This window comes from Pipistrellus hanaki (genome assembly GCF_964339955.1).
Source record: "Pipistrellus hanaki genome assembly, chromosome: 2".
NCBI lineage: Eukaryota > Metazoa > Chordata > Mammalia > Chiroptera > Vespertilionidae > Pipistrellus > Pipistrellus hanaki.
This window is the reverse complement of record NC_140504.1, coordinates 139,236,059-139,524,416: the sequence shown is the minus strand read 5'-3', so window position 1 is coordinate 139,524,416 and position 288,358 is coordinate 139,236,059. Positions and strand designations below refer to the sequence as shown.

Sequence of the window (288,358 nt, the reverse complement as noted above, 5' to 3'; positions counted from 1 at the left end):
AATCATATGTTTAATGTCCAAAATATGCTCTGAATATATTTTTGTCAAATCTTACATCTACACAGTTTGTTCTATTTATAGACAGCATGTACCATATAGCTTGACAAATTCAGTTTTCATTGTCAAGTCAATTTATCTCCATCAGAATCACTTTCTTTCAGAAAAGTCTTACCTCACTTTTCAATTCGAATAAGCATGTTAATGCCCACCCCTGTAACAACCATCTCACTTTTGAATGCTTACTAGAAGATGAATGGATGGATGGATGGATGGATGGATGAATAAATAGATGATGGATAGATAAAAAAGCCTTCAGAGTCTTAACAAGAGTTAGTCTCTTGACTGAAACAAGGAACCACTCCCTTTAATATTTTCTGCTAGTGCTTACAGGACTCCCTTTGTGAGCAAGACATCCAGGGCACCAAACAAAAGGAATTGCCCTTTTGTTTGGTGCCCTGGGTCAAATGTGTTCATTCGTAAGACTTAGGATGGGTAAGCTATTTGTCTTAATTTCTAAAGAAGAGGGTTTAAAAGAGAAGGTGGGAAGAACCAGCAGATCACAGGAGACTCCACAGGACAGAGTACATTTGGAAATTGAAGACCTGGAAATGGATTCCCTTAAAATTATTTAGTACCCATGGAAAGTCAAGAGTTCTCCTCCAATTAGCAGGCATTCCCTGGGTTGTACACCGCCAGCCTGAAGTCCAATGAAAAGGTCAAAATCTAACTCCACACGTGGATTTGGGTATTAGAGCAGTGCCAGATTTCTAATCCATATCTTAGTTTTAAGAAATTCTCTCACCGTTACACATTTAATTCTTCCGTTTTCTGTTGCCCATTAACTGTGACTCATTTTCATTTTATTTCCTGGGATGGAGGTTCAACTCCTTGAATGAAGACATTGGGAAAACTTATTTTAGCTTCTCTTCTCCCTTCTCTGAAAAGAAAATCCTGGCCAAGGCACCTCTTTCTTGGTTGAAAGTTCTCTGGAAAACCACCTTAGTAATTTAAGGATGAGTTGTTGAACAGAGCAATCGAATTTGGAGCTGGATGGTCTCACTTATGCATGATAGTCAACTAACTTACGGACTTGAAGTGATTGGATGCAGCAGTGAAAAAACCTGAGGACCTCCCCTTGCCCGACCCCAACCACCCACCCCTCTGAAGAGTTAGGAACATTTGTGGGAAAACATGCTTATTCCATGGAGATTCCAGTTCTCCATTTTATGAAGATTTCCTACTGGACTTGCTAGAAAAGTAGAAAATGTTGTATTTGCTGTAGTCTACAGTCATGGGACATGTCGAGCTGTCCACTGAGTGAGTTTAAATCAGCTCAGCCACATGTATGCACTCTGTGTGCCTACTCATAGAATGAAAGAGTCAGGATTTCTGCCCTGCAGGAGCTCACGGATCACAGGCGAGGCTGAGGGTTACACATACAATTCCCATTATAATGGCTGCTACTCTAACCCCTCACCCAAGAACTACTTCAAAGTGGTTTTCAAGAGGCATTGGAAGTTGGCCACCCGGCTTCACTCTCCAGCTCTTGCCTGGTTCCTGTCCAGTTCTGCCCACCCCAGTAAGTACCCGAGTTCAACTCTCCCCTCAAAAGTGAGTAACTTCATGAAGAGCTTCCCAGCTGCTCTTTGCTTCCTGGCACATGCCTTCTAAAGTAATCTCAAAACTACTCTATCCTGATAAAGAGATATTATTTTGCTACCATTCCATAAACCCAATCCAGGTTCCTCACCCTGAGCTATTACCTAGATATATGGTGAGTAAAGTATGCTAAGTGATTTCTGAAGTATTTTCTCTTGCCTGAGGGCTTGAGAGAATTAGCTTTGGGACATGGATCTGGAGCTTCTGGGCCAAACAGGTGCTCCCAGACTTAGTGTTTGATGTGGTGACAGTTGCTACAGTCTTCACTCTCCTGTGGGCCGGCTGCCAGGAGGTTGCTGCCCTTCTCCCTGGGGCACCTGGTTATCCTTTGAAGGAGAGGAAGTTTTGAGGAAGTAAAATCCTTTTATTTTAAGAACCTAATCAGGAACTGGATCAGAATGCCATTTGGCATTCCTGCGTGGTTCTCTAAGGCTAACAAAAATGTTTTGATGAAACAGGTGAATACTTTGCATTTCCTGTCTAGATACATTTAAAAAAAAAAAAAAATACTGGAGTTATAGTCAAAGGAATGGAAGAATATATACGACCCTAGATTTGATATATAAAGCAAGGTCACTAATGAGGGCAGGAAAAGGTTTTTGTACCTGAAAGGTCTGAATGAGTCAGAACTTGGGCCTTATTCTGGATGCCTTTTAAAAAAAGTAGAAAAGTTGCAGGGAGGTATCACCTAGGAAAGATCTAAGCCTTTGCCCAGATTGACAGTCTGGAAGCAAAAATGAAATCTTCCCCCTGCCCCCATGTTTTGAGAATAAACATGTTTATCCGAGGGAGAAAATAAATGAAAGCATTCTCTTTACCAACACGGCAGCTGAGAAGGCCAGGTGCAAGCTTTGCCGACAAGAGGAGCTTTATTTCCCTCCTCCCAACCACCATTCTTTCCCAATTCTTGCACCCCACCCTCCACCCAACACTTCTCCCCATTCCACCCCCATTAAAAATCAGTCCAAAAAAATCGCTATGATGAATGGCTAAAGGATTAGAGCAAATGTACAATCTTCACACAGTCTAGGTTTGGATCAAACTGACTCATAACTGCTCTTCCTAAAGCCCAATGATAGTCCTGTGTCATCTGCCTCCGCCTGCCCATTCCTTTCCCAGGCATGCTAATTAAAGTCCCGCGGCCAGGACTGAAAAGAGGCTTGAGCTCTCTCGGATGGCCCCTTAACTATCCCAAGTCCCTGCTTCCTAATCAGACACCCCAGCAGAAATCAATGCAGAGCAACTTCTGTAGGAGCAGCTGTCCAGGGCCATGCCCCTCCCGCCTGCGCCCAGCACCCTTCCTCAAAAGAGGACATTTTTCTGTTGTCACATTCCTGGGCAATATTTCAGAAGCTTACTCATCCGCCTTCCTCCAGCCCCATTCCTCTGGCCCCAGAAGACATTAGGAAGGAAACATGAGAGACTTTATTTTAGCCTAATTGAACAATAGCCCTTATTTCATCTTGAGTAAGACAAATGGGCTATCCGGCTTCACTTCTCTCTCTATCTGTAATGAGGTTCCTCTCCCAACTGTTTACTAAAGTATTAAAAAGCACTTTGCGGCACCTGCTGGTATATTCCATCAAAGGGAGTCAATAGAACAGATGAAGACGTATGAGAAAGTCGGGGAGATAAGGTGCCTTTTATGAAACCTCAGGTTCCAGACCTATTAGAAAGAATTGCTTCCCCCTCCCACCCACATCTATAAATTTAGTGGTGAGAGAAGGAAAAAAGAAAAAAAAAGAAAAAAAAAAAAGGCCTTTTTTCTGCAACAAAATAGTTTCTATAAGGCAGAACAGCTCTTGCCAGGTTTTCCCAGGGTTGAACCAAGATGGATAACTAATTGCAGCTATTAACATCCAGGTGGTAAGAGGTTGGCTGAATTGCAAGATCCTAATAAGCCATTAGCATCTCTATCCTGGATGCACATTTGTGGACCCTTTTCTTGCCCACTGTGATGAAATGCATGTCTGTTCCAGCCCAGGCTCTGTCTCTAGCTGTTCCCTGAAGAGATGGGCACATTCAGGTGATGGTTGCTGCAAATGTGAGCAGACCCTGCTCAGCTCTCTGACTATGAGAGCTGTGTGACTTCACGAACCTTCACTGCCACATAATTTCTTCTCTTACAAATTAGGGAGGAAAACATATTACACTGACAAGTACTCTGGGATGGGTGATGAGCAACCATCTGTTTGAAGTGAGATATTTATGTAGGAATTAAGTGTGGGTACTTTATAACCTTACAGCCACAATCCTGTTCAAAGCTCTCATTCAACAGCATTCTGAGGGCTTACTACACGCAAATGTGTAGTGGGGAGGGAGATAAGACCTAGAAACTTGAAAAGTGAAGTAAAAGGCATAGTGATATCAGAATGAAATGTCAAATTTCTACTCCTCATCCAAGACCCCACCAATGCCCTTTCCTGGCTGAGTTCTCTGGTGTAGAGGTAAGCTGTTCATTCCCTAGCTCATCAAAGCCTCTACTACCTTCTACTGTCATCTCCTTTACTAGACTGTTAGCTTCAGAAAGAAAATACTGTGTCCTATTCATTTCTTAATCCTCAGTCCTGAAATAGTGACACTAGTATGCATGCCATGTTTGTGCATTTGTAAATGGATGGGGTGAATAAATAAATGCTGAATACTGATCATAAGTCCTAAAAGAGAGGTAGTTATGCTATGGTTGAAAAGTCCTCAAATAAAAGCCACAGATCTAGGTGTAAATCACCAACCTGTCACTCTGTAAAGTTTGATTTGAGGCTCTCTGAGCCTCAATGCCCATATATGAAAAACAGGTATGCTAATACCTGAACAGAACAGATTGTTATGGGAAATCAAATGAGATAACATAGGCAAAAGCACTTCTACATACATTTTAACTTTCTTATCCTGTGCCTCTTTACTCTTTTAATCATTGGATAATAGCATTGGAGTTCAAGAAGAGACCCAACATGCAACTACACATTTCCAGGCTATTGAAAAAGTAAAAAGTCATAAATAACAGGAGTAGGTAAATTCTGAGCAAGAAAGAGGAAAGAAAGAGTGTGAAGACAACATTTAAAAAATACCCACAATTACAGGGGATGGTGTGAAAGAAAACATTACCACCAACCAGATCTGAAATATCATGGCTGGCATATACACATAAGGAACTATCTGGCATTGAAATTCAAACTCAAAAGAACTGTTGGCCCAGAAAGGAACTCACTACAGACTGATTCATTTGCCTCTCAACATAACCATTATGGCTTGTTGCAGTTTAGGTTCTTACAAGGGTATTTCTTGGATCACATGATCTCACACATCTAGAGGAAATAATGAACAACATAAACAGACCCAGAGAAAGAGAACCAGCGATCAGACTCTCAAACCTCAGAGGGAAAGTAGGGGAGGATGGGGGTAAGGGGAAGAGATCAACCAAAGGACTTGGGTGCATACATATGGGCCTAGCCAGTGGCCATGGATAATGGGGATTGGGGGGGGGGGGTATATCTAGGGAGGGGTTTGGGATGGGAATAGGGGAATAAGGACAATTATGTGAGAATATAATCAATAAAAAAAAAAGAAAAAGAAAAAGAAAAAAAAATATTGTTACTACTCTGCCTTATCCTACAAAGAAAAAGGAAAAAAAAGAAAGACAGAAAGAAAACATTATTCTAGCACTAGTTAAAATTATAAGAAAGATGTTATTCAGGATTGCTGCGATGGCCATCAAGACTGTCATAGTAGGAGAGAGGTAGGACTCAATTCCAACTCGGGGGCAACTCTAAATGTGTGTGTGTGGGGGGGTGGGGGGGTCAGTGGATGGAAAGGTACTTAAAAGAGGTTGAGTTGAGTAGAGGGTTCAGAGGAGCCTAATTAAAGTTTTGTTAAGGAGAGAGCCTTTGTCAGAGGGGAAATCATGAGCTAAAGTAAAGACTATAGACGACAGTGTGTCATGGAGGCAATTCGAGAAGAGAAAGGTAAAATCTGTGGAATGAAATGACAAGGTCCAGGAAGACAAGTCTATTGCATAGTCATGAGCATTTTGACTTCTAGGTCTTAAGCTTGAGTTGTTCGTTGAAACTTTTTTTTTAGTTTGATGACTACCAACATTCTCAATGCATTTTCAACAGTCTATCAATAAAAAAAAAAATTAAAAAAATTAAATTAAATTTAAAAAAAACACTGTATGGAGGAAGAGGGAATTTATGAATATACACTGCTTGAAAGGTCATATTCAAAACAATACACTATTCTTTCCAGGCAAGACTAGATCATAACAGGAACAGTGGTGGTATAACTTCCCTCATTCCAGATGTGCTACTTCTATTTCCTCCTCTGGTTGCATTTGCATTTGTAGCAACCACATTTTGCTCCTGGCTCTTAATGAATCTGTGGTTGACTAAAATATTGCTTTTGTTTGTTTGTTTGCTTGTTGTTTTTTTGTTTAACATAAATTAAGTTAGAGGTTATCTATGATAACCTCATTAGTTATTTTGAAAATAAGTTAAGATTCAATTTGTGCCTAATAAGTCTGTTAAAACTTTTCAAAAATACTGGTTCAGATATCCAACCTTTTAGTTACCGCTCTCAGATTTCTGTCATCTAAGAATTCAATTGTTATGCCTTCTATGTCTCCATAGTTTTGATTTTTTTTTAAGTTAAATTGCACTACACTAGAAACAGAGATCCAGTTAACTGTTCATTGGTCCTCCTGCCTTGTGATATTTTTGTTTAACTGCTTAGTATTAATTGAAACAAAAATCCACTAAATTGAGAGCTCCTTGAGGGCAAGAACTTGGCTTATTCACCTTTTTCTGCCTTTCATCTAGATCAGGGTCTAATAAACAGTTGTAGCCAAACCACATTTCTCTCCCCAGGTCCTTCAGAAAGTCTTGTCCAACTCTCTGAAATCCACTGGGTCTGTACTTTCCCGGAGTCTCGAATTAACCAACCAAGCTTTTTATTTTTAATATATATTTTATTGATTTTTTTACAGAGAGGAAGAGAGAGGGATAGAGAGTTAGAAACATCCATGAGAGAGAATCATCGATCAGCTGCCTCTTGCACACCCTCTACTGGGGATGTGCCCGCAACCACGGTACATGCCCTTGACCGGAATCGAACCTGGGACCTTTCAATCCCCAGGTCGATGCTCTATCCACTGAGCCAAACCGGTTTCGGCACCAACCAATCTTTTTAAATAAATGCATCATTTGTTCCTGCCATGTTCTTTCTGGTTCAGAGAGGTGCCACTTTCTTTTCTTAGTCTGTACAAAACAACTGTTTAATAATCATACTAGAATCCTGCCAAACATTTTATCATGTGTGTGTGTGTGTGTGTGTTGCAGACATGACAGTTCCCCCTTAAATATTTTAGTATATATCTCCTAAGAACAAGGACATTCTTTTATATATTCACCATTATCACACTAAAGCAGTATATATCTAAATTTCCTCAATTATGCCCAAAGTGATTTTTATGGCTTTATTTTAAAATTCAAAATCCAATCAAGCTTCATTCACTACAGTGATTATCATATCTCTTTTGTCTCCCTTAATTGCAAAAACTCAGCATTTGGGGGATGTGTGTGTGGGAAGGGGGAGGAAGAACTTTCATAATATTAACATTTTTAAATTATTTGTGATTAATTTTTTTCAGATTGTTCCTGGATTTGTTTGATTCTTTCCTCATTTTTAAATTCAGGTTAAACATTTTTAGCAAAAATACTGAATAGGATATGGAGTGACAATACAAGATGGCAGAATAAGAAGCCCTAGGACTTGTTCCCCCATAGAGACACTAACTTAACAACAATGTACAGTCAAAAAGTTTTATGAGAATTCCAGAAACCAGTTTGGAATTCATAGTACCCCAGGCAACTTCAAAGCCAAGAACAGTTAGCACATTGAAATGGGTAAGAAAAGCTGTTTCATTTTAACTGAATCAATAAGTCTAGTAATGATGAACCCCTTCAGCTTTTGTTCATCTGAAAGGTTCCTTATATGTGATGATAAAGCAACTCAGTTTCAAGGGAACTCCCACAGAGTATTAGCAGATTTCTCAGCAGAGAAAATTCCAGGTCAGAATGGACTGGATTGATACATTTAAAGTGCTAAAAGAAAGAAAAACCTGCCAAGCCAACATATCATATTTAGCACAGTGCCCTTCAAAAATGAAGGAGAAATAAAGATTTTCCCAGATAAACAAAAGCTCAGGGAGTTCATTATCACTGGACCTTCCTTTACAAGAATTGCTAAATGGAGTCCTTCAAGTTGGAACTAAAGGATGAAACTAAACAGTGTATGAAAATATAAAACTCTCTGGTAAAGGTAAATATGTACATAAAAAAATACAGAATAATTCTGAAATAATTCAATTATAGAGTTTAAAATGTAGAAGCATAAAAATAACCATAGTTATAAAATTAGTTACTAATACAAATTTTAAAATGATGTGATTTACGATATTGATAACATAAAGCTAGGGGTAGATGTAAAGAGTTTTGATTGCAATTGAAGGCCACTTCAATACCCCACTTTCAATATGGATAGATTGATCAGAGAGAAGGTGAATAAGGAAACAGAGAACTTGATCAACAGAAAATACCAATTGAACTTAACAGACTTAACACTCCATCCAAAAACAAACAGCAGAGTGCACATTCTTCTCAATTGCACAAGGAACATTCTTCATGATGGATCAGATGTTAGGCGACAGAACAAGTCTTAACACATTTAAGAAGACTAAAATCATACCAAGAATCCTTTCTGACCACAATGGAATGGAACTAGAAATCAATAGCAGAAGCAAAAATCAAAAATCCACAAAATGTGGAAATAGAGCAATATGTACTTGAACAACCAGTGGGTCAGAGAAGAAATCACAGGGGAAATTAGAAAGTGTTTTGAGACAAATGAAAACAAAACCACAATACACCAAGACCTATGGGATGCAGAAAAAGCAGTACTAAGGCGGAGGTTTCTAGTAATAAATGTCTACGTTAAAGAAGAAGAAAAATCTCAAACCAACAACCTAACTTTATACCTCAAAGGACAATAAAAATAAAAATAAACCAAACCCAAAGTTAGCAGAACAGACTAAGCCCTAGCACTAATAAGACAGTCCTCACCCTAGGGGCTTCCAGTCTAGTGGGCAGACACTCTATTAACTGGGGTACATGTGCTGAGCGGTTCACTATGCCAGACTGGAGAGGCTGGGGCTGGGGGGTGGGGACACTGCAAGGGCACTAAGCATCAGCCACCCCTCCTACACTGGGCATGTTGCTCTTATTCATCCTCTGTGACCTCTTTCTCTTCCCTAAGTGAGTTGACTTAAATAGAAAGGAAACTAAAATAAAGAAGAAACAGTTCATTTAAATGACCACTCATTGAGGTGAAAAAGTCAAATTATTTAGGTGCCATGAAAAAGTGGCATTAGAGCATAGATCCTACATTCAGAACAGTCTGGCTTTATTGCTCACTTCACCCTCCTGTGCTTCCGCTTCCTGATCTATAAAATGAGACATGACAGTACCTGCCTCTGGGTTGTCTGGAGGCTACATGAGATACTGTGATAAAGCACTGACCTCTAGCAAGCTTAAACAAACGTATGTTAACCATTAACTTTATTATTTTGGTCTAGGCATGGTCCTTTATGTAAATTACAAATAATTTATGATTAGTAAGTCTCTGGCTTCCTATAGAGGCATGTGGGGAATGTCTCCTGCTGAAACGTGAAGGCTGCTAGTGCTCACTTCTGCCCCAGTGACAGAGCTGAATTCTTTTTGCCCCTGGTTCATGGACGATTTGAGCCTAATTTTCTGGCTCTAATTCTCCCCTGTGGTTGAAGACAAAGCTGCTCTCCCCACAGCCCCCAGAACCACAACAGCTTTATCTTTTCCTGGAGCTGTATTTATAAAAATATCACCAGCACACCTTTCTGCTTCAGTTCAGATTTCCTTTGGGCACTGAAAATTGCTTTATCCAATTTTGCCTGAAATAAGTACATATGCACTGGAACCTGGATATCTTGTAGCTATTTGATTGTTTTGGTAATGAGATTTGACCAGGAAATAGCTTGGTAGGTATATGGTAAACGGGGGCATGGTCCCTTCCCAGTTTCCAAAACACCCCCCCCCCATATCCTGTGGGAATATGATAAAATCCATCAGTAAACAGACTGTGGGACTGACCTTAGCAGCCTGGCCAGCTTCTCTGTCAAGAAATAGCCAAACAGCCCAGCCAGCGCTCGGTGGTTGAGCATAGACGTATGAACCAGGAGGTCATAATTTGATTCCTGGTGAGGGCACATGCCGGGTTGCAGGTTTGGTCCCTAGTGTGGGGTGTGCAGGAGGCAGCTGATCAATGGTTCTCTCCAGTGTAGACATGGCAGGTCATCATAGCCAATTGGGCTGGAGTTCAATTCCTCCCAGTGATACTATCAGCAATCAAGGGTTAACTACAACAAGACTGTACAAGCAGCCCATAAAAGGGTGCACCAAGAGCATCCACCTCAGGTGACTGGGGAGGCTGAGCCACTGGGCCCTATAGGACACCAACCACACAAGACCACTCTATCAACTCAAGGAGACTTACAGCTACCCAGTACATAGAAACAAACACATAGAAGCAGCCAAAATGCAGAGACAAAGAAACAAGTCACAAATGAAAGAAATGGATGAAAGCAAAATACTGGATATAGAGTTTAAAACTACGGTTATAAGGTTACTCAAGAATCTTCTAGAAAACTCTGAGAATTTTAGTGAGACCCTCAAGGATATGAAAAAGGACCAGTCAGAAATTAAGCATACACTGACTGAAATAAAGAATATACAGAGATTCAACAGCTGACTTGAGGATCCCAAGAATCAAGACAAAGATTTGAAATATGAAGATGCAAAAAACACCCAACTGAAAAGAAAAAAGAATCGAAAAATATGAAGATAGTGTTAGGAACATCTGGGACAATTTCAAGCATACCAACATCCGAATTATGGGGGTGCCAGAAGAAGAGAGAGAACAAGATATTAAAAACCTGTTTGAAGAAATAATGACAGAAAACTTACCCTACCTGGTGAGAGAAATAGACAGACATACAAGTCCAGGAAGTGCAGAGAACCCCAAACAAGAGGAATCCAAAGAGGATCACACCAAGACTTATCATAATTAAAATGCCAAGAGCAAATCACAAAGAGAGAATATTAAAAGCAGCAAGAGAGAAAAATTAGTTACCTACAAGGGAGTACCCAAACGACTGTCAACTGATTTCTTAACAAAAACTATGCAGTCCAGAAAGGAGTAGCAGGAAATATACAAAGTGATGAATAGCAAGAACCTATAACCCAGCAAAGCTATCATTTAGAATTGAAAGTCAGATAAAGAGCTTCACAGACAAAAAAAAATAAAGAAGTTCATCACCACCAAACCAGTATTATATGAAATGCTGAAGGGTATTCTCTAAGAAGAGGAAGAAAAAGGTAAAGATAAAAATTATGAACAACAAAGTGACAACAAATACATATCTATCAACAAGTGAATCTAAAAATCAAGTGAATAAAAAAATCTGCTCAACAGAATAAACTGATGAATATAATAGAATATAATAGAACCAGGGGTATAGAAAGGGGGTAGACTGACAATTCTTGGGGAGGGGGAAGGAGGGGAACGGGAAGAGATTGGACAAAAATCTTACACCTATGGACAAGGACAGTGGGAGGAGGGTTAAGGGCATGGGGTGGGGTGGGAATGGGTGGAGGGGAGCTATTGGGGGGGGGGGGTGAACAACTGTAATAATATAAACAATAAAGATTTATTTAATAAATAAATAAAAATAAAGTCATACTTATTAGTAAAATGACATCAAGTGCTTCTCTGTATCTAGATAGTGCTCTAACCTTTTAGAATATCACTAGAAATTTTGATAAATTGGAATTCATCAATTAAGGGTAATCTGCCGAGACCGGTTTGGCTCAATGGATAGAGCGTCGGCTTGGGGACTGAAGGGTCCCGGGTTCGATTCCGGTCAAGGGCATGTACCTTGGTTGCGGGCATATCCCCAGTAGGGGGTGTGCAAGAGGCAGCTGATCGATGACTCTCTCTCATCGATGTTTCTAACTCTCTATTTCTCTCCCTTCCTCTCTGTACAAAATCAATAAAATATATTAAAAAAAAAAATTAAGGGTAATCTCTTGGAGGAAGGTCAATGGGGGAAAAAAGGAGATATATATGTACTACTATGTGTAATACTTTAAACTATAAAAAATTTCTTTTTAAATTTTAAAAGAGGAATCTCTTCAAAAGACACTATTAATGAAATGAAAAGACAAGACAGAGAGGAAATACTTGCATAGCATATCTGACAAAGAACTTGTATCCAGAATATATAGAGTACTTTCAAAACTTAAAATAAAAAAATGAACAACCAACTTAAAAAATAGATAAAAGATCTGAAGAAACATTCACTAAAAAGATATGTACGTGGCGAAGAAACACAAGAAAAGAGGCTCATCATCATTAGTCATTAGGAAAATATAGACAAAAACCAGTGTAATACTACCAAGTATCTATTAGACTGTCCAAGATTAAAAAGACTAGCACTCCCAGATACCAACGGTGGGGATGTAAAATAGTGCAACCCCTTTGGAAAGCAGTTTTGCGGTTTCTTTAAAAGCTAAATATAACCTGGCCAGAGTAGCTCAGTTGGTTGGAGTGTTATCCCGTACACTGAAAGGTTTCTGGTTCAATTCCCAGTCAGGGCGAATGTTTGATTCCCAACATTCCTGGGTTGCAGGTTCAATCCCTGGTCATCAAAGCATGTACAGAAGACAACCAATTTATGTTCTCTCTCACATCAATGCCTCTCTCTCTCTCTCTCTCTCTCTCTCTCTCTCTCTCTCTCTCTCTCTCTCAAACCAATAAGCATATCATTGAGTAAGGCTTTTAAAAAATGATTCTAAAATAAATAGTTAAATAATTCCCATATCATGTGGTCCAGCCATTTCATTCCTAGGTATGTAATCAAGAGAAATGAAAGCATGTGTCTGATATATAAAACAACATAGATAATAAGCTGAGTGAAAGAAGCCAGATTTGGGCAGGAGCAAGGGGAGCCAGGAGAAAAGGGTATATAGTGTATGACTTCAGTTTCATAAAACTCTAGGAAATCCAAACTAAACTTTAGTGACAGAAAGCAGGTGGTCACCTAGGGATGGGGAAAGGGGCGTGTGGGAATGGCTGGCCATGGAAAGGAGGGCTTCAGGGAGGCAGGAGGAAACGTGGGGGGAGGGGGGGGGTGCTCCTGACTGTGGTGATGGATTTCCACAAGCATATGTATATGCCAAAACATAAAGTTATACAACTATACCTCAATAAAACTGTATTTTGAAGAAGAAATATCAGAGGGCTTACACTATTTCCATTGGAGAATAGGCTCGAGCATGTTTCCTTACTAAATCAACCTCTTTTGCCTAATATATAATTTTTCATGCACCACAAGTAGAAATCAACACACTGCACATTTCCTCTCCTCATATGGCTGTTTCCCCCTCCCCCCTCCCCTCCCAGTAGTTAGTAACCAGAGATCTGCTTTCACCCCCAGAATACATCTTAACAGCTGCCAGTGGGTGGAGGTCATCCCAGCAGCAACTGCTTCAACAGCTGAGGGGAGCCGGGGAGCTGGTGAGAGATGGGGGCAGGAAGGCTGGCACACACCTGCCGCAGGATGCTGGGCTGAGACTCAGCCCCCACTTGGGGTCAGAAAGGGATGACTTGGTGCCATAATAAGGAGGCAGAGAACCCAACCCACCGTTTATGGCATTCCTGTTCCGTCTCTCTCCTGTCCTCTTGACCTCTTAGCCTTTATAACCTTTGGGGGAGCCCTGCTCTGAAACTTGCTCGCAGAACAAGGGCTGGTTAGCAAGGCCTCCCTTTGTTCCTTCAAGCCGGAGAAAGAGGATCTTTGACCTCTGTTTCTAAGCACAGTCAACAAAGGCCTTCTTGGCTGCCAGCAAGCTCAGAGTGCTCATTAAGCAAGAAGTTTTCTGGCCAGTGGTTGGAATGACATCATGCTTCCTCCTGGAATCCAATGAGAGATAAAAATCAGGTCATTCAATTCACAAAGAGAGAATGCTCCCTTCTGCTACCAGCATTCAGCAGTGGCTGGCTTTCAGAGAGATTAAGGAAGGGAAAAGCCTATTTGAACTGCCTTTTGAGAAATGTCTCTTAAACTACCTCCACTTAATTCCTGATAATATGCAAAGGTTTTCCACCCCAAAGTGCCCGTGTCACTTACCTCTCCTGAGCATTCAAATTGAGTGTTTAACCTGACTCCGCAGTGGGCCGTGGGGCCTCATTAGCTGATAAGAACAACCCTTCAGGCCTCCCTAACACACTACAGCAGAAGGGAGAAATCTATTATCTTTATCTTTTGACATCATTAATCACAATTTGATGTGGGGAAGAAAAAGATATTGTGGTCTTAAAGAAGTCCATTCAGATTCCTTTAAGATAAAACCTAAAAAAAAAGTACAATTTTCAAAGGATGATGATCTCTATCCTGTGTTATTTTTTAAGACTAATATAGAGAGCGATCTTTTATTGACTTCATTCAGTGAGTTGTGAACCAGGCAGCTGTACAAAATAAAAGACTTTTATAGACAGAAAGTAGCAGTAACAAGGGAATTATGCCAAGAAAAAAAAAAAGTGGATTGACTATTGCAAGGTCACGTTCTTTCGGGAGATGGCAGGCGCCTATCAGGCAGGTTACCTGACTAATGCTGGCCAGGTGACTCCTGATGGACTGATTTAAGATTTCTGGAAGAGCTGAAACTGCGATTAAGTCATGGTTTGGTCACATGGGGCTAAGAACCGTGATTACATTTGAGGCCTGTTGTTTTATGTTAACATTAGTAAAATTGATGTTTCCTCAGAGACCCTTTGCCAATAAGGAAAATCCAGAGATCGTTACATATTTGCAACGAGTTTCCAGAACTAAATTTATAGATCATTTCACAAAAGTGTTAGATATTCAATAAAAATTAAAATGGGGGGGGGGAGCACTTGCATGGGGGGACATTTGTTTTTGATAATCTATGTTACAATTTTTTTTTTTAAATATATATTTTATTGATTTTTTTTTAATAAATTTTTATTGTTCATATTATTACAAGTGTTCCTTTCCCCCCCCTTCCCACCCCACCCTCTGCCCTTTCCCCCCTCCCCATTGTCCTCATCCATAGGTGCACAGTTTATATGTTCAGTCTCTTCCCACATTTCCCTCTCCCCTTTTCCCCAAGAATCATCAGTTCACTCCCCTTCCATACCTCTGATTCTACAATATTATATTCAACAGTTAATATTGTTCATCAGATTTTTTTTTTAAATTTCCTTGGTTTTTTGATTCACTTGTTGATAGTTACGTATTTGTTGTTCATAATTTTTATCTTTATTTACTTTCTCTTCTGAAAGAACCCCCTTCAGCAATTCATATAATTCTGGTTTGGTGGTGATGAACTCCTTTAGCTTTTTTTTTATTAGTAAAGCTCTTTATCTGACCTTCGATTCTGAGTGATAGCTTTGCTGGGTAGAGTATTTTTGGCTGTAGGTTCTTGCTATTCATCACCTTGAATATTTCTTGCCATTCCCGTCTGGCCTGCATGGTTTCTGTTGAGAAATCAGCTGACAATCGTATAGGTGCTCCTTTATAGGTAACCACCTGCTTAGCTCTTGCTGCTTTTAATATTCTCTCTTTGTCCTTTGCTCTTGGAATCTTAATTATGATTTGTCTTGGTGTGGTCCTCTTTGGATTCCTCTTATTTGGAGTTCTGTGTGCTTCCTGGACTTGTAAGTCCAATTCTTTCCCCAGGTGGGGGAAGTTTTCTGTCACTATTTCTTTCAGTATGTTTTCGATATCTTGCTCTCTCTCATCTTCTGGGACCCCCATGATTCTGATGTTGGATCGTTTGAAGTTGTCCCAGAGGTTTCTTACATTATCTTCAATTTTCTGGATTCTCTTGCCTTCTAGCTTCTGCAGAGGAGTGTCTTCTGGCTCTTTATGTTCCAAATCTTTGACTTGATTCTTGCGATCTTCTATTCTGTTTTTAGGACTCTGTAGAATATTTTTTATTCAGACAATGTATTCTTTATTTCTTGTTGATCCCTTAGCATTTCTTGTTGATCCCTTTTCATATCCTCATAGGTCTCATTTATTTTATTGGCCTTTTCTAGGAGTCTCTTGAAAAACCCTATAAGTGTGGTTTTGAACTCTATATCCAGTCGCTTTTTGTCCTCCATTTCTTTCGTTTGTGATCTATTTGGTTTAGGCATTTTCGCAGGCAGCTTTCCTGATGGGGGCGGAGTTTCAGGGTGGAGCCTACAGCCTTGGCTTCCGTCAGCCCCGCCCTATGCGACTCCTGAGACTCAGGGTCCTTCAGTACTTGTTGCAAGCGCCTCTGAGAGAAAGGTGCCCTCGATTTTCGCCTGCTACCAAACAGTGTAAGCTCTCCCGCAATGGGCCCGAAACTGGGGTTCAGTTCAGTTGGAAGTGGAGTTGGAGGTGGCGTTCAGAGCAGTCTGGAGCCTGTCTCCTTCCCGCCAGGGCAGTCCTACGGCACAGCCGGCCGGCCCTTCTCTGCGCGCTGTGTGCGCGCCTCTGGGACCTCCTTTCGCTGCTTCCCCGAGTACCGCCTTACAGCCCAGCTCCCTCTGGATGAGCCTGGGTCCCCAGGGTCTGGCCTAGAACGGGGGTTCAGAGCAGTTGGGGGCCCAGCACAGTCCGAGTGTTTATCTCCTTCCCGCTAGGGAACGCCAGCCAGGCACTCGGCCTCCCTCCTCTCCGGCTCCGTCCTCTCCGCACGCGCCGCGTGTCTCCGTACCTTGGGCTTTTACAGCTCCTCCGCGCTTCCTTCTGGTTTTCTCCTTGCTTCTCGTTGTAGAATTTCCAGTCAGTTGACTTTCCTGTAGTTCTGGGTAATGTCCATTTTATATTTTAGTTGTATTTTATTGAAATTGTTGCGTGTGGCTGCGGCTAGGTGTCTACCCGAGCAGCCATCTTGGATTCTCTATGTTACAATTTTTTATTCCATTTTTAAAATGTGCAGCATTTCTCATTTTTTAAATGGCATCACAACACATTTCGGTGCCAATTAGGTAACATTAATATTATAAGATATATTACAAGCACACACATTTCACAAATGACTAAACTATCACTAAGAATGTTGCATTCATTAAGCCATAGGTTACCTACACACCACCTTAAAATTCTCCTGTTGGTTAGAAAAATGATTTCAAACTTGGAAATAAGTAAAAAGAAAACAGGGTGATCTTTGATCTTGCAAAGATATTTTCTAATAAGCCTATCTAATGTGGGCAGTGTCTAACATCATATGACTATGATCAATTTATTAGAGGCCCAGACCTTTCAAAAGTCTATCTACGTAAGAGTTTATCTTTATAGAAAACTGATAAGTTATGATGACATTTATTCTTCCAAGTGATAATATATAACTCAAAGGTTATGATATTATTACCCTGCAGGACATTAACCAATTTTACATCTAATTTAGCAATCTTATTTCAGCATTGCTTTTTCTGCTGACAATATACATTGAATCAGCTTTGTTATTCTTCCAGCCATCATCAATGAATTAACACATACTATTAAAACCTTGACACATACTATTTATTGTATGCCAATTATCTTTTTTTAAAAATATATTTTATTGATATTTTACAGAGAGAGATAGAGAGTTAGAAACATCGATGAGAGAGAACTATCGATCAGCTGCCTCTTGCACACCCCCCACTGGGGATGTGCCCGCAACCAAGGTACATGACCGTGACCGGAATCGAACCTGGGACCTTTCAGTCCGCAGACCGACGCTCTATTCACTGAGCCAAACTGGTCTCGGCAATCTTTTTAAGTTTGAAATTTATGCTTTGACATTCAACCTGCATTTAACAAAATTAGAAAAAGAATGATCCCATGTTTAACAAATAGGCCCAGCTTAGTTTGGGTTCCCCGGAAGTAGACCCTACGGGGAGGATTTGAGCACAGTAGCTAATTTTGGAGGTGCAAGGACTCCTGGGATGCAGGTGGGGCAGTGACACGGGGAATGGAAATAATCAGAGCAGGCCACCCCAAAATACACTGCTTCGGCATGTGGACTGTTTTGAGCTGGGCGCAAATAAGACCCAGCAGACTCAGAAGTCCCTTCATTTCTTTGAACAGTTCGGCCTTTTAGAATACAGATGTCCGAATCTAGATCCACCCCTTGGACCAAGTTCATTTAGAACAAACCTAATCTCTCTTCCCCATGACAATCCTTTTCACAGATGAAGACCGAAGCCCTTCCTCCAGCTGCTCCAAGTGGCAGGGTTTTGTGCTCCTTCACCACCTGCCAGCTCTGCTCACAAGCCCCTAGGAAGCCTTTATGTTGGGAATCCTGGAGCCTCCAAGGAAGTCTTCTTCCTCTGTGCCCCCTGCCCCTCCCACTGCTCTGGGCTCCCATCGGAGGCAGGGGGAGCTGTTGCTGCTGCTCTACCCCCTCTTCCTTCTCCCCCTCCCCCACTTCTCCTCCCACCCACCTCTCCCCCACAGAGGCCTTGGCTGAGGCTGTGGCTAGCCCTGCTAGGACACGTCTGGGCTGGCTCAAGCTTCCAGAGCATATCTGTGGCTATTTTTCCCCTCTCACTCAGATGTTTGCTCACTGGAGGAAAGGCCAGATGTGGCCACACTTCTCTGGCTCACTGTTGTCCTGGAACGAACAGAACTGCCCGCTGCGGCAGAGGCCTCTGAGGACAGACATGCATGTGCGGCTTGAGGAGCCCTTCGCAGAGGGTGTGAGTGTGAACACACGTTGCTTAGGTTCCGAGCCTGACTTGGTCCTCAGTTTGCTTCTTAGGACTCTTTCCCTCCTGGGAGTTTTTTCCAGGCTGCAGCCAGAGAAAAGGGGGGAGTGAAAACAAGGACACGAATGAGTGCAGGGCAGGAGAGCACTGCGTGGCCAGGAGAGGTGACAGCTGACTGTGCTCTGGCCGCTGTGACCTGCCGGTGAGATGCTGTGGGTTCCAAAGCAAGCAAGATGAGGGGAGAATGGCGACTTTTTCAGACGGAAGGAGACAGCACAGTTTCGTCTGATGTACTCTTTTTAAAAAAATTTTTAACATGTGTTTTTATTGATTTCAGAGAGGAAGGGAGACAGAAACATCAATGACGAGAGAGAACCAACGGTTGGCTACCTCCTGCACGCCCCGCACTGGGGATGGAGCCCACAACCTGGGCATATGCCCTGACCAGGAATTAAACTGTGACCTCCTGGTTGACGCTCAACCACTGAGCCATGCCAGCGGACTGAAGTACTCTTGCTCCTTCCTTTAAAAAACTAAAATATCCAAGACAAGAATGAGGTTCTAGTTTAAAAACTGAGTGACAGCAGGCGGGGCTCCCCCAGTTTTCACAGCCGGGCTTGGGGCCTCCCTCTGGGTACTGAACACACTGCCCACACGGGCTCTGTGAAGGGGATGCTGACAAGTTTGGGGCCACTCAGCCCGCTGCCTCGCAGTCACCTTCCACATCGCTCTGACTTGAAGCAGGAACGACAGGGCTCTGGATGGAGTCGTGCTTTTGGAAAATACTAGTGCCCAAATTCAGGCTCCTCCTTCCTTTAAGAGTAGAAAATTGGAGACTTTCTGGGTTTGTCAGTCATCCTTCCTCGCTCACCCCATCATGTTAAGCCCCCTCCACGTGCCTTCACTCACCATTCCAGATACACCCACGTCCCTCCCTGCCCTTCATTATATTTAACATCTTAGTATCTGAACTATACACTAGCCAGGCCTGAACTATCTTTTCTAATTATCTTGCCTCGCAAATCTGTAAGCTTTCTTACAGGGAAGGGGTGAATATTTATTGGGAGCTTTCTCTGGACCAGGCATAGGGCTGGGTGCTTTTACAAGAAGTGTCTCCCATTGACAGCGCCTCTATGAGATGTTTCCTCTTATGCCCATTGTACAGATGAGGAATGTCTAAGTCACTCACCCGCAATCTTAGAGTGACTCGTACAGAGCCAGGATCTCCCCGCAGCCTCCGCTGCACCAGCAGGAACGCTCTCCTGGTTACTACACTCTCTTCAGCACGCGTTGGGTATGGAGTAACATTCAATCACTGCTTATTAAACTACACGTTTAGCCATGCCTGTGTGAAATCTCTGGTTTGTAGTCAACTGAGAGCATGTCGTTAGGATAAGAAAGAATCGTGGCCATGTTTGTCTAATGGTGTTTTGCAACTCGTTGCACATTATTTCCTCGTCTACGTAAGTTCTTATCCAGGCCCGAGATTTCTACCAACCTAGGCTATTTCCAGTGCCATAAATGACAATAACAAACCCGGACGGCTTCCATCTCCCATCTCTGCCTTCTCTTCAGCCTTCATCCCGGCTGTTTCTGTGAGCGATAGAAGTGGCTCTCAGCTGTCTCACCCTATAAATAGAGGGGCAGTAACTGCCACAATGTCAACAGACATATACTCTGTGTGTGTGGGGGGGGGGGGGGGAGGGGGGGGCGGCTACAATTTATAAAACAGTTAACTATGGTTTAGCAGTTGTAGAACCTGAGGCTCGGAAAATTTTAACTGAAGTTGACATAGTTAGGAAGTGGCCATGCTAAGACTCAGACCCAGGCCTGTCTGATTCCAAAAGCCGTGCTCTTATCCACTGCATATGTATGGCTGCCTCCTTCCCCCCAGCGGGTGGTCATCGGCCTCAGATGGCAGGCATTGAGAAGGGTCCCAGATAAAGCAAAATGGAACATGTAGAAAAGGCTGACACACAGCGCACATTTAAGACGAGGAGAGTGTCGGAAAATGTTTCCCACATGCAAAAATATAAAATTACTTTCTGAACATTAAGCCTTGTTCAAATAGTTTTGACACCAATGACTGATAGAAAGCACATTAACATGGAGAACAGGCAGCAAGTTAATCATTAGAATTTTAAAGAGGCTTTTTCTTCCTGACAGCTCAAAATTGTTTTATAAATTTTAAAGAAATGTTAATAGGTGTCTGACATGAACGATTAAAGGAGAACTACTTAGTAGTACTGTAAGATGAATTAAAGCTTTAAAATGTCTCTACACAATTATAAGTGAAAGCAAAACTGCTAAAATTGGTAACATAAATTGGGAAGTTGCTACTTCAAAAACAAAAAGAAAGTTCTGAAAGTTATCCTTCCACAAAAAAAAAAAAAAAAAAAAAAAAAAAACAGCACACAACAATGCTCCATCTTAAGTAGGAAGGATCCCAGGGTGGGGGCTGGGGAATGGTGCCTAAATCCTAACAAGAGGTATTCGTAGAAAATGCAGGCTGAGCCTCAGAAAAGGTGCCGTGTGATCTGTACAAAAGGAAGGGGGCAGCATCTCGACCAGCTATCGCAGCTTCCTCCACCCCTGGCTCCTCAGCCTTTCACTTCCTTCTTTTTCAAATATAGTTTTATTGATTTCAGAGATCAATAAAAGGAAGAGAGAGGGAGGGAGAGAGAGATAAGAAACATCCATGATGAGAGAATCATTGATCGGCTGTCTCTTGCATGCCCCACACTGGGGATTAAGCCCACAATATGGGCACGTGCCTGACTGGTAATCAAACCCTGACCTACTGGTTCATAGGTCGATGTTCAACCACTGAGCCATGCCAGCCAGGCTCTCTTTCTTCTTTAAAAGTGCACTTTTTTGTTGAGAGCATTCACTGCTTCTCACAGGCATGATGAGTCACTGCATCATATATTTAATACTGTCTTCCAAAATTACCGCCTCGTAAATGGAGTGCTTTTAAAATCATAGTTCTCCACTGAAAAGTACTCATAATGGTACGTACTCGAGATCTTCCCTCTTCAGAGAACATGTAATGAAGTGAGCTTGGGAAAATAGTCATTATACAGAGAATCCATTTTCTTCATCAGCAGCTAACCCTACACTGTAGAATTATCACTGGCAAGAAGAACTCCATTCTGTTATTTAGAACACAGAAAAACACCCTGTTTCATAGGAAAACATCTCAGAGTAGTCGAATATAGGGGTTCATCCTCAGGTGCAAAAATTGTACCGTGAGTCCTTGCTTGATGCTGTCAATAGGTTCTGTGATTTTAAGCAAAACAATGTAAAACGTAACTGGTTTTATCTTAGGCGAATTAATATAAACAAGCATTAAGTTCCTAGGCATCTCAACGATGTTATAACAAAATGAAATTGAATAAAATGATGTCCCTCGAGGACTTGCTGCATTCATTAAATAGTTCTTCATGGAGGTGAATTGGATCAAATATTTTATGGAGACGGAAACTGGGGTGTTGTTAACAGGACAGAGAGTCTTAAGGAGGAGCCTTTGGGAACTGGAGAGTTTTGGATCTAATTCTAGTAAAATAGACGCCACAGTGATTGGGAAGGTGTTTGAAACGGTCTCAAACTGGTTGTTATTGTCCTTGCTGATACCTCTCGAAGACAGAGCTTATCCATTTGGGGTGGATGGTTTAACAGATTATGAACTATTACTATGAAGCCGTTAGAAATGAAGATGCAAATCAGTCATGTTCTTGCTTTTTTAAAGCAGCCTTGTCACTCCATTCAAAAGTCTTACGCAGAACCCAAAGTCAGAGAGGAGGTCAGAGGGAGCCGCTGTGGTGTGATCCGAGTGGGGGCCGGAGCGCTGCCCATGTGTTCTCTGGGGGCTGCGGGCCGGACAGTCCCACATTACCAGGATCCCCTGGCACAGACTGAAAACTGCATTATGTATCAAAACACAATTCATAGTTATTGATGGAGAAGAGATTGAAGGTGATTTTTTCCCCTCTCTGTATTTTTTTTTTTTAATTTCCACCAAAATGTAATTTTGTAGAGGGAAAAAAGGTTAATTATTATTATTTTTTTAAATATATATTTTATTGATTTTTTTTCTTACAGAGAGGAAGGGAGAGAGATAGAGAGGTAGAAACATCCATGAGAGAGAAACATCGACCAGCTGCCTCTTGCACACCCCCTACCGGGGACATGCCTGCAACCAATGTACATGCCCTTGACCAGAATCGAACCTGGGACCTTTCAGTCTGCAGACCGACGCTCTACCCCTGAGCCAAACTGGTTTCGGCAAAAGTTAATTATTTTAAACACATATATCTAAAGAAGCTCAAAATTGTATAGAACTCAAGTTTCTTGCTCTTATGGGAGGAGAGGGGGGAGGACAAGTAAGTGACAAAATAAAGGACTCATTTGATCGCCGTGGGGCCTTATGGGAACAGAGGAATGTGAGAGAGAAATGTGGTCCCCCTGTGTTCTCCAGCTCCTGTTGTCTTTGCCTTGCCCTGGAGATGTCAGTGGTGAATAGACAGTGTTGACTCTCACCCTGGCCTAGATGCCCTGAGACGGCTCCCAGCAGCCACAGTGGCCACGTCAGCTGTCCTGACATTTAAAATGCAAGCAGAAGTCTGGCTCTCTGGGAAGCCAGGGCTCTTGTTTCTCAGCTTTCTGTGCATGGAAGTGGTCACGCTCCTGTTCTGGGTGCGATGTAAACTGCCCTCAGCTTTTCACCTGCAACCTGTTCGGCCGTTTCTTTGGCTAAGATGCCACCATTGCCTTGTAAAGTCTGGTTCTTTGCCAGCCCCCTTTGTTCAAGCAGAATACCTCATCTCAGGGCTGTTTTCTGGGCCATTCTTCCCCTCAGACGGATTTCTCCGCAGGCCCCAGGCAGACCACATCTGTCATCTGAGGGGGTTTAAATCAACAGTGAGCTCAAAGAGTCCACAGTGTGATGGGGTCAGCTCAAGAGCAAAAGCCCTAGTAATTATAAAAGTGCTAGTTTTGGAGTCCAGCGGTCAGACAAAAGTCCCTGAGCAGCTGTCTACTAGTATTTGCTACATGACATCTTTCAGATTACTTAACCTCTCTAAGATGGGGAGGCTGGGGTGTTTGCTTGTTTTTGTTGTTGTTGTTGTTGTTTGTTTGTTTTGTTTTGTTTTTTGTTAATTCTCACCTGAGGATATCTTTTTCACTGAATTTTTTTTTTTTTTTTTTTTTTTTTGAGAGAGAGAGAGAGATAAAGAGGGCAGGGAAGTGAGAGAGAGAGAGAGAGAGAGAGAGAGAGAAGAGAGAGAGAGAGAGAGAGAGAGAGAGAAACATTGATGTGAGAAAGATATAGACTCCCCAATGATCAAGCCTGGAGACTGAGCAGGCAAACTAGATACATGCCTTACAGAGTTGCTTCACGGGCTTGCTATAAGAATTAAATGAAATCATTCATGTAGAACACTTAGCCCAGTGCTTGGCATATAAGAAAAACTCAAATGACAACAATTACTGTTATTATTATTATTACTAGAGGCCCGGTGCATGAAATTCGTGCACGGGGGTAGGGGTAGGGGTTGTCTCTCAGCCCAACCTGCACCCTCTCCAATCTGGGACCCCTCTCACAATCCAGGACTGCTGGCTCTCAGCTGCTCACCTGCCTGCCTTCCTGATTGCCCCTAACCACTTTTGCCTGCCAGCCTGATCACCCCCCTAACCACTCCCCTGCCAGCCTGATTGATGCCTAACTGCTCCCCTGCCAGCCTGTTTGCCCCCAACTTCCCTCCTCTGCAAGCCTGGTCACCCCTAACTGCCCTCCCCTGCAGGGTTGATCGCCTTCAACTGCCCTTTCTTGCAGGCCTGGTCCCTCCCAACTGCCCTCCCCTGCTGGTCATCTTGTGTCCACATGGGGGCAGGATCTTTGACCACATGGGGGTAGTCAAATTGTGTGTTGGAGTAATGGTCAATCTGCATATTACTCTTTTATTAGATAGGATAGAGGCCTGGTGCATGGGTGGTTTGCCCTGAAGGGTGTCCCAGATCAGGGTGGGGGTTCCTTGGGGTATGGGGCAGCCTGAATAAGGGCCTTTGGTGGTTTGCAGGCCAGCCATGTCCCCCAGTGACCCAAGCAGAGGCCCTAGTATCTATGATATATTTACCTTCTACAATTAAAATTTTGTAGCCTGGAGTGAAGCTAAGCCTCCCGTGGCAGCAGCTGTTTCTGTTTGGACTTGTTTCCCTTCTATAATTGAAACTTTGTAGCCTTGAGTGGAGGCTTAGGCTGGCTAGGGCAGGCGGAAAGCTTGGCTTCCTCCGTTGCCAGGGAAACGCCTTCCTTCTACTCACTGTGGCTGTAGCCATCTTGGTTGGGTTTATTTGCATACTCGGGCCAAAAGCAGTTTGGCTCAGTGGATAGAGTTGTCAGCCTGCAGACTGAAAGGTCAGTCCCAGGTTCGATTCCGGTTAAGGGCATGTACCTTGGTTGTGGGTACATCCCCAGTAAGGGGTGTGCAGGCGGCAGCTGACTGATGTTTCTCTCTCATTGATGTTTCTATCTCTCTCCCTTCCTCTCTATAAAAAGTCAATAAAATATATTTTTTTAAATAAAAATAATATTTGCATACTTGCTCTAATTGGGTGGTGGGTGTGGCTGGTGGGCGTGGATTGTGGAGCAGAGTGATGGTTAATTTACATATTACTCTTTTATTATGTAGGATTAGCTTAATATTTAAAGTCTAGATTCCAGGGCAAAGAGGGCGGTGACAACAGGTGAAAAAGAGCAATGGACTAGCCCAGGAGATGTCAGTTCTAGTTGCTGTGAAATGAAGGTGCTATAGTGTCTCCCAGACAGGATGTCAGGGAGACACAGACAATACATTTAAGGGGTGAATTAAATAGTTTCACCAAGGGATTATTGACAGAAGGGAGTGCAGGGTGAAGTGAGCAAACAAGAGCAGATGGAGTATCCAGGGACTTGCCACAGCAGGCAGCATTGCCACCCCTAGCCTGAAGGCGGCAGAGGTGGGGAATGATTACAGAAGTTGGTGAGAGCTGGAGCCCTGGAATAGAAGCCAGCCCACAGGACCTGTGGTCATGGAGGAATTCAGGCACAACCGAAACCCCAGCCCAGCAGGAAGGAGCAAAGGAACACATTCCAGAAGCTCTCCTCTTGACCTCCGACCTCTTGCTGGTGCCTTGTGTCAGCTAAATCCAACCCATCGGGCAAGGAAGCCAAGTTGATGCACAGAGCAGGACAGAGAAGAGTGGAGAATGAGCATAGAGGGGCCAACATTGTCATTATAAACCAGCCCAGCAGATTTATAATAATACAAGTCTTGAATAGTCCTCCCTGGCCTGGCCTACAGGAGTGTGGTAAGTGGGTGCAGTGGCCTAGCGATAGATGCTCTACTTTAGCCGGGAAAAGTGGGAGCCCAAGTTGCTGAGAGCTCAGGAAATGGGGACTTCAGCTGATCCTTGGTGTGCTGACTGTGAATCTGAGAGTGATGCAGAGGCAGCTTCCAAAAAGAAAAACCCGAACTACAAACCAGGCAGGTGGTTCAACCAATGTGTGTGCCTGAGGGAGGTGGGAAGAGTCAGAATCCTAAGAAAAGGAAAAGGAGAACCTTTAGGTGACTGGGAGATGATGAAGTTTAGAATAGAGATACTAGCTAGGACTGAGGACTTTCCGAGATACTGAAATGCATTCTCCATGGCTCTTGTATGATTCAGACATGGGCAGCATGCAGTTTATTTGTTCGTTCATTAATTCATTTAACCAACAAGTATGTATTGATTTCTTTGTGTTAGGCAAGAAGCTAGGTGCTAAGGATGGGACACTGAGTAAGACATAAACCCTGATTTGAAGAATTCAAGTCTAGTGGGTGTAACAGCCAATCACAACACAGTATGTACGTGTGTTTGTGTGTACGCAGCAGTTTCAACCCTTTTCATCTCATGGCACGTATAAACTAATTCTTAAAATCCTGCAGCCTACCAAAAAAAATAATTTTTGCCAACCTGACCAAAAAAAAATAGGTATAATTTTGATGCACTCACAGTAGTTGGCTGTTGTCTTTTTTTTTTTTTTTTTTTTTTTTTTTTTTTTTTTTTTTAACCAGTATTTAACAATCTAAGGGAAAATAGATCAATGTCCCTGACTAAATAGTCAGGTATTGCATGTTTTAAAAATTAGCCCAGCTGGGGTGGCTCAGTTGTTGAGCATCGACCAATGAACCAGGAGGTCCTGGTTTGATTCCCAGTCAGACCACATGCCTGGATTGAGGGCTCCATCCGCAGTGTGGGACAGGCAGGAGGCAGCCTATCAGTGATTCTCTCTCATCATTGATGTTTCTGTATCTTTCTTCCTCTCTGAAATAAAAAGTATATTAAATAAAAATTTCTGCAGCACACACACAGGTTGAAAACCGCTGTACATATACAGCATGACATGTGGTTCTGAGGGATCACAGAAGGACACCCAGCCTGGCCTGAGTGGGTAGGGAAACCATTCCTGGGAGGGCTGACCCTGAAGGCTGAATTAACAGAGAGCAGCGGGGAAAGGAGAGGTGGGGACAACTAGAAAACCGCATGTACGTAGGGAATTGCTACTAGTTCCGTAGGCATAGTTAGTCAAGGTGAAGACAATGGGCAGCCAAAGAAGAGTTGTAGGCAGGGGAGTGACACTATCAGATTGAATCTCAGCAAGTTCTTTCTGGTTTCAGTGTGAAGAGCAGATCATGGGGGTCACCACAGGGGTAGGGAGACCAGCAAGGAAGATGTGTCAGCAACCTGGTGCCCATCCCCCTCTTTATCCCCTCCCCCCCTGCCCCTCCAGGGCCTGTGGACAGATCCAAACACATTTAGGGGAAGAGCTGGCAGGAGATGACTAGATGCCATTGAGTAGCTGCTAGTCACTGAGCCTGGAGCCACAGAGGAATGAGCCACAGATGGATGAGCCACAGACAAATGAGCTGGGCAAGGGCAATGGAGGAAAATAATTCTAAAGAGATGTGTCTAGTCTGCATTCTTCAAAAGATTAAGAATAAGCCATTAAACAGATTGTACTTCATATCACTAGTATGTGACAGGGCTGCTGGGAGAGCTTGCCCCCGTTCTATAAGACTGGGAAACAGCACATGAAGTAAAGCAAAATAGGTTATGTTATCTCAAAACCTCTCAGAGGCCTTAATAGCCTAGGGCCCTACATGTCCTAAACTTGGAACACAATCTGCTATATTTATCAAATCTATTTGACTCCTCCCTCCCAAAGACACATTTTGTAGTTCCTGTAATGGTGTTTCTCAAAACAGTTTCAGCCAAAGTGTGGCCGGCCCACAGACAGCTGTGAGCAGTCCAGGAGGACAGAAATCGATACCGTTTCAAAACTTTTAACAGCTATTTTGTCTCTGATTCTGACAAATAAAGTATCTAGGCTTGTATGTCTGCTTTTTTAATATCCTTTTTCTAGTGATTTATTTTAATTTTACAAAAGTTATCAGTCAATAAAAAATGAAGAAACAAACACAAAAGACCTGCAGCAGATCCTTTTCCACTGGTGGTTTGAGAAGCACCGTCTCAGAGCACTCCGGAAAATAACATATCAGACTCAGCTGCCCATTTTCATCTTCTGAGGAGCTTTTTTTTTTTAATGTTTTTATTTGTTTTTAGAGAAAGAGGAAGGGAAAGGGATGGAGAGATATTATATCATCGATTGGCTGCTTCCTGCACGCCCCCTGCTGGGTATTGAGCCTGAAATATGGGCATGTACCCTGACCAAGAATCAGTCAGCGACCTCTTGGTTCCTGGGGCTCCCAACCACTGAGCCACACCAGCCAGGCCTCTCAAGGAGCCTTTATTTATTTTTTATTTTTTTTTATTTTTTTTTTTTATTGATTTTGTACAGAGAGGAAGGGAGAGAGATAGAGAGTTAGAAACATCGATGAGAGAGAGTCATCGATCAGCTGCCTCTTGCACACCCCCTACTGGGGATATGCCCGCAACCAAGGTACATGCCCTTGACCGGAATCGAACCCGGGACCTTTCAGTCCCCAAGCCGACGCTCTATCCATTGAGCCAAACCGGTTTTGGCTCAAGGAGCCTTTAAATCATACACATTCTGGGTCCCACTCCCAGAGGTTATGATATAATTCTTGTGGGGACCAGAGTGGGCACTGGAATTTTTAAAAGATTCCTAGATGATTGTAACGTGTGCCCAGGTAGAGAACCAGGATGCTGAAGAAGGAAAGCGTAAGCAAATCGTTCTTGGTTTCCCCCTGAACTACTGAGGACTGAGACGGGGAGGGGAGTGCCGTGGTTCTCAGCCATGGCTGCACAGAGGAACCCCTGGGCCGTTTCTGAGTGGACTTGTGCCTGGGCCCCACCGAACCACTTAAATCAGAATCCCTGGTGGTGGTTCCTGGGCACTGGGATTCTATGAATCGGCTCTTGGCAGCCGGGGCTGAGAAGCCCGCGTTAGAAAGTCTGATTGCCGCTGAGACGGTGAAAAGTGGGAGGCCCGTTCGTTGCTTCCCTCAGGGTCTGGAGTCAGAAGGGATTTCAAATCTTGAGCCTTTTCTGGAAGGAAGCTCTGGTGGTGGCTGAGCTGTTGGTGCGGTGGGGACATTTTCTGGGCCTCGCCTCAGAGGCCAGTGAGAGAGAAGCCAAGAGGTCCTGGCACCAAGAGCATCCTGGGTCTTGCCCTGGGGCCCTTCCTGCTCCTGGCCAATGCTAACCCAGTGCGGGGCTGGGGAGGGCGGGGAGGGCCGGCAGGGGGGTCACTTCCTCTTCTGCTTCTTTTCCACTGCGCCACAGTGACCTCTGAGGGCAGGTTTTCTGTGAGAGGCGGGAAAGTGTGGCTCGTTTGTGCCGAGCAGCCACTTCCAGCGATGTGTCAGCATGTCCCTCCCCTCTCAGTGCGCCCTCTGAGAGAGGCCATCAGGCACTGAAAGACGCCTTTTACTCAGGGAAATCAGAAGTGCCTTAGGACTGTGCTTCTGAGAGAAAAACAGAGAGGGGAGAGAGAAGGCATATGTATAGTAAAGATTGCCTTTGACATTTGCCGGTAAAAGCTGGGGGCAAATAATTACAACTATTTTTTTTTTTTTTTTTTTAATGCATAGCCCTGCCATTTGGCTCAGTGGGTAGAGTGTCTGCCTGTGGATTGAAAAGACCCCGGCTTGATCCCCAGTAGGGGGTGTGCAGGAGGCAGCCAGTCAATGATTCTCTTACATCATTAGTGTTTCTCTCCTCTCCCTTCCTCTCTGAAATCATTATAAATATTTTCTAAAAAATTAAAAGTAAATATATATGTTACTGACTTCAGGAAGAGGAAGGGACAGGGAGAGGGAGATAGAAACATCAATGATGAGAATCATTGATTGGCTGCCTCCTGCACGCCCCCTACTGGGGATCAAGCCCAAAACCTGGGTATGTGCCCTGACCAGAAATCAAACCATGACCTCCTGAGTCATTGATCGACGTTCAACCACTGAGCCATCTGGGCCAGGCTACAACTATATATTTTTTTAATGTGCCCAACTGGAGTGGCTCAGTTGGTTGAGCATTGTCCTGTGCACCAAAAGGTTGCCAGTTCAGTTCGTTTAGGGTGCATACCTGGGTTGGGAGTTCAATCCCTGGTTGGGGCATGTGTAACAATCAATGTTTCTTTCTCATATCTATGTTTCCCTCTCTCTCTCTCTCTCCCTCTCTCTCTCTCTCTCTCCCTCTCCCTCTCCCTCTCCCTCTCCCTCTCCCTCTTCCTCTCTTTCTCTCTCTCTCTCTTCCTCTCTCTAAGCATGTCCAGTGAGGATTTAAAAAAGATGCTTGTAGGAGGATGATGGGACCGGTCTGGCATAAAGAAATATGCCCATGTTGTTGGTGTACTGCTAGGTACAAAGTTATTTCTCAGCTCTGAACACTCCAATGTCAATGTGGCCAACATCAATTCTACCAAATGCTGCAGGACAGACAGTGATGTTTGAAGCTGTCTTGAAATACAACTTTGTGTTGAGATTCTTAGTTCAAATGAAACATCAGTCTTGAAAACCAAACAAATGTTTAATAACAACAAACCCTCAATCAATGAGATCTCTTTACCTCAGGCCACTCAGCCTTGCAGGGGGCAAAAAAAAAAAAGCAGTTTATTTATTTAGTTTCTGGTTGGAGGAGGTCACAGATGATTTGGGCTATGTAGACACTAGTAGTTGTTTAGGTGTGCTATAAACTGTTCAGAGTTATACTTTGAACTATCGTTGCTTTACATGACAATTATTCAAGAACATCAAGCACCTACTGCATGCCAGACATTGGCCTTGTGTATGTCCTCTTGGGAGAAGTGTTAATTTAGGTCCTTTGCCCATTTTTTAAATTGGATTGTTTGTCTTCCTTTTGTCAAGATGTATGAATTCCTTATATACTTTGGAAATTAACCCCTTATATCAGATTCATCGTTACCAAATATGTTCTCTCATGCAGTGAGCTTTCTTGTTGTTTTTTGTTTTTTAAAATACATATATATTTTAGTGATTTTTTACAGAGAGGAAGAGAGAGGGATAGGGAGTTAGAAACATCAATGAGAAAGAATCATCAATCAGCTGCCTCTTGCACACCCCCTACTGGGGATGTGCCCGCAACCAAGGTACATGCCCCTGACCGGAATCGAACCTGGGACCTCTCAGTCCACAGGCCGATGCTCTATCCACTGAGCCAAACCGGTTTCGGCTCTTGTTGTTTTGCTTATGGTTTCTTTTGCTGTGCAGAAGCTTCTTATTTTGATGTAGTCCCAGTTGTTTATTTTCTCCTTAGTTCCCCTTGCCCTAGGAGATGTAACAGTAAACATATTGTTGCGAGAGATGTCTGATATTTTGCTACCTTTGTTTATTTTCTCAGAATTTTATAGTTTCATGGCTTACATTTAAGTCTTTTATCCATTTGAGTTTATTCTTATGTATGGTGTAAGTTGGTGGGTTAGTTTCTTTTTTTTCTTTTTTTTTTTTTTTGCATGTACCTGTCCAATTTTCCCAGCACCGTTTCTTGAAACTATCTTTACTCTATGACATGCTCTTGTCAAATATTAATTGACCATAATGGCTTGAGTCGATTTCTGGCTTTTCTGTTCTGTTCCATTGATCTATATGCCTGTTCTGTGCCAGTCCCAGACTATTCTGATTATAGTGGCTTTGTTGTATATCTTGAAATCTGGTATTGTGATCCCTCCAATTTGTTCTCAGGATTGTTTCTGTTATTCAGGACCTGTTGTTGGTTTTTTGTTTTTTTGGTTTGTTTTGTTTTGTTTTTTGTTTTTCTATTTTGGTTCCAAATAAATTTGGAGGGAGTTTGTTCTAGAAAAATTTGTGTTGCTTTTCAAGTTTGTGGTAGTTTGCTACAAAAGTAAAAAGAAACTGCTACAATTACAAAAGGAAAAAAATAACTTCACAGTAGAGAAATATGATAAATACTATCTTATGAGATGATGAAAATTAACACCATCAGAAACAGACAAATAGATTGCACCATGCAAGAGAGAACTCAATGAAAAGACATAGCACCTGTTCTATTTTAGCAAAAAATGCAGAAGCTAGGTTTTATCGTGAAGACAGCAGACAAGCTCAAACTGAGGGACATTCTGCAAAGTGATAATTAAAAAAAAATAAAATACCAAGGTTATGAAAGTCAAGGAATGAATGAGTAATGTTCCAGATTAAAAGATAGTAGAAAAAAAATGACAACTGGAGCAACATGTGATCCTGAGTTGAGCCCTTTGCAACAAAAACAATTGGGAAACTTTGAGTGGGGTCTTGGGGAGAAGGACATAAGGGGTTTCTCGGCACTATTCTTGTAACTTTTCCAAGCTATTGTTTCCAAACAAACAAAAACAAGTAGATGATTATCAGTGGTAATAGCAGTGTTGTGCAAGTTGTTAGTGTGGGTGAAAGAATGTCAGAGAGGTTGGGGGGAGATGAGGGAGAAGGAGGTATGAGAGGTAATAGTTTGAGAGGTCCCTTGATTTCCCCCTCCATGTGCCTGAATGGCAGTCAGGCGCCAGCTGTCTGTGCCTGAGCGCCTTCGCTTTGAACTGAGGCCTGCAAACTTGCCCGGTTGGTCTGTCTGCTAACCTTTGGAGCTGTTTCTGAAGATGCCCCAGGAAGCAGTGCTGAGAAACAGTAGGAGCCTCGTTTGGCATCTTGGAAAACATCAAGATGATGATTTTAACTTAATTTGGCCAGCAGGTGGCAGCAGGCAATTCGGGGAAGAATGAGAGAGCCCCAACTGGGAGGTCTGCTGCTGCTGCCTCAGCGCCCGCCAGGAGAGGGCAAAGGCCTGGCTGGCTGTGGAGCTGTTGGCAGCCTTTGAATTGAAAGGCTCCTGCCAGACCAAACCTCAGGCAGCCCAACCTCACTCTCTGGAAATAATGGGGGAAGGAGGAGGAGGGCCCCGAGAAAAGTCTTCATTGTGTTTTGAAAGAAAGAAGCTTTTCGTTCTTTCTAATAATGCAACCGAAAAAAAAAAAAAAGAAAAAAAAAGAAGAGTCATTATGTAAGGGACTGTGAATTAGACGGCTTAAGAGTCTCAAACTTTAAGAAGAAAAGAAAGAGCTGGACTCACAAGTCCTGGAGCCGAACGTGTCATCAAGTTTTTAGATAATAAAAAACAGGGCCTGAACTGATGTATCTGTGAAATGGGGCAGAGGGGTGTTGAGAATTTGGTAAATGAAGATAGGTAGAGTGTTTAGAACAGTGGTAAGCATTGAATAGAAGAAATGAGCTGCAATTATTTATTGTTTACTGAGCACTCACCACGGGCCAAGCATCAAACTAAGTGTTTTATGTGTGTTGTATCCTTTATTTCTTAATATAGTTATATATTTTCTCAAATTTTTAGCATCAAGCTTAAACAACTTAAGTTATTTGCTTAAGTTCATGTAAGCATTAATTGACTGTCTCCTAGGGCTGCCTGTCTTGCCCTCCTGGAACTTACTATCTAGGTGGATGCCATATAGTTAGTTAGGAGCAGAGCCAGAATTTGAACCCAGATCTTGCTTCTAGCCCTACCTAGTGTGGCTCAGTGAATAGAGCATCGGTCTGTGGACTGGAGGGTTCCGGGTTTGATTCCCATCAAGGCCACATGCCCGAGTTGCTAGTTCAATCCCCAGTAGGGGGCATGCAGGAGGCTGCCTATCAGCGATTCTCTCTCACCATTGATGTTTCTATCTCTCTCTCCCTCTCTGAAATCAATAAAAATATATTAAAAACAAAATAAAGCAAAACCTTGCTTCTACTGCTTTTCATAATAAAAAAAAGATCCAACTTACTAAATGCCTATTTTGTGCCAAGAACTTCACGTATTTAATTTTGGACCCAATGAGGTAGGAATTATTGTTATCACCATTTTACAAGTGAGGAAATATTAAGTGATTTGCCAAATGGCCATGTGGATGGGGGTAGTCAAGTGTATTTGAAGCCAATGCTCTTTCCATGGCATCCTACTCTTGATGCTTCATAGGATCAGAAGAGATCTGTGCAAGCATTACCACATCCTGTCCAAAGGTTGCATCCATTCCTACACCAATAGGTCGTGAAACAAGGAAGGTATGTGGGTGGTGAGAATCCTCTAACATCTTCAGATTCATTGCTTTGTGCATGTTGGTGAAACAGGGTTCAGAATCAAAAGATCCAAGATTGAGACTTCATTCTGCCTTTCATGAGCTGAAAGACTTTAGGCAAAATATTTAACTTTCCTGGGACTCCATTTCTTTGCGAATTATCAGTATGTATTGGATAACAGTAAAGAGTCAATGAAGTAATTTATGTGAAACTGCTTTGTATACCTTAAAGGGAAATCTAAGAATCATGTCCTTCCTTGCTGAAAATCTAGTTCAAAACCTGGAACTTAAGGTCTTTTTCGGTTTGGTTTCAAAATATCTATCTAGTATTAGCACTCTTTTACTTCTAAATGTTTGTTTTTTTAAAATTCTTTAATGTTTAAATTATTACATGAGTCTCTTTCCTCCCCTCCCCCCACTGACTTCTCTACTCTTTTACTTCTACATGTTTTTAAGTATATATGAAATCGTAATTAAAACTGGCTTAGGAAATTAAGGGAGTGTACTGATTAATGTAATAATTGTTTGGCTAATAGAACACCAGAGGAGTATTTCAGCTTCTGGAAGAGATGGATGAGAAACCAGTTCCTCTCTGCCTTCCTCCATGCTGGCTCCATTCTGAGTCAGACTCTTCCCTCATGGTCACAAGCTGGCTGCTGCTGATCCTAACTGTACATCCTCTTAACTTCAAATCCAGTTGGGAAAAAAATTCTTACCATTGAATTCTGGCTAGAACTCTGCCACATTCAAACACAAGTCCTGGTTCTGATTCTAATTGGTCTAAATTGGGTTACATGCCTATCACTGAGCCAATCGCTTTAGCCACAGGGCTAGATTATGCTGATTAACCGAAATCAGTCAGAGCCCACCCTTGGAGCTAAGGTTGTCAATCTCTCTCATACCTAATGGATAACACCAGGGAGGTTTATTCATAATCCAAGTACAATATGGGGCATCATTCGTTCTAGATGAAAGGTGAATGGTTGTGGTTGTTGAGTGGCAAAAACAAAAGATGTCTTCCACACCTATATTATAATCCAATTAAAGCATTTGTAGTGTCTGAAGCACATTCTATGATATAATTGCCTGATGGCAGGCCTGAGGACATGCTCTTCTCTTGATCTTGAACACTTGATCTTCCTTCTCCAAACTCTAAGAATCAATCCTCCCTAGCCTTCACGATTCAAATATTATCTTCTTATTGCCCGTCTTTTTTGAGCATCAGGGCTTCTCATATCTCCTGTATTCTCAGTATGTTTTAGGTATTTATATGTTTGTCTTAACTCAACTAACCCTACATTTTGAATTGAATTTCTTGTGTTAATGAAAATGATTCTGCCAAGGAAGAATTACCATATTTAGGAATGTTAATCAGTAGTGAAGGTAAATACTTTCATGAATTACTCAAAATCTGAGTCAGTAGAATCCCAAAGAATAATAATCTATTAGATTAAGAGGCAGATTACATTTGAACAGTAAAAATTGTTTTCAGATTAACTAAAGTTAAATTAACCAGACATATTTTCATTGCAACCCTTTTTGAAAGATTGATGATTCGCCGTCATTAATTTTGCAGTGCCTGAGAGTGAATCATTCTGGAAATGGGGATTCCCTGTAGAGTGAGTATAATAGATAAATTCCCCATTTTCTTGTCTTTCCCTCAAGGGTCTGTGAAATCATCGACACTGGTCCTGGGTCTGTATCTCCAGGGCCAACCCAATGTCTGGAAAACAAAAATACTCCATAAATGTGTTAAGGGGAGTGAAGGGATAAAAAGTATTGATTGGGAAAAGCAGTGCTCATTTAGTTATTATTTTTTTTAGTGCTTACTCTTTTAAATGTTTTGAAAGAAATTCCCAGATGCCGGTTGAGTTTGCTATCTTTTGCCTACTTCTGCTTTAAAAGAGGGAGCACTAAAATAACTTCTATGATGGGTTTTGAGTCATAAGCTGAAAGACTGTTACTGCCAAAGGAACTATCTACCCACTGTCAGCTGTGCCTGTTATCTATCAGACATTCAAGTGGTGAGGGAATGGATATGAAAATGGGATAGGTGAGCCTAAGTTTACTATAGATAGAATCACACATTTAAAGTCCTGATAGATTATACAGTGTTCTGGCGGCCCCCTCCCCTGGGTAGAGGAGGAGTATTTAAAGAAGGGACTATTTACAAAGATGTCTACCTACGCCAGACACATTTTCATTGCAACAAGATTCCAAGGAGTGGTGATGAACCTCAGGGCGAACAACAGCAAGGGCCCATTGCTACTCTTAGACGCGGTTGGACCTGATAAAGAAACAGTTTCCCAAAGAGAGCTGAAGAAGAGGGCCACCCAGCAGGAGCTGTGGTCTTTGAACGTAGCTACTGAGCCAGGGGAATCAGTACCCCCAACCTGTCTCTCCCTCCATTCTTTCTCCATCTGCTACTCAACAGGAGGCTGGAGCACAGGGATGCGGACCAGGTCATCCTTCCAGGACACAGATAGGCAAAGAGGTGCAAGAACAATCAGAGATATTGACCAAGATCTTTTTTTTTTTTTAATATATTTTATTGATTTTGTACAGAGAGGAAGGGAGAGAGATAGAGAGTTAGAAACATTAATGAGAGAGAGTCATCGATCAGCTGCCTCTTGCACACCCCCTACTGGGGATATGCCCGCAACCAAGGTACATGCCCTTGACCGGAATTGAACCCGGGACCTTTCAGTTCCCAAGCCGACACTCTATCCATTGAGCCAAACCGGTTTCGGCTTGACCAAGATCTTGAAGGTCTTCTAGTCCCATGGTTAACTTTTTTTTTCTTCTTACAACAGAAACCTTTATTCTTTATATATTAGACTTAAGAACAAACCCAATGGAAAGCAATGGAGTTGATGTGATGGAATGAGTGTGGAGAGAGTACCTGTTGGGTGTCCCCTTTCTCTCTATGGCAGGAGCCCTGTGCTCTGTAGAACACGGTTTGAATGTCAGTTTATAGAGGAGAACATCCCTATTCATTTTATAGATGAGAAAACCGAGATTTCGAAAGTTGACTAAGGCTTGTTAATAGTTACCCAATGAGATAGTGCAGAGCTGTTCACTAAAACTCAGGCCTCATGGTCACCATGCCAGTGCTCAAGCATGATTCAGGCACTGAGGGGATGGGAGAGAATTTTCAGAAATGTGAGGCTATAACTAGGTTGGGGAGACTGGCAGCATAGTTCAAGTTTGGACTTAGGTAAATCTAGGTTCCATTCCCTACTCTGAGACTTTCAGGACAAGTTATTATTAAACCTTTTTTTCTTAGTTGCCTCATTAGTAAAATAGAAATAAAAATGGCTAGTTTTGGCTGGCCAGTGTGGTTCAGTGGTTCAGTGGTTAAGTGCCAACCTATGGACCAGGGTGGGTCACAGTTCAATTCCTGGTCAGGCCTTATGCCTGGGTTGTGGGCATGCAGGAAGAATCTTGTCAATGATTCTTTTTCATCATTGTTGTTTCTTTCTCTCCCTCTCTGAAATCAATACAAATAGATATTTTTTAAAAAGGCTAGTTTTTTAGGGCTGTTGGAAGGATAAACAAGATAATATTCTTGAAGTGCTTTTAGAAAGTAGTTGGTTTTGAAACCTCTGGCTGTTGTTATTAATAGTAACTCCTCAAAGGTCTCTGAAATCATATAAGTCTCATTGGTATGCTTTGAAAAATGTCCAGGACCAGAATGTGATGAACCACAAGGTGAAGTGAGAAGTTTTATAATGGACATGCCTAGGTTTTGCCTTCCTAGCATCCTCTCCCACCCCCAGCCTGAAGAACCTCCCTCCCTCTCTCTCTCTCTCTCTCTCTCTCTCTCTCTCTCTCAAAATATATTTTATTGATTTTTTACAGAGAGGAAGGGAGAGGGATAGAGACCTAGAAACATCGATGAGAGGGAAACATTGATCAGCTGCCTCCTGCACACTCCCCACTGGTATATGCCCTTGATTGGAATCAAACCTGGGACCCTTCAGTCCGCAGACTGACCCTCTATCCACTGAGCCAAACTGGCCACGGTGAGAACCTCTCTCTTATTCCCAGGCCCCATGGCTTGGAGGTGGTTGACCCAATCAGTATAAACCCATCCTCCTAGCCATAAGGCATCAGTCCAAGGATGGGTGTCTCACCCACATGGTCAGTCTACAGTAAATCCTAGGGCTTCCACAAGTTACTGGAAAAGATGTGCTCTTTTCAACAACAAGAAAGGGATGATCTCGGCATAGACTTGCTGGGGACATCTGTGAAGCCCAGGAGTGAAGCCACCTCAGAGAAGGACCATAGTCAAGAGGTGGAGAACCCTGATGGCATTATTTGAGCCTTTTGGCAAACATTTCCTGAAAAGGGCCGCATAGTAAATATTTTAGGTTTTTCTGGCTACGATGTCTCTTATGCAAGTACTTGATACTGCTGTTGTAGCTTTAAAGCAGCTGTTGACAGTATGTTAAAGAACAAGCATGACAATGTGCCAATGAAGTGTCATTTAGGAAAACAAGCAATTGCTTATAGTTTGCCAACTCCTGCCCTAGGTCAGGCCTAAGGCGAGACAACTAGGGGACTATTCAGTTAGGTTTGCCACTAAATTCTCTCTTTGTTGTAGACTGGTTCGAGTTATCTTATATCTTTACAATGGAAAGAGTCCTGGAACAAGTTTCCATTTGATAAACATGAATGTAATCAATCTAGTATGTCACTAATTGCCTAATGGTAGAAAAACTGACCATTTCTGTCATCACGTGGAAATTACTTTTGGGGGGGATAAAATGTCCTCTACTTCTAAATTCGTTCTGCAATTGCTAGTTGTCTGGAGTCATGTGTCTCTGCCACCAAAGTTGGGTTTTAATTGGTGTTTATCTCCTTGTCACAAAGGAGAAATAAGTATCTCCAAAAGCTTTTGCCTCAGAGCAAGCCTCGGACAAGAGACCAAAATATTCATTTGAATTATTGCATGAAAGTTAAAATGATCACAGAGGTCATCATCTCCAAATATGAAACTAACATAACATTGCATTCCAACTGTAATTGGAAACTCAAAGTAATAAATATAGTAAAAAAAATAAAAAAAAGTTTTTATTCAGTTCACTTAAAAATGGGAGTGAGCCCTGGCCCTTGTGGCTCAGTTGGTTGGCCGTTACCCTGTGCACTGAAATGTTGCAGGTTCAATTCCGATCAGGGCACATGCCCAGGTTACAGGCTTGATCCCTGGTGCTGAGCATGCAGGAGGTGGCCAAATGGTCTCACCTCTGTTTCCCTCCCTCTCTCCCTTTCCCATTCTCTCTATCTAAAAATCAATGTTAAAAATCTTAAAAAAAAAAAAAAAAAAAAAAAAAAGATAAATGGAAGACTTGGTCAGTGTGGCTCAGTTGGTTGAATGTCATCTGGTGCACTGAAAGGTCACTGGTTCGATTCCTGGTTGGAACACAGACTCAAGTTGTGGTCAGGGTGCATGCAGCTGGAGACCGTTCAATATTTCTCTCCCATCAATGTTTCTCTCTTTCTCCCTTTCCATTCCCCTTTTTAAAAAAGTCAATAAAAATATTTTTATAAAAGGGGAGAGTGAAGGTGTGTTGTGTGAATGAGAAGAATTGGATCATTAAAAAAGCCAGGCTCAAATGTTCCTGTCGAGGGAATTTATCACTCTTCTTAGGAAATGATTTTGCTTTAAGGAGGATCTCCTGTTCCTTGGATCAGGGCTGCTTGTTCAATCCTTTCTGACTAATTTATTGCAGTTACTCAGACGTCCCTGGAATTAAGCTAACTTATTTGAAAGCTGAGCACTGTAGTCCTGCTACTCCAAATATAAGTGGAGCTCCTTCTGGCAAGTTGCGGATATTAGAAGCCAGAGACTACTTAAGGAGTGTCAGTGTTCACTGAGCAACCAAATGTGTTAGCAGCAAGGAACTTAGTCAGCCCTGACATTGGAAAGGTATCACCGGTGTGGATATATTTAAACGCTAAATTGTGCAGAGCAAGCTTGAAATGCTATCCCCATTAGGAGAATGAGATTGTCTTAGTCAGTTTGGGCTTTTATTACCAAGTACATAGACTGGGTGGCTTATAAACAACATAAATTTACATCTCACAGTTCTGGAGGCTGGGAAGTCCAAGATCAAGGCACCAGCTGATTCTGTGTCTGGTGAGAGCCTGCTTCCAATTAAAGATTCAGAGAGTCCATTCTACAGATGGCCGTGACCTAATCACTTCACAAAGGGAACACTCCTATAATAATACATTGAGGGTTAGGTTTTGTTTTGTTTTTTTTTAAAATATATATTTTATTGATTTTTTATAGAGAGGAAAGGAGAGGTATAGAGAGTTAGAAACATCGATGAGAGAGAAACATCGATTAGCTGCCTCCTGCACACCTCCCACTGAGGATGTGCCCGAAACCCAGGTAGATGCCCTTGACCGGAATCGAACCCGGGGCCCTTCAGTCTGCAGGCCGATGCTCTATCCACTGAGCCAAACCAGTTAGGGTGAGGGGTAGTATTTTAACATATGAATTTTGAGCAGACACAAACACTTAGTCCATAACAGAGATTAATGTGGCTTGAGAATTTGGAGATCAAAAGTGAGGACATTATTGGGACAAAGATGTGGTCCTGGGGACTAACATTCTATTTATTTTAACAAGTATTTATAAAGCACCTTCTTTGTGCCGGACCCTGGACACAGCCCCATGACCACAGTGGTAATAGGAGGAACAGGGTCTCTGTCCTTGTGGCACTTACATTCTCAGGGTGTGCAGGGAACAGCCGTATAAGGAGACAGAATTTATCCGTACCAGTGGCTAGAGGCAAATTTGGAGAGAAGGGGCAGGCCAAATGAGCTGAAGGAGGACAGAAATGAGGTAACTGCTTTAAGAGCGGACTTGATGAAAATGCATGGTATTTTAATCTGTGATAAGCAGAGGGGACTGAGGTAGGGGGAGTTGGGGATGGATGCCTTGTGCCTCTACCTGTGTCTCTTTTTGTCTGCTACCCTGGCAATCGGGGTTCTCTTTTATTTTTTTTTTTTATTTTTTTTTTATTTTTTTTTTTTATACAAACACTTTATTAACAGTGGCGCATCTTCCCCTGGGCTCTGTGTTCACCCAGCCAGCCAGCCAGGACCCAGACACAAGTTCAGCGCAGCCTCCGGGCCTCTCGCTCGGACTCCAATAGGGTGAGCACGTCGCCCTCGCGCACAGGGCCCTTCACGTTGCGGATGATGGAGCGGCTTGTGTCGTCCATGAACTCCACGCGGACCTGCGTGCACTGTCCCTGGGAGCCGGTCCTGCCCAGCACCTTGGTCACCCTGGCCAGCTTGATAGGCTGCACGTGACTCGTGTCCATGATGGCGGCAACAGTCGGGCGGAAAATCGGGGTTCTCTTTTAATTTGAACTGAAGGCAGGGGCTGTTTCACTTGTTCAGAATCTTGCAAAATAAGGAGCAGTGGATTTTGTTTGTGTGTGTGTGTGTGTGTGTGTGTGTGTGCGCGCGCGCGCGCGTTGTTTTCTTTTTTCTTTTTTATGAGCAATGGTTCTTGAGCCAAACAGGATTAGCCCTACCGAGCTGGGGATAGCACATTGTGCAGAAGCAGTGGTGTTTTTTTGGTATCTGCCCCCAAGAGTAATTCCTCTGGTTTCTTTATAGCAGCTTCAGCAACACATGACAACTACTGTGTGAGATCATGAATCATGTCAAGAACTTCCTCAAGAAAATAGTCTCTGAATGTGCAAGGAAAAGCATCTTTCATTCCGGTTCTTCTCTGAAACAAATTTTCTCACAGAAAATTGAACTTCGGTAAGAAAGGGTTTTCAACAAATACATATTTGGGAGAATAGAATCTCCAAATACTGCATTGGCAGAGCATTAAAAACTAAGATTTGGGGATGAAGAAGGTGATTTATTCCCTTCTTATAAACTACTAGAGGCCCAGGTACATGGATTTGTGCACCAGTGAGGTCCCTCAGCCTGGCCTGTGCCCTTTCACTATCTGGGATCCCTCGGGGGATGTCAGGCTGCAGGTTTCGGCCTGATCCCCACAGACCTGACACCCCCCCGAGGGATGTAGTAGTGCTGGAAGCCGCAGGCCACCAGGGAGGAACCCGAGTCTGGACTGGGCGCCTACTGCTGCCACCGCGACTCATCACTCAGTAGCACTGCTGCGGAGGTGGGAGAGGCTCATGCTGCTGCAGCTGCACTCACCAGCGGTGAGCCCAGCATCTGGCAGCCAACAGTCAGCTGAGCGGCACTCCCACTGGGGGAGTGCACTGACCATCAGGGGGCAGCTCCTGCATTGAGCATCTTCTCCTTGGTGGTCAGTGTGGGTCATAGCAACCAGTTGACAGGTTGTTGGGTTATTTAGGCTTTTATATATATATACTAGAGGCTCAATGCACAAAATTTGTGCAGGGGAGGGGAGAACCTCAGCCTGGCCTGCACCCTCTCGCAAATCAGGACCACTCAGAGGATGTCTGATTGCAGGTAGTGGGCCTAAACCAACGCCCGGGCATCTCTCTCGCAATCTGGGAGCCCTCCCTCCTAACCACCACCTTACCATTTGGTTCACTGATCCTTAGTGCTGCCGTGGAGTGGGAGAGGCTCCCGCCACTGCCCCTACACTTGCCAGCCATGAGCCTGGTTTCTGGCTGAGCTGTACGCCCACTTTGGGAGCTCACTGACCACCAGGAGGCAGCTCCTGTGTTGAGCGTCTGCTCGCTGCACGTCCTAGTGACCAGTCATTCTGATCATTCCCCTATAAGGTTTGCTGGGCTTTTATTATGTGTGCCTCGCCAGCACTGCCAAGGGTTCAGCAAGCCTGAGGGGGACCTGGTGAAGGATGAAGAAAAGACAAAGAGAATAAGCTGGGTGTAGGAGGATCTTCTGTGCCTGGCTGAGACCACAGAAAAGATCCAGATTGCAAGCTGAGCCTTTGTTTTATAGTCAGAGGTAAATGAGGTAATCCTACCTAATAAAAGAGTAATATGCAAATTAACCATAACTCTGCTACACCCACAAGCCAGGCCCACCAGCCAATCAGAGCAAATATGTAAATAAACCCAACCAAGATGGCTAAAGCCACAGAGAGCAGGAGGGAGGCTTGGGTTTCCCAGGCAATGGGAGAAACCAAGCTTTCCATCTGCTCTTGCCAGCGTAGGCCTTCACTCAAGGCTACACAAAGTTTCAACTATCGAAGGTAAACAAATCCAAACAGAAATGGCAGCAGCCACGGAGTTGGAGAGAACAGGATAGGGTTGCCCCAAGCAACAGAGGAAGCAAAGCTTTTCCCACACCCTGGCTGGCCCAGGCCTCTGCTTCAGGGGTCTTCAAACTACTGCCCGCGGGCCACATGCAGCCCTCAGGGGAGTCTGATCCTGCCCGCCAGGTTTTTTGGGCAGTGAGCGCAGCCAAGGTGTTACAGTAGGAATTAGTAGTTCATATAGTCCGGCCCTCCAGCTCTCTGAGGGACCGTGATCTGGTCCCCACTTTAAAAAGTTTGAAGACCCCTGGCTTAAGGCTACAAAGTTTCAATTATAGAAGGTACATAAGTCCCAATGGAAATGGCTGCTGGCCACTGAGTGAGCAGGAGGCTTGGCTCCACTCCAGGCTACAAAGTTTCAATTGTAGAAGGTAAATAAATTCCAGATTGCAGGGCCTCCACTTGGGTCACTGGGGGGCATAGCCAGCCTGCAAACCACCATAGGCACCTCGCCCAGGCTGCCCACACCCCAAGGGAACCCCCACCCTGATCTGGGACATCCTTCAGGGCAAACCAGCTGGCCCCCACCTGTGCACCAGGCCTCTATCCTATCTAATAAAAGAGTAATATGCAGATTGACCATCACTCCAACACAAAATATGGCTGCCCCTATGTGGTCAAAGATCCTGCCCTCATGTGGACACAAGATGGCCACCACAAGATGGCCAGCAGGGAAGGGCAGTTGGGAGGGACCAGGCTGGCAGAGGAGGGAAGTTGGGGGCAAACAGGCTGGCAGAGGAGCAGTTAGACATCAATCAGGCTGGCAGGGGAGTGGTTAGGGGGTGATCAGGCTGGCAGGCAGAAAGAGTTTAGGCAATCAGGAAGGCAGGCAGGCGAGTAGTTGGGAGCCAGCAGTCCTGGATTGTGAGAGGAATGTCTGACTGCCCGTTTAGGCCGATCCCATTGGGCCTAAACGGTGGTGGGACTTCCCTTGAGGGGTCCCAGATTGAAGAGGGTGCAAGTTGGGCTGAGGGACACCACCCCGCCTCTAGTTTACAATGTTCTTGTAAGTTTCACTTGTATTGGCAGCACTTGCTGCATCTCCCACAGCCCATTAGCTACCCAGGAAAGACCTAGGGAGCGTCATAAGATCAAGCTTAGTTATGCTAAGAGGGCTGTCTGAGGCTTAACCCTATCACCGCTCCCTACAATTATATGGACAGATGACGTTCCCTCTTGAGTTCTGCTCAGGTGTCAGAAGTAGCAGTGTAGGTGACTGCTGGGCGGCTGACGAGGAAGAGACCCTCAGGCTGCATGCAGTAATACTTCTAAGTCAGAGAACTAGAAAAGGGCCCTTTGAAACGTGTGAGATATAAATGAGGTGCCTTCCACTTATTCAAGTGCTGTTTGCAGCATGTTAAAAAACAAATACAGGTGAGCCTCTAGGGAAGCCTGCTTTACAGATTAAAAGTAAACCAGATTGGATGACTTACCCAAGAAACTGGAACTAAGTCAGAAATGATTGCTATGTATTATGTAGAGTTCTGCCTATCCTTGGAAGACCTGGTTTCTGAGAACAGCCTGTCCCTAAACAGCTATCCAGCCCAATCCAACTGATGAAATTGGTCAAGATGGTGTTTTAAAATGTTCACTTGCATATGGAGTGTGCATTCTATCTTTGCCAGAGTTCTTGTCACTCCTTATTAATTTAGATATGACCTTCAGGTTACCTGTTTGGCCCCTGATGCTATTTGAATTTTCTGACACTTGACACAGAGAGAAGGGGCAATAAGGGACAACTTGAATATCTGTGGGGTAGGCAGAGGGAAAGTAACTGATGAAGGCTAGAAGAGAGCTAGCAAAAATAAATAAATAAATAAATAAATAAATAAATAAATAAATAAATAAATGGTGTGCTAGCCGAAGCCGGTTTGGCTCAGTGGTAGAGCGTTGGTCTGCGGACTGAAAGGTCCCAGGTTCGATTCCGGTCAAGGGCATGTACATTGGTTGTGGGCACATCCTCGGTAGGGGGTGTGCAAGAGGCGGCTGGTCGATGTTTCTCTCTCATCAACGTTTCTAGCTCTCTATCTCTCTCCCTTCCTCTCTGTAAAAAAATCAATAAAATATATATATATATTTAAAAATGGTGTGCTAGAAGCAAAAGGTATCTCAAACAGAAGTGAAACTGATACAGAAAGTTCAAATAGAATGAGATCAAGGGATTAGCAATCAGATAACTGTTCCAAGATGGGACTGAAACCAGATTATAATTGGATTAAGCAATGCAAGAAATTGAACTGGAATTGGTAGCTATATATGATTCAGGCTTGGGATTCAACCTTCTCACTGATATGTAGCAATCATCATTGGACTTCTATATTGCTAGAGAAAATAGACTCTGATTCATGAATATTAGCTACAATGTCATACCGACTCTGAGGCTGATGGAATGACCTTAACTAAGATCATGTATGGGAAGCAACCAATCAATGTTTCTCTCCATCTCTCTCTCTCTCTCTCTCTCTCTCTCTCTCTCTCTCTCTCTCTCACACACACACACACACACACACACACACACACACATCAATAAAGGCACATATCCTCTGGGTGAGAATAAAAAAAAAAAGATTATTTCAGAATATGAAAGAAATGCCAAGTAGAACACAGGTCCATTTCTTGGTGTAAGGAAGCATGAGGTCTTCTAGCAGCCACTAATACATTTTCCATGACTGCTTAATTTCAGGAAATCCTGACTCACTGCCCCTATCAAGTATAAAGCAAAGGCTGGTCTCAATTTACAATCCTATAAACCAGCTTCGAGTAGAGCAGAGATTATTCTTGGCAGAAATATGTCTGTTCAGTGCCTATTTAATTTTCAATGTTTTGATATGTGTATGTTTTATTTCCTTTGAGAGAAGACAGGCTTTATTTGGGATGTTCTGGAAGTAGTTAACACTAAATGGGCAAAGTTACACCGCTGGGCTTAATTTTTGAATGGGAAATGTGAATACCATTATAAATCTATATAATTAGACAGGCAGCTCTTGATAAATGGCCCAGGTGAAGCTTAGATAAAGAAAAATGAGAAGTTAAAAATGAGAAGTAAGTTAGAACTAGTTTGCTAAACTAGGGTAATAGTGTTGAGTAAGGTAAGAATCAAAATACTGCTAATAATGTCACTGAAAATGTAACCATTAAAAATTTTTTTATTTATTGATTTGAGAAAGAGAGAAAAACATCATTTCATTGTTCCATCCATTTACGGTATGCATTCATTGCTTGATTCTTGCATGTGCCCTGACCATGGATTAAACCCCCAACCTTGGCATATCAGAATGATGGTCTAACCAACTGGTCTAACCATCTGGCCATTTTAATGTTCATAATGTGGAGTTTTCAGAGTAGCTATTATTAACCCTGTTTAATCAATGGGGATAACATGAAAAAGAATATACCTAATAAAAGAGTAACATGCCAATTGATGGTACCTTCATGACACCCACCAGCCAACCAGGAGTGATTATGCAAATTAACCCAACAAAGATGTCAGGTAATTTGCATACACGGGCTGCTCCAGGCCCCTGGGCAGCATGGGAAGGCAGAAAGGCGGCTCCAGGCTGGAGAGGAAAGGCAGCTCTGGCCAGAGCAAAGGCGGTGTCTGCAGCCAGGGAAAGGAAGGCCCATTCTTGCACGAATCTTCATGCATCAGGCTTCTAGTAATTAGATAATGTAGCCAAAGTCATAGAGTAGGCTAGTGAAGATCTAGGCTTAAACCCAACTATAAAGATCAGTTTCACTCCAGATCTGTCATTCAGCGACTTCCTCTTCTCTTTCCTCAGCAATCATTCCAAACCTTTACAAATCCATTACTCAATCCTTTGTCTGCTTTCTCAAACACTGATGAATGACCTTGTCTTCTAAAAAAGCTGAGGTTCCTAAAGGTTTTTTTTTTTTAATATATCTTTATTGTTGAAAGTATTACATATATTAAACTTTCCATATTATCTTTCTGTTATGTTGTCTATGCTCTGGCTCATCATTATCATTTGCCTTCTAGGATCTCCCTTCTGGTTGAAGCCAAGTCTCACCACATGTGTATTTAACCCTCTGCCTCTCTTCCTCATTTTACTCCTTCCCTGGCATCTCCTCCATTGTTTATAAATACTCTCAAGTGGCTCTTGGGCTGAAATAAGAACTCCTCCTTTAACTCTCAAATCCAACTTAGCTCTTTCTTGTCTTATTCAAGTTTCTTTAAATTTTTTTCTGCATTTTAGAAACCGGTTTGGCTCAGTGGATAGAGTGTCAGCCTGTGGATTGAAAGGCCCTGGGTTCGATTCCAGTCAAGGGCATGTAGCTTGGTTGTGGGCACATCACCAGTAGTGGGTGTGCAAGAGGCAGCTGATCCATGATTCTCTCTCATCGAAGTTTCTAACTTTCTATCCATCTCTCTTCCTCTCTGTAAAAAATCAAAAATTTTTCTGCATTTTTCATCTCCCAATTTCTCTTCAACTTACTCCTCTCCTCACATCCCTGAAACCAGGTTTCTGGCAGTGTTAGGTCAACCGTGTCTCCCCAAATTCTTATGTTGAAGTCCTAACTCCTGTGCCTCCAACTGTGATGAGAGCACAGAGGAGACAAAGGTCCAGTAAACCCAAGATTCATGAGAAAAATCAACGTGGTGCCAAATATAAAGAGAGAGGGCAGAGGGACTACCTTCATAGGTAACTGGCACCTGGGAGTATGAGACTGAAGCAAATGTGTAGTCTATTCCAAGAGAAGTCATAGGGAGGGGAAACAGAAAAGTCAAATGCCAATGGAAAAATGACAGGGAGTGAGAGAATCCCCCATTGTCAGTCTTCCCCCCTCACCTTTGGCTACTCACTGCCAGATCCCATAATTCAGCAAGTCAGATCATAGTGGAAACCTGAAGGTGCTGCTTGCTTTGCCCTATGTTGATATAGAGCTATGTATACTAATAAAAGGGTAATATGCTAATTAGACTGTGAGACCTCCGGGAGACCTTCCGGATGTCCTTCTGGACAAAGCCATGGTGACGGGTTGAGGCAGAGGCAGTTAGGGGTGATCAGCCCAGGAGGGGAGGGCAGTTGGGGGGAGCATGTTGGCAGGCAGAGTGGTTAGGGGCGATCAGGCAGGAAGGCAGGTTAGGAGCCAGCGGGATTGGGCCTAAACTGGCAGTCAAACATCCCCCGTTGGCCCCAGATTAGAGAGGGTGCAGGCCAGGCTGAAGGACACCTCCCCCACTCCATGAGTGCATTTTGAGCACCGGGCCACTAGTTGAAAATAACTGAGAACAAGTACTTCAGCATCCTCAAATGCACCCACTTAAGAACTGAGATGCTAGAAGCTAGATCATATTTTTTCTATTTTACAAATAACTATGTAATGTCAGACAGGATAAAATATCTGGCTACATTGAATATAGATTACACCCATCATTTCTCCTTGTTCTGGCAGGCCAATAACTCCGCCAAAAAAGATTACATTAATGTGACAAGAGTTATTTCTTCCAGAACTTTGCTAGTAGCTTTGCACTTCTGTTTGCAAATCAATCACAAAACATATTGTTCCCACTATTGTTCTGCCTTTCAGAAACTTCTGAACCAATTGACATCATTGTTTACATTCAGAAGATGACTTTTTTTTTCTTTTTTTACATCTGTTAAGTCTTTCCTTGTAAACAGTGTTAAACAACTCATTTAACAAGCTTTGATGGTATACACTCTATATACAGTCGAATATAAACACAACCCCATATGTTACTGCTGAAAACACCACCACTTGACAAAGACACTTTGGCTAAGTGGCTATGAGGAGGAGCCTGTCAAAATTCTGTTAAAACATAAATTATCAGTCTGACAATCTCTGAACATAAAGAGCCTAGAACAGTCTAGACTTATGTCGATCCTTTTCTTGCTGAAAGGAATTTTAGGGATAAAATAGACAGGTTTAGGGAGTTTTAGGAATAAAGAGGGTCCACGGGGGAGGAAGGCATAGGTGAGGGCTTGAAGCCTCCAGAAGGCATACATTCATAGAGGTGAGAGAGAGAGAGAGAGAGAGAGAGAGAGAGAGAGAGAGAGAGAGAGAGAGAGAGAGAGAGAGAGAGAGAGAGAGAGAGAGAGAGAGAGAGCTAGAGAGAGAGAGAGGAGAGAGAGAGAGAGAGAGCTAGAGAGAGAGAGGTGCCACAGGATAAGGAGAGAGGAAGACATCCATTCATAGAAGATAGGGAAAAGCCACAAATGGGAGAAAGAGGAAACAAGGAAACAAACTTTCATAGAGGATAGAGAAATGCCCACACTTGAGAGAAAGAGGAAAACCAATTTTTACAGGAGATGGGCTTTGAAGCTGATACTCTACCAATTGGAAGGCAGTATGAAGAGACAAAAGAACTGCAGCCTTTACAAACCTTAGCAAAAAAGAGCTTGATGGGTTACCCCCTTAGAACCCCCACCCCCATATGGGAGTCTGTACTTGCTTCCAATAAACGTCCCCTCCCTTTCATCTGCCACCTTTTGTCCATGGCTTCGTTCTTCGAATCCATCTGGACAAGAACCCAGGAAAGAAATCACCCTTGCATCCTGCTCAGGAAAAACAGCCAGACTTATTGCAAATCTTTGTAAGTGAAAGTTAATCATTAATGCACAGAATATTGCAAATGGTATATTAGTCAGCTTCTCTGGAGAAACAGAACCAATAGAATCTCTCTATTTTGTTTGTATAGAGATATATAAATATTTAGATAAATACACTTACCATCTATCAATCTATCTGTTCTCTTTCTATTTTAAGAAATTGGATCATGAGATTGTGCAGTCTGGGAAGTTTAAAATCTAGAGCGGTACTGCAAGCTGGAAATCCAGGTTGAGTCTGAAATCAATAGGGAAGGCCAGCAGACTAGAAACTAGGGCAAGGTTTCTGTGATGCACTCTTGAGGCATAAATCCTTTGACTTCAGGATTTATGTTCTTAAGGCTATCAACTGATTGAATGAGATCCACTCATATCATAAAATAATCTGCTTTACTTAAAGTCTACTTAATATAATTAATAATCACATCTAAAAAGTATCTTTATCTCAACATCTAGACCATTGTTTGACTAAACAACTGGGTATCATAGCCTCGCTAACTTCACGAAGGGAATATTAACTATTTAAAACAAATCATTGTACTCATGAATATGTTTATTTATACCAATCACAAATAAAGGGACTGTATATGTAGAATTACTGACTAGAGAGTGGGAGAATGGGAAAATGTCCTACATATGCTCTGCTTTAAGGTTAGGAAGGTCTTGCCTGCTGGTGTGGCTCAGTGGTTGAGTGTCGACCTATAAATCAGAGGTCATGGTTCAATTCCTAATCAAAGCAGATGCCTCCGTTGCAGGCTCGATCCCCAGTGTGGGGTGTGTAGGAGGCAGCCAATCAATGATTCTCTCTCATCATTTATGTTTTTCTCTCTCCCTCTCCCTTCCCCTCTGAAATCAGATAAAAATATATTTTAAAATATTTTGCTAAATAAAAATACATTAAAAAATAAAAATAGGAGGGTTTTATGTGAAGTGAATTTAGAGATAGATGTTCAGATTGCTTTGAAAATTAACATACAAAACTGACAAAATTGCTTTGCTCTATTAGAAGTCTGATAGGCAAGTTTTTTTCCTAATAAAATCACTTGGAATGCCTGATTAACAGATAGACTTAGAGCCACATGTGGCAACTGAGAATTTCTCAAACAGCACTAAAAGCAAATCTGAAAAAATGTGTCCAGTAAGGCAAAAGGGAAATGCACTTAAAAAAAGAAAATGAATATAACTCAAATGCATTGGGCTGCAAATGAATAAGTGTAGAGGTTTCAAAACATCCTATATAATAAAAACCTAATATACTAAGTGTCTGGTCATCTGCTCAACCAATCTAAGTGTAATATGCTAATGATATGCTAAGGCTGCTCAACTGCTTGCTATAATATGAACTGACCACCAGGGGGGCAGACACTCTGACTAGTAAGTTAGCTTGCTGCTGGTGTCTGGCTGATCAGGATTGAGTGAAATGGGTTGGACATGCCCTGGAGCCCTCCCTCAGCCTTTCCCCAGCTGGCCAATCTCCCATGTCCCTCCCTGACCCTGATCATGCACCAATGGGGTCCCTTGGCCTGGCCTGCACCCTCTTGCAATCTGAGACCTCTCGGGGGATGTTGGAGAGCCAGTTTTGGCCTGAACCCACAGGCCAGGCAGAGGGACCCCACTGGTGCACAAATTTGTGCACTGGGCCTCTAGTGGCTCTATAATTCTTTTGACACTTTCCATTAAATTTGTCTTCTTCTTCTGAATCTGGATGGACTGTGTGACTGCTTGACCCATAGAATATGGTGGAAGTGATGCTGTGCCATTTCCAGGCATAGGCCTTAGGAAAGGGGCAGTTTCTATTTTCTGCTGTTAGACTGTTTGCTTTTGGAACCTAGTCACCACTCTATAAGGAAGCTTAAGCTGCCTAATGGGAAGGAATTGACAGCTGGTGCCAGTTTGCCAGATGTGTAAATGGTCCATTTTGAATCCACTTGCCGTAGGTGAGTGGGTTCAGCTGACACCTATAGAGCAAAGGTGAGCTGTCCTCATTGAGCCTTGTCTAAAGAATACAACTGTGAGCAAAATCAAGTCATTGTTTTAAATACTTAAACCATTAAGTTTTGGGGTGGTTTGTTTTGCAGTGATAAAAACTAGACTAGAAGATGCCTGGTTGGGATCTGGACTGGGCCTGTAGAGTACTTAAGAGCTAGTTGATACTGAGTGGATAGACAAAGGGTAGAGGCAGACAAGATTTCATTCCACGTGTGGAAGAACTGAAGAGTCTGTATTGTTGGACTAAGACAGGGGTCGGCAACCTTTAAGACATAAAGAGCCACTTGGACCCGTTTTCGAAGGAAAAAAAAAACCTCGGAGCCGCAAAACCATTGTGACATAAGTGATACAGCTCCCCGCCCTGCCCTGCTATCTGCCCTGCTAGTGTCGGACCTGCTGGTGGCCGCAGCAAAGGTTCAAAAGAGCCGCATGCGGCTCCGGAGCCGCAGGTTGCCGACCCCTGGACTAAGATGAAGTGGTAAGATATATGGATTTACAGTAGATGAGTTAGTCATTCATTGTTCATAGGACCAGGTTAGGTAGAAAAACAGAGTTTAGGCTCTAGGTCAGTATCCAGATGTTAAAGCCAAGAAAGAAGAAATGCAAACACAATTCAGTCCAGGAAAGTAGATTTCAAAATCTGGTATTGCAAATAGGGTGTTCCAGCTGGGTCATATAGTCATTCCTGATGTAGGAAATAAGTCAACAGAGACTAGGGACTTAGGTCTCTAGTTTGAGTGTAGGAGGAAGCAAAACCAGCCATAACACTGGGACTACAGTGTTCGTGGCAAAAAGGAAGTGTCACAGAGATGGAGTCAAATAGTTTCAAGGCTGGAACTCCACGGCCATTCATGGGAGCTAGAATTGACATTAGTGCTCAGCTCAGAGATGGGCGAGGAGGAATGCTGGTGTGGTTTGGACTAATAGGCACTTCCATTAGCTCACATAACTGAGTGAATATTCTAAAAATCCTTTGAGTATATCTACAGGTGAATATTGGAATCTCAAAAATTTAACATTTATACTTAGGCTTGTCTTTTTTATTCTCAAAGCAAGTTGACTATTATCTTTAAAAAGCAAATTGTGTACCAGAGGCACCTAAAGAGGTTATTAATAATTAGTGAAAGCACTAAAGCCTGTTGTTTACATAGGCATTATTGGATACTTGCTGATTGCTCATGATGTTTAAAGTTGGTCTTACTGGATTTTGTCATTTTTTGTTTTTTTCTTTTCTGGTTTTATTCTAAAAGCAATTTAGAAGACGGCTAAATTCTTAAGATGGAGTGAACTGGATCCTCCTTTGCCTATCTTTTTCAACCCCACTTGCTACGATTCTTCCCTCTGCTTAGTTTCCAGAAACACTGGCGTCTGTTCAGGTATGTGAAGGGTACTAACCTGACTTGCTACTAAGTCAGGTTCTTGGCACATGTTCTTCCCTCTCAGTGGAAGGCATTTCAATCCACTTTCCCCCAAGGTAGCTTTCGTTTAGGTTAAATGTCACATCTTTCAGAGATCCCTAAACTCATTAGTCGTCTTTGTAATTCTCTTCTAGTAGCTTTTTCTTATCATTGCACTTACCATAATTACAATTACATATATGTACTTTTATGTAATGGTTGCCTGTCTCACTAGCATGTGATCACTATCAGTTGTGAGGACATTCTAGGTATGGTTTTTATGACTGAAGCTGGGGAAGAGGAAACTGAGTAGAAATTCAGTAAAGTGATAGGAGCCAGAAGAGGCAGGTAAAGTTGAAAATAAAACATGCCATTCAAAGATTTAAAAAAGAATTGCAGTCTGAAAACCACTTAGTGGAGGGCAAAATGCTTAACACACGTCAATGGGAGATATAAATAATAATAGATGTAAAATGAGTACGCTTAATGAGATCAAGAAATTTAGGATGTGCAGAAATCAGAATCCATGTATATTGAAGGTAGGAATGTAAAATGGTATCTTTGGGAAAGTTTGGCAGTTTGTCAAAGAGTTAAACACACACTATTCTATTTCTAGATATATATCTAAGAGAAATGAAAGCATTTCCACACAAAAACTTGTTTATGAGTGTGTATTATTCATAATAAAAGTGAAACAACTCAAATGTCTACCCAATGAGTGAAATGTGGTATATTCATAAAAAAAGGAATATCATTCAGCCACAAAAAGGAACAGAGAACTGATACGTGTTAGAATATGGATGAACCTTGAAAACACAAAATAAAAGAAGCCAGGCACAAAAGGCCACAAAAGGCCACATTTTGTACGATTTCCTCTAAATGAAATGCTTAGAATATACAAATTCATATGGAAATCAGATTAGTGGTGGTCTAGGGACTAGAAGTATGCAGTATGGAGTGAGTACCAGAGGGTATAGGATTTTTGAGGGAGAGTGATGAAAATGTTCTAAATTTAGACTGTGGTTTTGGTGGCACAACTCTGAATATACTAAAAACCCATTGATTTGCATACTCTGAATTTTAAATGTCAATTATATCTCCATAAAAATGTTTTAATATAGTCAATTCTTAGTACTCATGGTAGTAAATTATGTTCTATAAAGTTGCTGCAAACACTGAATTAGCAAATATTGAACCGTTCTTAGGGGAATTATAGTTTCCTGGAAGTCTCTGATCACAACAGTATTGTCAACCTATTCATACATGCCCTTATTTTATGTGCTTCTATTTAAAGATACATTATTTAATATAAATTAGAGGCCCAATGCACAAAATCCATGCAGGGGGCTTGGCCCTCACAGCCCCAGCTGCCTCGGGCCTTGTAGCCCCAGCTTCGACTGGAAGGTCACCCCATTCTGTTGTTTGATCTAATTAGCATTATTAGTTCTTTATTATATAGGATTGTTGATTTATTAACATTGAACTCACAGACAGTAACTGTCACTCATTCCTAAACAAAACGTATCTAAAACATGTCTTTTCCCATAAGGCACATCAGTGTTCTTGCACTTAAAAAACACTAGGTAGCATTTCAGCACTAGGCTTGGGGATCATATTAAAGAGCTACCTCACTAACAAAAAGCACAAAATTGCCAAAAAATGTGGCACTAAATAGACTGAAAAGGTTACCTATAGCATGAGCTGAAAGAAGGCAAGGTCACCTTGCTGGACGTGGCTGGGAATGTATGGGTGTGCCTCAGGTACTGTCGTTGTGGGGTTACAGTTACATTTTAGTGGCTCAATAGGTGAATATGTAAATATGGAATTCAACAATAAGGATCAGCTGTAGTTTAATTTTTCTACCACAAAGGCTTTTTTTTTTTTTAAGTTTTGAATTTTAAGGTCTAAACTTCAATGTGGTCATAATGCTGAATAGATAAAATGCTGAACTGAAGTTATGTTTCAAGAGTGGTTAATAGGAAAAAGTGGTGAAACTTTTAGAGGCTTTATACAATTACTTTTTGTTTAATTTCCTCAGTATTTTTAAATAACCATATTTCATGCTACTGATTCTTCTGTCAAAACTTTGAAAGTAAATGTTTATATTTAATTAGCAAAAGTTTGCTTTGAATTTTTTGAGCACAAATGCAGGCTCTACTCCCAGAAAGTCTTTTGTTACCACAGAATTTAATTAAAAGGTACTTCAATTTTCAGGTAAAAGAAATACTTACCCAATTGTACTTACATCTGGATTTTGTACTCCTACTTTCCATGTATTTGTAGACATGCTTTCACATACTAGCTACTGCTAGTTTTAATTTCCAAAGTTTTGCAGTATTTGCTTTCAAAAGTATTTTCTACACTTTAACTTTAATTTTAGTATAGCTTTCAAGCCTCAAACTCCCTAAAACAGGAAATGTCAGTTCTTGCTCATAGTTTCTTATAAAAGGCTTTTGCCAAATTCAGAAATTTAGAGATAAATTAACTGTTTTAGGTTCTAAGTAACAATTTTGGCAGGGGGAGCACATTTATAAATATCAAGTGATTATTACATAACTATTGTATATTTGTGAGCTTGACTAAGTGTAATCTAATGTCAGAATTTGGCTACAAAATGGTACTTTTTGGATCAATACTTATACTTGGTAATTAAGATTTCTTTAAAAAGCTTTTTGCTGTTCTTTAATTGAAATTGTTGAGTTGAAACTGGCTGATTAACTCAAACCTCCCAATTAAAATAGTGAAGCTTGGTAGCTACACATTTATTGAAGAATTTTAAGCTTTAAGATACTGTGGGGTTCTTTAGCCTCTTTTGATCTCTCATAATAAATTGAATAGACATTTTAGGCTTCTCTTCACTTTTTTTTTCTTTTCTTTAAATCCCAGTGCCAGATACTCATTTAACAAGCTCTTCTTGCCTGCAGACCAGTCCAATTAGTTTTTTATGCCAATCCCATAACTTTTGCAGTTTTATCCCTTCTATCCCACTATTCCTCTGTATGTGGTGGCAACTTCCCTCTTGTTCTGATGTAATAACCACCATTAGATATTAGTGCCAATTTATCCAGTACCCTGTATTATCAAAGTAATGGCCCTCTCCATTACTGATGATCAAAAGTAGACCATAATCTGTTTGTTTGTTAGGACTTCTCATAGTATTTTATTTTGACTAAACAAATGGCCCAGGGTGTATTCATTCTCTTGCTGGCTTTAAAGACATACTTCTCAATTTTAAATATAACATGACATAAAATTCTAGTAAAGATTACTAATTGATCTTGATTAAAAGTAAACATTATATAAACATTTTCTAGTAGAGTTGTTTTTAAGGACTTCCAAATATCCTTCACTTAGATGATTTAATTCAAAATAAAAAAATTAAGAAAGTTTCCAGATTATAAGAATTTAACCTGACATTAAACTGATAGAATAGGATTTTTGAACAATTTTTAGTAGGCAGTTGAAATGACCTGAAGTCATTTGGATGAATGTTGTTCTTAGTGAACTACTTTTTATGAAGTGAAATCACTTTCACCAGATAGAGGGTTAAGGGGGGGGAAAAAAATCATCATTAAAAAAAATTATTATGAAAGAGTTTGAGTCAAACTGACAACATATGCCAGGAAGCAAGATGTCAAATGTTCCTGAAACATTATCATTTTTAACAGCTCATAATATTCTATAATTTGAGATACTTCTTATGCAAGATAAAAAATGTGTTCATAAATGAAAGCACTTTGAAGAATAAAATTGGTAGACAAATAGGAAGCACTATTATCCACAATGAGAAGTTACAAGTTTTAAACAGTACAGCCATTCTACATTTCGGCTAAAGAAAATAAAGGCTTATATAAAAAGAAAAGTATATAGAGAAAGGTATCATTTTTAAACATGAAAGGACAAATCAGAAGAAAATTTCAAATTCAGATTTTTGAAATTTTTAATTTATATTTTGGTCTTACAAATAATCATCTTTAAATGACTTTTCTATAAGAATGTAAAGCACAAGAATTTGCTAAAGATCAGATCCACACAAACCCTGAAAAGGTTTTCTGTGTAGTCCTCATTAACGCAAATCTGTGAATATTTCATTCTTACAGTTGATCTTGAATCTGTTTCACAATAACAAAGCCATAAAGTTTTTATGCAGTTCATTATATATTATAGCGATTCTATTAAAAATAAAGCTGGGGAATATAAAAATATGGGAAAATCTGAGGATCAAGCACCTGTTGAGGCTTGGTCTATCTTATTTGCTTTGTAGTTTACTGTCATTACTTTCAAAGAGCACATAGTGCATGCGGCACAGTGTAATCATCTCCCTTATTAACCTCCCTAATTTAAAAATCTGTAGTTTGTAAAACTGGACCAATTATCACAAACTATCATTTGCATAATTAGCCACAAGTCTATTACAAAGCACTCTGTTAGTGGTACCAACAAATGTAGGAGGCTAGAAATTTATAAAATATGAATTTGTGAAACTTGCCAAGTCCTTAGATATCCTGTGCTGTGCTGCCACTTCAACTTTTACTTAGATGTTTACTGCCTCACAGTAAGATTGATCAAGGGATAAAAGCAAAACTAAATTATTTTCTAGGTGTTCTAACATTTGATAAGGTAACAAAAGGATAGGACAAAATTTAATCAAGGTTTATATGCGTTCCAACTTTTCACTCAGAAATTCTTCGACACTGTCTGTGTTCCATTTGAGGATGCTTAGTTCTTCAGCAATGTTCCCATTGTCATCCAAAAGCTTTAGTACAGGGTCTGAACCACGAACATACTACAAAAAAAAAAAGAGGAATATCATCATTTTACATGCTTAGAGGTTGTCTTTGCCTCAACTAAAATCAAAACAAATGCAACACGGCTTAAACGAATTTAATAATACAAAAAAGCTTTAGACATATCACAATAGGATTCAAAGGAAACCTTTTGGGAAAAAATTGAATAAAATTTCATTAAAAAAGGGCAGTAAAAACTTATAATTCATCTCTAAAGAGAAATATTGTTACCGTGTTTCCCCAAAAATAAGACATCCTCCAAAAATAAGACCTAGTGCATGGTAAGACATCCCCCGAAAATAAGATCTAGCGCAACTTTGGGAGAAAAAAATTAATATAAGACACTGTCTTATTTTCAGGGAAACGGGGTAGCATCAACATAGTTTATTTGGGATTTAAGCTTATTATTGTTTATAACAAATATTTATTGCATACATGTTATTCTCTCACTCTCAAAAGAATTTAAAATCTAATGGAGGAAGCAGATAAGTTCAAAATATTATAATTAACGAGAGAGAATGACTATAAGAGCAATGCTAACATAGGCTGTGCATACAAATTATCAGATAGAATTCTGCATTGGACTTTGAATTTTCTTTGGTTTAACAAACCTAACAATTTTATTGCAATTAGTTGAAAATTAAGCTGGATTTCTGAAACTTCCAACCAATATTTCACCAGAGAACTGTGAAAATCCTAACTCTGGGTAAATATGACAACAAACATGACCTCAATCTTCAAAAAAGAAATAAGTGAATGCTGGAAAAAAGGGGTTCCATTAAAATTACCTTACCTTGGGAAGTGGGGTGGACAGGAAGACATTAACCAAAGAATATATATGCATAGCTCATCGATGCAGACAATAATGTGGTGGAGGCTCAGGGTGTGATGGGGATGGAGTGAACGGGGACAAAGTGGGGAATATAGGTAACATCTGTAATATTATAAACAATAAATAAATAAAAAGAAAGAAAAAAAATCACCTTACCTTGATTTGCAGTCCTCTGAATAGTTTGGGTTTATCACTTCTGACAAAAGCTTAAGAGAAAAGAAAAAGATGAAAATTATTCATTTCTAAGTCCAAGCAAGATACAAAGATCAAAACAAAAAGTAGAAATAAACTCAATAAATAAAACATTAAATCCTATATGAAAAAAACTACGGTGATTCAAACAGATATAAAAATGTAAAGACATATTATACACTTCAATGGGAAAAGTGGTGTTATAAATTACTAAGAAAGTATTTTAAGGTGTTAATTGTTTTAAACTAATTACAACCCCAAATTCTAATGAGATTCTGAGCCCTTGACAAAATGATAGGTCAGCTAGAAGAGTAAATGTGTGAGGATAGTCACAGTTTAGAAAAAATAAAATACGGAAGGAAAATTTGTTCAATTGCTTAGGATACTGATAACATAATAGATAAATCTAGATACAAATATCAGTAGGAATTTTTTAATACTGTTAAACTATCAAATCAGAGAGAGGGAGACAGGAAGAGAGACATTGATTATAGGTGTTTGTGTCTGGGGTATGTGAGTCAATTAGTCAATACATACTTTTAAGAAAACTGCCAAATTATTTGAGGGAAAAGATAAAAAAAAACATAGAAAAATAGGTGCCTACATCATACTTATATCTAAATAAATTTAGATGGATTAACGTTTTAAATTTATTCAACAAATATTTATGGAATACCCACTGCACGTTGCACAACAGAGATAAAGCTATATAAACAGACATCATTTCTAATCTTAAGGAGTTTACATTCTGGAGGGAAAGAAAAAAGATGAACAAGTAATCACATTAAATACATTTAGTAGAGAGAGAGAGAGAGAGAGAGAGAGAGAGAGAGAGAGAGAGAGAGGTTAAGAATACTACCACAGAATTTAATAGACAACTTGAATATGGAATACAAAATTCTTCTCCTAAGTATGACATTAAAAGAGATGCTCTATAGACATGCCTACCTAAAAGTGGAAATTTCAAGACAGTAAAACAGCACCATTAACTAAATGAAAAGTGAAACAACATATGGTAGAAAATTTATCTCTAACATATAATTTATAAAAGTGCTCTTGCAAATTATTAAAAAAAATACTAGGCAGATAAATAAACTAAGCACAGGAATATGTCATGTGCAAATAGGTAGATGGTAAATAAACATTTGAAATAAATGCCCAGCCTAATAATTAAATAAGTGTCAAATAAAACAATGAGATATCTTCATTCAGAGCGACAAAAATGAAAAAGAAAATTTAAGGTTAGAGAGAAGAATTTGCTGGGGATTAGTTGTGGGAAAAATATGAATGGACACATTCTTCCTGAAGGATATTTAGCCAAATGAATCAAAAATCTTAAAATTACATAATCTTTAAAACTGCAAGTCCCGGAGAAACTAAGATGGTGGTGTAGGTAAACAACTAAACTGCTGCCTCGTACAACAATTTCAAAACTACAACTAAAAGACAAAATATCTATCACCCAGAACCATGGGAAAGCTGGCTGAATGGAAGTCTTAAAACTAGAAGGGAAGAGAAAGGAGCACAAACGCTGAAAAGCTGAGGAGCCTAGGTACCGAGGAGCGAATCGGGCTGGTGGCGGGTGACTGGGTGTGCAGCTTTTTTTCAACCCGAAGGGAAACAAGCTCCCGATCACTTTGAAATCCAATTTTTGGGGTCACGTGGGGGACACAGACACCTACAGGAAGAAGCTGGTCTGTCGGCCGGCCATCGGGTCCAAAAGTGAGGGTGACTTTTTTGCAGAGGTGAGCACAAGCAATCATTGTTTACTGCGCTGGAGTGTGGGATGCAGGGCATTGGAAACACGGAAAGGCAGAGAGGCTGACTGCAGCCATTGCTGTTTGCCACTCCCCAGCCTAGTGACACCCTGAGACCCCGCCCCCCACATTATACAAACCCGCCCAGGCTCTACACAGGGGCTTTTGCATATAAATGGCCTCCCTGTGGCAGCTTAACGATATAAACTGCAGCTCCAGTCAGACTGCTCCAAAACCAACAAATCCCAATCAAAGAGGAGAAAACTGTAGTTCTTGCTGTAGCTCCTGCTTGGTGGTCTCAGACAGTAACTGACTTGCATCCCATTGGAGAACCATAAACTAATATATCTAGTAGTCTGTGTGAAATGACACCAGATTTCAACTACTCTCATAAAGGACATATTCAAAAGGCAGACTCAGTGAGCACCAAAGCCCTACTGGAACAAGTCCTGCCTCATAAACGTGCCTCCAGCATAGCAATTCTTCTGTTATAGATACAGAGGATCCTAACAGCCAATTGGTCTGGAGGCCAATTCCTCCCAGTGATACCATCAACAATCGAGACTTAACTACAAGTCTGTACAAACAGCCCATAAAGGGCTGCACCAAGAGTGTCTACCTCAGGTAGCTGGGGAGGATGACCCACCGGCCATATAGGACACCAAACACACAAAGTTACCCCACCAACTCTGGGAAGCAGTGAAAATGCCGAGACAAGAAAAAAGGTCTCAAAAGAAAGAAATGGAGGAGAACAAAAGACTGGATATACAGTTCAAAACCACGGTTATAAGGTTTTTCAAGAATTTCCTAGAAAAGACCAATAAATTTTTTAAAAAAATATATATTTTATTGATTTTGTACAGAGAGGAAGGGAGATAGAGAGTTAGAAACATCGATGAGAGAGAGTCATCGATCAGCTGCCTCTTGCACACCCCCTACTGGGGATATGCCCGCAACCAAGGCACATGCCCTTGACCGGAATCGAAGCCGGGACCTCTCAGTCCCCAAGCTGACGCTCTATCCATTGAGCCAAACCGGCCTCGGCAAGACCAATAAATTTAATGAGACCCTAGAGGATATGAAAAAGGACCAACTAGAAATTAAAAATACACTGACTGAAAAATATTATACAGAGACCCAACAGCAGACAACAGGAACGCAAGAATCAAGTCAAAGATTTGGAATACAAAGAGGCAAAGGACACTCCCCTGGAGAAGCAAGAAGAGAAGAGAATCCAGAAAGTTGAAGATAGTGTAAGAAGCCTCTGGGACAACTTTAAGCGTACCAACATCAGAATTATGGGGGTGCCAGAAGAAGAGAGAGAGCAAGACACTGAAAACCTATTTGAAGAAATAATGACAGAAAACTTCCCCCACCTGGTGAAAGAAACAGACTTACAACTCCAGGAAGCACACAGAACCCCAAACAAAAGGAATCCAAAGAGGACCACACAAAGACACACCATTATTAAAATGCCAGGAGCAAAAGACAAAGAGAGAATCTTACAAGCAGTAAGAGAAAAACAGTTGGTTACCTATAAGGGAGCACCCATACGACTATCAGCAGGCCAGACGGGAGTGGCAGGAAATATTCAAAGTGATGAATAGCAAGAACCTACAACCAAGTTTACTCTACCCAGCAAAGTTATCATTCAGAATTGAAGGGCAGATAAAGAGCTTCACAGATCAGAAACAGCTAAAGGAGTTCATCACCACCAAACCAGTATTATATGAAATGCTGAAGGGTATTCTTTAAGAAGAGGAAGAAGAAAAAAAAAGATAAAAATTTATGATCAACAAATACATATATATCAACAAGTGAATCTGAAAATCAAGTGAATTAAAAATCTGAGGAACAGAATAAACTGGTGAATATAATAGAATCAGGGGCATAGAAAAGGAGTGGGTTGATAATTATCAGGGGGAAAGGGGTGTGGGGGGTGCAGGAAGAGACTGGACTAAAAGTGTACACCTATGGATGAGGACAATGGGGGGGGATGTAAAGGAAGACGGGGGGGTGGGGGTGGGGTGGGCACCAGGTAGAAGGGAGCTATGGGGGAAAAAGGAGAAACAATTGTAATAATCTGTGCAATAATGATTAAATTTGAAAAAAAAAATCTGAGGAACAGAATAAACTGGTGAATATAATAAAATCAGGGGAACAGGCCGAAACCGGTTTGGTTCAGCGGTAGAGCGTCGGTCTGTGGACTGAAGGGTCCCAGGTTCGATTCCGATCAAGGGCATGTACATTGGTTGCGGGCACATCCCCAGTAGGGGGTGTGGAAGAGGCAGCTGGCAGATGTTTCTCTCTCATCAACGTTTCTAGCTCTCTATCTCTCTCCCTTCCTCTCTGTAAAAAATCAATAAAATATATTAAAAAAAAAAAAATCAGGGGAACAGAATGAGAGGGGATTGGTAATTCTTAGGGGGAAAAGGGTGTCTGTGTGAGGGTATGGGAAGAGACTGGACAATAATCATACAACTACGATGAGGACAGTGGGGATGGGGAGACCAGGTGGAGGGGAGCTACGGGGGGAAAAACTGTAATAACCTGAACAATAAAGATTTATTAAATTAAAAAAAATTAAAACTGCAAGTCTCCTTCTAGGAATTTCTTTAAAGATACAATTACATGATGATGCAAAAATATGTTATAAGCCTAAGCGACTGGCCGACTGGCTGGAAGCTATGATGTGCACTGAACAAAGGGTGGAGGGGGAGAGTGCGGGGGGGGGGGGGGGGGGCGGGGGAGTAGGGGGGTTTAGAGGGCAGACGCACAATGCAGGAGCTGCCCCCTGGTGTCAGTGCGCTCCCACAGCAGGAGCACTGCTCAACTAATAGATGGGGGACAGATGCCAGGCTGATGGCTGGCGAGTGCCTCTGTGGCTAGACCAGTGTTTCCCAAACTTCTCTCATGATGAGAATCACCTGGTGGAGTTGTTAAAACACAGATTCCTGAATCCCAACTAAGAAGTGCTAAACTAGAATTTTTGGGAACATATAGGTAAAATTGTATACCTAACTAGTGCTCTAAGACAGATGTTATATACAGAGCACTAAGTTAGGTATGCAATTTTACCTATATGTTCTCAAAAATTCTAGTTTAGCACTTCTTAGTTGGGATTCAGGAATCTGTGTTTTAACAACTCCACCAGGTGATTCTCATCATGAGAGAAGGTTGGGAAACACTGGGCTAGACCATCGGAAAACACAGGTATTTTACATTACGATTCATTAACAGTAGCAAAATTACAGTTATGAAATAGCAACGAAAATACAACATGAGGAACTGTATTAAAGGATCGCAACATTAGAAAGGTTGAGAACCACTGATTTAGGACATCACAAAGTTTAATAAATGGGTTTTCTTTTTCTTTTAGGGTTTTGAGGACTTGTATGAAAATAGTTTATATCCCATCTAAATTTCCCCTAGAAAATTTAGTTCAAAATAAAACTGATTATGTTATTCTGGCTTATTATAATATCTTCTCTATTAATTTTATCCTTAAGAATTTGTCCAAATACTCTGCAGACTCCTGAATCCACAAGCAAAACTGATATTATGAAATGCTGTTGTATTCTCACTATCCCAGCACAGCTGTGCAAAACACCATTAGATCCACAGTATATTTCCTATTAGACAAGAAACCTCTCGGGGGAAAAAGGATTATTTTTATATCTGCTGTATCCATGTATAACAGAGCCTCACACATGTAATAACTTTCATTCACTCAACAGATTTTTAATAGTCTGAAATGCACGAACAAATTTAAAAGAAATATTAAGAAGAGTCACTAAATGACTATTTTCATCAGTTCTCTAAGCATAGATTCATAAGCCTTCTAATTTTGAATGAAGAGAGTATCTGTTAAATGCCCTGTAGTAGCAAATCACATTTTTCAGGCAGTAAATTAACCATTTAACAGATATTTGAGTTCTTATTACATACACATTGCACGAGGTGGTGAACAGGGCTCAGATTTAAAAACAGAACCTAGCTGCCATTTCTAAACAAGCCTCACATGCAAATCGGGCTTAAGGGAGAAGCCTGCATTAAGCTGCCTGCCTGAACTGCCTGCCTGAACTGCCTGCTTGCAGTTTTCCGGCCGACTTTATAAGAGCCCACCCTTATAAAGGAGTTCCTGGAATCCTATTTTAACCAATAGGACTGAAATTTTCCCTGTTCTTTCAGAGCTATTCAGCTGTATCTCCATCAGCATCTTCACTGACCAGAGTGGTTCCATTCTGACCAATCAGCACAGTGCCTTTTGGACCAATCAAACCATGAGGACTTGGGAGTCCTCATTTGCATGAATATGGACCAATCAGGCACCAGGGACAGGCACTATTCTCTCTATAAATCAGCTCCCCTTTGGCTCAGAGAACGAAGACTTTCCCTGGCTGGAGCGGAAACACTAAAGACCTTTTGCTGGAGCAGAGCAGATAGAGTGGAGTGGACCAGACAAGGGCAGAGTGGAGCAGAGCTGTCTCTATCACACAATTGAGTTGTTTGCTCTGAACAAAGTTTTCTTCTTCACTGCACCCCAAATTAGGATTCCTGTTGGCACTGCACCGCACTGGTACCAACAACCATATGGATTGATACCTCAGAAAAGTTCAGTTTCATACAATTATTTTCAAGTGACATACAGGAGCAGAATAGAAAAAGCCTTAGTCCAAGAATTTTTGGAGTTGCAAAGCTCCTCTATTGTTTGCTTATTCAACCAGAAGAATAAATACACTTTTATAATTTTCCTTTTATATATTTCTCCTTAAAATTTCCTGTGGACACATATAGCATGTATTACTTCCCCTCGTCTGTACCTCAGGTTTTATGGTAATTAATTCCATTCTCGACAATTTGTCATTTAGGACAGGTCTAGTCTCACTAATGTAATTGTTCCTTAGGAGTTTTACATAAATCAATTTACATTTAAAATATACTCCAATGAAATGCTATTTAAAAGGATGACATTTACATCTGGTAAAAAAAAAAAAAGTTCTCGTAAAATTTATACTTGGTAAACGAGACTCCTTTGAAAAAAATAACCACATCATCATGTCTTGTATTTAAATCTAAATTTCATATACTATGCTTATTTAAAGTAACCTAATATTCAACAATTACTATAAAACTACCTCTATGAAGAAAATTGTGGTAGAAATTCATAAGCTATTGAGAAGGTATCATCCTAAAAGTTTTTATTTGTGAGACTATTTAATAAAATTATTTTTTTAATTATTCTTGTGAAATGCTGATTTTACATTATTAAACTGAGAATTTACTAGAGTTAATTTTACATACCTTGGACTTGTGGGAACCTCCCCAATTTTCATCCACAGACTTCAAGAATAGCTCCTGCATACAGCTGCAAAAGAAAAAAAACAAACAGGAAATTTTAAAAACTTCTATAAATTTTAAAATGTAGTTCTAAAATAAATATAATAAACAGATATATAGATCACACAAATGTTAAAGTTGGATAAAATATCTAGTTCCAGTCCAACAGAAAAGGAAGCAGAGGCCCAAGATATTAAATGGTAGTAGTTTAAGTCCTACTTGGAGTATTATAAACCTCGCCAAAAAGATAGAAGAAGATATGAAGACTTGACAATGAATTTGAATAGTAAGATGCTGCGACCCTTTAATACAGTTCCTCATGTTGTGGTGACCCCCAACCATAAAATTATTTTTGTTGCTACTTCATAACTGTAATTTTCTACTGTTATGAATCGTAATGTAAATATATGTGTTTTCCAATGGTCTTAGGCAACCCTGCTAGCAGTTCTCAATCTGTGGGTCGCTTTAGAGACTCATAATCTCAAAAAATTTCCTAAAGTTTTTTAGGATGCTAAATTGATCACAGGCATGTATCCATCTATCCACATAAATACTTAAAATTGTAGTTGCTTTTTTATTTTTTTAATATATTTTATTTTATTGATTTTGTACAGAGAGGAAGGGAGAGAGATAGAGAGTTAGAAACATCGATGAGAGAGAGTCATCTATTAGCTGCCTCTTGCACACCCCCTATGGGGATATGCCCGCAACCAAGGTACATGCCCTTGACCAGAATCGAACCCGGGTCCCTTCAGTCCCCAAGCCAACGCTCTATCCATTGAGCCAAACCGGTTTCGGCTGTAGTTGCTTTTAAAATTAAGTGATCATTGTGTTAAATTTAAACAAAACAAAAACACATACCTTTAAAATGTAAATACAGTATGTACTATGTAAAGATACTATAGGAAAATCAGTAAAATCTCATTATAAAAAACGTAAATATTTTCCCTTCAGGAATTTAAGTTGACATGAATTCGGTGGTAAATATTGCTTTTGTAGCTATAGAACCTGCACTCTCTTTATAGTAAAAGTTCATTATAAAAAGCTCAAACACAAATATTTTATTGCAATTAACTCAGTTGAAATGGATTCAATGATAGACATCACTTATTTATTTTTATTTTTGTATCCATAGAGCCTGCCCATTCTTTTTGTAGGGACTTGGGAATGCTGTGATTCTAAGAGAAGGCAGGCAGTGATAAGAAATTGCTATAATCAGCATTATGCTAAGGGAAATAAGCCAGAAAGAGAAAGATAAATATCCATGATCTCACTCAGATGTGGAATATAATTATCAAGATAATCTAATGAACAAGAATAGATCAGGAGACAATTGGTGATGGTGATGGGGGTGGGAGGGGTTAAAAAGCAACCAAAGGGCTTGTATGCATGCATATTAACATAACCAATGGAAACAGACACTGGGGCAGTGGGGGCTTGCCCAGGCTGGGAATGGCTGAGTGGGGATGGGGGGTTAATTGGGGGGGAAAAGGAGACATATGTAAAACTTTAGACAATAATAATAATAATAATGATAAAAAGAAAATGTTATAATCATTTTATGTTTTCTTAGCAATTAGACTTTTAAAAAATTGTACACTCAAGAGCTAAAGATAGATTTTACCTTTTAAATTCTAAAATAGCATGAATCATGTGAACTTTGCATGCTTATTTTTGGTACTTTGAAAAATATAGAAAAGCAGAGTAGAAATTTAAAAATTATGATAATTCTACCTATCAGAAATATAGTGACTTTTTCACATTTTGATGTTTCTGGGCTGTATCAGTGGTTCTTAAGATTTTTAAGGCTCTAAAATACTTTTGAGAATCTGATGGAATTGTTTTAATTCTGGCTATTCATGGACTCTCTGGAATCACTGATGGATCTCAGATTAAAAACTCTGAGGATCTCTAAGATTCTTTGTAGCAGCAAAAATTTAAGATTAGACCAACCTAATTCTATAAAATAAGTTGCTTTTGAGTAAGATTTGGTGAATCTTGATTAGACCTGTCTCCCCACCCACAAATATCTTTAAAAATATCAGGCCATATTACCAAAAAGTTCATTAGAAGATGTTCAACTAATCACTAATCATTAGAGATAAATGCAGATCAAAATCACAATGAGATAGCACTTCATATTTATTTAGGATGGCTATTATAAAAAAACAAACAAGCCCAAACCGGTTTGGCTCAGTGGACAGAGCGTCGGTCTGTGGACTGAAGGGTCCCGGGTTCAATTCCTGTCAAGGGCATGTAGCAGTGGGGGATGTGCAGAAGGCAGCTGGTCAATGTTTCTCTCTCATTGATGTTTCTAGCTCTCTATCCCTCTCCCTTCCTCTCTGTAGAAAATCAATGAAATATATTAAAAAAAACACACAAAATAAAACAGAAAATAAGTGAAGTGAGGATGTGGAGAATTTTGAACCCTGTGAATGGCTGCAGAAATGTAAAGTGGTGTAGTCACGATGAAAAATAGTAATTCCTTAAAAATTAAAAAAAAATTAAAAAAGAATTGAATGATCTAGGAGTTCCACTTCTAGGTATATACCTAAAAGAACTGAAAGCAGAGGTGTGAACAGATATTTGTATACCAATTATTTACAATAGCCAAAAGTTGAAGCCAACCCAAATGTCTATGACAGATAAAATATTATACATATAATGAACTATCAATCAGCCTTAAGAAGGAAGGAAATTATGATACATGCTCTAACATGGATGAATCTTGAGGACATTAACCTATATGAAATAAAGCAGTTACAAAAGTATAAATATTATGTAGGTAACTCCACTTCTATGAGGTACCTAGTCATACTCAGAGACGGAAAGTAGAACTGTGGTTGCCAGGGATTTGGAGAAGGAAGAACAAAGTGGAGGGGGTTACAGTTTAATGAGTATAGCGTTTCAGTTTGGGAAGATGAAAAAGTCCTGTTGATAGATGGTGAAGATACTGCACAACAATGCGAATGTATTTAATGTCACCGAATTGTACACTTAAAAATGGCTAAAATGGTGAATTTTGTTGTGTGTACTAGAATTTTATCAGAATTAATTTAAGAAAATAAAAAAGTAAGCCATTTAAAAACTGGTTATTAGCCGAAACCGGTTTGGCTCAGTGGTAGAGCGTCGGTCCCGGGTTCGATTCCGGTCAAGGGCATGTACCTTGGTTGCGAGCACATCCCCAGTAGGGGGTGTGCAAGAGGCAGCTGGTCAATGTTTCTCTCTCATCGACGTTTCTAGCTCTCTATCTCTCTCCCTTCCTCTCTGTAAAAAAAAAAAAAAAATATATATATATATATATACACACACACACACACATATATATATATATATATATATATATATATATATATATATATAAAAATTGGTTATTAGATTTATATTTTATTTGCAAGTTTGTGACCCCTTGGGATATAAGATAATGGAATCTCTAGTGGAGATTCCATTACCTTATATAACAGCATTTCTCTAAACTACTATTTTCCAATATTTTTCATATAATCACATGGGAAAATGGCAACACCGTATGGAGATTGGGATGAAAGGAGGAGGCTGTTATAGCTGGGGTTTCTGCTCACTTAGTTCCTCCCCATTTGGTTGTCTAAGGACTGAAGGACTCAGTATCCTAGCATACTTGTAACCCATGCATAGAAAGCACTTATCTACATCATAAAACACCAACTGATTGATTAAAAATACTAGAAACACAATCTCTAATGCAGCGTTTTTCAACCGCTGTTCCGCGGCACACTAGTGTGCCGCGAGATGTTGCCTGGTGTGCCGTAGGTGCAGACAAGACAAGAATTTTATAATTTTTCACTATTTTGTTTACTTAATATTTCATAATAAAGTAATTATAAAATACTTTCTTTGTGTTTATTTGATTCCTATTCAAGAGAATTACTTTATATATAGTCAATATAGGCACAGAGTTAAATTTTTTAACATTTTCTAATGGTGGTGTGCCTCGTGATTTTTTTCATGAAACAAGTGTGCCTTTGCCCAAAAAAGGTTGAAAAACACTGCTCTAATGGACAGCAGCTGAGATGTGACCTTCAGGAAAACTATCATTGGTCTTCCTCTCCCAATTGCAGAATTTTCAGAGTTCTTGTTCTCATCATAGTGAACTATAAATAGTCCATAACTTCACTGTGGACAGGAAATGTCTTATTTATCTTAATTCCCCCAGACCTGGATACAAAGCCGCTCAATGTATGTGTGCTGAATGGAATTATTCATATAACAGAATTAAACTTTTCTTTTTTCATCATGTAACTTTTAAAATATTTCAAGTTCCTTTGATACACTTTGTAGATTGTGCTTAGTTACAGTCTAGGATAAACAAAAAGAAAATGTAACTCAAAGCTGCAAAACATTATTCAAGTCAAATATGAAAAAATTTATTTTGTGATGCTAAATTGGCATTTTACTTATGAATTTGTAGTGTTCATAGGAAAACATTTGTTTTTCATGATGAATAAATAAACTACAAATTATGGTAAGTTTTCAATGCCTTATAAAGTAGTCATAGATAGGCATCTTTGATATCACACAAATTGACACAAAAGGAAATACAAACTATGCATAATAGGAATTCTCATGGGCATAAAGTATGAAAGGAGTACAAAAGGCTAAAACTTTCAATTCCTTGACTTTCACCCATAATTTTTACCTGTTTTGAAAAGAAAAAAATAATTTAGAGAGGGAGAGGGTGGCTAGGAGGGGGAGAGAACATTGATATTAGAGACATATATCTATTGGTTGCCTTTCATACATGCCCTGACCAGGGAATGGACCCGAAACCTAGGAATGCGCCTTGACGGGAAACTGAGCCTGAGACCTTCCAGTGCATAGCACACCCAAGTAACTGAGCCATACCAACCAGGGCTCATTTTTACCTTTTTAAGTAACATCATTGGCACACAAAAATGCTTACCTTCAAACATTTATGCAAAAAATACCAATAGAAGATAAATCAAAGAAGCAAGTTATAAAACTTTTATATAGAAAGCTTGTATTTTTTATAGGAAGTTGGTGGGCCTCTTTTCTATATGCATTAGATAAGACTTATTTTTATAGAAAATCTAACTCTTGGCACTATAGGTTATTAGTCCACTGGGCTTCTATAGTACTAACCAAATAATTTAAATGGAACTACATAGACACCTTTAGAAAATGATACTCTGAACTATTTTGTAGCAAAACAGTTAGACTTTACTTATGGCAAAGTTACCACCACAAAATAACTTTTATCTTATTTGTAACGTGATTTTTATATGTATTAATGTCCTCTCATTTAAAAATAAATGATTTCTATTATTCTTAAACTAAATTTCAGCTTTGTGGTTAGCTCATTTTCCTCTGATGTAAATATACTTTAAGTACAATAAAGATTTATTTCTATGTACATCAATTTTAGATTCTGCATATTTCATATATTTTCATTGTAGAAAGATTTTCCTGATAAATTACTGTTGGAATATAATAACTCCTCCTTTAGTAAGAGCTTATAATGAGGTTTCCAGATACAGGAAAAAGTCAAGAAAAACTTTATTTTGTGGTGGTAACTTTGCTGTAAGTAAAGTCTAACTATGTTGCTACAAAATAGTTCAGATTAACAGCAAGACAAAAAAATTGCCTATGCTATTTCTCATATTGCTAGATTCCAAAATAAGTTAATCCATAACACTGAACAAAGGGAACACTTGTGAATTATGTACATTTTCTGAATTTTAAAAAAAATGTTGCATTTGTCAATTTTTACTGCCGCTATCATACCAATAAATCTATACACCTGGTTCAAGTCAGAAATATTCTATTACTTAACAACACTAAGCATCTAAAGATCAGTTAGCCATTCAACCAATCAAAGTGTGATATGCTAATGATATGCTAAAGCTGCTCAACTGCTAGCTATGACGTGCACTGACCACCAGGGGAGCAGACAGTTGACCAGTCACTATGACATGCACTAACCACCAGAGGGCAGACAGTCGACCGGTCAACCAGTCATGACATGCACTGACCATCAGGAGGCAGATGCTCCAAAAGGTAGGTTAACTTGCTGCTGTGTTCTAGCTGATTGGGACTGAACGAGATGGGCGGGACATGCCTTGGAGCCGTCCCATGGTCCCTTCACAGCTGGCCCACCTACTGTGTCTCGGCCCCAATCATGCACCAGTGGGGTCCCTCGACCTGGCCTGCACCCTCTTGCAATCCAGGACCCCTCAGAGGATGTCAGAGAGCTGGTTTTGGCTTGATCCCACAGGCCTTTATATTTAATATATTTGTGTTGGTGATGATATCGTGACTCTAAAGAAACATAACAGTAAGAAAATCTTGAAATAAACTAAGTCAAACTGAATTTTCATATTGCATGGTACTGTTACATTAAACAAAGAGACCATTACATTGGGTTGGTTCTAAGGCATTAGCAGCCTATGTAAGCAAACTAAAACCTAAGACAATCAAATACAGCCAACTAGACTTTCCAAATAAGGCAACTGCTTACGCTATGGTCAATCAAATAATTTCCTTGCTTTGCTTCTGCATTTTCTCTATAATAAAAGTCTTGCTCCCTAATTTCTGTTGTTGGGATGCTTCTACCATTGCTATCTGATGCTGCTGGATTTGAGTTGATTTCTGTTCAAACTACTAACATTTTTAATATGCCCCAGGTTTGTCATTTATTAGTATAGGGAAAAGATCTCAAGTTATAAAATAAAATGTGTAGTCTAATTCTGGCTCCACCATTTATAAGCAGGTCCCCTCGGATGAGTCACTCTCGCTGAGCTTCAGGTTACTGTTTGAACAAAATATATCCATATCTCCTGGAGTAGCTGTACGGAGTTAACAAAAAAGCAAAAATCCTGGATTTTTTTGGATGCTCAATAAGTAACAATAGCTATTATGAAAATACTTTCATACTTATGCTTAAGTTTAGCCATTTTCATAGTTAATATTTTTTTTCTGTTCTGGGCATCATTCTTCTATAATCAGAACGGCCACTCTAAAAATTTCTCAAGCTTTCAAATTCAAATTATGTTAGAGCAGTGTTTTCAACCTTGACTGTACACTTGAATTAATTGGAAAGATTTTGAAAATTACTGATCCCTGGAACCTACCCCAGTCCAATTAAGTTAGTATATTCGTTGGTGAGATCCAGGCATCAGTATTTTAATTCGTGTTACTACTTTAAAAACTACCCACGTGATTGCAATGGGCAGCCAGGGATGGGAGTAGAATCATTGCCTTGGAGTATAGTCAACTATTAATGAGGCAAAAATTACAAAACAATCAAACAGTAGGGTTTTGCTCAATAGACTAACCAAATTCTAAAAGGTAAATCAGGTAAGGATTGATTAAGCAAGACATATGCTGCACTATTCTGTCTTCCTTTATGAAGTATTGCTTGTGGCCATTCTTATTTTCGAAATACTCTTTTATTTAAAGGCAAAACTTTAGTATTACTGAAACTCAATAGGAGGATTAGAAAAAACTGCAAACACTTTGTCTAATAAGTTGCAATATGAAGAAAATGCTCTAATAGGTGAAACAAAAGGAAAATTTTAACTGCTGAACAGGATTCAGATCTGAGGAGTTAACTATCTTATAGTCTACTGAAGGCTTGCCCTTGAATAAAATAGAGGAATTTAAAAATAAGGAACTATAACTCTATCATAACAAAAGCTGAGAATAAAGTTAGACTTAAATGAAAAACAATTATGTTACACTCAAATGTACAAGCGAGCCACACTTTAAACATTAATTTTATTCAGTGTAATTTCTCAAAATTACTCTTTTTAAACATGCATTTGTCAATTTTTAGCATAATTTGGTCATTTAATTTTCAGGGAAAATGTTTTCACCAAAGCCACATGGTTAGTGATCTGCTGATGTTTTAAGTTTTTTTTCTTTTTAATGATGTTTTAAGTTTTAACTCATTATTCGTCATCAAATCATTCCATATTTTCTGATGTTTTTAAAAAAATGCCTGGAATGCTAGAAACAATATGCTATAATTACACATGGACAAATGATTAGGGTAATAATTCTCTTGTATTCTAATAGCAAGCTTTTGTCAAGATTTCACTTTAAGTCACTGAGGCAGCAGATATATAAGGCAAATGGAGTATCTGTTGACACTTTCATACAGACTCGAAGGGCATTTTTACATAGAAAAAGTGAATAAATACTGAGTCTTAGGCAAATATATTTAAGTTTTACCTTTTAGCAAACCAAGTTGGAAAATAGAATTATATATTATTCCCCTGAGATTCATTTTTAGGTGCTGCCTACTGAACTCTCAAAAAAAAAAAAAAAAAAAAAATCTACTCAACTCAACTCAAAAATATAAAGCAATGTATCACTACTAGAGGCCTGATGCACGAAATTCGTTCAAGGATAGGCCTTCCTTTCTCTGCCAGCACCAGCTTCCCTCCGGCGTCAGGCCTCTGGTAGTGATACATTGCTTTAAAAACGAGTCTAAGCTTAAATATCATAGTAAATAGTTTTTAATAAAACTACTAGGCCTCTTCCTAATAAGTACAAATATTTTAGAAAAAGGCATACTATTTACTATGTATTCAATCATAAAAATTCTTTTATTTATTTATTTTTGCTCCTAAGTGTTTTAAAAAAATACAAGCTATTTCCTGTTAATTTAAAAAACTGCAATCCAGAGAAAATATGGTTCAATATCCAAACTTTCAACAGCCTCATCAACGGAACGTGAAGGCTCTATATCTGGTAGCAGTAGCTGCGTTTCAAAGGAGAACACATTTATGTAAGTGTTCCTATTATCACTCCATTACTGAAAAAAATTGACCCTCATGGGTAGCTCATTTGGTTAGAGTGTTTGTTGTCCTGATACACCAAGGTTGCAGATTTGACTCCTGGTCAGGGCACTTATAAGAAGCAATCAATTAATTCACAAAATAAATGAAACAACAAATTGATGTTTCTCTTTAAAAAAAATAAAAATTAAAAAATGTTACCAACACTGGATTATTTCCAACCACTTAGACAAATCACTGTCCACATCATACACAAGGGAAAAATAAAAAGAGGAAAAGGTCACTGGGGACTGGAGACTCTGACTGAACAGTTAACCAAAAAAGAAAAATTTGTCATAAGAAGAGGCAATTATGATCATCTTTACAGATAGTAATCACTTAAGATATTCTAAGTTTAAGAACAGGTACAGCCCTGGCCAGTGTGGCTCATGTGGTTGGAATGTTGTCCTGGACACCGAAAGGAAAAGGGTTTGATTCCCTGCCAGGGCACATGCCTGGGTTTTGGGTTTGATCTCCAGGCCCAGGCAGGGTGCGTGGGGGTGGCAACCAACTGATGTTTCTCACAGGGATGTTTCTCCCTTTCCGTCTCTCAGAATCAATGAACATGCCCTCAGGAGAGAATTAAACAAAAAAGAAAAGATACAAAAACAAGTCTATAATAATCCAAAACCCTTAACAGTATTATTCAAAACTTAAGAGCAACAATATAAAATTTGAACAAAAGACAAGGCCATTACACACATTTTTATTTTTTGCTTACTGTTTGATAAGTATACCACCAATTTTAGAATTCATGGCCTTCTAAATTAAAACTTTTAACATATTTCTTCAAAAAGTAAGCTGCAAAGGCAGTTTGTTGCTAAGAAGTATGCTTTATTAAAAGTTACCCTCTGGCCCGGCCAGTGTGGTTCAGTGGTTGAGGTCAAGGTTAGATTATCAGTCAGGGCACATGCCCAGATTGTGGGCTGAATGCCTAGTAGGGGGGGTATGCAGGAGGCAGCCGATCAATGATTCTCTCTTATCACTGATATTTCTACCTCTCTCTTCCTCTCCCTTGTTCTCTGAAATCAATAAAAATACATTAAAAAAAAGTTTAGACTATGAGGGAAGGTGGGGGTGAGAGGGTAAGAGATCAACCAAAGGACTTATATGCATGCATATGAGCATAACAAATGGACAAAGTCAGTAGAGGGGAGAGGGCATGTGCTAGGGGGTGGGACGGCTGGGGAGAGGTCAATGGGGGAAAAAGGAAACTTATGTAATACTTTAAACAATAAAGAATTTTAAAAAAATGTTACCCTCTGTTGCTGCCCCTTCTCCCATTCACCACTGCTTTAAGGGCTACCTTGTAAATTAGTTGAAGTCCATTATAGCTTTCTGGTGTTAGGGTGATAGGTTTCTCAAGTAAGATCACTGGGAAGCATTCTCACTCATCCCTTCCCCCTCCAATCCAGTTAAGTAAATAAATTCTTTAAGTCTTATTTTTTGCTTAATTTTTTTTAGAACTGTTCCTTCTCCATCTTTACTATCAATATGTTGGCTTAAGCCCCTATATCCTGCTATATATTATTTTTCCAGCAACAGTATTTCCCTCTGCCCTATCAACTATGGTTTACACCAACAACTAAAGTTAATAAATTCTGAATCTGATGCCAGTCCATTGTTTTTAAAATTCTTTAATTTTCTTCCCTGCCTATAGGATAGAGTTCAAATTTATTGAGCAAGGTACATACATAGGCCCTACTTAATAGTCACCATATTTCATCATAATCAAGCTATCTGATTTATCTTAGATGGCCATCTTTCTCATGACTGCCTTTTCACCAACTTTTCCTTCTGCCAGAGATAAACTTATGATCCTTCCCCTGTTATTTTTCTAACTTATCATAGGCATCAACTTCTGTATAAACAGGTGGTAATATTTACTTGACCTGTAAAATGGTTATAACCTTCCTTCTGTGTTTTCTTGTAATTGACTTTAAAGAGAGGAAAGGGGAGGGAGAGAGGAAGTAGGAGGAGGAGGGAAGGAGAGAAGAAGAGAGAGAGAGAGAGAGAGAGAGAGAGAGAGAGAGAGAGAGCGCGCGCGCGCACGTGCGCGAGCGCGCATTGATGATGGGTTGCCTCCTGAAAGGGATAAAATCAGCAGCCCAGGTATATGCCCCGAGTGGAACCAAACCCGCCTCTTTCTGGTATAAGGGAGAATGTCCCAACCAACTGAGCCACACTGGTCAGGGACCTTCTGTGTGTTTTCATAGCACATGAATTTCTTTGTTTACAAGACACATCTCACTGAATTCTTTTTTTTTTATTATGATGAAAAACATATAACTACAAATTTCCATCTTTTTTTCCACTGAATTCTTTATTTTTTTATTTTTTATTTATTTATTTATTTTAAATATATTTTTATTGATTTCTTACAGAGAGGAAGGGAGAGAGACAGAGAGCTAGAAACGTCGATGAGAGAGAAACATCGACCAGCTGCCTCTTGCACACCCCTTACCGGGGATGTGCCCGCAACCAATGTACATGCCCCTGACGGGAATCGAACCTGGGACCTTTCAGTCCGCAGACCGATGCTCTACCACTGAGCCAAACCGGTTTCGGCTCCACTGAATTCTTTAAAGATATCAATGCATCTGTAAGTAATAAAAAACAAACAAAAAACAAAACAAACAAAAAAAAAACAGTACAGAAGGGTATAAGTAAAAATTTCCCTCTGCCTCCCATTCCCACTTAATACATTTTGAACAGTTTATTTTTACTTCTTTTGTTGGTCACTTCCATAATGATTAACATGGTTATATCTATAGTTCTCAATATATCAACTTTAAGAGATTTATTGATTCCTCCATTCTTCCAACTTTTATTTCTGATTCTTTTAGTGGTTACCTTTATAACACTGGATATTAGGTTTTAGCTTAAGAGAATATGCTGCTCAATACATTCTAGTAGTCCCTTTCCCCTATTTCTTCTACTTTTCAAGGACAATGACTATTGTCTTATTTTGGCATTCTCAGAGCCTATACTAAGAAGATGTGTTTAGTGTGGAAAGTTTATTTTGGCTCTGAGGTAGGTAGATATGTCTAGAAAATATAGTTGTAAAATAACCTGAGGATAAATAATGAATTAAGGGCTTATGTCCTTTTAAAATATAATAAACAAATGTGACAGAATGTTTTAATATGCTTAGATAGAAGCTGGTCCTAATTAGTAAATACCTAAAAAAAATTGACTACATTTATTGTTCTATTAAAGCCAGATGGCCCTAGCTGGTTTGGCTTAGTGGATAGAGCATCTGCCTGCAGACTGAAGGGTCCTGGGTTCGATTCTGGTCAAGGGTACATGCCTTGATCCCCAACGTGGGGGTGTGCAGGAGGCAGCCAATCAATGATTCTCTCTCATCACTGATGTTTTTAACTCCCTCTCCCTTTCTGAAATCAATAAAAAAATATTTAAAAAAAAGCCAGATTAAATGTCACACTTAGAAACGAAATATTTAAATAATATTTTCAGTTCAATTAAATAAATACAGAAAACAAACTTTAAAACTTGTTACACAAATATATAATACATATATTTATAGCAGACTCAAATATGAAATGGGAGTAATAATGGGACTTACCTTATAGAGTTGTTATAAGGATTTATAAATTAATTTATATAATGTGCTTACAACAGCACCTTCATATAATAAGCACTTACTGAATGTTAGTGGCTATTATTATTAAGTAAATATTTGTGTCATTATTTACTATTGTTGCTACTCAGGAGTTTTAGTGATTTATAAACTGAATTTGAACTGTTGCCAAACATTATTTAGATAAGTAAAAAAAGCTTTTTTGAGAATGTTTTTATATTATAATTATAATAATCTGTTGAAGACATTTATATTTAGTTTCCTTTAAAGAAATCAGTTCATGTATTGATACTACAGATAATACTATAAAGTACAGCTATTGTAACAACTATGAAATTTCTTTAGTGCCTACAATTTCATGCATAGTTAGCTTAACTTTCATTTCATTCTTCTATGTTTTACACACTAATAGCATTTTATTTCTGATAGGCTAACGCTTAAAATTTGCTACTATCTTGAATAATGCTATTTAAGCTGACTTTTAAATTACTTTTTTTTTTTTTAAGTATATTTTATTGATTTTCCACAGAGAGGAAGGGAGAGAGATAGAGAGCTAGAAACGTCGATGAGAGAGAAACATCGACCAGCTGCCTCTTGCACACCCCTTACCGGGGATGTGCCCGCAACCAATGTACATGCCCTTGACAGGAATCGAACCTGGGACCTTTCAGTCTGCAGACCGACGCTCTACCACTGAGCCAAACCGGTTTCGGCTAAATTACTCTTTTTTTTAAAAAAATAAATATTTTATTGTTTTTTTACAGAGAGGAAGGGAGAGGGATAGAGAGCTAGAAACATCGATGAGAGAGAAACATCGACCAGCTGCCTCCTGCACACCCTCCACTAGAGGTGTGCCTGCAACCAATGTACATGCCCTTGACAGGAATTGAACCTGGGGCCCTTCAGTTCGCAGGCTGATGCTCTATCCACTGAGCCAAACCGGTTTTGACCTAAATTATTCTTAAATTGGCTACAGAATTTCCAAGTAAACTGAAAGTAACTAAATGTTTTAATTCTTCTACCAGAATTGAGAAAAGTTACATGACTTATTTTTTTAAAATTTTTTATTGTTGAAAGTATTACAGATGTTCGCCCTCCCTTTTCCCCCTAGTGAGTCACTCCCCAAAAAAGTTATATGATAATTTTAAATAAGTAGTAGTGAAAGAATTATGTTAACAAAATGAACTATAAATGCTGACCTCCAGAGAGCCAATCTGGTGTTTTCCATTTAACTCATTTAATTTTTTTACAGTTACTATTAACATTTCAAGGTGAGAGGCAAAACAGTGTAGAGCGTTAAAAGCTTGGGGCTTTAAAATCAAATATACTTGAGATAAAGCAAAGTTGTGGTACCCAATTTGTTGGGTAACTTTGGGCAGATTATACCCTAGTTTTCTCTTCTGCTATATAGAGACTAGAGGCCTGGTGCACAAAATTCATGAATGGGTAGGGTCCCTAAGCTTGGCCAGTGATCAGGGTCAATCAGGGCCTTCTGGCTGCTGGCCAGCGCCGCCTGGTGGTTAGTACATGTCATAGCAAGCAATTAAATTCCTGGTCAAACTCCTGAGGAAACACTTTGCATATTAGCCTTTTATATATATAGATAATAGTATTTACATTATAGTTATTATGAGGATTAAGTAGGTAACTTTTCAGCACATACCCAAGGTAAAAGAAACACTCAAAAATGAAATAATGTAAGTATTACAATAAAAATGAAAATCCTGGAATGAGCCGGGACCGGTTTGGCTCAATGGATAGAGCGTCGGCTTGGGAACTGAAGGGTCCCGGGTTCGATTCCGGTCAAGGGCATGTACCTTGGTTGCGGGCATATCCCCAGTAGGGGGTGTGCAAGAGACAGCTGATCGATGACTCTCTCTCATCGATGTTTCTAACTCTCTATCTCTCCCTTCCTCTCTGTACAAAATCAATAAAATATATTAAAAAAAAAAAAAGAAAAAAAAAAAAAAAAAGAAAATCCTGGAATGATTTGCTGGCTAGAAGTCACAAAACTAGTAAGCAAGGAAGCTGAGATGAAAATAGAACTCTTCAAAAACTCTTATAAAAGGAGAGAAGAGGATAAACTTCCACTGAACGATCCACATGATAATATTACCTCTGTACTCCCTGGCTTGCTTAGAGTGCAGGTAAATATGAAGGCAAAATATGATACACATAGAAAATGGGAATGCTACTATATAAAGCTGGCCAATTAGCATTAGTCTAACTCCAACTAGGTAACAGGATGAGAAATAGAGAGGATCTGACTATATTCTTAAAATTATTTTATGCACTATGTATTTAGGTCCATTTATTTGAATCTAATGAATTGTAACAATTATTAAGAATACTTTTATTATGTTTTAGTATTACCTATAAAGTAGATTTTTAAGTGAAAAAAGAAAGAAAAAGCCCTATGGCAAATACCTGAACTACTGGGCTATTCTCCAGAACCAGTTATGGTATAATTTGGGGATCTGTAGCCTAGGCTTCTACTGGTATTCTGGGAATAAGACCAAGATGTTCCAAAATTCAAATAAAAGAAATCTCTTCTCAATCTGTAGAGTTAAAAAAAAAACACTTTTACGTTTTTTTTTTCTAAAGCTTTCTTAAATCTCTGAAATCTGCTTATCAAGTGTACGATTAAAAATACTATTGAGAAAGGGCAATAAGGAAAAATAACTTTTATATGCACTTAGCTTATAGTTTAGGCATATTTGATTTCAGTCAAAGGGCAGAACCTCTCAACTGACTTTTAATTATAAGAGAGTGTGTGTCATAAAAGTTGTTTATTATAGAACACCCCTTGTTATTCAATCCTTGCCTTGAAATTTTGTGTCTTGGGAAATAATAACAGTTGGTTGAACAGTGCACAGACCTTGGAAAATCATAGAATAATAGCTTAAAGATGAGAGGATGACTTATACAGATTCAATCAGCAATTTATCCCATCAAAAACAAACAAAGAAACAAAAACCTACAAAAAACAAAACAAAACAAACAAACAAAAAACAAGGGGAAAGGATCCTACTAAACGAAGTCCCATGTAAACTTGTTTAAATTTTATTTTCAGGCAAAACGACTAACATATTATGGAAATCTCCTAAACATTAAACTATATTACTGGTATATTTGAAACAGAAAATGAAAAACATGAAGATTTGAAAGCCAATTTTGGAATACTGGAAATTTCAGGTTGACAACCAAGAAATCAAGTATAAATGATTGTTGAATATTAACATTTTTAAAGCTTTTCTGTTTATTATTTTTAGAACTATTAAACTGTACTTAGTGTTAGAAATCAACTTTTACTACGTAGTAATGAGAAGATACAATTACTGTCTGAAAGCTTTACAAACCATTACATCCTTAAATGTATGTTAACACCTCACTATGTAGAAGTGAAAGAATATTAAAAGGAAACATAGAAACACCACCATTATTTTACTCATCTGAATAATATAAGTAATCTTTTCAGGGTTTTTAACAATTTAAAGAAATCTAAAAACTATAATAAAAAAGATTTAACAATTAACAAAGTTTTTTAATTTACTAAAATATATATTAAGTTCACTGTATATTTTCCATGAATGAGGCTGTTGAACTAATGATTTACATAGACTAAGAATTACTATCTTGTCTAGAAACATTAAACTGGGCAGCCCTGATGAAGATGTCATCTTGGATAATGAGCACTACTTTCTATGTTAGATAATGCTTGTACATTTACACTTGTTTCTGTATAGTGGCACATCTGGCACTATGGAGTGGCTATTAAGGCATAATACTTCAGTGTTAGTTTCTTTACATGTATATTTAGAACCATTCCTTTGCAAAATGTGAGTATATGGTTGTATGCATACCTTCTTATTGTGAACCAATACATTGTGAAGAAGTAGTTGACTTTGACACTTGAAAAACAGAAGCGATACTTGATTTACTTTTGTAAAAATTTAGGATATTTTAAGTAAATGTGTGTCCAATAACATTTAAAAATTAAGGAAGTGAACTATTAATTTCAACAGTGGGTCAAAACATAGCAGATTTTATTGAACAGTTAGAGCTACCTAACCTTGGTGTTAAAGGTGAAGTTGTGCCTGGAAATACTAGCAATATGTGAGTAAATTAACAGATCATATTCTTTGTTAACCAGATTAAAAATTGTAATTTCTTTTTTATAATTTTGTGCCACGTAATGGGTATTTTGTTTTCATCCCAAATTTCATTATAAAATTGATTTTTTAATAAAAGCATCTGATTAATTATTTCTTTGACTGCATGTGGCCACCTTTTGGAAAGAATGCGGAGCTTCAGTATCCAAGCATGCTATAGTAACTCTGCTCCCCCTCTGCAAGACAACATGATAGCATGGGGACTTGGCATGTAATCGTACTTTTCCTTCCTGTTTGTTTTGATCTAATGAGACAGGAAAGAAGTCCACTTGAGTTTCTAAAACTACAAAGTGTAGAAGCCGAAGACTTCTTTATATACAGTATATTTAAGCTGATTTAGTATTTTACCTTATCTTAACTAAAACATCTAATGGGAGAGAGATACTAGAAAACAGTACCTTTTTGGTTTCAAATTGTGCTTCTTCCTGACAGCATCCCCTACAGTCAGGATCCAGCTGAAGCAGGTTGAACTGTCCAAGAAGATCACAGGAGCTGCAGAGCAAGTTGCTGGAGAAGCCTAACTCTCTGCAAGCCTCTGATGAAAACTCTGCCCCGAAGGCAGATACCTGAAAATAAAAAATAGAAATAAAACTTAATTCCATATTTACATTATAAAATTTCCCAAAAGAGAGAAACCAGGATTGTCAAAATCTAACACACTGGAGGTAAGTTACTCCATAACCTTATATGAGTCTTTGCTCCCCCTTACTCCTCCCCATATAACTTTTCTTTTCTTAAAAATGTGTCACATTCACATTTAGCTAAAATATGGATTAAAAGATGTATTATCTCTCTAGATATGTATATTGCATATAATAGCTTTTATTAAATATTCAATAGTTTTTAAAAACAAATACCTGTTTATATGGGTCTATGGAGTAACATAAACTTCTATTTTGGTCCCTACCACATCCTACAGAATTATCTTCACTCACGTGTAGTAGAGGAAGAATGGAAAGGGGAGAGGGAAAGAATAGGAGCACATCAGAAATAAAACTTTGGAGTTTAGGTACTAACTCCCCCACTTTACAAAATGTGTGACAATGGACACAACAACCTCTCTAAGCATTAATTTTCTCATTGATAAAGCAAAGAGCAGAACTTCCTACATAAAATAGTTTGCAGTTAAAAAAATGAAATGACTGCCGAAACCAGTTTGGCTCAGTGGTAGAGCGTCGGTCTGCAGACTGAAAGGTCCCAGGTTCGACTCCAGTCAAGGGCATGTATATTGGTTTCGGGCACATCTTCGGTGGGGGGTGTGCGAGAGGCAGCTGGTCGATGTTTCTCTCTCATCGATGTTTCTAGCTCTCTATCCCTCTCCCTTCCTCTCTATAAAAAAATCAATAAAATATAAAAAAAATGAAATGACTTATGTAATCAATCAGAATGACTGGCAAAAGCGGGTTTTCAAAAATATTAGTCCCTTTCCCCCACCCATTCTTCTTTCATGTTTCAGTGAATGGAGCATACTAGTACTTGTATTTGTCTAAACTCAATCCCTCTACCTGTGCTTCAGATTCTAGCCTCTGCCATCTTCATAGGGACTTAATTTTACCAGTAATGATAATTCTTTGGTGTATTCAAGCCCTACATTCTAATTGCTCTCCCCACATTCCACCATTTCTACAATGTTATTCTAGTCTGGTTACTGATTTTACCACTCGACTAAACTTGCCCAAAATCACTAATGCAAAGGCATTCAAAATTGTTCTCCTCCAGTTGCATCTTCCATGGGCTTGTCCCCCTCCTCCTTCCTCTTCTAAGCATTTCTTAAATGTTACTGTTTGCCATTTCTATCTTTTGTTCAGTCTTTGGTGTATATACTTCCACAAGCAACTTTTCCTCCTCCATGGCTTTAAATACTGATTTACTGAAAACTCCCAAGTCTTTTTCTTGAATGGCAAGCTTCCAACATCAACAGCTTACTTGATGTCTCATTAGATGTTGCAAAAGGCACTGCAAATTAAAAAACTCCAACAGTGAAAAAACATACCAAAAACAAAGCAACTCCCTCCCCCCCCAATATCTAACAGTGAAACTTACCCTTTTCTCCTTAAATCTATTCCTACCCAATGGAATTCAGTAAAAATGGTACCATTTTCCCTGACCAGGAAGTTGCCCAGGTCAGTCATTCCAGATTGCACACTTTTCACCATTCTTACAATTAGTTAACACATTTTGGTAATTTTGTTTCTTATAGAGCTCTCAAATCTTTTCCTGCTTTTAAATGGTCACTGACAGTTGTACCTCTAATTACTTTTCCAATCCCATTACACTTATCAGCTATAATGAATTCCTCAAATGAATAATCATGCGATCGTATTACTTGATTTATTCTTACATTTATTGAGCACCTCAGTAAATGCTCAATAAATGTAAGAATATACAAAACACGAATATACAAAACGTGTTGAAATCTGACAACATCTTGATTTAAATCCAGCACAGAGCAACCTTACTTTTGAGTTTCTGAATAGGAATCTCAGAGTTCTGACAAGGAAAAGAGAAAAAGCACAGAGTGGGTACTTATAAATGTTAGCATTATTCCCACCTTCCACAGTAAGAGTATATTTAATAACTACAAATCAGTACTTATAGGTTGATTAAAGCAATTGTTCTCTGCACTGAAGGGTTGTGGACTCGATTCCGGGTCAGGATGAGTCCTGGAGGCAGCCAATTGATTCATTTTCTCTCTCTCCCTTCCTCTTTCTGTAGAATCAATGAAAAACATCCACAAGTGAGGGTAAGAAAAAACCTATTTATGTTTTAATCATTATTTAGACATAGGATAGAGGATAAGCGTATGGGAGATACAATGTATCTTGAGTTTCATGAATGAAAATTCTTTTCTGGTTCTTCTACCATTGGTTTGGCAAATTCAAGCTTTGAATCTGAGGACTTTAGAATATATTTTTAAGCACTTCAAGATAAACACTAAATGCTAAAAATATAGAAGAGGAGTACAAAATTATGCCTACTTATCTTTTTATTACCAAAAAGTAACTAAACTGCATTAAATTGAGGTCAAATATTAAATTTTAAAATAAGTAGCCACACCTGTAAAAAAGCAGTAGATTCTAAGGATAAGGTAGGATAACCCTGATTGGGTTAACCATTTAACCAGTTAACAGCCATGATATTTTGAATTAAAAAAAGGTCCACCGCTTGCGTCTATAGATGCTTATGGCATACAAATGGCTAACAGTTTTAACTTTTCTCAATTCAAAGTAGGATTGACATGCTAAGAGACTCCATTCTCTCCTCCATGCATTGTACATTGCTTATTGGCCTTTACTCTATGAAAAATAATGGGCTTCTCACACTATTTCAAAAAGATTGCAAATTTGAGACTAAATAAATGAGCCCCATGAAAATGAATACAAGAAACATGAAGCTTTTACACCATTTATTAAGTACTTCACATCATCATTTTATTTAATCTTAACTACCCTAAGAAGAAGGTATTATCTCCATTTTAAAGAGAAGTAAACAGAGGCTTAGGACAGTTAAAATAATTTGTCTAAAACAACACAGCAAACAATAGGTGGCAGCATCAAGAGTCTAATCCTGGCCTGCCTGCAAAACCCTTAACCACTACTATTAACTACTATCTTTCCCAGAATCCATGAAGCACCATTACTGCATGGACCACTAAGAATAACAGCAAAAATGCTGACAATTATAACTGTGTTACCCACTGAAATAAGACTGATCCAGATGTTAACTTTTGAAGAAAAGGAGTGGGGGTTGTGTCAGAACCATTGTCACACAGTATCATCTATATTGCTGTCAGCATAGTGCCTTTCTGAATGTAGAAAATTACACATGAGCTGAATGAAGAATTGAATACCACTTAGTTCTGGGGCACCCTAGAAACAGCTCCCTCAGGCCATACTAAAATACTACTTTTCTACTGCTTAATCATCCTCAGAATGTATTTTCATATTAAATCACTTTCTATTCTCCCAGTTGTAATTTCATTGAAATGCTGATAACCACGACTGTTTTAAATTAGAGCTATTCAGAGGCATAGACAGTGATAAAAACTCAACTTGTCTAGTGTAAGGACTCAGAGGTGTGAATTACAGTAGGAACTAAATTCTCTATTCATTCCATTAGCACAGCCTCAAGGAGCTGAGATATTCTTATTCTCTTTTTATTCAATGTCAGGTTACAGATATTTAGTTCATTTTTATTACTGAAAACTACTTATTCCACCTGGCCTTCTGCACGCCCTCAGGCTAAATGTGAAATGCAGTTTTTCTAACTTCCCCTAAGTGTTTTTCAACAATCCTCTACACACACCTCCTTTTTCATTTTCAAGGATTCTATTGCCGTCTTTTCTTAGAAACACTAGTCATTAAAGAAAAGACAGGAATAAATCTTAGGGAAGTCAAAAGAGTTCAACAAAGGGGGACTGCTCAGGACGCCCTTTGTATTTTCAGTCATGTTGTATTCGTAGGAGTTGGGAATCATTACCACTCTACACTCACTGCTCTACACAAACTACAGATATCTTGATGTCTTTAAAAGCAAGGAACAAATAACTAGGAAGCTAGTCATACTTCAGAGGGATTTCAATGAACAAGTACATGTGAGGCACTATACAAAACAGTCCCCGTATTCCCTTCAGCTACATTCTAATTACCGTGGGAGCAGAGACAGTGGAGTACACACATACACAGAGCCATATGGTGCAGTTAAGATTGGGGCTCTGTGTAATACAGCATAAAGTTTGATGACAGAGGAAAGAGTACTGTATATCTATCTGCTTTTGCAAATCTGGAAATGGATGATATTTTTTAAATGGATGTATTTTTTAAACACCTTACTTTAGGCTCGATCAGGGAGAACACCTCTACATTTTTGCACTCCCCAAAGAGGTAAACACTGGGAATTAAGTCTAGTTAGACAAGTATCAGGTCAACAGGCCTGTTAAGGAAAGTGAAGGAGGGCAGACCATCTTAAAAACAGTCTGGGAACATGCCTATGCCTTTCCCTTTCTCTCCCCTTACCTCTATAACTTATTTCCTAAGCCCATTTATTCCAGAGATTACTTTTTCTACCTCTAATTTACCCAATAAATGTTCTCTCCCCTCTTCCCCCCCCCCTCCCAAAAAAAAAAGGCAGCAGAGAGCCATTGAAGAATTTTAATAAGGATAGCTAAGTTCCAGAAAGATGACTTTGGATGCATTGTGGATACTGGATTGAAAAGGGAGGAAAGAGATGGGGAGACCAGTTAAGAAAGCTGGTGTGGTAATTCCAGGCGAGCAGACATGGTAGCTTGAATTTAGGTAATACTTTAACTGGAGAATGGATTAAGTGGATTGACTTGGAGATTTAAAAAATATATATTTTATTGATTTTTCACAGAGAGAAAGAGAGAGGGATAGAGAGTTAGAAACATCGATGAGAGAGAATCATCGATCAGTTGCCTCTTGCACACCCCCTACTGGGGATGTGTCAGCAACCAAGGTACATGCCCTTGACAGGAATCGAACCTGGGACCTTTCAGGCCGACGCTCTATCCACTGAGCCAAACCGGTTTCGGTGGCTTGGAAATTTTTAAGTGTTTGATGATTAACTGGATTCAGAAGGTGAGAAAAGAATTTTTTAAAAAAATATATTTTTATTGATTCCAGAGAGGAAGGGAGGAGAGAGAAAGAGAGAAACATCAATGATGAGAGATGTGAAGGAAAAGAGCCACATGCTAACCTGACAAGCTCAGGGGAGGCCTGCGTGGCAGTCTTGCAAACTCAGAGACCTAAAATAACCACAAAAGATGGTTTGAAAATTAAATATCTAACTACAAACAGGTTATAGTGGGTAGTCATATCCTAGGCTGATATCTACCTGACAAAGATCAACTTAGATCTTTACTGAGCCCATCTGCCTTCCAGCCTCTAAGATAACATATCTGTGAGATGTCTGGGTAACTTGTAACTTCCCTTTTTCTGGAGCCCCTGGGGCACAACCAATGTGGTGGGTGCCAGGACCGATGCCTCAAATTCCTTCGTTATCATATTAATTGTTCCTGCTCTCACCTAAGTCCATCATTTTACTTTTTATCCAATCCCAGGAGTTTCCCACCTCTTTGCTTTCTCCCGCCTCCTTATTCCATCACCAATGAATTTCATGTAACCCACCTATGTTCCTCCTTTGATTTCAGTGTATAAATAGAAATGTAACCCCGCCATTCTTCGGAGCATTATCTCAATCCGTTGAGGTTCTGCTTCCCGGCATATGTGGTCACATGTTGACAGTTTTGCTCAAATAAACTCACTAAAATTCTTCAGAGGTTTCAATGCTTTTTTTCGTTAACAGAGAGAATCATGAATCAGCTGCCTCTAGCATGCCCCTTACTGGGGATAGAACCCACAACCTGGGCATGTGCCCTGTGAATGGAACTGTGACCTCCTGGTTCATAGGACCATGCTCAAAAATTAAGGCACCCAGGCCAGGCAAGAGAATAATTTAAAATGAGTAGTTTCTGGTTTAAATTCTGATAATTCTAAGAGTGAACCAAAAGGCTATTTCTAAGGAGGGAGATGATGGTAGCCTGAATAAGGGGTAAAGAATAAGTGGATGGATCTGAGAGAAATTTAGTAAATAAAATCAATTACATCCCAGTTTCTGGTTTAAATTCTGTGTGGATGATCACTGTGGTAGATTGTTTAATGGGCATAAATTCCTTTTATCCTGGTATGTACCTTCTCTGCAATGGGACTATGTCACTCCACGCATGGAGAGATGGAGTCTACTTCCCCATCCTTGAAGTCTAGATGGCTCCTGTGATTTGCTTTGACAAATATCATGACGTGAAGTGATTTCCAAGGCTACGCTTTAGGGCGCATTGCAGCTTTTGCTCTTTAGGAGTGCTGCTCTGAGACCACCAGGAGAAGTGTCTGGCCTACTGGAGGATGAGAGAAGACAAAGAGGAGAACCAAGTGGCCTCAGCTGACAGTAAGCACCAACTAAAAATGAAGCCATCCCAGGTCTTTCAGTCCAGCTGACTTACTAGCACAGGACAGCTTGCATAAATGAGGCCAGAGGCAATCAACAAAGGAACTGCTCAGAATCATGAGAAATCATTACTTTAAGCCAGTGTTTCCCAAAGTGTGGTATGAGTACCCCCAGGGGTACGGGAAGAGTTTGGTGGGGGTACGCGTTGCACAGGAGTTTGGTGGGGATATGCACTGCACTGTGCTTAGCTGCACCTAATTCTACGTTCTCATGAGTATGAAGGGTACACAGCATTACGAAAATTATAGAAGGGGGACATATGTCAAAAGTTTGGGAAACACTGCAAGCTATTAAGTTTTGAGAGTATACAGCCATAGATAATGAAACAGCTAGAGATTGGAAAATAAAGAGAAGGCAACTTGGAATGTTATTCCTTTTTTTATTTTTGCATGATGATGAATTCAAATCATCTAAGTATTTGCAAAAAAAAAAAAAAAAAAAAAAAAAAAGTCTTGATTAGAAAGTTTAGAGAGGGGTTCGCCCCGTAATTTCTAAGGCACCAAAACCTGAATAATGAGTACTGTTATGCTAACTACAAAAGGAAATCATTCACCTCTACCTATGGCTGCAAAAGCAAACAGGCGGGGCCCTCACACCCCTCGATAAAAGAAAAGCAGAGGTATTCACCGAGGCCTTCGATGGGCCTTAATTCCCCCAAACCTTGGACAAATCAGTTAACCCAGGTCTCCTGGGAAAAACTCAGCAGGCTCGTTAAGAATACCTGAAGAATTAAGCTGATAAAAGAAATGTGTGATCGCAGCACAGTGCCTATTAAAGTGTTACGCACACAGCAAAACAAGGACTGCAAACTCTTTAGGAGGAATTAACCAATATTAAGTTGTTCGTGGTGAGTAGGAAAATAAGTAAAAACTAGCCTTTCCTTAAAGAACGCATCTGCTCTGTTGAAGAAAAATGAAGTTTAAACGAGATGAAGACTGTCATTTTAGAAAATCCATTAAAAAGTAAGTTACTATGCTTTAGTACGCCGGAAAATACGGTATATAGAGTAGCTGCTTTTCTTGCAACAATGTTGCTTAAAACTACACACACACACACACACACCACCCCTGCAGTGCATCCACTTATGTGAATGTCAGAGAACGGAGATAAAGGCTGCCTATGAATTGAGAGAACACTAACAATTGAGAGAAAGGAGTACATAGGAAGTGCACCCTGTACCAAAGACTTGCGGGCTTTTCTCTTAAGACTTGGGACCCTTGTCATAAAGGACGGTTTTATTTCCTCCCGTTAACAAGCAATGTTCATTGCTTTCCAAAAATTCACTGCCTTTCTCCCCGTTGGTGTGATTTACAGATTGTTCTTTTAGCAGGAACTCTGCAAGAGAAGATAAATGCTCAAGATAGTCGGAAGCCAGGAGCCAGAACCGTTAGGAGCCCCGCGCCGGGAAGGATAAGCATCAGATGAGGAAACAGCCACGTAGCACTCGGGCCGCAGCGGCGGCTAAGGAAGCCCAGATCTCCCACCCTTTCCGAGCGTGACTCCGAGATGTGACCCAGGGGCCCGTCCTCCTCGGCGCAGCCTCCCACTCGCCGGGGTGCTGCCGCGGAGGTGATCTCCACTCACCGCTTGAAGCACAGCCGCCAACAGCAACCTCAGGCCAAACGCCGGCCCAAGCCATGGGCTCGGCCCAGCCGCCATCGCTACCGCCTCCCCCGGACTCCGGCTACCCAAAGGTCCCCTCAGCCAGGGGAGTCCACGCCAGAGCCTGACTTAAAACAGGCTGCTGAAGAGCGGCTGCCACCAAATCTGTCCGTCTGCAGATAGGGATCGCCCAAGGGCATACGGAAGCTGAAAGGCGATCAAACACTTTTACATTGGATATGCATATAAAACCGTGGGTCCTTTCGATACCCCCTATCAGGCACTTTCCTAAACTCCCCAAATTTGTGCTTTAAGGTTTCCTTCCTTTCATTCACGACATTAGCCTAACCAGCCAAGAAGCTCCGCCCCCGTCCGTGTCGGCCAGCCTCCTTCCCCAAATCTACCCAATCGAATGCCACTTTGCTTGATGCCGCTAGGGTTCTGCGGTCCAATCAGCACAACCTAGCGGGAGCAGAGGGCGGAGCCTCTGGTTGCCAAGCAGCGTACGTGGGTGCGTGCGCCCGGTGGCGCCGGGGGGTGGGCAGGGGGCGGGGCCGGGGGCGGCGCAGCCGCAGCCGCAGCGCAGGCGGAGAGGAGCGCGCGGCCGCGAGCAAAGGAGGGAGGGAGGGAAGGAAGGAAGGGAGCAAGGTAGGCAGGCTGGCAGGCAGGCGCGGGGGTCGGTGACTGAGGCAGCGGAGGGAGGCGAGAGCTCGGCAGCCGCAGCGCGGGCTTTTGGAGCGGGCAGCCGTCGAGTCGCCCGGGAAGAAGCGGGCACCGGCGGCGGCGGCGTCGGTGCTGGCGCCTGGGGGCGGGGGACTGGGAGGCAGCGAGGGGGGTCGCTGCGGTGGTGCTCTCCGCTTGTCGCGCTCTCCTCGCCTTTCCGCCGGCCCGGCGGGCTCCTCCCGGCGTCTTTCCTCGCCTCCGGGGCTGCGCTCCCCGCCCCCCGCGGTATGTCTTGATCCCGAGCGGCGGGTTTCATGGGGCTCCTCAGGATTATGATGCCGCCCAAGTTGCAGCTGCTGGCGGTGGTGGCCTTCGCGGTGGCGATGCTCTTCTTGGAGAACCAGATCCAGAAGCTGGAGGAGTCCCGATCGAAGCTAGGTGAGGAGCAAGCAGAAGCCACTCTGGACTGAGTGCGCGGTGTGGAAGGGGGGCCGGGCCGGGGAGGCGCTGCAGCCCGAGCAAGCGGGCGTTCGCCTAACCTGGGGTCTGGTGTGGCGGCTGGAGGCTGAGAAAGGTTGCAGAAAGAGAGAGAGAGCTGAGGACATGGAGAGCACAAGATCCAAGAAGAGTGTGAATAAAGCTTGAGGGCTGTGCTGGGCTCTCGAGGTCACGGGACAGAGATAGCGAGGTCGGGCTTCCTAGAGCCAAAAACGTTACCCCCAAAGTAGGCATTCCGCGGGGAGAGAGCAAGACAAATCCGAACTCCGGTGGGGACAGAAACGTGCAGCCTGTGTGTGTGTGTTCTCTTACAAGTCGCCCAGAAAGCCCGGGCAATGTCAGGCGAGGGGTACTCTTCATTTGAGATGTGGGCACCTGGATACAGAATCGTGAGGATGGGGAGGTCCACGCGGGGATCGATGCGCAGAAATGGAGGGAGATCCTGGGCATGCTGGTGAGCAAAAGAGATGCACTGTAGTGAGTTGCACTCTTGTGCTGGGGGCAGCAAGGGACCACACAACGGACGGGAGACATAGCTGTCCAGGTAGGACAGGAAAGCAAATAAAGCGCTTCAACGAGATACTGAAACGAGGCATTCTCCTGGCTTTTACAGTGATTTTTTTTTTTGTAGTGCCCAACTGATTAATATTTTGGACTTAAGAGAGGAATATGTATCTGTACATTGCCTCATGGCAATGTTTATGACTTTAGAGGAGGGGACGCTGAATTACCAAGATCTAAGTTCATGAAGGGAAAAGCAAGATTAAGCAAAAAGTTAACCATATAGTTAAGTACCGTAAGGAGCTAACAATGCTTCCTTTAATGGGTGAGGAGGTCTGAAATGCAAAAAATGGGACAGTGAAGTGAAAGACCAGAAAAATGCACAGACTTAATAAGTACTTTCAGAGTAGAAGGGAACTTTGGCATTTGGGAGGAGCACGGAATGGGCAGGGGGGCGTTAAAAGAATGTGAGCGATACATTTTGATTTAAACATGTACTTGGCACTTAAAAATCAGTTCAAGAGCCCATACTTTGAATATGGAAAAGTAATATGAAGTGTTTTTATGCATACATTTTCACCTCAGTGTCGTTTTAAGTACTTTTTTTGAGTAGTAAGCAATAAAATACCAGCAGCAGTATAATTTAGACTCAGAAGGAATAGCTAGCTGCTGCTGTGGGTAATGAACAGTGTTTGAGACAAATGTATCAGGAAATAATTGTAACATTGTCAATAGTAGCTGACTATTTGTTGTTTTGGTAGAATTTGCAAAAAGCCTTGGAGATATAAAGAGCTGTCTATCAAAGAGTATCAAATCCAGTTGAAGTGCAACTAAAGTTGAAGAGGAGTTAAGGATAATTACAGTCCTCAACTCAAGGGTAAAACTTACCCTTTACAGTTTTGAAGAGATAATCAAATTTATTTACTGTGATTTTATTAATGAATCCTGTATGATGGGAAAATATTCACTTTAAGTACTGAAGGTTGGTCAATACACTTTTTCTTTTGTTTGGATCCATTTAGCAGCATCCAGGGTCATATTCTGGCCTCATTAATGATCCAGCTTTACAGAAAAAAAAAAAAAATGACTTAGGGAAATTGGACAGGTTAAAATTGAAGTTTGTACTTTGTTGAATGGCTATATTCTTAGACACATTATGGTGGGTTAGGATAACTTTAAGTTTTTATTTTTTCTCCCGGCCTAACATTGTTTTCATAATACCTGAAAGTGGTTTTCATAGACACAACCTTAATGATTTTAAAAAGAGAGTTATCGGAAGATGAGAGCCACAGCTAGAAAATAACCTGGTGGGTTGTTTTGTTTTGTGTATGATTTTTTTTTTTTTTTTTTTTACAAGAAAGAAAATTTTAGCCTGGCCAGCATGGCTCAGTGGTTGAATGTCAACTTATGAACCAGGAGGTCACAGTTCAATTCCCTGTCAGAGAACATGCCCAGGTTGTGGGCTTGATTCCTGGTGTGGGGTATGCTAGAGGCAGCTGATCGGATGTTTCTATCTCATACTCTCCATTCCTCTCTGAAATCAACACAATCATTTAAAAAAAAGAGAGAAAATTTAAATTCCAATAAATATGGATCAAACAAAATCCTTCTAAAAAAATGAGCCAAGAAATACAAGACACTTGAATTTATATTCCAGAGATGCAAAAATAAAGCAAATAAAATGTATTGTTTTTAATTCAGTTATCTTTTGGTTTAAAAAGTCTTGTAAAAGGCAGTACTAAAATAGATGTTGCCAGTTGGTAATCTTCCTTAGAAAAGGAAGGCAGGAAAAGGCATAGTTTGACAACCAGACTCAGTGCTAGGCACTTATATATGTGATATTTTTATTTAATCTTTCAAGAACACTGTAGAAAGCCATTTTTATAAATGCAGGAACAGTCTGAAAGATTATATAACTTGACCACATAGCTCGTAAGTATTAGAACCAGTGTTGAAACACAGTTTACATCTGATTTCAAGTCAAATGTATTCCCTTAATTATACCAGGCTGCTTGGGACTTTATATTAACACTAGTGGCTGGGTGCATGAAATTTGTGCACATTAAAAGAGAATTAATTAGAGGAAATATTTTAATATTGCTATTTGCCCTTTCTCTATAATAGAAGTGTCAGAGATGAAAGAAAATTGGTAAAATGTATATGAAAATCTTCCTTCTGTCAGAGTCTGGGGCGCACTGCGTGACTCAGAGTCAAGTCCCTGACCACCCTTGAAATTGTGCAAGACTTAGACCTGGCCGGCCCCACCCCCATTGGGTGAGACCCAGACCTGGCTGGCCCACCCCCGTCAAGCCCCATTGGGTGGGGGTGGGGGGGCAAAGCCTCAGGACCCCTGTCAAATCCTGCTGGGCAGAGGGTTCAGCCTCAGGTCCCCTGCCCCAGAGCGAAGGGTGTGGCCTGAGGTCCCCTGGCCTAGCACCGGGGTCGCGGGTGCACCTTGAGGTCCCCGGTCAAGCCCACCAGGCAGGGGGTGTGCCTTGAGGACAACTGTCAAGCCCTGTCGGACGGGGGGTGCGCCTGAGGTCCCCCAGCTAGGTGCCAGGGCGGGGTTGTGGCCTCAGATCCCCTGGCCTAGGGCAAAGGTCATGGTCTGAGGTCCCCTGGCCTGGCACTGGGGCAAGGGGTTGCATCTTGAGGTCCCCGGCCCAGCACCTGTCGGGAAGCACACCTTGAGGTTCCCTGTCAAGCCCTGCTGGGTAGGGGGGGTGGCCTGGATCCCCAGTCAAGCCCCGATGGGCGAGGGTTGGGGGGGGGGGGTGGGCACTCAGCCTCAGGTCCCCTGCCCTGGCTCATCTCCTTGCATCCTCAGATCCCTGCTGATTGCTCCTTAAGGCTCATTACCGGAACTTGGCCTCTGCTGTGGTTATAGTCATCTTGTGTTACGGAAACCCCACCTCCCCTGTGGGTGCAGCCATCTTTGTGACAGCGTGATGATCAATTTGCATATTCACTCTTTATTAGATAGGATCATACTAAGATTTAGCAATTTGAATAGAATTTTTAAAATGTAATGTCATGTTAATTGCATTTATTGTGAAGAATGAATATCATTTTGAGAAAATCCAATTTCTGACACAAAGGAATTGGTTTAGTGTAATGTCTGGCTCTTGTTTATATCTGTATAATGAACATAATTATATTACCCGATGAAGCAACTGAAATAGCTTATTTCTGCTAAAGGGGAAAAAAAAATGTGTGGTGGTTTTCTGTAAGTGTAAAATCACAATATTAAAAAGCATTTTTATTTTGGCATTAGAAAAACTATTAAACACTTTTGCTCTTAAAAGTAGTTTTTATTGTTTATTTTTTCTGTTGTGTTGTAAAAGATTCCAAAAGATTGTTGCCTGGTAGTGCTTTATGTACCTTGATTTAAGAGTATTTTGATGGCGAAACCCTAACAGAGCAATAAATGTGCTCAAAATTTAGCTGTATTCATTGACTACTTGGGAAATTAACTATATAAACAGGAATTAATTAAAAAAAACCCCCAATATCACACAAATAGTTTTTTTTTTTTGTTTTTTTTTTTAACAAATATGGGATTATGGTATACATATTACTCTGTACTTTGCTTTTTTTCAGTTAATACCATAGACATCTTTCCAGGTTCGTACGTACAAGTTTAACTTACTCATTTAGATAACTTTATAATATTGCATAGTTTGCATGTATCATAAATTATTAAGCTGTTATGCCAATAATGACCATCAAGCCCCCAGCCTGTTTTTGCTTTTTTTATAATTTATTTTCTTGGTATGATTATGTTACAAGAAGCATCCTTATATGTCCGTTACCTCTTTGTGTGTTGATAGCATTTTCACTAGGATAAATTCTCTTGTCTATGGGATTGCTGGGACAGGATATATGTATTTTATAATATAAGAGATTTTAAAATTTGTTTTCCAAAAAACTAGTTTTCCAAAAGATTACAGTAATCTACACTGCTAAAACACACTCACAAACACTGAATACTGTAAGCATTTAATTTTTGTCAGTCTGAAGCTGTGAAATACGTTGTTCCATTAATTTACATTTCATCAACTTCTAATTAGGTTAAATGTTGTTTAGTTATGAGTTCATTTTCATTTTTCTCTTGGGTAGTTTATCTTGCCAATTTTTAGGTTTTTAAGTATTATAATTAGTAATCTTTTATCTGTCATATGTTTTACATCTGTTTTTTCCAAGTCTGTCATTTGCCCTTTGACTTAATGGTGCATTTTGCTTATAAAGAAATTACAACAATTACATAGTTTCTTATTCTTGTTTAAGAAGACTTCCCCCAATCGAGATTATGTACATTCTCTATATTTTGTTACTGTATTTTATAATTTTTAGTTTTTTTTTACATTTAGCTCATTAAAGCATTCATATGTTTATAGAGGTTTATTGTAATATCTCAATGAATAGCCACTTATGGCAAATACTAGTGGCCCAGAGCACGAAATTTGTGCACATTAAAAGGGGGACCCAGAGTCAAGTTCCTGCCCACCCACATGCACCTCAAAATTGCGTAAGACCCAGACCCGGCCTCCCCTTCCCCACATTGGGCTAGATCCAGACCTGGCCAGTCCCACCCTTGTCAAGCCCCACTGGGCAGGGGGTGTAGCCTCAGGACCCCTGGTCCTGCGCCAGGATGAGAGGTGTGGCCTGAGATCCCCAAGTGGGAAGGGGGCATGCCTTGAGATCCTATGTTAAGCCCTGCTGGGTGGGGGGCATGGCTTGAGGTCCCCTGTCAAGCCTCGCCAGGCAGCGGGGGAGGAGCGCAGCCTCAGGTCTCCTATAATAATAATCTCTTTCTGCTGGATTAGTTTAGTTTTTGGTCTTTATTGTATTAGACCTGTGAGCAGAAGTTGATCACTTCCTCTTTGATAAACTTACTTTACTTGACTTCCAAGATACTATACTCTTGGTTTTCTTCCCACTTAACTGGTCACTTCTTTGTCTTCTGTGTTAGATTCTTCTTTTCTCCTCAAGCTCCTAACTAAGAATATCCCAGAGCTCAGTTCTTCATTTACTCTCCCTTCGTTGGTGATTTATATGCTTACAACTTCCAAATATATATTTCTAAATCAGACCTATTTCCTAAACATTAGATTAATGTTATTTGGCTGCCCACTTGAAATTTTCTTTGAGTAATTGGTAGACTTCTCATACTCAATATCCAAAATGGGTCTTCTGATTTCTGTCCACTGCCTTACCTCATCTAATCCTAACCCATTTTATCTCTGACCTGTCTCCATTCATCTCATTGCTAGAGTTTTACTTGACTTTCCTTTTTCTCATACTCTGTTTCTACTGATAGAAAAATCTTGTTAGCCTTACCTTCAAAATATTTCTAGACTGTGACTACTGCTCAACATTTTCACTGTAACCATCCTAATTCAAGGTACTCATCATTTCTTCCCTGGATTACTGCCATGTCTTAACTAGTTTGTCTCCTTCCACACTTGCTTCTCTACAAACTATTCTTAATATAACAGCTAGAGTAATAGTTTTTAAATGTAAATCAAATCATGTTAATCTTTTGCATAAATCTTTAGAAGCTTCCTGAATCAGTTACCCTAGCTGTTTTTTTAAAAACAAAGTTCACAATTTTATTGGATAAACGCAATAAAATACTTTTTTATTCTTATTGATGTATAAAGTGACCCTTTTGGGATGATTTTCCTCTGCACGGGTGATTCAGGGTCTTTGTGTGCCTTCTGTATGTAGTTCTGCCATCCCCTCATACTTCAGAGTTCTCTGCTATCAGCCAGAGGAGAAACAAGACAGGGTGAAGGGTGAGCAACTCCCCCTTTCTAAACTTCTTTGGTCTCTTTTATCCTCAGTTTATTGACATGGACTCATCACCACCTACATGCGAGGGTGGAGGCTGGGAAATGGGGTTTTTAGCTGACAGTCATTTACCAGTTAAAATTAGATACTATGGGAAGAGGGAGCATATACATATTTGAATTTTCTGAATCCCTTTGAATAAATCAATCTCTCTCTCTTTCATATATATATATGTGCCTAAGCAATCGCCAACAGGTCGGCCGGTAGCTGTGATGCGCACTGACCACCAGGGGGCAGACGCTCAATGCAGGAGCAGAAACCACAGGCATGGAATATGGAACAGACTGAGGAATCTCAGAGGGAAGGGAGAAAGGAGAGGACGGGAAGAGATTAACCAAAGATCTTATATTCATACCAGAGTCCCAATGCACCGATTCATGCACTGGTAGGTTCCCTCAGCCTGGCCTGCGAGGATTGGGCTGAAACTAGCTCTCCGCCATCCCCCGAAGGGGTTCCAGATTGTGAGTGGGCGCAGGCCAGGGGACCCCACTGGTGCACGATTCCATGCACCGGACCTCTGGTATATTATAAAAGATATAAAAGATAGCTAGGCTTATTTTATGACTCAGAATATAAACTGTTGTTAATGTTCTGGGTGAATGTGAAAAATGTATATTCTGTTGTTATTGGGGGAGTGTATGGTAAATGCCAATTAGGTCCTCTTGCTTGGGAAAATTGTTTTGGTTCTTTCTGCTTACTTGTTCCTTCAGTTATAAAGAGAGCAATTTTGAAGTCTCTGGTGATAATAGTGGATTTATCTATTTTTCCTTGAAGTACCATTGTTCTTTGCTTCAGGTATTTTGAAGTACTCTGTTCATGAACGTTTAGGAATGGCATGTCTTCTTGATTAATTCATCTCTTTTTCATTATGAGACCCTCTTTATCCTTGGTGATATTCTTTGCTCTGAAACTTTGTCTGATACTAATATAGCCATTTTTGACTAGCATCAGCATAGGATATCTTATCTCATTTTAAAAATATTTACTTGTTTGCATTTTTTAATTTAAGTAGATTTCTTGTAGGCAGTATGTATTTGGAGCTTTCATTTGATTTTACAATCTCCCTTGGAAATTGGGGTACTTAGAACATTTTCTTATTTGAATGTAAGCAGAGTTTATTGGAGCTGTGAAATTACAATTTATACACAAAACTAGAATTCAGAAACACTTTGCAGTTATTCTCTACATTTTCATTTGTTCATACAACAGTTCTCTTGATGTTGAAGCAAAATGAAAAAAAAAGAAATAAAATGAGAAAAATATTCCTCCTATACTATATAATAAAGAAGCAATATGCAAATTAACTTTCACGCCCTCACAAGATGGCTGGCTACAACCAGGCCAGCAGGGGAGTTAGTGAGGGATGACCAAATGACTGAACAGCAGGCTGCATGGGGCAATCAGGCCTGCAGGGGGATTAGTGAGGTGCGACCAAACCACTGAACAGCAGGCTGTGTGGGGTAACCAGACCAGCAGGGGGCACAGTTGGGGGCAACCAGGGCAGCAGGAGGGGCAATTGGGGGTAAGTAAGCTGGCAGGGGGTAGTGAGGGGCAACTAGGTCGGCGGGGAGGGGACAGTTGGGGGGAACCAGATCGGCGGGGGGAGGGGGGTTGGAAGGGGGGTTAGTTAGGAGCACCCAGGCTGGCAGGGAGGGGGAAGTTGGGGGTGACCTGGCTGGCAGGGGGGCAGTTAGGGTCAATCAGGTTGGCACACAGAAGCAGTGAGGGCTATCAGGCCGGTGGAGGGAGGGCCAGTTAGGGGCGACCAGGTAGGCAGGCAGATGAGCGACTAGGAGCCAGCAGTCCAGCATTGTGAGAGGGATGTTCAACTGCCTGCAGTTGGATATCCCCGAAGGGGTCCAGGATTGGAGAGAGTGCAGGCTGGGCTGAGGGGATCCCCTCCCCCATGTAGGAACTTTATGCACTTGGCCTCTAGTTCAAGTCATAGAAAAATTTTAAAAAGACTGGTGCTAATTTCACTGATTGTTGTACAAAATTCTACATAAATTACAGGAAGAAAACAAAGCAAAGTCACAGTTCATCCTTCATCTCGTACAAGCATTTACTGTAATTATTGATACGATTAGGTTTATATATGAGTTTTTTAAAATATATTTTTATTGATTTCAGAAGGGGGAGCGAGAGAGAGAGAGAGAGAGAGAGAGAGAGAGAGAGAGAGAGAGAGAGAGAGAGAGAGAGAGAGAGAGAGAAACATTTTATTGATTTCAGAGAGAAAGGGAGAGTGTGAGAGAGATAGAAACATCAATGAAAGAGAATCATTGATGAGCGAGAATCATTGATCTGCTGCCTCCTACACGTCCCACAATGGGGATCAAGCCTGCAACCTGGGCATGTGCCCTGACTGGGAATCTAACCGTGACCTCCTGGTTCATAGGTCGACGATGTTCAACCACTGAGCCACACTGGCTGGCTAGTATACACACACACACACACACACACACACGTTATACTCGCACTACTTTTAAGATTGTCACTAGGTTTTAAGTAATTTAATTACAATGGGCCTTGCTGTAGATTTTTTATTTATTTATTTATTTATTTATTTATTTATTATTATTTAAAAAAAATATATATTTTATTGATTTTGTACAGAGAGGAAGGGAGAGAGATAGAGAGCTAGAAACATCGATGAGAGAGAGTCATTGATCAGCTGCTTCTTGCACACCCCCTACTAGGGATATGCCCGCAACCAAGGTACATGCCCTTGACCGGAATCGAACCCGGGACCCTTTAGTCCCCAAGCCGACGCTCTATCCATTGAGCCAAACCGGTCCCGGCTATTTATTTTTTTTTTTATGTCTAGTGCTTTGGGTTGGTCGAATTTCTTGGACTTGTGTTTTTATAGTTTTCATTAATTTTGGTATATTTTGGCAACTTTTGCTAAAAATTTTTTATGTATCTTTTTCTCCTTTGGGAACTCAATTTTTAAGGTATAATATAAAGGGACAATATCTTAAGTATTCAGTGACAAGTAATGCAATATTTTGAATATAGGAAGGAATGTTGGAGCTTTGAGTTAATTGAAGTTGTTGGATTAAAATAAAATCAGTAAAATCCTCCTTCAAACTTGTAATTGACTATTGCTTATGTTAAGTCCCTGTTAAAATGAAACTAGTTTAGCCATCAGTTTTGACACAGATGCTTGATCTTATAGGACTAAGAAATTTGTGGTTCTTTTGTATTTGGATTTAGGAAGCTGCCTCTAATTGCCAGTCTTTAAAAAATATTTCACCATAGTTTTATTGTTTTTTAACAAAATACACCCATTTCTTTAATAAAATTTTATCGCTTTTTAACAAAAGACATCCATCTTAAGTATGGCGTGTTCCTGGTGTGTTACATACTGCTAACGGAAAACCAACTTAGCTCAGTTGATTCCTCCATAGAAAAGCTGATTAGAAAGATTGGCTAAACATGATTTTAAGGTATATTTTGATAGACAGTTTATTTGTTAAATAGGATAGAATAAAAAGCATTCACTATTGTCCTCTAGAATAAATTTATCTTTTTTATTTTTATCAAATTTTGAAGGTTAAAAAAAAAAAAAAGCAGCCTGGCTGGTTTGGCTCAGTGGATAGAGCGTCAGCCTGCAGACCGAAGGGTCCCAGGTTCGATTCTGGTCAAGGGCACATACCTGGGTTACAGGCTCGGTCCAATATGCAGGAGGCAGCCAATCAATGATTCCCCTTCATCATTGATGTTTCTTATCTCTTCCTTTTCCTTCCTCTCTGAAATTAATAAAAATATATTTAAAAAAAGTAAACAAACTTCTGATGATATTTTAGTGTCTCAAAATAGGTTTCTCAGTGAGGAGAATTAGGACTGTGTGTGACTTTTGCTCCTGAACCTGGGGATTATTAGTGATAGTCTCTGACTAGAGATGAGCTTGTTCAGGAATGTCTGTTGATGAGATGCCATTGTGTACTCTTTTCCTGTTGTCTGAGGTTGGAACTCTGACTAATTAGACCTGTGACTAGTTATAGCCTAGTTCTTCCTCATGACTACTTTGACTTCCCTCTCTCTGGTCTTTTATTTACTTGTTTAGAATATTTTCCTTCTTTACCCATGTTTCTTATATAGTATTTTGCTTTTCCCGCTAATGGTACTCCATCATAACTTCTGAAAATTCCTCAGAGAGTTATTGGGAAAATCAAATGATCTTCAAAAGATATAGTGAATATGAAAATGTAAACTATAAAAATTACAATTATAAGTTGTTGATAGTGATAGTAATGCATCTACTTTCTCTTTGGTGGTGTTGCCTTTTTGGTTTAATGGAGATTGGAGTTTGCATTTCTTGCTACTTTCCCCAGTGCCTCACCTCGTAGGATCACACTTGTCGGATAAGTGTTCAGGTAAATCAAATGATGTTACATGAGTTATAGATTTGACATTATGAATGGCTATGTCTTTCCTTTCTTAGGAAAGAGTAAAGTCACTGGTAATGAATATTATTATTTGCTCCTAAAGATAGAGATCTATTTACTTTTATGTAAATTTTCAATAAGCTCTGGCTTTTTATTTTTATTGGCTAGAGCCCCAGCGCTTGAAATTGTGCCAGACCCAGAGTTCTGCCTGTAGTCGCGGGACCCATAGTCCCTCCCATCACCATGGAACTCAGCAGTGCCCCTCCTGGTGACCCGTCATTTGGTCATTCCCGTGTTACAGCCACTGGCCTTTTATAATATAGATTTTAGAGAGGAAGGGAGCAGGAGACAGAGATAGAAACATCAATGATGAGTTGTTTCCTGCACACACCCTACTGGGAACCGAGCTCTCAACGAAGGTATGTGCTCTGACCCTGACTGGGAATCATGCCATGACCTCCTGGTTCATATGTCGGTGCTCAATCACTGAGCCACACCGGTGGCTTTTTAACATGCCTGAACTTTCTTCACTCTTTCCAACTAATCTTTGCCAACTTGGCGTTGTAAGGATAAACTTTTATAAAATGCAAAGTAAGGCCGAAACCGGTTTGGCTCAGTGGTAGAGCGTCGGTCTGCTGACTGAAAGGTCCCGGGTTCGATTCCGGTCAAGGGCATGTACATTGGTTGCGGGCACATCCCCAGTAGGGGGTGTGCAAGAGGCAGCTGGTCGATGTTTCTCTCTCATCGACGTTTCTAGCTCTCTATCTCTCTCTCTTCCTCTCTGTAAAAAATCAATAAAATATATTTATAAAAAAAAAAATGCAAAGTAAGTTTGAATTGTGATGGGGAATTTCTTGGCATGTGCATACATGTGTAAAATAACTCCTTAGCTTCTAAATATTTTTTAGAGCTCTGATGATAGTCAAACTAGTGAAGAAAGAAGAACCCAAGCTTATTTATTCACTATAGAAAAAAGTTTTATATGATAGTTCCTTTACTGTCATTTTTCCCATAATGATTCATTGCCATATTCTCAAACAGAGGGGGAAAAATATGTTCTGTGTCCTTCATTTTAATTTATGAATTTCAACTTTAAATAAATTTAAACTATGTAGAGTAGGTTGTACTTTTACAATTATTCCTGGAATTATAAGTATCCCAAAGAATCTTTGGGACACAGGTTCAAAGGCTTTTAAATCAGGTCAACATTTATTTGCCACTCTGCACTCATAAAATTTGGTAGGCCAGAATGATAGAGACTATGTTGTGATCACCTCTTTCATCATATAGTATTGCTACTTCTTTATTTCCTGCAGTATAGTATTATTTTTAACTACTGGTCAACCTGTGAAGTTGATATACACAGTTTCATGATTAGAGCAATGATTTCATTTGCATATTACAGTAATTCTTTATGTTTGTGGGTAACTCTTGGTTTTTCTAATTAGCAATGAAAACATTTTTAATGAGGTGCGGATTTGTTGGGCGCTCCATTTACTTTTATTTCAATGGTGCCTTCAAGACTTTCCTTAATTCATTTCTTAGTGAGTTTACTGATTCAGAATTGAGGAGGACAGAATTAAAGAACTCCTTGAATCTTTGACCCATCCTTCCTTTATCCTCATATGAAGTATTAGTACCCATAAGTGGAGACTATGTCTTAATTTTCATTTGGGTTACAAAAATTTAAGCATATGTTAGTCTAGGCCTTGAGGAATTACCATCTAGAAGAAAATTATTAAGAGAACCTATAATTTCCTAAGAAGATTGTAATCTGAGTTTATAACAACACTAGAGGCCCGGCGTATGAGATTCGTGCATTGGGGGTGGGAGGGCATCACTCAGCCCAGCCTGCATCCAAAGCTGGCAGTAGGACATCCTTAGCACTGCCCCCCCCCCCCCCCCCCCCATGCAGGAGAGGCTCCCACCACCTACACTGCGCTCTCCATGAGCCTGGCTTCTGGCTGAGCAGAGCTCCCCCTATGGGAGAGCACTGATCACCAGGTGCAGCTTCTGTGTTGAGCATCTGCCCCCTGGTGATCAGTGCGTATCATAGTGACCAGTCATTCTGCCATTGGGTCAGTTTTCATATTAGCCTTTTATTATATAGGATCGTGAAAATGGGCTTTATTTTGCTTTGTTTTGTTTTGGACACCATTCTTTTCCACTGTCCTCCACCTTGAATTATTAGTTTAATATGAAAACTTTTACCTGCCTGCCTAACTGAGTATGCAAGATTTTGTATGTTCTTACATGTCTACTTAGGTGCATATAGTAACATTGGCTCTTATAGGGGAAATACTAAGTAAAACTTACCGTATGTTGAATGAATGTTTTGGAATGACCAGTTAATGGGGGAAAATAATGTTCTTTGAGATAAGAGGTAGTTCTAAAATTTACTTAGTGAAAATAGTAGGTTATTTTATAGTCTCCAAAAATGGAGATCTATGTGATGTGTGTTATAGCTGGTTTTCAGATTTTGATTTACTTAAATGGTGGTCATTGTAGTTAAAAGTTTGCAATTGATTTCCTTACTTGAATTATACATTTTTTTTCATGTTTATCATGCATTTTAATCCTGTTTTTCCTGAAAAATTGTTGAGATTTACAATATACCTCTAATATGGAATGCATGAAAAAGGCAGAATGAGGTAGGAAAAGAGTTAAATATTTGTGTAGATATTAAATAATTGCCATCTTAAATTTTCTAGACCATTTTCTTTTAGTGGGCATTGAGGTATTAAAACACTAAAGAGATGTATATAGATTATCTTTTCAACTGCAATGAAATATAACACTTCAGGTTCTGAGATACATTTTGGAGTGATAGCATATTTGTTGTCTTTTATTTATGGAGCCAAGGAAAGCACATTCCATACTTGCATTTTGGTCCAGAATAAAAGTGAAGTGGGAAAGTCTTGTTAATTTAAATTTAACATGAAATCTAAAATAAAATCACCAAAGCTTAAATATAGTTTTGAGGAAAGCTGTTGGTTTTATTTTTTTCTTCTTCTCCTACCATTGCTCTTGTTGTTTATGGTACAGTACATAAAATTCACATAGTTAATGTAATATACCCATTTATTTTATAGTTAAAGCTAAATCTTGCCTGGTGATTTAAAAATTCCTGACTAAATAAAGTGATGCACAAAAGTCATATAACATTTTATTTTAGGCCATGATCAAACATATTCATTTATGACTATAAAATTAAAATTACTGATTTAATCAATAGTAATAGCTGTCAGTCTTTTCCACTTTCTGTATAGAACAGCATTAGTAATATAAGATAAGAAGGATAGGTACTAAAAGCACATACACTGTCAGACATACGAGTTGGGAGTTCTTTTAGAGGGAGGAGACAGAAGAAGGCAGCAAAAGGGCAACAATGTAGTTTAAGTTAATATGGTGAGTCTGTCTTCCTTCAGTGTTCCTGAGGATAGTTCTGAAGAAGGTAACATAATTATAGTGTGCTCATAAAATATAGGGTAAAAATATATTATTTGTCAAAGTAGTTGCCTTAAAAAGTTATACATTACAAATTCAGTTGTATCCTGTCCAGTTTTGCTAAATGGTTAGAGCGTCAACCCTCAGACTGAAGGGTTGCAGGTCCCATTCGGTCAAGGGCACAGGAGGCTCAGTCCCCAGCTTCGATATATTCTATAATTTTTATAGTAACTTGTATATTTCAGAACCATTTTAATTGGACTACAATGAAAGATTCCAATCCAGAATGAATTTGACTTTATTCTGCTTTCTTCCTGGTTTTCATCCAGAGCTGATCTAACTTTTGTGGGTTCAAGTTTTTATAATTTAAGGGGTTCTTTTAAAGGATATAAAATCATGTCTAATATAATACTTTTGGAAGGGCCCATGCCAACTGTATGGCCTTAAAAGTTGAACTTTATTAGCTTCACATTATAAATCTACCCCTGATTGTATCCTTCTGATGCCTCAAGATACTCAGTGTCCCAGGGGGAATATTCTCTTCAATGTGCTGAATCTTTTTTACCTTAAAACAAATTATCTGTACTTATCTCTCCATCTATATATTTCTTTTTATATATCTACATTCTAGCCCTCTTAATGTTAATACTTGGCTTGGAAAACATTTAGATGAAGTTATAAAACATGGCTAATATTAGAGATAACTGCCTGAGTCTGGGAAGCAGATAATTGATACTGCCCCCCCCCCCCCCCCCCCCCGAATTCTATACCAGTTGAGTAAATATATAAGAGAATCAGATGGAGATCACAATTTTGGTTGGGTAAAGCTTAATTGGAAAAATTGGCTTAGATGTGTAGCCACTATGGCCCTCCCAATACTTTATCTCTGATTAAGATTTATCTAATCAGCCACTGCACTGGACAACTGTAGGTCTCTTTACAGAGTCAGAGTGTGGTCTTTTAAGTGTACAGCAAAGTGCAGCAGAATTTTGGGCATCTGCAGATAAGACTGGCTGTAAACGAGAAAGAATCTATGAGACCCTGAGCAAAGCATGCCTGGTTTCATCTCCCAAATTCACCAGTCAGAGAAGTCAACCCTTTACTCTCCCACTCCCCAAACTGTGGATGATTAAAAAACCAACAAAACCCAATATATTAAGACTATTAATTATTTGTCATAAATTTTTCTAGATAGTAGCTAGTTTTTCAATTTGGTTCATGGTATTTTTATGTGTGTTGTAGATTTTGATTTTGATACAGTCAAAATCATTTATCCTTTAGGCTTTTTTCCTTTGGTAAAAATACATATCTAAGTAAAGACACACACACACACACACACACACAAACACACAATTTAATAATGGTATTTTACCTTCATTTATTTCTGTAAGGGTATTCCTTTCTTTATGCAAATCTAGTTTCTGACATGTATCATTTCCATCTCTGTGAAGAATTTATTTTTAAGATTTCTTGCAGGGCAGGTCTATTAGTAGTGATGATAAGTACCCTCAGTTTTTGTTTTTCTGAGAAAATCTTGACTGGGAGTTCTATCACATCATAGTAAGTGATAGGATTCCCAGTCATTCAAAGTCCTGAGGGGATACTTTGCATAGTAGGCTCATATAGATATATAGAGAGATATAGATATAGATATAGATATAGATATAGATATAGATGATTAGCTCTCTGTCTTTTAGTGAGCCTGTGTCTCTTGGCTGTGACTTTCCTGGGTGCTTCTTATTCCCCTTTAACCTAACACTTACTTAGGTGAGACAGGAAGAATAGAGAGGACAAAAGTTAGGTATTTCCTTAACCCCAGATTGGTTAACTTTCGGGAAAACAATTTCCTTTGAGGGCAGTACTTAGCTATGGAAAACAGAGAGAGCTCCTGGCTATTTCAAAATGGTTATTTCCTCCCATTCCCACACCTCTTTGTTGAAAGTATGAGGGGATTTTTCTCAGATCTTCTTAGTATGAACCTGTTGGTGCATCTGAAAGTCTCCCTCCCCAAGACTGCCCATTTCCTGAGCTAGTCCACACTTATCTTTCAATAATTCAATTATAGTTTAAGTGGTCTTAGTGTTACTGGAGTCAACTGTGAATTTTTGCTTCTTGTAAGCTGTGATTCCCTGTATTCGCTCATCCCTCCAGTTCTCAGGCTAGCAGTTTTTCTTGGACCTCAGTTCCCTGACGGATGTAAGAAGAGTTGTTGATTTTCAGTTCAGCTTTTTTCTTATTGTGAGGATGGTAACAATGACTTCTATATTCTTACATTAAGATCAGAAACCCTTAATAGTATTTTATAAGTTGTTACATAATTTTATTGTTACTTTTATTTTTCATTTCATCTGGAATTTAGGTTTGTAGGGATATTGGGAATAGGTATGTTCTGGGCCATCCTACCCTGTTTCCCGAAAATAAGACAGTGTCTTATATTAATTTTTGCTCCCAAAGATGCTCTAGGTCTTATTTTCAGGGGATGTCTTATTTTTCCATGAAGAAGAATACAGTACACATTTATTGTTAAATGAAAACAAAGGAAATTTATTACCTGTATACGGTACGGTAGTACAGTAGTTGTCAACACAAACCAGACAAACTGAATCATACAGTATCAAGAATTTACTCATTTATTCAATGACAGTCATGTCGTCATCTTCTGGAACATCATCATAACAATCCAATTCCTGAATTTCCTGGTGAATTTCTTGTGACGCCATTTCTTTCAGAATCAGTGGACCAAATCTCTCATGTTTAGCAATAGCATTCTGAGACAGAGCCTTGGGGGGGGGGCCTTATTTTTGGGGGGATGCCTTATATTTCACTCAGAAGGAAACCTGTAAGTAGGTCTTATTTTCGGAGAAACACGGTATCACACTGCTTTGTCTAACAATTCTTGTGTTAGGTTTACACTAACTTTCAATTCTGATAGTGTTACTAGAGGCCTGGTGCATGAAATTCATGCATTCTGTTGTGGTGGGGGTCCCTCAGCCTGGCTTGCACCCTCTTGTAGTATGGCAGCCCTTTGGGAATGTCCAACTGATGGCTTACAGGGAGTGGGCCTAAGCTGTCAGTTGGACATACTTAGTTTTGCCTTGGAGGTGGGAGAGGCTCTTGCCACCGCCACTGTTCTTGTAAGCTGTGAGCTCGGCTTCTGGCTAAGTGGTGCTCCCCCTGTGAGAGCGTACTGACCACCAGTGTGCAACTCCTGTGTTGAGCATCTGCCCCTGGTGGTCAGTACGTGTCATAGTGTCCAGTTGTTCTGTTTGGTCAATTTGCATATTAGCCTTTTTTGCCTGCTGGATCAAAGGGTCCAGGATTGAGAGAGGGCACAGGCCAGGCAAGATCGAGGTCAAGGGGGGATGTGGGAGGTTGGTCAGCCAAGGAGGGACTGCAGGAGGGCTCCAGGGCATGTCCAGCTCAGTCTTGCTCAGTCTCGATTGGCTGGACCCAAGCAGCAAGCTAATCTACTGGTTGGAGTGTCTGCCCCCTGATGGTTGGTACACATCATAGTGACTGATTGACTGCCCCCCTGGTGGTCAATGCACGTCATGATGAGTGGGTGAGCTGCCTTAGCATATCATTAGCATATCATGCTTTGATTGGTTGAAAGGATGATTGGACACTTAACATATTAGGCTTTTATTATATGGGATATCCTTTCATACTTTGTAGGGATACCGGTAATCCTTCTTGCATGATACTGTGCTTTATTTGTCTATTTATTATTTCAGTTGAACCCCGGAATCATTTTGTTAAATTTAAAAAGGCATTAGAATTATAAATTGAACAGCTTAGTATTAATAATATAATTAGAATAATACTGTTATGCTTGGACTTACCCATGTAGAAATATTTTTCTCTTTATTTAGGTCTTTTTTAATATATATCTTTATTGATTTTTTACAGAGAGGAAGAGAGAGGGATTGAGAGTTAGAAACATCAATGAGAGAGATCATCAATCAGCTGCCTCTTGCACACGTGTGTGTGTGTGTGTGTGTGTGTGTATTTGACTTCTCTAATTTATGGTATCAAAATTAATCATTGACATGTACTGAGCATTTTTACCATGTTTTGGGAATTTTAATCAGTATAAATGAATCATCTCACTTAATCTCCACAACCTCCTAAGACAGTTGTCAGTGTTTTCTCTTTTTATAGATAAGTGGTAAATTGTCTTAGGCTAAATAATTTGCTTGCTTAAGGTTGTATAGCTTCGGAAGTAGCTCAAACTTAAGTTTTAAAAATTTTTCATTTCCCATTTAACCTTTCTTTTACAATATATTACCTCCTATAGCAGTAGAAAAGATTAATTTTAAGCTACTCAGATGAATTTGATTCTAGGGTGTGCATTTATACCAAGGAAGTGTCATTCTAGCATTGAATAGATTGATACCATAAAATTCAGATTGAACGTTTTTTGCAAACTGATATTTCAGTGTTTAAGTAGACTTATCAAAACTGTATGTTTGTTTTTAAAGGAGGCAATTTCTGCTCTTTCTGCTTTTTCTCCCTTCTTTTCACAGGTATTTATTGGGAGGTATAGTCACTATTGAATATCTAAACGTGTCCAAAATTTTTACGTGAGATATATATGGAATTAATTGTTGGGGTACAAAGAAGTTAATATTTGATTGTGAAGAACAATGTATAGTTAGCTTTTTGAAGAACTTCAAGTGTTAACTCCTCTGTAGTTTTAGTTTAGTATGTATTCTTTCTTCTATCTGATGACTTTCATGACTTTAAGATGATGTCAGTTTTACTGTGACTTAAAGAGAATGAATAATAAAATAATAGAGTCTTTTATTTGAAAGGAGTCTTGAAGGATATTTTACTTAGGTTTCCTCCCAATGTAGGAATATTTTCCTCTCTGACAGTTTTTAGCATGCTATTTGTGGAGAAAGGGTTCATTTTTTATTCCTAGCCACAGTTTTTCATGGTTTTCTTAACTCGGCATTACTCTTATATATTTCTTGTCAGATTTCCTTTCCTTCTATCTTAAGTGTGTGTGTGTGTGTGTGTGTGTGTGTGTGTGTGTGTATGTGTGTGTGTGTGTGTGTATCCCTTTCAAATCTGAGCCAATCAATTTTAGTATTGCTATATTGTTTACTTTGGGTACCTTTATCTTCTGCATTGGTACCTTCTATTCCACCTGTCTTACATTTATTTCAGTAACTTAAGTAAAAACTGTAAATCTACACTTACAGTTTATAATAGATATTAACTATGTAGTAATTCCTTTAAAATGTTATTTTATTTTTGTCATTCTTCTTTGTTACACGTGAATTCAAATTGTTGCAGAATTTACCAGGCGACTGTAAAACACAATGGGTCCTCAGAAGATTCAGAAAAAACCCTTTATTTGCAGATGTACTAGTACAGTGACTCAGGGAAGTCCGTTTCCAAAGCCTGAGTGGTGAATATGGATGAAGCTTTCCTTTTATGCCCCAAATATGGATCAGGCTTCAGGACTTTTCTCGGGCTTTGCAGCCCCCTCTGCCCCACCCTACCTCCATGAGTTGGGGTGGGGGAAGTGAGATTACACTCAGAGGCTTGGCCTGTTTTTGCCAGCACTGCAAACCCCTTCCAGGGATTATATATGGTTTTTGGCCTCTATGAAATGGGAGTATTTGGGAAACAGGTTGTGCAAGGCAGGACAGGCATCACAGATAAGAATGGAGTTAATTATGAGCTAGCAAGAGTGTGTGTCAGAATGCAGGGTACTGGCACAGATTCAGATAACCACCCCCCTATGTCTTATTTTCCCTTTCAAAACAACAATCATTCTCTGATATCTAATTAGATGACTTGTTAAATGTTTTTAGCTTGGATGCCTTGCTCTGTGCAGTTAACTATAACATTAATACTCTGAAATCCTCTGGAATAAAAGATAAGGTTGATTTCTTCTGGTCAAAAGAAAGATGCATTGGTAGAACGATATATAATGTATATTCTGTTTTATGTTTGAAGATGGATTGTATCTAGAGACATTTTTTCAGGAGTTCTCCTCTAAGTTAATGAGAAGTTGGGCGGGCTTATTTTCTTTCAGAGGTTAAACAGCCTGAAAATTTGAAATTAAAGTGTACATAGACTTTTCTGTATGAGAATGGGGTTATTTTCTAGACTCAAAGCATTGTTGCTTAATATTTTAATTAGAATCTTCTTTCCCAATACTTAACATATCAATCACTTTTAATTAAGTTGCTATGAATAGTTCCTTATGCCCATTCATCTTCAGCTTTTTTAATCTCTTCCCAATTGAGGTTTTTATATTGGCTCTCTTTGACAGTGTTTTTTTAGGACCGGGAAACAAAGACTTCCTACGTAGCTTCTGTGAAAGCCCAGTTATGAAAAACAGTGGGATAAATGTTCACAGGTTTTAACTTTCTTTTATCGACTGGGGTGGGGCGGATTAGTTTAAAAAAACACAACAATCCAAAATGATGAATGTTGGCAAGTGTTCACTTATTTCTTTGGTCTCATTCACCTTGGCTCAGTTCAGTAACTGCTTATGAGTAAGCTTTTCACAGTCTGAGAAATAAGGCATTGAGAATAATGTGTTGGTTGGATTAGTATCCACCTCACAGAGGTGTTGGATGGATTAATTGATTCTTAGAGAGCCTAGGAAATGTCAAAACAGTATAAATGCAACCACTATTATGTTAAAAAGCTGCTTTTAAGAAAAAAAGTAATTCAGGCTGATAGGAGAAACTTCCTTTAAGGGAAAGACGGTTTGAGTTTCTATATGGTCTTTCATTCTGAATACCAGTTAGTTCTTGAACATATGTATAACTTAAGTGTGTGTGTGTGTGTGTGTGTGTGTGTGTGTGTTTTTAAAAAATAAATATAGTTGTAAAGTGTTTATGCAAAGAAATTCAGTTTAAATTTCTTGCCATATAAAATGTGTTGGAGGGCTCTTGAAGTTTGCTTTCAAACTTGATCTTATTGATAGGGAAGAACAATTTTCATTATCATCTGGACATTTATTTCCATTAAGGACAAGAGTTAAATGTAAGTATTATACAGTGGTGCCTTGCATAAAGAACGCCTCGCACAGCGAACGCTGCACACAATGAACTTCATTTCATGATTCATACAACGAACTTCGTTTCACACAACGAAGTCGCCCGAGCTTCCACGACTGCTTCGCCCGAGCTTCCACGATCGCTGCCGATGTATTGCATCCTTCCGCGCAGGCACTGCAGGCAGTCGTTAGTAACTGCGCTTAACTTAAGCACGTATCGCAGCAATCGTTCTTCATTACGAATTAAATCACGCACGTATCACGGCAGTCGTCCTTTTAAGTTAAACTCAATACACTGTATCCGGATTCAGCTGAAGCAAACAGGATCAACGATCTTTACTCCGATACTCTTGTCCGTTATTTCCTGCAGATGTTGGAGAAAAGAGAAAAACAAACGACTTTGGACAGATTTTTCATGAAACCATCGGCCAAAAAACAGAAAATGGATGAATATGTGCAAGATTCGGTAGACTCTACTTAGTCTGTCTTAAAATTAAAAAAATGTGTGTTTTTTTTTTTAAAAAAATTATGTTTTTAGATGTATGTAAATAAAAATAATAACAAAAAATTTATCTTTTTTTATGTCATCTTAGCATATTTTATGCTACAGAACGAATTATTTTTTTTAACATGTATTGTTATGGGAAAACGCGTTTCACATAACGAACTTTTCGCATAACAAACTTGCTCCTGGAACGAATTAAGTTCGTTGTGTGAGGCACCACTGTATTAGGAAAAATAAATGTTTCTTCTCACACTTATTTCAGGCTGCAGACTAGTTGCAGCTACCAGTATGTACAATAATCAGTTGTAAAAAGGTGTTTCCATTCCTATCTCTTTTACCTCATCAGTTTGCTTTGAGTTTGTTTTTGTGGTGGGAAATTTAATTTGTTTGAGCTGAAGAATGTCAGGATGACTTAGACTTAGAGAATAGTTATGTTGTGTTGTCCCACAGTAAAAGCAGACTACTTAATTTTTTTTTTACTCCATATCATGTATGTGTTTATGTTTTCTCCTTTATAGAATATTAACTCAGATTTATACTGTTAGGATCTTTAGAGGCATGGTTCTCAATCTTAGTTATTTGTTGGCATCACCTCTGAAGCTTTCAAAAATGCTGTGTCTGGATCCCATGTTCTAAACATTGATTTGGGGTGTGGCTGGAGCCTCAGTTCCCTACGTGATTCACTTGTGCAGCTAATGTTGAAAGCCTTGGTTATAGAGATTTAGATGGAACCTACACAGATCAAATGCACATTAACATTTTCTTTTTAGCTCCTGAAATTTATGCTGATAGTTACAGGAGTAATATATCATGAATATTTTAAATTATGTTTTTAGTTTACCTTGGTCACTATAAAATGAGCATCATTAATGATACTATATTTAAAATTTTTTTTTTTTTACCAAATTTGTTCAAAAGGCTTAATAATTCACTGTCTTTAATGGTGAGCTGTTATTTTCTTCAAAATATAAAAAAAAATTATGGGGGGGGGCAGTGAGCGGAGGTAGAAAAGGGTACAGAGGGAATAAATGGTGATGGGGAAAAAATAAAACAAAGAAAAAAAATAAGAAGTTATAAGATAGGTACAGAAATACTATTTTTTTGGTTAGCTACATCACATATAATTCAGGAGCTGAATAAAGTACCAGTCCATTTCCTACTAAAAATATTTTCTTCACGAGATGTTTTATAAATCCATTTGCATTCTAGTCATTTTTTTCTCACATTCTTAAAACTGGAACAGAGATTTTTGAAGTTGCATATGCAAATATTATTAAAATAGATTCATTACTCTAATAATTACTATTTACTAAGGCTGCATGTTCAATAGCTTCTTTAGGTGACATTACATGTTATTCTTAAATTCAGTAGGCTGTGCTGGGAAGTTCATTTAGATTTAAACTGATATTTAATGTTGTAAGAGTAATTGATGTCACTTGGAGAAAGGCTGGTTACTATAAGTATTTCAGCATAATTGGGTATGAAAAATTAAACCAAAATTCTTATGACTTAAGAATACATTGTAAGTTAAAAAAACTGCTCACACACCAACCAAAAGTTGTGGCCCAAACATCTGTAATCAGCTGTAGAACTGAAAAAAAAAAAAGATATTAAGGATAATTTTTAGAAGCATCTCCATGGACAGTTGACTGATCCAGGCTGATTCTTGGTAAAATCATAATCATCATTTGTATTTGGTGCAGGCCAATGTTTTGGAATCTTTCCTATTCGGTCTCTAGTGCTATGACACTGTTCCTCTCATTTACCTTCTAAAAAGTACCTGGATTTGCTTTCCAATGAAATGTATAATATTTCTAAACTATTCTTTTCTCCTCTTGAACAACATTTTTCTTCCATAGAACTTTCATTGGGAGTAGGATGTGGGGCTTGGTGAGTTGAGAGACGGACAAAACAACTTATACCATTTTCTCTCCAACCATATACTTACCATATAGCTTGAGTCTTCATTAAATATTACTATTCCACATTTATAATAACACAGATACATTAAAGCCTCTGGTACTTCTCATTGTACTCACTTTCACCCTTTCACAGGTAACGGCTGTGTGGAGTTTATCTTTTCCAGGAATATTTTGATGAACCAAATCAATCTCTTAAGTAATAAATAAAAATGAGTGAAATTGGGAAAGGAAGTGTTTATGAACAGAAACTTGATACACTACTTAGAGGTATAAAAAGTAATAAAACCAATTTTTTACATCCTCTTATATCTGATTGTTCAAAGACTTTCCTGTTAGAAATTGTTAAAAGCTTCCAAACCTAGGCTATAAGGGGACACAAAGGATCAATTCTACTTTGTTAAAATCTAATAAGGTGGGTCAAAATGTGATTATGGTTTGTTGACAAGGAACCATTGGATGAACAGGATTCAGTGTTTATGGGACTAGGTTTTTGGCAGGAACAGTGAACAGTGCCAGCACCACTAAAACCAGCCAACTCTTATCTTTTAGCAATCTTCTGTCAGATAAGAGGTCAATCTCTTTAAATTTTAGTTAATGAATAGAATTCAGCTAGACTTTAATTTACAATGCACGGCTAAAATAGGTTATTGTTGATTAGATTATTGTGGTTCTTGATGCTGTTTGGTTCACATGAAAAATGCTTAAGTAATACCGAAGAGGGTGGAACAAAGATTGTAAGTCATAAGTCTTTTTAGAGTAAAAAAAATAGAAATAATATTATATCAGAAGTAATGAAATATTTTGTATTATTTCTAAGAAAAATCAAGTTTTTTGAGGGACTGTTCTTCTGGGACATTACTTCAGTTATTTATCTGTGGAAAATGAAAAAGGATTTATGTATGGGGTGGAGACTGTGAATTCCTACTTAAAGTAACCTGCTTTCCTCTCCACTCCTACCCGCCTCCCTCATCTCTCTAAGAAGAAATAAGCTTTTCTTCATTGATAAGGTAAGGTAAAGTCAGTATCATACTAAGTAAATTGAGTCATCTAGGATTTAAAAAAAAAAAAAAAAAAAAAAAAAAATATATATATATATATATATATATATATATATATATATATATATATCAATAACCAGACTCTCTAGGTTCTACCTTTTGTTTCTTCTAAGTTCTTAGTTTATTAATCCTCTCATGAAAAATCCGTATGGTCACCACAGATAAAGTCACTGAAGGATCTCGATTTCTTCTGTTGTCCAGTCTCCAGCTCACTTTTTGGCAGCACGGACCTTGGCCTTTGCCGTACCCCTGACTTCGTTCTCTTCTTGCGTTCCTTTCTCTATTTCTTTTTTTTTTTTTTTTAATCAATCTTTATTGTTCATATTATTACAAAGGTTCCTCATTTCTTCCCCCCTCCACCAGGTTCCCACCCCACCCTCTGCCCCCTCCCCATCCCCCATTGTCCTCATCCATAGGTGCACAGTTTATATTCAGTCTCTTCCTCCCTCCCTTTCCCCGATAGTAAATCCCTTTTCAGATAGTAAATCTGTTACTTAGCATTTTCTCATATCAATAATACCTCCACATGCCCAATGATACATTTCACACAAAAGACATTTCCAAATAGGTCAACCAGCCTCATCCAGGCCCCACCCAAGGCACTCACAGATCAACACCCCAGCGCTATACTAACTCAACACATCCAGATCTAAGCCTTCATCACTTGATTCAGCAGACCCTCAAGTTCCCGCAAAAGTTTCCAGCCATGTCTGAGAGACAGCCGTGGGCAGGGACAGGCGAGGAGCGAGCTGTTTCGGGCCTGGATGCTCAGGGCCTGGCCTCTGTTGCTCTGGTTCGTTGCACAACCAGCTGCTCCGGGTCTGGTCACTGCCGCTCCCGACCTAGTTGCTCTGGACTTGGCTGTTGCTGCTACAGGCCTGGCCGCACCCGACCCGGCTGCTCTGGGCCCGGTTGCTCCGGTCCCGGTTGCTCCGGTCCCGGCCACTCCGGGCCTGGCCGCTCCCAGCCTGTCAGCCGCTGTTCCGGGCCTGGCCGCACCAGACCCGGCTGCTCCGGGCCTGGCCGCTCCCAGCCTGGCAGCTGCTGCTCCGGGCCTGGCCGCTCCCAGCCTGGCAGCTGCTGCTCCGGGCCTGGCCGCTCCCAGCCTGGCAGCCGCTTCTCCAGGCCTGGCCACTCCCAGCCTGGCAGCCACTGCTCCGGGCCTGGCCGCACCAGACCCGGCTGCTCCGGGTCTGGCCGCTCCCAGCCTGGCAGCCGCTGCTCCTGGCCTGGCCGCACCCGACCCGGCTGCTCCAGGCCTGGCCGCTCCCAGCCTGGCAGCCGCTGCTCCTGGCCTGGCCGCACCCGACCCGGCTGCTCCGGGCCTGGCCGCTCCTAGCCTGGCAGCTCCTAGCCTGGCAGCCGCTTCTCCAGGCCTGGCCACTCCCAGCCTGGCAGCTGCTGCTCCGGGCCTGGCCGCTCCCAGCCTGGCCGCTCCCAGCCTGGCAGCTACTGCTCCGGGCCTGGCCGCACCAGACCCGGCTGCTCCGGGCCTGGCCGCTCCCAGCCTGGCAGCTGTTGCTCCGGGCCTGTCCGCACCAGACCCTGCTGCTCCGGGCCTGGCCGCTCCCAGCCTGGCAGCCGCTGCTCCGGGCCTGGCCACACAAGACCCGGCTGCTCCGGGCCTGGCTGCTCCCAGCCTGGCAGCTGCTGCTCCGGGCCTGGCCGCTCCTAGCCTGGCAGCCACTGCTCCAGGCCTGGCCACACCAGACCCAGCTGCTCCGGGCCTGGCCGCTCCCAGCCTGGCAGCCGCTGCTCCGGGCCTGGCCGCACCCGACCCGGGTGCTCCGAGCCTGGCCGCTCCCAGCCTGGATGCTCCGGGCTTGGCTACTGCTGTTCTGGGCCTGGCTGCTCCCAACCCGGCTGCTCTGGGCCCGGCTTCTCCGGGCCCAGCCACTCCGTGTCTGGGTGTTCCTGGACTGGCCACCCTGGGCTTGGCCGCCTCTGCCTCAGGCCTGGCTGCCACTGCCCCAGGTCTGGCTGCTCCAGTGCTGGCCGTTGATGCTCTTGTTCTGGCTGCTGCTGCTCTGGGGCCTGGCCAGTGCTGCTCTGGGCCCAGCTGCCACTGCCTTGTGCCTGGCCACTCTAGGCCTGGTCGCCGCTGTTCCAACATTCTGTCCCTTTTTTCTCTTTTTTTTTCTTTAAAAAAACAAAACAAAACAAAACAACGCATTTATGTTGCAATGTTGGCTGGTGCGTTGAGTTCTGACTTAGTCTTTGATTTTTCAAGATCTTCTTTGTATTCTTTCTTAAGTAATTTTACTATCATTTGCTCTCACTTGATTTCTTCACATTGAGAACTTCTTTGGTTTCTTCCTCCTTGTCCTGGGAGCTCAGCAGGTTGGCCTGTGGCACCCCTTTGTTCTCTGCAGGCTCCTGCACTGCTTCAGCCTGTTACCAGGGTCGGCGCTGCCCAGGAAGCAGCCCCCGTCCTTGGCTCTGTTGCCCGCGCTCAGCAGTCGAAGGCTCAGGGGCACCCCCCCCCCCCCCCCGCCCCGGGGGCCCCGTAGCCCGGCTCCTTGCTGGCGCCCGGCTGGTCGGTGTCCGGCAGGGGCTCCTGCTCCTCGTCGCGTTTTTCCAGACTGGAACTTTCTTTCTCCCTCCCATTAGGGGAGTCCAGGATCAGAGTCAACAGACTGTCCTCTGCGCGCAGTGTGCGGGACTCCGGGGCTTGGCCTTTGGCCGCGCTCCCAGGACTCCACCTCACAGCCCCGTCTCCCCCTGCCCGAGCCTGGGTCCCCAGGGACTGGCCCAGACCTGGAGTTCGGGGCGGTCTGGACTGAGGCTCAGCGCCACCGCCTGAGGCTTTGTTTCTTCTGGCTAGGGTAATCCAGCATCAGAGTCAACATTCAGTCCTCTGCGCGCCATGTGCGCGCGACTCCGGGGGCCCCGCCTTTCGCCATCCCCTGGAATTCCACCTCACAGCCCCGTCTCCCCCTGCCAGAGCCTGGGTCCCCAGGGTCTGGCCCATAACTTGGGGCTCAGCGCTGCCGGTTCAGGGGCCCAGGCTGGGGGTTCTATTTCCTTCCTGCTAGGGAATGCCAGGCAGCACCCAGCCCTCCCCTCCTCTCCGGCTGCGACCTCTCTGCGCGCGTACGTGCGAGCGCGCAGCATGTCTCCGTACCTTAGGCTTTTTTTCAGCTCCTCTGATTTTCCTTCTGGTTTTCTCCCTCCTTCCTATTGTAGAGTTTTCAGTCAGTCGACTACCTGAAGCTCTGGGCAATGTCCACTCTACATTTTAGTTGTATTCCATTGAAATTGTTGTGAGCTGCTGCGGCTAGGTGTCTACCCGAGCAGCCATCTTGGATCCTCCCCCCTTTCTCTATTTCTTTGAACTCTTCTCATGTAGCCATGTTTTGCAAGTCTATGTTTGGGTTCATTTTTCTTTGTATAATCCAAGGAATCATAAATCATGCAAAGCCAGTTGTGTTGCCACTGCCAAAATGGGTTCTGAATCTAAAGACAAAGATGACATCTGGTGCCGTCTGTACATTTTGTCTAGTTTTTCCTGAATTTCTATCTTAGGTACTGTTGCCTTCCCAGGGTGAAGGACATCAATGACCACATGTTTCCACTGAAGTATTGTTTGTTGGTCATGAACTTTCTGGTCAGGACAGTTACTGTATCAGTGAAGCTGTACTTTGCATTTTGTAACAAGCCTGAGAATGTCAAGGTTTCTTCCAGCTTTAAAATACTATGATGCCCTTTAAGATCTAAAGTTAAATGTAATGTTAAAGGCTTGTTGAAGAACTATAAACAAATTTTTAACAAAAAGTACTGATCAGATTAATCAAACTAAAAAGATTCTAGCCCGGCTGGTGTGGCTCAATGATTGAATGTTGATCTATGAATCAGGAGGTCAGGGTTTGATTCATGATCAGGGCACATGCCCAGGTTCTGGGCCTGATCCCCCAGTGTGGGGCATGCAGAAGATAGCCAGCCGATCAATGATTCTCTCTCATCATTGATGTTCCTGTCTCTCTCTCTCTCCCCCTTTCCTCTCTGAAATGAATAAAAATATAAAAAATAAAATAACTTATTAGATTATAAAAGTTCAGAAAAATATTTTTAGAACTTTGTATTTAGTGTAGTCTTAGTATTAATATTACATATGAATCACTGGATATTAATGTGGTTTAAATGTCTAATACTGAGCTGTGCAGCTCTTTCTGAAGAAAGAACTTTGGGTTCTTAATGAAGAAAGAAGAGAAAAATTTATCACCTTATTAACCAGTATCTGGGCAAGTGGGACCCCTTCAGCTCCCCAACCTGGTCCCCAAAGATAAAAATTTTAATTCCTAATTTTATTTCTGAATGCTTCTTAGAAAGGATTCAGAAGTTACTTTCAAAGTTTTTCTGTTATTTATTTTCTTTGGGAATCATAAATTGTGAAGAGATACTCTATAGCTTGGTCTCGCGCAAATGCTGTAAAATTAAGAAAAAATTATTTGACAGTCGAAAAAGATGTCTGAGAGAGTAGATAAGAAGCATAAACAAATTTTTGAGGGCAGATAGCTTTTGAGGTAGAATGAGAGGTAAGTTTGAATATATAAATTAGAAAATATTAATGCCAGAATGACATAAAATTATTTGACATACTGATTTAAAAATGAAGTTTAGTAAAAATTGACATGTTTTTCTAAATGACATTTTGATAGTTAGGGGTGTGTGTGTGTGTGTGTGTTTAATGGTGAAAAGCATAATTAAAAGGCTTGTTGAAGACTAGAAAGGATATGGGGAGCCTTTAAATGTTAAAAGGTTTTATTTTTTCCCCCTACAATCATTAACTCAAAAATAGTCATGAATCAACTCCTGTGTATATTGGACATTCTGCTATCTTGGTGTTGTTTTCATTGTAAGTTTAGCTTCAAAAATGAAGATTTATTCTTTTGGCCTATTTCCAGCATTCAAACTGCTAGTTTCTACTTTCTGTGAAACCAGCACCTGTTATCTCTTGTAGCCTTCTAAATTTTTATGTAAGTTAATAATTTGTTTCCCTTGAGCACCAGCCGCAAGCACCAGGGGTCTGACTAACTTTCTGAAAGGAATACATATTTGAAGTTCTCTTTAGGGAGAATGATTTCGATCAAGGATTTTAAGAATGGATAAGAATTTGACAGGGAAAATTCAGGCTGAGATTATTACTTGATCAAAGGTATGAAAATGGAGGCCCTTAAGTAATATTCAACATAGGAGGTGTGATAAAAATATACAATATTGTTAGGATATAGTAGGGAATACCTTTGGGAAAACAGGGAAAAGATTATGGAACTCACTGTGTTCCAAATCATTTAGTAATATTATCTCTTTATTGAATGCTTAGTAGGTGTCCTTGTTAGAACCAGAATGAAATAATCTCATTTAATTCTTACAAAAAATAGCCCAGACATTACCTTTTGAAGAAACCAGGTCTGAAGGAGGCTAATTAGGTTGATAAGACTTAGAGCAAATGAGCTAGGTTTGAATCCACATCTCTAAAAATGTGCTGCCATCATAGACCTCTTAGCTAATTATAGTTGCTTTGCAGTTATCTGTAGATTTTATACACGACATTTGTAATGATCTTGAACTTGTTCTCATAGACTAGGTGATTACTGTTATGTTGAATTGAGGGACGAAACATGATTATTCATATGCCAATCTTCAGAAGAACTTAAAATATAAATATATTATTACAAGAACATAAACCAGTGGCCCCAAAAGAAGACTGTTCATTCTATATAATGAAGAGCTAATATGCTAATTAGATTGGACAGCAGAACGACCTTCTGTAATGACCTTCCTGAACGATTAGTGGGCAGGGGGCAAGGCAGCTGGGGCCATGAGACAACCGGGGCTATGAGGGCTGTGAGGGCTGAGGCAGCCGGGACTGCAAACGCTGAGCCCCTTGCATGAATTTTGTGCATTGAGCCTTTACTTTTAAATAATAAAGTAACTTCTTGATATCTGAGGCTTAAAAAAAATCTTTTGGGCCAGTTGCTCAAAGCTGTATGTTCAGGGAGACCCTCATCACTCTATCTAGTCCATAAGTATTTGACAGTTTAAGTCTGGGTCCAAAAGCATCTGATTTTACTACGGTAACAATATGGCTACCTACCTTTTGACTTCTTGAATTTAGAATCTCATATGTATTTGTTTTAATTTTTTTCTAGCCTATTGTTTGTTGTGAAGGAATGCCATACTGAAGTGTATTTGGCATTGCGAAGGAATGCCAAATTGAAGTGTATTTGACATTGCTGTCATAGGAGGTGAATGTCTTCCATTAAACCACAGCAATTTTAGAAGCTAATAGCATATGAATTAAAGAATTATAGAGTTGAAGGGATCTTGGTAATTGTCCAATGAAGTCTTCTTATATAGGTAAGGCAAATTAAGCATGGAATAGATAATGTGGCTGCAGTTACTGATTCATTTAAGGCTGTTAGAACTACAAGAAGGATTAGATTTTTTTATACCAAATTGCACTGCCTCCAGTGTTTATTAGAAGGTGTATGTAGACCACCACTGTAACAGTAGAAGTCACTTGCTGGTTTAGGCTGGATCCTTAAAGCACAGATTTTAGCTGGGTGAGATACAGGAATTTATATATCAGAATCTTGGGGACTTTCACAAAATACTTATACCAAAAACCTCTTGACTAAAGAGTCCTTCATATCAAGCACATCTTTATCAGAACCCCTATGGCTAGAAAACATGCAAAATATTCTTGCCTTTTGGTTACCAGAAAGCTGTTCTAGTGTTCTCAAAAGACATTTGATTGGATTATCATGTACTGAGAAACTAGAGTAGAAAGATTAAACTCGGCAACACCTGATTTTTCCATGCAATTATTTTGATTGTTGTACAGATTCTGAGAATTTATTCCTAAGCAGCAAATTATCCTGCCATTGTTTCATGGATGTTGGTCCTTACCTGTGCACCAGGCCTCTATCCTATATAATGAAAGGGTAATATGCAAATTGACCCTAAATGCGGGATGATCAAAACGATCGCTGGACCAGTCACTATGAGGTGCACTGACCATCTCTTGGTTCCTTTCCCCGGCTGGCAGGCTCCGACCACCTGATGATGAACGAGGAACCGGAGTTGGGTGGTGGAGGATGCAGGCAGTGCAAGGCTAAGGCCCCCGGCCCACCAGTAGCCCCCACACACAAGACAACCCATTGCAGGGATAAGGCTGGTGAGCGGGCAGTAACAGCCAACCTCTCAGTCCCTTTCCCTGGCCATCAGGCACTGATCATCCTATGACGAAAGGGAATCTGGGGGTGGGTGGCAAAGTGTGGCGAAGGGAGGGTGGTGTCGGGTTTCGGGGCTGGCTGTGGGCAGCCAGGGAGGATGGCTCTGATCCCAGGCCAGGCCTAGGGACCTTACCCACACACGTTTTTGTGTGCTGGACCTCTAGTTTTTAAATAAGATTCTGTAAGTCTACACTGCCCAATACAGTACATCTGGCACCATGTGCTTAGTTAAATTGATAGAAAATTTCTGTACCTTAGTTCTACTAGTCACATTTCAAGTGCTTAATAGCTGCAGTGGCTAGTAGCAACTGTTGATGGGGTAGAACATTTTCATTGTTACAGTGTTATATTAGACAATGCTGCTCTATGGTAGTGGTTTTCAGTATTTATCCCCCAATTAGTAGAAACCATTAGTCATGAAATTTTAAACTAAAAGATAGTAAGATGCAGAGATGTTCTTCAGGAGGCCACGAATCACTCTACCTAACCTTCCCATGGCCCTCAGAACACAGGGCCTTTATATCCAAAGTTGGGAAGTGGCCATTACTTTTCTTTTAAACCAACTAATAATTATAGAAAGAATTGCAGCAATAGCAAAATCTATAAATAGGATAAGCACCACAAAATATTTTATTGAGATAGATGCTGAAACCATTGAGTGAAATATTTGAAATAGGATATGTAGAAATTTTGCTAATTTATCCAAATGATCAAACGGAACTTTATAGCATGAGCTAATATTATTTTTCTTGATGTGATGTATCACAAAGAATAATACTTAAGTTGTACTTCTGCCAGTGTTTAAAAAATTATAATTTAATCTAGACACAACCAAAATCAAATAGGAAGTCTACAAAAACAACTTGAAACCTTAAAAAAATACAGGTATCATGAGTAAGTAAATAGTCAAGAAAATTAAAAGATATTAAAGAGACATGGCAATTAACCGTTTTGTGTTTGTTTCTTCATTGGGTCTTGGATTGGAAGTGAAACATAAGTGACATTGCTTTAATGGTTGAAGAAATTGAGAATAGATGGTATAAATAACAACAGCAACAATAACAACAATAGATATTTCTGAGTGTGATCATTGTATTATGATTAAAGAGGAAAATATCCAGGCTCTTCTGTGGGCACATGCTGATATATTTAAAGAGACGAATGTCAGGATGCTGCAAGTAACTTTCACATGGTTCAATCAGAAAAACCCCCAAACCCTCTGTGTGTGTGTGTGTGTGTGTGTGTGTGTGTGTGTGAAGAGAGAAAGCAAATGTGGCAAACTGTTAACAGTAGGTCAGTCTAGGTCCCTCCCCCCCGCCCCCTTTTTTTTTTTTTGTAATGTCTAAGATTTTTTCACTCCCCTCCAAGAACCAGTTTTGCCCCACTGAAATGGAATGAGCTAGATGCAGGATGTAAGGGTTTTATTGTAGTTTCTTTCAATTTATTTTGAACTTTGAAAATTTCCAAAAATAAAAAGTTGGAGTAAAAGATGTGACTCCTTGTTCCATCATCCTAGTAGACAATTCCAGGAAATGCCCCTTCATCTTTTCTTCTATGTGACTGCAGTGGAATGGATTTGTCAAGTTTCCGTAGCCCTTTCAAAAGAAGATGTTGAACTGAAACTTGGATAAGGAGTTGTGTGTCAGTGGCTGAACCAGCTAGTAGGAGGACAGGCATTTCAGGCAAAGGAAACAACATAATAAAAGCGTTTTAGTAGTTTACTAGTATATGTTTTAATATTTATTTCATCCAGACTTTATTCACAGTAGATTATTTAGATTCATTCTTTCCTTTTATGGCAAATTGGAATACATATTAAAAATATTTGCATATATCAGTTCTCTTAATAGCACTTGTTACTGACAGATGCTCTGAGTATCTCAGCAGGTAGTTGCCTGTGTCTGCTGTTAAAATTTTTTTTTTTTTATTGTGCATATATGCACTTAAATTATTTGATTAATCTCTTTCCATCGTCCCTTCCCCTCTGAGATCCATCAGTTTGTTCCATGTATCCATGCCTCTAGACCTGTTTTGTTCATCACTTTATTTTGTTCATTAGATTTCACATATAAGTGATCATGTTTTATTTGTCTTTCTCAGTCTGGCTTATTTCTCTTAGCATAATAATCTCTAGGTTCATTGATGTTGTTGCAAAGGATAGGAGATCCTTCTTTTTGTTAATCCTCACCTAAGGATATTTTTTCCATTGATTTTTTAGAGAGAGTAGAAGAGGAGAGACACAGAGAGAAAGAGACACACACACACACATTGATGGGAGAGAGACACATTTATTGGTTGCCTCCTGTAGGCACCTCAACTGTGGTAGGGATTAACCCTGTAATTCAGGTACTTGCCCTTGACCGGGAAGTAAACCCAAGACTCTTTGGTGCATGGGTCTACACCAGTGTTTTTCAACCTTTTTTGGGCAAAGGCACACTTGTTTCATGAAAAAAATCACGAGGCACACCACCATTAGAAAATGTTAAAAAATTTAGCTCTGTGCCTATATTGACTATATATAAAGTAATTCTCTTGAATAGGAATCAAATAAACACAAAGAAAGTATTTTATAATTACTTTATTATGAAATATTAAGTAAACAAAATAGTGAAAAATTATAAAATTCTTGTCTTGTCTGCACCTACGGCACACCAGGCAACATCTCGCGGCACACTAGTGTGCCGCGGAACAGCGGTTGAAAAACGCTGGTCTACACTAACCACTAAGCAACATTGGTCAGAGGAAGAACCTTAAAATATATATATTTCAAAGAGGAATAGAGAGATGGAAACATCAGTGATGAGAGAGAATCATCAATTGGCCGCCTCCTGCACACCCAGCACTGGGGATTGAGCCTGCAACCTGGGCATGTTCCCTGACTGGGAATTGAACCGTGACCTCCTGGTTCATATGTCAGTGCTCAACCATTGAGCCATGCCGGCTATATGAGAGCCTTCTTTTTTTTACAGCTGCATAGTATTCCATTGTGGAAATGGACTACAGCTTTTTAATCCACTCATCTACCAATGGGCACTTGAGTTTCCAGATCCTCGGTATTATAAACAATGTTGCTATGAACATAGAGGTGCATATATTCTTTTTGATTCTGGGTTCTTAGGTATTCCCAGGAGTAGGATCACTGGGTCAAATGGCAGTTCTATTTTTAATTGTTTATCTTATTGGTGTTGAGTTGTATGAGTTCTTTATATATTTTGGAAGTTAACCACTTATCAGATGCATCATTGGCGAGTATGTTCTCCCATACAGTGGGTTCCCTTTTCATTTTGAAGATGGTTTCTCTTGCTGTTCAGAAGATTTTTAGTTTGATGTAGTCCCATTTGCTTATTTTTTTTTTTTTTTTTGTTTTTTAACCTTTGTTTTTTCTTTTCCTAGGAGATGTATGGGTGAAAATTCTGCTATGTGAGGTGTCTGAGATTTTACAGCCTATGTTTTCATCTAGGATTTTTATGGTTTCATGACTTACATTTAAATCTTTTATCCATTTTGAGTTTACTCTTGTATATGGTGTCAGTTGGTAGTCTAGTTTCATTTTTTTGCATGTACCTATCTAATTTCCCCAACACCATTTATTGAAGAGACTGTCTTTATTTCATTGTATGCTCTTGCCTTCTTTGTCAGACATTAATTGACCATAATGGCTTAGGTTGATTTCTGGGACCTCTGTTCTGTTCCATTGATCTATATGCCCGTTCTTATGCCAGTACCAGGCTGTTTTGATTACAGTGGCTTTTTAGTGTAGTTTGATACCCAGTATTGTGATTCCTCCAACTTGTTTCTTTTTTTTCTTCTTCAAGATGGCGTGGCTATGCAGGTCCATTTTGGTTCCACATAAATTTTTGGAGTATTTTTTCTAGATCTGTGGACATTTTAATGATGTTAATTCTTCTAGTACATGAACACAGTGTATGCTTTTACTTGTTTGTATTTTCCTCTGTTTCCTTTTTAATGTTCTGTAGTTTTTAAAGTACATGTCTTTTATTTTCTTGGTTAAGTTTATTCCTAGGTATCTTATTTTTTTGATGTTGCAATGGTAAATAAGATTTTGGTTTATTTAGTTTCTCTTGCTAAGATTTCATTATTGGTGTATAAAAATGCCATTTATTTCTGGATGTTGATTTTGTATACTGCTACTCTGATGATTTCATTATTAATCTAGTAATTTTTTGGTGGTGCCTTTAGAGTTTTCTATGTACAGTATCATGTCATATGTGAATAATGAGAGTTTTACTTCCTCCTTTCCAATTTAAATGCCTTTTATCTCTTCTTGTCTGATTGCTGTGGCTTGGACTCCCAGTATCATGTTGGACAAGAGTAGGAAAAACTGACAACCTTTCTTGTTCCTCTCAAGGGAAATGCATTTTGTTTTTCCCCATTGAATATAATGTTGGTTGTAGGTTTGTTATATATGGCCTTTATTATGTTAATCCTTCTATTCCCATTTTGCTGAGACTTTTTATCAATAAATGGGTGCTGGATTTTGTTGAATGCTTTTTCTACATCTATTGGTATGATCTTGAGATTTTTATCCTTCATTTTGCTTATGTGGTGTATATCACATTGATTCATTTGTGAATATTGTACCAGCCTTGCATCCCTGGAATAAATCCCACTTGCTCATGGTTTATGGTTTTTTTAATATTTTGTTGAGATTATTAGTGTCTATGTTCATCAGGGATTTTCTTTCTTTGTAGTGTCTGAATCTGGTTTTGGAATTAGGATAATGTTAGTGTCATAAAAAAAAGAGCATGAAAATCTTCTTTCCTCTTGAATTTTCTGGAATAGTTTGAGGAGAATAGATGTTAGTTCTTCTTTGAATGTTTGGCAAAACTCAAGACGTCCAGTTCAGGACCTTTGTTTGCTGGGTGTTTTTTGATTCCTGCTTCAATTTCATTAGTTGCTACCAGTCTATTCAGGTTTTCTGATTCTTCCTAGGCTTTGGAAGGTTGTATATTTCTAGGAATTTGTCCATTTTTCCCAGGCTGTCCATTTTGTTGGCATGTAATTGTTCATACTGTTTCTGCCTTTTTAACATTTTAGTGAGCACTTAGAGTAAGCTATATCTAGCAAATAAGATCTTAAAATTATTGAATTGAGATTTTTAAGATAAAAAAAAAACATTTATTGGATATAATGTCACCATGCACAATATAAACACATTGCTTATAGGCTTATCAAATTATTTATACATTATTCAACTAATTTAAAATAACATATACACTGTAAGCAACCAGCTTGAAATTTATTTTTCTCTCTAGGGAACTGATGATAATTCACTAGTAAGGATTGACTATATCAAAGTTCCAGCCTGTTTTGTTCTGCTTTCTTCTCCTGTATGTTACAAGGGCATTTTTAGATTTTCATTGTGATCATCTCAGTGGAAAACAAAATAGATCAAAGAAGAGAAAGTTTTAGGATCAGGGTAAAATATATAAATTAGAATGGAGTGTGGAGACTATAGGGACAGTGAGAATATATATGTGTACATTCTGTCATAGAGTCCTTAATCATTTACCAAGGTTGAGCTGAAAAGTGTTTGTTTGTTTTTTTAAATTGTAATTTACCTACAGTAAAATATGTGATTACTAGGTGTACAGCTTAATTAATTTGAGCTTGGAACTTGGTATTGAATAATATAGTGGGTTTCACAAAGCTGTTTTCTTACAGTATCCTCAATGCAAGCTGAGGGAATTAAGGATGGGAAGCTAAATAATAGTCTTTATCCTAAAATACACCTAGAGTATATCAGGTAATGGTTGACTGGTATATCCTTCAAATAAAAGTTCTATCTATCTACTTATACACACATACATATAAATTTCATATATAACATACATTTATAAATTATGTATGTGTAAATATGTTTGTTGTATACATATTTATATGTATTACTAGCGGCCTGGTGCACGGGATTTGTGCACTGGTGGGGTTTGTGGCCTGTGGGGATCAGCCTGCTATGGGAGTGCCGCTATCCTGGTCAGCCGAGCGGCTGTGGACCCGCCCTCTGAATGGCTGCTCCCTCTGTGGGAGTACTGCTCATCCCGGTCACTGTGGGATTACACTGACTATCAGGGGGCAGCTTCTGCGTTGAACATCTGCCCCCTGGTGTTCAGTACACAACATAGAGACTGGTCAACTGGTCAATCTGCCATTCGGTCGCTGGGCTTTTACTATATAGGATATATGTATATATTACATGTGCACATATATAGGTAATTTTGTTAAATCTCTTTTCTTGATAAAATGTGGGCAGAGAAGTCTCGAGCAGCAGTTACTTGGGGTTATCACCTAGGAGTCGAGCTATTGCCTTAAGGAATAAATATGTAGGCAATAAATTCATGTTCTGAAAATTCAGGATTTAAAAAAATTTTTCCGTTTGAATCCAGTGTGTACCACATTCAGAGGAAAGTAGGCCGATAGAGAACCTGCAGGTAAAGCCAGAGTTTTCTGAAGAAACATTTCTATGTTAGATTCAATGCTGAAACGGAATCAGTTAAATCCTCAAAGTTCTTTGAAACATAACATGGCCTACATACTTTCAACTGGAAGATAATTTTAAATAAATATTCTCAACTGGTCATGTGACTGTAGAAAAATATCAGTAATGTTCCCATTAAAATTGGTTCTGAGTAATGTGAGCCTGCTCCAAAGGACCTGAGGGATGGTAAAAGGAACCTTCCCCCTTTCAGATTATCTCCCTGTGATTCCTTTACTTTCAGTCAGTTTCTATGATCTGACTTTTTGCTCAGCTCTTGATTTGTGATTTTTGAAAGAAAAACCTATAGTTTGATAGAAAGGATTGGCTTCTTTAAAAGGTGACACTAAGATTTTCCTACCAGGAAAAATGTGTCCTTACTCTATGGTGCTTAATACATCTCCATTGTAAATTATTGTGCATTTAGAAAGATTCATGCTGCTAAATGACTTTCTCTCTTTAGACTTCGATTAATATGTTCCTGTTAATTATGCTAGTGGAAGTTAATTTAAGAAATTTGAGTGTGTGTTTAGAAACTGTAAAATAGAACTTCTTATTACTGAATCTTTGGATGGTAAAAATGCATTGTATTTAACATTGGAATCATTTACAGTTTTGTCATTTGAAATTACAGATGGTATTGTATAAAGATCTGACACATTTTGCTCCTTATCCTTGGATTCAAATATTAACCAAAATTAGCAAGAGAGTTGTGGACTCAAATTGCCAGTATGCACAGAGTGAATTTTAGGTAATTAGCAAATTTCTGAACATAATGGTCTAAGTCTTTAAAATAAAGTTTGTCATCTTAAAAAGCAGTGACAAATTATTTAAAAATATATGAGACTTAAGTTCTTTACATACAGTAAGCTATTTAATTTGATCATTTAATCCTTATAAAAACATTTGAAGGGTAAGTAATCATGTCATTTAATACATGCAAAAATCCTCAATACTTGCAAATTGAACTTAAAAATGTATAAAAAGAATTATATAGTATGATCAAGTGTGATTTATTCCAGGTGTGCAAGGCTGGCTCAACATTTATAAAAACAGTATAATCCATTACTATTACCAGGCCAATTAAGAAACATAGCTCCCATAGGAAAAATGGCCCAGAGTCACACTTCTAGGGAGTGATGGAATTAAGATTTAAGCCTGGGCAATCTTACTTTTAACCACTATGTTATGCTTCTCAAAATGTATGGAATAAACAGTATTGTGTCATGTTACTTCCCATTATGCTCCTAAAGATGAAGTTTCAAGTTTTTTGCTCTTTTATTCCATTTACTTCTTTTATGGCTTTCTAACTCCCTTTTGTGTGTGTATGTGTGAGTGTTAATAATAAAATATAGAGGAAATAGAAGAAATGTTGAGTTAAATACACTTATATACTAGCTGTAATAAGTGTGGGTAAGATACTTAATTTAAGTTCTCTTTAAAAAAATTATGTTGAGGGACTAATAAAGGAATTAATAGCTCATAAATTTGTTAAAAAGATTATAAAGATAATATTTTTAAAGTATTAGAACCAATGCCTTGAGGATATTAGGAGTTTAAAAATATTCAACCACTATTGCCTCCTCATTTCTGCTTGAAAAGCTAAATGTTTTATTTTTTTAGTGATATTGATGTAATCAAACATTCAAGGAAAAATTTACCAATTATCTACAAACTATTCTAGATAAGAGAAGCAGAGGGAATACTTATTCTATGAGGCCAACATACCCTAATCAAACCAAAGATAATGTAAGGAAGGAAAACTATAGATTAGTATCTCTTATGAATATACATGCAAAAATCCTCAATATTTGCAGATTGAATTTAAAAATGTATAAAAAGAATTATATAGTATGACCAAGTGTGATTTATTCCAGGTGTGCAAGGCTGGCTCAGCATTTATAAAAACAGTATAATCCATTATTATTACCAGGCCAATTAAGAAAAAATTATATGATCATATTAATAGATGTAGAAACAGCATTGGACAACAGTCTTAACCCCATATATGATAACAACTCTGGAAAATAGGAATAAGAGAAACTTCATTAACTTGTTAAAGTACATCTACAAAAAAACTAGAGCTAAAATTATACTTTCTGGTGAGAAAGTAGGTGCTTTCCTGTTAAGATCAGGAAAAAAGACAATGATTTCCCCTCTGATTACTCCTATTCTACAGCATCCTGGAAGTCTGGGCTAACAAAATAGAACAAGAAAAGGAATTAAAGATACACAAATTGGAAACAAAAAAAATAAACCTTTGCTTATAAATAACATGGCTTATGTAGAAAATCCCAAAGAATCAATAAAAAGTCTTCTGGAACTAATAAGTTCTTGCAGTGAGGTTGCAAGATAAAAAGTTAATGTACAAAAGTCCATTGTTTTCCTATAAAGTGGTAATGAACAACTTAAATTTTATATTAAAAGCATAATGCCATATATATATATATATATATATATATATATATATATATATATATATATATTTTAAAATATATTTTATTGATTTTTCACAGAGAGGAAGAGAGAGGGATAGAGAGTTAGAAACATTGATGAGAGAGAATCCTCGACCAGCTGCCTCTTGCACACCCCCTATTGGGGATGTGCCCGCAACCAAGGTACATGCCCTTGACCGGAATCGAACGCGGGACCCTTCAGTCCGCAGGCCAACGCTCTATCCACTGAGCCAAACCGGTCCCGGCATAATGCCATTTATATTTGCATAAAATTAAAATAGATATAAATCTAGTAGTTGGGATTTGAAATCAAAGTGTGAACACCACTTATATTAGCACCAAAATATTTAAAATCCTTAATATAAATCTAACAACTTGTGTAAAAGATGTATGTATATGAGGAAAATGACAAAATTTTGATTAAAAAAAAATCAAAGGAGATCTAAGCAAACAAAGCTATTCAATATTCAAGGATAGGAAGACTCAATATGGTTTAGATGTAATTTCTTTCCAACTTGCTTTATGGATTCAATGTAATCCTAATAATATATATATATAAAGAGCTAGGTGGTGTCCTGACCGAATGGGTGGCGGGTCACCATGAAGTGTATGGAGCACCTCTTGGTCCCCCTCTCCCCTAGCCCCCAGTTGCTCACTATGAGGGGGGGCTGGCGGCCGAGCAGGACTGGGGACTGTTGAGCGGTGGTGGCCATGAGCTTAGTAGAGCAGGCACCCAGGTGGCAGTGAGTTTTGGAAGCAGTCGCGGGGTGGGGGGAACTTCGCAGAGAAGTCGAGGGGCCATGAGCATCGCGGAGCGTCCCAGGATGGGGAGCTTCATTTAGCATCGCAGGGCGGCAGAGGCCACGAGATGGAGGCCAGGCTAGGACTAGGGTCTCTAACCGCACATGATTTCATGTGTGCTGGGCCTCTAATCTCAATATGAATCCCAGGAAGTTATTTGTGGATATTGACAAACTGATTCTAAGTTTATGTGGAGAGCTAAATGACCAGAAATAGTCAACATAGTATCAAAGAACAAAGTCAGAGGACTGATACTACCGGACTTCAAGACTTACTCTGAAATGACAGTAATTAAGACAGTGATGAAAAAACAAAACAAAACATGTAGATCAGTGAAACAGAGTAGCCCAGAAATATACCCATATAAATATAGTCAACTGATCTTTGATAAAGGAGCCATGGCAGTTCTATGGGAAAGCATAGTCTTTCCAACATATGGTGCTGGAACAACAGGATATTCTCATGCCAAAAAAACAAAAACAAAAAACAAAGCCAAGAATCTACACAGAGATCTTACATCTCTCACAAAAATTATCTTAAACTGGTAATGTTAAACACAAAACTATACACAAAACTATAAAACTAAAAGTTAACATGGGAGAAAATCTAGATAATCATAGGTTTGACACTGAATTTTTAGACACAATGCCAAAAACAATCTATGAAAGAAAAAATTGATAAGTTGGACTTATTAAACTGAAAACCTGATGCTCTGTAAAAGACACTTTTAAGAGATTAAAAAGACAAGACACAGACTGGGAGAATTTTTTGGAAAAACAAAACAAAACAAAAAACACACACAAAAACACACACACACAACATGGTAAAGAACTGGTATCCAAAATATACTACAAACCCTTAAAACTCAACAATAAGAAACAGTCTAATTTTAAAAATGAGCAAAATATCTGAATGGACACCTCACTGAAGAAGACATATAGGTGGCACATAAGCTTATGAAAAGATGCTCAACATATATGTCATTAGAGCAGTGGTTCTTAACCTTCCTAATGCTGTGAGCCTTTAGTACAGTTCCTCATGTTGTGGTGACCCTCAACCATAAAATTATTTTTGTTGCTACTTCATAACTGTAATTTGCTACTGTTATGAATCGTAATGTAAATATCTGTGTTTTCCAATGGTCTTAGGCGACCCTGCTAGCAGTTCTCAACCTGTGGGTTGTGATTGTTCTAAATTTTGCCTTATTATTTTGGAGAATTAACTTCTGCTTGCTTGTGACTCTAATCTTAGGCTCTTCATCCATTGAGTGGTCTTTTTTTGTAGCAGGCACTTCTTTGGCATTTCCCAGCTCTCGATTTTCCTTCAGCTCAATCTGATTGATAGCATAGCTCTCTGCTTGGTTTCTTACCATTCACTAATTTCCACTTGAGGCGTGGCATTTCTCCCAGAACACACACATCTCCACGGGTCTTTCCCTGAGGACAGTTCCTAACTTAGCATGTTATTTTTCCATTTGTGGCTTTCCACAATGGCTCCTTACTGCCCTCTTCTGGCTGTGATATTTGAGGGTCATTAATCATATTTTAGTTTTTAATCCTTAGAATTCTAGTAACATCTTAGGCTAGTAGTTTTCAAGTCCCATTGAACATTTCAGCAACTTTGGAAGATTTTAAAGAAGTTACCAGTGACTGGACTCCACTTGAGGATTCTGATATAATTGGTGCGGTTAGGTTTTTTTGTTTTTGTTTTTTATTCACTCCTTAGGTGACTCAAATCTCTAGCCAGTGATTAAAATCTAACCATCAGGACATGTGAACCTTGGAATCCTATAGAGCTTGAACTACTTAGGTATAGTCCTCATATTATTATTAGACATCAAAAATAACATTAAGAATATAGGACTTAATACCTTCTTCAGGAAAATTTAGACAAGGATATACTATGAATAAGTGATAAAATGTAAGGTCTATGTAATTCCTACTAATGCCAGAAGAGATGTTTGGGTATGTTCTATGCAGTCATTTGCCTATTTGTTTTTAGATTCATTTTTCTATTTTTCACTAAAATATGATTAATGATCCTCAAATGTCACAGCCAGAAGAGGGCAGCAAATATAAGTAAGGTGTTCCAAAAATAGGATTTCCTTTAAGTAGAAACATCTATTTCTTCTTTTGCCCCATGACATCATCATTCCACTCCCCTTCATGATTACAGTATAAACTTCTATCCCCCAATCACATAGCTTCAACTTATTCCAAAAGTAGATATATACTTCCTAGGTACTACCAGTACCTACCTATCCAACCCCATTTCCTAACCCAGTTCATAGGATGTCTAATGAGAAAAGAGACTCTTGGTACCTGAGCAACTGAGAAAAAGATTTCCTGATATTGAAACTCTAAAACATTTTCCCTTAGGAAAAAATTAGTACTTTATTATTGCAACTTACAGTTCTCAGGTGAAGTAAGTTTTTATGGAGTGGACTGGGAATCTGATCTATCTGCCAGAAGTAACTTAATTTCTTTGCATTTTAAGATCTAAACAGCAAGTTTACAGATGAGCTTTTAATATGCTTCCTTTGAAGATGTATTATTATTGTTTTCAGCTTTTTATCGGAAACTAGAGAACCGATGCATGAAATTCATGAATGGGGGCGGGGTTGGCGGTGGGGGTGGGTCCCTCAGCGCTGCATATGTTCTCTTGCAATCAGGACATCCCTCTCACAGTTCGGGATTGCTGGCTCTTAACTGCTCACCTTCCTGCCTGCCTGCCTGCCTGCCTGCCTGCCTGCCTAATTGCTCCTAACCACTCTACCTGCCTGTCTGATCACCCCTAAACCCTTTGCCTGATTGCCCCTAACTGCTTGCCTGCCTGATCTCCCCTAACTGCTCATCTGCCTGCCTGCCTGCCTGATTGCCTCTAACTGCTCACCTGCCTGCCTGATCACCCCTAATCACCTTTGCCTTGGCCCCCATTGCTGTGGCTTTGTTGGAAGGACGTCTGGAATGACGTCTAGAGGATTGTTTGGCTGTCTGGTCTAATTAGCATATTATGCTTTTATTATTATAGAATATTATAGATACTGTATTTGGGGGTGGAGAGAGATGGACCTCGAATCCTTATATCTTGTGTGTTTTTGGGAGTTTTGTATAATTTGGGATTTTTAATTCTTTAATCTTTTTTATGTAGTTGTCTTGAACTAAGATGATGGAACTTAAAGATTTTTTTTCACTTCTGGAATTGATACATCTTTCTCTACCTCCATCTTCTTCATTTCCCTTCCTTTCTCTCTTTTTTTACATTCATATACTCCAGCCTGATTTCTTTACAGGCATACCAGACCACCACAGTAACGTGAGTCAGTCATTTTGATGGTGGAGGGTCTTGCTTTCAATTTGTAAAAGATGCAATACCTGTGAACTACAATAAAGTGCAATATGCCTGTATATTTTTTTTCCTGACTTTTGGACAATATATAGCCATTATCTCTTCAAATATTGACTCTGCCTCATAATCTCTTTTTATTCTTTTGAACTTCTTTTAAATTCATACTAGAGGCCTGGTGCATGAAATTCATGCACTGGTGGGGACGGGGAGAAGGTCCCTCAGCCTGGCCTGTGCCCTCTCGAAGTAAGGAGTCCTCAGGGGAATGTCTGCCTGATGGCTTAGGACCATGGTTGGCAAACTGCGGCTCGCAAGCCACATGCGGCTCTTTGGCCCCTTGAGTGTGGCTCTTCCACAAAATACCATGGCTTGGGTATTTTGAAGAAGTGATGTTAGAAGAAGTTAAAGTTTAAAAGATTTGGCTCTCAAAAGAAATTTCAATGGTTGTACTGTTGATATTTGGCTCAGTTGACTAATGAGTTTGCCAACCACTGGCTTAGGACATCCTTAGTGGTAAGAGGCCAGAGAGTCTCCCGCCACTGCCGCTGCACTCTCCAGCCTTGAGCCCAGCTTCTGGCTGAGTGGTGTTCCCCCTGTGGGAGTGCACTGACCACTAGGGGTCACTTCTGCATTGAGCATCTGCCCCCTGGCTGTCTGTGCGCATCATAGCGACCAGTCATTCTGCCATTTGGTTGATTTGCATATTAGCTTTTTATTATATAGAATTAGACTCTTTTCTCTGTATCACATTTGTATTTTTATTATTATCTGTCTCTGCTTCTTTCAGCATAGTTTTTTTTAACCTTTTAGGTCAGTAACTCTCTTCAGATGTATTTAATTCACTGTTTAATTCACCCATCAAATTCTTTTTAGTTATTCTGTTTTTTCATTGTAGAATTTCTAGTTCTTTTTCATATCTACTTAGCTGGTTTTAGAGTTTTCCAATTTTCCGCTAAGTTTTTCAGTCTTTTCGAAAAACTCCTAGCACGGTGGTCGGCAAGCTCATTAGTCAACAGAGCCAAATATCGACAGTACAATGATTGAAATTTCTTTTGAGAGCCAAATTTTTTAAACTTAAACTTCTTCTAACACCACTTCTTCAAAATAGACTCGCCCAGGCTGTGGTATTTTGTGGAAGAGCCACACTTAAGAGGCCAAAGAACTGCATGTGGCTCTGGGAGCCGCAGTTTGCCAACTACAGCCCTAGCATAGTTGTATTTTACAGTTAGTGACAGTTTCAGTATCTAGAGTCCTGGTAGGCTGTTTTGGGTGCTTTTTTTTTTTACTCTTAGTTGTTGGTCCTTGTTAGGTAGTTTTGTCTTCTTTGGCTGTATATTGGGTTTTGTGTTTAAAAAATTATTTATAGAGATCATTTCAGCCTTGGACATTATTACTGTCTTCAGGGCGGGTTTTCCTGTTTCCTCAGGTCAGGAACCGGGAGGTCCTAGCAATTACAATAATCTTCAGTTTGGGAACTTGAGATTTCCTAGGCAGGTAGATGACTTACAGCCAGACAGGCTGCTGCAGTCTGTACAAGGATTGTTTTCCTTCTGATTCACTGATTACTCTTCAGGTGCAGCCCTTTGGAGTCCTCGTCCAAGGTACTGACCCCTTTTCTAAAGTGCTGTTTCAGAATTTAAGTTTTTCTGAAGCCAGGTTCAGGGGCATTCCATTTTAAATTTATACGAACAATCAGCCAGCAACCCCAAAAGGAGAGAGCTCTGATCTTTGACCTTAGAATAGCTGCTCCATGGACCTTACCACTTACTACTTTTGATCTCATGACCTTGGTTGGTTCTAATACTTGATCCCAAAGTCTTATTTTCCCAGTGTTTCCCTTACCTAACCTGTTTACCTCCCTGTTTTCCTGAAAATAAGACAGTGTCTTATATTAATTTTTGCTCCCAAAGATGCGCTAGGTCTTATTTTCAGGGGATGTCTTATTTTTCCATGAAGAAGAATATGGTACACATTTATTGTTAAATGAAAATAAAGGAGCCGAAACCGGTTTGGCTCAGTGGTAGAGCGTCGGTCTGCGGACTGAAAGGTCCCAGGTTCGATTCCGGTCAAGGGCATGTACCTGGGTTGCGGGTGCATGCCCAGTGGGGGGGGGGGGGGTGTGTGTGTGTGCAAGAGGCAGCTGGTCGATGTTTCTCTCTCATCGACGTTTCTAGCTCTCTATATCTCTCCCTTCCTCTCTGTAAAAAATCAATAAAATATATTTTAAAAAAATAAAGGAAATTTATTGCCTGTATACGGTACGGTAGTTGTCAACACAAACGAGACAAACTGTGAATCCTACAGTATCGAGAATTTACTCATTCAATGACAATCATGTCATCATCTTCTGGAACATCATCATAACAATCCAATTCCTGAATTTCCTGGTGAATTTCTTGTGATGAAATTTCTTTCAGAATCAGTGGACCAAATCTCTCATGTTTAGCCTGGGGGGCCTTATTTTCGGGGGGATGCCTTATATTTCACTCAGAAGGAAACCTGTAAGTAGGTCTTATTTTCAGGGAAACACAGTAATATGATTCTCGATTGCTGGCAGAAACTGCTGAAAATTCATGTAAATTATCTGCCATTACCCTCAAACCCTCAGTATTTAAAGCCATGATGTTCAAACCTGTTTCTACCTTGAATTACCCGAAGAATTAAGAAATATGTATGCCTAAGTCTCATTCTCAGAGATTCTGGTATAATTGAACCAGGATAAGGATAGCTGTTAAACTGGAACTCTGTGGTTGGTACCTTGGTATTGGTATGTTTTAAAAGCTTTCCAGGTAACTTCTTAATATTTATCCAAGATTAGTAACCATTGTTATGTTATCATTTTGTTTTGTTTTGAGTGAACATATGGAATAAGTGTCACAAGTTAAGATTAAGAACAAAACAAAAGCTCTTCAAAACTATTGAAGGTATAAGATATAGCCCAATCCAATCAAGATAGTTACCTATTTTTTTTTTTTTTTTTTTTTGCAATGTTAGTTACATATTCTACTGGTTAAAAGCATTGGTCCTGGGACTACATGGGTTCAAATCTTTGTTTCTTCCCTCTCTAGCCATTTAATTTAGGGTGAGTTATTTTATCACTTTGACTCCCAAATGGAGAACTTAAATTATCTCCCTCATTGAGTTGTAGATTAACTGAATTAATATATATAAAGCATAGAATAGTGCCAGGAAATTAGTAATCATTTAAAAATTGTTAACCATGATGATTTTGTTGTTAGTGGTGGTGACAGTCATTAATTGCTATTTTACCCAGTCCTCCACTAATAAGACATTTTATAGTATTTCCAGTTCTCAATATTATAAGCAATGCTATGATAAACAGCCATTTACATACTATTTAATAAATCTCTTCAGTTCTTAGAAGTGGTATTACTTTATCAATTTTATTTGAAAAATTAGGGTTAAAAAGAGTTAGGACCATCCATGAGTATTATTTTGTTAGGTTGGATAATTACTGCTAATCCAGATTTGAGCTTTATATGAGGACAACTAATAGATTCTTTTTAAAAAATGCCACAACAGTGTCTTTATGTAAAGTAAAATATTCTGCTATTTTATCAATTAGAAAAATAACACTAGCTGATATTGAGGATTATGTCCAAACAGAGTTCCAAGCAGTTTGCATGAATTATCATATCAATATTTACAACAAACCTTTGAGGTGCTTACAGATGAAGAAACTGAGACATAGGGAAGCTAAATAATTTATTCTAGGTTATATAGCTAATAGAAGGTCAACCAGAACCTGAAGGCAATTTGATTTCAAATTTTATGCTCCAAAATCCTAAGTATAAAGGGGTATTTCTCTTACCTTACAATATATATATTTAGAGAGGAAAGGAGAGAGAGAGTGATAGAAACATTAATGATGAGAGAATCATTGATCTGCTGCCTTCTGTACACTCCACACTGGGGATTGAGCCCACAACCTAGGCATATGCCCTGACCACAAATCAAACTGTGATCCCCTGGTTCATAGGTCCACACTCAACCACTAAGCCATGCCAGCTGGGCAAGGGTTCTTTCTTAAAAGTCTGCATAAACAAAGTTATTTTAATCATTCATCTTTAAAATTGCCTTTCAGGTTTAAAATTTTATTTCTTAATTGTGTACCCAGTTGCAAGTATATACTTAGGTTTTTTGAAACTACAATTAGGATTTCTCTTAAGGATTAAATTTTGTTCTGTGCCTTTTTTTTCCCCTGAAACAAATATTTAACTTGTCTAATAGAGATCATTTCTCTAATTTTAACTTGTTGAAGTAGCTTTATAAACAATTGTGCATGTGTACAAAGATGTGTGGGTTGAGGGGAGCTTGCAACTGCAAATTATTCCATCTCAGTTTTATATAATTTTTCTCAATTTTAAGTTTAGAATGATTTAATGGTTTTCTTTCCTAAAGGTTATAGTTTTACGCTAATCTACACTAATAAAAGAGTAAGATGCAAATTGACCTTACCTTCGCAATGCCCACCAGCCAATCAGGAGTGAGTATGCAAATACACCCAACAAAGATCATGGGTTAATTTGCATACACAGGCACTGAGTGGCCGGGGACGGGGTGAGACGCTTGCGCCACAGTGATGACACCGGTGTTCTGCACTGCCCCAGCCGCGCAGGGCCTCTGGGCAGCTTGGGAAGGCGGAAAGGTGACTGTGGCCAGAGCGAAGGCAGTGCCGGCAGCCAGGGGAAGGAAGGCCTATTCTTGCACAAATCTTTATGCATCAGGCCTCTAGTTTATTATAAAACATATTATAAACAGGTATTTGTATAGTAGGTATTACCAAAATTTAGAATTATGATTGTATGAAGTAGAGGAGATAATTTTATAAATTTATAAACACAATTTAATAAATGGTTCTTTTCTTAGTTATCCTTTGATAGAAATATCAATAATGAGAGAGAATCATGGGTCAGTTGCCTCTTGCATGCCTCCACTGGGGATTGAGCCTGCAACCTTGGCATGTACCCTAGACAGGAATTGAACCTGGAATCCTTCATTCCACAGGCCCTCACTCTATCCACTGAGTCAAACCAGCGAGGGCTCCACTAATGCCCTTTTAAATTCATGATACAATTTGATTTAGTTGCTATTTCATATTTTTTCCCCTGCAGTCTGTAATAGTTTCTTCAGGAATTCTTCGTCTTTTATGACCCTGATGATAGACTGCTTAAAGGCAAGGGTAGAGCTTTTGACTTACAGGTGGTTGGTGTTTAGTAAAATTTTGTTGACTTCAAGATGACCTTGAACTGTGCTGGATAAATCACAAATGTGTGTTCTATTTAAATCTGAAGTAAAAAACCAAGATTGGATTTTTACCTAAGATTTGGATTCATTTTAAGGCACTCTGTATTTCATACCTTCTGTCAAATAATATGTTACTCATCTAAATGTAACTGGTGGCATTTAGTAAATATATCTATAATCTTTATATATGTGTGTGTACATATATGTATTTAAAAGCATTATTGATGGAGAAGTCGTATACATTTTGTTCTCAATTATATTCCATTGGGAACTTAATAATTTTAAGTGGGGTACAAGGGTTAATACCTAAAAATATAATCTTTTACCAGCAGGCTTTTCATTTTGGCCAAATCCTTTGGAGGATTTAAATAGTTCTCATGAAATCCAGCTTTACAAACCCAAACTTAAAATGCTGAAGCAAATGTATCTTGAAGATTTTTTAAATCCCAATTTTTTAGAGTAAAACCAATATACACTTTTATTAAGCACCTGGTAAAGATTAGTCTCAAATGCTGCAATTTAGATATCTGTAGTGAAACAGAGTTTTCAGCTTCTGTTTCTGTCAATATCAGATACTGTTACACATTATATTTTAAGTTAGAAACCTTCATGGTGATAGATTTTGATTGAGAACTTGTTAGTCATTACAGCAGCTGCTTGAGACCGCATTTATATTTAAATAGGAGAAAGTGATCTGTTTAGAATTTTAAAAGTTGTTGCCATGGCAAAGTAACTTGCTATCTCCTCTTTTATCTTTGCCATTGAGCTGATCTGGCTGCTTATTCCCATGAGTGGGAAGGATGAGCTGTATGCTGTTGGAAAGCTTTCATTAGGACAATGCTGACTGCTTCTTAATGGAATATAAGTTGGAGAGATTGAAGCTTTCTGAAACAATTGGCTTTGGTTAGGTATAATTAGAATTGATTCTTCTCAATTAAAAAAAGGCAAGGTAAAGCTAGAACATTTTTAAAGAAGAAAAATAGCCTAATTTAACATTAATTTTGGCTATTCTATGAATAACATCTAAATTATGTTATGAAAATAATTTTTTATTTGAATAATATTTTATTTCTAGAGTTTAGATAATGTATAAAAGGATCTTCAAAGACAAAATTGTATGTCCTTGTTTTTCAAAGGACATAACAATGTCTCCTGTGCTCACAGCTCCTTATTTTCCCACTTCTGTTGAAAACCATCCTATATAATAAAAGCCAGCGACCGAACAGCAGAACGACCAGTTGCTATGATGCACACTGACCACCAGGGGGCAGACGCTCAACACAGGAGCTTCCCCGCGGTGGTCAGTGCGCTCCCACAGTGGGAGCAGCTGCTCAGAGGATGGGTCCCCAGCTGCTCAGCTGACCAGAGTGAGCAGCGCTCCCACAGTAGGCCAATCCCTGCAGGCCACATCCCCTACCAGTTCACGAATCCCATGTACCGGGCCTCTAGTAACTTCATAATCTGGTTGGTATAAGTGATTTTTGAAGACTATTAACTTTTTTTTTTTTTAAATAGGAAGAATAGCAATTCAACTCTTCTCAGACCAATACTGATCTACTAGTAATAATTCAATTCTTTTCAGACTAATATTGATGGCTATTCATTCTAAACTAAAATGTAGTCTTCACTTGATTTTTGTTTTCAGAATTACTAGGGAGAATCTTCTTACTACATGTGTGTGCCTCTGAAAGTAACATTTTTTTATTTGGTATTCCTTTGTTGGCATGTGACTACTTGTTAGTACTATTACCCTCAATTTTTTGACTCAATATACATGCAGTATCAGAGTTTATTGTAAGGCTAACAGGCATTTCTTTGATTAATTTGAGGTATTTTATATCATATTGGCTTGACAGCTTTAAGACATACTGCATCTAAGTTAGTATGTAATGTCATGTCCTGAGATAATGCAGCTATTGTGACACTTACTGAGACAGAATTGATTCCTTGGCCATCTGAGCATGAGAAAGACTGTCTAATAAAATATCAAAAGCCTCATATTTAAACGGGACTACTCACTACTTAAATAGCCTTTCAAATAGGGAAGGCCTTTAAGTATTTAGAAAATTTTAAGAATTTATCAACTATTATATATCTTGCATGCTCTAGGCCAGTGGTTGGCAAACCACGGCTTGTGAGCCACATACGGCTCTTTGGCCCCTTGAGTGTGGCTCTTACATAAAATACCATGTGCAGACGTGCAAGTACAGTGCAATTGAAACTTTGTGGACCATGCGCAGAAGTCAGTTTTTGGCTCTCAAAAGAAATTTCAATCATTGTACTGTTGATATTTGGCTCTGTTGACTAATGAGTTTGCCACCACTGCTCTAGGCAATAAATTATATTTAGCAGTGTCAAAAGGTAGACCAAAGTAAAATGTATCTGCACTAGACAAGTTTTACTCTAAAGGGTAGGAATACCTGATATTAAAGTTTTATATTCTGTTTTTTTAGACCTAGAGTATCAGTTTTGAAGTCCTTGAGAAATGTTCTTTTCCTTGAAATCTATATCCTTATTCCTGTATGGTAAAGAGTCAGACTCACTGTAGTTAAAAAGACTAGCTCTAAATTATCAGATCATAATGTAGTTGAATGTTTAATAAATCTCTGGTTGTATAATTTGGTATCTTGCAGAAGATTTGAACATTGAAAATATCTACTTTGTCTTATTACATTCTTAACTGAATAATAATAACTGTACAATAATAGGGATGAAATTATTTTTAATTGAGAGTATAATATACTAGAGGCCTGGTGCACGGATTCACCCTCTCATCATCTGGCACCTCTTGAGGGATGTCGGACTGAGGGGATCCGGCCAAAACCCTCAGTCTGACATTCTCCGAGGGATGTAGCAGTGTGTGAAATGGCAGGTGGTCAGGGAGTAGCCTGAGCCCTGGCCGGGCGCTACACCGCTCCCACTCATTCCAGCCCCACTGCGCCTGCCCCTGCCATTACTCAGTAGCACTGCTGCGGAGGCGGGAGAGGCTTGCACCGCTGTCATTCAGCTGAGCAGTGCTCCCTCTGTGGGAGCGCACTGACCACCAGAGAGCACCTCCTGTGTTGAGTGTCTGCCCCCTGGTGGTCAGTGTGCATCATAGCAACCAGTTGTGCAGTCGCTTAGGCTTTTATATATACATAGATTGATAGTGGTAAAATAGCTATTGAACTGTATCTTAGTTCCTTTTAACAGTGTTTTACAAAATCTTTTAACTAAAAAACACTGATTCCTAGGGTTGAATTTTTATCATTTTTTTGTGATAAAATATACATAACAAAAGTTTACTATTTTAACCATTTTTAAATATATGCGTGTTTTATTGATTTCAGAGAGGAAGGGAAGGGAAAAATATAGAAGCATCAATTATCAGAATCATGGATTGGCTGCTTCCTGCATGCCCCTTGGGGATCAAGCCTGCAACCTGCAACCAGTGTGCCCCCACCAGGAATCAAACTGTAACCTCCTGATTCTAGGTTGATACTCAACCACTGAGCTATGCTGGCTGGGCTTTTTTTTTTTTTTTTTTTTTTTACCATATTTAAGTGTACAGTTCAGTGGCATTAAATAGTTGCATGTGCAACTTATTAAGTATCCTATTTGAATTTTCAGGAAATTAAAAGATGCTGAAAATTCTCTAAATGTTGCTATCCATTCATTTTTGTTTTACTCTTTAATTACTAGCATCTGCTAATTACCAGTTAAATACATTTTATATTACATATAAATTATATTTATGTGTGTTATATGAAGCTGCCTATTGAAATGATTATTGAAAGCGAGGGATAGAAACTCCCTGTCTTGGCTTTGTCCATTAATTAATACTGCAAAGTGGTTTTCTGGTTTTTTAAATCAAGTGCCTCTGTGTTTATTTAATATGAGTTACTTCTTCAGAATTGTTTATAAATATATGTAAAGCCAGTTCTTAGTTAATATTAAGTCAATAATGTTTTGCTCCAGTGCTGTTCAGATAGAAGTGTTGGAATTTAATTTAAACGTATTCTACAGTGTCGCTTCTGGTGTTTGTGGTCAAGTAGTTTCTAAAAGTATATATACACATTACTTTTTTTATTTTTTATTTTTTGTGATAGCATGGAATGGACCTGAAGAACATTATGCTAAGTGAAATAAACTAATAAGAGAAAGACAAGTACCATATGATTTCACTCAGATTTGGAAGCTAATGGACTAACAACAAAAAAAAATAGAGACAGACTCATAGAGAGCAGGCTGACAGCTCTCAGGGTGGGTGAGCTGGGGGAATGATTGAACAAAAAAGAAAAAAATGAGAAGGAATTCTTGAACAGGGACAACAGTGTGGTGATTGCCAGGGCGTGGGGAGGTGGAGAAGGGTGTAGGGGGAATAATTGGTGATGGCCTAAGAATTGACGTGGGATGGTGAACACAATACAATGTATAGGTGATGTGTTGTTGTAGACTTGTGCACCTGAAATATATATATTATTAACCAATGTCTTCCCAATAAATTTAATAAAAAGGAAAAATAAATAAATATTCCTAACAGAATAATTGCAATCTTGGTACACATTTACAATTGATTTTTAAAATGTTTGAGATTAATTTTCTCAAAAAATGAAAATCCTACATTGTTTGCTTTAGAAAATATCTGACACTCTATCTCATATTCTAGGGTGATTTTATCTGCAAGATAAACATTTTCGAGGGCAAGAGGTTCTAAACTTTTATAATACTTTACTGCATGCTTACTCCTCACTTCTACCTTAATTCATACTACTACAAATTTTTTAACAACCATCACCATACATAATGACACTTCTTTTTTCTTATGGTAACGTTCATGATCTACTCTCAACAACTTTCTAATAAACAGAACAGTAGTGTCCACTATTGTCAACATGCTGTACATTACATCCTCAGGACACTTAATCATTTTATAACGGGAAGTTTGTACCTTTAGGCTACTTTCGCCCATTTCACACGCCCCTGTACCTAATAATTTTAGATTATATCAACCATACAAAGGGAACCAATCAATTTTGTTAACCTAGAATGCAGGAATTGATACCTAGTTTTTTCGAAGTAACACAAATTCTTAAGAAAAACACTTATTCTTAAGATAATAAAATTATCTTAAGTTTATGGTATGTTAAGGTATTTATTGTTTGTAATGCATTAATGAGGTTGGCTTTATTCAAAAGTTTTTTAAAAAGCCTCCCAGATTTTTCAGAATAGCCCAATTTCATGCAGTCAAGGATTATTGTCTCTGATGTATTTGCTAAATACTATTTAACTTCTACATTTATTTTATTGAAATGATTAATAATATGTGACAAGATTTATATCACCTGGTGGGTTTTTAATATTTACATGTATATTAATCAAAACAAAAAAACCTTTCCTGGATCATGATTGTTACAGTTACCTTAGTTGCATACTTTGTTTACTTCAGGGTTGAATTAGTTCCACTAGTTTGGCATCTAACTGTTAAACATGGTCCTACCCTATTGCCCAGCCAGTCTTCTGAATCTCTTGCCTGTGGTAGGTATAATAATGGCTACCCAAGAATGTCTATGTCTAAACCCTTGAAATTTATAAATACTGTATTTTTTTACATGGCAAAAGGAATTAAGGTAGTAGATAATTTATTTAAAGCTACCAGCTCACTTTAAAATAGGGAGATTATTTTTGCTTGTCTGGGGGCAGTGAAGAGAAGGAGCCAAGAGTGTCAATGTCAGAATGATGCCATCTGAGAAAGAGTTGACTGGCCATTGTTAGCTTTCAAGATAGAAGATGGGCATGAGACAAGGAATTGGGAACACCTTCTAGAAGCTGGCAAACATAAGAAAATGAGATATTCTCTGAAGACACCAGGAAGAAACGCAGCCCTGCTAGCACCTTGATTTTTGCCCAGTGACACCTATTGTGGACTTCTCAATGTCAGAATTGTAAGAGAATACATTTGTGTTTTAAGCCACTCAATTTATGACATCTATAGAAAATTAATACACTAACTCACTCTCATGACCTTTACTTTTTATTATTCACTCTAGGCTTACTTAGATACCGGTACCCTGTTTCCCCGAAAATAAGACAGTGTCTTATATTAATTTTTGCTCCCAAAGATGCGCTAGGTCTTATTTTCAGGGGATGTCTTATTTTTCCATGAAGAAGAATATGGTGCACATTTATTGTTAAATGAAAATAAAGGAAATTTATTACTTGTATACAGTACGTTAGTACGGTAGTTGTCAACACAAACCAGACAAACTGTGAATCCTACAGTATCAACAATTTACTCATTTATTCAATGACAATCATGTCATCATCTTCTGGAACATCATCATAACAATCCAATTCCTGAATTTCCTGGTGAATTTCTTGTGATGCCATTTCTTTAAGAATCAGTGGACCAAATCAGTTTAGCAATAGCACTGTCTTTAAATGAGTACTTCTTGTCAAGGTAGCCTGCTCGCAGTGCATTTGCAATGCAACTGTCAGTGATTTTCTCCCATGAATTCTTTACTCAAGTCACAACTTCTTGCAGTTTAGGTTTCACAAAGTTTCCACACTGATTTCTCTCCATTCTATTTTCAATGTAGTCATTAATTTCCATGCGCAAATTGTCTTTGAATGGCTTGTTTATTGCAATATCAAGAGTCTGGAGGTAGGCCATCATTCCTGCAGGAATCATTATCTGATCTATTTTTCTTTTGTGAAGAAATGTCTTCATGTCTTTAGCGTGGTGAGTGCTGGCTGCATCCCAGACTAGCAGACCTCTTTGGCTCCCTCGCATAACAGACGGCAGCATTAAATCGACCCACTTACTTATAACTGCTTCTGTGGCCCAGGCTTTTTCAGTTTCAAAAATAAAAATGCCCAAAACACATTCATTCTTTTCCTTCTTGCCCTTAGAAATGATTAAAGGTGGGATTTTAGTGCCATTCAGATGAATTGCCAAAATACAGGAAATACGTGCACTTTCGTAAGCAGTGGAGGGAATGTACACTAAGAAGGCACCCCGCTGTTCAATTGTTGTTTGAAATGATTGGCCCATAAACACTGCAGTTTCATCCATAGCAATCATGTTGGAAAGATTATATTTAGAGAAGTCAGCATCATCAATAAAGGACTTGAATTCAAGTGCTCGCTTAATAACTTGAGTATCTTCCAACCTAAACAATGTTGTACTGGTAGATCTTCTTAAATTCAGTTCACTTCTCTGAAGGAAATTATCCAGCCAGTGTTGTGATGCTTTGAAGTCTTTGGGGGCTATGTCAAACTGTGGTGCCATTCAAGGGCAAATTCTTGAATCTGAGCCTTATTCACAACCAAAGCCTTTGCTCTCCTGTCAACAACCCATTCACAGATCAGGTCTTCCAGCTCGGAAAATAATGGTTGCCGACCTGATCCACACTTGCGCTTTTTAGCATTTCCCTTGTCCACTTGTTCAATGAAGTTACCATACTCTGCTAACCATTTTTGGACCAATCGGATACTCAACATCTTCTCTTTGCAGAAAACAGTAAGATTTTGGCCCCAGAGTCTTGTATGATTACTTTCTTGTACTCCATGTAGTAGCTTTTTCTTTTTGTGCTCATTTCTAGGGGTAAAAAAAAAAGGAATTGGGGTATCAAGGTAGGGGGAGGGGAATCACTTAAAACGACATGGGGGATCAGAGGGGGCAATCAAAATGGCACAGGAGAATCAGAGGGGGGATTACCATTTTAGTAACCCCTTTTGATCCTCCTGTGTCATTTTGATTGCCCGCTCTGATCCTCCTGTGTTATTTTAAGTGATCCCCCTCCCCCCACCCCTGTGCCACTGAACACCTTCACCAGACATCCCCTTACCCTTTTATCAGACATTTACCCCCTGGGGCCTGCCTGGGGACTGTCACTGGGCTTTTTGGGGCCTGGATCTGCACTGGAGCAGGGTCTGCCACTGCCTGAGAACCTTCAGTCATCATGAGGGCGGCAGCAAGCATCAGGTAGTGTTACCAGAGACAGACCAGCACTCACCACCTTCGCTGCGTCCTGCCCGCTCTAATCCTCCTGTTCTACATGCATCTGCAAAAGTCTCCTCTCTCCCTTTCTGCGCTCATCGCTCACTCCGTCCTCCGCTCTGCCTCAACACAGCAGTGAAGTCAGGACTCCGCGTAATGTCACTGGTTGCTAGATGCCAGTCGGGGTGGCCCTAGCGACCTGTTTACGGTAAATTAATTTTCGTTCTGAGACAGAGCCTAGGGGGGCCTTATTTTCGGGGGGATGCCTTATATTTCACTCAGAAGGAAGCCTGTAAGTAGGTCTTATTTTCGGAGGATGTTTTATTTTTGGGGAAACACGGTACTCTCTATTCAGCCTAGAACTGCTTTTTTCCCTTCTGTCTACAGACCTCTCCTGCATTATTAGGGTTGTATTGGCCAAGGTACTTAGTTGCAGACAGAAGAACCCACTGTAGCTAGTTTTAGCACAAAGGGATTTTGAAAGGTTTTGCAGCATAGAGAATTGTTGGGAGGGCTAAAGAAAGAGGCTGAGCCTTCCAGGAAGGGCTCTCAGTACCACACTGCAGAACTAGACAGGCTGAGGAGCTTCTACCGCTGCTTTGATCTGAAAGCCACAGAATCAGGAAGTTGCTACCACAGCTGCTCGCTCCAGATCATTTTGCCTCTGCCATGACCTAAATCTTACTGTTATCCACATTGCCTCAAACTGTCTGGCTCTGCCATCCCTTATCTCCTTTTATTTTGTCTCTCTTCATTTCGCTCTAGAAACATTGTCTTCTTGCTGTTCTGTATCTTATCAAACATGTTCCTGCTGTAGGGCATTTATTAATATTTGCTGTGCTTTTTACTGACATAATCTGCCACCTGAAACCCTTTCATTTGATACCTGGATAATTTACTTCCTTGCCTTTAACTCTTGGGTTAAAAATACGCTATTCAAAAAAACAAAACAAAACAAAAAAACACTGTTCCAGTTAAAACCTGACCTACTCTGCTCTCCTGTTCCAAATTGCAATCCTAACCTGTCTGAATATATTCAATCATCTTAGCTTTATTTTTCTTATTAGTATTTATCACCCTTTAATATACTATGTAATTTACTCAGCTGCCTCATTCCACTAGGGCAGTGGTAGGCAAACTTATTAGTGAACAGAGCCAAATATCAGCAGTACAACGATTGAAATTTCTTTTGAGAGCCAAATTTTTAAAATTTCTTCTAATACCATTTCAAAATAGACATGCCCAGGCCATGGTATTTTGTGGAAGAGCCACACTCAAGGGGCCAAAGAGCTGCATGTGGCTCGCGAGCCGCAGTTTGCCCACCATGGCTTAGGGGAATTATTTTTCTTTGTTGACATATCTCTAATGCCTATAACAGTGTCAAAACATTGTGGGTGCTCAGTAAATATTTATTGAAGAAATGAGTACATATTCCTGAAAATGGTTTTGTTTTTCAAGCATTGGAAAGACTGCATGACCCATTCTATTATTTTTAGTCTCTTGAGATTCTTTGATTCCAAATAAGAATTCCATTGAATGTGGCTTTAGTAATCTTTAATATCTAGATTAAATGAATATTAATGCAAAGTACCAATAGCTTTCCAGAGTGTTCTTTTGTGCTAGAGGAATTACTTTTTTACTTTCACTACTTTATTTACTGCCATGTGCCATCCATATCTAAATCTCTCAATTTAACAGAATATGAGGTCACTTTTCTATCTTTGCACACAGCTTTTCATTCATATTATATAAATTCTTGTGTTCATTTAGGATAGAATGAGAATGAGAATGTTACTAACTTAATTTGCCTAAAAATATGGGAGAGCAGTTGAATATAAATTTCAAAAAGTGCCTTTATTTTTGATTTTGCAAAAGGACCATTATTATTAGATGTAGATTAAAAAATTTATTTGCTTACCTTGGAGGAAAAAAGTAAACAATACTGACATTCATTTCATTGTACACATATATAGTGAACTCACTGTTTATTCAAAGATAGATTATTCAAATTATAAATTTTTTAAAAAGTAGAACTTCTCTTTCTTATTCTTGTTACCTGTCTTTATGTGCTTAGTAACATTTCAGAGGTTAGCAGTGAATGGTAGTAAAACATAAATCAGTTTTATAACATACTAGAGGCCTGGTGCATGAATTCATCTATGAGTGGGGTCCGACCAGTATGCCCCAATGGGGGCCGGTTGGGTGGGGCAAGCCTTGGGTCTAATGCTGGAAGCTATAGCTTTCCCCCAGCTGGATCTAATTATATACTTTATAAGCATGGGCAAATGAAAACCCACAATAGAATCTTTTGGATTTCATGTGCCATGAGATGAAGTTGTTTATGTGTTGTTTGCAAACATACAATAATCAAGACAGATGATGGCCCTTTAATGATTGTTGCATTCTTTCCGGGGCTCTGCCCTCAGTTTCCCAATATGATCTTCATGTCTGCTTAAAAGTTTTTCTGTTTTTGAATGTGCCTACCCTTCGTTGTTGCTCCTGGCAGCCTGTGGTCCTCTTCGTCACCCCTTTTAAAGAGAGATTGAAAGCTGACTTAATCTGCAAGACATTGCAATTTCACAGAATCCCCTCCTAGCCTCTCTACATTCCTCAGCAAAGGGCCACCATCCCATTAATGCTTAGGTCGCCTTTTTTGCTAAATTGGAAGGTCTCTTGGGGCTGTTGGCTACAGTATTAGCAGAGCCCTCTGGAGACTGTGGTCGGGCACATAAACGACTGATTATTTTCCTTTGCTTTCACTAAATGTACATGCACCAGGGCCCCAGGCAGTGACTTAGGACTGTTGTGGGCCAATGGGCCGTGGGGCCAGCTGGGGGTGAGGAGGAGGAAGGCAGCTCCCTCTGTGGTGGGTGTGACTCTCTTAATTTGACCTCTACTTTCTGAGACTGAACCTGGGTTTTCCTCTCAGTCCTTGACTTCATTCATGCGCTTTTGATTTGGGCATGGTAACTTCACTAGGACTTTTAGGGCTCCTGTCTTTGAGCTGCTGTTATGGCCTCCTTTCCCCGCCCCTTCCTCCTTCCCATCCCCTTCCTCCTGCCAGGTTTACTGAGTCAGTAGGTAACTCATTCTGAATGTTGATTCACTAATCAAATCAGTGGGCATTTATTAATTTGACTCACAAAAAAGCTCACAACAAAGGTGTTGGGGGCCTTTTGGAGGCCAGGCTGGCCAGGGGGGAGGGGCTGATCAGGGCAATCAGGCTGGTTGGCTGTGCAGTGCCTGTCATAGCCACAGTCGTTCTGCTCTAATGGTCATTGGGCTTGATAGATAGATAGATAGATAGATAGGCACCTGAAGAAAATTTGTGATTGCTAAATTAGAAGATAATGGTCATAATTAGAGGGGTTTGTTTATCTGTATTTTAATTTTTCAATTATATTGAACTCTGTTATCATGGATCATGAAGTAGGTTGCAAGAAATCCTTACGCTTTCTCCTTAGTTTCATATTTAAGGTCTCTCAACTCTTTGCCCTTTATACATATTCTCTCTAGAAGGAACACTCTGCTTTATCCTGTTTTCTTAAATATTGCTTGCCCTGTAAGTGATGTTGATTTGTGTAAACCAGAATTAATGGTAGTGAACAGCTTTATTGCACATTCCTGTAACCTACCCACATCGATAAAAAAGTAAGCATTCACTATCAAGAGCTATTTATTTCCTATACTAGTCGGAAAAGGAAAGAGCACCAACTCTCCTTTCCCTTGTTCCCATCACTGATTTCAAGATTAGATAATATTTACTTTAAGATTATTTTCTTTATAAATGTGGCTGATGATGGCTATATTGTTAAGAAATGTTGATCCATGATTTGACTGTATCAAGGCTCCTGAGGGATCAGGGTGGATCTCAGCTATCATTTATTCATAAAATAAATATTCAAAGTTAGTAGACATACTTCATATTACTTGCAGTCCATACACTAACCTTGCTCTCCCTACTTTATTTTCCCAGATATTTTCCAACAGGACTCTGAGAAATTTCACAGAACAGATGTTGTTTTTTAAGAGCAGATACTGTTTACGTGTAACATCTCAGAGTACCTGTTGACCTGTATATGTTCTTTCCCCTTCTCTCTCTCTCTCTCTCTCTCTCTCTCTCTCTCTCTCTCTCTCTCTCTCTCTCTCTTTTTTAAAATATATTTTATTGATTTTTTACAGAGAGGAAGAGAGAGGGATAGAGAGTTAGAAACATCAATGAGAGAGAATCATCAATCAGCTGCCTCTTGCACACCCCTACTGGAGATGTGCCCGTAACTAAGGTACATGCCCTTGACCGAAATCGTACCCGGGACCTTTCAGTCCACAGGCCGACACTATCCTTTGAGCCAAACTGGTTTTGGCTCCCCTTCTCTTGAGACATTTCAAGTCATTCTTCCTATTCTGGAATATTTTCAGGCTACTCACGATGCTCTTCTACTAAGTCTTAAGATTATGCTCAAGATACTATTGCTGTAATAGGTATTCATTTGTTTAACATGTAAGAGAAGTCCCATGATCATTTAGCCAAGTGCACATGCCTACTTCTTTTAAATTTCTAGCATTTTTCCTTTGCCTTTTGTTAAATACTACAATCTCTCTTATTGCTTTTTTGGGTCTTTGGCTACTGGGTCACGCTCACCTTCCCCATTACAATTCAGGTTTCCAGGATGAGAAACACATCCCCACATCCCCTGCTGATCCAAATAAGAGTTGCTCATCTCTCACACTTCAGCTTCATTTGCAGGGGAGATGAAGGTCTGAGTGAAGATCAAAAGCTTTCCTTCTGAGGTCACATCTAGAAGATGGAAAGTAAGATTAAAATAAAAAGTATTGTAAATCTAATTACTGTGATTAGAAGCAAAGGTGATGAAGCATGGTGGCAGGGTTGATAGGAAATGTCATTGTGGCTGTAGTTCAGAACTTTTTTCCTGCCTTACCTGTTCCTGTGGGAAGAAGAAATTGTAGGTCAGCTCTAAAGCAAACATTTCAAAAGGCCAGAATGAAAATGTCAACATAACACATCTCAGTGAGTATTTAGTCTCTGCTTTCCTCTCTGAGTTGTGCTTCTTCTATAGGATCGTTTTTCTTTTTTCTTTTTCTTTTTCTTTTTGGTCCTTAACCTCTAGGGTGTTTTTATTTCCTTGTGTGAGAGCTTTCTCCTCCTATGGCTTTTTAGCACTTTAAAAAGTCTCCTTTAAAAAAATACAGTTCATTTTGCTATTCCTTTGATTTTTTAAAAATTTATTTTCTCTTTTATGCTCTTTGTTCCCTCCTTCCCAATCTTCCTAGATTTGAGTTGCTACCCACTTTATTTTGTTCTATAATCAAGTTAATAAATCAATCCTAATTCTTTTGGGGTGGGGAATTCAGAAGAACATGGTCCATTGTCTTAAAGACATTTGCAGTTTATTTTATATCACAAATATATTTTACCTTTTGTTTACACTCACAAATGTAAGAAAATGAGAATGTAACGTAACTCCTATTTTCCGATCTTTCAAGATTTTGACTGTTAGTGTGTAGTGGGCCTACCTTGGCTTCTGAAGCTCTTTATATTTGCATGTTAATTGGTTTTCTTTTTAATCTGGTGAACAACTTATTTTAAAAAGAACTTGTAATTGTAGTTAAACATGCTTAAGTGTAATTCCCAAGTGTGCCACTTCCTTTCTCAAGAAATCTAACCTTTTTCTTATCTGCAAAATAGAGCTAAGATCTGTGTTATGGAGTTGTTATGTGGATTAAATTAGAAAATGTATAAAAATATCCAGCATAGTTTAGCCAGCTCTTTGATGCCTATATTAATGTAGTGTGGAGGAGAAAAAATAATTTCCCCTCTACTCTTCAGAGTTTTTAACTGAGGCCTCTATAATAAAAAGAGATTAATGAGAAAAACAAACAGAAGCTTCTTTTTATATATATATATATATATTTTATTGATTTTACACAGAGAGGAATTGAGAGGAATAGCAAGTTAGAAACGTCAATGAGAGAGAAACATCGACTAGCTGCCTCTTGCCCACCCCCGACTGGGGATGTGCCCGCAACCAATGTACATGCCCTTGACCGGAATCGAACCCGGGACCTTTCAGTCCGCAGGCCGACGCTCTATCCACTGAGCCAAACCGGTTTCGGCAGAAGCTTCTTGACATGTATGTATTATGTAGACCCAGGGAAAAATGAGTAAATCTCTGGGGTAGCTTAGAATTAAACCTAAATACCATCATCATAAGGGGAATGTAGGCCTCTTAAGAGAGAATAAATGGTCTCTTGGAAGTATAGATGGGAGGTATGATAATTTATGACAAAGTTTGTTGTGTGTGGTGTGGTGTGGACTTACAGTTCCCTCTCCTGTGATACAAGTCAGTATTCCCTGGTTGATGAAACTCCAGGCAAGGGCATTTATGACAGTTGAGTTTCTTTTGGAGGATTTGTCTTTAGGCAGGTGAGGGAAGTTCAGAGAATTGGTCACCCAGCATCAGCTGTTTTTCAAGTGCCTATAGCTCAAAATAATAACTAAGCACAACATATTTAGTGCATGTCCTGAAGTCCCAGTCATATTTGGGGGTGGCATACTTGGCTATCTTGATTATCAAGAGGATAAAGTATGTGCAAAATACTCTTAGAGGGAAGGTATATTTTAGAAACCAAAATTATTGAATATACCCGTGTTAATGGTGGAGAGTGCTCCTTGTCCCCGCCTGGTGGAAGTGGGCTTCTTGCAACGTCACAAGAAAAAGAATTTTCTGAGACTCAAACAGGGGAAAGAATGGTACTTATTTGTATGGGATTAGACCCCTGAGTTTCCAAGGTCCCATTTCCCTTCATCATGCCAAGGAAGAAGTCCAGCTGTGTCTTTATCAGGGCTAGGATTAGAGCCATTGCCCAGAGTTTCCATTCCTTGTTTCCACAGTCCAATACCACTTAAAGCTAGCTTAGTTTGTGTTTCCAGCTGCAGTCCATCAGTCCATTGCCTTTGGGGTCCACAGGGTCACATGGCTTTGGAGGGAACAACCAGAGAAACAGAGATCCAAGAACGAAGAGAGAGAGAATTCATTTGTTTTGGTATTTTGTATCCCCAAATTTTCACAGGTTTGTAATGGCCTCACTCCCTCTGGTCAATCTATGGTTCCCCAGGCTAGACTAACAGGCATCTTCCCTACGTCACTCCTATTTCGCTGGGCATGCTCCCATCTCCCTTTGTTGGACCCCTTCCCCCAGTGGCCTGCAGGGAATGGGGGGTGTAAAATTGCAGTTTCCTGGTGACGCTGCCCAGATGGCCGTGCTTATAAATGTCTGGCCTCCCTTTTGCTCCTTTCCTATTAATAACTAGCTAATTACAATGGTATCATTAGATTTTAACTATCTAGAAAACTTTCCTATTTTGAGTAACTTATACTCTGAAAGTTATTTGGAATTTTGTAATAATTTAATTTCATGTTCCTTTATATGTACTGACTTTTATTTCAAAAACTGTTTAATCTTTTATGATAAAAGGTCCTATTGGTAATTTATGCAACCATACTTAGAAATCTAAAACCTACAGGAGTATTTGAGGGGTGGGAAATTGGCCCTATATCTACTACACAGGCTTATATAGTACTTAGATCAAAATTGTTTTCCCTTTGCAAAAAGACAGCACTGGTATATTTTGCTCCTATTTACATATCTGCCAGAGCATGCTATTTTAAAGTTTTGTTGTCTTTCTAGATAAGTAAAAATAAGTTATATGCCCTCTTCTTAGGGGCTTATAAATGCCCTTAAGGTATGTGTATCTTAGATATGTGTATATGCTTACTATTTGACTCATTTAGTTTCTATATAGATCCTGTTTTTGAATCTTAACAGTATTTAAAAACAAACAAACAACAAACCCACAATTGCCTTGACTGGTGACTCAGTTGGTTGGATTATACAACAAATGGCTGCAAATTTGATTCCTGGTCATGACACATACCTTGGTTGCTGGTTCAGTTCCTGGTTGGGGCTCATACGGGAGACAACTGATTGATGTTTTTCTCTCATGTCCATGTTTCTTTTTCTCTCAAAACAAAAAATAAGTTAAAAAACATAAAACTAGATTGATATGTGCAGTTTACATATGTAGTGTTTTAAGGAATATGCTAATGCAGGACCTCAGTCCCATTTCTGTGTGAATTACATAACTTAAGAAGCATTATTGCACATTTACATAAATTCACATTTGGCAAATTATACCAAGAGGGAAATCTTAATATAATTATTTCATAAATCACATAATTTAATCAACATGATTACATTTTCTCTGATGCAATTTGGTAAACTGGTATTTTATAGGTGCAAGGTACTGTCCACAGAATATGCAGTTTTATATATTTTGATTTTCAGTGTTTTTCAAGGGTGTATGTATGTGGTGTGTAGAGCAATTGGATGAAAATGTTTTCTCTTAACTTCATTTTAGGCAACAAAATTCCTTTGCTTTGTTACAGCTTACTAGTTCTCAACTAGTAAAAACAACTCCAAATTGACTGTTAGCTAATACAAGAGTACAAAAGTACTTGTGATAAAAGCTGTAATATAAGATTAAAAATTTTAATCCAAAGATGTCCCTCTACCCTTGGTTGGGATTCAGTTTCTTTAAAAATCTATAATAATAAAAGCATTATATGCTAATTTGACTGGACATTCTTCTGGACGACTTTCTGGATGAAGCCGGGACTGTAAAGGAAGCCCAGGTCCTGGGTGCCTGAGGGAAGCTAGTGCCAGCAGTCAGGGGAAGGAAGGTCTACTCTTACACAAATTTAAAAAAAAAAAAAATATATATATATATCTTATTGATTTTTTTACAGAGAGAAGGAGAGAGGGATAGAGAGCTAGAAACGTCAATGAGAGAGAAACATCGACCAGCCGCCTCCTGCACACCCCCCACCGGGGATGTGCCCTTGACCGGAATCGAACCCGAGACCTTTCAGTCCTCAGACCAACGCTCTACCACTGAGCCAAACCTGTTTCGGCTCTTACACAAATTTTGTGCATTGGGCCTCTAGTATTAAAATTTTCAGAAGGAAAGTGTGAAAATACTGAGATAAGTAAAGCTATTGTTTTAGGCTCTGTCTTTTATTATAAAATAGAAGCTGTATTGTTTCTTGAAGAATTAAACTAAAAAGGCATGCTTATTGCTTAACAACTGATTTGCAGTAAGGTGCTATAGATGAAGCACATTTTCAAATAACAAAGTAAATTATTTTATTAAATAATTAAGTTTTCTGGAATTTTGTTATATGCATAAGAGTACTTAGAATAGGAATTTCTAATTATTTTTTTTTAACAAAACTTTCTTTGTAACATGAACAATACTAATTCAGAATAAAGAATAAAGTTAGTTATTGCCTGTATAAAATTTTTGACATAAATAGTGCTATATGTGTTAAATATAAAAAGTTTCAACTTTATAAAGTTGTAGGAAGTTTTTTCCTCTTATTGTCCTTGAAATGAAAGAGTGCATACCAGTATGTTTATTTCATTGTTGGACTTATTGTTTCTCAACTGGAAAATAAAAAAAAAACCCTTACAGTTAATTTTATAATTGACCTGTTTGTTTTCAGAAGTATATATTCAAACATAAAAATTTAAATTTACTGTAAACCATTTACCCTAAGCATTGACATATCTGTGTAAATATAGCTACTCTATTACATTTATAATTACCATGGTGATTAAGTGTTCTGATGAGCTTTAATGTACTTACCAGAATATTATCTACAGTGATTTCCATGGTCTGAAACTTGAAAGCTCTTAAAAACACCAACATTACATTTTATTTCTTCCTGCACTTAGCAGTTCCTAGGCAACATAGAGATGACATGAAGAATGAGATAGAGGGGATTAAATTTGGTCACTTGGAACTGAGCTATTAAAATTGGAGTTTTGTCTAAAAATAAAAATAAAATGAAAGGTCTCTTCCCAGGGCTTACTGGTTTATTTGGAAATATCAGGTTTGTTATCTAGTTATTGAACTAACATATTCCTTCAACATATATTGGAACAAATACACTATATCAGAAACTGTGCTAGATAAATTTTAGGGATATACTACTAAACACAGCAGACGGTTTTCGTGGTTCATTAGAGTTTCATTGGAGCTCCCATTTTATTCGGGGATACCAAAAAGTAAGTTAGAGTAGCCAGTGCTATGAAGGAAACAATGAAGAGCGATTGTTAAAGAGTGATTGGGGAGCTATTTTATTTTAGATTCAGTGCTCAGGGAAGGTCTGTCTAAAAAGGGGCTCATTAAGATGATGAGAGGACAACAGTGGTGTCTGGTTTCTTAAAATGGGAAGCAAATTATTCAGATAAACTTTTTCACTGAAATTAAATAACCACCCTTTATAATAAAAGGCTAATAATGCAAATTGTCCCTTTCACCTGAAGTTCGACCGGGAGTTCAACCAGAGGGCATGACTGAATGGCCCACTGCCTGTGGCCCCTCCCCCCAGCAGGCCCTGCCCCCAATTGACCCCACCTACCCAATCAGTGCCGGACCGGCCTACCAACCTCTCTCGGCGCCCCACACCCTGGCCAGCCCCACCCCTGATCAGCCCTCCCACCTCAATTGGGGGTGGGGCTGGCTAGCCAACTTCTTGTGGCCCCTGCCCCTGGCTGGCCCAGCCTTATCAGCTCAGATTGGCCAGGCCAGCCAGAGCCCACCTGTGCACGAATTCATGCACTGGGCCTCTAGTATTAAATAATTATATTAAATAACTATATTTTTAAATGCTTAAAAATACTTAACTCTGAAAAGATAGTCACTTTTTAAATAACAGTGTGTAACCAGATTTGGACAGAAAGAGAGCAATGTTTGAATGCTGATCAGAATAGGAGAATAAAATGGAAAGATACTTTTTAAAAAATTAACTGAGAAGTATGATCAGAGACTGCCCTTCCTACATATTTCTGTCACAAGTACATGTAGCCCAACTTGGCTGGAGATGGTCTAATCTGATAGCATTCCCCAGAGCAAATGTAAGGTGCTATAGATGAAGCACATTGCCTTATAGTGAACACCTTCAAATACATTTTCATGCAAGTAGTCAAAGGCACGAGTAAAAACAAGATAACTGAACAAGAATCAGCAAGAATAAATAGAATTGGAACCCCATGGATTTCGGATATTAAAATTATTAGACACAGACTTAAAACAACTGAGTTTACAAATTATACATGAAAATATCTGCAAAGAAACCATAAAAAACAACAGAGCAGATTTGAAAAGGAACCAGATTAAGTTATTAGAAATGAAAAACCCAATAATAAAGTTACAGAGCTTTCTGGTTCAGGCTGTGCTGATTAGCTTGTATCTAGTGAACCTCCTACTTAAACCTATTAAATAAGTTGGACTATACATATAAAACAAATAGTTACAGGCATTGGAGGGCAACCAGTCTAAGCTGGAATTGAGGGGCTATGATTCTTAAGGGTAGGCCAGCTCATAAAGTGATCTCCATATTTATTCTGCTTTTTCCTTGAGGAAATGTTTTGGTTCTCAGTTCAAAATAGAGCTCAAGCAGAAAGCAGCAGTTTTACTAGACTAAGGGTCCAAAGAAGCAGGGAACTAAGGCCAAATACCAGAGGGGAGAGAACTGCAGATAATTGAATATTCTTCATATAATATCTACATATATGTATACTAGGAGCCCACTGCACGAATTCATGCATCTTGAAAGGAACTGTGGGCTGTGAGGCTGCAGTGAGCACAGTGGTGGGTCTTGGCCCTTCCTCAGCACCCCTGCCTGGACCTTCCCACTGTGGCCCCCAGCCCTCTGCTGGCAGTCATGCTCCTGCCACTGCTGCTCCCACATGCTGATGGTGCTGCCCCAGTGGGTGGGATTGGGGCCAGTGCCAGCAGCAGGTGTGAGTGGGGCCAGAGCCGTCAGCAGGTGTGAGTGGTGGCTCCAGTGTCAGATGCGCGTTCTAGTGGGGCCAGAACTGGCAGTGGGTGTGATAGGCAGCTGCTGGCCCCAATCACCCTTTAGGAGCAGGTTGAGTTGCAGAAGTCCTGAGGGGAGATCAGGGCTGGAAGCCTCCACTTCGACCCACTGACAGCACTGAGTGATTGGGGATACACCAGGTCTTGGCAGCGGGTGGAAGTGGGGCTGGTGCTGCCAGCAGGTGTGAGTGCCCGCCAGGACCACAGTGCATGGGAGCAAAGAATTTTTAGTAACCATCAGAAACTCGCCCCGATAACAGCAACCAGTGCCCTGCTTTGGTCTGGCACCCCTTCTCACCTGCTTCACCATCCCTTCTTGGCTGATGCCCGCCATGTTCCGCGCACACCCCCTGATGGTCAGCGTACATCTTAGCAACCAGTTGTTTGGTTGTTCTGTCTTTGAGTCTATTTGCATATTAGGGTTATATATAGATAGATGATAGATAGATAGATAGATAGATAGATAGATAGATAATACTCTTTCTCAAGTATAATATAAATATATACTAGAGGCCTAGTGCACAAAATTTGTGCACTGGAGGGGGGATCCCCTCAGTCCAGCCTGCACTCTCTCCAATCCAGGACCCCTTGGGAAGTGTCCCACTGCTGATTGGGCCTAAACCGACAGTCAGACATCCTTCTCACAATCCAGGACCACTGGCTCCTAGCTGCCCCCATGCCAGCCTGGTTGCCCCCAACTGTCCCCCTGCTGGCCTAGTCACTGTCAACTGCCTCCCTGCTAGCCTGGTTGCCCCACGCAGCCTGCTGTTCCATTATTGTGAGGGCATCCTGACCAATTTGCATAGTACCCTTTTATTGGTATAGATATATAAAAGGTTAATATGCTAAGTGTCCCTTCAACTAGTCACTATGAAGGGCACTGACCACCAGGGGGCAGATGCTCAATGCAGGAGCTGCTGTGACATACACTGGCCATTTACAGAGAAATGGCGCTGTGGACCTGGCATCCACAAAGCAACACTTGGCTTCCCCCAAGTGGGACTCAGGCCCCACCACCACCCCATAGCGACAGCCCACCAAATCACAGCTAATGCTGCCAAGCCCGGAAGTGTAGCAATGCCCAGCTTCTTCTCCCTAGCGACAGGCCATTTAACAATAAACAGCACTGCGGACCCTTGACACCCACAAAGCAAGACTCAGCTTCCTCCAAGTGGGACCCAGGCCCCACCACCACCCCAGAGTGATACCCCACCAAATCACAGCCAACACTGCCGACACTCCATGGTGCAAAATGTGGCCCACAGCCCAGCCCAGCCCAGAAATGGTTGCTGTGGGCTACAGGTAATGACATCACATAGCAACACCCGGCTTTCTCTCCCTAGCGACTAGCCTTCGTGGAGTTTCTTCAGCCCAGGAACATGATTTGCTTTATACCAGATGCAAACGTTTTATACTTTAAACATTTTAAACATTAAACGCTGTGAAGCGTTTTCCCATGCCTCATCTCTTTTGATCCTCACAGAAGTCCTGGAGTAGGTAGGTAGGAGACTCAATGGAATCCTATTTTCTTTTCATTAGCTGGGAAACAGAGGTTTAGATAGCTTAGAAACTTGACCTGACTGAAAATAAATAAATGGTGGAACTTGAAAATGACTTCAGGTTTTCTCACTGCACAGAATATAGTCAAACACTGCTGCAGTTAAATATTTTACCCTTTATTCTCTCTGCATGATCTACAATAATAATTGGCTTTGTGTTGATATTTGCTGCTGTGTTGGTGACAATTACCTGAAACAGAATCACTGGGCTAGAAAAAGTTTAGCTAAATCAGAAAGTAGGTCTAATTAAGCAAGTTTATTGTGTATCTATAAAAGGCTAAATTGACTTGCACATGCAGGATACATATAAAGCTCTCATTGGCACCAATTGCATGTGTGTATTTACATCTGTCATTATCAACCGTGAATTTGGTTGACTCTTCTATTATAGAGAAGGGAGGAATAGTGGTATTAAAATATTTGTTCTAATTTCCTTTCAATGTGCACAAATTTGTGCACTGGGCCACTAGTAGTTTAATAACTATCAGCCCCAGAGCTGGATTTGGAAACTCATCAGACAATACTGACTCTGAAGCTAAAGAGATGAGCAGAAATTTCATCAATCTTGGGGGATGTAAGATCATTCAAGTCCATCAAATACTAGTAGATGACAAATTTAAGCCATTATCTAAAAAATATGTACCCACAGATATATTCACCTGTGTATCGCTACTTTGTTTTTAAGAGCTTTTCAAGAGGAAAGAAAAATCTGTTTAAAGAAATTAATAATAGGCCAGATACTATGGTTTTTTTATAAAATATAGAAGAGTTAGTCTGTGTCTCAAATGCAAATATTGCTTGAGTTTTTAGAGATAAACTAAAATAACATCTTTGGATCATAACTGTACATTCTATGGACAAAGCAACATATGACCCTTACTAATGTTTCATTTATCACCTGATTGCTGCAGGAGGTCAGAAGTACTGAGAGGTCAAGGTTACCCTTGTGTTGATCTATACATAATTCTTGAAGTTGTTTTTAAAAATCTAGCTAAGTTTTTAACATATTTATTGATATAAATATATATATTTATTGATATATATATATATATATATATATATATATATATATATATATATATACACACACACATACATACATAAAACTTCTTAAGGCATAGGGAAATTTGATGTAAGCACTAAAATTTCCTTAAGATTGACCAACATAGTTAAAACATGACCAAGTACATTCAGTGTTTACAGGAACATACAGCACTCAGGAGCCTGGAATTTTCTATTGCTGACAATTATTTTTAAAGTACCTTCTCAAATATGTTTGTCTAAGTTAATAAGTCTATTACACTAGAAAGTTTCCAAGCAATAGATAAAGCAAAATAAACAAATTGTTGTTCTCTCAAATGACAATATCTATTTTATCTACTGTCCACAGTAATTTTACTTCAGTAGCACAGAAGTCCTATTTTCTTCTTAGTGGGAATTACTAGTTTGTTGATTATAAGATTGATTTTATTATTGGGTCTTATGGTCTTCAATTTTTTTCAGCTTTCTTTTTACATACATGCACACACATATATGATGTGGTTTTTTTAAAAAGTGTTCTTATCAGAATTTATATTTTTGCCATGTTTCAGGCATCTTGTATTGAACTTTTCAGTGAAATTCACTAAATGCAATATTTTTCTAACTTTCTTCCTAAAATCAAACTTCATGGCAAGTTTCTAAGAATTTATTTAAATCTTGCTATTCAGACTTCAGTCCTTGGAATAGAATTCTGTGGCCATCTCTTGGGAGCTTATTAGAAATGTAGAATCTTGGGTCCCACCTAAGACTTAACTAACTCATAATCTTCATTTTAATATACTCAAACAAGTACTATACACATTAAAATTTGAGAAGAACTGATTTAAAAGACTGCTTCCTAATGCTTATATTTATTCTTAGTGAGAATTACTAGTTTGTTGTTGAAAGAACACTTTCCCTTTAAAAACCATCTGAGAAGAATACAACACAATTAAAATTTAAGAGTTGGTTACTGCATAACACGGAAACCTTGTTAACTACAAAACACAGAAACTTAAAACTTAGTGTTCACTCCTCCTGTTAGTCGAGTGCATCATACAACAAATATTGTTTATATGCTTTAAAGAAACCTTTACTTGTGTATTGGAGTCACTACCAACTGACGACAAAATTTTATGTACCAGTTTGATTGATTATATTCACTGAATTAATTGATGCATAGTTTTATATGAGAATATCTATATATATAAAAACCCAAGCGACTGGCTGACCAGCCCATAACCGTGATGCACACTGACCACCGGGGGGAGACACTCAACGCAGGAGTTGCTGTGCAACAGAAACTTTGCAGGGTGCTCTTCACACCCTGGAACCCCTTGGGGGATGTCAAGCTGCCAGGTTCGGACCAATCCCCACAGGCCGAGCTGAGGGACCACACGTGCACTAGTAAAAGAATAAATATCCTATTAGCAGTGGTTTCATGATGAACACTAGCTAAGGTGCCATAAGGGCTTCAAGTTTTTCAAAGAATAATAGTTAGAACTTACGTAGTTCACCCTCTCAACCAATATAGAAATCTACTCCATATTGTTTTTGATAGGTCAACAGCAGATGTCTACTTAAAATTTGTAGAAAGAGTATTATTAATTTTATTTTTTAAGTAATTCTTATTATTGGCAGATTCCTTGTTGAATTAAAGATGTATCTTATTTTCCATTCTGTGGTTTTAATTTTGACCTCTGGAGTAAAAAATTTAAGGCTAATCTAATCTGGCCTTCCACACAATGGCAGTTTATATGTTTAAAGAGTTATGTTCCTCCAGCAAGCTTAAAAAAATTTATATATATATATATATATATATATATATATATATATATATATAGTTATAAAATTCAAATTTGGAAGGATCCTTTGTCATGAATAAATGTTCTTTTTCCCACTTAGAAGCAGAATTCTCTTCTGTATATGGTCACTGTTATTTTTCTTTTTTCTTCCTGATTTAGTATACATTTTATTTATTTTTGAAGCAGCAAGATATATTGAGGTAAATTAAAAGAACAGTAACTTTGCTCTGGCTGGGTAGATCAGTTGGTTAGAGCATTGTCCTGATACACCAAGGTTACATGTTCAATCCCCCTAGTGAGGGCACATACAAGTATTAGCCAATGGATGCATAAGTGAAACAACAAATTGATGTCTCTCTCCCTCAGGTCAATAAATAATATTAATTAAAAAGAACAACTTTGAAAGGCAGTAGATCAGTATCACTAGGCAGATTGTTTCCTATCCTTGCTACAGCACAGGCTTTTGCTCAGAAGAGGAGGTGTGTCTGGAAATGTCTTTAAAAATAAATCCAGAGTTCCAGAAAGGGTAATGGCATCTTAGTTTATCTACAAGGTCATTCCCAAGACCTATTTATTTCTGGCAGATGCTTGCTATTTTTACTCCTCCACCCCCAATATTTTTGCTTAAGGCTGGCAGAGGGGCAGTTAGGAGCCAGTGGTCTGAGATTGTGAGAGGGCCTAAACCAGCAGTTGGACATCCCAGGAGGGGTCCCTGATTGGAAAGGATGCAGGCTGGGCTGAGGGGACCCTCCTACCCCTCCCCATGCATGAATTTTGTGCCCCGGCCTCTAGTGGTTTTATAATCTTTTTTTAAAAATACATATTTTGGCAAGGGGAATAAACATTTTTTTTTTCCAATTTTTATTTTTATTTTTATTTTTTTAAATATGTTTTTATTGTTCATATTATTACAAATGTTCCTCTCCCCCCCCCCCCCACCATTGCTCTCCTCCACCAGGTTCCCACCCCACCCTCTGTCCTTTCCCCACTCCCCATTGTCCTCATCCATAGGTGCACAGTTTATGTTCAGTCTCTTCCCACGTCCCCCTCTCCCCTTTTCCCCAAGAATCATCAGTTCACTCCCCTTCCATACCTCTGATTCTATTATATTCAACAGTTACTATTGTTCATCAGATTTTTTTTTTAATTTCCTTGGTTTTTAGATTCACTTGTTGATAGTTACGTATTTGTTGTTCATAATTTTTATCTTTGTTTACTTTCTCTTCTGAAAGAACCCCCTTCAGCAATTCATATAATTCTGGTTTGGTGGTGATGAACTCCTTTAGCTTTTTTTTATTAGTGAAGCTCTTTATCTGACCTTCGATTCTGAGTGATAGCTTTGCTGGATAGATTATCTTTGGCTGTAGGTTCTTACTATTCATCACCTTGAATATTTCTTGCCATTCCCTTCTGGCCTGCATGGTTTCTGTTGAGAAGTCAGCTGACAATCGTATAGGTGCTCCTTTATATGTAACTACCTTCTTTGCTCTTGCTTCTTTTAATATTCTCTCTTTGTCTTTTGCTCTTGGAATTTTAATTATGAGGTGTCTTGGTGTGGTCCTCTTTGGATTCCTTTTGTTTGGAGTTCTGTGCGCTTCCTGGACTTGTAAGTCTAATTCTTTCACCAGGTGGGGGAAGTTTTCTGTCACTATTTCTTTCAGTATGTTTTCGATATCTTGCTCTCTCTCATCTTCTGGAACCCCCATAATTCTGATGTTGGTTCGCTTGAAGTTGTCCCAGAGGTTTCTTACATTATTTTCAATTTTCTGGATTCTCTTGCCTTCTAGCTTCTGTGAAGGAGTGTCTTCTGGCTCTTTTTGTTCCAAATCTTTGACTTGATTCTTGCGATCTTCCCTTTTGTTTTTAGGACTCTGTAAAATATGTTTTATTTCAGACAATGTATTCTTTATTTCTTGTTGTTCCCTTATCATTTCTTTTTTTTTTTTTTTTTTTTTTTAAATATATATTTTATTGATTTTGTACGGAGAGGAAGGGAGAGAGATAGAGAGCCAGAAACATCGATGAGAGAGAGTCATCGATCAGCTGCCTCTTGCACACCCCCTACTGGGGATATGCCCGCAACCAAAGTACATGCCCTTGACCGGAATCGAACCCGGGACCCTTCAGTCCCCAAGCTGACGCTCTATCCATTGAGCCAAACCGGTCCCGGCCCCTTATCATTTCTTGATGGTCTCTTTTCATATCCTCATAGGTCTTATCCATCTTTTCTAGGAAATTCTTGAAAAACCTTATAAGCGTAGATTTGAACTCTATATCCAGACGCTTTTTGTCCTCCATTTCTTTTGTTTGTGATTTATTTTGTTGTCGCATTTCGCAGTTACAGATGGGACGGGGTTTCAGGGTGGAGCTTGCAGCTTTGGCTTCCGTCAGCCCCGCCCTATGCGGGTCCTTCAGTACTTGCTGCCAGCACCTCTGAGAGAAAGGTGCCCTCGATTTTCGCCTGCTGCCAAACAGTCTGTGCTCTCCCCCAATGAGCCCGGTATTGGGGTTCAGTTCAGTTGGAAGTGGAGTTGGAGGTGGCGTTCAGAGCAGTCTGGAGCCCCAGTCTCCTTCCCGTCAGGGCAATCCCGTGGCACAGCCGACTGTCCCTTCTCTGCGCGCGGTGTGCGCGCCGCCGGGACCTCCTTTCGCCGCCGCTTCCCCGGGGTCCCGCCTTACAGCCCGGCTCCCTATGGCTGAGCCTGGGTCCCCGGGGTCTGGGGAACTGGGGTTCAGAGCAGTCGGGGGCCTAGCACAGTCGGAGTTTTATCTCCTTTCCGCTAGGGAACGCCCGCCAGGCACTCGGTCTCCCCCTCCTCTCTGGCTCCGTCCTCTCCGCGCGCCGCGTCTCCGTACCTTGGGCTTTTCCAGCTCCTCCACGCCTCCTTCTGGTTTTGTCCTTGCTTCTCGCTGTAGAATTTCCAGTCAGTCAACCTTCCTGTAGTTCTGGGCAATGTCCGTTTTATATTTTAGTTGTATTTTATTGAAATTGTTGTGTGCGGCTGCGGCTAGGTGTTCACCTGGGCGCAGCCATCTTGGATCCTCCAAGGGGAATAAACATTTAATAATAACTAGGCATAGAGGAAGCAATAGGCAAACTGAAAAAAAAGTATAATAAATTAGGACAGGGAACAGAATTGTTACTTGTTAACATTGACAATGGGAGAATATATTCAAAACTAGAAAATGAAATACAGAAGTAAACATAGTTAATGAGTATATTACCCCCAATCCCAAAGATGACAAGAAATCTTCACTAATAAAAGAGAAATATGCAAATAGACCATATCTCCATTTCACTCAAAAGCAATGCCCACCATCCAATCAGAAATGAGTATGCAAATTAACACAACCAAGATGGCTGTGGCCACTGAGTGAGCAAGAGAATTGGGTTTCCCCGGTAGTGGAGGAAGCCAAGCTGCCTGCCAGTTCTAGTTGACACTGGCCTCTGCTCAAAGCTACAAAGTTTCAATTATAGAAGATAAATAAATCCCAGATACCAGGGCCTCTGCTTGGGTCGCCAGGGGGTGTGGCCAGCCTGCAAACCACCATAGCCCCCTTGCTCAGGCCAGCCCATGCCCCAAGGGAACCCCCACCCTGATCCGGGACACCCTTCAGGGCAAACCAGCCAGCCCCCACCCATGCACCAGGTCTCTATCCTATCTAATAAAAGAGTAATATGCAGATTGACCATCACTCCAACACAAAAGATGGCTGCCCCTCTGTGGTCAAAGATGGCTGCCCCCATGTGGACATAAGATGGCCACCACAAGATGGCCAGCAGGGGAGGGCAGTTGAGAGGGACCAGGACTCCAAGGGAGGGCAATAGGGGCAATCAAGCCTGCAGGGGAGGGCAGTTAGGGGTGACCAGGCTGGCAGAGGAGGGAAGTTGGGGGTGACCAGGCCTCCAGGGAAGGACAGTTGGGGGGGAGGGGACCCTGGTGAGAGCAGTTGTGGGGACCAGGCCTGCCGGGGAGGGCAGTTAAGGGTGACCAGGCCTGCAGGGGAGGGAAGTTTGGAGGGACCCAGGTGAGAATTAGGGACAATCAGGCTGGCAGGGGAGTGGTTAGGGGGTGATCAGGCTGGTAGACAGAAGTGGTTAGGGACAATCAGGAAGGCAGGCAGGCGAGCAGTTGGGAGCCAGCAGTCCTGGATAGTGAAAGGGATGTCCAACTACCAGGTAGGATCGCCCTAAACGGACAATCAGCCATCCCTCCAGGGGTCCCAGGTTGGAGAGGGTGCAGGCTAGGCTTAGGAACACCCCTGTGCATGAATTTCGTGCTCTGGGCCTCTATATAACCTTTGTTTTAAGTTGTAGGAAATAAAGAGAGCTACATGTCTTGTGAAAGAAATGTAATCTTCCTGAAGCATTAGTCTTATACAATACTTAACCCCTTTCTAACAAGGTAATATAGGGTGTACATAGTAAAGTAGAAACTACGAATGAAATCAGCCAGGGGTACATTTCTGAAGGCCATCATGTCTAATGGGTATTGGATGCTAGTCTGTCCTTCAGCAGTATGTATAGGTCAGACCTTGAAATGATCGATTTAGGAATGGTCCATGCTTCTTTCTCCCTGGCTAATCCAATCTGCCTTTGTTGGTAGAGAGTCTGCAAGGCTGGTAGCTGAAAACCAGAAAGACTGTAATGCTCTTCTAGACCTGAATTGTTGGGGGTGAGTACTTGTATGTGGCCGAATCCCCACTATTCAGGGATAGTTTGAAAAGAAAAAATCCCAAGTCCAATGGAGGCAGATGAAGTTCTGTATGATAGGCTGTGAGTGGAAGTGTGTGAAGGGGTTTCACTATTGAGTCCCTGGGAGTGCTCCTTCCCTGAACGCCTCTGGCTCCTTGTCCCACACTGCTACTAAAGCCAGCCATTCTATAAGGGATAGACTCCACTGAGGAGGCCCGGCTGACCACTTAACTGCTGTGCTGACAACTGCGTCTTGGAATAACCGTGTTGGGGAAGTAATGCCCACTGGTCGAGGTATGGTTGGCCTGCTTCCTTGGTACCAACTTGGCAATTCCTTCAGGGTGGCTAGAAATTTCTTTAGTTCTCCATTTTCTTTCCTTAAGACTGACAGCTCTTTGTTCTGGCTGGTCACTGTTTGCCTCCTGCATGGCTGCTTCTAACTTTGTAATTCTATGCTGATAAAAGGCGATGAGGAGATCTGTTTTGTTTTTTCGGGAAATTCCACACCTGAGAGATGTGACTAAAATGCTGCAAAGCTGTCTCCACGGGGTTTTTGAAGTACATCTGCTCCTGCGGTTTCAGATTATCAGAAAGAGCCAGATGCTTGCAGGCAGCTCCACAAACAGAACATTTTTCCTACCCAACCGGCCACTGTAGTCCCAGAAGACTGCAGATCTCACTGAAATCATCCTTTTCTCCTCACAAAGTGCTGCAAATGGCGAACACTCATATTTTTCTTGAGCCTTTCATGTTTTATGCCATTATAGCTTGAAATCTTCATATTTAATGTATAGTGAATATTAAAGTATAGTCTTTTGAGTATTTACTTATTAAAAACCAAAATTGAGGGAAGTTCTGTGTTTAAGTAGTCAATGATTTTCACACTTGGCAATAATAACAATACTGTATAATGACCTTTCTATAGCATTCATGGATTCAATAATTAAAGATTGAATGAGACTATATTTTGGTTAGCTTTCATTGATGGAGTAAACTAGGGAGAAAAAAAGATTCTAGCATGATGCAGTGTATCTATTAAGAGAAGAATCTTAAGAAGGAAGTAGCAAAATTAATTGGACATAGGCATTAAGAGCAAAGTTCTGCACATTTGCCTGTGATATTTTTCCAACCCACTAAATCATATTTTTATATTAAAATAGGTTTTTTATAGTATTTTAAATACTAGGTAGAGCAGAAGAAATCTTTGTTCAGTCTTTTATGAAAACAGAATTTTAGGTAAATATTTTTATGAAATTCTTGAAACATGCTAGCAAGTTTTGTTGTAATAGGCTACTTAGTGCCCCAGGAAGATTTGGGGAAATGTTTGCTGTTCTCTTCTTAATGTTTTCCATTATCTTAAAATGCATCACTAATGCCTAGGGATAGTAGTGAATTAATAAAATTTTAGCATTGACACAATCCACTCAACTTATTTTTTGCCGCTAAAATATCTAGAAGACATTTAGTAATGCTGTGAGCCTTAGGAGTTGCTGAGGTAGTTCACTATGATAGCATTACCCAAACACAAAGGGAATCCTTAAATAAAGTGCATCAAAGTAAATAATGCACACAGAGCACTTAGTAGTCAACAATGCCTGCCTACTGATTGATGATGCCTATTACCATGAGATTGTATTTATTAAAAGTAACACCAGTAATTCTATGCACAAATGATGAATAGCCAAATGACTATGGATTTTAATTAATTAGAATGGTCAAGATACATCCTGAATGAAATAGATTGCATTATTATATTATTGACTTATTCTTCTTGAAATTATTAAAGTTTAAGATTGCTACATAAAGTCAAGTCATGTCAGGAATATTTTCTAAGTAAAGTTTGAATAATTTTAATCAATTCTTCAAATATTAAAAAATTGTGATAAACTGGAACGAATCTCCAAATACTTGCTAACATAAGGTATTGGCTTAATCATTTTATTAGCAATAATTTTTGTTCACTAGCAGCTGTTGAATTAAAGATAATTCATTATTAACATTCTGTTATATTATTTTTCTAATCCTTTCATTATATGGTTAGGAGTATTTTTGAACTTAAAATTTTTTTCATCTATAGTGTAGATTGAGTGAAATAGCAATCTTATGTAAGAGAGCATTTTAAAGTGGTGCTTTTCAGCTAGTTGGGTAATGCTGTTCATTGTAATGGGAAGAAGGGTCATTATTTTCTAACAATGTAAGAGCTTGTTGCTCAACAAATTTGTATGGGATGTACCTAGATAACTTAATCTCTTTCCTCAGCCCCATGATTATACCAAAATCTGACGGAAGTAATTTAGGTTCATCGGAATTTATGAGACTGTTTGTTTTGGCTATTCTAGAATTCACTTTTATACTGGTATACATACCCTCACACACATACATTCATATAAAATTTTAAGAGACACATATGCTTCTGTCTATCTACTTTAGGTTTTGGCTTCCTAGTACATGAATAAAAAGATCTACCAAATATTTAATTTGTAGATCTTGCCAAGATTTCCACAATGATTACCTCAGGTCTCTGGGTATTATAGAAAACTAGAAGTCCAGCCGAGACCGGTTTGACTCAATGGATAGAGCGTCGGCTTGGGGACTGAAGGGTCCCGAGTTCGATTCCGGTCAAGGGCATGTACCTTGGTTGCGGGCATATCCCCAGTAGGGGGTGTGCAAGAGGCAGCTGATCGATGACTCTCTCTCATCGATGTTTCTAGCTCTCTCTCTCTCTCTCCCTTCCTCTCTGTACAAAATCAATAAAATATATTTAAAAAAAGAAAAAAAAAAAAGAAAAAAAGAAAAAGAAAACTAGAAGCCCAGTACACTAGAGGCTCAGCCTTCACCCTCTCCCAGTCCAGGAACTCTTGGGGGATGTCCGACTAACGGCTTAGGGCGGCTCCCTAAGTCGCCAGTCAGACATCCTTAGTGCTGCTGCAGAGGCAGGAGAGGCTCTCACCACCACCAATGTGCTTGCCATCCATGCGCCCAGCTTCTGGCTGAGTGGCACTCCCCCTGTGGGAGCACATTGACCAAGAGGGGGCAGCTCCTGCATTGCACGTCTGCCCCCTGCTGGTCAGTGTGCATTATAGCAGCCTGTCATTTGCTGTTAGGTCCATTGCATATAAGCCTTTTATTATATAGGGTACACAGAGGGACATGCACTCAACCACTGTGAGGAATTTATACTAGTACCCATGTACAGCTGTCATAGCAAGACTTGTGAAGTAAGGATAGAGAAACCACCTTTTATTTAACTTCAAACCTATTATTTCTCATTCAAAAAACATTTTTTTTCACCTCAAAATACTTGGCACTCCTCCAACATCTCCAGTGATACACAGTGTATTTTCATTCTAAGCCTACTTCACAGTACATGGCTTTTCATTGTTTTTAAACACTATATAATAGTGTGACCTAGTTTATCATTTATGCACAATGCTAATGCATAATAGCATTCCTCTCTTGATACCCATGTCCTTGTCTCTCTTTCATTTAAACACTAGAGGCCCGGTACATGAAAATTTGTGCACTGGAGGCAGGGTCCCTCAGCCTGGTCTGCCCCCCTCTCACAGTCTGGGAGCCCTCAGGGGTGGGAGGCGACCTGGAAATGGGAAGGTGATGCCCCATCACACCTCTGTTGCTGCCACTGCTGGCAGTGCAAGCCTTGGCTGGCCCTGGGTGGCTGGGCAGCCACCATCCGAGGCTTGCCTGCACTTTGGGCTGGCCCTGGGGTGCTGAGGAGACTGGGGGACACTGGAGGCAGGTGCCCTGGTAGGGCAGAGGGACTGGACACCACCATCTTGTGGGTGTGGGCACTGCCATCATTGAGGGAGTGACAGTCAATTAGCATATTCCCTCTTGGCTGTGTGTGCACCACCATCTTTGAGGGTGGGGCAATCAATTAACATAATCTCTGCTTATTGGCTGTGGGTGCCACCATCTTTCCGATGGTGTGAAGGTCAATTAGTATATTCCCTCTTAGTTAGATATGATAGTGGCATAGAATTCTCCTTTAAATGCTTGTACACATAATTTTTTGTGTATTCTTGTGCATCTATTTTTATTCTGTGCATCTAATTTTAAAACTGTAAACAGTCTCAACTATGTTATCTTTATTTTCAGTAAAATAAACTTGTACAACATATTCTACCTAAAACTGATTTGTAAAATTACTCTAATAGTCAAAATTGTTTCTTTAAATTGTAGCGTTTAACAGTTAAGAAAGGTACTCAGGTTTCTGAATTGTAGAGAAAAGAAAATAATACTTTATTAGAAAGAGAATTACTTATATTAGGCATTCTTGGGCACTGTTTTAGGTCTAGTCTTCTTGACAGGTGGTTTAAATTGAATATCTTCTCTGTTAAATCTGAGAGAAATTTGTTTTAAGTCTTATCTACATAGGATCAATGTATATAGGGTGACTATAAAATAATTAGACAAGGTCATCAAGTCTTTCATGGAAATCTGTCTCATTTTTCTTTCACAGCACATTCTCATAAGGCAAAATAAGGTATGACATGTTGGAGGACATATACCATTAGTTTTTTGGCTCACATATGAAATTTGAAATTAAATTATATCTAGCACTTAAGCAAAAATAAAGACTGATTGCTTGTGCCATATTTTGACAAAGCATTTATATACTAATATTTTGAAATGTAATTGCTGAGCAAGAAATGATATTAAATGCCTTATTTAATTGCATTTACTCCATCATCAGTTATCTAAAAGCTTCAAAACAGTTCCTTGGTGAATTTTCTAAATTCAGTAGCAAGTAACCTTTTAGCCCAGTACATAATTTAATGTTTTGACAAGCTTTTTAAAATGGCAAGTAGTTGTTATTTTATGTATTATAAAACCAGGTTTCATTTTAGTTGTTAATCTGTTTTTGAGATTTGGTAGCATTATATGGTTTTACACTGTTGTATGGGCTTCTTGAGACCTACCCCTGGGAGACTACAATAGTTTCCTCCTATCTGTGGTTTCACCTACAAGGTTTCAGTTACCTGCAGTCAACCTCAGTCTGAAAATATTAAATGGAAATTTTCAGATCTGATTAAAACAATAAATTTTAAATTGCATGCCATTCTGAGTTGCATGATGAAATCTTGCTCTATCCAGCTCATTCATGAACAGGGTGTGAATTATCTATCCCCTTGTCCAGCTTATCTAGGCTGTTTATGCTCCCTGCCTGTTAGTAGTCTTCTTGGTTATCAGATTAACTATTTCAGTATCATTGTACTGTGTTCAAATAACTCTTACTTTACTTAATAATGTCCCCAAAGTGCAAGAGTAGTGATGCTGACTATTTGAATATGCCAAATAGGAACAGTAAAGTGTATGTATAGGAAAATACATAATATATATCTGGTTCAGGCATCCACTGGGGAATTTAGACAATATTACCCACAGATAAGGTATGACTACTGTACCTCATTAAGATGATACCAACACCAGTATATCATCATTTTCAGTGCATTTCCATCTCCAATGTAAAGTGGAAAACTGCTTTCTTTAATCTCACAGATTAATGTGAGTGTTGAACTGAAGTCATCGTATTTGAACAAAGCCTAAAAGGGTACCCCTTCCTTATCTAGTGATTGGGACTTGATATTTATGTATTTCAGATTATCCAGATTCTTCTCCTGCCTATCTTTCATTATAACAGAAACTGTGCTTATGCTTCTTAAAATTAGTCTTTCAGGAAGTTTCTTAAGCTTAGAAAAGAAAGTTGGCCTCAATATCAGATACAGAGAGAAAAAATTGGGGTAGTCAGAATAAACCTTATAAGTCAAATTGTAAATAGATAGCGCTTTTTTTCTCCAAATGCTTGATGGTTTGCAGTTTGCAGGCTGACAGTGTGTTCATTGTGCCACACTGGTCGGGCTAATTTCTTTCTTTAAGTTAAATGATATTTAGTTTTATGTACATACCACATTTTTATTTTTTATCCATTCATCAATCAAAAGACATTTCCGTTGTTTCTGCATTTTGGTTCTTGTGAATCATACTGCAGTGAACATAGGAGTGCAAATATCTCTTCAAGATCCTGATTTCAATTATTTTGGAAGTAGGATTGTTGGACCCTATGGAACTTCTACATTTAATTTGAGGAGCCTCCATACTATTTTTTCCCATAGAAACTGTGTCATTTTATATTCTCATGAACATGGCACAGGTTTCCAATTTCTCCATGTCTTCACCATTATTTGTTTTTTTATAATAGCCATTCTAACAGGTGTAAGGTAATATCTGATTGTGGTTTTGATTTGTGTTTCCTAGTTGATAAGTGATGGTGAACATCTTTTCTGATATCCGTATGCCTTTTGTCTGTTAACAAGTTGTTAGCCATTTTTAATTTATTTGTATTTTTGCTATTAAGTTATAAGAGATTATATATATATATATATATATATATATAATTTTTTATTTTTATATTGACCCCTTATCAGGCATATATTTTCTTGCAAATATATTCTTCCATAGGTTGTGTTCCTACTTTAATTGTCTCATTTGCTATGTAAAAGCTTTTTAGTTTGATGTAGTCTTGCTTGTCTATTTTTGTTTTTGTTGCCTGTGCTGTTGATGTCATATTCAAGAAATCTCTGCCAAGACCAGTGTCATGAAGCTTTTTCCCCCTATGTTTTCTTTTAGGAGTTGTATAGTTTCAGGTTTCACATTTAAATCTTCAATCCATTTTGAGTTGATTTTTGTGTATGGTGTAGGATAAGGGTCTAATTTCATTCTTTTGCATGTGGATTTTAGTTTTCCCAGCACGATTTGTTAGACACTGTTCTTTCCCCATTATTTAGTCCTGGCAACCTTGTTGAAGATCATTTTACTGTACATGCCTTGATTTACTTCTGGGCTCTCTATTCTGTTTAATTGGTTTATATGTCTGTCTTTATGCCAGTACCATACTGTTCTAAGTAGTTCTGTAAGATGTTTTAAAATCAGGAAGTATGAGGACTCCAGCTTTGTTTTTCTTTCTCAAAATTATTTTAGTTATTTTGGATCCTTTGTGATTCCATATTAATTTCAGAATTCCTTTTTCTATTGGTATTTTGATAGGGATTGCATTGAATCTATAGAGCACTTTAGGTAGTATGGATTACAACAGTATTAAGTCTTCCTGTTCATGAACATGGGATATCTTTCCATTTATTTGTATCTTCTTTAATTTCCTTCAACAATGTTTTATTGTTTTCAGTGTATAAGTCTTTTGCCTCCTTGTTTAAGAGTTGGATGAGACAAAAAACTGGTCCTTCAGGTGATCCTTTTGAAAAGCCAGAACCTTCAATGCATGCTTCATCCTTCGTCCCACAGTAAGGGAGAAGTTTCAAATCAGGGTAATCTCCTGGTGCTAATCTGATCTGGCTTGAAGGAGGGACTGAGTTGGTACAGTGAAATTTTCTTCTTACCAATTTCACTGTGGCTGTTGGTAGTTTTTTGCTCTCCTGGGGTATTGCAACTTCTTATCTGGAATTTGGAAATCTTAAAAAGGTATTTTTGTCTTAATGTTATTAAATTGCTGCTTCCATGGGGAAGTGAGGGCTGGGGCTTATTATTCTACCAACTTGTCAATGTCACTTCAGCATTCTACTCTTCCATCCAAGTACTAACCAGGCCTGACCTGTATAGCTTCCGGGATCAGATGGGCACTTTCCAGGTGGTATGGCCATAGACTCCAATATTGTACACTTAATGTTAACATTGCCAGTGGTTGTAGGATCCTTACAACATTTCAAGAAAAAGAATTTTCTGAGACTAGCACAGGAGACAAGTGATTTTTATTTGTGTGGAATTACATCCCTTTGGTTTGCAAAATCCCATTTTCCTTAATTTTCCTTAATCCAATCCTGGATGATGTGCAGCTGGGGATTAAGTAGAGCTAGAAGCAGAGCCAGTATCCAAATTTTCCATTCCACAGTGGAGCTGGGCATTAGTCTAGTTGCAGTCCACTAGTCCATCGTGTATGACCATGTGGAGCGAGAGAGCCCTGCAATCCTGGAGTCTAATGCGAGCAAGCTAGAGAGTCAAGAGAAGGAAGTCCTGTGTTTAGGAGATTATCTCAAATCTTCCTGTGCTTGCAGTAGCTACACCTACTCTGACCAGTGTTCCTATGTGTGACTGACAAGTACCTTCCCTCTGTGACCCAGACTTGACTGCTCATGTGTTTATTCTCCACCCTGTACAGTCCCTTATCCCAGTGATCTGTGGGGAACAAACCTGGGAAGTGTTAAACTGCAGCTTCCTGGCAAAGCTGCACATATGGCATGCCCATAGTATTTGACCTTCCCTTTGCTCCCTTCCAGTTATTCATAGGTAGGTTAAATTAAAATGGTATCATCTATATCGGCAGTTGCTAACCTTTTAGACCTTACAGACCACCAGTGGTCCGTGGACCACCGGTTGGTGACTGCTGATCTATACAATAAAAGCCTAAGCGACCATTATGGCAGAATGACCAGAGTGATTGGTCACTATGACATGCATTGACCACCAGGGGGCAGACACTCAACACAGGAGCTGCCTCCTGGTGGTCAATGCGCTCCCACAGGGGGAGCACTGCTCAGTCAGAAGCTGGGCTCGGCTGGCAAGCGCAGCTGGCCTCTGAGGCAGTGCTAAGGAGCATTGAGCTGAGCAATAAGGAGCAGTGAGCAGGTGAGCAGCAAGGAGCGAGGGGTCCCGGACTGTGAGAGAGATTTCTGACTGCCAATACCCAGGGGGTATCAGGCCTGAGCAGGCAGTTGGACATCCCCCAAGGGGTCCCAGACTGTGAGGGCCAAGGCCAGGTGGAGGAACCCCCACTCACCCCAGAGTGCACAAATTTCGTACACAAGGCCTCTAGTTAACACATTAAGCACCCAGCCTGTTTTGTCTTCCACATGTAAAGTATAGTGTCAGTCACCAGTGACTGGGCGCTTAACATGTTAATACTATAAACAGTGGGCACTAATCAAGAACCTACTATATGCTGGGCTCCAGATTAGAAATTTTGGTTATAAACATGGACTAAATATGCTTGTTATTCTTTTTTTTTTTTTTTTAATATATTTTATTGATTTTGTATAGAGAGGAAGGGAGAGAGATAGAGAGTTAGAAACATCGATGAGAGAGAGTCATCAATCAGCCGCCTCTTGCACACCCCCTACTGGGGATATGCCCGCAACCAAGGTACATGCCCTTGACCGGAATCGAACCCGGGACCTTTCAGTCCCCAAGCCGACGCTCTATCCATTGAGCCAAACCGGTTTCGGCAAATATGCTTGTTATTCTTAAGAACCTCCTATATTTCAGAAGACAGACATAAATTGTGAATAAACTATAAAGTATGTTCTGCTATCATGTAGATGGAAATAAATTGCTGTAACTTAATGTAGAGGAAGATTGTCTTCAAGGAAGGTAGGATTTGAGCTGAACTTTGAAGATTTAATAGGAGGTTTAGGACATTCCAAGAAGAAGGAAGAGTAGAGTAGAGGGAGCCATACAATACTATGTTAAACAGGGAATAGGGAGAAATCCACTGAGTGTAAGGAAATGGAGATGGATACTGGAAAGGATTCTTTGAGGCTTGATTACCAAGAGCTTTGTTTGTCAACTGAACGAGTTTGGATTTATGGCATCAAGTTTTTTAAAAATAACTTTCCCCCTCTCTCCTATTATAAGATTTTATCTCCTTTGTGGAATATGAACAACAATTAAGAGTTGCTGCATTTAGAGGAACCAATTGCAACATCCAAGTTAAGGAAGAAAATAAGTGAGACTAAGTGATAGTGGCCTTATAGATGAAAGAGGATCTGACAAAGGTTTCAAGGATGAAGCCAATAATTAATAACCAAATGAAAGTAAAAAGTAAGAGAGATGATAAAAAGGTAATTTACAGGTCCATAGAAGATTACTAGAGACAGGAAAATGGAGGATAAGAAAACAACACAGTAATAAATGGAGATTTTAAGAAATCAGGAAATAAAAACATTAGAAAAAATTAATTTCTGTTGTTTACTCTTAATTCTTAAGTTTTGTATGTCTTTAAAATGAAAGAAAACAGAACAAATCGAACTGTGAATCAGTAGGTATTTGAACCAGACTGAATTGAATTATGTGTCTGCTAAGCCCAGAAGCAGTTGTTATACTATAATGCCATCCTGCCTGGCTCTGCTCTTTAATATTCCTTCGATGCATCTACCTATATTTAACCCCCCACAGTATTATTGCATCCAAGACAGTAGATGTGATGAGATACAGAAATAGTTCCTAACTTTCAAAAAAAGCTTCATCCTGTAAAATGTATTTGTAACTCATAATTTGTTTTCATGTGGAAATTGCATTTAACTAACAATATCTATTCACCCAGAAAATTAACCGCTGTTGCTATTAATTATACAGGAAAATGGGATGGAGAGAAAGCAGAAACTTATTTTAGGCGTATATCTCAAGCACTGTTTCTTACCAGCTTTGTCATCTTGAACAGATTTATAAACCTTTTCATGGTACAATTTCCTCATCTGTAAGGATAGTCCCAAACTTGGAGCATCTTTGCGAAGAATTTTTGTTGTTGTTAATCCTCACCCAAGGATATTTTTTTCCATTTATTTTTAGAGTGGAAGGTGGGGGAGGGAGAAAAAGAGAGAAACATCGATGTGAGAGAGACACATCAATTTGCCTCCTGCAGGTGCCCCAGTGGGGGCTGGAGATTGAACTTCCAACCCAGTACGTGTCCTTGACTGGGAGTCGAACCCATGACCCTTTGGTATTTGAGGCAATACTCTAACCACTGAGCACACTGGCAAGCAGTTAAGATTTTTGAGGGAATTTTTAGGCAGGATAGTGTCCTGATGATAACTAAGTGAGATTTAAAAATTTACCCTGCCTTAAAATATATTAGGATGTGTGGCAATATCTGACATCTTATAATCTAAGATTTTCAGGCTTCTTTGAGTCTGTTATAGAGAAATATTCTTATTAATCAACAGAAAATCACAATAAATCTAAAATAGAGATCCTGAACTTCTTTATGTCACAACAGGATACCAGTTTTATTATGTTCTTGCTCAGCTGGTTACTAACATTTACTTTTTACCAAAATTGAGTCCACAATATTCTCAATACCATTTGAAAGGTTTAATTCTATAAACTTGTTTTCTTCCCTTTTCATTTGTCAGTTCACTCATCAATAATAGAATTAGGGCATTGTATATTGTATTTTATAGGACAGCCATCTGTCTTATCAAGAAAATTCAGCATAATTTAAATCTTAATGTCATATTAAGCACCTCTATTAGCATAGACAAGATTTTTTCTTATTTAATAGTAATATAGTCCAAAGCCTAAGGTAGTTTGTCAACTTGACAGATTTAGGTCTCAGGTATGTACTTTGAGGAAGTGATGCTGTAACTTTCTTCATTATACGTGATTTTGGAGATGGAAGTAGCAAATGTAATTCATACGAATTTACTTTTATTTTTTAGGTTATATTGAATTCTTGCTCAGTTAATTGTTTTGTGTGTGTCTGCATAGTAACATATAATTATCAAAGTGTTTCTTCAGTATATAAGCAATGCATTTATTTATAACTATTTGATTCACAATTATTGTTTTTGTTTGTTTGTTTGTTTGTTTTTAAATATATTTTTTATTGATTTCCGAGAAGAAGGGAGGGAGAGAGAGAAACATCAACCACTGATTGTCTGCCTCCTACTGGGAATCAAGCCCTCAACTCGGGCATGTGCCCTCATCGAGACCTCCTGGTTCATAGGTCAAGGCTCAACCACTTAGCAGGCTGGCTGGGCTACTTTGATTCTTTTTAAGAGTTGGTAAAACGACCTGGTAAGGGTCTGGCTCTGTTGCCTTTTAAGAAAGGGTATGTGTTGGTATAAAGATTGTGGAGATGTTTGACTAGCAGTTCAGTTTCTTTCATGTTTCCCACCCTCCCCCTACCTCAGGTTTACTTCGTTTTGGGGGGAGGGTGTCAACTTTTATCACATATTGTTTTAGATACGTGTTCATTTCATATGGTATATTGTATGTAAGAGTCTGGAATTTAAGAGAGAAGTTAGCCCAGTGATGAAGATGTAGTCATCAACATGGGAATGAATAATGTTTCCTTTAGGCCAAGGCTCTAAAATTAGGAGTGATGGGAACCAGGACAAAATTTGTGCCTAGCAGCTCCCTTTCTATTTTTTAAAAATTAAAAAATAGAATTTTTTTCACTTTTACCATATAGTATAGATTAACTATTTTAACCAATATGTTATGCCCACTTGCTAAGAAGAAATGTTCTAAATGTTTTTAGCTACTTACACTTGGCAATGGTTGGCAGGCATGGTGGCAAAGGGAATGGAGGGATAGTCATTAGGCCTCAAGTCTCAGTAAGAGTAGACTTGATAAAATAGCTATTTACATAGTAACTATGTATAAGGGGCATGTATTTGTTTTGTTTTTGTTTTATTTTACACAATTGTGTCCTTTCCTCAGGCTTAGTCTAGGGAAAGCAGGCCCCAAATAAAAATTTTCAAATTTTGTATTTTATTAATCTGTACCCCTCAAATGAGTCTTAATTAAATAAGAATGTTTGTTCCTACATTACTAAATTAGGGAAACTGGTTTAAGGAATAAATTTTATCTAAGATTTTTCTATCCTGGACTCATTAACTTACATGTCTTTATTTTTAGTTTTCTAAGTAAAATATGTACTAATTTGGAATTCTAAACTAATGTTCCACTCATCAATTTATTACCTCTCAACTCCATATTCGCCCTTCGTTGGCTGCTCTGGCGTCTGGAGTAGTAGATGGGAATCCTTTAAGTGGCTTTTCTTAGCCAGTAGCCCTAGTGTTGAGTTTTGATGTTGCTAGAGCAATCCCACTGAAAGAGGAAGGACCCTCTTTCTCAGTCCTGGAGTGCTGTGGTTCCTGGCAGCTTCCCTGGTTCCTGCAGTGCAGAGTGGTCAGCAGTACCTGGCAATCAGAGGCTTTCTCTGCACCTTGGACCTCCCTCACCTCCTCCCACCAGGTGGTTTTGTAGCAGAGTACTTCCAGTGTCTGCCTTCTGCAGTGTATGGCAGCCCGCAGCTTCTTTCAGTGACTTCATATTGGAGTGCTTCCCATAAGATATCTCCCCATGAATGGCTTTCCTTAACACCCTAGGACCTAGAGGATATATTTCCAGCAAGTTCTGCTGGTATGGCACCCAGCAACTTCTTTCTCTACCATTTAGTGAGCCATAGCTGTGACCTAACCAACAATACCTGGATCTTGGCCAGGCATGGGATATGGGGTTCTTTCTTAGTCACCATTTCAGTTCTAGGGATAGTGGTTGCTGCTAATATCTGCTATTTATATATATTTTTTAGTTGTCTTTACTTCTTAGTTGCCAATCTCTCATACTTTAATACTCTGTTTAGTTAATAATTCCTATGTTAAAATTTTCCTATTTAAATTGCTGGATAGTTTCTATTTCCCGATTGGACCTTCACTGAAATAACTTGATGTTTGGAAAATGCATGGAATCTAACACATATAATTTACTAATTTAGGTGCTTCTTTAGATTTCATTTTTAAGCATGAGTGGAATATATTTTACCATAATGTTAGTTTTGATGACTATATTGATTTTCAAACTATGAGTTCAAAACTCACAATTTTAGATATATGCATCAGCAATGTGTTCTTATGTCATCTGGTTAATAGATTAGACATCATTTACTGATGAGTTAAAAAAAAAATTACCTCCATGCCCTGCTCAGTTTTGCTCTGGTTAGATTGTCAGCCCTCGGACTGAAGGGTTGTGGGCTCGATCCCAGTCAGGGGCACTTACCTCCATTGCAGGCTCTCTTCCCAGCTCCGGTCAGGGCACATGCTGGAGGCAACCAATTGATGTGTCTCTCTCACATTGATGTTTCTCTCTCTCTCTTTCCCCTCCTCTCTCCTTCCTCCCCACCACTCCCTTTAAAAAAATCAATTGAAAAAATACCTTGAGTTGGGGGTTAAAAAACAAACACCTCCATGGAATTAAAATCGCTTTGCAATATTTAGTATTTTGCATAAATTAGTTAATATCCTTAGTAATTTCATGAAGTGGGCTGCAGGAATCATCACCCATTTTAAAAAAAATATTTTTTATTGATTTTTTTACAGAGAGGAAGAAAGAGGGATAGAGAGTTAGAAACATCCATGAGAGAGAATCATTGATCAGCTGCCTCTTGCACACCCCTTACTGGGGGTGTGCCCGCAACCAAGGTACATGCCCTTGACCGGAATCGAACCTGGGAACTTTCAGTCTGCAGGCCGATACTCTATCCACTGAGCCAAACCGGTTTTGGCTCATCACCCATTTTCTACAAGAAGAAATTAAGACTGTAAAGTTCAAAGGGTATTCCTTAATACCCTGGGTTGTTTCTTAACCTTTAAATGGTAAGTTCACTAGAATATATACCATTTAATTAGTTAAAACTATTATGCAAAATACTAGACATATTTGCTGTAGATATCTTACATATCTTGCCTTCCCCCAGCCCTGTCCCCACACGTCACAATCTTTACTAACTTTGTGGGGTTGTTACTTTAATATATTTTTTTTCTCCTGAAAGCCACAGTATATTAAATTGAAGGCATTTATATTCCTATGTCACATTAGCATCACTTTAGCTTACTAGATAGTATTTTGAATTTAGTTGAATGCAAATGTTGATTTTTCCTTTTTCAGTTTGTAAAACTCTATGACAGGAAATCTGTAGCTAAATATCACTTTATGATTTCCATCTGTTCAAGTACAATAGTGTTTATGGCACAGTCCAGATTGCAGTGTGATAGAAATATCCTATTACAGCAGATAGAATTTAAAATGATCATTGTATATTCTAATGAGAAGACATTTTTAAACAAGTACTTCACTTAATTTCAAAGTAGAGTAATTGAGTACTACAATTTGATGACAGCATCTATTTTACAATGTGTGTTTGTGCTGTAGACAATAAAAATTTTTTTCTGACTCCCATAGAAATTGATTAGTTTTGCTCATATGTATACTAATAATGGAAGCAGGGCAGGTGGGGAGATTATATAAGTCATTTAAAATATCCTTTAATTTTTTTCTATTACCATTGAGCATATCTTTCAATATTTTGTGTGGCTTAACTCTGGGAGTGGAATGGGGTTGTTATTTTCAGTTTTTTAAAAATTATTATGTGGCAATATAATTTTTGCTAAATTTTATTCTTAGGGACATGATAACATTAATTATCCTTATCACATGGACCTTTAGCCATTTCAAATCTCTTTGGCTCTAAAGTTAAGTGGTAGAAGAGTAGGAGAAAGGAGTTAAAAATAATGGTCCCTGAAGTGTTATAAAGTGTTGAGTTATTTCTTATGTTGTGTGTTTGTCTCTGTTACAAATGCATCTCGGAATTCAGCTGCTCTCTGGTCATTTACTTATCTGTTTTCTACTCTAAGATGCAGTACTAAAGTGAATCAGGAAAACCACACAGCCCTCCATCAAGGCTCTACTGCATTCTTAATCACAAAGTCATACTGTGTTTCCTGAATTTCAAACAGATTTTTAGATATATGTAGGTCGTAATTTTAAAATATATATACTTTTATTGATTTCAGAGAGGAAGGGAGAGGGAGAGAAAGAATCATTGATTGGTTGCATCCTGCACACCCCACACTGGGGATCGAGCTGCAACCTGGGAATCAAACCCTGACCTCCTGGTTCATAGGTCATTGCTCAACCACTGAGACATGTTGGCTGTGCATTAGGTCTTAATTTGATTAATTGTTCTTATTGTTCCTTTTCTTTGGGTCTGTATTGTGCTAGTGCTGCCATAACGAAGTACACAGATTGGTTGGCTTTAATAATAGAAATTTATTTTCTTACTGTTCTGGAGGCTAGAAGTCTGAGATCAAAGTATTGGCAGAATTGTGTGTGTTTTTTTCTTTTTTCTGAGGCCTCTCGTTTTGGCTTGTACATGGCTGTTTTCTCCCTCTGTTTTCACATAGCACTGGTCTGTCCTGACCTCTTCTTATAAAGATTTCAGTTAAATTGGTTAGGGGCCCACCCATATAACTTTATTTTAATCTTCAAATACAGCCCCATTCCAAGGTACTGGATATTAGGACGTAGGCATATGAATTAGAAGGCTGTTAAGGAACAACTCTTCTGCTTTCTGTAAGTCTACTACATTGCAAATACCAGATGTTTGAGTTTTACTACAACAACCAATTTTCTAACCTCCAGACACCAACGGGTGTTGTAAAATTCAATTATGACACTAATTTATCTGGAGTTAACATCAGAACCCACAGGTTAAGGACTCAGTCCCACAAGTTTACTCCCCCTTTTCCCATGTCAATTGCAAGTTCAGGTTGTCTCCTGTGCTTCTCACACACCAGCTATAAATTAGAGATTCCCACAACCTCTCCTCAGGTTAGGTAATTTGTTAGAATAGCTCACAGAACTCAGAAAAGGTTTACCTGATAGATTACTGATTCATTATAAAAGGACAATTCAGGAACAGCCAGATAGAAGAGATGCATAGGACAAGCTATGGGGAAAGGAGTTTGGAACTTCCATGTTCTCTCCAGGTGAACTGAACCCAAGTTCAACTGCCTGCTGCAATGGAAGCCAAACTTGTGAGATAGGTGCTGGTGAGAAGGAAAGTGGTTTGTTCAAGTGCCAGCAACTTGAGAAGAAGAGGACTCATGTCCTCAAAAACCCATCTTAATTAATCAATGCAGGCAGAGATTTTTATAAGAGGAAGAGGCTCAGCATGGCTCAGTGGTTGAGTGTGGACCTATGAACAGGAGGTCATGGTTTGATTCCCGGTCAGGGCACATGCCCGGGTTGTAGGCTCAATCCCCAGTAGGGGGCATGCAGGAGGCAGCCAATCCATGATTCTCTCCCATCATTGATGTTTTCCTCTTTCTCCCTCTCCTTTCTAAAATCAATAAAAAATATAATAATAATAATTTTTTTAAAAAAGAGGGAGAAGGAGGGGGAGAGGAAAAGTAGGACAAAGATATCAGGGGAGGGGCTATGGACATATAGGTGGTGTCCTTGCTGGCCCCGATAGGGATTTTCATGGTCAGTGTCCTTGAGTTGGCCATCTGGATTCCTGTGTCTGGGCAGTCAATGTTAGCCAGGGCTTTGAAGGTCAGGCTGCCCCTTAGGCTCACACAGGAACTGAAACTGCTAACTCTAGTAAAGTATACCTAGAAAAAAAAAACTTTTAACATGTAAGCTCTAATTTTGAGAGAACACTATCAGGTTAGAGTAACAAGCTGGGTTTAATATCCATCAAGATTAATATGAATTGCTTTGTTAGTACATTCTTATTTTAATTCTATTCTACCAGGTGTACCAGTTAATAATATGGATCTTTTCAATAGATGGAGTTACCCATATGCTGATATATATGCGGTTTGATATGTATGCTATTTTGTTGTATTGACAGCAAGCTTCAAAACTTCATATGTCAAAATTGCTGAAGGTGTTAAAATCATAGATATTTTTACACTTAAAAATGTCGAATTTCGTGCCCAAAAAAAGAGCATTTGCGGGAAGTTTTATTTCGTTACTTTGAAGAAAAGTGCTGCTGAAAGTTACTGTATACTTTCAGATGCTTATGGTGAACATGCTCCATCTCAAGGTACTTGTGAACGCTGGTTTAAATGTTTTAAAAGTGATTATTTCAATGTGATAGACAAAGAACATCCAGGTCAACCAAAAAAGTTTGAAGACAAACAATTACAAGCATTATTGGATGAAGATGCATGCCAAACTCAACAACAACTTGCAAAAAGATTAAACATTGCTCAGCAAACATTTCCAATAGTTTACAAGCAGTGGGAAAGATTGTAAAGGAAAGAAAATGGGTGCCACATCAACTGAACAAAAGACAAATGGAAAACCGAAAAGTCATCAGTAAAATGTTGCTTCAGTGACATGAAAGAAAGTCTTTTTTACATCAAATAGTGATTGGCGATGAAAAGTGGATTTATTTTGAGAATCCCAAACGCACAAAATCATGGGTTGATCCAATCTAATCATCAGCATTTTACTGCAAGGCCTAATCACTTCGGAAAGAAGACAGTGCTCTGCATTTGGTGGGATCAGGAAGGTGTGGTGTATTATGAGCTTCTAAAACCAGGTGAAACCATTAATACTGATAGCTTCTAACAACAAATAATTTGAACCATGTTCAATAAATTGAACGACCAGAATGTGCCAGGAGACACGGCAAAGTAATTTTGCTTTATGATAATGCACCATCACACATTTCAAAACCAGTTAAAGACATGTTAAAAGATCTTTCTGGGCCAAAACCGGTTTGGCTCAGTGGATAGAGAGTCGGCCTGCGGACTGGAAGGTCTGGGTTCGATTCCGGTCAAGGGCATGTACCTTGGTTGCGGGCACATCCCCAGTAGAGGGTGTGCAAGAGGCAGCTGATTGATGATTCTCATTGATCCCTCTCTCCTCCTCTCTGTAAAAAAAAAAAAAAAATCAATAAAATATATTTTTTTAAAAAAAGATCTTGCCTGGGAAGTATTAACCCATCCGCCGTATTCACCAGACCTTGCACTTCAGGGGTGGAGTTCAGGGGATATTTAGCAGCGTTAGATGTGTGAAGTCTGCACTGCAACCTCTGAATGAGCAACATAAAACTGGGTCTTCGATTACCAGCGTAACAGAAAAAAGATAATAGTTGTATAAAGATCAGAAAACTCTAATTACAATATTTTTAAATGTAATGAAACCCACTTCTTAATGTGTTTATTTTCAATATTGAAATGAAAGTCAACTTGATTTTCTGATACATTAATCGTAATGAACCCCCACAACAATGTTATATACATTTGAAATGTATATAGAATTATTTTTCTTTATATTTTTTAGCAGCCATGAAAATGAGGACGATCAGTTAATTCTAGTTGATAACAGTACAGATTTTTGTGATGGAATACTGTCAAAATGCCATGTCAGTTTTCAAGCACTGTGTAAGCAGCATTAGCTCATTAACTCTTCTCTCCAATTGGATTTCTAACTAGCACTTATTCTTGTGTGTGGCTTCCACACACTTCATTTAGTGTCCACTTTGTGAGTGCAATTGCATAATTAAATTATTGTGGTTTTATATTGTAGTTTACTCAACATATATATAAAGTTTATTGCCGCCATTCTTTTATTATTTTTCTGCTGGGAAAAAATGTATCTTCTAAGAAATGTTGTGGTTTCATTTTTTTTGTTTGTTTTTGTTTTTGTTGAACCTTTATTGAATTTAGAGACTATTGTATGCAAAGGTAACAAACTTGCCCTAGAAATATTGGATATCCTTATTTAGGGCATGAGAAACAAACCTTCCCAAGTGTTTTCTTTTTTATTGAATTCATTGTTGTGGGGATGGTGGTGCAGGGGAGATACTTGGTTGTTTTCGTTTGTGTTTTGTTCTGATGGTGAAAGAATGTGATGATGTTTGCAAGCAGTTTATCAAAAACACGCTTGCCTGTGAAATAATATATTATCCAAGGAGTTTCTGACCCAGATTTTCTACCTGAATTTGTTCTATAACTTCCTTGACATCTGAAACAAAACTATGGGTTACAGTGCTTTTTACAACTAGTTCATACCTATCCCTAGGCCACCTCAACGCTAGGGTCTCTAGGGTTCTCATATACAGAGTTACTATGGGCACATAGTGGTTTAAAGTTGATGGGGTATTTTTGTGACTCTTACTGCAAGCCATGTTGCAGTTTTGCCACACTAATTTTAAAGGCTGTTTTCTTCTGTCACTGCTTTGCACTGGAACATACATATCATCTCTCATTTGCTGCCTAATTAAATCTTAAAGGAGCTTTCTATATAGATCTTTTTAAATCTTGTCCCATTATTTTTATCCCCTGGATAAATATTTTCAAGAAAATCACAAAGTACTTAACTTAGTAATATCCATTTTGGGATTTTTCTTGAGTAACAAACTAATGTATTTGTACCATAAGGAAGGTATGCTTAATCCTTCAGGTAACCTAAATTTAACCATGTAATGCTTTCCTTATACTTTATGATATCTTACATGAATAATAAGGAAGCAAAAGTTTCACAAATGTTTCTTTTTCCCCAATATCCTGAATATGGAATGGTGCTGTAATAATTGTATCTAATCTTATGCATAGGGTATAGTGGAAAGCCCTTATCTTCAGGGAATACTTCGCAATACCCCCAGTGGATGCTTGAAATGGTGGATAGTACTAAACCCTATGTATACTATGTTTTTTTCCTATACACACACACATACTTGATAGTTTCTCGTTGGCATATTCCAATTGTCAGCATCACTATTTTGCATTTTGAGCCACTATTACAGTAAGGGTAACTTGAACACAAATAATTAACTGTGATACCCCAACAGTTCATCTGATAACCAAGGTGGCTACTCACTTGACTACAGAGTAAGAGGCATTATAGTGTGGATATGCTAGCAAAGGTCTGATTCACATCCCAGGTAGGACAGAGCATGGATTTCACCAAGCTCCTCAGAATGGAATGCAATTTAAAACTTGGTTATTCTGAAAGTTTCCGTTTAATATTTGGGGAACTGGAAGAGTGGAAAGAAAAAAACTGTAGCTAAGGGGGACTACTGTACTGAAAGTCAGTTCCTTCGCTCTCGAGTTTCGTACACTAAGAATAAGTTAATTGATTCTCTAAGCCGCGAAGTTCTCATCTGAAAAATGTAATGGGCCTAGATCTGCAGAAATAGTTAAGCCCTCACCCTAACCAAGACCAATTAAATCAGACTCTCTGAAGTGAAGCCCAATTGCTCACATTTTCTAAAGTTTCCAAGATGGTTCTCATGTGGAGTCAGGGTTGAGAACCACTGATCTATAAGACAGTACTTGCTATTCTACAAACTTGATTACAAGTCCACAGGGACTGTAGAGTTTCTGCCAGAGTGCAAATCAGCTAACGCATTATTGTGCTACTTATTTTGGCTAATTTTATTTTTAGAGCAAGACTTTATTAAGGAAGTAATGAATTTAATTTACACTCGTGTATAGAGTCCTTATTTGGTCTTAAGGGAGCACTTTGGCGCTGATCTTTTCTAGTTCTTAAATTCTGTGACTGAACACTTAATATTCAGTTGTTTGAAATGTGCTGAAGTCACTATTGCATTATTAATTAAAATTATAATAAACTAAAGAATGTTATTTAGATAATAGAAATGGCCAAGTTTGAAATGTTAAGAATACAAATGTTGGGTGACAGTTGCTTTAAAGAACAGATGAAAAAGTTTAGGTGTCAGTCTTTCAAAATTGAAAATGTAAAGAAAATGAAAATGTTTTGCCCAGCTGGTGTGTTTGAGCACCAATCTATGAACCAGGAGATCACGGTTCGATTTCTGGTCAGGGCACACATCTGGATTGTGAGCTCAGTCTCCAGTAGGGGTCATGAAGGAGGCAGCCGGCCAATGATTCTCTCTCATTGTTGTTTCTATTTCTTTCTTTCCCCTTCCTCTCTGACATCAGTAAAAATACATTTTTAAAGGGGAACCATTTCACTCTATCGCCATGATATTATAATTAAATCTAGGGGCCTGGCGCATGAAATTTTATGCCCTAGAGGAGGGGTTCCTCAGCCCGCCCTGCTCCCTCTCACAGTCCGGGAGCCCTCAGGGGTGGTAGGCAACCTGGCAATCAGGGGAAGGCGATGCCCCCATCATACCTTTGCTGTTGCCATTGCTGGTAGCACAAGCTTTGGCTGGCCCTGGTTACCTAAGCCTTAGGCAGGCCTTCGTGGCTGGGGCAGCCACCATCCAAGGCTTGCCTCCACCTCTGGCTGGCCTTGGGTGGCTGGGAGGCTGAGGGACTGGGGGACTCAGGAGCCAGGTACATGGAGTGGCTGAGGAGACTGGGTGCCATCATCTTGTGGTTGTGAGCACCACCATCTTTGAAGGCATGACAGTCAATTAGCATATTCCCTCCTTGTTGGCTGTGGGTGCCGCCATATTTGCAATGGCGTGATTGTCAACTAGCATATTCCCTCTTCATTAGATAGGATATTTTATGTCATAATTTACTTCTCAGTGCACCATTCTTCTTATCACAAGAGATAATTGCATTACATAGTTAATTATTAACAATTATTACAAGGTAGTTTTAAAAATGTAAAATATTCTGTGACATATTTAATAGGACTCCAGTAATGATAGCTAAAGAAAATTAAGAAAATAGTTGCTCTTAAATATATCAGTTAATCAATAAATACTATTCTGCAAATAACTCATACTAAAAGAATTGTTCATGAGTGAACTTAGAGTACCAGCCTCATGAGAAAGTTTTGACTTAATAGAAAATCATTTAAAATTGATAGTATGATGTGATCCGTATAAATGATAAACTCCTTTGTAGTTAATGATAGTAGTATTATCAATAGTTTGGGTTTAAAATTTATCTATTTGGAGTAACTGGTATGTTAGTTCTCTTCCCCAGCTTTGCATAATTTTATATGTTAAAGGTAAAAAATACATCTTATTATTAAAATGCTAATTTAATTGAAGATCTAATGTGAACCACTAACTTCCAATATTAAGGTCACTATATTTCTGTTATTGATACATTTAATACTTTTTATGTTGATTCATTTGTAAATTAGTGGAGGAAATTACTTAATTGTTTATCTCAGAGCCAATATTCTTAGATTGTCATAGATTATCTAGGTTGGCATGGCTGCTCTTTACTGTGAAATTAACTTTCAAACTAATCAGGATACTCTTTTCCACTGTCCAGTTTACTATTTACCTACTCCAGTTTTTTTTTGTTTTTAATAATAATGCATTTTGCTTTGCTTTTCCCTTAACTACTTTCCCCCCACAATTATTTTGGCAGTGAAAGTAGTCTTAATAACAGATATTCTTGCCCAAAAAAGCTATTAAGTAGATGTATATGGAAGACCAGCGTAATTAAATGTTTTGATTAGGCTCCAGATTAATGTCTATAGATTTTCTGGATGAACAGCTGGTTTAGTTTGACCATATGTAGTTACTGTCCTTTATAAAAATAATTTTCTTTCGCCGGGACCGGTTTGGCTCAATGGATAGAGCGTCGGCTTGGGGACTGAAGGGTCCCGGGTTCGATTCCGGTCAGGGGCATGTGCCTTGGTTGCAGGCATATCCCCAATGGGGGGTGTGCAGGAGGCAGCTGATCGATGACTCTCTCTCATCGATGTTTCTGACTCTCTATCTCTCTCCCTTCCTCTCTGTATAAAATCAATAAAATATATTTAAAAAAAAAAAATAATAATTTTCTTTCATCTGACTCATTCCCAGTCTTTGGTTTTCCTAATCCATTCATTGTGTTGTAAACCCAATCTTTTAATCACAATGAGCCTCTGGATTGAAAAATCTGTTTGTATAAAACCCTAATATACAAATAGACCAAACAGCAGAACAACCAAACAACTGGTTGCCATGACGTGTGCTGATCACCAGGGAGTGTGTGTGAACATGGTGGGCATTAGCAGCAGGCAGCAAATTGCAGAACATGGCTGGCATGGGCTGTGGCAGGATGGTAGAGCACTTGAGCGGGGCGCCAGACCAAGGCGGGGCCAGGGTGAGTCTCTGGTGGTTACTGAAAATTCTTTACTACGTGCCACAGCCACAGTTCTGCCCAGTGCTCATACCTGCTGCCAGCGCTGGCTCCACTCGCACCCACTGCCAGCGCTGGAGCTTCCACTCACACCCAGTGCCAGTGCCTGGTGCCAGCCCCAATCACTTGGCGCTGTCAGTGGGTGTGAGCAGCAATTGCCAGCCCTGACCGCCCCTGAGGGCTTCTCCACCTGCCCCTGTTCCTGAGGGGTGATTGGGGCAGCAGCTGCTGCTTGCACCTGCTGACAGTGGCGCTAGCCCCGCTTGCACCTGCTGCTGGCACCGGCCCCAATCACTCTGCACCATCAGCTCATGGGAGCAGTGGCAGCTTGAGAGGGGCTGCCAGCAGACAGGGGACTGGGGGCTGTGGTGGGAGGGGCTGGGTGGGGGTTCAGAGGATGGGCTGAGACCTGCCCCTGTGGCACCACAGCCTCATGGCCCACAGTTCCTTTCAAGATGTATGAATTCATGTTTTGGGCCCCTAATAATAATTATAAATGCCATCGTTTAATTATTTTAATACATTGTAGAAGCTGAGATTTTATGTATTTTTGAATTATTATGGCTGTTTTCAAGTTGTATATATTACTAGAATAGCAAAATGAATTCTTATATACTTATCAACTCATACATTCTTATTTTATCTATACTTCCCTCCCCCTCCCATGTAGCCTATCTCAGACATCATACATTTTATCCATTTCCTCAAGGAGATTATTGACACATAATTGATAAACTGGAATGGATGAAGTCCAAAAATCCTTTTGTGTTTTCAGAAGTAATTGGTAATGAAGAATCTTTGTTAGGAGGAATGAATTTTCTATGGGAGTTCAAAAACTGTGTCACATGATAACAACATTACTAAGACTCTGCAGTGTGTGACATGCTCTCACAGCAGCTACACAGTAAAACTCTGAAATTGTCATCTTTCTGTGATTCTTGATTGCAAATTTTTAATTGAAATGGTAAAAGTTTTTATTTACATAATGCCATTTCTGTTTTAAGTGAAAAAATTCCTTATAATCTATAATAATAAAAGCATAATATGCTAATTAGGCAGAGGCAGTTAGGGGTGATCAGGCAGGCAGGCAGGCGTGTGGTTAGGGGCGATCAGGCAGGCAAGTGAGTGGCTAGGAGCCAGCAGTCCTAGATTGCACATGGAATGTCTGATGGGTCCTGGGTTGTGAGAGGGTGTGGGCTAGGCTGAGGGACCCCCCACCTCTGTGTATGAATTTCGTGCACCAGGCCTCTAGTGAATAATAATAAGTACCACAGTGAGCAATTATGAGTTTAATAGACACATAGGAGTTGGAAAAATATTGGTTTTACTTGTTTCTCAGTTGAGATACAGTGCACCTTAGCTGTGACAAATTGAGAGGACGTACTCTCTTGCATTGCCTACCAAATACACCTAAACTCATATGCCTTTTTCTTCAAATCGTGTTAGTTTCCTGATGAAAGAGCCTATATGTTAGTATTTACAGAGCATCAAGGTGATAACTGTATTATTGGAGATTATGTATTTCCATAGTCTTCACTAGTTTATATTTTGTAATAACTTATATTAGGACACATATTAAATGAAATTCTGTGTAAAAGGTGTATGATTCATAGGAATTTCCTTCCCAGCTTTTTAAAAAGCTTTAGACCATATGAAAAAAAATTAAATGACTACAATGCTTACTAAAAGCATTTCTAACACCCATCTCCTTTTATGGTGGTCATTTAAAATGAAGGCGATAAGAGTCATGTTATTCTTTCTCTTTTTCACCCTTTCAAGATTGGATTTTGCTTGAGAAGAATGGACACATTTGTATAAAGGGATGCATATAACAGATCTTTCTAATAGAGTACCATTTCATTAATTTGCCTTTTAACTCAAAATATACTATAATACAAAGAAGTGATATTAGAAAGGCAAGAACATCATAATATTTTAAATTCTGTTTTATGGGGAGAGAGGCTGATGGGAAGGAATAACCTAGGTCTATATCCTTACAATTAATTATATTTCCTATTGATGATTTTGGGTAGACAGTAAGCAATTTTACAAATTTAAGAACTGTTAAACTTTTAAGTCAGCATTGTAAGGACTAGTCTATAGGATTATTTTATAGGTGGCTTTAAGTTAAGCCTTGAGATTGAACCAGTTTTAGAGACCAAATAAATATATTTAAAGTACCTTTCACATAACTGATTTAATAACCAATAAAATTACATTCTAGATTTATTGAAAGCAGAACAGTTTACTGGATTTATTATTATTATTTTTTTTCCTATCTCAAAGAACCAACTAGTAGAGATTTGGTGTCCACTACATTATAATGCAATTAAAAGTGAAAGTAAATAAAGACTTTGTTATTACAGTTCTGTCTTATATTCTGCATAGTTAGTCTTTGCCCTGCTATGAGTATAGTCCCTGGGGACCAAAGTGACATCTTTCTTGTTTGAAAAAAACTAATGTGCATGTTATTATGTGCATTAATAGTGATTCTTAATTAGAACTTTAATAAATGCATCAAGTGTTTGTTTCTATTATTAGCTTTGGTATTTATCAACAAATGGGTATATGTAGCTGCAAAAGGCACATATAGATATATATGTATTGTATTTTAGCTGGGTGACTGTATTTGTGCCTTAATGTATTCTGTGAGAATACATTTTTTTCAGATTCCAAAAATATTTTTAAAAAGTTGGAGATAACTGAAAGTACCCTTGTATTCTGAATCTCAGAGCAATTAAGATAAAATGCTTTAAATTTTTTGTAGAGCCATTAAAAGTTGGGCTTAGAACCAATCTTTGGTAAATCAATAGTCCAAAACACCAGGAGAAGGGCTCTGTAATATTGAATCATAATAGCATTATTCAGTCACAGAATTTTGAAATTTGACATTACTTTTGTTACAGGGAACTGGAAAATAGAGTCCATTAAGTAAATAATAGTTACAGTTGGTACCCACATTTTTGGACATTACATCTCTACTTGTTCTTAGCTTTCTAGTTGACACCATTACCATTTCTGTCATCTTTATTATATTTATTGTATTGATTTCCTAAAATGCAAACATAGGAGAGCAGCAGATACACACCAGGCATGAAATGTCAGGATGTATTTCTGACTTAATACATAAGTGATGGTTATTTTTGAAACCCCTTTTATAACTCCACATAGGTAATTGTTTTCACTGTTTTCCTTTGAAGTGGAAAGTGCTTTGATAATTGCCACAGGTTGCTTTTTGAGTTAGCAGCAATTTTCTGGATGTTTTAGTCTTTCTGAGAGGCTGCTATTATCGATTTGAATATGCAGAGGTAATGAGAATAAAGGGGAGAAATAATAGGACAGGTCTTTAAAAAACGTAGCAGTTATTTATGGTGTCCTCAACAGGAATTCAACTTTTAGCTCTTCTCATTCCATATTATCTTTAATTCCTACTTTTCAATTCAAGAAGAGAAATGAATGACTCTCTTTACCTCAGTATAAATATCAATATGTATGTGTGGCTTCTGAAATTTTAAAAGCCTGTGCCAGATGCAGCTATTTGAAATAATGTTTTCAATAATGTAAGAGAAATAGCATGTTTATAAAGTAAAGGAGAAAAGGCAAGCTACAACATTTATGTCATGATTACTGTTTAATAAAAGCATAGGGGCAAAAAACAGTAAGAAAATGTCCTGAGATATGTACTGTCGTTATATTTGGATGGTAAGCTATGTTATTTTTTCTATTCTTTCTGGTTTTGTGAGTCCATCTATTTCTTGAGTGTATTTAGCTTTTACAGTAGGGAAAAAAATGAATTCAAAAGACTCTAGGAACTCTTTATATTCAATATTATTAATCCCTATTTTTTTGTTTAACAAATATGGGAATTGAACCTTAAATATTTTAAGTCAGAATATATATGTGCATTCATTCATGCACATATAAAAATATAAAAGATTTTTTTTCTTTGAGTATGGGTCTACTTATAGGAGTTCTACATTACTTTTGTTTTATAAAGCACATTAATAATACTTAGTCTGTATTTTCCTCTTTAGGTTTCCTTAAAACAACAAAAATAATTTAAGACCTTTGCAAAGCAATTTAGATCTTCAGATTTTTCTTCTTCAAGTTTTTGCAATTATCTTGTCAATATCTGATTCAAGAACAATTTTTACTGGTCTTCCCTGAGTACCCAATTTGAATTTCAACAAATTTCTTACTCTTTGCACTCATGTATCATTGACATACAATTACAATATTAGATACTAAAGTCCTGGTGCATGAAAATTCACCAGGCCTATTCCCTCTCACAGTCTGGGAGCCCTCATGGGTGGGAGGAAACCTGGTGATCAGGGGAAGGCGACACCCCCATCACACCTCTGCTGCTGCCACTGCTGGCAGCACAAGCCTTGGGTGTCCCTTGTTGTCTGGGCAGCCGACATCCGAGGCTTGCCTGCACCTCAGGGTGGCCCTGGGCAGCTGGGGGTGGGTCCAGCCACACCATTCACTTTCCCACCCCTCCCTGCAGGGCTGAAAGAACTGGGGGACTCTGGTGGGGCTGAGGGGACTGGGCACCGCCATCTTTGTGTTGGTGTGATGATCAATTTGCATATTTTCTCGTTATTAGATAGGATAACTGGTGTAAACTATTTGGGAACAAACAGTTAATCAAAAGGTGAACTTCATGAAACTAACAACTTTATTATTTTTTTTTTAACTATATATATTTAAACAGTATATATGCTTTTTTGTGGGGAAGTTGGGTCTGGCTTTTCTCATCCAGCATGAAAGTGGACATTTTTTCCTTATTTCCATCTTAGAATAAAAAGATCCAGTCTTTCGATAAAGAATGTTGTTAACTGCAGATTTTTCAAAGATATTCTCTTTTCAGTTTGGAGAAGCTCTATTACTAGTTTGCTGTGATTTTTATCGTGAATGGATGTGGATTATGTCAAATGCTTTCTCTGCATGTATTATGATGATTGTATGTTTTCTTTTCTTTTTAGCCTTTTAACCTAGTAAATTGCATTGACTTTTGAATGTTAAACCAACCTTGCATAACCAAAGAACAACCAAGTCCCAAGTCTTCCAAAAGAAATTGCTAAGTCTCCCAACTCCCAAGACTTCCAAATTTATGAGCCTGTTTAAAAACTGTATCAATAGGAGCCATTACAAAGTATATTAGAACCACACTGGAACTTGTCTAATACATTTCTGTTAACTCTGGTTTATGACCCTGTTGGTATCATTCGCCATTTCATCCATAACCAACATAGAAGAATTCTCTGTAGCATGCCAAGTTGCTGTGCTCGGAGATTGAGCATCCATTTATGAACCAGGAGGTCGATTCCTGATCAGGGCACGTGCCTGGGTTACAGGCTCAATCCCCAGTAGGGGGTGAGCAGGAGGCAGCGCATCAGTTATTCTTATTATTGATGATTCTGTCTCTCTCCCTTCCTCTCTGAAATCAATAAATATATATTTTTAAAAAATTAAAAATAAAAAGAATTCTGTGTGGCATAATTTCTCAACTTCAGAGGCCATTTTATTTCTAATGGAGTCCCAGTTTCTTTCTCAAATTTGGCTTTTCTTTTTTCTTTCTGTTTACTTTCTTTTCTTTTTCTCTTTCTTTTTTTTTTTCCCTCCCTCCCTCCCTCCCTCCCTCCCTCCCTCCTTCTCTTCCTTCCTTCCTTCCTTCCTTCTTTCCTTCCTTCCTTCCTTCCTTCCTTCCTTCCTTCCTTCCTTCCTTCCTTCCTTCCTTCCTTCCTTCCTTCCTTCCTTCCTTCCCTCTGTAGCCTAAGATAAACTGGAACTAATAAGTCGAAGTAAAACAAAGTCTAAGTAACCTTGTTCCTAAATTTTAATTATCCTTAAAATTTAGAAACAAGGTTACTTGATGGGATTTCCTAAAATTATTTAAAAATTTAAATCCCTATTTATAATTATAAAATTGATATTTGCCCATTAAGAGTAAATGATCTATACTCCCCAGTGAAACTGGAGAAAGTTGGAAGTCAGGAGTATCTGTTTTAACAAATTCTGCAAGTCATTCTGATGCATGCTCAAGTTGAAAACCACTGCTCTAGAATATGATGTATTTTAAGCTCTAGTGAAATAATTGCCAGCTTTCAGCATCGCTAATTCTAATTTTCAAACAGCTGCTGCATTGGGTTTTAGTTAATGATCTCCAAACCCAGCTGGAGCTGAGTCCTAGTTACTCCTATTCTTTTTACTTGCAAGTCAGTGAAGTACCAGGTGCAGTTGTTGAAGTGTGAAAATAATTCAGTTTTGCAGATAGTATTGGCATTTCATTCTTGACTTTGAAAATGCTTTTCTCTTTTTGATTTGGTATTTATTTCAATAATCAAAGCACATCTATTTCAATGGCAGTTTGAACTTCTGCTAAAAGTTTAGGAAATTTCTGAATCTTCTTACCAGTTTAATATCAAAATTAATATTTTAGCTGGGTTACAAAGCTTACATATAATTAGTCCCTCTTTGTATTTTTTCTTCAGCGTTTTCATTTAAAAAACTTTTTTTGTCCCTTCTCTGAATAATTTTCTTTTCACCTTCTTCACATCTGTCACATTATCATATCTTTATTTTTACTTTAAGAATTCCTAGTAGAGCCGAAACCGGTTTGGCTCAGTAGAGCATCAGCCTGTGGACTGAAAGATCTCAGGTTTGATTCTGGTCAAGGGCATGTACCTTGGTTGCAGGCACATCCCCAGTAGGGAGTGTGCAAGAGGCAGCTGATTGATGATTCTCTCTCATCGATGTTTCAAACTATCCCTCTCTCTTCATCTCTGTAAAAAATCAATAAAATATACTTTAAAAAAAAGAAAAAGAATTCCTAGTAGAGATTTATTTCATTAAATATATTATATAGTGATAAGGCCCAAATATATGCTTTGTGAATTACCAAACTCATCAAACCCTCAAAAAAATATACCAAAGGCATATCAGTAAAATGTGGAGCAAGGAAATGTGTCTCATAACTGCTGTATATGTTGAAATGAACTAAATATGGATAGTTATAAGTGGACAATATGATAAAAAAAACAAAACAAAATATTTATTAGTAGTTAAGCACATGATTTAGCATTCATGTTACAGGATTGTTTTTGTTGATCTTATGTGTTATAAGTAGGTAGTGTGCTGAAAGAGGTCAAAGTCTATTGTTCTCCAAAGTCTGCTTTGATGTTTATTTTTAACTAGGGGCCTGGTGCACGGCTTTGTGCACTGGTGGGTTCTTCAGCCTGGCCTGTGGGGATTGGGTCGAAACCCGCTCTCTGACATTCCCCACGGGGTCCCAGATTGCAAGAGGGTGGTTCTTGGGTGACCCACCCTGGAATTGGGTTCCCACCTCTCTGGTTCTGGGTGCGTCACCCGAGAACCGCAGCTGCCAAATCACCACAACTCTGCAGCTCCTATGTTGAGCATCTGCCCTCTGGTGGTCAGTGCACATCATAGTTACTGGCTGGTTGGTGGGTCGGCTGGTTGGTCAGTTGCTTAGGCTTTCATATATGCTATTCTTTGTCTTCATGATTTCATTCACTCTTTTGACATCAGTTGCAGACTCCTAAATTTCTATCTTTAGTTCAAAACTTTCTCCTGGGATATGTCTTCAGCACTCTACATATTATTACTGGATGTTCTATGGACACCTGAAACTCACTGTGTCCAAAAACTGATAATACCAGTTTTTCTTGCACTAAACCTGTGAGTGTGTACAGAACCTATTTTTCTCTTGGTCTTGACCCCATATGTTCACCCAGGACCTCATTCTCAATTAAAATGCCATTCTGATATTTCTGAAAATCTTCCGGAGATTTTCCACGTGTGTTTAAAAAAGAAAAAGCAGAATTTCCTCTACCTCAAAGCATCTACTTGGTCACATTTTTGGCCCCTGGGCACCTCACCCATATACATTTCTCAGATAGACACTGCCCATTTTCTCTGTGATTTTTCAATTGTTCATGATAAAAATGCTTTCATGAACAATTATAAACTTTAAGCAGTTTATTTTATATTTGTATAAATTAAAGGACTCATAATATAAAACCTCCTCACTCCACCAAAGATAAATTTTGCAATGGTCTCAGTTTATTTTAAAGCCATGCTATCCTAGGAGTCATTTTTCTGGGAGTATTTATCTGGGATCACCCCCTCACTCCATCCTGCATGCTCATGATTGGGCTCTAAGAGGAAATGCACAAATCAACCTTTTTGAAGTCATGGTTTTCATCACATTCTCATTCATGACCCCAAAAGTCATTATGAGCCACTAATGCTTATTTTTGCTGTGTTCCATTATGCATACATATGTGGTTTAAATTTCTTACAAACAACCTTAGCTTATTATCTACATGAGTCTTAAAATTAATATGCCAATGTCTATGTTTTCTTCCTGTAATTATATAGAAATTTGATCATTTTTTCTTAATGTTCTTTGCATTTCTTCACCTACTATCTCACTCTATACTTTTTACTTTAACATGCAGAAATTTCATTATTTGAAGGCAAGGCAATTTATTGCTTTTTCCTTTTGTTGTTTCTTTTATCCCTCTAATCCTAACCTGTTTTCCACAGTACAGAAATACTACACTTTTCGGAACATTTGTGAACTATTTATTTTCTGCTGAGACCATTGCATAATTTATCTTTGATGGAGTGAGGAGGTTTTATATTCATGAGTCCTTTAATTTATACAAAACACATAGCTTATTCCTCTCTGTAATTATTTAATGCACTGAACAATTAATTAAATGTTCAAAGAAAAAAGGTGTTACCCCCCAAAATAATCTTAAATGTTATAAAAAATTAGTCATTAAAAGAAACACTGTAGTTAAAAAAAATTATCTTTTCAGTTTTTCTGTAGTCTGATACATACATACATACAAACATACATACACATATATGCATATCTATACTAATAAAAGGGTGATATGCTACTTAGACTGGGAGACCTTCCAGATGTCCTTCTGGACAAAGCTATGGTGGCAGGCCAAGGCAGAGGCCGTTAGGAGGAATCAGGCCAGGACGGGAGGGCAGGGGGGCCAGTTGGGGTTGAGCAGGCCAGCAGAGGGAGCATTTGGGGGCGAGAAGGCCAGTGGGAGGTCAGTTGGGGGCAAGCATGCCAGCAGGCAGAGTGGTTAGAGGCGATTAGGTAGGCAGGCATTTGAGTGGTTAGGAGCCAGCAGTATCGAATTGCAAGAGGGTGCAGGCCGGGCTGAGGAACACCCTCTCCCCTATGCATGAATTTTGTGCATCGGGCCACGTGTGTGTGTGTGTGTGTGTGTGTGTGTGTGTACATACCTACATATATATATACATACATGTATATCTGTGACTTTAATGCTGTATAGAATTTAGGTTGGTCTATTTAATTCAATGTTTTATGCTTAGTTTGATCATTATATTATTACATGAAGCCTTTAATTTATTATCAATGAAGAAATAGGTATTTATTGCTAGTATGAATGGTCTTTTAAAAGATTTGAATTTGTTGATCATCTGCCACATGGAAAAATTGATTAAATTAATGTATGTGCCACTTTCATCATGAGCCCAGAAGACCTAGAATTGCCATGGAGTTCAGAGTCAGGCACGTAAGTGCTAGTGTGGTCTGGCCTGCCTGTAATTTCACGACTTTCAGACTGCACCTCATGTTGTTTGTACACTATACACTTTGTGGTGATTCTGAAATAGGTTGTATATAAGTCTTTATAATACATAAATCAAACATGATAAAGCATTACCACTATAAAATGCATCTTTACTGTTTTAAATATACTGCCTATTTTCTCAAAGTGCACTGCAAACATGCTGTAATAAAGCTTCCCCATTGATTTAAGAGAGTCTCAGAAGAAGCTGTATTAAGTAGATGCAGAACATCTTTGGGGAAAAACATTGGAACTATCAAGTACTTAGTAAGTAAAGAATATGTCTATATTACAAGTAATCTTAGTAGTTTTAAGTATTATCACAAAAGATAAGAGTGGTTTAGCATTAACAGTAGTTCCTGTTATTGTTCAACCAGCTGAGATTTTATTTTAGAAACATATCTCTAGCAAAAATCCTCTTAATTTTCCAAACTATTTTAATCTTTTATGTTGTTTTAGGCATTACACTGTGGTAGTAATTATTTTGTTTGTTTAAGCAGTAAAAATACTTGAAAAATAGAAAATTCATACATATGTAATTTAAATGAGGAAAGCAGTGACTCCATATTTGTACCTTTTCATATTTTAAGAAATCCTTAAAAATTGTCTGAAATATACAGTTCCTATAATTTAATACACATAATGAACCAAGAACAGTGATTAATTGGGAAAACATGTTAGTTTCATGGCTCAGGTGGAGTTTTAGCACCTTATAATACAAAAATTCCACAGACTAAGTAATAACTTCTTTTTAAAATATTTTAATTGGTTAATTTTCAAAGTAATTTTGGGTCTGAAATGTTTAAGTGGAAGAATAATTACAGAAACTTTTAATGTCGCAGTTTTTCTGTAATCATTATATTTTCTATAAGTCAAATGGATACCCATTTGTGAAATAACACAAAATATGCTTTTCTAAATACTTAATTTTGGAAAAACTAGTAAAAGTAAACTAGGAATTTGATAGTAGGCAAATCTTAATTTTAAAGGCAGCTTCAGGCATATCTGGGCTGCTGGAGAGAGCCCTCACACCTCTGTCAGCACTTGAATGACAGCAGCATGTTTCATTTCTCTCAGTAGAAAAAGGAGGGTGTGTAGACATAACAATGCCTTAATAGTTTGGGCTATGATGACAGTTTGAAGTTGTTTGGAAGATTTTTAAAAAAATTATTTAATATAATAATGTATATAGACTCTCAAACACTTGCCCAGTTTAATTTGAGACAATTTCCAAATCCTTTGTAGATGCATATAGCATCATATGCTACTTTGATTTATAGCTTCATTTGGAAAGCCCTGTCAATATGAAAAATACTGTTTTCTGAAATGTGGTATGTGCTTCTTAGAAGTCTGTCATATTTCTTTTTTTTTCTATTGCTGATTTTTTGGATTATCTTTTTCTACTTGCTCCTTAAGAGTTGGTATTTCCTTAGATTGAATCCTAGCATCTCTTCCCATCTACATATTCTAGATTATTAGGCAATTTCATCCATTCCCATGGTTTCCCCAGATGTCTTCTACTTGAATCATTATTCTCCACTCTCAGCCTATCTACCCACAAACCAACATAACATCTCCTGATGTCTCAGGCAGTCCAACAGTGTGTTCAATGTTAAGCTCATCTTTCTCCTCACATTTCCATCCATGTCCCAAGGGAGGGGAAATTATACATATAGGTGCTTTTCTTCCTGTTTTGCAAAGCCCACTGCTGAGAGGCCTGGAACTTTAATTTATACAAAATTAGTTCAAGTCTTCTAAATGTGAATACTCAGCTCTGAATGTGCTCTCTGTAATGTGCTGACCTTATTTTCTGAATCAAAAGTTAAGAGTTGTGGTCCAACAATATTGGAAGCCTGAATTTGTTACTATAATCATAGCACATTGCTTTTTCATGTCACTTTATTAATTTATAGGCATTATGGTAGACAGACACTAATAACAATACATATATAATGTAAAGTTGCAATTATAATAAGTATAAGACGTAGTATGAAGTACACTGTGCATACATACATGACAGTGTGTAATTTGACCTAGTTAGGGAGAGCAGGTAATGTTTTCCTTGCAAGTGATGATTAAATTTAATGTGCAGGTTGAGGAATTCATCAGGCAGAGAGAGAATGGAAAAGTGCTTAATTTAAGGAAGGTGTGATAGCTTACACAAAGATCTGGTAATAGTAGGTGCATACTATGTGGGAGCAGCTATTTCTGTGCAAAGAAATTTGCAATCTTGCTAGATATTTTCTTCCTTCATTTCTTCCTTCCCTCTTTCTTGCTCTCTTACGCTAAAAAATATTTGAAACTGAAATTTCTATTAAATTGGGAGTAGTAGAAAACAAAATGTAATTGCTTTTAAACTATGTGGTAGACAGGGATTTGAATTAGAGGAACCATGGGGTTTCAGGAATAAATATAGCCAGGGCTTATCTATAATGTAAAACCAAAAAGAAAAAGGTTTTGTGATGGTGTTGCTTCCACTCTTGTTACCTAAAAATCAAAACCAGCACTTATAATCTGTGGAGAGTAGCTATAGCGTTTGGACAGATTCAAGCCTTGGACTAATGAGAGGGTATGATCCTCTTGTGTCAAAGCCACTTGCAAGTCCTAGCACAATTATAGCCAAAGGCTATAAGTTGTAAGCTTGACCTTATGGTCTGAACTTGTAGTCCCAGGAGGCTGAGTGATGTGGGCTTGATAGAGTTCAGGTGCATGTTATTGAGTAAGATTTGAAACCCACAAGAGCATTGTAAACATCTTGACCACGCTCTTTGCCTTGTGGAAATCTGGCTATAAAATAAAGACTCAGCTTGCAGGCTGTGGCACTGTCTCTCTAATCAGAGGGCAGTGTCCCACCTAGCCCCAGCTTTATTCTCTTGTCTATCTTTTCTAATCCTCTCCTCCCCACCCCCGCCAGGTACACCCATAATTGTGCTGACATAGCACTGTAACCACTGCCCTGATACCTTTTGATAAACCAGAAAATAACTAAATCCCAAATAGTAAACTTCAAAATCTTTGCTTACATTTTAAGTGATGTATTTTTTAAGTGCATTTTTTACTATGAAATTTAGTATTCCATATAACCTGTCTTTGAGAATTAGGGCAAACTATGGGAATTCTATTAGACTATAAAGTGTCTTTTGAACTACACTGAAGAACTCTCCGGTCTGGGTATTCTTTAGTTCTGTTTTATATGTATACTAAAGGTCAGGTGCACGAATTTGTGCACCAGTGGAGTCCCTTGGCTTGGCCTGCGGGATTGGGCAAAAACCGGCTCTCCGACATCCCCTAATGGGTCCTGGATTTCAAGAGGGCACAGGCCAAGCCGAGGGACCCATCTGTGTACGATCGGGGCTGAGGAGGGACGTGGGAGGTTGGCCAGCTGGGGAGGGACCATGGGAGAAATACAGGGTCTGTCCAGCCCGCCTTTCTCAGTCTCAATTGGCAGGACCGCAGCAGCAAGCTAACCTACCAGTCGGAGCATCTACTCCTTGGTTGTCAGTGCATGTCATAGTGAGTGGTTGAGTGTCCACAGCATATCATTAGCATATTATGCTTTGATTGGTTGAACAGCTGACCAGATGACCAGACACTTAGCATATTAGGCTTTTATATATAGGATGTATCATCCTTCAAAGATAGTTCTGATGTTTGGCCCTCAAAACATTTTTTCATCTGCTCTTACCCAATTCTTAGAAAAGAAATTATATTCCAGGTGTAGGAAATTATTTTCAGTGTTTTATAACTTCCTTATAGTCTCTTTACAAACTAAATTCCTCTCTGTTTTTCTTTGCAGAAAGGGCTATTGCAAGACATGAAGTCCGAGAAATTGAGCAACGTCATACAATGGATGGCCCTCGACAAGATGCAGCTTTAGATGAGGAAGACGACATGGTGATCATTTATAACAGAGTTCCCAAAACCGCAAGCACCTCTTTTACCAATATTGCCTATGACCTGTGTGCAAAGAATAAATACCATGTTCTTCATATTAACACTACCAAAAATAATCCAGTGATGTCACTACAAGATCAGGTAAGCACAACTTAAAGAATGCATGTTGTATCTCAAGGGACAAAGCATTTTAAGGGACATTTGTGCTGATCGCAATGAATTGTAATCTGTTGGGGTAAGGAATCAACCAAATTCTTCTGTAATTGTACTTCTCATTTCCTTGCATTTAGTATATATTCAAATATATGTGAAATAAATGGATTAATAACTTGAATTTTCTAAGATAAAATTGATGCTCTTCAATATGGTATTCTTTTTTAAATATACATTATTGTTAGCAAGATATTATGCAATAAAACATTGTATTTTTTTCAACTTATGATACGGAAATCTTTATTTGATGAAAACCTATATTCTGTATTGCTCAATTTTATGAATTTCATATTATCTTTACTAGTAATTTATGTAAATACTAGAGGCCCAGTGCACGAAATTCATGCAATAGGTGGATCCCTCAGTCCAGATTGCAAGGGGGTGCAGGCCAGGCCAAGGAACTCCACTGGTGCACGATTGGGGCTTGGGAGGGACACGGGAGGTTGGCCAGCCAGGTAGGGACTGCAGAAGGGCTCCAGGGCATGTCTGGCCTGACTAACTCAGTCCCGATCGGCCGGACCCCAGCAGCAAGCTAACCTACCTGTCAGAGCATCTGCCCCCGGGTGATCAGTGCATGTCACAGTGGCCTTAACTTATCATTAGCATATTACTTTGATTGGTAGAACAGATGACTGGACTACCGGGCACTTAGCATATTAAGCTTTTATTATTAGGATTAGTTATAAATGTGTACAAAACAGGGATTATGGCTTATATTTTACCACAATCTTGCCTTTTAAGGTGTCAGGAAATTTTAGATAAACAGATGGATAGATAATTATTTGGAATAGTTTTAAGAAAAGTGGAGGAAATTATCTCATGAGATTTACTCATCTCTTTATCAGTAATAGCACATATTTTCTCCACCCCTGGAGTTCTAATTATAAATAAAGTAGAGGCCCAGTGCATGAATTTGTACACTATTGGAATCCCTCAGCCTGGCTGGTGATCAGGGCCTATTGAGATGGTCTGCCAGCCATGGGGAAGGTTGGCTGTGGGAGCACACTTTCCACCAGGGGGCAGCTTCTACATTGAGCATCTGCACCCCTGATGGTTAGTGTGCATCCTACCAACCAGTCGACTGGTGGTTCGGTCATTAGGTTGCTTAGGCTTTTATATATATATAAAAAGTGTGTATATATATGTGTGTATATATATGTATATATGTGTGTGTGTGTGTGTGTGTGTGTGTGTGTGTGTGTATATATAAGTTCTTCCTACAAGTATTAAAGAAAATGGGTATTAGGTTCCATGTGAAGAAAATATAATATTTGAAATACTATATAGGATTAAACACCATATTGGGGTAGCCTTATTAGGAAGGTATTTGTGACACATAGTTAGAATGTTTCTATTTGAAAATATCTGAACTTGTTTTATTGCAGAATTGACTTTGTTATTCCATTATTTAGCATTTCATAACCCTTACTCTGACGCAAGAGAATAACATTGACACCCAAGGTTAATGTTTGCTTTCTTGCTAGAGAGCTGTTTGTAAAAGTCAATAGTATATGGAATATCATTTCTCCATGTAATTCTTGTCTTTCTGCAGCATCCACAATTACTCTTTTTCATAGAACCAAAAATCTACATCTGTCAGCCAAACCAAATAACTCCACTATAAATTGGAAGGAACATGAGCTTATTTAGTTAAGTGGGTCATAAAACTATTCATTATGTAATATTGTGTATTTAAAGGCAAGTATACTAAATAATCAGTTTTTATACAGCATGTGGTATATTTTAAATCTATTTGCATGATTGCTTTTCTGAATGTATCTTGGTTTAAAAGGAACATTTCTTAATGCTCATATAATTTTAGATTTCTTTAGTAGTATTTTTTTTAGGAAGATAAAGTTAGCTTGCTTGTTCAATTTTTAGAATTGTTTTGTGTCCAGTATTACAGAGTTCTCTGCAGCTATGAGATGTCTGACAATGCATCTACCATTTTTTCAGGAAATATAAATCTACAGAAGCTTACCACATATGACATTTATAGGCATCATGTAGTGATACATTTTCCCAGTTGCATTTGATTGAAATAAAACTTCTGTTTTCCTCTCAATAGTTTAATAATAGAGAAGGAAAAGAAAGAAAAAACACCCAGCGGAAGAGAAGCATAAACACTGTATTAAAAGCAATTGGATCACATAATGACCAACTCTTAAAATATGTGTCTGTGGGGAGAGTAGAGGAATAGTCTTAATCATTAGTCACATACTTCAAAATGGCAGCTGGTGGCTGAGAACCTGCTCTTAATTTGGAATAGCTTATACACAAAATGTTCTCTAATACACCGTATCTAAATTACTTACTAGTTTCTGGTTCTGTATAGAAGCAGTTGTTCAAACAAGTTACAGTTACTGCTTCTCTCTCCTGGGCATGACATATTAGGTAGCACTTTTATTTTACATTCAATCTAGTAAACTTTATTTAAATGTAAACTTCTAAATTATACTAGATGCTTTAAAAATATTTTTAAGTATTCTCTGAACCCTATTTTGCATAACATAATTTGATTTTCATGCCATATTTTTGTTCTTGTGTACTGTTCTCAACTGCTTTATTATTCAAGTAGGAATTAAATTCTTTCTTCTCTGAGAAATAGTTACTAATCAATACTTGACAGAAGTGAGACTTAAAAGAATAGATTTTTATTAAATATACCATTGTTTCAATCTTTCATTTAAAGCCCAGTTTCTCATAAATATAGGTGACGATTCCATCCTCTTCTAACCTCAGCAGTTCAGTCTGCTTAATAACTGCAGTTAGCCCTAGCTCTTTCCCAGATTTATTTTGTACATAATGTACTAGATATTGTGCTAAACTGCTTACATGTGTAATTATTTCTCTCAAAAATTTTAGAGGCAAAGCCCAAATATTTATAGTCTAGTATAAAATTATTAAATGTGCGAAACAGTTGTTAACTCTCCTTTTAAGTTTTCATTCATTGACTATGGAACATATGCAGAGATTATGCTAAGGCTTGGAATAAAAAGCAAGGGCATATCTTTTAGAGAACTTATTTATAATTAGCCTGGTGCATGAAATTCATACAAGGGGGGAGAGGGGTTGTCTCACAGCTTAGCCTGCATCCTGTCCAATCTGGGGACCCCTTAAGGGATGTCCAAATACCCATTTAGGCTGGATTTCTCCTAACTGCCCTCCCCTGCTGGCTTGGTCACCCCTAACTTGTCCTCCCCTGCAGCCTGGTTATCCCTAACTGTCTTCCTTTGCAGGCCTGGTCCCCACCAACTGCCCTCCTCTGCTGTCTCGGTCACCCCTAACTGCTCTCCCCTGCTGGCCTGGTTTCCCCGAACTGCCCTCCCCTGCTGGCCTGGTCCCCTCCAACTGCCCTCCCCTGCAGGCATTGTCTCTCCCAACTGCTCTCCCCTGCAGGCCTGTTTGCCTCTAACTGCCCTCCCCTGCTAGCCCAGTCCTCCCTAATTGCCCTCCCCTGCTGGCCTGGTTGCCCCTGACTGTTCTCCCCTGCAGGCCTGGTTGCCTCTAACTGCCCTCCCCTGCAGGCCTTTTCTTTCCCAACTGCCCTCTGCTGCTGGCCATCTTGTGGTGGCCATCTTGTGTCCACATGGGGGGCGGCCATCTTGTGTATTGGAGTGATGTCAATTTGCATATTACCTCTTTATTATATAGGATTTACTTGAGAATGTAAAATATAGACAGAAAATATGAGGACTGTTCAATGAAAACATCAATATATGGTGTTCTCACCAAAAGGTTTAACCAAAAATATGTCTCACCCAAAAGTTTAACCTGTATCTTATCTTAAAGTAACAGGTCCATGTTGTAGAATATTCTCTAGAACAACTGTTCTGAACTCTTCTAAAAATGTCAGTGTTGTGACAACCAAAAAAAGTCAGGGTTTGTTGGGGGTGGGATGGGATAATCTTCTCTACACTAGAGGAGACTAAGGAGACATGAAAACCAAAAATAATGTGTGATCTGTTATTGGATCCTTGATCAAAGGCGCCTGCTATTTGCTTTCCGACAGTTCAGGAAAAATTGTGTGTGTGTGTGTGTGTGTATCTATATCTGTATCTATATCTATATATCTATATTTATATCTACATCTATATCTAACTATATATAGGTTCTTTCAACTTGTCTATAGATAAGGAATTTTTCAAAATTAACAAGTTGGGATAAAATAAGAGAAAGTAAGAATGAGTAGACTAAAAGATAAACATTTGAAAACATAAGGCATGAGAATACTAAGTAAAAAGAATGAGGCAGACTCAGTCATGAGAGGTATGTTTTTGAGATGGGCTTTACTCAGTTAATAGACAGGAATTGGCAGGAGACAAGTAATCAGTTGTTCTAATTGTTTACTCTGCTATCATGAAAATACCTCTATATTAAAGAACATATTGTCTTTAAAGTAACAATGTCAAATTGTAAGTGGTACCTGTCTTTTATTATATTTCTTTTTTTTTTAATGATTACCCTTTTAATATATATATTTTATTGATTTTTTTACAGAGAGGAAGGGAGAGAGATAGAGAGCTAGAAACATCGATGAGAGAAACATCGACCAGCTGCCTCTTGCCTACTGGGGATGTGCCCGCAACTAATGTACAATACATGCCCTTGACTGGAATCGAACCCGGGACCTTTCAGTCCGCAGACCGACGCTCTACAACTGAGCCAAACCGTTTTCGGCTTTTATGATATTTCTTAATTCTTTTCTGTTCTCATATATTTAAGTCTGTGGCTGTATTTTACCCCTTTCTGTAAGACATTGAAAATATGTAGAATTTGCATTCTGTGTAGTACAGCATAGTAATTTTTTGTTCTTTTAATTTACCATTTAGCCAACTTCTGTTCATTTGCATTGGATCTTATGGCTTGATATTAGTTGTACATACTGCTTTTTTGACACAGCACTTTAGATGAGTGCTTCTCAATCTTTAATGTATATCTAATCACCGATTAAAATGCAGATTCTGATTCAGAAGGAGTAAGATGCAGCCTGATATTCTGAGTTTCTGAAAGCTTCTGTTGTGTTGAAACCTCCTTAAAAGGTAATCTGAAACCAGCCTCCATACGTGGAAGGCAGGGAGAAACCAAAGGCCTTAACTGGGTTTGGTCATGTACAGCCCAGATAGTCTCATCACCACATTCGGTCCTAAGGCTGTGTCCTTGGGCAGCTTCTTACACAGGGAAGTCAAGCAGAGCATGCATTCCAAGCACAGGAGAGGGGGGGCGGGGGGAACTTCCAGTTGCCCCTGTCCAGCTTGTGAGCCAAACCAGCAGTCATGTCTTTTGAATGACCTTCCCCAACAGTTTCCGCTGATGTCAAAACCGATGCTTCTGGGCCTTGAACCACAGTTGGAATAGCAAAGTTCTAGAATGTGATTCTCAGTGGGGTTATGGGAACATGTGTATTATAATCTTCTCAGGTGAGGTACTTATATTCATATTTCTACCTCCCCAACAACATCCAAATTCCTTACCTCGACCAATGAGCCCCTTTTGGCCAAGTTCTTCTCCTCTGCTCTCACCTCTAATTTACCAGCCACGCTGGCTTTTTGGTTCATTGACTGTGCCAAGCCATTTCCATTTGAAGGGCTCTGCACTTACCACTTCTTTTTAGAATGACTTCTGACTTCACATGATTTGTCTCATGTTATCCATTTAAGGTTTAAATGGGATTCTCTTAGTAAAACCCTACTTAGTCACCATACATATAATATGTCTACTTTAAATATATAAAATGCCTCTTCCAAGTTATTGTGTACCACCAGTCTTTCTGTATTTTTCCTATTATTTGCTGATTTATCTTATTGTCTGTCTTTTCCTCTGTTATAATATAAGGAACTTGTCTGTCTTATTCAGCACTACTGTATATCTCCATGCTTAAGAACAGTGCCTGAGGCCTAGTAGACATTTCATAACTTTCTTTGTTAAATGAATGAACAAATGGACCAGTTATAATTCTGAAAGTCATTGTTAGCTGAGCATGATACCATGATAATAATTACTGCAGAGTGTAGTAATATAATTATCATTTGATTGAGAGTAATAATATAGTCTAACCTTAATTCAGGTGATTTAGAACACCCAGGCCCATTACCACCTTCCCTCAGAAAAAGGGTTGAATAACACAGATTTGAACTTTAGTGAAGATACTGTATGCAGTTGTTGCTGACCTTTCTTATATTTTTATCCAACAGTTACTCAGTTTTCCTCTTTGTATATAAAACTTCTCTAGTTTAGTCTCATAAAACTACCCACGCTGTACAATGAATCTTTATTTTAAGTATATAAATCAGTAGGAGTTCAGTATATAGTAATTACCCAAGTTAATAGTATTCATTAAATAGGTAGTTATTAAGAAGTTGAAATTTGGCCAGAATGTTCAGAGTGGCATTTTTACTTTTAGATAGTGAAAACAAGTTCTTTTGTGATCACAGATAATCATAATGTTGAGATTAATCTTATTAAGAATAGGTCTAGATACACTATTAGCAAGATGGTGATTTGTCAGCTTTTTCCTGCAGCACTGGTTCAGGTCTGATTCACTAGCAAATAAATCACTGCACTGCTTCCCACCTTGCCTGTGTTTTCCCTGAAGGTCTTCTCTGATTACTTGCTAGCCTGACTCTGCTTCAGTTATAAAATCTGACAAAAATCACAGTTTGGTGGCTTTCATCAACAAATCAACAAACGACAAGTGCTGGCGAGGATGCAGAGAAAAAAAACCCTTCCTTTGCTGCTGGTGGGAATGCAGACTGGTGTAGCCACTGTGGAAAACAGTGTGGAGTTTCCTCAAAAAATTAAAAATGAAACTCCCATTTGACCCAGGGATCCCACTTCTAGGAATATATCCCTCCCAAGAAACCAGAAACACCAGTCAAAAAAGATATATGCACCCCTACATTTATAGCAGCACAATTTACAATAGCTAAGATTTGAAACAGCCTTAGTGCCCATCAGCAGATGAGTGAATTAAAACCTGTGATTACATCTACACAATGGAATACTACGCTACTATAAAAAGAAGGAACTTTTACCATTTGCAACAGCAGGGATGGAACTGGAGAGCATTATGATAAGGGAAATAAGCCAATTGGAGAAAGATAAATACCACATGATCTCACTTATATGTGAGATCATAAACTAATGAACAAAAATAGGTCCAGAGACAAATGGCAGGGGGGCGGGGAGGATGGTTAGAGATCAATCAAAGGACTTAAATGCATGCATATTAGCATAACCAATGGACACAGACACTGGGGTGGTGGGGGCTTGCCCTTAGGGGTGGGAGTGTTTGGGAGGGTCAAGTGGGGAAAAAAGAGACATATATAATACTTTAAACAAACAAACAAACAAACAAAAATCACAGTTTGGGATCTGCTCCAGGCTAAGCATGAAAACATCTCTTTTAATCTATTATATCTAACTACTACTGCTGAAACATCCTTCTTGATAGCCTATTTCAATCAGAGTATGGAAATTCTCTTTGAGTAAAGTCACTGTGGTGTCTGTTTTTTCTCCCCAAGCCAGTTAGCAATATCTTCAGTCTCCTTAACTTCATTTGATACTTTTAGTTTTGCTCCTTTGTCTATCACTTTACTTTTATTAGTGCCAAGTACAATAAGAATCCATTAAAAACCAAGTAGAAACTTGCTCACCTACTCTCCATTTCCCTTCATTCCTCTGTGCTCCAGAGCTTTATCTCAAGGTCTTAGGCAGAATGCTGCACTGTAGGGAAAAAAACTAGAACAAAACGGAAGAAATACTGAAAGACAAGGTAAGTGGTGTAGGAGAGATGAGGAGGCAGAAAGTGATGGAATAGGAACTGAAACCAGACTGATTAAAGGTGAAGAGACAGGGAAAATTCAGGAGAAATATGATAAATATTTAACACTAGAGGCCTGGTGCATGAAATTCTTGCGCAGAGATGGGGAGGGGTTATCCCTCAGCCCGATTTGCACTCTCTCATTTGCCTTCTGGGGTTGTCCTACTGACAGCAGTTGGATATTGTAGTGCTGCCACATAGATGGGAGAGGCTCCCACTACCGCTGCTGTACTTGCCAGCTGTGAGCCCAACTTCTGGCTAAGCTGTGAGAGCATACTGACCACCAGGGGGCATCTCCTGCATTGAGTGTCTGCAACCTGGTGGTCAATGCATGCCATAGCAACTAGTTGGTCTACCACTGGGCCAAAACTGGCTCTCCAACATACCTGGAAGGGTCCTGGATTGTGAGAGGGTGCAGGCCCATCCAAAGGGACCCTGCCAATGCATGATTGGAGCCAGGGAGGGATGCAGGAAGTTGGCCAGCCAGGAGCGACCACAGGAGGGCTCCAGGGCCTGTCTGGCCTGTCTCACTCAGTTCCAATCAGCTGGACCCCAGCAGTAAGCTAATCTACCGGTTGGAGCATCTGCTCCCTGGTAATCAGTGCACATCATAGCGATTGGTCGACCTGTCAACTGTCTGCTCCCTGGTGGTCAGTACACATCATAGTGACTGGTTGACCAGTTGACTGCTTGCCCCCTGATGATCAGTGCACATCATAACGAGTGATTGAGCAACCTTAGTTGCAGCATATCATTAGCATATTATGCTTTCATTGGTTGAATGGCTGACTGGATGACTGGACACTTAGCATACTAGGCTTTTATTATATAGGATGGCTAAAAGGAGAAGTGGCTAAATACTTTGAAAAGAAAAACAAAATACTGTTCATCAAAGAGGGTTATTTAGTTGGTTATGACCTTGGAGGTCACTTTGAAAGAAGAGTTTAGAATGGTATAGACTTGCAGTAGTATGTAAATACTCAAGACTATTCTCCAGATCAGTCTGAAGAGCCGCTTTAACCTTATTGACATCATTTGTTTGCTTAGCACTTTTTTATTTCTATAGAGGGAAGGTAAATCTCAGTTCAGCATCTTTTGAATTATTGCAAATTGTAAGTCAGCCACAGTTTTATTAATGAAACTTTAACATATTACCTTAGTTGAATGTTGATGAAATGGAGAAAATACATATGCATCAAGTATATAGCCTTCAATATTCTTTTAGTTGGGGATTAAAGAAAGATTCTGAGTCTTTTAGAGATTTTAGCAATGGGTGTTGTTAAAAGTCTCAACAATAACCCACCTGAATTTACTTCACAATAAAGTTGGAAAATAAAATGCAAAGTCCTACATAGATAGTTAAACCATATCTCTTAGTTTTGACTGGCAATCTTTAGTAACTCCTGAGTTTACCCAAGACAATAGAAAGGGCAAGAATTAGTGGTCACTGTTGAAAAATGGTTGTCCAGTATGAGAGTAGTGAACAGGGTGGTTTGGAAGTTGATATTGTAGTGAATGTTCTGAGGAAAAATAAGCAATTGGGGGAGAGAGAGAGAGAGAGAGAGAGAGAGAGAGAGAGGGGGAGGGAGGGAGGGAGGGAGAGAGAGAGGGAGAGGGAGAGAGATCTACAGAACTTTGAGTTTTTGGAGGTCGAGTTTTAATGATTGGATTTGAGGGGTTTCTTTAGTGGGTAAAACTTGACATTCTCCAATGTCCAAGTTTTTAAATCAGAATCCCGATATGAAGGATGACTCTCTTTTCCTTTCAAATTCTTCTGGTTGTTTTGTTGTTGTTTTAATGCCTTGTATAAATTGGACAGTTAAATTAAGGAAATTAGCTAGTAGTGTAGAGTTACCTGTGACCTCTTGCTGCATGGGACAGCATTCAATCCACTGACCCATACCAGCGGGGCAAATTTTTAAAATATATTTGCAAGGACTTTTTCATATTAACTAATCTTTTGTATACTTTTAATTCTATTAAATTAAAGGAGTAATTAGCTTTTTAAAAATTTTATTTTACCTATATCACATCTCTAATTTTATCTTTTTTATCAACAAACTTATGATATCTGCTCTTAACTCTTTAAAGTTTTCTGGTAATTACTATGTTTTCTCTAATTATTTTGATTTAGCAATTTTTTAATTTATTGAATTGTTAATAAAAATGAATTTTTAGGAATAACAGGTCTCTAATAGAAAACAGATTTGCCTAGAATTTTCCTCTGCTGCAGTGCTGCCTGCTTCATCATGTTGTAAGAAATAAGGAGAGCTCCCAAATTCAGGGGTCTTCGTAGGACACAAAACATACTTGGGAGCCAAACAGCAAGGCAAATGTTTTTACTTCTGCAGGAGGGTGTGCACACACATAGTATGGAAGCACTCGCACACTGAGCAGGTGGTCTGCCAAGCTTTTTAATCCTGATGCCCATGACCTGTTCCTCACTCTTCATTGGAGCACATGCCCACAGTTTTTCATGATTGGCGAATTCAAAGGGAGGGATTGGCCTTTGCCATTTCAAGATGGCGGCCCCCAGGGGACCTGCAAGTCATGAGGCCAACATGGTAGCTGCCAAGTCACATAAACCAAAATGGCTTCTGAGTGAACTTTTCTTTGACAAAAAAGATGATTTGTTTATTTTCACAATGTGTGTTCGTACTACCTTCCCTCACTCCATGTGAATGTCTGCACTGTACAGCATTGTGAGTGATTGCATTGTGCAATGCATTTTTCAGGTCTTCTTTCCCACTTTTCTGACTGTGGTGATAGCTCTCTTGATGATGAATTAGTAGTTAACTATACTTTTCTTAGTTAGAAAGCTGTGTTTTAAGCTCTGTAATTGTCCAACTACAATTGTGATTGGTTTTAAATGCCTACATGGAAAGTAGTTTGCTATCATTGAATTTCATTTTCTTTAAATTACATGTAAGTAATGAGTGTGTCCTCCTATTTTAGGTACGCTTTGTGAAGAATATCACTTCCTGGAAAGAGATGAAACCCGGATTTTATCATGGACACATTTCTTATTTGGACTTTGCAAAGTAAGTTATACCTAAACTGACACGCCAAAGAATACTTTGTACTTTAGCAATCTGAAGAAGGAATAAATTTATTAAATTGTTAGGATTTCGACTAAAAAAAAAAAAGTATTGGCTTGCCTTTGCCACTTTTAGTTATGTAATTTAAATATACCTTCTAGTGTTTTACTGCCCTCTAGTGTTCATAAATTGATAATTGTGGATATTAATTTCAGAAATTTGAGGTAGATTAAATTTAGGTAATACTCTTTGAAGTTATTTATCATTATTACATTTAGGTTTCTTGTACAACCAAATAAAGCTATTTTAGGAAACACCAAGTTTTAACCTAGAGGCCAATCAGATTATGGATTACCATTGGCTAAGAACTAGAAAGCAGAGAAGCCACCACTCTTTTAATGATGCCCAGTGCTTCTACTGCTCAGCCAGGACCAGTGAGTATGCACATTCCCTGTGGCTGCCTCGTTTTCACTTTAAAATTAGGATGTGTTCAAAGGAGACTTTTTAAAATATAATGATTTTCCTTTATTTTTCTTTATAGCTAATTGCCTGAAATTGGAGATAAATAACATTCATTTTCCATATTTTTTTAGAAGAATGGGATCAAGTATTTCTATTATAATTCTCTCAAGAAAATTTTATGAAACTACAGGCATACTTACTCTATGTGGCTCCCAGTGGAGTCTGTGCTATCGGGTCTAGTAATAATTAATGTCATTTTTTAACATTCGTTTAAAATCTTGCTTGGCGTTGACTTGTATTGACATAACCTTCAAACACGTGGTATCTACAGAACGTGTGAAGTGCAATTAACAAGTTTTGCTTGAAAAAGTTTGTGTTTGGTTTGGTTTTTGTTGCAAAACTAGGGCTAAGAAGATGGCGGATGAAGAGCATATTCGGCACTGCATGCTTTACGAGTTCCAATTAGGAAGAAAAGCAAGTGAGGCTGCAAAAAACATCTGTAGTGCTCTTGGTCAAGATGCAGTTAGCGCCAGAAAATGCCAGCGTTGGTTTGAGAAATTTTGCAAGGGAAATTTTTCGTTAGATGACAAGAGTGGTCGAGGCCGTGTGTCCAATTTTGATCAAGAAGCTCTTCAAGCTCTTTTGGTGCAAAATCCTCAAATTACCCAACAAGAGCTTGCGACAACTTTAAATTGTTCACAAAAACAATTTCCAATCAATTGCGTGCACTTGGCAAAGTCCAAAAGTTTGGAAAATGGGTTCCTCATGAGTTGACCGACAACAACCGTAATCAAAGAGTCACAATTTGCAGTTCGCTCCTCTCTCGTCAAAACCGTTTGCCGTGTTTAGAGCAAATTGTTACCGGAGATGAAGAATGGGTGCTGTATGTTAATTTGAAAAGGCGGCCTCAATGGTTGGACAAAAATGAGGCTCCGCAGCCCATGCCAAAACCTGACTTGCACGCGAAAAAAGTGATGCTGTGTGTTTGGTGGAATTTTAAAGGAATTCTTCATTATGAACTTTTACCATCTAACCAAACCATTACAAGTGCAGTGTATAGTGCCCAATTGGAAAGGTTAGCCCAAGCTTTAAGAGAAAAAGAACCTGTGCTGATTAATCGGAAGGGCGTAATTCTTCACCACGATAACGCACAACCGCATACTGCAAGAATCACTGCTGAAAAACTGCGCCAGTTGGAATGGGAAGTTCTCCCTCAACCTGCATATTCTCCTGATATTGCCCCTTCCAATTACCATTTGTTTCGTTCTTTGCAAAACTTTCTTCTTGGAAAAAAATTTAATAATGAAGAATGCCTCAAAAATGCATTGACCGAATTTTTTGCATCAAAATCACAAGAATTTTACAACAGAGGGATTAAAATGCTTCCTGAGCGTTGGGCACAAGTAGTAGAAAACAACGGCAACTGTATTGTTGATTAAATTTTGTTGTATTGTTTAAATAAATTCGATTTTAAAAAGTATTAGAAAACGACATTAATTATTACTAGACCTAATACATTAAGTACTAATCAGAAAACTGGTCAAAAGGAATACTCTAAACACAGACAGCTTGTGAATCCATTTGAATGCTTTTTAGTATTTATCATTATAGTAATATCCCGAATCCAAGTCTTTTCCCTATGAGACCCTGCACTAACATTAAACACATTAAAAATATATTTAAGAAATTATTTAAGCTTAGACATGTTTACTCAGTTTTTTCATTAGCAGTTATGATTTCAAAGTAAAATATTTGTCAACTTTAAAGAGCATTCTGTATAAAATTTGAAAATTAAATTGATATCCAGCAAAAATAGAATGAAATGTTATTGATTCAGATTGATAATAAATCTTAACTTTTTTGAAAAGCATGTAAATAAAAAGGAATCTTCCAAATATTATATACACAAAGCAATATATTCTTATTTCTAGTTGCTCTCACTGCATTCAAGATCTTCAATCAAATTATAGCTTTAAAGTTAGATATACATTTTTCTTTATCTTTTTAATTGAATTTATTGGGGCGACACTGATTAACAAAATTATACAGGTGCACAATTCTAAAACACATCATCTGTACACTGTATTGTGTGTTCACCATCCCAAGTCAAGTCTCCATCCATCACTATTTATCCCCCATATCTTCTTCTACCTCCTCCTTTTTCCTTCCCTCATAGATGTGCATTTTTCTATAAATAATTCATATTGCAATATTGAAAACATTTTATAGGCAGCTTTAAAATAAACTAATTATTTTTTCTTTGCAGAGGCATTGAACCAATTTCATAAACTTTATTCATATGCATATTCCCCCTCAGGGCTGCATTATCCTTCAATTGAATGTTTGTTACCCTTTCACCTAAATGATTTATTTTTTCCACATTCGGTGCTTGGTTTCTAATATTTGAGATTTTCATTACTAAAATAATGTATTGCATACTTTTGCTTTTGGCAAAAGTCTTGTACTAAGAATGAAGCTCTGGTATATGTTGGAGTTCTTGCAGTTGAAAAAGTATAAAGCTTGTTGAAAAAGTTAATCTTATTTATAAATACAAAAATGAACATTTAGAGTTTGAATATTTTCATAATGGGTTTCATCTTATTGGAAGTGAAAAATATTGTGAGAATTTTTAATAGACTTCTATAAGATTTTAAACAAATACCTAAAATAACTAGAGAAAATACATTTTGATATATGTAGTCAGGAACTATTGTAGATATAACTAGTATCTTTTAATGTAATTTTTAGTTTGATAGTCATACTCATCATGGATGAATAAAGAAGGAGAAAGAAATGTCATCATACCAATTTTTATAATACTTCATTCTTCAAAATATATTTTTGACTGGCATAGTTTTTTGTGGACTCCATTAAAATAATTGCCTTTAGGAGTAAATGGCCCAATTTGGTGAAGTAAATAGTTAATCGCATATCTTTTCAATTGCCTTAGAAGAGATGCTAAAAAGAGTGTAAACCCAGGAAGCTCGGGAAATAAGATAGGGAAATAAAAAGTGAGAAGTACTTTCTCATTTAGACTGATTACTAGGAAGCACACATTTTATTTGCAGGCCTGTTTCTGCCCAAACCAGGTTTTAGTAATATTTATCTGGCTTTATTCAGAACTTTAGAATAATAACAAAAATATCTTCTTGTTACATATTTATATTCCTTTCCTAACTACTTCTTTCTCTCCTAATGCTATTCTTTAATTTTTTTTTAATTTATTGATTTTCAGAGAAATAGGAACATTGATTTGTTCCACTTATTTTTTGATTCATTGATTGTTCCTTGTATGTGCCTTGGCTGGGGATCAAACACACAACCTTGGGTATTGAGGATGATGCTCTAACCAATTGAGCTACTCAGGCAGGGCTCCTAATCCCATTCTTTTGGCATTGTTTCTGTAAATGTTGACTGATCAATATGTAGCTTATAGATAAACAACATGTTTGTATAGGAATTCTAGGAACTAACTTCAAAAGATATAGACTCTGGCCTTCAGTCATCCCAGTTCTGGGAAATTTGCTGACCTTCAACTGTAAACCAGGTGACAAAAACCAGGATGCCACACACCAGACCATTGCTTGATCAGTTTTGAGATCCTTATTGGAATGGACTGTGTTGGTCTATATGTAGAGAACTTTTCAACCTCCTCCCCTTAATCTCTTTGTTCTGTTTCCCTCTCCCTCCTTATAAAAACCTCTGCTTGGACTGAGATGTTGAGATGGGCTTTAGGACAAGAGATTCCTACCTTCTTCAGTTGCCTGCACTTGAATAAACCAATTTCCTTCCAAAGTTTGGCTTTTTTTTTTTGTCAGGTAGCTGAACTTGGGTCTCAGTTACAATATATTGTACAATATACTGTAATGATCACCAGGGGGTAGACAATCAATGCAGGGAGCACCGCTTAGCTGACCAACCCATTCTGGATGTCCACCAGCCCAGCAACAGCCTCTCACTCTTTCAGAATTTAGCAATCTCCAGAGAATGGGCCAGTCACTGATGGACTGGCACCACTGGCACGATCCCCATAGCACTGCCAGCCTCTTGGAATTCAGCCTCGGGCACCATGGCCGCTTCTCCTCCCTAAATGCTTTGCAAGGAAGAAATGTTATAAAAAGCAGCTGCTAGATGGTTCCCAACAACCAGTGCGAATGTCAGCAGGATGGATCCAGATCCCTGGCCGGCAAGGGCATCCCACTGCCTGCCCAGAGGGCCAGTTGCATCCCGATCTCCCCCCTCCCCCTTGCATTAGAATGGGCACCAGACGCAGGGCCCATGGGCTACCCTGAAGGACCCTACCCATGCACAAATTCGTGCACCAGGCCTCTAGTTAACTGTAGGTGTTATGCTGTGCTTTAGGTCCCATATTGTGACACTTCTCTGCTAACTCAGTCAGGACTGCATCCTAATTCTTATAATGGCCTACAAGACCAACATGATCTGCTCTTCCCTGCCCCACCCTCACCTCTCTAACTCATGCTCCGTTAATATCCCCTTCCGATACTGCTGCACCCCGATTGATCTTTCTAATCCTCAAAAATGCCTGGCACTTAGCTGCTTCAGGGCTTTCATACTTGGAAGTCTCATGTTCCTGGAACACTTTCCTCCAGATATCTACATAGCTCCTTTTCAGTGATGCCTTCCTGAAAAAAAAACAATTTTAAATTGTCCTCTCCTCACCTCTCCTGGCAGCCCTTATTCCCTTTCACTTCATTATTTTTCTCTTGTACTTTTTGCCATTTGACATATTTGCTTATTTGTTTATATTCTGTCTCTTCCAGGTAGAATGTTAGCATCAGAGGACAAGGATTTTTTTTTTTTTTTTTACTGCTATATCCCTAGTATTAGAATAGTGCATGGCAAACCTGTGGTGCATTAAAAAGGCATTTTTGAGTGAATTAATGTAATAGGAAAATAAGGAAGGCATTCTAGTTAAGAAAGACAATGGGCAGAGGCATGTAAGAAGAAATAGGAATCAGTATAATAAGAAATAGTAATGGAGGGGTAAGAAGAGGCAGGCCTAAATCTTAACAGATAGATGGTCTCTTATCCTATATAATAAAAGCATAATATGCTAAGTGTTTGGTTGTCCTGTTGTCCGTTCAACCAATCAAAGTGTAATACACTAATGAGATGCTAAGGCTGCTCAACCACTCACTATGACGTGCTCTGACCACCAGGGAACAGACAGTTGACTGGTCTACCAGTTGCTGTGATGTGCACTGACCACCAAGGGTCAGACACTCTGACAGGTCTGGCTGATCGGGAATAATTCAGGCTAGACGTGCCCTAGAGCTCTCCTGCAATCCCTCCCTGGCTGGCCTACCTCCTGTGTCCCTCCCCAGCCCCAATCGTGCACCAGGGGTGGGGTCTCTGTGTCTGGCCTGTGCTCTCTCACAATCCAGGACCCATTGGAGGATGTTGGAGAGCCGGTTTTGGCCTGATCAGGTAAGCCAGGCCAAGGGACCCCACTGGTGCATGAATTCATGCAACGGGCCTCTAGTTTGAAAATAAAGTTAGATCAATAAGGTGCTACCTAAGTCAAAAGTCAAACAGATATTATTAACAGCTAAGCAAAGGAATTTGGGAATGATGTCAATATAAACCATAGAGTTGTTTCAGATTTCTAAGAAGAGTGATCTAACAAATGGTGTTTTAGGAATATTGGCTGAGAATTGGTATTGTAGGTAGATTGAAAGAGAGAGAGACTGGATGTAAAAAAACTAACTAGGTTATTGCAGTAATCTAAGCAAGAGACCTAGGGAGAGGGCAGCGGTGAAGAGAAAGGGAGTCATCAAGGAAGAAAAGTTAAAATCTGTGAGAAAGCCTACAAAAGAGAAGATTAGAAGGACATGGTAACTGCACTAAATGAAGAATAAGGAAAATGAAGAGTCAAGATAACACTAAGTTATCAAGACTGGGACACATGATGATATTATAATAGGGAGCCAGCTGCACAATTCTAGGTTCTGCAAAAGTTGCTAACATAAAAGCCTTGTGTTCCTTCAATTTATTCCATGAGGAAACAATGCTAAAAACATAATATCTTTCACTTCTATTTTATCTTTAAAATCAGCAGCAGTAGAAAGCAAACTCTAATGGTCATACTTGTGTGGACTTATGCTGCATCTATTCATATCATTTATCTAGTATGGTGGGCCAGAAATGAGGAATCATTGCTGCAATGAAATTAAAATGTTTTATGTAACTTTGTAAATTTTTAAATTATTTTTTATTTAATTTTCCCTTTCCTGTATTTTCAGCTATGATTTTTAAATTCTTATTTACTTTATTGTAATAAATCTTTAAAATATTTTTAATCTCCACATATTTATATTCATGTTCTTTTTTTCATATGAAATCAATACTTTAAACGTTTAATTTCAGCACATTCCTAAATACAATAATAATGTTGATTTCACCTTTTAAATTTTGTTCTATTTCAGATTTGGTGTGAAAAAGAAGCCAATTTACATTAATGTCATAAGGGATCCTATTGAGAGGCTAGTTTCTTACTATTACTTTCTGAGATTTGGGGATGATTATAGACCAGGATTAAGAAGACGAAAACAAGGAGACAAAAAGGTAATATGTTAGTCTTACGACTTCTGTAAAGGTAATTGTTTATAAAATGCAATGAATAGTGTGCTTTTAAAGTTTATTGATGCTAGATATTTGATATAATAAAACAGTTAACATCTGACAATTTTTCTATTTGCTTATCATAGAACATTTGAAAAGAGCCCAAAAGTATAAAGAAGCTAAAGTAAAACTACTTTATAATGGGTACTTTGGAGTACACATAATGCTTTTGTCATTACAGAAATAGTTTACTTACGTTCCAAGGCTGAATATTTGTTTTATTATAGTTATTAACAATATTTTATGAGACCATTATAGTTATTCATTAATATGATGTATTTGTGTATGTACTTTGGTTCTCTTAGTCTTTGGCGATCATCAGTTTAGGGACACTATTTTGCTAAAGCAGTTTTTTTGTTTTGTTTTGTTTTGTTTTGTTTTGTTTTGTTTTAAACAAGGACAGAATTATGGCTTAGTGTTCTTACTTAGCAGGTTCAATATTGGGTTATGTACTATTTATGTGCATCCTCCAGGGGAAAACCAGGCTTGTTTTTCTAAAAAAAAAAAATAATAATAATAAAAAACCAGATTGATTTGTCAACTTTTCTGGTGGATCACCTTTACTGGAACCTCAATGCTCGGATTGGCCAAGGCATAGGAGACACAGTCTGACATAACCTGAGACCTGCCTCATTTTCTTTCAGGCATCCAGCGTTTAGCCAGATTAAATATCACTGCCCTCCATACTATTGCATTACCTTAATTCTCATGAAGACAGGATCATCTACAAATGCTTTCTGAAAGTCGAAAATTCCTTTGTTTTGTGATTGACAGATGGGCCTTTTTAGTCTTATAACATATTGAGACATACACATTTTTATTAATTTGGCTTATTCCTCATGACACAAATGTTGGTAACATTCTGGGACCCAATGATGTTTTATTGCAAATAATTCCTTAATATTAAGGCACATCTGTGATGTTAATAAGACTGCGTGGCATATACAGTCAAACCTTGGTTCTCTTCTCAAATGTCTCCTATCTGGAACAATTCGGTTCTCAACCAAGTTGTTAACAGAAAAAATATGTCCGGGCTGTAGAACAAAACTTCAGTTTTCTGACCTGACAATTCTCTTCATACTGATACCTCAGCATGACAGAAAACTTCTGTCTCAGACCACATATAAAGGAGAGAGTGCTCTTGTTGCTGATGAAATAAAGGATTAACACAATTGTAAAACATAGAGAGGCCATCAGAAGGGCTAATGTTGCCCTTACTGGTTTGGCTCAGTGGATAGAGTGTTGGTGCCTAGTTCTATTCTGGCCAAGGGTATATGCCTGGGTTGTGGCCCCAATCCGCAGTCCTGGTGGGAGTGCATGCGTGAGGCAACCAATCAATGTATTGCTTTCTGTATCTCCCCTCTCTTCCACTTTCTCTAAAAATCAATGGAAAAATATCCTCCGGTGAGGATTAAAAAAAAAAAGTGCTAATGTTGCTAAGGGTGTGAAAGAAACAATGATCACGGGCAATTGAATAGGTAGAACAACTGTTGCTGATTTGGATAAACAAAAAGCAGTTAGCTGGGTGACAGCATTTTGGAGGCAGGGATATGTGAATAAACAAAGATGCTACCTGCTACCCTGAAAGACATCCCTGAACCAAGGATAGTAGGGAATGGTTGGTAAATTTAAGGGTGAAAAAGTGCTTATTTATAGATTAAACAGTACATTAGACATGTATTATGTATAAGAAAGGTTAAAATGGAATCATTTGGCCCTAGCCGATTTTGCTCAGTGGATAGAGCATTAGCCTTCGGACTGAAAGATCCTTGGTTCGATTCCAGTCAAGGGCAGGTGCCTGGGTTGTGCACTTGATCCTCAATAGGGGGTGGGCAGGAGGCAGACAGTCAATGATTCTTTCTCATCATTGATGTTTCTATATCTCTCTCCCTGTCCGTTCCTCTCTGAAGTCAATAAAAATTTGCCCAGGTTATGGGTTTCATCCCATGTCAGGGTACATGTGGGAGGCAACCCAATCTCCCTCCCTTCCTCCCTCCCTCCCTCCCTCCCTCTCTTTCTCTCTCCTCACTTTCTCTCTCTCTAAAATCAATCAAAACATTTAAAAAAGGAAAAAGGTCAAGCTTTACACATATAAAGTAATTGGAAAGGGAAGGATTTCAATAACCTTTTCAGAAAATCACAGATATCACTCTTTAATACTACACTGAAACTTGACAAGTAGTAGCTTCTTGACATTGTTGAAGTGTAGATTCTGAAGCCACAGCAGTGAACCATTATGCTCTGCTACATTAGCATCCATTGATATAATTACACTTTGAATAGATTTTTTAACTGAGCATAATTTTGTAAAATCATGTGGATGTTATGTGGATTTTTCAAATGCTGACACATTTAATTTACAATATCAAAAATTTATAGTATCACCACTGATCTCATCAAAGTCTTTAAGTATTGCAAACAGTTAAGCTCAAGTAATAGTTTATCAAGTATCCCAAAATTTTATTTCTTTGCTTGACAGCTTAACTTATATCACAGGATTTCTCAACCTCAACACTGTTGTTGTTTTGGGTGATAATTCTTGTGTGGGGATCTGCCTATAACTGTAGGATATTTTCCAGCATCTCTGACCTCCACCCAGTAACACCCTTTCTACAAACACCCCAGTTGTGAGAACTAAAACTGTCTTCCAGCATTGCCAATGTTGCCTGACAGCCAAAACAGCTCCACCTGAGAACCACTGGGCTACTTACATTGTCAGGTGTTCAATTTCAAGTGGCAGACAGGCACACTTTGTTCATTTTGAGAAAATGTCCTCCAATTACCTAAGTTTGAATAACATAGTTTGTCTCCATGCCCTTCCTAATGACTTCCAAATAATATTAACTGCACTAATAAATCTCATACTCAAAGTGTGTAATTATTTTTATGATTTTAGCTGTACTACCCTATCAGTTATTAAACACTTTTTATTAATTATTTTGTTAACAGAATAGTAAGGGGGTGTTATACTTATGGAAAGAGTAAGTAGTTATGTGCTCTAAGTAACAATCTAAAGAAGAGTCAGGTTATGTGAAGAAGTACTCATTGGTCCCAGAGATCCCAGTTCCCGCCCCAGTTTGCTTTTTGTATTTCTTTAAGTTAACTAAGCTTGTCAACAGCTATAGGTATTATAATGAATTTAAAATTACTACCTAAAATATATAATAATTCATATATGCTAATTTACATAATAAATATATAGTAAATAAGGTTGAAAGGAGGCCATACTTAGCACTACCTGATCTTACCATTGCCTACAGAATACTGCCTCCATAGTCCTCAGCAGTTCACCACTCCCTGGCAATGGTTTGCTTATCGAATATTCATTTTACTTTGCTGTCTCACAAAGGCATTTAAGAACTTACTGTTTGCTTAAAAAGTATTTTATATGTAAAAGGCACCACAAGAAAGCAATATATTACCTTTGCAGTTGACATACTTACAGGTTCAGTAGCTTTTCATTGTAGATAAGTTTTTTCTATCTCAGTAAAAGGTGTGTAATCCAGAGTTAGCCTTGGCCGGTCTTCTTCCCAGGTTTCTGGTTGTACCTTAGGTGGTTTCTTCCTCTAGAAAGAGAAAACAGAGGGAAGATTATGTTGTAACGGAGTTGAAGAAAGAGATAAAATTGGATGTTATTTTTAGTCATGTATGAGTAAATGGAGGTATCCACTAGAAATTGTATTTGAACCTCAAAATATAAGTCTGAACTAAATCATAGATTTGAGAGACACCAACATTAGGTGGGAGTTGAAACAAAGGAGTTGAATGAAATTGCACTTGGAAACATATCGAGTTTGAAAAGAGGACCAGGTGAAACAGGAAGGAGAAAAAGAGAGGATGCAGATATGCCAACATTTAAAGAGCAGCATACCCAGGAGACTAATGTCAGAGAATCAGAAGACAAACCTGGCAAGCCCTTGAAATGGCGAGGAAAATAATTTCAATTACAAAGGGGTTAGTGGAATGAGGATTCAAATCTGTCCCTTTGATTTGTCAATGCAAGTCTATTCGGAATGTCAGAGAAAGGAGTTCAGGTGGAATCTAAAATGTTGGGAAGCCACTGAGACTGACCTTGAGGAAGGACTACTCTTGAAATAGAAGTTTGGCTTTGAAAGAAACAAAAAAATCAGTAAATGTTTCTTTAAGATAACAGACACTTGGCATATTAATATATCGGAAGTCAGCAAGGGGTGATCATACAAAGAACTGGAGCGAAATTGAATGAAGCAAGGGTCTCAGAAGGAGGTGAGAATGGTGTTCAAAGATAGGAGAAGCAAAAGTCTCTTTCATGCTGAGGGCTGTAGGAAGCTACAGATGCAGGTAAACTTTTATCTAAGCAGGAAATTGAAGGAGCTCATGCTTAGTTTCAGTTTTCTATATAAAGTAAGAAGCAAAAGCATTTGCAGAAGAGGGTGCAGTGTACCATATAATTGCCATTACCGTCAAGCATCAAATTTTTATTTTAACTTTCAATTATAGGAGTTAAATATCTAAACTAATAATCTAAATGGCCTCAAGAATATTTTTTCTAGTTTTTTTGTTTTTTATTTTCTGAATATATTTTTATTAATTTCTGAGAGGAAGGTAGAGGGAGAGAGAGATAGAAACATCAATGATGAAAATGGAGATACCAGGAGCCCCCAACCCCAGGCATGTGCCCCTGACCAGAATCGAACCTGGTACCTTCAGTCCACAGGCTGACCCTCTATCCGCTGAGCCAAATTCTCAAGGCATATTTTTCTGGTTTTATATTGTACTAGAGGCCCAGTACATGAAATTTGTGCACTCGGGGGTTCCCTCACGCTGGCCTGTGCCCTCTCACAGTCCAGAAGCCCTCGGGGTATTGCCAACTGACGACTTAGGCCTGCTCCCGTGGCAGTCAGACATCCTTAGTGCTGCTGCAGAGGCTGAAGAGGCTCCTGTCCTCCACCGCTGCCTTCGCCAGGCATGAGCCTGGCTTCTGGCTGAGCAGTGCTCCCCTGTGGGAGCGCACTGACTGTGGGGGTTGAGGTGGAGGGGCAGCTCCTACATTGAGCATCTGCACCCTGGTGGTTAGTGCACATCATAGCAACAAGTCATTCTGCCGTTCTGTCAATTTGTATATTACCCTTGTATTATATTGGATAATAAAACGTTTGGTAGGTGAATGAGTTTAGAGTAGATGCCAAGCTTCTAAAACAAGAAACCTGGATCTAGAAATGTAGGAGCCTGGACTCTGACTAGGACTCATTCTACTCCATCTGCTTCCTCTCAGAAATAATAGGTGGTCTTTGTAGATGTCTCATTGCAGCATCCACAGCTCCCGAGTTTATTCCCTGGTATCTCAGTATTATAATGGCTACTGTTAAAATGCCTGTGACAGACAGTGAGTACTCACAAAATTGGAATTAAGTAATTTTAGAAACGTAGCTGTGAATCTCTTTTCCTTCTAATTACTTCAGTCAGGTGCACTTGCAGATTGTAAGTATCTGAAGTCACTTCTGCTTTGTACAATGAAGAGACTTAAGTGTAGCCCTACTTTATGTTCTTTTCAAATGATTATTTCATAGATGAGTATAATCAAATGATTATAAAGAAGTGATAGTATTGTTAGCCTTGTTTTCACTTAGTTAAGAGGTTAGAAAGTATAAATATATAAATATGTATGGGAGGGGGGGCAATGTAAAATAGGTACACAGATAATAATTTAATAAACCAGTACTTATTTTTAAGGAGAGTTTTTATCTAGGGGTTTTCCATTCATATAGTAAAATAACTCATACAAACACTGGCATAGACAAAGGCATGAGGAAAATCCATGGTTATTTGGAAACAGTCTCAAGTATGTGTTTATAACCTGCCTATCCTTTTAATTCAGTATCTCAGTGAATGAGAACCCACGGTGACTTGAGTTTATGGCTCATATGTGCTGCTGTGTCTTCGTTCCAGACGTTCGATGAATGTGTAGCGGAGGGCGGCTCAGACTGTGCTCCAGAGAAGCTCTGGCTTCAAATCCCGTTCTTCTGCGGCCACAGCTCGGAATGCTGGTAGGGAGATCAAGTTGGCTTACATTTTAAACTTCCTCATTTCTCTATAATCGGTATTTCACAAAAGTGAATGTGTTAGTCAAGGGTAAGATATAAGGAATTAATGAAAGTCCAGACTAAAAATAACACTCGATTAAGTAATACTTCATCTTGTGATTACTTTTAAGTGCATTAGAAAGATTCTTCATGCATAAATATTCTTGAACTGTTTCCTCAGATGCCATTTTCTTTTTTTAAATGTTTTGTTTGTTTTTAGTGTTACATGTTTTGCTGTATTCCAGCAGAATTCTTAATTAGAGGTCAGAGATCATTTCATAAACCTCATTTCCCCCCAAGCTTACTCTTTTGGCCATTCATGTTAGATTAAGTAGAACTTTTGTCCCACTGGGTAAATTATTCACCAGGCCTCACTGTTTAACTGATTTTGACTTGGAGAGACTGTTATGGTTGTGGTTTAGTCTGCTAATAAACATGAGGTGGAAAATAAAAATATTTTATCTTTTATAAAGAGTTTATTTCCTCGGATGTGCTGAGTTTTCAGTTTTTGAAAATAATAGTATGTCTTTCTTCACTTGACCTAATCAATCATTTTAATAGAAAAAGTTGAAAAAACAGGAACACATTGAAAGTAACTTTCTTAAAACCACAATGAGGTTCAAGGAACACCTTCTGTTCTTTTCTTCATTGTTTGAAATATATTATTTGGTTACTGTGAAATTAAAAGTCCTACACAATAGATTATATCAAAGTATAATAATAGCTTAAGAAGAATTGAAGGCATAGAAAGAATGTCTTAGTGTTTAATCATTTTTGTAGAACAGAGGATTGGCAAATTGCAACTTGAAGACCAAATTTGACTCATCACCTGTTTTTTATAAAGTTTTATTGGAACACAGCCACATTCATTTGTTTACTTACTCTCTATGACTGTTTTCGTGCTGCAAGAGCAGAATTAAGTAACTCTGAACCAAGACCATATGGCCTGCAAAACCCAAAGTATTCCTTCTCTGGCCTTTTATAGAAACTGTGTCAACCTCCATCTTCAGACAATTTTGAGGAGATTTTAATTGAGCTTCTTAAGTATTTTTTACAGATTCATAGGACCTCTCAGTTCTATGATTCTGTAAAACATACTTAGTAAGCTCAATTAACTCATTTATTCTTCCCTACACCTCACCACTACTTTTTAATGGCTGAAAAGACTAAGTTAGAGAGGTAAAGTCACCAGCTGAGAAGCATAGTTTACTTAGAGCCAACCTATTAAGAGCCATTAGCGGACGATGTAAAAAATAAAAGGTTCCTGGCAGGACCATTTCTTATCTTACTTCTGTTCCTCAGAAATGGTGGAAAAACCTAGCTCACAAATTAAATTAAGATAAACCCTAAACACAAAGTGCTTAGACCTTATTAGATAGCTTTTAAAATGAACAATTAAGTGCACACTAAATCAGATAAGAGAAATATATGTGTTGTGTTTACATTTTTAACTGTCCTCAAACTAAATTTTGTTAATATTAAACTAACTGTAAAGTCTGAGTTCGCACTGCATAGTTGAGCAGAAACTGGGGCTAGGGGTAAAGAAAATTAAAAACGCGTGCCTCTTAAAGGACATTGATAAAAGTGGTTAGGCTTTGGATGGACATGTGTTTATCGATTTTTCCTATAATATACAGTGGCAAAGGCATCAAATATACTTAGCAGATTGAACAACCAGGTTCTTAATTTCTTTTATTGGTTTTAGGAATGTGGGAAGCAGGTGGGCTATGGATCAAGCCAAGTATAACCTAGTTAATGAATACTTTCTGGTGGGAGTTACTGAAGAGCTCGAAGATTTTATCATGTTACTGGAAGCAGCTTTGCCCAGGTTCTTCAGGGGTGCTACAGACCTCTACCGTACAGGTATATAAACGATGGGTTTCTTTCTGAAGCTGCCCTCAACTCTCTTCATTTGCAAATTGAGTAATCTGTGCGATTTGAAGTTTCTTAAGGAACTTGTCTATTACTCAAGGTAAATTGTCTGTTTCTCCTCAACATTTTCAATACAAAACAATTCCTGGCACACAGATGGTGTTCGGTAAATATTTTTTGAATGAATGAACATCTAACTAGGTGATAATTAGAAGGCATTGTAGGAAAGATACAAACTACAGAACCAATCTCAGAAATGTGTAATATTTTATAATTCCGATACCAAACATTATGACTGTGTTCCACCCTCAGACCTACTAACGCCATCTAGAGCAGAGGCAGGACAGTAGAGCGCGGTCACTTTCATGATGGTCACCATCTGCTGTGGCTGTCACACCCTCCTGAGAGGGGCCTCACCGCCTCGGCAGTAGCTCCCGTCTGAAAGTGACTGTCTAGTCTCCCTTGGGTGGTTCTGTGTCTTTGTTCATGGTTATTTTGCCATTCTCTGATAAGATACAGTCAGACGAGGTCTTTTTCTAAGATATACATATGTCCTTGTTTCTAACATAGAATTATATGGAGTAAAGGTAATGAGCAATTAGTATTAAGGTTGAAATAGATATTTTACCCTCTTTTCAAAATTGAACTAGTCAGAGCACTTGAGAGTACGGCATATATTGTGACAGCCTTCAGTGATGGACAGTCCTTGCTTTTACTATTTGACAGCCTAGACTTTCACTGGTTAAGGATTTACATTGAAAGGAATAAACCACAGTTTCAGTAGGAGTAGGGCACTGGCTTTTGCCCCGGTGATAATAATACAAAACAGTTGTTGCCTGTCCTTCCCTGTTAAGGTAAACCACCTCTTCGAATGAAGAGGCATTGATCTTTTGTGTGTTCTCAGAATTATTTACCTTTTCTCTTTTTCCTTTATAAGTAGGAAAGAAATCTCATCTTAGGAAAACCACAGAGAAGAAACTCCCCACTAAACAAACCATTGCAAAACTACAGCAGTCTGACATTTGGAAAATGGAGAATGAGTTCTATGAATTTGCACTAGAGCAGTTCCAATTCATCAGAGCCCACGCTGTCCGAGAAAAAGATGGAGACCTCTACATCCTCGCACAAAACTTTTTCTATGAGAAGATTTACCCTAAATCAAACTGAGTACAAGGTGTGACTATTTGATTTTTCAACTAAAACTCTGACCCTGTCTTCACCTTAGTTCTCAGGTCCACAGTTCATATTGAGCCGAGTTAGGAAACAAACAAAAAGATCAAGGAAAGTAGATGCTAGCTGGTTATGTCAGTGGTTGAAGAAGTTTAAGTTTCTGCCTTTTTTTTTTTTTTCCTAGTTAAATTTTGGTGGGCGTTATAACCTCCTGCCTGGGAAAAACCTATATGTTGCTTAAAATAAACACATAGCAGTTCTAATCAAAAGGCTAAATACAATTTTAGAAAAAATTCTGATACTCTGTTTTTTGATAAAGCTTTTTTTGTTTTGTTTTGTTTTGTTTTGTTTTTTTTTCAACTAACCATGAATGAAGACCAATCCATTTGCTCCTCTGCCTTCACCCGGAGGGTTGGTTATGCAGCTGCACTGAGTAGCGTTGCTACCGGTGGGCAGTGTGCGCTTTGTTCCTGTGAGTCACGTCTCACGAAACGTGTTGGGATGCTTGGTCATGTTTGTTAGGGAGTGTCTCTGCTGTAGATGGAATTGCCCATATTCATGTAGGTCATGTTCATTTCCTTTAAAAAAATAACTGTCATTAGTGTTAAGAACCAATTCAAACTATGACTAATACTGTAAAAAGAGTCAAAACCTTGTTTCTCATTCCTATCTCTCCAGCATCTAAGATTGGGGAGACACTACAGAGAACGTTGAAATTTTAGTTAAGGCTTCCACACATTAATATATATATAAAAAAAGTAAGTTTAGTATTTGTTTCTCTGGGTTATCTGTAAAGCTGTCAACAGGTACTGGTGACTCCATATTATAACTCCATTTAGTGAGCTGTGGTATTGGGTAGGGTTTTCCTACTTCTGTACTTTTTCTTGTAAACTATTTTTACTATGGTGCTTTATAATGTGTTTTAAAGCATTGCATTTACAAAAAAGAAGAAAAAAAGGAAAATGCTGTAAATATTGCGTATTTTATGTATTTGGACCAAAAGGTTAAAAGTAATTAGACAAAAGTGGTTTTGCACCAATTTTATTATGTCAAGTAAAACCATCAGACCTACTGTTCTTGTATTTCTCACTTAACTTTAAGATATCACTGAAATTAACCCTAATAACCTTTCGATTTTGATACACAGTACACCGTTCAGCATTGGGGGCAGTAAGCTATTGTATAAGTGGAAAGAGTCCTAGACAGGGAGTCAGAAAACTTGATTCCTGGTCCTGGCTCTGCCACTTTTCAGCTGTGTGATCTTGGGTGAGTCGCTTAACCTCTTTGCCTCAACGTCCTCATCTCGAAATGAGAGTAGTAATACCTGCTGTACCTACCTCGCAGGGGTGTTGTGAGGATTAAATGAGATGGCATGCGAAAGCACTTTGAAATTGTAACATGCTCTATAAATGTAAGGTACTATGGAAACATCTTTAACAAATAGTTTCATACTGTTCATTTTTTAAAAAAAAGAAAGGGAAAGCCCACTTACAAGCTGGTTGAAAAAAATTAATCTTGATATAAGTTTCTGTGTGATAAATCTCTTCTCAGTGTTTTATCTCCCCTGTTTCAACTATTGGAATATGAAGCATCTGTGAATTCTTAACAATTCTTGAGCAGCTGCTTGGGTTCAGGAGGCTCCCTGTTTGAAAAAGTCTTCATTAGTTGACTCAGGGCAGGGAAGATTTGTTCTTCAAATTTGGCAGAATTTTCTGTTCTTATTTTACATTACCATTCAGAAGTGGTAGCTATTTTATACCTCTAGCTTTTAAGGTATATTTTGCAGAGTTTCATTTTCCTGGGTGTTCTTTACCTTCTTTACCTTTTTAGAGTGACAGAGGTAAAGAAATTTAGAAACATTTTTCTAAAAGAATAATCTTTAGTATGTATAGTTTAAATAAATATTCCCAAACAAAGCCTCAACAAACTATGTAAGGATTGTAGGCAGGTTGCTTTCAAGGTTATTAATTGCATGGGAGGCCAGGAGCAAACACTACTTATCCAAAAACATTTACTAACAAATTTAAAGAAGAGGAAGTTAACAGAATCATTTTCATACCCTTTCCCCCCAGTAATAGGAAAATATTGAGAGAACATTGACAGGCGTACTTTTCTTATTTGGCTTTCTTTCTTTTTTTTCTTTTCTTTTTTTTTTTTTTTAAATATATTTTATTGATTTTTCACAGAGAGGAAGAGAGAGGGATAGAGAGTTAGAAACATCGATGAGAGAGAATCATCGATCAGCCGCCTCTTGCACACCCCCTATTGGGGATGTGCCCGCAACCAAGGTACATGCCCTTGACCGGAATTGAACCCAGGACCTTTCAGTCCACAGGCCGACGCTCTGTCCACTGAGCCAAACCGGTCCCGGCTTATTTGGCTTTCTTTATTTTTGTGTGTATTAATGTTTACAGATATTTGTTAAAAATATATACACATTATTTCCTTGCCCCAGAGGAAAGCGCCATTTTCAGGTGGGGTGTTTGACATTTACCTGCTAAGGAGCCCCAGTATGTCGGTCATTCTTGGAGTGCATGCTGTGAGCACCCCGATGTGCATTCACTCTTCATTTAACTGGAGTTGCACATAGTGCACTAGGTGAGGGAGTCAGTCAGCTTTCTCTATAAAGTTCCAGAGAGTAAATTTTTGAGGTTTTGCAGGCCATGTGGTCTCTGTCTCAACTATTCAACCCTGCCAGTTAGCACAAAAGCACCCACAGACAATACATAAACAGATGAGATGGCTATCTTCCAATAAAACATTATTACAAAAACAGGTGACATGCCCAGGGGTTGTAGTTTACCAACCCCCCAAATAGATGGTTATTTATGGAGGAATCATTTTTGAATCTGTACTCTAGTGGCCTAAAAGAGTTTATATACTTTGAGAAGCTCCTAACTTATATCCAAAGAATAGCTTTCTGATTCAGGCACTCTCTCCCACAGATGCATACACTTCTATGACTTCGATTGCTTCCAGGTGGGCATGTTTTCTTCCCCAGTGTAACAGTTCAGCATAGGGGCTTACTCCATCGTCTTTTAGGGTGGGTTAGGGTTATCTTTCCTGGAGACCGAGAAGGGGTCAGATTTAATTCCATCTGGTCCAATATAGCCCCAGGAGTCTGATAAGTGCAGAGTCCTTATAATACTTAACTTTATAGCAAATATATAGAACCACTGAGACAATAATGTATTTTTTTAAAATGGCAAATGTGGTTTTCTTTTTTCAGCCTTTGTGCTTTTTCAGTATTTTGATCATAGGGAAAATTTTTTTTAATGATGCAAAAGCAAATCAACCAGTTTGAATTTTAAAAGATAATGTTATGTGTGTGTGTGTGTGTGTGTGTGTGTATCTATCTATATATGTTTATTTCCCAAAAGAGGAAAAAGTACCTTTTTGTTCAACTTGTATCAACTCCTGTTTTATAATTGCTGTGAAATGGCAACTGTTGATAAATTATTGTGACTGTTTTCATGTAATGGAGAGGATATATTTTTATTTCACCCAGCTTTAATCTGTAAATTATCACTTAAATATATCCGATAGCAACCCTTAAGATACTGCATGGGGATTACTTTACTTTTCTATCATCCATACTCATTTGTGCAACTTTGAATATATTGGGTACTTCTAAATTCCTGATGATTGGGTTTAAATTTTTGAAAATTGGAGAACTTGAACCTACTGACTTTTAAAGTTTAAATTTTATTTCCTATTCTTAAAACTCAGTTTATGTCTACAATTTGAAATCTACTGTTGTTCTTTCTCTATATATGTCCTATTGAAAATTCCTAAAATTGTTAGTGCCATCAGTGATTTACAAACAGTATTTTGATATTGCAGATGATTTGCTCATTGTATTTGCATAGTTAGAAAGAAAATAGTTTGTAGACAATGATTCTCTCTTTTTCTAATAAAATGAAATAAAAATTCTAAAAACACTGGAGATTTAACTAAAGGCTGGTTCCCAAATGCATAGCTGGTATTTTAATTTATATTTAGATTCCACATAGAGAACATCTGTGTAAACCATGGTATTTGGGTTTTCCCAAGGATCATTGTCAAACACATATCTACGGTCCTCGAATCCTTAATTCTGAGAAGCACCCGGCACTGTAACCTTTTAGGAAGTTTGTCTTTAAAGAGAGGTGCAGGTGGTACTTCTAATTTATGATTTGAAAACTTGCCTCTTCATAAATTACAGCTATTTAGTCTGAGAGGAAGCGGGGCCATTGTGTTAAATTTTGCATCCATTTACCCTGTGCGGAGTTGCTGTCTGCTGCCAGCTAAACTGCTGCTCAGTCAGCCTTCGGAGGGGAACGCAGCTCTGTGTCAGCTGCACTGCCAAGTCAGCGCCTCTGGAGTGGGGCTGCTTTCTGACTTCCTGGAGTGGGAATCTGAGGGATGGAAATGGGTGCTCAGTCAGATTTATCCTATAATTTAAGTTCATGCAGCTTTGTGACCTTTGCAGTACTATTTGTAAAAGGGCCCCATGGCGATGATCTCTTCAAAACACACCGCTGGGTAAGCCTGTGATTTAGACACAGGTGCTGTCTGTCTGATTTCATAGAAGCTTCTGTAGCTTTCTATTGAGAGGTCGGTGAGCATCTCTAAAGCAGTGTCGAATGTAATTTTGAGAAGCAGGGATTGTGTGTGTTGATTCTTAGTTTATAAATACACAGACAGCTGAATAGTGCCTTTCCTCCCTCACAATCCACGTTGGAAGATGCTCGCTCCTTGCTTTCTCTGCTCTCTCCCCCTGCCCTCCTCCTTCCTCCATTCAGTTGATTCATTTATGCAATACTGCTTCCAACGTGAAACCATTTTGTCACATCTGCTGGGGAGATAATCACTCCTTTTCCTTAACATTCTGCCAGCTTTCTGTTGTTGAAGTGTTTCAGTTGATTACCTGGCGCAAAAGCTATAAAATAAACACTCAGCGGGAAAGGGGAAAGCGTTTTGGTGTTAATATTGTCCTCGGTAGCCTGGATGCTGGCGGACCTTTTCCAAGCGGATCAGTGTCATCAGCCTCACTCTCAGAAATCACTGCCACCAGAGAGGCATCAGGCTTGTGTTTGACAATCTTTTACCCAGAGGGCTATGCCTGTGCTACTGTTTGCTTTGTACTCCATCACTGGTATTGAAGTTCCAGGTAGGAAATTTACAAGGTAGACTGGGGATATACACTTACTTAGAAGAAAAAAGGAAGTAAGGAAAGGGCTAACAATGTAGAATAAAAAGGAAATATGAAAGAAAAATGTCTGATTAATATTTATTGCATCGTTTTGGACACTGTCCATATGTTTCTTTGGGAATACACTTTTCTAATGATAACGTTTTTTTCACCCTTAAAGGAGAAACTCAATTACATAGATTCCCAATTCCCAGCTATAGGCTCATTGTTTGAGCAAATAATTGACTCTTTTTATATGATATTAGAGGCCCAAAGCACGAAATTTGTGCAAGAATGGGCCTTCCTTCCCCTGACTGCCAGCACCATTTTTGCTCCAGCCAGAGTGGCCTTTTCTCTCCCACCCGGAGTCATCTTTCTGCCTTCCCATGCTGCCCAGAGGTCCAGAGTGGCTGGGGTGGTGCGGAACACCTGTATGGTCTGCATCATCACCATGGCAACGACACGTGTTCCACTCGACCCCTGTCACTTGGGCACCTATGTATGCAAATTAACCCACCATCTTTGTTGGATTAATTTGCATACTCCTGATTGACTGGTGGGTGTCACGAAGGTATGGTCAATTGCGTCTTACTCTTTTATTAGTGTAGACTAGAGGCCTGATGCACGAATTCCTGCATGGGTAGAATCCTGCCAGTCACCTCTGATGGGTGTCCATTGGGCTGGGCCAGCGGGGGAAAGGGGCTGCAGGTGGTTGGCAGCCAGCCCCGCCCCCAATTGGGGTGTTGGGGCCAATTAAGGGGCAATCAGGGCCTGGATCAGGCTGGTTGGCTACTGCAGTAAACATCATAGCAAATGGTTGTTCTGATCGTTCTGCTGTTCTGATTTCTGAGCTTTTATATATATAGATTGGGTTGAATTAAATACCAGTTCAGTGATAAGTTTTCTAAACAGAGAATTTGATCTGTAGCTAGAGAGGCAGAACAGAGTACATGAATTTGAGACCAAATAGGCCTACTGTGACTTGTAATTGCTGAAAATGTTGGGTGTAATAGATGTAAAGCGCTGGCCCAGGCAGACTTAATAACGGATAGCTTTTGCATGCTATGCTGGAATAGTGTTAAGAAGCTGACTTTCCCTTCAGACCCTGAGGAGTACTGTGTGTCATCTTATATAAGACTAGAGGCCCACGGCATGAAATTCGTGCATGGAAGGGGGGGGTCCCTCAGCCCAGCCTTCACCCTCTGCAATCTGGGACCCCTTGAGGGATGCCAACCAATTTGACCTAAATCTGGGTATTTCATGTAGCAGCCCTAGAGATTTATTAAAGTGCTTGTGCTAATACCATCTTCCTGATTCTGTGTGCCCCCATTCTCTTCCAGCTGAGTGGCTTAAACTACAGTGCACACACCTGTTTCTCATTAAGCCTATCTGTATTTTTTTTTTTCTTTTCTCCTTAAAGCCCGAGCCCAAACCAAGGCTCAGTCCATAGCTCACAGGGCTTACTAACACGTCAGGTCATGAGGTAAAAAGCAATGTAGAAAGGCTTTAGTCTTAGGTGTTAGAAACGGATGTTTTCAGCATCTTGCAAAACTGACTGGCGGAGTCCACCTTTCCCGGGCAGCAGTGATGGCGTGTGAAGTGGGCGCACAGCTCTGAAGACACCCTCCTGGAAATAAGTGATGTTCTGTTCAACCACGAGTAACCAGATAGGTGTTTTGTTTTGTTTTGTTTTGTTTTTCTCTTTAAAAAGAATGTACATTCTCCGCAGGATTGGTAATTGGCTCCCTTGGCATAGTGAGGTTATCTGATCATGCTCATCACAGTGAAGATGCAGGAGGTTGGTTCATCCTGTGTTTATAAAGAAGGGGATGGGCCGGCTATAGGCTTCCTTTTCTTTTTTTTTTTTCTTTTTTTTAATATATTTTATTGATTTTTCACAGAGAGGAAGAGAGAGGGATAGAGAGCTAGAAACATCGATGAGAGAGAATCATCCATCAGCTGCCTCTTGCACACCCCCTACTGGGGATGTGCCCGCAACCAAGGTACATGCCCTTGACCGGAATCGAACCCGGGACCTTTCAGTCCGCAGGCCGACGCTCTATCCACTGAGCCAAACCGGTCCCTGCGGCTTCCTTTTCTTGCTCTTTCTCATTCTTGTCCTCTCTTGTCTTCATCTCATATGAGGGCTCTTCAAATAAAGCCTTAGGCAAGAACAATGTTTAAGAAGTGGGTCAGTCATGTTTTGCCTCTGTGTCTAGCACACTAATGGCTTCCTCCTCAATCATTTAAACACGGATCCAAGCCCTGATGGGATCAGATGCCTCTTCCTGCCGTCAGACAGTCTGTGGTGCTGGATACGGATCTTCCGAGTGGACGCGATGGGATTAGATCGGTCTCCCTGGGAGCCAACGCTCTCCTTCTGTAGGAAAGTTATCCTGAGGCCTGAGGACTGCCAAGAGCAAAGTGGAAACAGAGCCCCGCCTTTTCCTCTTGTCAGGAGCCACAGTTGGCTCCACTCTGAGCGGCCGGGCTCGGTGATACAGGGGCTGAATAATGAATTGGAGCAGAAGCCAAGAAGGAGGTCCCCACCACCCACAATGGGAATATAAGTTTCATGTACTGTCACTTTATTACCATTTTTTTTGTCCCAGTGTATGACAGAGACAGAAATCTCTGGCATGGAGTCAATGGCTATTTTCAGTTGGGGAGTATTTCTTCATATAAGTCAACTAGAGGCCCGATGCACGAAATTCATGCAAGGGGCTCGGTCCTCGCAGCCCCTCACCGCCCCTGCTTCATCTGGAAGGTCGTCCGGATGGTCTAATTAGCGTATTAGCTCTTTATTATATAGGACATTTATCGAGCCCCATTATGTGCCAGGCACTTCACTACAGACCTCTCCAAGTACTATGAACTTTAACCCCTTAGAATAGTCCTGGTGTTCGATCCTTCACAATTGTATAGAATGCTGTACTTTACAGGACACTTTCACACCCGCCATCTCATTCGATTCTCACTCCGAAGGTGGGTGTCTTATCCTCGGGTTGCAGTTGAGGAAGCTGACAGGAAGGTGGGCTAACCCAGCCCTCGCAATCCTAGTCCACCACCTCGAACGCCCTGCCTGCTGTGTTCCTGCCTCTCCCAGTGAACAGGGGCTCTCACCTAGACCAGCGGTTGCAATGAGTGGTTCTTCAAGTGCAGTCCTGACTGGCCCCATAGCATCAGTATCACCCGGAACTGGTGGAAAGGCCAGTTGGTAGGCCCAGCCTCTAGGTAGGGCCAGCCTTCTGTGAAGCTCTCCTGGGGCTCTGACACAGCCCTCAAGAACCACCAGACCAAAGCCCCAGTGTATGGAAGAGGTGACAAGCTCAGCCAGGTTAAGTGAGCCGTCTAGGGCCTCACATCCGAAGTCATGAGCCGGGATCTGAACCCAGGAGAGCCTGCCTCCAACACCATCTGTTTTCTACCGTGGGCTCCTTACTGTTGTCTCTTAGATTTTCCGTTCTTGGTAAGTTCCTCTCTGCAATACCTTTGCGGAGAGGCGAGGCCGTAGGAAGGAAAGGGCTCTGGATGTATGTACTCTTCTGGAGGAAGGCGTGAATTCTGCCCCAGCTAACGCTTCCTGGGTGAGAAGACTCGGAGGTGGGCCTCACTCCGGCTCCTGGGATGCCCATGGCAAGGACATTCGGGAACTCAGCCATGGGTCCAAAATGTCTCCAGAGCGAGCACATTTCACCCAGAACTCCTCCAGGCCCATGTGCCGTGGGCACTGCTGATACCTTCTTGCGCTGGATCGAATGCCAAGAGGGCTCCTGGAGCCCCGGAGGGAGGCACTGCGGACACCGCAGCTGCTGGGACATCCTGCTGCCGCCTCCCCGCAGGGCTGCCCAGCTGAGGTGTATAGCTTGTGGTCACTGGACTCTTGCAGCTGTGTGGCTTACACAACAGTGCCCACATGTTTCTCATGAATTCCATCTGTATTTTTTTTTCCCGACTTGAAGCAGGAGCCTAAACCAAGGCTCCGTCCATAGCTCAAGGGGCTTCCAGGGAAATCAGAACTGACTCCCTCCTGCATGGCCAGGCCTCCCTGGCACGGGGTCTAGAGATAACGAAGGAGCAGCCGGAGCCTTGGAGTGCGTGCGATGCATCCTCAACGTATTGTTTCTGAAGGGGACAGACTATTGCCGTGTATAGAGCACGTCCTGTTGACTGGCACTGCTAGTATGCTCAGTGCTTTGCATTTGTTATCTCATTTCATCCTCAACCTCCCAGGAAGGTACTGTTAGCCCCATTTTACAGATGAGGAAAATGAGGCTTACGCAGGCCCACTTTCCCACAGTCACAGCAGGGAAGTGGCAAAGGCAGGATTCAGGTCCACGTCTGACTGCAGACCCCCAGCTGCTAATCATCGTCTGACATAAGCTCCGACAGCTGTGATGGGCAGAGGGGAGGGTTTGTTTTGAAAGGCTTGCCGCATGCCTAGTTCAGCCTCTTTCACACAGCCCCACAGAGCTTGGCAGCAGGAGTGAGACCCTGAGCTGTGGCCCGCCTCCATCTGGGCTACAGCTGTGGCTGCAATGCCCCAGAGCCTCCCTCTAACGTAGGGGTGTCGAACTCAATCAGAGAAGGGGCCAAAATCTAAAATCCAGCCTAAATCGCGGGCCGAATGGTTTACTGAACAGTCATAAACTGACAATGTCATAAACTGACAGCGGAGTGCAGTGATGACAGCGCGGTGCGGGCCACATTGCAAGGCCTGGCGGGCTGGATTTGGCCCGCGGGCCTTGTGTTCGACACATGTGCTCTAACGGGAAGGATTCCTGTTGGAAGTTGGGAGGGGCATGCTTAGGCCTTTACATTAAAAAATAACAATAAAATAAAATAAATTAATGTTTATTCCTATTCTTATTTCTTACTTCATTCTCAGGTCGATACACCAATAAACGGTAGTTTGTTACTGTCTGTAGAGTGACCAGGTTCCCAGCTTCCATGTTTGGAAAAATCACTGTAGGTGCCTTCCATGTTTGGAAAAATCACTGTAGGTGCCTTTATCAATATGCCTGCGAGTCGGTGCAGGCCAAGTCCCAGGCCTCAGCTCCCCCTGGGGGTCAGCCACGGTATCTTCCGAATCCTCCCAGGGCTCTCTGATTCTAGCCGGCTCTCCAGGTGCAAACCTGGCCCTGGCACCACAGCCACCATGGCAGGCGGCTGGTCCAGCCTGCTCTGGGGAGGTGGGAGGTGCTGAGCAGCTTATGTCTCCTCCCAGGCACCGCGTGGAGCAGATGGACCGGTGTATCGTGAGAACCCAGCAAAGTCTAGATGTCCCCGGTATCGCTGCCCCTCCTTCCTGTCACCCCCTCATTGCCCTCTAGCTTACTGTCCACACGCTCTCCCTCCATGCTGTGGGACTTTCTGCAAAGTGGCTTTAAAGCTACCAGCATGAGCGAGTCCAGCCTCTCCTGGGGGGAGGGAGGGCAAGTGTGTCCAAGGCCTGAAGCCAAAGGGATAAAACCTCTGCCTGTGGGGCCCAGCATCCTCCTGCCCCCAGACACCTCCCTTCACAGGTGGCACCTGCTCTTCATTCTCCCCGTCCCCAGTCCAACTCATCTCCCCGGGGGCCCCGACATTCCCTTTGTGTGGAGGAGGTTTCCCAGCCGCTCCCTGGCTGACAGATCAGACCCGTCTGAGTCAGACTGAGATTCCCATTGAGTCAGTCAGGCCTCAGGAGTCCGGGTGGCCCAGGCCTCATGCCAAACCCACTGCTGCTAATAGCAATAGGATTAGAATGGCTTTTGTCCTTAAATTTCCTTTCTTCCGAGATCCCCAGATCTTTAACAAATGCAGGGATTATGCTGCAAACAAAAAAATAGAAACCGAGGGAAAACACACCCCTTATTTCAGTCCTCCTCCTCCATGGCCTGGCGCAGTTGTTGGAAGGGTGGCTATTGAAGATTTATGAACTTTGGTGGGGAGGTATGGGTGAGAGAGGGCACCTGAGGCTCTCTTCCTGCCTCAGACCCCACCAGCTGTCACCATCTTTCCTTTCTCTGGTTTTGCAGCTCAAAGACCTTGGAACTCCATTGGGATGAGTCTGACAAGTCTTAAAAGAAGAGGTGAAGTTCAGTATCAGCCCAGTTGTTGTTGTGGGTTAGGGACAGACAGCAAGAATGACATTCAACAGATGCCTTAGAACAGTGGTCGGCAAACTGCGTCTCGAGAGCCGATGTTTGACGCTCTGTTGACTGAGTTTGCCGACCCCTGTCATATACTATCCTTTACCTCTTTGCACACAATATGCCACAACTGCCTAATCCTCACAGCTTCCAACTACACAGTAACATTTAGTCTAGCAGTGGGTGGCAAATGCATTAGTCAACAGAGCCGCAGTTTGCCGACCACTGCCTTAGACTCTAAGGCTTGCAGTGTTTCCCAAAGTGTGGTACGCGTACCCCCAGGGCTACGGGAAGAGTTTGGTGGGGGTACACATTGCACCGGAGTTTGGTGGGGATATGCACTGCACTGAGTTCATGCTTAGCTGCGCCTAATTCTACGTTTTCATGAGTACGAGGGATACTCAGCGTTACGAAAATTATAGAAGGGGTACACATATGTCAAAAGTTTGGGAAACACTGGCTTAGAGGATTGTCAGCCTAAAAGGCAAGAGTTGGACTTAGGCCACACATCCCCATCCTCAGCACCTGGGAGGGTCTCAGAAGGTGAAGAGAAATACAGACTCCCTCCTCAGCCTGGCAGTGGTGGGCACCGGGGAAAGGCCAGCCAGTGGTGGCTTCGACCAGGACCTTCCTTTTACTCAAGGCTGCAGCTGTTCCGTTTGATAAAAGGGAGAGAGGGTTACACGTGGAATCAGGCAACATAGCTTCCAGTTCTTTTTTTAAATTATTTTTTTAACTAATTTCTTTATTGATTAAGGTATCACATATTTGTCCTCAACCCCCCAATCCAATCCCTCCCCCTCTTGCCCCCCTATTGTCCTTGACCACTGGTTAGGCTCATATGTGTGCACATAAGTCCTTTGGTTGATCTCTCCCTTTTATCCCCACCCTCCCTTTGAGGTCCAACAGTCTGACCCATGGCTCCTAATTGGGTCTCAATAGAACTGTTGGCCCAGAAAGAAGCTCACTACAGACTGATTCATATGCCTTTCAGCATAACGATTATTGCTTGTCTCATTTTTTTATTCTTATAAGTATATTTCCAGTAGGACATGATCTCACTCATCTAAGGGAAATAGCTTCCAGTTCTGATTGCCCCTTTTCTCACCATGGGTTTGGGCAGTGTACAAAAAAATGTTGTTTTCTTTCTGTTAGAGGAGAAAATACTGTCTTACTTTACATATCAAGATTTGATATTGTGACTCAAACTTGTTCTTCACACCAAAGACAGAATTGTCTCCCCACCCCAAGAGAGTTTGCTCCCTCCCTCAGAAAGTCTCAGTGGATGCCCAGCAGCATGGCTCAGTGGTTGAGCATCAACCCATGAACCAGGAGGCATGGTTCAATTCCCGATCAGGCCACATGCCTAAGTTTCAGGCTAGATCCCCAGTGTGGGTGTGCAGGAGGCAGCTGATCAATGATTCTCCCTCATCTTTGATGTTTCTCTATCTGTCCCTTTCCCTCTCCCTTCCTCTCTGAAATCAATAAAAATATATATTTTAAAAAGTCTTAGTGGCTTTCTACCACAGTGGGAAGGAGTTTCTACTCCTTTAGTGAAGCATTTAGACCTTCTGTGATATGTCCCTCAGTCCCCTTTTAGCCTTGTTTACTACTATAGTTCTCTAGGAACCTGGGCACACCAGACTATTCATATATACGTTCATGCCTTTGCCCATTTTATTCTGCCAATTCTCAATATAAATACTTCTCATCTTTCAAGGCCTGGTTTTGGCAGCCTCCGTCTGGGACAGTTTCTTTAAAAATCCCGAGAGTCAGAATCCATTGTTCCTGCCACTATACCCACAAAGCCCATTTCTCATGCCTATGTTCAATAATTTTGACATGTGAAGCACATGCTTGTGAAATGAGACAGGCTTAGAATTAAGCCCTAGCTCCTCACTCACCTGCCATGTGGCTTTTGGGAAATCACTAATCTTTTCAATTTCCTTGTGCTACAGAAAGTAAAACCAAAGTCCACTTCACAGTGTTGGGAGGATTGAGTGAGGTCATATTTATAAGCTTGGGAGAAGGACATTGTGCGAGAGAGCTGAAGGTATCCATGTCTCCTAAGGTTGCATTCCAGGTGTTGTCTGTCAATACCTGTCACCTCCACTAGGGGGCAAGCTCCGGGTCAAGGCCCGAGTCCGCTGCCTTGGCACTTACCCCATCCAACTCCCAAACCTCTTGTGCACAGTGGACCTTCAGTAAAACACTTAAAACATAGTAAGCACTTAGCTTACCTGTTTCTCTCTTTCTCTACCTGTACAGTAGTGACAAAGAACTGCCTAAAAAAACAAACAAAAAAGCATATTCTGGGCTTTAATGAAAACTTCCCAGAGCATGGCTCCCAGGACAGAGCCTTTGTTAATTGGAAAATAAATCGCTCTCATCTGAGCGCCGCCTCCTCTCCCGGGGCCCCCTGCAAGGCGGTGGCTGTTTGGGAGACAGTTACACCTCCTTGGAGGATAATGACTGCCCCAAACTCCTTTGGAAGAGCTTTGGGAAGATAAATGAGATAATCCACATGACAGCTCTTTGAGCGCCTCTGAAAGAGATATCCTTGAAATAATAGGAAACAGGTGTGCCTTGCTTTGGTTTGTGAGTGTGGAGGATTTTATGAAAGTCTGCACCTACAAAACAGACAAATTAAGGGGCGAAAATTAGCATCACAAACAGCCTCTTGGCTTGACAAAAAGATTCACAGCGGGATCCCTTTAAATAGCCAGCTCCCCTAGTGCATTTAAAATATGACTCAATTTATAAAGAATTTGATTTACATATACCCAGTCAGGAACAGTCTACCGCAGAAGGGGAGGCACATATGTTTTTTATAATAAAGATTGATAACCGTGGGGTTTTTAAAATATAAAAATCTTTCTTTCTTCTCGTGATCTTTAATCATGCAGTTAACACTTCCACTGCGAGGCAGTGGCTCTGAGCCCGCGCAGATGCTGCTGTGGAGGCTGGGCCGGAGCGCCGAGCACACCCCCGGGAGTGGGCAGGCCACACAGGGCGCTCTCTGTTCAGTGCCACGGACTGAAATAGATAAATAACTGGCCTGAGATGGCATCTCAGTGCAACACACTGTCCCTAATTGGGTTAAAGCATTTCCAACTTTATATAAGAGTAAAAATCAGCAAGCTGTGAATCTCCAAAGTCAGAGAAAGCAAAAAAGGAGCCTTATTTAGAAGAGGGACCATATACAGTGTAACAGACATAGAAACCACTCGGTATAAGTGACTGTCTGGCGAACATGTTCTCCTTGGGACTTTTTAGGGAGGGTGTGTGTGTGTCCTGTCTGTGGGGGCACATGTGCCAGCCACCACTTGGCAGGGTCGAGGGGAGTGTGTTCATCAGACACATGACCTCCCAAAGATATCCATGTCCTACTCCCTGGAACCCGAGAATGTGTTTCTTGACAAGGGAGAATTGAGGCTGCAGGTTTAATTAATTCCCCATCTGCTGACCTTAGATAAGGGAAGTTATCCTGGGTCATCCAGGTGGTCCAGGGTCCTTAAAAGATGGAAGAGGAAGAAGAACGAGCAGCAGGCAGTGTTATGTGAAGAAGACTACTGACCATTGCTGGCTTGGGAGATGGAAGGGGCTGTGAGCCAGGGACTATGGGCAGCCTCAGGAAGCTGAAAAAGGTGAGAAAACAGGTTCCAGAAAGGAACACAGCCCCGAGGACGCCTTCATTTAATCTAGAGAGATCCATTTTGGACTTCTCACCGGAAGAATTTAGAAGAATCTATGTTGTTCTAAGTCACTAAGTTTGTGGAAATTGTTCCAGCAGCTGTAGAAATGTAAGGAGGGATGGGGATAGGGTGGTTACTGTAGCTTCGCTGGACATTTTGTGCTAAGGAGACCCGTGTAAAATCTCTGGGTGCTTTCATGAACATGGATGCAACCTCGCTTTCAACTGCTACAGTCCCGTAGGCCTGGTACCACAGTCGAGGCAAGAGGCAAGATGCAGGGCAAAGCAGAAACACGTGGGGTGTGCCACAAAATCAGGGGAAAACCTGGAATTTGCTCTGCTGATTCCTCTCTTTCTGTTAACGTCCTGTTTGTAGGCCAGCCTCTCAAAGCCATGGGCACATATATGGAGAGTTCCAAGTTTCTCCCTTCCCCAGAGCTCTGTCTCTAGGCCCCTCCTCTGACTTCAGCATCTTCCTTCCAAGCAGAGCCCTGGTCTAGCACGCTAACCAGCTCCTGAATCCATTGTTCCTGCCCCTATACCCTCCCTTTCTCCTCTCCCAGAGCAGGTGGCCCACAGCTGGCCTGACTGCCACAGCCTGGCCTGGACCCTGTTTCTATTGCAAGGGAACCGGAGCACATGCTGTCTTTGAAATCTGCCTGACTCCTGAGGCGACTGCACTCTGCACTTTCCCCACCTCTGGCCTGCCTCTGGCCCCAGCAGGTGTCCTTGGGCTCTACCCTTACAGGGGACCTCTGACCTCTGACCTCTGACAGCTGGGTTTGGGGCAGGTAGGGTGGGGAAGGAAGTTCAACTCGGAGGAGAAAGGGCTGAAAGACTTACCTTGTGGTAAGTTCAGCTGCATTCTTCAACACAGCTTTTTCCAGCAATAGAGCCGATGGTTTCATCCCTCAACTGGCTCTAAATCTTTGAGAGAGACAGTGCAATTGATTGGCCCCAATGGTTGTCCTGAGTGGAGTCTCCTGATAGTCAAAGTTCTGAATTCCCCGATCTCTCTGGTGAGAGATAAAAGTGTGGACCTCTGAGCCTTTACCAGCTGTGCGATTTGCTGCAGACTTCCTTCTCCGCACGCCAGCCTCTTCATCTCTACAGTGTGGATGACAGTAGAACCTACCTCATGGGGTTAATGTAAGGACTGCACGAGATGACCCTACGAGTCCTCAGGATAGTCACTGTCTATAGTAACTGGAGGGAGGGCAGCTACAATTATTACTTTTATTAGGGATGGTGAAGGGGACCCTTTCGGTTGTAGTTTCAGCTGAACTCCTTAAGATGATGAGTGCCAATTCTTCCATTTTTCAAGGTGAGAAGCTGGCCACCAAAGCAGGATGTGGCTCAGAACTGATTCCCAACAACTCGCTGACCATCAGAAGGTTCAGAGGCCAAAAGAGTGGCAGGAGTAGGGAAGATAAGTTCTTTCAAAAGAACTGTTTGGTGCCCTGGCTGGTATGGCTCAGTTGGTTAGGCATTGTCCCCTGCACCAGGGGTTGCTGATTCGATTCCTGGTCAGGGCATGTGCCTGGGTTGTAGGCTCCATCCCTGGTGGGGGACATGCAGGAGGCAGCTGATGATTTTTCTCACATTGATGTTTCTCTCCCTCTCCTTTCTTCTCTCTATAAAAATATAAAAACAACAACAAAGCAATGTTTTGTGTTCTGTGCTCCTCCCTCAACCCTAACAGCCCACACCCCAGCACCTCTCCCCCTCTGCAGAGTTCCTGACAACCTGAGGGGTCCCATGAGAGGGTGACCGCGAGTGTCTTCCAGGCCTGAGAGGATTTCTGGCTGGGCAGTGGGGCCCCAGAGAGACCCTGTGAGGGTGCGGGGGTGATCTCAGACTTCCTGAGGCAGGAGGGAATGAATGTGAGCCACTCGGTGGACAAGGACGCATCATCTGGTTAGCAGATGAGAGAACCCAGGCAGGGGGATTGCCCAGGCCCGTGGCCAGCAAACTGAGGCTCGAGAGCCACATGCGGCTCTTTGGCCCCTTGGATGTGGCTCTTCCACAAAATACCACGACCTGGGCAAGTCTATTTTGAAGAAGTGGCGTCAGTAGAAGTTTAAGTTTAAAAAATTAGGCTCTCAGAATAAATTTCAATTGTTGTACTGTTGATATTTGGCTCCGTTTGACTAATGAGTTTGCCAATCACTGGCCCAGGCCAAGTCAGCGGTAAATAGGGTGTCTCCAGGTTGGGTTTGCCCTGGTCAATCTTAGTCGGTATCTGCTGTTCTGGTGTAATTAGGAAATGACAAGAGTTAACCCTAGCCAGTTTGGCTCAGTGGATAGAGTGTTGACCCTCAGACTGAAGGGTTCCAGGTTTGATTCTGATCAAGGGCATGTGCCTTGGTTGCAGGCTCATTCAGGGTGTGTGTACAGGAGGCAACCAATCAATGTGTCTCTTTTACACAGCTGTTTCTCTCTGTCTCTCCCCCTCCCTCTCATTCTCTCTAAAAACCAATGGAAAAAATATGCTCGGGGGAGGGTTAACGACAACAGACAAAAGAAAAGACAGAATCGCCCTCCACCAGGATCAGAGGCAGCCACATCCATCCAGGGCAGCCCTGGGCCCTCCTCCTCTCAGCCCCTCTCACTCTCAGAGCCCGTGGCCCGTGACGGACTCCACAAGGAGCAGGAATATGGGAGCGAGACATAGAAACGCTGAGCTCACCCCTCATCCCCGGCTCCCTGCCCTTCCCTCTGGAGCCGCCCGTCTGAAGCAGGCCCACGCTGCAGGACGGGCGCCGAGAGCTGGCGCTCTCCATTGTTACTTGGAGCCGGATGCGTTGCTTCCTGAACCGGGTCTGTCCCTGAGATTAGAAGTGACCAGAAGACGCAGTTATCTCGCTTGAGAGGAAAAGCTCCCGTTGGCCTGAGATGTCACAGGGGTGCAAGGGAGACCTGGCCCCAGGGACGGCTACCACAGGCAGTGAGGGAGGACCGGGCACAAGGACTCTCTGCTGCCCGTCTGCGTCTTTGATTGTTAAGGACACTGACTTACGTTAATGCCGTTGTCATCCCCACTGCTCCCTGGATACCCAGGGGAGGGACCAGTCTCTCTACCCAGGGCTCTGGCTTCCAGTCATTGTTCGACTTCGTATCTGGTGAGCTGCCCAGGGCCCCGGGCAAACTTCCGGGAATTATCCTGAACCGCAAAGTCAAGGCCTGGACCAGAGGCTGCTGTTGCCGGATGTCCTCCTCAGCAAGGCCAGCAGAGGAAGCAGCGGGGAAAGGGAAGAGTTTAAAAAAAAAACCAAAAAACCAGAACCCGAAGCGACAATCCTGCCTGCAGAAATGATACACTGCTTCTTCCCCCGGTTTAATATTATAAGCACAATTATAGAGGCTGCCCAAACACTCTCCAGCGGAGTCCCTATGGTCACCAGGCTATGCAGGGAAGGGGGAGTCAGGATTCCATGAAAATATTTGCTCATCAACACCCCCCATCTCGCCCTTCTCCCGCCTATGCCTCAAACCCCTCCTGGGTCACCGTGGAGGACTATAAACACCTGGCAGGACAAGGGTAACTGTGCAAATCTATTTCAAAGTCAGGTTCGAACACTTGCAAAAAACAAAACAAAACACACACACACAAAACAAAACAAAACAAAACAAAACAAAACAAAACAAAAAAACCCCCACCAAGGTGGATTTCATGGTGATGAGGAGAATGAAGTGGTGGAATTGCTCAAACCAGCAAGGTGTTAAAAATAGGGGTGTATGAAGGTATGCCAGCTAACAATGGGAAAATTAAAAAACCGTCAGAGATGGTAAGCCCAGAGGCACTTCAAAGAGAAAGATGTATATAAAAAAAAAACAATTATGGCCCTGGCCAGTTTGGGTCATTGGTTAGAGCATCGGCCCATGGACTGAAGGGTCTCAGGTTCAATTCTTGTACCTTGGTTGCAGGCTGGAACCCCAGCCTGAGTGTGGAAAGATCGACGTTTCTCTTTCTCTCTCCCTCCTCCCTATCTCCTTTCCATTTAAAATCAATGGAAAAAATATTCTCAGGCAAGGATTAACAAAAAATCAAATAAACAAAGAAAAAACAATTATGATAAGCCTTTGGGAAAATTCACAAAGCTCCTACATGCTATTACAGAAATGTCTCTTCATATGATTGGCTCTAAGCATAAAAGAATGTACTACTAATGCTTTTATACAAATATTTTGAATTTTTTTCCTAAAATAAATAATTCATTTCTTTGTTCAGTCTAAAAATTAATGCATATTTATAATAATGTAAATTGTGTTAAATAGATTTTCAAAGCTTAATTTCAGTTTTGAGTTTCATTTTCCAAGTTCAGACCCAATCAAACCATTTTTCCCCTCTTATCCTATATAATAAAAGCCTAATATGCTGTGTCCGGTCATCTAGTCGTCCATTCAACCAATCAAAGCATAATATGCTAATAATATTCTATAGCCACTCAAATGTTTTCTATGACATGCACTGACCACCAGGGGGCAGATGACTCCGACTGGTAGTTAGCTTGCTGCTGGGGTCTAGCCAATCGGGACTGAGTGAGATGGGCTGGACATGCCCTTCAGCCCTCCCATGGTTCCTCACTGGCTGGGTAACCTCCCATGTCTCTCCCCTACCCTGATGGTGCACTGGTGGGGTCCCTCACCCTCTTGCAATCCTGGACCCCTCGGGGAGGTCAGAGAGCTGGTTTCAGCGGAATGACTGGTCGCTATGATGTGCACTGACCACCCGGGGGTTAGACACTCAATGCAGGAGCTGCCCCCTGGTGGTCAGTGTGCTCCCACAAAGAGAGTGCCGCTCAGCCAGAAGCTGGGCTCACAGCTGGCGAGCACAGTGTCGGTGGTGGGAACCTCTCCCGCCTCGGAGGCAGTGCTAAGAATGTCTGATTGAAGGAGTGAGCCTAAGCCATCAGTTGGACATCCCCCGAGGGCTCCTGGACTGCAAGAAGGAGCAGACCAGGCTGAGGGGACTCCCACGCACACCTCCCCCTCCCCAAGTGCACAGATTTCATGCAACTCGCTTCCACTCTGAGCTCCCACTCATGCCAGACCCACTGCCTCTGAGAACTGGCTGCCCTAGGAGCCCGGGAAAGATGGCAGAGGTGTGCTTACTATCCAGTCCCCCAGCCCCTTTGGTTGCTCTCTCACCCTACTCCGCCCTCCAGGGGCCCCTACAGTGGAGATGGGGGAGGTGGCGGCAGTAGGACTTTGTCAGGGACAGCCCCCCACTTCAGAATCTTCTCATTTTTCTTCTGTTCTTATGGTCTCTCAGCCAGTATGGGGACCTGATCTCATCCCAGAGCGAGATCCATCAAATCTTTTATGTCTTCACTTTCGAGTTTCAAAACCTAAACTTTTGGGTCCACGGGACAACCTTCCCTTGAGACAGTCCTGCCTTGTGGCCCACTGCCACATGTGGGAGAGTCACCATGCAGCAGAGACCCTGGTGGACTTACCACTGTGCTGCCCTCACACACACACACACACACACACACACACACGCACACGCGCGCACACACACACACACACACACACACGCTCCTTGTGCTAAGACAGCCTCACGCCGGGGAAGAGCCTGTGCCCCAGGAATCTGAAATTTCAGGCTTCAGGCTGGGAACAGCCTGTTCGGTTGCAAGTCTTAGCGTGTAGGTGTATCTCCTCAGCCGGATGTGAAAGGTAGATGTGTTTCTGCCTCCTGTGATTGCCGCTCCCGGCAGGCTCCGCTTTCTGTGGACGCTCGTCTGGAAAAGAACCTCAGCTGGTTGTGAGTCGTTGAGTTTACTAAACAAATAAATCTCTTAAAACCCATGCCCTTAAACGCTTGTGGTTGTGCGGGGGGTATTACCAGTGTCAGGGATGGGCAGAGCTGAAGGCATTTGGGGGCAATCTACTTTCTTTAAATCTCCACACGGTTTAGGTTTGGCCCAACCTGACGTGCATTTGCCAAACCCCCCGTGCCTGTAATTTGTAAGCCCCTGTGTATTTTCAGGGAAATGGAGCCCATATGTTCCTGATTGATTTACACTTAACTCGGCGCAGCGTTGTTTTGCTAGCGCCGTTTGATGTCCAAAGGGCCTCGGCGCCTGTTTACCTCTGCCTAAGCTGTTCCCCCTGAGAATCGGGAAGATCTGTTTTGCCAAGAGTAAATTAAGTTGAACACTGCACTGACCCTCCTTGTTTCTCCCCCCCCCCTTCCCCCCGCCCCCAGTTTGGATCAGACCGGGGCTGAATATGAAATGAAGATCTGAGGAAGTCGCACGGGCCTTTGAAGTTGACCAAACACTCTGCACCCCCGCACTTCCCTGGGAGGAATCAGAGCCCGAGCCTCCGGGGACCGTGACCAGTCACACCAGCCCAGCACCGGCCCCCAGGCCCAGCCAACCCTGCAGCCTGGCCTGCTGGGTCCCCGAAGGCCCTGGCTCTCAGCTGCCACCAGCCACCACCCTCCCTCAAGGCCCCTTCCATTCAGCCCAAGCCCCTCCACGCTGCCGCGGGAGGCGGCGCAGAACAGGCTGGCTGTCCAGAGGCCGCAGGCTCTCCGCCCTCTGGGCCCGCGATAACCATCTTGTAGCGAGAAAGACGGTGGTTTTAAAACAAAACAAACAGACAAAAAGCCCTCAGCTAAGCGCCTCGGATCTCAGAACTTTCGTTTCAGAGCCATTCCCATTTGCCTTGCAAACGAGTCCAAAAATGTACCCAGCCACAAGCACGCGAAGCCCTCGCGCCCACTGCCAGAAGGAGCAGGCCGGGCAGACGGAGCGAGGCCGGCCCCCTCTGCTCGGCCGCGCTGGACGTGGGAGAAGGTGTTGCTGGAACACGGAGGGCAGCCCACATGTTGGAAGCATGGAAACTAGACCAGGAGGCACATCACTGCCGCGCGATGACTCATCGCCGAGGGAAGTGGTGCCTTCTTTGGAGGAAGTGCCTGGGTGGGCATCCTGTCGTGTTCAAGCAAAGCCTCGGGGGATGGAGGTGTGTGAGACAGCAGAGGGACAGGCGCCAGTGACGGTGTCTTCTCTGTATGTGAGCTGTCCCTCTGAGGTCACTGCACTGACTGGGACGCCAGCCTGAGAGGTCTCTCCTCTCTCTCGTTGGACCCTGAAGGTGCTGGGAGCCGAGGTGCCAGTGAAGCGGGGAAGCAGGCTGGCCCTTAAAATGGGACGTAAACCGGGGGCTAAGAACAGAGATAGCTCGGACTCCCTGCCTTCGGGGTGTCCGCTTTTTGTTTCTATTTTGCAATCTCAAAGCTTTCAGAAAACCTGGATCAATATGATAGGCTGGTCTGATCATATTCTGGGGAGATAGGAGAGGGGTCTGGGTCCGTGACATGGGGAGCCAGCCACGTGCGGGGGAGCCAGAGGAGACTCAGGGGGCGTGGAGCCTGGTCCAGGGCAGTGTGGCAGGTGACGTGCTGATTCCGTGGGATCCTCAGAGACGTCCGGGTGGAAGGACACGCTGAGAATGGCTTTCCTGCCGCCTCCTGGCACAGGCGCTGAGTGAGGGAGGAGTTCAGCCTTGACAGCGGGGGACCATGGGGACGTCAGCTTCACATCAGTGTTAACCTGCTGATGGTCAGGTGGCAGCATGGTGAGTCTCACCTGAACTGGGCACTGGTCCTTCATGCTGCGGTTTCTGTGGGGGCACAGGCAGGGCAGGCTGCTGTTCCCCAGGAGCACACGGCCTTTCCTGCCTCCTTTGCTCAGGGGGCTGGTCAGGGCACCACTGGCCTCTTTTTCTGTGACGACTGGCTCTGTCTTTTTATTTTTATTTTATTGATTTTTTACAGAGAGGAAGGGAGAAGGATAGAGAGTCAGAAGCATCGATCAGCTGCCTCCTGCACACACACCCCCCTCCCCCCACTGGGCATGCACCCGCAACCAAGGTACATGCCCCTGACTGGAATCGAACCCGGGACCTTCCAGTGCCCAGGCTGATGTTCTATCCACTGAGCCAAACTGGTTTCGGCAGACTAGTTCCATCTTGAAGGCAGTGTATTTTCTTATAAGCCGGTGTACAAACAACTTCAACACCTACATCCTTCGGGACTCCACTTAGCACTGTCTAAGGTGCTGGGCGTCCCCGGCTGGGCCAGCCACTCTGACCAGGGTGTGTGGGAAGTTCGGGTGAGTTGGGGTTCAGGCTGGGATTGCAGGTGAGTGTATAACTTGACTGAGGAAAGGCTTAGACTTCTTTAAAAAAACACACCCACCCATATTTTTATTGATTTCAGAGAGGAAGGGAGAGGGATAGAGAGATAGAAACATTAATGATGAGAGAATCATGGATCGGCTGCCTCCGGCAGGCCTCCCACTGGGGATCAAGCCCGCAACCTGGACATGTGTGCCCTTGGCCGGAATTGAACCTGGGAACCTTCAGTCAGTAACCCAATGCTCTATCCACTGAGCCAGACCAGCTAGGGCTAGACATCTTCTTTAAAGCTAATGCTACCAAGCTAGGGGCTGAGTTGTTTTTCTCGGAGTCGTTTTCCTACATGGGCAAGTCCGTCAGGCCCTGTAATGGCCTCGAAAGCCTGGCCCCGTGCTGGTTGGGGTCCTCAGGACTTCTCCTTCACAGCCTTTCCCACCTTCAAACCCACTGTGTCACCTTGTTTACCTCCAAGGAGGGAACGGGGAGGACCGGTCCACACAGGTGTAAGCACTGAGGATGGGAGCAGCAGTCAGGAGCACCCCAAACCCACCCCTCCCTCTCTCCCGGGACACGGCTTTGGGCCAGGTCACCTCTCTGAGATGCCATCTTTTCCTCGGTAAGTGGGACTATAATCCCCTTTCTTCTGGGCTATATGTAGATTAAGGGAGGACACCACACTCTTAATGACGTGTTGTGATTACCATGATTTCCATGGGAGACACAGATCATTATGCACTATCGTCTGAACCCCTGGACAGAAGTGCCCAAGCCTTTTGGCATTAACTGTATCCTTCCCCTCTTGACCTCATTTTTAAAAATCTCAGAAAGTTAGTGCTGATCCTTGAAAAGCCACCTGGACCACTGGTTCCTAGACCTGCTGCACAGCAGAGTCACCTGCTGCTGGGCTTTCAAAGCCTTGCAGTGCCCTGGCCTGTGTGGCTCAGCAGGCAGGGCATTGTCCTATGCACTGAAAGGCTGCCGGTTGGTTCTCTGTTGGGGCACATGCCCAGTTGCTGGCTCCACCCCAGTGGCGGGAGGGTGTGCAGGAGACAGCCCAATAGATGTTTCTCCTCTTCACTTCCTCTCTCTCCAAAGATCAATTAAAAACAAAAAGAAGGCATTTGTCATGGGTGCCGAGGAATCTGCATTTTAAGTTGTTTTCCTGGAGGTTGCATGGAGGGGGTCTGAGGGAGCCTTTGTCTAGCCCCTTTTCCCGCCACTAGGCAAGAACTCCTTTCTGCTGCTCCAGGCGGCCAGAAGCTGCAGACCCACAAGCAGGGCGCCTCCCTCAGGGGGCCCTTCCCCTGTCTGATATCCTCTCATTGCTCCATTTCCCCTGCTGCATCCTCTGCTTGTTTCTCCAAAGATCCTCAATAGCTTGTGATTACCATCCAGCCAATTCCTCTGCCTCCCATCTGGTTACTATCCCGTCCTCCCCGCTGGGAGGCGGGCTCAGCCGTTTGTCTCTCCTTGTTATTCTCCGAGGCCAGGGTTTCACCCGGCTCTCACTCCAGCGCTCCTGTCCCTCCCCACACTTTCTCCTGTCTGGAGTTTGGGTTTATTTTTCTTCCTGCCTAACTACTTCTAATATACTGAGTCAATAAACAGATTCTCTGTGGTTACATATGGCAAACGGCTGAAATTTACAGTTGAGAGTAAAATTTCCTCATTTGGGGGGGAAGGTGGGGAAACATTTCACAGATTTGAAAAGTGGTCATTCTGATCTCCGGGGCAAATAAAAGTGTTTTATAACCTCCCACAAAAGCTTACACCTTGATTAAATTTTTATTATGAATGATTAATTAAACCAAGGAAACACAGAGGCCTAAACCTTGGCTTAAATTTGCTCCAGATTGAGACACACACACCGAACGCGGCAAGAAGCCCTGCAGGGGCGGTGTGATGGTGAGTCACATACGGAAAGCTATCTGGGCGCTGTCATCTGCCTGGGGCTCCGAACCAGCCTTAGTGACAAGCCCCCGAGCCTGGCCTGCGCAGAGGCCAGCCACGGACCTGGAGGAAACCGGACCGCCCCAGCTCGCTCCTCTGGGTTACAGTGTTTGGGTTTCCTGGGGCTTGGTGACTTTGGAGACACACAGGCGATTCGTTGGACGCGTGGCTGTGGCTGGGTGGAGAGGGGTCGGAAGCAGAATAGAAAAGCAGCCTGGCCTCTTGGGAACTGAGCCGGAGGCCAGGAGAAGTGGGTCCCTGTGCTCCCTGCTGAGTGGCTCACCCAGGGTCACCCCACACAGGAGGGCGGGGGGGACGGACAGGGGCAGGCGGTGCAGACAGCAGCTCACGTGCTCCTGGCCGAGCCCTGCTCCCGCGGTGGAGGTGTATCCACTAAGGGGAAGGAGACTTGAACAAGGGAGTCATGTTGCGGGTCAAGACTTACCCGGAGGCTGAACGTGTCCAAATGGGGTGGGAAGGAGGGATGGCCCTGCTCTCTTCCAGAAGGGCCTGTTTTTCTTAGAATACAGAGGGGCAGTTTGGGCAGGTGGTGGCCTAACAGTCAACCAACAGATGCAGGGAGTGCAAATACAAAAAGGACCCTGTCTTCAAAGAGCTCATAGTAACTCGGGGAAGTAGACAAATAAGCAAGGACTACGGCACAGTGGTGACATCTGATACAAGACATATATGCACCTGGGTGCTCCCTCCCCACTCCCCCCCCCCCCCCCCCCAAGATGGAATGGGACAGGAGAGCCTCAGGGAAGCTTTCCTGAGCATGATGTCTGAACGAGTCTTGGAGAGTGGAAAGGGGTTTGGAAGGAGGGCGTGGAGAGTCGGAAGGACCGAAGGCAAAGGGAAGGGCATGGTCACAGGGATGCAGGATGGAGAGGGGTCTGTGTGACCAGAAGAGAGAGATGCTCTCAGGGAAGAAGACGGGGAGATCCTTGGGAGGTTCCCAGCATATGTGGCTGTGGTTTAAGACATCTTCAAATGATGTCTTAAATGGAAGGAGCATCTATTTGGAAGAGTTGCTGCCCCTCCCATCCCCCACTGGCCGGGACTGGAGGGCTCGGTCAGCAACCCCAAGTCCCAGCACCGAGCTCGGCTCTCGACATGTTTCAAGGCCAGTTTTGTCCCCTTCACCCCTTCTTCCCATCCAATCCTTTTCAAAATGAAAGGACATGTATTTACGTGTCTTTTAGGACCTTCAGAAAGGAACGGACCAAAATGTGAAGTGAAGGGTAATGACCTGGCTCTTTGGCCACGGGGGGCACCCTGTGATTTTGTGTCCTCGCTTTTGAGTTGGCTTCTGAGCGTGTCTTGCTGTTGAGCTCCCCACATTATTCCCTCCAGAGGAGGAAAGGCGAGCACTCTGCCCAGTAAGCAAAAGTTGTCTTCTCTGATTACCTTTAGGGGCTCATACCCGCTCCGCGTGAACATCCAGGCTTCCTGTCACACCAACAGATTCTGCATGGACACCATGTGGCTTTTACTGGGCTCTGACTCCTGTTGAATTCACTGCTCGTGGAAAATGGCATGTTGACAACACTGTTTCCTAGCATGACATCACATCAGTAAGTTTGTTTTTTATCCCCATTTTTTTTATTAAGGTATTATAAGTGTATATATCTTACCATTGCCCTCCCCCACCCTATTCCCATACATGCCCTCAACCCCCAGAATTTTGCATCCATTGGTTATGCTTATATGCATGCATACATGTCCTTTGGTTGATCTCTTATCTCCTCCACCTCTCCCCAGCCTTCCCACTGTAATTTGACAGTCTGTTTGATGCTTTACTGCCTCTGTATCTATCTTTTTTGCTCATCAGTTTATAATGCTCTATTATCCACAAATGAGTGAGATCATGTAGTATTTTTTCTTTCATTGACTGGCTTATTTTCACTCAGCATGATGCTCTCCAGTTCCATTCAGGTTGCTGCAAATGGTAAGAATTCCTTCTTTTTTTATGGCAGCGTAGTATTCCATTGTGTAGATGTACCATAGTTTTCTGATCCAGTCATCTGCTGACAGGCACCTAGGCTGTTTCCAACATCAGTAAGTTTGAAGACGATGCTTAGTAAGAACCCTGTAAAGAGAAGAGAAGAGACAGAAAGAATGGAAAGATGCTGTTTCCTCCCTAATGTCTGCTGTGAATCACTGCTCTGAGGGAAGGCAGAGAGCTGAGGCACCCAGGGACAGCACCCGGCTCAGGGGCCAGGGAAGGGGCTGCCTCGGTATATCTTAGCCTCCTTCCTTCCCTTGGGCCTGAGGTTGGGCAGAGAGGAGTGGAGAGTGTGGGGCTGGTCTGAAGGGTGGAGTGAACTGGTTAGCCACTGGTTAGGCATCTAAGTTTTATAATCTACTACTAGTGTACTGAATAAATCCACCCGAAAGTTGCATCCACTCAGTTAAGCAGCACCTATCCATGCTTCTTGCGAGGCCAGCACCGAGGAGAGGCACTGAAGGAAGCAGACATTCTAAACTGCTTCCACCCACTGAGACTCCTTCCAGAAAAAGGGGGACTCTTTCCTCGCTTCTTCTGTAGCCAACGGGAAACTCAGGCGCAGGAGTCCTGGTTTGCCTGGAGCTTCTTTAGGGAGAGAAGGAAAAACAGCACTTTATTCTTTTCTTTTAAAAGTTTCTGTTTTCTCTCTCTCCAGAATACAGTTCAATTATGGTTTCCCAAAGGGCTCCTGAAGTGGTTATTTTGTTGTTGTTGTTTTGTGTGTGTGTGTGTGTGTGTGTGTTTAAAGAGACCAGGGCTTCAGGGTTGCTGCTTGCTGAGTCCATTCCTTCCTAATGGGAACCCCTGATGCAGGGCTGGAGCGTGAGGGAGGGGTGCGCCCGAGGTGGGGAGGGGCTGGCTCAGCATCTGACCCCGAGTGACCTTGTCTGGGCAAGACCCCTGCCATCTCCCAGCAGAATGTTGTAGAAGCCGAAAGAAGAGTCTGCTGATGGGGAGGAGGGAAATGACCACAGGTGGCCTCACTTCTTGAGAACAGATGGCAAATAGAAGATGTCCCCCAACCCTGAGGAGTGCTCAGAGGTCCCCCCAGCGGGGCTGCTGACAAGGGAGGCCATGCTCTGCTTGTGCGCCTCAGTGCCTGTGAGAGCCAGCTGCTGCCAGTTGGGGAACCAGAGAGGTGTGGCTGGAGGAGAAGGGTGTAGGCTGGGCAGGGAGTGAGGAAGAATGTAAGGGAGGAAAGGAAGATGGTCCCTCAGGGAGATCTGGGGCCTCTTTGAAATCCCAAAGCATCCTAGCTGGTTGGATTCCGTCCATGAGATGGTTCAGCAGGGCCTTAGAGGTTATTTAGCTTTAAGCCCCGAGTTTAGAGTTGAGGAAACTGAGGAAGTTTCACTTGCTTTTGGTCCCAGGGGGAGTTCGTTCGTGGCCCAGCAGGGTCTGAAGTCTGATCTGCAGTTCCCGATCTTATCTTCGCTGGGACTTTTGAAGTTCTTTGCCGCCCAGAGGTAGAGGAAGAACCTACGAGAAAGACATTGACTTCAGAGTCAAGAGAACTTGGCTTTGGGGTCTCATTGCCCAGTTCCCATCTTGCTAACATTTTCCTGGGCTTTCCAGGCCAGGGCAGCGTCCCACCGGCTCACTCTCACGCTGGGGCCCGGGAGGGTTAGCAGGAGGACAGGGCTCAGAGCCCACTCGGGGCCCTTCGGTGCCTCTCTCCCCTCCTTCTCGGGAGGTGGCAGTTACTGGGCAGCATGACCCTTGGGGAGGAGATAAACTGCCCCAGATAGGAAGGGTTTATCTTTGACGTTATTGCAAATGTGCCGGACTCCTTAATCTAGTTGTGTCCAGAGCTGAACTGGTAGCTAGATAAACTGTTGGCTGCCCGATTTCGTGTATTTATCAAGTCCAAACAATTATCAGAGGCAATTATCCCGTGGGAGGCCGGTGGCTCAAGAGATAAGCACTGCCCCGCTGCTCTGGCTTCTGCCACTGGTCCATACCTCGTCCCTCCATGCCCTGTGCGAGCTTTCTCCTCTCTCCCCACCGTCCTAAATTTCAAAAGAGGTTTGATGCTTCAGCACGCCTGTTTTGGTGTTCTTTGGCCCATAGCCGAAAAGAAAATCCAATGTTGTTGTTGTTGTTGTTGTTGTGTGTGTGTGTGTGTGTGTTTTAATAGGTGGATAAATCCTTTTTAAAGGCCTTTTGTTATCACCAGGGGGTTTGTGAGCACGAAAAGTGGGTTTTAAGGGGCCAGGGAGACCTCAAACTAGAGTTTGCTGTATCTGGGAAGGGGCCATGAGACCACATGGCACAGCCCCTTCATACTGTTCTCCACGAAAGCCCAAACACAGAAGGGTTCAATCTCTTGTGAAAGCAGTGTGCTTTGTGGAGTTGGGCAGACACGGGTTTGAAGCTTGGCTTTGACTCTGTCCTGCCGTCTGGCCGTGGGTAATCTCCTGGAGCCCTTGCTTCCGCGGAGATAACAGCCCAGACCTGGCAGCCTTGTTGTGAGAGCTAACAACTGTTTGCCCCAGGTCAAGGTCACACAGATAATTGGGGCAGGCAGCATCCTGCCTCCCAGAACTCTATTTTTCCCATTATACCGTGGAATCTTCTTCTCTGGAGGTCTCCGTTTACCATTCGATAGCAAGGAAAGATTCTTCTTTGTTCTACCCAACGCTCTAGTCCGGTGCTTCTCACACGCGTCCCCTCCAGATGTTCTGAGGCTCAGTTCTGCTCGGGACTCAAGTTTGTACGATGACAGCATCTATATTTTTTCTGGGTGAATTAATAATTGACTTGCCATTGTATTTAGGAAAAACCAGACATCACCTCATGGATGTCTCATCGAGAGAGTCACTTATTCCACTCATTTTGGTAATTTCTATTTAGGTTTGGTGGCTGCAGGAACAGGGGTCTTGAGAGGCATTCTGCCCAGCGAAAGATGCTACTGGTCCACAGGAGGACAGCTCCAATTCCAAGGTCGGAGGAGGGGGGGGTGCAAGTTGAGGGTGAGGTCCCAGGACTGGTTTCCAGGGGTCTCAGCCTGTCTGGGCAGCCTTTGCCAGGGCTTTGTCTGCGCCTCAGACACTAGGTGGCGCCACAGGAACATGCACGCGGCCCCAGGCACGCTCTGGGCCGAGAAGGTCTGGCCGCGGCGCAGGGAACTCTTGGGCTTCCACGCAGGATCAGGGTGCCCGCGGGGCACCGCTTGCCAACCTGTCCTCCCATCAAAAGCATGGCTCCTCTCGGGCGGAAGGCCTGGTGCTGTCCTGCCCGGCGACGAAGGTCGTGACCCATTTGGCGTTAGGTTTTTCCAATTCAACATTTCAGACGCCAAAGGGCTGATTGTGGGTGTCCTGGCTCCGGAGCCCTGTGTTATTAACTACCCATTGGCTTTGCGTGGCAGCATTAGAAGGCGTTGGGGGCGCGAAAAATATCCCCCTAGTTTTAAATTTATTTATTTATTTATTTATTTATTATTCATTCATTCATTCATTCTATTTTTTATTTTGAAAGACTGTAGACGTGATATAATTCGGCTTGCGTGATGGGCGCCTCGGAGTTGGCCTAGAGAGGCTGCTGGTGCGGGGTTTCGGGGTGAGGGGGGGGGGCCGTGAAGTGGAGGGGAGCGCCGGTGCCCAGCGGCCAAGGTCCCCCAAGCTCTCCAGCCAGTGCGTCCTGGACTCATGGACCGGCCTTTCCTCCCACCCTGCCGCCGCGAGCGCCCCCTGGGGGCGGGCCTGGAGCCGACACCGGGCACTTCCACCTGCAACCAGACAACCAGGGGCCGCCTCCACGTTTCTGTTTCCCTCTCCTGATCCCTACAGGTTCCCAGGTGTCTATCAAATGGCAGTACAGTCATAGTCAATCGCTGTCCTCTCTCGCCCCCCTCTGTGCCACCATTCACACCTCGCCCATTACCGAGGCCCCATCCAGACAAAGGTCTTCTCGGCCCCGCTGGGCTCTCGGTTCCCTGCTCCCCCTCATCCCACCGATTTCCCAGGCCCTTACTCAGAAGGAGGACTCCTTTCTGGTCTCCATGCACCAGGCCCTGGTGTAGGCCCAATCCGGGATTCCTCTCATACCAGGCTTCCCTTCACTGCCAGGTTTAGGAAAATCAGGAATTCAGCCACATTTGGTCTATTTTTTTCTTTCTTAGTGCTGAGAACACACTTCAGGTATTCCTTTCGTTTACCAGGGCGGTCAGGTCTAGGAGTGATTTGAGAATGAGGGCAGTTTCTTTCTGCCCCAGAAGTTCACAATGCCCTAGTTCAGTCAGGGGAAGTGGATGGAAACTTCAACTCCATTAGCCTCAGTGGTGAGGTCAAAGAGGCGCTAGGCAGAGTGTGAAGAGCTTGCAGAAGCAAAAGGGAGAGAGGGGGTTAGGAAGGGGCACAGAAACCAGGGCCCCGTGCTGGCAGGCCTTGTGGTGCCTGAGAACTCTGGGGCTGTGGGGTAAGTTACTTAACTTCTTGAGCCTCGGTTCCCTGTTCTGTGCAATGGGAACACTACCGCCACTTCATAGAGGTGTGGTGAGGATTATGAACTGTTGCATGTGAGGTGCCCTCCTGGCAAATAACACAGGCTAATATACACTAAGTGGCCAGATTATTATGATCTCTGAATGCATAATATTCTGGCAACTCAGTGTATATCCTATATAATAAAAGGCTAATATGCAAATTGTCCCCCCCGGCCAAGAGTTTGACCAGCAGGCAGGCCAGCCAACCACCCATGTCCCCTCTCCCTGACCAGGCTGGCCGGACCCCACCCATGGACTAATTTCATGCACTGGGCCTCTAATGTATATACTGAGTGGCCAGATTATTATGATCTCTGAAGGCATAATAATTTGGCCACTCATTGCATTAGCAGGGATGCAATCAAAGCCACTGCTCTGGTCTTTCACCAAGCTGATTGTACAGCCAGCCAAAGTCCTTGCTTTTCCCACTGTTCTTGGGACCAGGAGAAATTTTCCCTGGATTATCAGTGTTTCCTTTGTTTCAGGGCTATACCGTCCTCTCTTCCACAAGAAGGGAGAGAGGGTAAGTGGCTTATTTTCTTCTCTAGGACTCTTGAGGAAGAATTCATGACGTATCCAAGACTCTGGGGATAAACGATGTAGTGTAACAGGGTGGGAGGGGGTATGTCAGCTTCCTCCCTGTATCCCAGAGATTTCACAACGACCCCTTCCTCTCATGACATGTTCTGGGACACCAAGCAGTGCTATGCCATCTCATTAGGATGGGCCTGTGAGTTGCAGCAAGACCATCTCTTTGCTTTTGGTGAAAGTCGGTAGTGTTTGTAAAGGTTTCTCAGTACGAGACTGTGTAAACCATCCCTTTGAGAAAACATCAAACCAGGCATTTCTTTGCCTTTGAACACCTCTTGCTGCCAAAAATATAAAGAAAAGCCCTATTTAAATTCCTGGTTTTGTTCCACAGAGATGCTCCATGTGCTGTTAGAGAAAGACTGCCCTCTTTTTTCTTCTTCCAGTTTTTTTGAGATACATTGACATATAACTTTGTATTAGTTGAAGTTGTGTTACCCTCATGTTAAGTGTTTACAATAATAACACAGTCAACACCTCACATTTGAGGAATGCTGTCTGTTTTTATCTTATTGATACACAGATTCGTGCACCAGTGGGGACCCTCAGCCTGGCCTGTGCCCTCTCACAATCCAAGACCCATTGGGGGATGTTGGAGAGCCGGTTCTGGCCTGATCCCTGCAGGCCAGGCCGAGGGACTCCACGTGCACCAGGCCTCTAGTATGCATATAAGATCTTTGGTTAATCTCTTCCTGCCCTATCCATCCCCATCCCTCCTTGCCTCTGAGATTCATCACTCTATTCCATGTTTCCATGCCTGTGTGTTGAGCACCTGCCCCCTGGTGGTCAGTGTGCATCATAGCCACTGGCCAAACGGTCTCTTAGGCTTTTATATATATAGATGGGGTTGACAAGCACATATCTTTTTCTACTCTGTAGATGAGGACACTAGGACACCTTTCTATGGAGTTCGCACTCCCCAATAGCACCCACAGTGCTCCAGGGAGCTCTGACACTATCACCAGCCCTGGGGTAGGTCACCTTGTCATTCCAGGGGCAGAGCCAATGGACTTGGGTTCCTGCTGTGATCCCGCCTGAGAGGAAACTAACCTCTCCTCCAGCTGGGGACCCTGAACCCTACCACAGCTCTGAGGACTGTCCCCGCGGTGAGCAGAAGAGGCCGGACTTGCTGCTTTTGTCTCAGTGCTCTTGACCCTGTGGTCCTCGGCCCACAGCAGAGAACTGAGCTCGTCTGCTAATAACTGCTATGAAAGTGACGGATACACCTAGGCCTCCTCTCATGCGAACAGCTCCATTTATTAATGCTGTGCGGAAGGGGCTCCTCTGCTTGCCAGCGGCCTTAAACAGTCATTCATTAATGCTGGCTTAATTATTTTAAAAAGACGGCCTAATTAAAAGCTATCCATTCCTCCTATATGTGTGTTCATACATAGAACTGTGTACATATAATGTATATGTGTGTTTGTATGTGTGTGTGTGTCTGTGTGCAATTTAATTGCATGGTACTAATTTTTTTGGGAAAATATCCAGGAGCCAGCCCCTTCCTGTTGCTAGATTCAGAGTAGTGTCCCCCCCACCTCCCCCATGAGGGTGTGGCACTGGTGGCTTCTCAGGGACCCCACAATGGAAGTGGGAGCTGCACAGGGCCCTGCCCCAGCCTCGAAGCCAGCAGCCTTGGGAGAGGCAGGTTCTGAGCTCTGCTCTAGGCTGTTGGGGTGTCCCTTCCCGAAGGTGTCAGACACGTGAGCGGGGGACGCTGGAGGAAGTGTCTTTGGCTAAGGAGACAGGGATTGAGCCTTTGTTTCTGGAGCTGGCTGTATAGTGTTCCCAACGAGCAAATATGTTCTCCTTAAGGAAACAAAGCAAAACACCAGCTCATCTGGATTTTGTTCATTGGTTTTAAATACACACACACAAAAGGAGAGGGTGGACGTGGCTATTTCTGTACGGACTATTTCAAACGCAAGTTACTCCATTGCAAGGGGTGTTTGGGTGGTGCTCCTCATCACGGGGCTAGTTCCCACCATATTCCCTAAGGCTTTTTTTTTTTTTTTTTCTTTCCGAAATTCCCAGCGTCCCTTTAAGGCCCAGGCAACTGCGGGTTTTGTTTATTCTCCCAGCTATCGGCATTTAGACGAAGACAAACAAGTGTTTCTTCTGGACTGTGAATCCCCGCAGGCCAGCGTCCACCTGCACACCTGAAGCCAGCGTGTCCAATTGAATTTCTCTGTAACCCGCACCCCCTTCGGGGACCCGCCCCCGCCGTCTTCCGAGCTGGAAGCAGAGAACTTAAGCTGGGCAAATGCAATTTTAAGAATTGCTAATGATGCTGGAAATCTGCAATGCAATTAGCATCATTGGATTTGGCGCGCCTCCGAAGGCACCAGCCTCCCTGTCACACCGCCGTGGCGGCAGCACGCGCCTCCGCGCCTGCCTGGGCCCGGGCAGGCTGGCAGCCGCTCCCCACCAAGCAGTGATCCTTTGGTTAAGCTTCCTCTCCTCCTCCCTCAGCTACCGACTTCTTTGTCTCTTCCCGTTGGTTAAGTCCTTAGAACCGGATGAAGCCACGGTTTTCCGGGTCCTTGGGACCCCCACTCTGTGGACTCCTTTTGCTCCGTTGGGTTCCCTCCCTCCAGTTCACCCCACGTTCCTCCGGTCCCAGAGCCCCCCTCACTCTGGAGCTGGTAATTGGCACCTCAGCACTCACCATAGACAGGCTTCCTCTTTTCTTCTCTAACTTCCTTTGCTTTGCCTCTCTCTGTGGTTCAGAGGTAGTATGAATAGTTAAACACGGGGATCTGAGGAGACCCAGGGGGAGAGAGGGAGCGAGAGTAAGCAAAAGAAAAAAAAATGCATTATTGGATTCAAAATAAACCTTTATTTTTTCATAAGAAAATTGTTTTTGTTCTCTGGAAAAATAACAGGGGCCAGGCATGGAAACGATGTTAGCTGGCTATGAGGGTGCAAAACCCAGAATTTGATCTCGGTGGGTCTGTTCAGGTTTCCACTCTGGGGGTCCTCGCAAAGGTACAGAGGCCCAAATCAGAAGCTTGTAGAGGGGAGCTATTCTTCCAGGATTCCAGATGCGCCCGCCAGACAACACGTTGTTATGGGGCAAATTGATTTCACCCTCGGCAAACTGGAGATTTTTCAAAGTTACGTCTGCAAAGCCAGCTAATGCAATTCCCCATTAGTGCATTAAAGTGTGCCCTTATTAATCCAAACATAAAGGCAACAAAATAAGCTGTTAAATTTAAAATATAATACATATATAATGAGGAGAATGTGTGAAAGCCTTATTCAAATGAAAATCCAGGAGTGTTTGAACTACGGAGGTATCTTTTGTATTAAATCATGAGCATATGTAATAGATTTAATTATTAATTTCCCCATTGTTCTATGCACACAGACAGGGTTCAAGGCACAGTCATTCTCTGGCTTTCAGAGATCTAATTTGTATAATTATTGCCTGAATAAAGCATTGCTCCAATCCCTAGCTCCCTACCCCCTCTCCCGCCCCCTTTCTAAATACTATTTCTATGTTGCATTCCAAAAGGGGAACACCTGCCACTTCTTCAAAGTCAGCTGATCCTTTGGAATGATGGACGGCACTGCTGCCGATGACGTCCCCTTTCAAGTCTCTTTGTCTAAGTGAATTATCGTGCATCCTTTTAATTTTATTGAACAAATTACATTTGTCAAGGTCTATCTTTGTAAATAAATGATAACTAGAGACACATGGATGCGTATTTCTGCTGTTCAAGGGCTCTTGTTCCATTTCTGGAAGCCAGATGAACATGGAACAAAGGAGAAACTTTCCTCTAAAAGCAATTATCTTTCTGCATTCCCATCAGTATAATTATATTGCAGGGAATTTTAAGAAGCTGTAGAAGTAGAATTGAATGCTTAAAACTGTGTTTGCTGAATTGCTATGCAGAAGTTGAGCCGGCTGCATTGCATCCCAGTAAATAGTCTGACTCTCTCGCCGCCACATCCCTCTGAGGGCAGAGTGTGCCTGGAGGGTGGGAAAGGTGCGCAGAGGGTGGTGAGGTCGCAGGTCGGGGTTTGTGTGTTTCTTTAAAGTAACATTTAGTGACATTTCTGGAACCAGAGGGCTGTTAGCAAGGTGACTGGGGATGTGTACAATCCAGCTACCCATGTCCGGCCCATTTGGAAAGCTTCTGACCTGAAGGTTCCTCTCTGCCTGGAACAGAACCCTGCTAGCTTATTAACTAATCCATTAGTGGGGGTGGAGGAAAGAGGGGGTTGCTCATCAAATCGCAGGAGCAGTAATTGCATTGCCCCCAAAAGCAAGCGAGCAGCTGGTTTAGAGAGATATTGAATGTGGTTTGTGTGGCTATTGTGTCAATACTTCATGTCAACAAGGATTCTTTCTTTATCATCGGCTCCTCCATACGTTAGTGAAGTACTGGTAAGCTGTATCGTCTCATCACTGATGACTCTCAATAGTCTCATCCCGCCCCTTCCCAATTTTCCCTAAGCCACCTGATGGACACTCAGAGGGAAAAAAACATCAGTAGGAAATAACAATAGAAAGTGCCAGAATTGTGAGTTAGTTTAGTGCTGGCTGGTAGGTTGTGAGTTACCAGACAATGGATGGGATAACATTGTGGTCTAGAGATCCTGAAAAACAAAGACAAAAACAAAAACAAAAACAAAACAAACAAACAAAAAACACCGAAAAACAAAAACACTAAGAAGCAAGGAAAACCTTGTATCTTCAAAGACAGATGGGTAAAAGAGATTAAAAGCCAGGAAATAATATTCTCTGTTCACCAGAGACTATAGGGAGCCATGTGCGGAGCAAGGGCCCAGGGATCAGAATCAGGGGCAGCCACTTGGCCTCCTGCATTCAGAAAATGAATCCGGTATTCCCACCTCCAGTCTCTGCAGCGGGCGTTTGGTGATCCGCTGGGCTGGGACCCAAGGGTTTCATGAGTTTGAAGGTAACATGGTCATAAAGTGGTAGGTCTGTAAAACAGGCTTACCAAGGTGCTTGGGCATCTTTGTCATCTAAAGACTCCTCTCTCCGGAGAAAGTGGCTGATGTGACTGATGTGTTGATTCAGATCATCCCACTTAGCAGGCAGTGAGGGGACTGGGCAGAGTGAGTCAGCGTGCCCAGTTTAGTATTAAATTCAGTAGTCCCCAAAAGTGCCAGGCTCTGTGCCTGATGCTGGAAATACGGTCACATAAGCCACGCTCCCTGTGGTCAGGACCAGGATGCATATGTGTGGTGGAGAGGCCGGGTAGGAACATCAGTGGTTATAGGACAGAGTAATGAAGGTCATGACAAGGCTCTGCTGGGAGGGGCTGTGCTGTGGAGCCCCGTGAAGGAGCACCCAACTTAGCCTGCGGGCTGAGGGGGTCAGGGAAGGCCATGGAAGGAAGTGGGCTTCAGTGTACACAGTCAAATAAAAGTGGGGGTAGGAGGATGATAATAGAGGGAAGAATATGAGACATGGAACTGTTAGGCACATTCAGGAATCTGCTAATATATCAAGATGGCCAAGGAGAAGAGTGAGAGTGGGCCAGTGGAAGGGGATGAGGCTGAGGAAATCAGCATGTGCCAGATACACAAGTATCGGCAGGGTGTGGGGAATGGGGAGTGTGTGGGGGTAGCTCTAGCCAGGAAGCTTGATTTTTATGCTCTAAGTTATGGGGAAGCATTGCAGGAGTCTTACAGGTAAATGACATGATCAGAGTCATGCTTTAGACAGGTGATACTGGGAGCCAGGGCCCAGTGCAGAATGAAAAGTGAGGCTCTCTACTCACAAACCAAGAAAAATGCTGTTAAAGGTAATAAAATACAGAGCTTTTTCCTTTATTCTGCAGTCTCTCAATCTGTCATGGTTTTTTTTTTTTTTTTTTAATTATTTTATTGATTTCTCACAGAGAGGAAGAGAAAGAGACAAAGAGCTAGAAACACTGATGAGAGAGAAACATTGATCAGCTGCCTCCTGCACGCCCCCCCACTGGAGATGTGCCCACAACCAAGGTACAGGCCCTTGATCAGAATCGAACCCAGGACCCTTCAGTCCGCAGACCAAAGCTCTATCCACTGAGCCAAACCAGTTTTGGCTGACATGGTGGTTTTTAACTTTGCTCTTTAATGTCGCGTCCATCAGGCACAGGGATCCTCATGATGCCAGTGCAGACCCTCACGGGAGCTGGGGCTCTGCCCTGAGACGTGGGACATTCGCTGCTGGACTGATGAGCTGTATGCCAGCTAGAGGCATAGGGGAGTGAGGCATCTGTCCTTCCTAGAGACCTGGTGTCCTTGCCTTTGGCAGGCAGGCAACTCACAGGGCCATTGCAACGTCTATGTTAGGCATGTGGGTCTGGTGTGGGCACAAGGCTTGCTTGTACCAAGTCACCTGCCAAATGCACCGTGGCACTATCAACCTCGAGTGGAGAGAGCCACTGCCATGTCCAGCTCTAGACCGGGTGAGGCATGTTTTCCCAACCCTGACCCTCCCCCATGGGTGCCCAGGCGCCTGCTAGGGATGGAGCTGGCAGTGGTTCCTGGGCTTAGGGAGGAGGGAGGCTGTGCAGGGCCTGCAGTGCCACCATGTGGGTGAGTGAGAGGCTGGGAACCTGTTCCGGGAGGCAGGAGGTGGTAAAAGGAGAGACACATATGAGCCAATGCCCTGAGTCCCCAGTGCATGGCTTATTGTCCCATGGACTTCACTCCTAAAACACTAGATTATTAAGAATTTCAAAATGGCAGGAGAGCATCAAACCTTAAATGCGGGGCCCTGTGCAACTGCAGGATCACTTACCCATGAAGCTTATTGGCAGCAGGGAACGACAGAGGAGCCAGGTACACGGCAGGGGACTCATCAGGAAGGGAGCTATCTGGGCAATGAGTCATGAGAACTGCAGCGCAGGCAGTGGTGGTGGAAACAGAGAGGAAGTGAGAGGGGCGAGGTCAGGAGCTTGGGGGGAGCAAGGTAGAGGGATGGAGGGTAACTCAGAGTTCAAGTGTGGGCAACTAGTACGTTATTTATTTTGTTTTTAATTTATCTTTATTGTTCAAAGTATTACATATGCCCTCTTACCCCCCTTTCTTTTACATAATGCCTCTTCATCCCCCTTTTATCCCCTGCACCCCCCCCTCCATCCTACCCCCCGTTTATGAAGTACTCTCACACAAATTTTGTAATCTAAGATGCAAGATAGCCCTGTGGGATATCTATTTTTGTTACTCTCATTTTATGGGAGGGAAATAGCTCAGAAAAGTAAGGTAATTTACCAAAGTTTGTTCAGTGAGAAGACTTGGCACTCAACCCAAGGCAATTGATTTCAACAGCACGTTCTGTCCACTATGATATCAGCTCCTCTGGCTGCTCTAAATGACTCTGTCCTGGTTGTTCTTTTATTTCATTTTTGTCCATCCATTCATCCATTCATCTATCCATGCATGCAGCCATTGCTTCATTTAGCAAATACTTATTAAGTGACCCCGATGCACCAGGCACCCATCTAGGTGTTGGAGGCGAGTTGGCAAAGCAGCCACACACAGGCCTCTGCTGCCACGGAGCGCACATTCTCGCAGGGCCCAGGCACCGCATGTAATCAGAAAGGTTCCCATGGGGCCTTAGGGGCTGGTGGAAGCCATTATTTATTCTTCTCTTCTGTTTCTTGTCCTGGTTTCTAATGAATTAGAGTTTGATTAGCTGCAATGGAGCAATCATGACGAAAGGGGAGGATAACGTGTCCTTCCAGCCACCCCTATCCAAAAGCTATGGGTAATCAGAAAAATCAACCCCATGCTCATCAGCTCCACCTGGGTTGGCAGAGGTCTGCCCGTTCTGTAGAGAAATAATTATGTTGTTTCATTTTTTTCATTAAAAAAATACATTATCTGTTTCAAAGAACATTATAAACCTCAGACTAGGAGACTGGATATTCCCGATGGAGGATAAATTTCAAAGTATTCAAATGTTTCTGAGCCAACAGCAACGGTTCTGAATGCTGTTCAGATGACTCAACAATATGGGTCAGGAAGGCACTTAACTGGCTGAGGACTCAGCCCCTCCCAATGTCTTGCACCACAGAAAGGCCTCCAAGAAGGCAAGTGTGGGACGGTGGGTGCATAGCCCCTGAACTAGAATGAGTGCCCAATGGCACGGGTGCTAGAGCGTGGGCATTCGGGGTGTGATGCAATCACAGCAAGTTTGGAGATGGATCCTGTTCCAGGCAATGCTTTATTTGATAGGAGACAACAGTATAAAAAGACAAATCCCTGAGTGAGGAGTCATGGAGAACCTGAACCATCGTTCTAGCAGGAGAACTTCCTGGGTCTGATGATGACGCTGTGGCCTGCCTCGTGTCAGAGATGCTGAGGAAATGTAACATGACAACCTGTGGTTCCAGTAGGCACTTCCCAGTCTACTGGGTGTCTGGCATAGTCCTGCCCTAATGGCCAAAAGAGTGTTGGCAGAGTGAGAAATACAGAAGTTGGTCCCATACAGTCTGGTCTGCAGTAGGCCTGGGAGAGGAGTGAATCAAGAAGTCTGCTTCAAACCAAGAGGCATCGAGGGATCTGAGGGCCATCCCTCTGGCACATCATCACCGTTCCAACGTGGCCACCCACCGTGCACAGGAGGCCTCCTCTCTGTGTGTTTGCTGCGTGAGGCACCACTCTTCCTGAAGGCGGTCCCTTTCCAGCCCAGGGGCATTGCTGTTCCTTAGTTAAGAAGCTTCTTCTGAGTTACCACCTCAACCCATTAAGCTTAAGTGCTTTTTAAAACATTTTCTTATTGGCTGAGTGTTTGTGAAGCGACCTGGGACTCCAGATGGCTTTAAGGGATTTGTGCCTGTCCTGTATTCCAGAGGACCTGAGCCCCAAACCCCTCACATTCCCGCACCAGGCCTCCACCCTTCCCTTTCCTTTCTCTCCAAACAGTGGGATGGCACTCATGGGAAGGTCGGAAGAAATTTTGATTTCAGCCTTTGTATCATTGCCAGGCCAATTTAAAATGGGGCATCATCTCTTCAAAAACATATGTTACGTGGATGGAATCCGCCCACCAGCATCAGGCAATGAGCGCATGACTCGATGAGTCAGGGCTGAAGCTTTCTGTGTTGCTCTGTGGAGTGAGAAGCCTAATGGACCATGACTGGGTCCTTCCCAAGACCCTCCCCGATTTTAAGTTTTTCACCTTCTGTTGGCAGCGGGGCACCTGTGTGTGCATTCATGTTGCATTCACGATGCAATCGTTTGGCTAATCCAAGGAAATAATTTTCATTTATAAACATCTTGTTAAAATTATTAAGTAGGCACACCAATGTTTAATAGTAATATTGTGTAAGAGCTATGAGTACAGTATTGAGTAAATTTGACCTATTCATGATGCATCTTCAGAGACTCATTTTAGTTTGTGTGTGTATAAGGGGGGTTTGGGAATTACCATCAAACATCAAAAAGTCGAGTATGCAATAGATGCAACAGATAAGGTATTGATTACAATGGAACCATGCCAGATTCTGTTGTGATTTTTTTCCTGCATCTAACATTGGATGTGCAGTAAGTATAAAAACTGATGCATATAATAAACTGGGTAGGTAGATTAAGCAAATACTAGAGTAAACAATTCTATGATAACAAACCGCAGTGCATATTCACAACTGGTGAGATAAACTCCCATTCATGTAGAGATTTTGATTTCAGACCCTTATAAGAGAATTGTAAGATAGTGGCAGCATCTAATCTTGAGGTAGGTAGATAGCGGTAAGATGGCCAATGATGAATAATTTTAAAATCAATCTGTGGCTCAGTGTGGTGAGCTTCAAATCACCTTCCTGCTGTGGGCTGTGGGGTGAGGGAAGCCACTGTGGTGAAAGGGATAAAACACAGAAGTTGCAACACTCTCAGCATTCCTTGCTCCAAATCGATTCCTGTTCTCTAATTGCTCAGAGACCTAAGACTTCTTTTCCTAATTTTTCCTGAGCTATAGAGATCCCCACGTTTCCCAAGCCGAGTCCTGCTGCCTTCCTCGCTCAGTGGCCCTGCTGCTCCCCACTTTCTTTTGGGGGTAGGTGGGAAATCTGGGAGAGGCTGGTGTCTGCCCTCTTGGACATCTCTGGTGGCCTGCAGTCCATGATGAAGAGGCCGGTGAAGGGGTGGCTATAGTGTCAGAGCTTCTCCAACCCCCACAGCTCCAGAGACACTGCAGCAAAGGAGACAACTGCCATGTGAGGGTTCCGAAAGGTCCCTGGGTTGGAGGGTGATGAGAAAATCCAGGTCAGGAGGAGCCGGCAAGGAGGGAAGAGTGGTTCCAGCCACAGCAGGACTCGAGGAGTGGTGCTGGGCTGCAAATGTGTTTCCACCTAATTGGAATGCAGGAAACCTGCGGGCGAGGCCGTTCGCATTGTGCAAATCAGACACTTTTCTGAAAATGCTCTCCCATGACCCCCTACCCTCATATGTAGCCTTGACCTCTGAACCTAAAATATTCCAAGAGTCTATTAATGACAACTAGATCGTCATGGCACATCATTACGTTTGCTTGAGCACTGCCTTTCAGCCATCCCATGGGCTCCCTGTATTTGCAGCACAACATTTTCCTAAAGGAACAATGACACATCTGTATTTACTTTCAGATCTTCGTTGTGTCATGTTCTTACTCACAAATGACAATGATGATAGCGATGATGATAACAGGGAACATTTACATAATGCTAAGCACTTCTCAAACATTAACTCATTTAATCTCCAGGAACACCCTCTGGGGTAGGTACCATTTTTATCATTCCTATTTTACAGATGAGGAAACAGAGGTACAGAGTTAAGTAATGTACCATCACACACTGGTTAGTGATGGAGTCAGGATTCAAATCCATTCTCTCTGGCTCTGCTGTCTGCACTCATAACCACTTTGCAATAGCGTCCTCCAACTATTTCTCCTCCTCCTCCTCCTCCTCCTCCTCCTCCTCCTCCTCCCCCTCCTCCTCTTCTTCCTCCTCCTCCTCTTCCTCTTCCCCCCCTCCTTCTCCCCTCTTCCTCCTCCTCCTCCTCCCCCTCCTCCTCTTCTTCCTCCTCCTCCTCTTCCTCTTCCCCCCCTCTTTCTCCCCTCTTCCTCCTCCTCCTTCTCCCCCTCCTCCTCCTCCTCCTCCTCCTCCTCCTCCTCCTCCCCCTCCTCCTCTTCTTCCTCCTCTTCCTCTTCCTCTTCCCCCCCTCTTTCTCCCCTCTTCCTCCTCCTCCTTCTCCCCCTCCTCCTCTTCCTCCTCCTCATCCTCTCGTCCTCCTCCTTCTTCTTCTTCTTTCTCTTCTTCCTCTTCCTCTTCCTCTTTCTCTTCCTCTCCTTCTTCTTTTAATATATTGATTTAGAGAGGAAGGAAAAGAGAGAGAGAGAAAGATAGAAACATCAACGATGAGAGAGAATCATTGATCAGCTGCCTCCTGCATGCCCCCTACTGGGGATCAAGCCCCCAACCCAGGCATGTGCCCTTTACCAGAATTGAACCCGGGACCTTTCAGTCTGCAGGCCAACACTCTATCCACCGAGCCAAACTGTCTAGGGCCTCCAACTGCTTTTCAAATGATATAGGAACCAAAACCATATACACTAATAAAAGAGAAAAATGCTAATTGACCATACCTTCCCTACGCCCACAGCCAATCAGAGCGAGTATGCAAATTAACCCAACAAAGATGGCGGTTAATTTGCATACGTTGAGGGAGGAGTGAAGACTGAAGACAACATAGAAGGGTGAGAGAGGAAAAGTGGAAAGCAAGGCAGCTGCTGGAGGGAAAGCACTGGTGTAGTGGGCGGCCACAGTGGCGGGTGGCAGCAGGTGGGGCACACAGTGGCCACCAGCAAGTGTGGCTGCGGGGGCGGTGGAGGCGGTGGCCACATAAGCAGCACGTGGGGCGAGCAGGGCGGGGCATGCAGCCGTGGCCGCTGTTGTGTGCCCCGCCCCACCATAGCGGGAGAGGTGGGGGTTGGGAGAGGTGGCAATGGCAGGAGGGAAGCCCACCAGAAGTCTTGCAGGAATCTTCCTGCAATGGGCCCCTCGTCATTAATAATGTCCCAGGTTGTGGAAATTTGTGTCAGCCATAAAGTAGTCCCATCCTCATATGAATGTATCCAAACATTTACTGACCACCTCTTACCTGCCGGACCACCACACTGGGGATAAGACCAATACAGACATGAGCTTACAATCATTTTGGGAAGTCAACAAGTTAAACAAGAATCACAGTGATGTGTGACAAGGATTATGCTAGATGAAATATAACATAACAGATGAAGTAAAAAATAATAATAGCTGATATTTATTGGGCATTTTGCTTTGTACTGGTAGGCACTGTTCTCAGTACTTTTTATGGATTTTCTCATTTAATCTTGATAGCAACCCTTTGAGGAAAGGATCTTTTATCCCCATTTCCTAGATGAGGAAATGAGGTGCAGCAAGATCACATAATTGCTAAGTGACCCAGCTATTTAAATGGGGGAGCCAAGATCATAGGAGAACACATCTGGAGGGTGAACTTAGCCTGGGGGTTAGAGAGTCCAGTTCCCATCCACTGGTGAGCAGTATACATTGAGATAATAAACAATGGGGAGCCTTTTCTTCATTTGATCATTCACATCCATTTATCAGGCTTCTTCAATATGCTAAACCTCAGAACACCAGGAATGCAGCTCAGAACCCTCATTTTACAGATGGAAGTTGTCATAAAGTAGAGAAATATTTGAAAACTGACAAATTCTGTTAATTCAAGTGTCCCTTTCACACTCTAAAATTGTACGGATCTTAACTTGTAAATTATTGTTTAATTGCTCAGTACTTAACATACTGTCAGGGGCTTTGATAAGCTGGAGGTTTGGGAATACAGTACCATGAAGTCTTCCTAGAATCTGTGAGAGGAACTTAAAAGGGAGACAGCCCAGAAAACATGCAGGCATTGCTCCCAGCACATGGAGTTCAACTGGCGGGAGCCTGGAGGTAACATGAAGGGGAATGGTGGGGTTGGCATTGAGGAGGGCAGCAGGAGAGGGTGCAGAGCCAAATGGGAGCTGGTGGGAGGTTTGGGAAAGAAGAGGAGGAAGAAGAGGAGAAATGTTTTTCCAGGTTTAAAACTTTTCCTTATTCATTAATATAGGACTCATGTCTGATGTCCATATCTGCATGAGTGTGCCTGGGGCTTCTCATATGTGGTTGACTTGAGTAAATGGATGGGGGAGTGTTTAACACCATGTACAGGAAACTGGCAGAGACCAAGGTCCCCAAAACCTCCTACATGGAGCAGCACTGTCGTGTCTTGGCCAATCAGGGAGGAATAGAGTCAGAGGCCCATTACATGCACTTTAGACATAGACCTATATATTGATTTCAGAAAGGAATGGAGAGGGAGAGATAGAAACATCAATGATGAGAGAGACTCATGGATCAGCTGCCTCCTGCAGTCCTCATTGAGCCCACAGCCCAGGCACGTGGCCTGACTGGGAATGGAATTCTGACCTCCTAGTTCAGGGGTCGGCAACCTTTAAGACATAAAGAGCCACTTGGACCTGTTTTCGAAAAAAAAAAACAACAACCTGGGAGCCGCAAAACCATTGCGACATTTAAAACAAATATAACACTGCATATATTGTTTCTTACCTTAATGCTATATACCTGATCATGCAGAAAAAGGATTTTTTCACTTAACAAAAAGAGCCGCATGCGGCTCCGGAGCCGCAGGTTGCCAACTCCTGTCCTAGTTCATAGGTTGATGCTCAACCACTGAGCCACACTGGCTGGGCAGACATATATTCTGAGGGAGGTCTGGACAGGATGGCCTTTTCTGGAGGACTTTGCCTCAAGCCTTGATTACATTCTCTCGAGAGTAGGACATGGAGATTTCCTCAGACTTCTAGAACATTTTAGTGCTATCTGAAGAGTACATAAGAGCTACTTGCTATGATAACAATTACACCAGGCTTGGATTCCGAAAACACAAGTCTGAGATCCAGCTCTTTTACTTCCCAGCGACGGCCGAGTTGCCTCCTTCAAGCAGAGTTATAAAGGGCAAAGGAGAAACGTTATGACAACACGTTGTAGGCTGTAAAGTTGTGCAAATATTAGTTTGTTATTGTTACCCAGCAATACTCAGGAATTGTCCTTGTCTGGGTTCCAGCTAAGTAGCCAGGGCCTGTGTGACCCTGGCTTGGCAGGTTCAATTACAACTGAAGGGTGAGCTTACATGACAAAGGTTCTAATACAGGTTTCACTTGGGAAGCTAGAATAACCCTGTGGAGGAACCCTGTGCAAGTTTCTTGAACAGCTGCGTTGGTGCTAACTACTAATTCCTTTTCACCAAGGACTGGGTGAGAAGAATTGCATTTCATACCACGGGTTGTATTTGACTTCTGCCCCACCCCCACCCCAACATTTGGTCTTGGGTGTTCCTGAAGGCCTGGCACCCTCAGCAGCTCCTTCTTCTCCGCTGGGCTCCGCCACAGGTACTTCTCAAGAGCTGCTGCTCCTCAGGGGTCCCTCTGGCCTCTGTCTTCCAAGCCTGCTCCCGCTGTCTGCAGGGCTCAGGGCCTGACCCTTGCTTCCACTTCAGTCCCTGCTCTCCTTCTCCTCCTTGGACTCGATGCTTCAGAGTCCTCCTGGCCTTCCAGGACTCCTATCCTCTCATTTTCATCACCGGGGAGGGGAGGTAGAAGGTGTGGGCTCCACATCCCCATGCAGGGCAGCCTGCCCTCTGCTGGAGCGAGTGTTTAGACGTTCAGGACGGAGGGTCTTCTCGTGCTCCTTAGTGTTTACGACAGTGCGCTTTCTGATGCACAGGCACTCCTCTGCATGTCCGCTCCTCAGCTCCTGTGACTCTTCCAGAGCTCACTGGGTGGTCCCTCAGAAGCTCCCGCAGTGACATATCACATTATTCGGAGAACAGGGAGTCACTTCTTTTCGATTGGGAGGAGACCCAGGTCTCATTAGCCCTGGATGCTTTTCCTACACCACACTCACTGCCGGGCCTGCTCACCTACTCTACTGCTGTTTTTTGCATCTTCCCAAGATAGACTTTCCCATGACCACTTCTGCCTAAAAGCCAGTCTTAAGCCTCCAGATCCTCCCAGACAACTCACCTGGACCCCAAGGATAACTATCTTACATGCTGGGCTACACCCACTTTCGGGGCTCGCCTCTGGTTTGGATTCCCTCCATCTCTGCTGAGTCCAGGGGCTTCTGGCCCCATTTCCAGGCTCCCCTCCCCAGCTCCAGTGGTTGCTTTGCTCCCAGCATTGGGCCCTGGCCTGCTGCTCCCGTCTCCAGTCCCCATGGCCGGAGCTGTGAAGGAAGAGCTTCCGGGCAAGATGCCACTTGCAGGCCTGTCTCCCAAGAACAGAACAGCAGACCCGTTTCCTCCCCTTCTCTCACAGCTGTGTGAAAAGAAGCCAAATGCCCATTCTTAACGTGTAACAACTGAGGCTCATATGCAAACTGCTGTTATCTCAGCAGGAGAGCAATTTGCAACCATTTAAAATCCTTTCACTCTTCTCTCCTCCTCAGTGTAAGGGTGTGCACACACCAGTCCATATTTATTAGTGCAGATGGCGAGAAACCCGTCATTGAAAGGGCTTAGAGCACAGAGGGAAATGGATTTTTGGCCTCACTCTGGCCTTATAAACAAGAAGGCTTGAATGATTTTAGGTTCCTGATTCTTGCCTCAAAAGAGCACAGTTTGCTTCTCTCCAAACACAAGAGGTTGCAAATTGGTAATTCATCTCAACCAAAGGCCACATGATGAGCCATTGTAGATGTATTTTTTTCTTTGTGTGCAAAGGAGGAACCCAACATCTGAGTGTGGGTTCCAGCTGGCATTTGCCTTTCACCATTTGCAGCCCAAAGACACTGGCATGGCCAGCCCTGGGCTCCGTGTGCCCCGCCCCTCCCCACCCCCCCCAGTACCCCCCCTCCTACATACACACTTGCACTTGCCGGGCTATCACAAAGAGAGAAGTCAGCTCCGCATTTCCATGTGACTTCTTCCTTTTTCCTCGCTAAAGAATAAATCAGTTCTAATAAAAACATTTATACTATATTCTTTATTGTCAGCTAATCCTGCCCAAACTCATTAAATGGCAGTGTGTGGGTTATTTGCTGTCAGTGAAATTATCAAAGGCATTTTTCAGCTGGGGCACCAGGAAAACATATGCTTCAATGCCAACTAAAACAATAATGAGGAAATGTTATGATCAGTCTTGACCAGATGACCCTGCCCGTTTTAGATTAGTTCTTAATTTCGGCACAAGGGTCATCCCGTGAATTCTTACAATAAGTCACCGCTCACCACTCACATGAAAAAGATGTGACTTATTAGAAAACTCACTGTACTCATTGCAGTTAATGAGATGTGGAAAGCTTTGTAATTTGATTTGCTGGGCCATATGCTGTAAAGGGATACTGCTGATTTCATTCCTCCGTATTTAATTTAAGCAGTATGCAATCCCTTCTTCATATGGCTACTTATATAATAAAAATTAACTTGGGGTATAAAAAATACACCATTGTGGGGTTTATTACTTGGTGTGGTTCAGTTTCAAGTGTTTTTTTTCATGGAAACATCTGTAAGTAATGTGTGTAGGTCTAATTTTAAATCCCGCCAAATATTTTCCATTTAACATTTGGTTATACTGACAAGCTTGCTAAGGTGGTTTTCAGAATTGTCGGTAACAGATATGTACGCTATTCCCAAGGCTATAGCCTTTTTTAAAAATAGAAGATAACAGTAATGCAAAACTTGGTTTGTTGACCTTTTTTTACATTTCAGTGGATACAAACAGTTCAGAATGTAAGCAGTTCTAGTCTTAAAGAGCCTGCAGCAGGGTAATCTATTACCCCCTAAAAACAGTAACCTTGGCTGTGACAATAGTTACCTTGTTGTGTGAGCAAGGACACAGTGCAGGAAGGCTGACTGTGGGAAAGGGGCCCTTTAAGACAGGGGCCTGCTCCGCTCTGGAGAGCTAGGGAGGAAGGAAAGAAGGAAGAGGACTGAGAGTCTGAGAAATGGGCCCATGTTCAGGGAGGCCTGAGCTTCCAGAGAAGTCACGTTCATTCTGTTTTTCCACTCTTAAACACACACACACACACACACACACACACACACACACACACACACACACCCTGGTGTAATGCTTAGGACTATCCAAGGGTCTGGTCAGGAGCTGATGGAGAAAACCACAAAACCAGAGCCTTTCCTTTCCTCCCCAGGTGGGGTTCCCAGATAAAAAAAGAGAGAACCCTGAGCTAAATTTGAACTTCTGATAAACAACATATCTTTTTTTTTTTTTGGTATGAATATGTCCAGAAACATGTCCTGTATTTTTGCCTGCTAAATCCGGACCCCTACCACCAGGTGGGAGTTGTTTGCTGACTCCTAGTCATGGCCACAACGTTTTCTGTTTTTTTCTCTGCAGGTTGATTTCCGTGGCTGACCCGGTGAAACAGCTGGACCCTGTGGGCGGGCGGGACAGCAGCATCCCTAGATGCCCACCTCTGGGCGGTCCATTCCCACCGGGCTCCGCGGAAATGCTGACTCAGCACCGGGGCAGGCAGGAGGCGGGGACCCCGGACACATCACTCAGCTGTTTCCACTGAGAAAGGAGACTGCGTGTGGGAAGAGCAACAGGAGGGGATGTGCCACGACAAAGGGAGGGGTGCAGAGTGGAAGCCCCAGGGGAACTGCTGGTGGTTTTGCTTCCGGGGAAGTGAATGGTGAAGCTGGCAGTTGTGAAATTTCACTCGGTTGATTCTTGGGAGAACAGAAGCTTGTTTTAACTGACAATGAAAGCCCATGGTGCCTGGGTCCCTGGGAACGGGGAACCTTGAGGCGGGGCGGGCCCGATGACAGGGCTGGCCGCTGGGGGTCAGGATAAGCTTGCAGAGCGGCCCTGCTGCAGCCAGAACTTTCCCTGGAGAAAGGGAAGGTCTGCCAGAGGCTCAGAGAGGCACCCCGAGCAGGCAGCCCTATTTGTAAGGCAAATCTAGGCCCACACACACATTGCTCGCCTGTCAGGTACTAAATTGCCTTTATGAGAGTCGAGCAGGCTTGCTGATGACAACACTCTGATAACAAAAGAAGCGTGGCCTTGTTGAAGATTTTATGTAAGAGGAAATGATTCATTTGGATTCAGATGGAGTTTTAAAGCAAGGCAGAAAGATCCAAGCCCTGGATTTCCTGCCTTGTGGCTTGTTTCGAAGGACTTGTTTAAGAAAACAGAGGCAAACACACACACACACACACACACACAAAAAAAAAAAAAAAAAAAAAAAAAAAAAAAAAAAAACACAACAAAACAAAACAAAACAAAAAACAAAAACCACAAACAAACAAAGGGAAAAACGACCCAAGATAGCCAACCAAGGTTTGATTCCTGTTTGTTGCTGCTTTTTTTCTTCACATCGAGGTGGCCTTCTTGTTAACCCTAGACTTCAGCTGCAGAAAATGAGATTCCCCTCACTGAGGGATTAGCCGTCTAGAGGAGCAAGGGGATGGGAGGTCTGGAGAGCCTGGAGATGGACGGGTTTGAAATGTTTGAAAGGAAAAATCTTCAGTGGTTTAAGAGCTTCACGAAGACACTTAAAAAGAATCAAAATTGCCCTTATTCAAGAGCTTTGGAGATCCACATACAAGTCTCCTTTCTTTTGCCAAGAAGCCCTTTATCCATTCTATGTGTCTTTAATGCCTAATAGAGATGATGAGGCTCCTCTCAGTCCCCAGGCAGGAATCTCACAGCCCACTGCTCCCTCTGGTGCCGGTACAGTGCAGAACCGGTGCCTTTCTCAGGACCCGCGGGAGAGCGATGCCTCCTGTCTTTCCACCAGGCCCAGGCCTCTGTGTGGGGCTGCTTGGATGGGGGGTGATGTCCAGGGGCTCTTTGGCACACTGCTGCTTGGTTTAGAGTTCGCCTGTGTATTTTGAACATCCATCCATCCATTCATTCACGCACGTATTCAACCAGCCTTCACGAAGCACTCACTGCACATGGTGCTGTGCTAGGCGTGAGGCTGTAATGTCTAGTCACACGGAGTCGAGGTCTCACCTTCCAGGAGCTCACAGTCTGGTGGGGAAACAGACACCGCGAAGAGAGACAGAGGCTGTTCTATTGTAGTGGAAGAGGCACCCATCTTGTCCTCTCCTTTTCATCTAGGAGACGAGGGGGGAAAAATCCAAGTTGTCAACATGGTTTATTAAGCAAGTGGTACCTCAGCAATAACAAAGTCCAGTTTAATTTGGCAATGACAGGAATCCATCCCTGTTGACTGACTGCTTCCTCTTTTTCCAGGGGCCCATCTTCTCTCCCCTTGACCCAAACTGCCCTTTGAATCCACATTTTCTGCCTGCGAACCAATAGGGCAATGGGGAGATGAGGGTAGAGAGCAAGCAGATCATTCATACCATCTGATGTGGGAGGCAGCTAGCTGTTGGATGGCTTGACGTGGCTTCACTGTGAGAGTGGGGAAACCCACTTTCCCTTCTGGAAAGAGGGGAAGCCAGAAGTTTATTCAATCTTCTCTAGGCAACTTATTTTATTGCATTTTTAATTTCCTCTCTTGCATTGACATGACCCTTTTCACTGGCTTCCCACGCCCGGTGCTTAATTACTTATCATTAGCAATGTACACCGGGGCCGTGCTGCATATTTATAAATGTGATCATTAGTACATGGGAAGACAAAGGCTTCTTTAAGACTGTCATTAGTTATTCTGTTTTCATGGAAATGTTCATTAGGAGAAACTACCCACCTGGTTAAATAATTATAATTAAGAATTGGTAATCTCCTTTGCATTTTTAACTTGATCTTCCGTCT

General features: G+C 40.8%; 3 protein-coding genes, 1 long non-coding RNA gene and 1 pseudogene across 6 annotated transcripts; 2 read left to right on the top strand and 3 right to left on the bottom strand.

Annotated features, from left to right (window-relative positions):
* Window positions 1-41,070: 41,070 nt before the first annotated feature.
* LOC311616291 (small ribosomal subunit protein eS28-like) lies at window positions 41,071-41,421 on the bottom strand. Its single transcript, XM_084871437.1, has one exon. It carries the CDS (start codon window positions 41,407-41,409, stop codon window positions 41,200-41,202), a length of 210 nt encoding a protein of 69 aa, XP_084727563.1. The 5' UTR covers window positions 41,410-41,421; the 3' UTR covers window positions 41,071-41,199.
* Window positions 41,422-50,753: 9,332 nt separating this feature from the next.
* On the top strand, window positions 50,754-56,847 carry LOC311616281. Its single transcript, XR_014793872.1, has 2 exons — window positions 50,754-52,149; window positions 52,372-56,847. It is a non-coding gene; the product is annotated as an uncharacterized lncRNA (long non-coding RNA).
* A 367-nt stretch (window positions 56,848-57,214) lies between these two features.
* Window positions 57,215-91,826, bottom strand: SELENOF (selenoprotein F). Its single transcript, XM_084871424.1, has 5 exons — window positions 91,418-91,826; window positions 83,209-83,376; window positions 66,165-66,228; window positions 59,068-59,117; window positions 57,215-58,078 (listed from the first exon to the last, which is right to left on the bottom strand). The coding sequence occupies exons 1-5, from the start codon at window positions 91,490-91,492 to the stop codon at window positions 57,947-57,949; spliced, it is 489 nt and encodes a 162-aa protein (XP_084727550.1). The 5' UTR covers window positions 91,493-91,826; the 3' UTR covers window positions 57,215-57,946.
* Window positions 91,827-91,998: 172 nt separating this feature from the next.
* Window positions 91,999-246,406, top strand: HS2ST1 (heparan sulfate 2-O-sulfotransferase 1). 2 transcript variants are annotated; one of them, XM_084871422.1, is made up of 8 exons: window positions 91,999-92,536; window positions 208,995-209,233; window positions 220,083-220,168; window positions 227,077-227,215; window positions 233,201-233,298; window positions 235,040-235,197; window positions 236,144-246,116; window positions 246,326-246,406. In XM_084871422.1, exons 1-7 carry the CDS (start codon window positions 92,413-92,415, stop codon window positions 236,371-236,373), a joined length of 1,074 nt encoding a protein of 357 aa, XP_084727548.1. In that variant the 5' UTR covers window positions 91,999-92,412; the 3' UTR covers window positions 236,374-246,116; window positions 246,326-246,406. The 2 variants fall into 2 exon arrangements, with proteins under 2 accessions (XP_084727548.1, XP_084727549.1); XM_084871423.1 differs by having other exon boundaries at window positions 92,001-92,536; window positions 236,147-246,116.
* Window positions 171,709-193,647, bottom strand: LOC311617445 (E3 ubiquitin-protein ligase RNF212B-like; annotated as a pseudogene). Its single transcript has 2 exons — window positions 193,633-193,647; window positions 171,709-172,557 (listed from the first exon to the last, which is right to left on the bottom strand). The product of its transcript is annotated as an E3 ubiquitin-protein ligase RNF212B-like (transcript).
* Window positions 246,407-288,358: the final 41,952 nt, after the last annotated feature.

Coding starts and splice junctions, on each gene's coding strand:
- LOC311616291 (XM_084871437.1), bottom strand. CDS start 41,409: ATGGACACGAGTCACGTGCAGCCTATCAAGCTGGCCAGGGTGACCAAG.
- HS2ST1 (XM_084871422.1), top strand. CDS start 92,413: ATGGGGCTCCTCAGGATTATGATGCCGCCCAAGTTGCAGCTGCTGGCG. Junction 92,537..208,994: donor GGAGTCCCGATCGAAGCTAG/GTGAGGAGCAAG, acceptor TTTTCTTTGCAG/AAAGGGCTATTGCAAGACAT. Junction 227,216..233,200: donor GAAAACAAGGAGACAAAAAG/GTAATATGTTAG, acceptor TCTTCGTTCCAG/ACGTTCGATGAATGTGTAGC.